A 261,867-nucleotide genomic window follows, 5' to 3' on the forward strand; every position below is an offset into this window, starting at 1 on the left:
CCCCAAATCAATTGGTCCAAATTAGATATGATATTCCATTTCACGTAACTGTCAAAAAAGCCATCTGTGCAAAGCATTACATTTTTAAACTCCGAGTATTTGACAGATCCCATTTAACATATAACTGGCTAGCTGGGACTTCAAGGAGGGAGCAAGTATGCCCTCCTTTTATTGGGTCAAATATTCACGTACCTGCCATGGCTTATTTTAGGACAGTAAAACCTTCATATTCATGTCTTGGAGATAATTGGGCCCAGAGTCTCGGGAGTAAGAGAAAGTTTATGTTATTGCAGCATTAAGGTCAAAACTGCTGGAGAGCCCCTTTCACCTATGAGTCATCTGGTTTTAAGGGCGCCAAATTTTGCATTCATCTCACCTCCTCTTTAAGAAGAAATTCTACCTTTATTGTCATGATGGTATCCATAGTTCCACTGTAGGCCTCCAGGCTCCAACAAATGAACCTGGATTTGGTCACGTCTGGCCTCATAGATGCTACTCATAAGAAGACCAGAAGTGGGTTTTTTGTTGTTGTTGTTCTTTTTTGATGATGGTTTGGATTCTTTTCTTATCTGTATTAACAGAAAATCATTGGCTTTTAAGTAGATTACTAGAAAAGAGACTATTTTTCCTCCTTCCACTCTGGATTAATTTTTATACTTTTGCTGTGCAATTTCCTTACCGAGTTAAGCATTTTCCTCCACCTAAATCTGAGTGCTCAGTGCTGAACGAAACAAAAAATGTCCAGCTTTCTGTGCACCATTTTTGGAGTGACTATCTTGTGTTTCACTCTGTCTGAAAAGTGAATTAAAATTCGTATGCTTAGTTAAAAAAAAAAAAATTGTGCTATCAGTTTAACTACTGGGCTGATTGCAGGAGACAGCTGGATTTGAGGGTGGAAGTGTAGCCAGAGAAGCGGGAGTTCTGGGGACTGAGATTGTCCATGACTTTCTGTGATACTGACCTCTGATACCAGGAGGTAAGTCTCCTACTTTTCCTTTTTAATATCTGATCTGGCAGGGACATGGGGATTTTGATAGTTAACTAGAATGGATTAACCGGATCCCAGAGGCCTAGGTGGGGCTACGTCATGCCATGTTTGCTCCAAGTCAGAAAATATTGCTATATACTCACAACGTGCAAGGCATTTACTAGATTCTATAGACAAGGGAATTGGAAGATGATATAGACACATTTCAGGCCGTCAAGTATAGAAGGCAGATACCTAAATGACTAGCCTCACTGCTCACTTACCCGTTGACCTTGGGCAACAGACCTAATTCTCTGAGGCTCAGTTTCCTCTCTATACAACGGAGGCAACAACTTTGTAACTATTCAGGACACAAGCTGATCTACTGTGGAGACATTCCTAACTGAATATGGCACCAAGAAGGAGGCCTTTCCTTCCCACTAAAGAAGGCCACGTTAAAGTGCTGTAGTTCCAAGAGCATAGAGACCACGTGTGGCTGGGACCATCAGTAGACGTGTGCATATTGGCAGGAACCTCTTTTCTGAACTTGCATGCAAGAACCCGATAGATGGGTGTTTAGATGTCTAAAGGTCATAATCATCTGACAACAACAGGATGAAGCCTCCCAACACATTTATGAAGATCAGCTGGTTCATCGTGAAACCAAAGGCTGCTAAAGCTCCACATGTTGCTTGGAGGTCACTTGTTTCCAAACTGTGATGTTTCTACTACTACCCCCATTTCATAAATATTATTAATTAGAATGAATAAATGTTTTTAAAAGTGACTTGACTGTTGGGGCGCCTGGGTGGCTCAGTCGGTTAAGCGTCCAACTTCGGCTCAGGTCACAATCTCGCGGTCCGTGAGTTCGAGCCCCGCGTCGGGCTCTGGGCTGACGGCTCGGAGCCTGGAGCCTGTTTCGGATTCTGTGTCTCCCTCTCTCTCTGACCCTCCCCCATTCATGCTCTGTCTCTCTCTGTCTCAAAAATAAATAAATGTTGAAAAAAATTTTAAAAGTGACTTGACTGTAAAGATAAATATTAAGTAAATAGAAGAATGATCAGTGGTCTACAGCATGGCAAAATTTTTAATGTCAAATTTGGTAACCCCTGGGACCATCCACGAAGGGACTTCTCAGAGGAGGGAATGTAACTGGAAACCTCACACTTCCAATCCCACTTTCAGCTCTCATTTCTCCTCTCTTGGAATCTTCCTCTCTGTTTCCAAAGTCCTTGTGTTTGTGTCCAAAATGATCCTTATTCTATTCTATCTTGGTAGTCTGCCTTCCAGTTTGCTTTCCTTCCCACTGGCCAGCTCTCATGGGAAATCACCGTTGCTTTCCCCACAGCGCTTGGCACATGGCGGTAAACTCCGAAGAAGGAAAGAATAAACGGGAGAATGAAAGCATTATCTCCAGCTGTTTCCTGATGATTAGGAAGCTGTGATGCCAGGAAAGGCTTGAAAACTCCAGATCCAGTACTATTCAGAAAGGCAGTTGGATTACTCTGGCAAAAGCAATCTATATTTTAGGACCAAGATAAGTTTGTGGCTTTCCTGAATAGTTGATTTCTATTTACAAGAACTCTGACCCAGCAAGCAACGTTAGCCATGTCATACAGGTGCCAAATGAAGAGTGAGACACTGTGGCTTCTTTGCATTTCTGGGTCAGCTGATCCCAAGTGGATTTGGAAGTCAGTATTTGACATATGCCCATCCCTCTCAAACTCACCCACTTTTCCATTTGGATTTCCATTCTTGCGCTCAGCTAGCAAGATTCTCTACTGATCTATTGATATTTAATAGACGACTCTTTCTCGAATCAAACCCAGTTCTCTAGAAGACTGCAGCTGTTAATGCAGTTAATTGAAAGGAATAAGGCTATAATGGTGGAATTATAGGAAGCTATAACGGTGGAGTGGAAAACCCCCTTAAGTCTTAATCACTTAGCCAACTGCCTGCTTTGCTTTCTTACAATACAATTTAAGTTCACTCTGGCAGCCAAATAGGTCAATTGCAGCCAAGTTTTGCTGGCTAGCCTGAGGTAGCCAGAAATTAAGTGCATAGACTCTGAGTCAGACTGCTAGGTTCAAATCCCACATCTTCTGCTTCTTAGTTGTGTGACCTTAGGCAATTTATAAAACTTCTCCTAACCTGGTGACTTTATAAAAGTGGGCTATGTTCTCTACTTCATCCGGATGTTGTGTTCAATGCAATAATCCATGTAAAGCGCTTAGCACAGGACCTGGCCCACAGTTGGATCCAGTAAATTTAGCCACTATCATTCCATTCTCCCTTTGGAATGTCCTAATTTCCTCACAGAGGCACAGATACTTGAAGTGTAACCATTTATTTTGTAGGCAGGATGTCTTACCATGCAGCAGAGAGAGTAGCTAGGCTTTCACTTGCTGAATGACCGTGCAGAACCCACTTATTCTCTCTGGGTCTGTTTCACATCTGTCAAATCAGTCGGGACAGGCAGGATTTTCCAGAGTTACAAACTCAAATGTCTACAAAGGCCAACTAGGTAAAATTAGGCAATCACTGGGGACCTGGGCTGGGTATAAGATAATAAGAGTGTTGGCTAACAACATAATATGATAACCATAGATAGGATAACCAGATAATATGGCTAACCATAAAACTTTGCTGCTCAAAGTGTGGTCCACTGACCAGCAGGATTGACAGAACCTTGGTGTTTGTTAGAAATAGCAGAATCTCAGGACAGACCTAGTGAAACAGATCTGCATTTTAACAAGGTCCCTAGGTGATCTCTACGCACATAAAAGTTTGAGAAGGCTGCTTCGGAGCACAAACCATCTAAAGGCAATCAACTTCGCTTAGTTTTATTTTGTTTTGCTTTAATGTTCAGTCACACAAACTTTGGGTTCCAACAGGCCTCGGGCTGTAGTTGGTGAGCTCTAAGATGCGGCCAGTTCTAGGATTCAGAGAAATACCCTATCATTATAAATCACGCCTCTGGGCATGTGGATATATAGCCAAGACCAAGCCTGGCTGGGTTGCTTAGAACAGTAATTCCTGCAGTGGAAGATGCCTAAAAAGTCATCTGCTCAGCTCCCAGTCTTCTGACAGGCATACTGTTATTGCCCCCACTCTGCAGACGAGATCAAGTGAGGCCCAGGGAGACCCCCAGACCCAAACCCAGACACCAGGAAGCGGTGGTGGTGGGTATATGGCATCAGGAACAAGACAATGCTGTGCTGTTAAAATCTGCGACCATTCCGGTTTCCAGGGCTTCGAAAGTCTATTAATTCCTGTACATTCTCCAATGTGTAGTAATTGTTCTCTGTTTCTCCCGGCACCTCCCTGCCACTTCCTGGCAGCCCTAGGGACAGAAGGTTTCCTCCTTTTTGGCAGAGAAGGCCCAGAGCCGGGTTTCTGAACGGATATCCGGCCCACAGGATGCAGAGGAGGCAAAGCCCTCATTGTTCCTTGGGGCCAGCCGCCCCTCCCCCAGCCCGGAGGACACTCGTCGCCGACCACGGGTGACTGAGGGCCCATTTCCCAGGAGTGGGACGTTCAAAGGAAGCAAGGGAGAGAGGCTGAGAGTAGATCTGAAGGCTTGATGTTCTGAGCAGACAGCTGAAAGGCGCTCAGAGCCCCAAGATAAATACGCTTGGAATCTGAAAACGTTATCTCCAACACAGGCTCCCCGCCGTTACTCATTACTGTTGTCCACGGCCGACTCGGGCGATTCCGTGTGCGTTTTCATAAATCGGAATGTTTGACTGTAACGAGGATCGTGGAATCGCGGGTCCCGCTTGCTGCAAGGCACTTTATTAGCAGAAAGGAGCCGCTTCCCACGCCCGGATCCCCCGAGTGCCCGCCAGCGCGCGGAAGCGGTGCCGAGCCCTGGGGGGCGCGGTCCGCGTGGACCTGCCGCCGCGCCGCCACCCCGTGGCCACCAGGGGGCGCTCAGGCCGCACGGCTACCCACGCCGCCACCAGCGCCGGGTCGCCGCCGGCTCGCAGACCCCTTCGCGCCCTCGGCGGAAACAAAGTACACCTTTGTCGGCGTCCCGGCTCGTGTGCGTGTGAGACCGCGCACACTGGCCGGCCGCAGCGTGCGGAGCCCGCCGGGCTGACCTTCCTCCCACCCGAGCACGCCCGGAGGGGCGGCCAGGACCCGCGCCGGCTCCTGCCGGAACGCGGCGCTACGCCCGCCGCCGCCGCCGCCGCCGCCGCCGTGGCCCGTGGACTTCGCTTTCCCGGCTCTCGGCAAGGCGGGAAGCGGGCCAGAGGGAGCCCGGCCCCGGGACTGGGGGGGGCTCCGACTCGGCCGAACCGCCTTCGATTCGCCCGCTGTCCCCTCGCAACCCCGCGCCCCTAGCCTCCCCGGGCCGCGCCCGCCTTGACTCTGGGTGAGAGTCCCGGGGCGGGTCTCGGACTCCGGCAGCCGCGCGCCAGTCTGGCCCCAGCGCCGCGGGTCCTGAGGACTCCAAGTCCCAGCAGGCCCGGCCCTGTGAGCGCCGAGACAGGAGGCGCGGCCCGCCTGGCGCCTGCGCAGTGCGGCCGCCCAAGGCTGCTAGTACCACACCCCCGGGAGGGACGGAGGGGAGGCAGAAGCATCCGAGGCATTAAAGCATCCGAGGGAGCCGGAGGGGTGGAGAATGGAGTGACAGAGAAACGCGGAGGGTGGGGGGTGGGGGGGAAAGTGTTGAGGGAGGGGGGAGGGGGGACACAGAGGAAGAAGCGGCGGCGGCAGCTCCTCTTCGCAGAGGGGGAAAACTCCGAGGGATAAGAGCAGGAATAATGCGGTAGGCAAGGCGGGCTGCTCGCTCCCGGCTCCCGGCTCCGGCTCCGGCAGCAGCAGCGGCAGCCCGAGCAGCGGCAGCAGCAGCGGCAGCACCCCCAGCAGCTGACAGCCCCGCCGGCAGGCTCCCTCGCTGACCGCCGACTGTCAATGGAGCTGGAAAACATCGTGGCCAACACGGTCTTGCTGAAAGCCAGGGAAGGTAAGAGGCAGGACTGGTGCGTGCCTGGCGTATTCGCCACGGGCCAGGGTGCGGGTGTCGGGCAGCGAGTAGGCTGGGGTTGTGCGTGTGCAGGATGCCTGCAGTGAGTTGGTCGCGAGCAGGACACCTCGGAGAGCTGCTCTGCAGGCGCTTCAGGGTTCCTGCCCTTGGGATCACAGAATCTGGACTTGAGTAGAGAACGAGAAACGTAGAGGTTGCAGGGATTAGGATGTTAAAATATCCCTTAGTTTCCGGCTCTAACCTTACAGACCGTGCCTTCTCGGCAGCTGTTGAAAGGTCAGTTGGAAAAGCATTCATTCAGGAAGAGATGGGCAAACATGCAAACAAAATAGCTTTTCCAGTCGGCCCGGGATGGTTCTGTGAGTGTGAATTGGTGTGTGTGTGAATTGGTGTGTGTGTGTGTGTGTGTGTGTGTGTGTGTGTGTTGGGCGGGGAGGGGGGGGAGTGGAATTAGCAGAAGCCAAGTCTTTGCTTGCGCAGGCTGAGTTGATATAGGCTATTGCTGGAAACCATCCGCTGGGAATGTTTCTTAGGGAAATCCCGTCGTGTGGAAGGAAGCTTTTTAAAGGCAAAGTAAGATGTTAAGGAATTAGCCTGTTCATAGAATAACGGGAGAATGGCTGTACAAATCACCTAGAAAATAATTCGGTATTTCAGAGTTGGGTTTTTTCCCCTTTGGTGATGGGAGGGAGAGGTAACTGAACTGCCTGATCTGGGTTCAGTTAAAAAAAAAAAAAAAAAAAAAAAAAGGAAAGGTAAGTGTGCTGGGTGCTTAGATGCATTTTGGGTGCAAATTATTAGATTTCCTGCATTTAGCTGGCAGGAAATATCGTCAAAACGAAGTGGGTAAAAGCCTCGGTCAAAGCTATAAACACACATTTGGCCTCTTCCTTGAGATGAAAAGAAAAGAGAAGAAAAGAAAAAGTGGCCCAGAAACTTAGATGCTTCCTAAAATGATTGCATGTAAACATGCATATTTAGGAACACCTGGAATTTATGTAACATCTCTTTTGCCAAGATTTGAGCTCTGGCGTGCAGTCATTTTACAAAAAGGGGAAGTGGTTTTTCTCTTTCATGGGAGGAGGCTTTATTTGACGCCCCAGGTAGAAGGGAGCCTAAGTAAGGTCTTGACTTCAGAAGGAGACTCAGGGGGCAGCGCACAAAAATGCCTTACCTACTTCATATTTTCATTCACCCACTTTGATGAATGAAGGAAGAATTTCTGGCTCGCAATAAAACGATTCATGTTTACCCAGCCAGTTCCATCACCTTGTGGCTCTGTACACGCTGTGCGGGTGGGTGATGCACAGCCCAGTAACTCAACCCAGGCTTCACGTCGTAATTTCGTCGTCACATGTGCTCTAAACCAGCCGCCTGGAAGGTTTGCTTTGAAAACCCCAGCAGAGTTTAAAATATGCACGTCCGTCCCCGCTCCATTGGTCAGCTTTGGTGAGAACAGATTTGTAGGCGAGGCTGTTACTTGGTGTTTTCAGGTTGTAAGCCCTGAGCTTTTTTCTTTTTACCTAACTTGGCATTTTAGCGAACAGGATCGAGGTGGGATCTAGTGGGCTCTCCCCTGGACTGGGCTGTGCGTCCTGGAGGGAAAGAAGTGGTGAAAACAGCCCCCCTCTCGCTGCCTTTGCAACCGCCACCTAGTGGCGAGACGTGGTGGCATACCTTAGGGTTTGGGGGCTGGGAAAGTTTTCCACCCTCCCTCCATTCTGAAATTATTGGGAAATCACTGGATATGGTGGTGCTGGAGGCTTTGCAAATTTCACTGGTTTCTCCCCTAAGGAGAAATTCTGTTCTTTACATTTGCCACTCTACACATCCGTTTGCCTGGGGCATGCTGTTTTCTCCTTTCAGTATTTGGTGGCTTCTTTTAAAATGTTTTGCTTGGAGTTGGCAAAGTGTTATCAATTTTCTCTCCTAAACTGGTCTCTCTCGTTTTTTTGTTTTTTTTTTTTTTTTTTTTTTTTTTTTTCCCACAGCCTGATATTTTTGTTTGGCAGGTTAACAAATTGGGTTTTTCAGAACAGTAGGGAAGAGAACTGAAGGCCGGAAGCCTATATGGAATGACCGAATTACAGTGATTAAAAGTGCTGGAGAATGTGCCTTTCACTTCCTTTGCGTTTGGAAGTCTTTTCAATTTCTCGGGGAGTTTGGTAGTCATCTCACAGTGAGAAAATAGCTCTGGACGATGTCTTTGAAATGGAGAGGGCCTTGTCTGTAAGGAAACAGAGAGACTGACACATGAATGAGAAAAATTAATCACTGACATGGAAGTTGCATTTTTTAATGTGTCTTTCTTTCCTTCTTTCTTATGTTTAAAGAGAATCCACGATTTTAAGTGCTTCCACTTTCTTCTCACTGGGTCTTTATTAAATATCTGAGCACATGGCTTCTTGTTAGTGTGGAAGGTTTTAGAAATAAAAGCAATTTTGGGGGAAAACTCCTTAGTTTGAAAGAGTGACTTCAAGTATATAACTGAGAAGAGAAAAATAAATTTTCTAAATATTCAGAAATGAAAATTTCAGTTTAATGAAACATCTAACGTAAAATTTCTAGTATCTTTAATAATCCAAGTTGTTTAGAATGTTCTAAAGCACTTCTTACTTGGAGATTCTTGTGAAAGGTTACAGATGAGAAATATAATGGGCGTATGTGAAATTTAATTTAGTTCACTTAACAAAATACATTGTAAACAATTTAAAATGTGGCTTTCAAGTAAAAGTCACATTTGTCCCAAACAATAGAGAAACAGGCCTTGAAGAAAGACAGACACACTTTGGAAATGTTATAAAGGAAATTGTAGTTGTCCATGTTGGTGGGTAATTTTGGGGCCTATCTTTTGTTATTATTATGCATTCTTAAAGGCAGATGGTTTCTTAATTCACTGTATATTCAAATTCTTACCATAATAAAATATGTATGAGGGGAAAACATGAATATAGCAATAAAATAGAAAATCTATAAGTGGATTAGAGTCAAATGATTCATTGTTAGTCATTACAAAACAAAGCAAACTCACGGCACCTTTGTGAAAATTGTTTTGGAATAAGAAAAGATAGATCTCGGAAGATGTAGGTTCAAAATTTTAAACCATCCAAATGTATGTTGTGGGCTGTTTATTTGTCCTGGTCTCATGGGAAAACATTGCCTTGATCACTCTTAGGAACTTCAGATTACTCTCCTAAAAAGTGGCTAAGGAAAAAGAGAAGTTGAGGCTGAATTCATGCCAGTTTATGGAAATGAGCTAAGTGATTAAGCATTTAATGAAAAGAGATCCAGACTAACTCTCTCTCTATCTATCTGTTTACGTTTTAGAATCTCAGAAAATTGGCACGCAAGCTGGCGTTGAAATAATAGTGAGAAAGAGTGTTTGCAGAATTCCTTTTGTGTGTTTCTTTTCAGTTTTATTGTTGCAGTAAAGGTTTTTATGTTTTTCTCATATTCTAGATCTCTCGCCTCACTCATTGAGTGAACAGTGATGAGAAGCCATTCTGCCAGGGCTCACCTTCCTTCACAGGGCCAGCAATGACCATATCTGATTGATAAGGACGACAGAGGGAGTACTGATCATATTTTCCCGCTCATGATCTTAGCAGACACTGAGCACAGGAACCCAGAAGTCAGAAATGTAATGACTTGGCCATTGGTCACAATTGCCAAAAAGCAGAGTGCGTAGGAACTTTTCTCTCCGACAACTCTGTGACTTGTTGGCCTGGCTCTTCCTGATGAGATAGGGGCCTGGGGAAAAGGTGAAGCTGTGTGCTAGCAGAGGCTAGGGGTAGTAGGAGGAGGGAGGGAATCTGTGAGGGGCAGGGGCGAGGGGCAGGCTCTTCCCCCACAGCCTCAGCATTCCACAACAGGACCGAAAGTCCGTGTCTCGCCACCCCCACCCCCGCTCCCCATCCTCTTTCCCTTGCACCCCTAGTTCATGATGATAAAACCGACATGTCCGTATATTTCGTTATTAGAATGCTGGAATGTCTCTGAAGCTTAAGCCTCCTTACTGCCGTCGGCAGGCATACTGATTCCACCCCGCGGCCTCTCGCTTCGATCTTAACCGTACTGGAGAGCAAGAGGAACAGCGTTCACCCTGGCGAAAAGCTGCCTGGCCCATTAAGTACAATGCCGATAAAGAAACTGCCGTTGATTTTCTCTAAGTTTCTTTTCAGTACTGACAACTGTAAGGTACAGACACCAAAAGCGATGTTTTCAGAAGGCCTAGCTCTCTTACAGAAAGACTTCAAGTGACAGTTTTAATTAATCCAGCTGCCTGTTTTAAAAATCATCGGATAAATGCTCACAAGGCTCTTATCTTCCAGTAGCTTAGCTGCTTCTTGTCAGATTCCAAACTCCAAAAAGCTTGATTCGTGCTGTGGCTCTTGCAGTGGCTTGCTAAATGATACACTTTGGGTCCGGGCTGAAGTCTTTAGTAATGTCCATGCGGATTCAGGAAAGAGCTCAATATATGGCCAAATCCACCTTTACCAAGGGCTATTCACCTCACATCTGGGAGCTCCCAGTGTTCTTGGGAAACCATTCAGGACTGCGGGCAATAGTTAAAGTTCAGATTTGTTGCCAATATATCTGTGGCTCAAGGTAAAGCATTATGATAGCTAGACATTTGTTTTGAAGTAAAAAAAAAAAAAAGTCTTATGGTTACCAAAAGATATCACTGCGGTGGACCATGCAACCGAAAGGAAACTTGAGAACATGAGAGAAGGTGACTACAAACAGGTGACATGTAGAGAAGGAATTTCAGGAATTTCTCCAGTCCTATTCCCTCCAGCCCCCACACCTCATATCAAAATAGAATAGTGAAGATAAAGGGTTTTAAGGTGTGATTTTAAATGATTAAAATGGCTCATGCGGGCTTAGATAATGGGAGTGATTTCTACTTTAAAACACTTTCTGTTCTATTTCAGGGAAGATTTTATTTTAAAATATCCTAAAGATTGAAAAGATTTTAATCAATCAAACATCTTAAAATTTATCTTTTTGGGATAAACACCATGTTGTTCCATTTACTACCATTCAAACACTAGAGGACACACACCATTTTGTATAAATCATGCTACCTTTTTTTTTTAAGTTTATTTATTTATTTTGAGAGAGATCGAGAGAGTGGGAGCACGCACACTCAAGCAGGGGAGGGACAGAAAGAGAGGGAGAGAGAGAGAGAATGCCAACGAGGCTCTGCACTGTCAGTGCAGAGCCCTACTTGGGGCTCGAACTCACGAACTTGTAAGATCATGATCTGAGCCTAAATCAAGAGTCAGATGCTTAACCGACTGAGGCACCCAGGCACCCCTCCCCCCCAAATCATGCTACCTTTAATTTTTAAATTATTTTTTAAATAAGAAGGTGCTATTTTATTATTTTTTATTTTTTAAATGTTTATTTTTGAGGAGGGGGGAGGGGCGGAGAGAGAAGGGGGAACAGAGGATCTAAAGCAGGCTCTGCACTGTCAGCAGAGAGCCTGATGCGGGGCTCCACCTCATGAACTGTGAGATCATGACCCGAGCCGAAGTTGGATGCTCAACCAACTGAACCACCCAGGCGCCCCAGTCATGCTACCTTTTAAATTTTTTTTTTTTCAACGTTTATTTATTTTTGGGACAGAGAGAGACAGAGCATGAACGGGGGAGGGGCAGAGAGAGAGGGAGACACAGAATCGGAAACAGGCTCCAGGCTCTGAGCCATCAGCCCAGAGCCTGACGCGGGGCTCGAACTCACGGACCGCAAGATCGTGACCTGGCTGAAGTCGGACGCTCAACCGACTGCGCCACCCAGGCGCCCCGATGCTACCTTTTAAAAAGAAAGCAGTTGTTTCCTCACTAGACCATCACCCATGCCCCTCCAACCATTGGTTAACCAAAGGTTAAGAAAACCATTCTTAATTTGTCTTCGGAGATTCTTAAGAGTAGAATTACTCACTCATTCATTCATTTATTCATTCATTCAGCATCTGTTGTTGAAGGACCCTGTGGGAGGATATCAGCCTTATAGACATGCTGCTAGAGGTCAGGGGCCTGTCATCATTTTCATGTTAGACTTTTAAAAATTTTGTTTATTTATTTATTTCGAGAGTGAGAGAGAGAGAGTGCACTAACAGGAGAGGGGCAGAGAGACAGAGGGAGAGGGAATCCCAAGCAGGCCTCACGCTGTCAGCACAGAGCCTGATGCAGGGGCTCAAACTCACAAACTGTGAGATCATGACCTGAGCAGAAATCAAAGAGCCCAACGCTCAACTAACTGAGCCACCCAGGTGTCCCAAGTCTTAGGCTTGTTTTTTAAGTTTATTTATTTATTTTGAGAAAGAGGGAGCATGCGTGGGGAAGGGGCAGAAAGAGAGGGGGAGAGAGAATCCCAAGCAGGCTTTGCACCGTCAGCACAGAGCCCAATGTGGGGCTTGAACTCATGAGACATGAGATCATGACCTGAGCTGAAGTCGGATGCTCAACTGACTGAGCCACCCAGCCGCCCCTTGTCTTGGGCTTTTAAACTGGTAAATCAGATATGAGTAGAACTAGACTTTTTTTCCTCCCAAAAGCTGAAGTTGATGGTGCTGTGACCTGCATAGCTAGGTTACTGTATTGCCTTCGGCGTTCTTAGAACTTGGAACTTGGTCCTCAGTAGCCTGAGGGACCAAAGTATACTTTAAGGATAATCAAAGGTCATACTTGAGGGACAGGCTGACATGTGCAGGACAACTACTAATTTTCCAAGACATTGTGATTTCCTGAAGGTCAGTTCCTGCGTTCCTGCAATTGGAAAACACTTGAAGCAGTGGCAGGAGGACCATTTGGTTGAGACATGACAAGATCCAAGGGGAAGAGTGGTGTGCCGGGGTGCCTTCCAGGTGGAACCTTGGAGCTAGGGCAGTGGCCTGGGTGGGGCTGATGGGCCGCCCTTCTGGAGTGACGACGGAGGAGGCCGCCTTCCTTTCTGGCTTTTTGTTGGGACTGGTTTGAGCACGTCCTCTGTCACCTGGAATGACCTGGAAGGGTTGAAGGCATCTAGTTCTCTAGCTTGGTGTGCTGTCCAAACATGGTAACTACTAGCTGCTTGTGCTATTTACATTTTAATGATTAAAATTAAAAAATTCAGTTCCTTAAGTATGCTAACCACATTTCAAATGCAGTTACTGGGTTGGACTGCGCAGATATAGAACATTCCCAGCACTGCAAAAAGTTCATTTGGACATAGCGGCTCTAGGGTTCTGCATATTCAGTTGAAGAGGGCAATAGCCCCCTAGCTTCTGACATGAAAACTGGGGGGAAGGTAAAGGAGCGAGAGTGAGGGAAATGGGAGGGTGTGGAGAAGAGAGAGGGAAAAAGGCAGAGGCAGGGAGGGGAGCTGGGGGATTAGGGATTAGGAATGAGTCACTTCGGAGAAAAATTTAGTTCAAGGACACTCATAGATATTAGTGGTGGTGATGAGCCAGTCATATTTTTATTTTTTCATATCTTGTTGAGAAATTTGCCTAGATTGAGCAACTATCTGACTTTCCTGATTCAAATTAAGTGCATATTATAGATGCAGACAGAGCCCTATGTTCCTTCTTGAAACTCCTGATGTGAGGATATTTTATTTTATTTTATTTTTTAAAGTTTTTTAAATTTACTTTGAGAGAGAAAGAGAGAGAGTGGGGGACATGCCCGTGTGTGAGTGCAGGAGGGGTAGAGAGAGGGAGAGAGAGAATCCCCAGTGGGCTCTGTGCTGTCATCAAGGACCCTGACACGGGACTTGATCTCACGAACCGTGAGATCATGACCTGAGCCAAAACCAAGAGTTGGACGGTCAACCGACTGAGCCACCCAGGCGCCCTGAGGATATTTTAAAACAATCATTTTATTAAGAAAAAAAAAAGTTATATATACAGTAAGTCCACAGAAGGAAGGGGGAAAAAAAACCCCAACAACCCAACTCTTTCTGTGGACTTCAAGAAGGTGTTTTAAAATAAGGGTGAAAATAGGTAAAACAATTTTAAGGCTTTCCATTTCTTCTGAACAGGACAGATTGGAATAAGACCGTGGAGAAAGATGTCAAAAACACACCATCTTTGGATCTGCTTTCAAATGATTTCTTCTTAAAAACTGTTGCTTGTGAGAGTTGAAAGATTTTAAAGATAACCCAGTTAGAGCTCCCTTAGAGCAGCATAAGCATTGGAAACAATAAAACAGTTAGTTGCTGTTCTTTGGTGTCTGAAGCAAGGAACTCTATTTGAAGTTGTGCCAGAGTCGACTGGTAACATCCTCTTGACAGAAGTCAGTAATAAATTAGGCTAATTTCCATAGGGCCTGCCTTGTCTCTAGGAATTTGCAATCTGTGGAGTATCAATCTTTCTTTAAAAGGCAACAATGAAATGAACCTGGAAGGACAACTTCCGGGCATTTGGGGAAAGCAAAAGAAACTGAGATAAACAGATAAGATGATTGCCCTGTTGTGCAGTGGCAGAGGCCCACTGTGGCCAGTGCCTTGGCTGCCCCAAGCCTTCTCAGTTGGTCTATTAGTCTGTTCCCTACTTTCCAGACTAGAGATTACCCTGGTTTAATAGATGGGGAAACTGAGTTGAGAGAAAGGAACTCACTTGAACTGTGGGCTTTCCTCGAGCGACCTTCCGCAGTCCTTTAATGTTCCAAAATAAATCTTTCCCCTTCATGTCATGTAAGCCAAAAAGCAAACTCATTTCTCAGGGCAGTATGGTTTCTAAATGTAAATGCCCAGGGCGCCTGGGTGGCTCAGTCGGTTAAACTTCCAACTTCGGCTCAGCTCATGATCTCATAGTTTGTGAGTTCAAGCCCTGCATCGGGCTCTGTGCTGACAGCTCGGAGCCTGGAGCCTGCTTCAGATTCTGTGTCTCCCTCTCTCTCTGCCCCTCCCCTGCTTGTTCTCTCTCTCTCTCTCTCTCTCTCTCTCAAAAATAAATAAACATTAAAAAAATAAATGCCCATGAGGTTGCAATTATGGAAGAGAAAGAGGGTCTCTGTCAGATTTCCTGACAAAGGCAAAATGGGAGTATAATTGCCCTCACACACCCTGATTTCAGGTCAATGCCAATTTGAGAGACATTGGATGAAGTAATTCCTACTAGGTTGTGAATGACTACTGATAGGTGAATCCTCACATTAGGTGTTTCCATTTTATTTATTTGTTTATTATTTATTTATTTATTTATTCAGACAGAGAGAGTGAGCAAGCACGAGTGGGGGAGAGGGGCTGAGGGAGAGAGAGACACCCAGGTGCCCCATAAACAGTTTTACTCTAAAATGGAAACACCTAAACAGTTTTACTTTATTTTTATTTATTTTTAATTTTTTAAATATTTATTTATTTTTGAGAGAGAGAGAAACGGAATGTGAGCAGGGGAGGGAGAGAGAGAGAAGACACAGAATCCGAAGCAGGCTCCAGGCTCTGAGCTGTCAGCACAGAGCCCAACACGGGGCTCAAACTTATGAACTGTGAGATCATGACCTGAGCCGAAGTCGGAAGTTTAACCGACTGAGCCACCCAGGTGCCACCAAACAGTTTTATTTTAAAATGGAAACACCTAGGGTGTCTGGGTGGCTCAGTTGGTTAAGCACCCAACTCTTGATTTCAGCTCATGTCATGATCTCACAGTTGTGGGATCGAGCCCTGTGTCGGGCTCCATGCTGAGAGTGGAGCCTACTTCTCTCTGTCTCTCTGTCTAAGTAAGTAAGTAAGTAAGTAAGTAAATAAATAAATAAATAAATAAGTAAGTAAGTAAGTAGGTAAGTAAGTAGAACTGTTTATCAACTCAAATGAATCTGTGACTGAGGAGGGGGCTATATGTGTGCACCATGGCTCTGGTCCTTTCTGGAGCCTCATTACTGGTGTTCTCCTTCTAGCTGCATCTTCCTCCCTCCCCCATCCCTCACACATACGGACACATCAAAAGAGCAAGGTCAGCCTCTTGGCCTGTCGTCCTGGCAGAGCTTGGTGAGAATCTTGCCACAGAGGCCACAGAATCGCCCCTCAGGGACAGGGTGTTAAACCAGATGGGTGGTGGTGAGGGTATGTCATTGCCAGCGTGCTGCTCCCTTTCCTCAGTAGAGCTGACGCATGGCACTGGGCAGGCCCGTTCCTGCTGGCATTGGCTTACCCCTTGCCGGTCACGTCTGCCCCATGCCCCCCTTCCTGGGGTGCTTGCTACCCCTTGGGAGATCCCTGACCTCAGGCACCTCTGCCTGATGGCACCTTAGGTGTGTGCTTGTGTCTCTGCAGTTTTCTTTACTTGATTAAAAAGTAGGGGGCTGGGGTGGGGGAGGTGGGGGGAGCCCGCCAGAATGAGTCCTCTGCCAGATCTCAGGACATCCCCGTCTCCATCCCGGGGCGAGGCAGCCTTTTCCTCCAGAAAAGCTTTTCAGGGTTAACCTCTTTCCATTTTTCAGTGGTAAACTTTAAATGTTTGCATTTAGAAGACAGTAACGTGTGTGTGTGTGTGTGTGTGTGTGTGTGTGTGTGTGTGTGTGTGTTGCATTAATTTAGCAGCTTTACTTTCCAAGGATCTTTGCAGCTGAGAGGGTCTCTTCCTAGGGGGTCCGCGTCAAACTTGAGATGCTGGAGAGGCAGCATGATGTCACTGCCTGGTAAGGAGGGGACAGGAAGTCAGGCCTTTGCTCTGCCCCTGCAAGGGAAGGTGAACCTTCTAGCTTAACCAGGTCAGGAAGGGAGGGAGGGGTGAAGGATAGAACTACTCAGCCGCAGGACAGAGGGTGCCCAGCCAATGTAATTGGTGGGCATAGCTGATAAAAGGTCTGGAGAAACGTCATTTGAAAACGGAGTTCTACCTTGGCAAGGGTTTTACACCACTTGTGAAATGAAAACAAGCTGGAGGGTCAGCAAATGGCCCAAGAAAAACAGCTTGGTAATGGCTGATGCAGAAATGTGTTCTGCTTCATCTCGATGTTGTCTGTTAGTACACTCGGGAGGAGCTTGTTGGGATGTTCGGATAACATCTGTGAGGAGGAACTCCAAGCCCTAGGAAAAATAGGGGAGGGGTGGGGGACAAGGAATTGGGCCCCAAACTTGAATGGCAAAGGATGTCTTAGGATCCAGCTTTTCTCAAGTCTAGTGCTGTTGTGGGTCCGTGTGTCTAAGCCTACAGTCACTGATTAGGGAGGGTGTCTGTCAAATGAGCACGTGCCTGGTCTGTTCAAGAAACACTTGATGGATGCTCCAAGTTGCGTGGGGGAGAGGGGGAGAGCAGAGAAAGTAAGATCTTCAAGAAATGGCCTTGATGTCACAGTAGATGGTAAATTAGGAAACGATTCGGCGTGGTTAAGAAAGATTAACGGAGGGTATAGGGCAAATTGGAAAATGTTTTCCAAATGTTTGTCTTAACTGTGAAAAATGTCTGGCAAACTCCCCCACCCCCACCCCCAATTTGGAAGGGGTTTGTTTTATTTGTTTTGGAAGAAATAAATATTTGCATTAGATCAAAACATTTGGGGCAAACAGTTCTCCCCAGTTCTGAGGCTCTGTGTGGGTTGGAGGAGATGTTTCATGCTCGTGACGCTCATACCTTTTTTGGCTAAATCGAAGGCACCTTAGGACACAATCTTCACATGTTTTTCACATCACCACTTGAACGAGGCTGAGCAAATGGAAAGAAAATAGGAAGCCAATGATCCTTCCAGACCTAGGAAAGGCTGATGGCCTGCCCTGTGAAGGATGCAATCATTATAGAAACGTTGCCTTTCTGCTTATGGGCAAAGAGGCTGGATCCAATTAAGACTAGGAAAACGTATGTTAACTTGGAGAAAAAAATTTCTAAACAGGCAATTCTGTAATCCTCTCTGGAGAGGAAGAGGCCAGCATGGCGGGGCTTTATGGATGATGCCAAACCCTGTGATATATAATAATTAGCAACCACTGGTTATTTTGCCACACACTCATTCTACAAACCACTAACCATTGCTTGGGATGGAACGCACCGAGCCTAGATATTTGCCCCAGATGTCTTCCCATCAGTACTATCCAATTAGAGGGATTTTGAAAATTAAAGCTTAATTCTCTATAACGTATAACAGAATATAAATTAAAGAAGGACAAACCTGATTTCCTCAGTGGTTCCGTGGGTTACCAAGGTGAAGGTTAGTTTCCGGGGACGCTTCAAGTACACTTCTCAGTTTACATTTTGGTAACTGTTGGGTGGCTGATGGTTTTATATCATGGTGCCTGGTATTCTCGCCAGTCTTTCTGGCACCTTAAACACATCTTAGGACTGAACGTGAGGGGGTCAAGGATTTGAGAGGTCTGTTCAGAGTCGGCTTGTTCCTGGGCAAGTGCTTAGAAGTGAACCTATGTCTGCGTATCATTTCATTCACCCAGGGTGGGCCTTTGCGCTCTGAATGTCTGCTTTAAATATGGGAGCTTGGGGGTTCCACGGAAGCAAAAATCTGATGGGAATGGCCCTGGATTGGCTCCTGTGTCTTGCCCGGTGTCATAAATCCAGTATCTGGTGTCTGTTTCCTGTGTACTTGGCACCGTGGCAGGCTCCAGAAAGCGGACAGGCCGAACAATGGAGTCTCCCATCTTTCTAGAAGAATCACTGAGAAATTATAAAGCCCTTTGTGTCCATTGTTTTTTATTTGATCTTTATAATCCTGTGAGTACGCTTTATTCTTCCCGATTCTTGTAGACGAAGAATTGGAGGCTCAGAGGGGTGAACGATTTAGCACAGAGTACTCTCCTAGCTCCAGAGTCTGGACACAACACCAGGCCCCGTCTCCACGCCTGACCCTCTTTCTGCTCTGTCACAGCTGTCACAGCCCTCATCAACCTTACCAGTTATGGGAACGTCAATACTAGCATATATGAGACATTTGAAAAAGAATCCAGTGTGTGGCTGTGACTCACAATGAACTAGAAGTCATTCTGTCTAATTTTTAAGAGTAAAAAAAAATTATTTTCACAGACAATATGCCCGTTTGCTAAAGAACATTCAAACAGCAATGTGGAACATCAAGACGAAAGTAAAAATCTCTGTCTTGCCATGCGTCCTGGCTACGAGTTCCACCCCTCAGAGATAGTTACCGTCCCCATTTAGGTGGACATTTTTCCCGATCTCTGTGTCCACGCATACGTGAACATACACATACATTGTACACAAATGACGCACTGCGCACACACCATTCTGCAGCTGTGTTCAGTCAGCAATATGTTGTAGAGCCTCTGCGTATCTGTGTTTATAGTTTCCCATGAAACGGAGGGGTGTTGGGAAAAATTGTGAAACGCTTTGGAAACCGAGTGTGAGTGTCATTTCAGTGAAATGCTGAGTGTTTTCTACCAAAGCCTGAGGGGTAATCCGGTTCTAAAGGGGTCTGTGTCTTTTATCGTCTTGGGCGAGTTTAATAGTGTATTGAACCAAGCACCTATCGTGGGCCATTTAGGTTTTATGATTTTTAAGTATATTATAAACAGCATAGGAATATCCTATATGTTGTATAACATCTTGATGCACTTATTTAAAGACTCTTAGTTAGTTAGTTCTAGGAGTCTCACCTTGAGAATCAAAAGCACAAATGAAAACAGTAGAATACAACAAAAACAAGTCACTGGCCCTCCCTTCCCTCTCTGTCTCCTTCCAAGAGAAGCTTGGCACGAGGGCAGAGTCTGAAGCCTAGGGTCTTCAATATTTATTTCAATATTTTCAATATTTATTTCAATATTATTTAATATTTCGGTTTTTAACTATTGGGGGAGAGAGTGGATTTTCTTCCTGGAGGCATTTGTAGATGTGTTGGCTCATGTGTTGGCTCGTACTCCAGTGCTCGCTGCTGCCTGGAAGCAGCTGGGTGGCCAAACTGAGAAGGGTTGCCCATTAACTGGATAATTAGTCTGTATGTGGCCACGGGCTCTCGGTCATCTCTGAGCTCCTTTCTGCCTCAGGAAAGGGGTCTGAGGACCAGAGGGAGCCCACACAGAATGTGGTGCCAGAGCAGAAGCAGCCTCTAACATAGGACTGGTCCCCAGGCCAGGATTGTCCTCTGAGGCCATTCAGCAGCTCTGGGCCTGAATCCCAGGCTGCCATTTGTTTCCCAGGGCTACACAGTACCACCACATGGGCAGCTTAGAGCCACAGAAACTCGCTGTCTCACTGTTCTAGAGGCCAGAACTCCCTCTGGAGGTGCTAGGGAAGGGTCTGTTCCAGGCCTCTCTCCTTGCTTCCGGTGGCTTCAGGTATTCCTTGCCTTGTAGATGTCCATTTCTTAGCTGTCTTCACACGGTCTTCCTTTTGTGTCCGGAGTTTCCCTTTTTATAAGGACACCAAACTGGATTAGGGCCCAGCCTAATGACCTCGTTTTAACTTAATCACCTCTGTAAAGACCCTGTTTCCAAATAAGGTCACATTCCGAGGTTAGGGTTTCAACATATCTTTTTTTTTTTTTTTTCTTTTTGTGGGGTGGGGGAGACACAATTCAACCCATAACAAAAAGCCCTACCCGTGATCTGAGTCAGAAGCTCCTGGGTGGTACCTAGGAATTTGTATTTTAAAAACTCTCCAGGATCAGCCAGGCATGGAAACCACTGCTCTAAAGATTTTCTGACTTTCTCCTGAGATGATGTTGAGCCTCTGCTCCAACCCAGCTCTCCAAATAGGGCTCCCTGCAGCTTCCCTGGCAGTGGGTTTCTGTCCTCTGCTCAAATCTTTCTAGTGTTGGGGAACTCAACTCCCTCCCTCAAGCAGCCCATCCTATTTCGAACTGTTGAAGTAAGAAGAATATTTATTAGATAGGCTTCTTGCTTTACCCATTAAATTGCAAACTCCCTGAGGGCTGGGACCAGGGTCTTTTTCTTTCCTAGTATCTCCCGGGCCTCACCAAATGCTACTGGTAAACCAAAGTCTGCAGTCAAGCCCAGGTATGCCTGGTACATTAAGTCCTCGTTCCGCTCTTTGGAGGCATCCAGAAGAAATGCACCACCCTCTGCTGAGAGGGGCCCTTCTAATATTAGAAGACAACTGTGCTCCCTACTGTAAAATTGAAACCAGAACCTCCCGCCTCTAGGTTCCCAGGTCGGTGCTTTCCTTGCACATCACATTCAAGTAACAGACACATTCAGCCGAGGATCAGACTCTGTTAGCGGATGGGGGATATTGTGTTGCTAACATCTGGCAGAGCTCAAGGACACAGCCATTTAATAACTTCCCAGAGGTGGGGTCAAGACACCCACTTTCTTTCTTTTCAAGGTAATATCGGTATTTTCTGTTGCTGTTAAGTATCCTAAGCGAAGATGTTTCCATTCCCGAAAGGTCTATTGAGCCTCTTGCGAAAAGGTTGAAGGGGAAGGCAGAGGTGCCATCGACATGCTGTGTGGGCTTTGGCACATCACTTGACCTCCCTGAGCTGTATAAATGTACGCCTTGCCCGTGTGGTTTCCAGAGTTCTATTTACCCTTCAGATCTGAGAATTTGCTGGGTGTATTTTCCACTGATAGTAATTCAACTGCAGGTACTTCACAATAAGATTCAAGGTTTATTTGAAGAGCAGCCAGAACACGTTAAAATGGAAATTACTCCAAGGAAAGAATTAGTGCTGGGAAGGGTTACATTGTAATAGAAACAAACAGGAAAAAAACCCACCGCTGCTAATTTAACTGATGCCTGCAATCTAAGAAAGGCAAATGCATGATTCTAGTGCATTTTCTTTAGTGGATTATAGAAAGGAAAATTAAATCAAAGTCAAAAATAAACATTTTGATTGCTCTTCACTGTATTATCTTAATAAACAGTCTTCCTGGAAAGTTTAAAAATACAGAGTGTTCTGTCTGGCCAAAGAAAACAATAAGTAAATATTGTTGAGAAAATGCGAGAATTTTCCATCTAGACGTGAGTGATGGCAACATGGTCATGTAGACCTGGAGATATCCTACAAGGAGTTCGAGGTTGATAAGCATTGCCTGCTTTTCAAGGCTTGTGGTTGGGGACCTGTTGTCACCCACGGGTTCGAATGGGAATGGGCACCACCAAGCGTTCTCATAGGCTCCTGGCAACTCCTGACCCACTTGTGCATTCGCCTGCAACGTTTGGTCTAGGCATCTGCCTTATCTTGACTGGCACACAGATTTCACAGTCTAGGTGGATACTGACAGGATTGGCGGTTCTCTTTTGCTTCAGTTTTCTGTGGCTGTAGGTGGCAAAGGTGGGTTGGCAATTTGGTAAATTGTCTGAGGTCACAGAGCTAGTAACGTAGCCCCTCAGTATCTTTCTCATCACGTAGGAATAATGCCCTCATGATTATAGAGACCACGTGCCAAATAAAAATAAGAGAGAAGGTCCAGATACAGATCCAAGTGTTGCCAAAACTTGGTATATAATAATGGAAGCATTTCAAATAAAAGGGGAAAGAATGGTTTACTCAGGAAACGGTGTTGAGATAATTGGCTCATGAATCACTGGGGAAGACATAACATTGGATTCCTACCTTACGCTAAGTAAACAAATTATAGATGGATTGAAGATTTAGATTTGTAAAGAATGAAACCATAAGCAGTCTAGAGGAAAGTGTAGGTGAATATTTCTTACAGTTCTGAGGCACAATCATAAGAAAAAAGGCTGGCATAGTTGACAAGGCAAAAAACAAAACAAAACAAAACAAACCTCTGAAAAAAGAGGTCATAACACAAGTTGAAAGTTGAGTGACAAACTGGGAACATAGCCTTAACATATAAGATACTTTCAGAGAAATCAGAAAGAGGAAGTGCCCAGTAGAGAAATGACCACATAAAATGAAGAGGTATTTCACAAAAGAAAGAACACGTAGGAAAGAAGCTATATTAATTGTATAGGAGTCTTGGATGCAAGTGACAACAATCCAGTTTGAGCTAGTATAGGCAAGTGGGAACTCCTCTGGTGGGAAATTGGGGTATCTTGTATATCAAGGAAGGGACCCAAACGGCCTCAGAACCCCTGTGACCTGGAACTTGAACACTACTAGTGCTCTCCGTCTCTCTCATCTGCTTCTCGATCTACCAGCCTCCTATTTTCCTGACCACTTTCTCCATATGTTGGGAAACATGTTTCACATCTTATAACTTCCACCAGTAGAGAGAAACTGGTGTTTTCCTCCCTGATCCTGATTTGAAAAACTAAGGAATGACTCTGATTGGCCTGTCTTGTGTTGGCTGAGCACTCTGGAACAATTAATGTAGATGGCAGGCATTAATTCTTGGAATCTTAGGTTAAAGCCCATAGGGGTGAAATTGTAGGAACAGGGTGGCTCTGGCTGCAGCTAGAGAGGATGGGGGTATTAAGTGGGAAGGTGGTTTCTAGGGGGAGAAGAAAGGGTGTTGGTCAGACAAGCACTATATAGGGATTCACTACACCTGAAAATATGCTCAACTCACCAGTAAACAGAATCTCGTGTATATGCAGAATTTTAGAATGGCAAAAATGTAACATGTTGATAAGGAAGTGTGGGTAGATGGTTTTTTTTTTCCCAAACACTACACTCCCTTTGCTGATATGAATGCAAATTGGTGTCTTTCTCAAGGAGTCTGATAATATATACATCAAAAGACTTAAAATTATGTAACCTTTGACCTTGAAATTCCAATTCTAGGATTTTATCTTAAGAAGAAAACTGTGTACAAGGATATACAGAGGGTTATAAATGGTAGAGAGTATTTATAACAGAAATTGGAAACAATTTCAGTGACCATTGGTAGGGATTAATAAAATGGATTTTGGAATCTTCAAATAACAGACTCATATGTAGCAATTAAGAATTATGGGGATCTGGGGCACCTGGGTGGCTCAGTTGGTTAAGCGTCCAACTCTTGATTTTGGTCATGATCTCACAGTTTGTGAGATCGAGCCCCACGTCAGGCTCTGCACTGGCAGTGTAGAGCCTGCTTGGGATTCTCTCTCTGCCCCTCCACTGCTCACACACACGCATGCACACACTCTCTCAAAATAAGTAAATAAACTTAAAAAAAAAAGTATTATGGTGATCTATTCTTATTGATGTGGAGAAATGATCATGACCTAGGGGAGATTAGGAGAACCTAGATTTTGTATAGTGAGCGTACAATATATTTATAATTGGAAAAACAAGATATTTTCATTTGGAGAAGGGAGGATGGCAATTAGTGCCTTGTAAATGTAAGTCTGCTTGGTGGGATCATAAAGAAATAAAATACTTTTAAAAAACAATGCACGTTAGGACCTCCAGATCTCACCAAAGGTTTTCCTCTTTAGCATTTCATCATGGGAAGTCATAAGATTACTCTAGCCATCTTGCTTAAATGAGTCTTGAAATTTCTCCTGGACCCATTTGTTTACCGACTGGCTTGACTGAACCTGTGTAATAAATGCCTTAGTGCATCTGGCACATTTTTTTTTTTTTTTTGACTCGGCTAAAATGGTGAATTTGCTTTCAAGGATGAATTTGATTTTTGGGAAAAGCCTATGTTCCTTTATTGTCAGGTTTGGTGCATAAAGAAGGTAGCCCCCCCTGGGTGACAGTTTTGGAGGTGGGGAGACTGGGCAAGAAGGAAGAATGGGAACCTTCCTAGTGCCCTGGCCAGCGTTGTGGTTTATCGAAACCCCCTAGGGCATTCGCTTTGTCAGGTTGGATTTTTCTAGTTGCACAGGCACGGTATGTTTGCTTGAATGGTAACCACTGTCATTTGCTTATTTTATCCTCATGTAATAGTTTGTGGGAGGTGAGCATTTTGATTCTTATGTGACAGGCTGGGCAGTTGGTGAAGAGAGAGACACCGTGACTGTCAGGAGTCCTGTAACCAGGGATGTGTCCAGTTGGTACTGGATTTCTGTCACCCCTATCTGGTGAACTAGTGACTAATAAGCAGGAATACTTTGGGATGCACATAGTCGGAGTTAATTTCACTAATGTGATTCAGGCACCTCCTGGGTATATAACACTAGTAGAGATCTTCAAGAATGCAAAGATGAAAGAGACTGCCCCTCCCTTCCCAGAAGTTCTGATCTCCTTGGGGAGGACAGGTACATGGCCAACTACATTACAAGGTGGAATCTAAGTACAAAGGCGGTCATGATGGGGGGTGGGGAGATTCGTAAAAGCATCACAGAGAGACTTTGGGTGGCGCCATGAAGTCTCGTGGCTGATCGTGCGGAGCTGCCATTAAAGAGCCCTTCTTGGGTGCCAGGTCTGTGAAAGGGACTTTGGAGAGACGGATTTTGCATTACAATCTGATAAGTTAGGGATCACTGTCATTTGCACATGACAAACCCACAGAGGCTAAAATACTTGTCCAAGGTCAAAGGGCAGGTAAATGTTAGAGCCGGGATCTGACTGACCCTTAAGCCAATGCTGTGGGAATCCTACTGCATGCGGTTACCGTGTGGAGTATGGTGAAGACAGGCTCCTGGCAGTGGGGACGGCAGAGCCAAATGGTGGTGATGGGGGAATAGCCTGAAGTAGTCGTTCACCTGGAGCATGACGAAGTTGTAGGGGGGGCACAGAACAGGAAGGCTGGACCATCATATGGGGAGGTCTCTGAGCACCAGGGTGAGAAGCTGGAGTTAAGTTTTTAGGCAAAACAGAGCCACTGAGAGTTTTTGAGCAGAGGAGGCTAATACTGGCTGAGCTGGAAGGCAGTGAATCTGGCAGCAGAGGCTGTGAGGACAAACAGGCAGTAGTTCTGAGAAGTATGTGGTCCTGCGAAAAAGAGGGGTGGGGTGGGTGGGAGCAGCTTTGGGGAGGCTGATTCTACAGAACGTGGGACATGAAGATGTATGGAAGGACAAGAGTATTAAGTTTGAACCCAGGTGACCCTGCAGGGCAGCCGGGAGATACTGCGGGCTCTGGGGAAAGATACAGGCGTGGCCTGGGCCTCACTGAGTGGAGGGATGGCCAGCTCGGAGCCTTGGAGGTCCTCAGGAGGTGAAGGCAAGGCAGCAGCTTTGAAGAACTTGGGAGCAGATGGCATTGTTGTCTTTCCCTGCCCGGCACCAGCTCTTTCTTTTTCTAACAGCACTTCCCTTTTGCTTTGGGACACCACCCCTCTTCTACATTCAGTCCTCAAGGTTACGTGGGGGTGACTTCTCATTGGCTTGGCCAATCAGAGCCCCTCTGTCTTTGACCCTCCCCCTCCCTCCACGGATTTAGGGATGAGGATGTGATTCACAGTCTGAAAAGTGCTGCTCTTCTGCTTCTGGGGTTGCCAAGCTGATGGAAGTGAAGCCTGGAGCTGCTGGTGGCCGTTGCCTGAGAATAAAGACAGTATGAATGAGAGAGAGAGAGAGAGAGAGAGAGAGAGAGAGAGAGAGAGAGATATTCCTCAACACGTTATCTGATGTTTGGTCTCTAGCTGTCTCAGGAGCGAGATGTACTAACCTGGGCTTCCTGTGTGGGCAAACCAATAATTTGATGCTTACCAGTTAAGGGGTCCTGGCTCACTCAGGGTCAGAAGCCATGTCTTTAGGGGATACCTGCCTTAAATGGCCCAAGAAGGCAGGCCTGGAGAGGTGGGACGTGAATCAAGAGAATGTGCCCTGAGTCAAGGAAGGCTGGAGAGCATTTATCCCAGGCTTCGCCTGAGCATAGGGGCAGGTGCATTTGATGTTTGCCACAGACAGTACAATCCGCAGCCTGGTTGCCCTTGTGGGACTCTAGTTGTAGAAAAAAAAAAAATCAGGAAACAAGTAAACAAACATGCTGGTCACCATGGAAATGTAAACTCAAGGTATTAGGAACAATAGCCGTGTGTGGAGTCCGGAAGTGGAGGCAGACACTGGTTTCATCCCAGATCTGTTTCCTTGTGGGAGCCTGGACATATCCATAAACTCATTATATAGACAGCTTCCCCCAGAGAGGGTAACACCTCTTGTAAGCCTTGGTTTCATCGTCATTAAAATAGTTATAAACTTTATATGGTGCTTATGCAAACCAGGGCTCTCCTCCCAACTGCTTTCTGATACTAGTTTTATCCCCAGTTCACAGACGAGGAAAATGGAGAGAGTTTCCTTAACTTGCCCAAAGCCACAGATATTAATGAAAAAGGTGAGATTTGCACCCAGGCCTCAGAGTCTGTGCCTTTTCAACAGCCATGTTACTATCTCACGTTGGTGTTAAAAAATTTTAGTCAGAGGGGGCGCCTGGGTGGCTCAGTCGGTTAAGCGTCCCACTTCGTCTCAGGTCATGATCTCACTGTTTGTGAGTTCGAGCTCCTCGTCGGGTTCTGTGCTGACAGCTCGGAGCCTGGAGCCTGCTTCGGATTCTCTGTCTCCTTCTATCTCTGCCCCTCCCCCACTTGTGCTCTGTCTCTCTCTGTCTCAAAAAAATAAATAGATGTAAATTAAAAAAATTAAAAAAAATTTTAGTAAGAGTAGCTAATACTTTTGCTAAATAATACATAGCATTTGTCTTATTTTCCTGAGTCCTTACCACAAACCAATGAAGCAGGCACAGCTGGCTAATCCCACTTTATAATGAGAAAGGGAGGCACAGAGGATTTAAGAATCCTGCCCAACTTCCACAGCCAGTAGGAGGCAGAAATATATTTTGAGGTTATTTTTTTCAGATGGAGTTGAGATGCTGATGTCCCTTATTCTGGAAGCCCAGGATGGGTGTTAACTCTAATTTCTAAATCTGGCTCTCATCAGTTGTGATGTTCTTCATGTGTAGGTTTATGATAAAGAAACAAATCAGGGGAGTGGACAGAGAATAACAGTAGCTTGATCTGTCTATGAGCATGGGAAAACCCTATCCCGGAATTCACTGACATATAAGTAATTGGACAGCATTAAAGCAAGGGAATAAGCTTCGAAAACGAAATCATACCTTTCAAGTCTATGCAGATCAGTTCCTTGGTAAAGGAGAAACCAAATGTACTACTGTTCGTGGGCTGGCTGGACGTGTTACCACTGCTGTGGAGTGGGAGTGTATGACAATTTTTTCTTCCATTGAAAGCCCATTATAAGACATACTCGGGCCGCTTCAACTCCCCCAAACTCGTGAATTGGTTCAATAACAAAAAAGCATGAATCATTTTAATATGAAGATGCAAGAACATCTGCCTGAGTAATTTCTGATGCTTTTTCTTTCTTTTTGAAAATGTGTTATATTTGGGATTTATTGTTGGCAATAACAGTGGATTTGGGGACTGGTAGCCTATAAGCTTTGTGAGGACAGGGCCTGTCTTATTATTGCTCTTTGCCATATGTCTGTATACAGTAGGTCTCAATGAATACTTAAAAAAATTTTTTTTAATGTTTAATTACTTTTGAGAGAGAGAGAAAGAGAGAGAGAAAGAGAGAGAAGAGAGAAATAGCATGAGCTGGAAAGGAGCAGAGAGAGAGGGAGGGAGACACAGAATCCGAAGCAGGCTCCAGGCTCCGAGCTGTCAGTGCAGATCCCGATGCGGGGCACAAACCCACGAACTGCGAGATCATGACTGAGCTGAAGTGACACTCAACCGACTGAGCCACCCAGGTGCCCCTCAATGAATACTTTTTTTTTTTTTTTTTTTTAATTTTTTTTTTCAACATTTTTTTATTTATTTTTGGGATAGAGAGAGACAGAGCATGAACGGGGGAGGGGCAGAGAGAGAGGGAGACACAGAATCGGAAACAGGCTCCAGGCTCCGAGCCATCAGCCCAGAGCCTGACGCGGGGCTCGAACTCACGGACCGCGAGATCGTGACCTGGCTGAAGCCGGACGCTTAACCGACTGCGCCACCCAGGCGCCCCCCTCAATGAATACTTTTTGAATGAATGATGAATTTAGGAACACCTGGCCAAGTCCAGGCCCCTCCAGGAGGTTCCTTAGACTGGCAGATGGCCAAGAGCTAATAGAAGCTTATGGTAAGTTGGTTTGGGGCCCCAAGGTGGGGCTCTGGACAACTAGTCGAAGTGGCCCAGTTTGGGAGCCCAAGAGCCACTTTCCTCCTCGGTCTCAGCCCCAGTCTCAGTCAGCTCTCGCCATCCTGCCAGAAAGCGTGAAAGTCCCTCTCTGTCAGCACAGGAGGGGATAAAGCCGGGGGAAAGCCGAGGCAAAAGACTCCAGAGGCCTCCAGGCCTGGCTTGGAGCAGACCTGAGCCTCAGCCAGATAGGGGCTCTGGGTCTGGCTGTTCCCAGAGGTGTGGGGTTGGGCATTGTGGTGACCTGCCCCGGAGACCCTGTTTCTACCCTCTGGGACCTCCAGGTCACCTCCAGCCTCAGCCCTGGGGAGCTGCCTTCATTAAGAGCTAACTGTGTTACACATGTTACATGTGTGCCATGTGCTGTGCTGGGCACTGACCTCATTCTTACTGCTTTTCCTGTCGGTTTGCCAAAATACATTGTTTTTCTAGAATAGTACTTGTATTTCACTTTCCCTTTCTGTTACAAAACGTGTTACTATCTCCACGCACAGTCCGCAGCTTAGAACGCTTTATCTCCTCGTACTTACTGAGGTCCTATTGGGATTGTGCTGTCATTGTCCCATTTCACAGAGGGGAAGATTGAGGACTCAAGAGGATAAGTAATTTGCCCAGCATCATGTGTCTTCTGAGTTGCTTAAACCAAGCAAGGGAATACGACACTTAAACCTGCTTTTCTTCTCTGCTGGGGCAGGGGCCTGTTCCCCGGCTTTGTGTTCAGGAAGGAAGGTACAGGTGTTTGTTTTATAGAGTTATTTATGCAAGTTACTGGTTTTTGCTCAATCACAGGGGCTGGTGAACTGGTTTAGAGCTTTAGGCTCAGTGTACCGTGTGTATTTTTATTGAGAATAGGCCACCGCCCATCATATCTCTGCTAGATCTGTTTCAGCAAAGCTGGCTGTAAAGTGTATTTCTGTAAAGTGAGCTCATGTAAAGTGAATTACAGTAAAGTGAATCCTATTTCCTGATTGGTTTCCTTCCTAAAAAATAAGATCACTCCCAGAAAATGTCCCAGGAGGAGTGGGGGTCTGGGATCCATCCGCCTTTGGCCACATGTTTGTCCTCATGCCTGCTCTCCTTCACCCACTAGGCCATGGGTACTGCCCCTGGCACTGTGTTCCTTTGTGCAGATGGTACCAGTGCCCAATGGCACCCGGGCCCTGGTTGTGGTAGTGGTTATTTACCATCTGGTCAAGGAATTGCCGGTTATTCAGACCACACAATATTTTAAAAATTAGAAAAATTTCACATAATGTTCCTGATTTAAGATTTATTTTTAGAAAATTGGAAGTTCTAGGGGCACCTGGGTGGCTCAGCTGGCTGAGCATCTGACCAGCTTAGGTCATGATCTCGTAGTTGGTGGGTTCGACCCCCGTGTCGGGCTCTGTGGTGACAGCTCAGAGCCTGGAGCCTGCTTTGGATTCTATGTCTCCCTCCCTCTCTGCCCCTCCTCCTCTCACACTCTGTCTCTCCCTCAAAAATAAATAAACACTAAAAAAATTTTTTTTAATAAAAAAGAAAATTGGAAGTTCTAGCAATATTGGGTGAGAATTTTTGCGTAACAACATTTGTCTACAATTGAGTATCGGTTGTCTATTTTGGGGCAAAGTTCCAGGCTCTCCATTTCACCACAGACCACACTTTTCCCTCTTGCCTCACATTCAGTCCTTTCTACTCAGTTATGTCACCTGGCCCACCCCTGGGCTGGGGCCCTGGTCCTTTTCCATAGCATATTTGCCTTGTAAACTTTAAGTTGTATAATAAGAAAAAGTTTCCCTTTAAAAAAAAAAAAAGAGCAGTTTTGCAGGCACAGAGTTTACTTAAAACGCAATTTCAGCAGGCACTGATTTTGCTCATTTAATGCTGAGACCTGGCAAGAACCTTGTATGAATACCTAGCAGTAGGAGTAAGTTGGAATGAAGGACAGGGCGGGCACTATCTGAATCTCCAGCACACTAAATGGGACGGCTTCCTGTAAAGAAATGAAAAGTAACATACAATGCTCAGTGATAGAAGCTGTATTCAAAGGGCAGACCCTTAAACTTCAGGGGGACAGGAGAGGGAGTTGGGGAGGGTGGGTGGGGTGAGGTTTGTGTCCCACGGGGACACTCCACAACAAAGGAAATGCAAGCAAGGGAGCTGGGAAATACCCCAAGTATAAGCCTGAATGATGCTGTTTACAAGTCCTTACAGGAAAGACTATTACGGGCAAGCTCTTAATGGGTTGTCTGTCTGTCAAGGGGAGAGAGGCTGGGGCGGGGGAGGGGCTGGACTTTTGATGGAGTGACTCTAAGCTTTGCTTCTTGTATTTCCTGTCTTTCCATTTACAATCTGCTTGGGGATTAAAAGGCTCCAGGAGGGAGGGTGCTGAGCGAGGGAGGAAGGAGGTGTGTGTGTGTGTGTGTGTGTGTGTGTGTGTGTGTGTGTGAACGCACACGTGTGTTTCTGTTTCACGTTCTGAATATTTTCTAAGCCCAGAGAGGGTTTTCTGGTCTGCCAAGAAGAAGATACCCCTTGTAGGCTATGGAGGCTGAGGAGATGATGGGTGGGAGAGTTAGATGTTATCAGTTTCCTGGGTGGAGTGTGGGCTAGAAGGAGGGGTGCCTGGCCCTGAAGATCTCAATTAAACTTTGGACTGGCTCACCCAGGGAGGTGGCATGATTTCCTCTGGAGGTTTAAAATAAAGAGCAGAGATTCAATTCCATCTGGAATGATGGGTGTGGCCCTGCCTGGCGGCTGGGATGGACCCAATGATCTCCCCAGCCTTCTTTGTTCTGAGACTAGACACCCCACCCCTCACCCGCCTGAGACATTTCTGGGACTAGAAAGGTTCAGTCTCAGCACATTAGAATTACTGCTAGAAAATAAAGATCCTTAAAGCTGGGTCCTCTGGCTTCTTGGGCAACAAGCAAGAAAACACCCACCTTCTGTTAGACCTGTGGAGTCTGCAGGGACTTGAGCTCCAGTGTTAGCAAGTAGAGCAAAGAGAATCTTACCCTTACTTGAAAGAGGCCTGCGTGGTTGTTGATTCTCTCAAGGCCTGACATTAATATACCCTAATTCAATTTGCTGCCTGGAAGTGGTTTGCCACATTCTTCTGGGCTTGGATGAGAAACGGTGACCCCCCGCCCCTGACACACACACACAAAGAAGGGTGATCCTATGGTTGGTGTCAGGATTAATAGCGTCTCCTTTCATCCTTCAAAGGGTCCCTGTTTGGACAATAAATTACATAGCCAGCCTACCCGGAAAGACCAGAAGAATCTCAGTAGAAAACTGTTTTGGGAGGGGGCATTGAAACCAAGGCTTTTGAAAGGCGTGATTTCCCATTTAAATATATATGTGTTATTCTTTTTTGTAATCTAAGTGACATTACAGCATTCAGGGCCTGACTTCTTGCAGGAGAGAGAGGAAGGAAGTTTTATAATTGAGAAAGCTCATTAAAAGAACCAGGAGCTTCCCAGTCGGGGGCTGTAATCAGGCTGCCGCTGTGGGGGCCCAAAGGAGGCTTGGAGCTGCCTTCTGTGAGCACGGGGCAGGCCCCCACAGAGCATGGGTTTGAAAGGAAAGAGGATGCCAAGACGTCCAGGACTTGATGTGGCACAGCTAGAACATCCGGGAATGCAGACGTCCGAGCCCAGGGGCCCTGAGGTCGGCGGGATGGTGCCAGGCCTCTCGGCCCTTTGCTGGGGCCCCTGAGCCCATCCTTGGCCATGGTTGAGTGCAAGAGTGGGGATTAGGACTTGCAAAAACAAACAAACAAAGAAACCCCACAACTCTAAGACCTACTCACTTCTGTTAAAAGAGAAACTGAGGCATATGACAAAATTTAAGTTTATTCAAAAATGGATTCAAGTCAGGCAGTGCCAGGTGGGAAGTGGGTAGGAGGACTCCTCTGAAAGAACCAGGGGCAGGACTCACACAGAGAACGTACGCAAGCACAGGAAGACAGTTATTTGACCGGCTATGGCTTAAAGCCTCGTTGGCGGTTTATGATTGGTTGACCTTAGCGTTTTGTTTTGATAACCTTGAGGCATTTACAGACTTAGACTGTAATGCCTCCTAGACTGCCACTCAATCTGATGGCCTCCTCGGTTAATTAACTTAGTACTTCCTAGGGGGAGTGACCTATGGCAAATAGCCTCGGTTTCCTCATCTGTAAAGTGGGCATGGTACCACCGCCTGTCTCCAGGGCTTCTGTGAAAACCAGATGGACGAGAGCAAAAGGCATCAGTAAGCCGGGCTAAGCCACGCCAACATGAGAGGAGAGCTCTGTGGCCCTTGGGTGGCCACAAGGACTGGTGTTTCCTATGGGCAAGAGGGAGCAGTAACACTGAGCGCCTTCGTGTCAGGGACATGTGACAGATGGCCTTTAGTGCACTCTCTTCCCAGCCCTGTCAGCGACTGACAGATTCAATGAGGCTCTGCCAGGATGTTCAAGTAGCTTTTCCTAACATGTATCTTTCTTCAAAGTCTGTCCCCCACTGCCGACCACAAACTTCACCGGGAACATCTTTTGCCAAGACGAGGCTGGCATAGCTGTAGAAGGAGGCAGTGTTAGGTATGATTGTGAAAAATGACACAGCGGCTGGCACATAGGATATGTTCATCCGTTCACCCGCCCTCCCAGCAAACGGCTACCGAACCCAGCTCTGGTCCCAGGCACGGGGGTGACTGGGGTGGCTTCAGCAGACACATTATCTACCTTCATCTGGAACTGGCTTCCTTGAGGGAACAACCTGCAAATAACACAAGTGACTTACAATCTGTCAAAGAAACAACAAAGACTAAGAGACCAGCGACTGAGCACTAAGTGGAAAAGTTTTATTGCCAAATCGGGAGCCTGACAGCACAGTCTCGGCTGTGAGGGATGAGGTCTAGGTGAGGAGGGACGGGGCTTTGGTCTTTCATAGCTAAACGTCCTGGAGCTGTTTCTCATCGGGAAGTTACTCTGGGTGAGCATTTTGGGCTTGGCCGGTGATGCCTGGGCTTGTCGGTTAGGTGGGTACGTGGTTAACTGGGGGTGGTCTCCTGTGTAACAAGGGCTGCCCGTGGCATCGTGGCGCTCCTTTGTGTCTGCCACATGAAGGGTGTACTGAGTTAGTATCGAGGCACCCAGTGAGCTCTTTGCTGGTGCCAGTAGGCTGGGTGGCCAGGTAAGAGTTTGGCCCATCTCATGGGTTATGTACTCATTAAAGATGAAAATGATTAAGATCGTGTAGAAACATGAAAAATAATACATAAACTCTTCAATGCAAGGAGTACCACAGGAAAAGATCACAATTGTAGTAGTCAGAAATCCTGCGGCAGTGAGTGACAGAAATGCAAATGTGTCTGGGAATCCAGGGGTGTTCCTGGATTTCTGGATCCAGAGGTTCAAACGCCGTCCCTGGGGGCTTTGTGTCCCTGTCCCTCAGCTCTGTTGGTCTCTCGTCTGGTGATCTTCACTTAACAACTTCGGTGCAAAGAGAGCCCCTTTTTGGAAGAGAGACAGGAGTGCCTGGAAAAGACTCTTTTTGGTAACATCGTGTCACTTGCCTGTGTGGTGGCTGGAGTTGGAAGGAGGGAAGGATGATGGGGATCACGTGGAATAGTTGATAAAGGAGTGCTAAGTAAGTGAAAGCCACAGTTGTCCACCTGAACCTTGTAAGCATAAGGCACCTGCCGGGAGGACCAAAGACTCCACAGTAACTCATATGCCTGGTGCTAGGAGCTCGGATTTTAAAATTGTTTTCAGTGACAAAAATCACAGTGTTTAAATGAGAATGATCTGACTCAGAATTGTCCTTCCTGTCACATTATGATTGGGGCCAAAATAGACATATGCTTTTAAGCCTTGATCCAGTAATCCAGGGTTTAGCAAACTTTTTCTATAAAGAGTGGGGAGTAAACATTTTAGTTTTATGGGCCATGTGGTCTCTGTTGCAATTACTAACCTCTATTGTTTCAGGTTTAAAGGAGCCATAGCCTATACCTAAACAAAGGGTGAGGCCGTATGTCAGTAAAACTTTATTTTTAACGGACATTAGGCCAGATTTGGCCCACAGGCATTATCTTGTTGACCCCTGATATAAATGTCCAAAAAATGTGTATTCCAGTAGGCCATAAGACACTGCAGTAAAGTAATTCTGTTTATTTGCAAACCACGTATCTGATAAGGGATTAATATCCAAAATATAGAAAGAACTCCTAAAACACAACAGCAAAAAACCAAGTAACCTGATTAAAACACAAAGGACTCGAATAGACATTTCTCCAAAGAAAGACATACAAATGACAACAGGTACACGGAAAGATGTTCAACATCACTCATCATCAGGGAAATGCAAATCAAAACCACAGTGATGTATCACCTCACACCTGTTGAGATGGCCATTATCAGAAACCAAAAATAACCAGTGTTGGCAAGAACGTGGAGAAAGCTGGAACCCTCATGTGTTGTCGGTAGGAATGTAAAATGGTGCAGCCATTATGGAAAACCGTGTGACTGTTCTTCAAAAATTAAAAACAGAATCATCGTGTGATCCAGCAATCCCACTTCTAGGTATTTCTCTGAAAAAACTGAAATCAGGGCATTGAAGAGATATTTGTACTCCCGGGTTCTTTGCAATGTTATTCACAATAGCCAACAGATGGAGCAGACTAAATGTTCTTCAAAGGATGAACAGATTAAGAAAATGTCGTATGTACACACAGTGGAATATTATTCATCCTTAAAAAAGAAAAAAATCCCGCCGCATGCAACAGTGTGGATAGATTTTGAGGGCATTATGCTAAGTGAAATAAGTCGGTCACAGAAGGATAAACACTGTATGATTCCACTTATATGAGGAATCTAAAGTAGTCACATTCATAGAAACAGAAAGGAGACTGGTAAGGGCTGGGAGGAAAGGAGAAATGAAAAGTTGCTGTTCAACTGGTATAAAGTTTCAGTTATACAAGATGAAAAAGTTCTAGAAAGAGCTTTACAACACTGTGCCTATTTAACAGTCTGTGTTGTATATTTAAAAAAAATTATTGGAGTGCCTAGGTGGTTTAGTCAATTAAGCATCCGACTTCAGCTCTAGTCATGATCTTGAGGTTTGTGAGTTCGAGCCCCGCGTCAGGCTCTGTGCTCAGGCCTCGAGCCTGCTTTGGGTTGTGTATCTCCCCCTCTCTCTGCCCCTCCACCGCTCATGCTCTGTTTCTCTCTTTCTCTTTCTCTCTCTCTCTCTCTCTCAAAAATAAGCATTTAAAAAAATCGTTAAGAGGGTAGATCTCATTATTTTTTTTCAATCACAAAAAATATATATAAACTGAATTGTGTTAATAGTTTATTTTTTGGTTCCTCATATGGCTGGGCACATTTGGAAAACATAACAGTGATCCTATCACAAAAGCTAAGCAAAGAATTAGAATTGCCCTGACTAAGGGGGTAAGTAATGTTCCATCACAACTGAGGATGTCAGTCGTGGTCACATCGAAGATATGGCATCTAGAGGCCCCAACAAGATGGCTCGGTTTGAACACTGGCTAGGTTAGCTTTGTCCTGCCAGTTTGGGCAGTGCATACAGTTATGTCATAAATTTGGGGTTAGCGAGGCATGCATAGTTGAAGTTTAAAGCTCCTTCCTGTACCCTCCAGACAAGGTGTTGCTTAGGATTGAAAACATTCATTGTTTGGTCAACAGAAAGCCCTCACTGTACTGATGGGAATGTCACCTAAGAAGGCCCTTCTCCTCAGATTTGTCTTTTAGCATCTTCAGACTCTGCTCCAGCCAGCTGCTATTTTAATGGGCACAGAAGGACCCACTGGGGTCTGTCTGCTCTAGATCTGAGAACGAGTCTGGGGTCCTGGGTCAGAGATGGGATTCCGGACTCTCTTATTTTCTGCAGATGTGATTATCTGGTGCATGGAGGCAGCCTGGAATGCGGGGTCTCTGTAACCATCCTGAGGCATCATCCACTCCAGGACTCTCTTACCCAGGCCAATGAAAGGCGGAAACTCTGAGAACATTCCATTTGAATAAGATGCGTTTTTAATAAAAAGCAATGGAAAATGGTAAACCTGGCTTGAGGAAAGGGAATGTACTCTTTCATGTAAAACAAACAAACAAAAAATGTGACTGTGGGAAGCATCCAAAAAAATAAGAGGACCTGGAGGCTGGATTTAAAAATTGGCACTGAGGGAAATCTCATTTCCCCAGTCCATGACTCCCCCTTCAGCTGTGCTCATGCCAGTGGAGCAAACCAAAATAACTTCATAAAGTAAAGTTTATGCAGGCAAGAAAGCTCTGCCTGGAATATCACACACCAGATGAAAACCTTGAAGCCTTTGTTTACAACTGACATCCTTGGTTTGAAGGTTAATGGTATCTAGAGAAGATTAGGTTCGACACACATGCAATTAAAAAGAAGATCACCATTGACAGTCAAAGAGAGACATAACTGTGTTTATTTACTGTACTTTAGGCCACCTTTGTTTGCTTATTTGTTTTTCCCTCTAGAGATCATGTCTTTGTCCTGCTGTAATTAATTTAACCAGCTTTGGATTAGACCTGGTACACGGAAACTGCTCAGAGAGCTCAAAGTATGTTGGCAAGTGAGGCCTTGTAACTAGCACCTCAGTTTTTTTCTTTTATTGTATTAGTAAGAGAAGGATGCATTGGGGATGTAAAAGTTTCAGATTGCGTATAGAGCAGCTTATAGAAAGCTTGGGATTCCATCTCGCCATCTCCACCCCACGGTCCTCTCCTGCTGCTTGTACTTCCTGTCCTTTTTTTTTTTTTTTAATTTTTTAAATTTATTTTTGAGAGAGAGAGAGAGAGCAGGAGAGGGGCAGAGAGAGAGGGAGACACAGAATCTGAAGCAGGCTCCAGGCTCTGTGCTGACAGCGGGGCTCGAACTCATGAACCGTGAGATCGTGACCTGAGCCGAAGCTGGACACTTAACCGACTGAGCCACCCAGGCGCCCCTAGATCTTTTTCTTATGTTCACTGTTTATGTGTCTATGAACACGTGTGTATATATGTATACATACACATGTACATACTTAGTTTTATTTTGAATACATACACTGGGTCATGATACATGTATTAATGCACAACTTGCTTTTTTCACTTAGCATGCCCAGAGCTCCTTCAGGTCAGTATGTGTGTGTATATATATATATATATATATATATATATATATATATATATATATATATATATGACTTTTAATGTTGCAGAGTATCCCATAATATGAATGCATGATTTATCAAACCATTTGCCTACTCTTTCTTCTTGCTCTTAAATGAAGTAATGATAGCGTGAGATCGTGCACATGCCTTCTGGAGCCTGACTTTGACCGGAACTTCACAGACTGGGGGAATGACCCAGGGCAGAGGATGGCAAATGACTGCCCTCAAGCCAAATGCATCCTCCTCAGTTTTTGTATGGCCTGCAGGCCAAGAATGATTTTATGTTTATGTGGTTAAAAAAAAAAATCAATAAATAGTGTTTCCTGATACATGAAAATCACAAGAGATTCAAAAGCCAGTGTCCATAAATAAAGTTTTGTTGGAACACAGCCATGTTCATTTGTTTACCTATTGTCTGGGGCTGTTTTCGTGCTACCACAGCAGAGCTGAGTAGTTGTGACAGAGACCATCTGGCTCACCTAAAATATTTACCATCTGGCCCTTTACAGAAAACATTTGCCGACCCTTGACCTAGGGCAAGTTACTAATCTCTTCATGTCTCAACTTCCTTTTCTGTAAGATGGAGATAATAGTAATAATACCTACCTTGGAGAGCTAAGTAAGTTACTTAATGCATGTATCAAAGAAATATCACATGTGGCATATGCCAGATGTATCATGTAGGAAATGTACATACATAAATTACATGTAAAATGCATAGAATTTTTTAAATGCTCAGTAGAGGTTGGTTACTATGTTTGCATCATTGTTATTAGTGTGAGTCTTTGTGCACATACGGAGCAATATCACAGATGCCCAGAAGTGGGCTGGATGGTGAAGGGTATGTTGATAAGTGCTACCTAATTGCCTTCCAGAATGCTTCACCAGAGTTTGCTCCCATGGATGGAGTCTCTGCTGTCCCACATTCCTGACAATACCAGATATAGGGGCTCAGGCAGTCCATGAGAAAGCTGAGTCTGGGAGGAGCTTGGTGGGCTGTCTTCGGAGGCTAATCTGCCCCTCAGAGCCCTGTGCCCAGACCTGTGGGCTGTGGCTGTTGCTGGAAAGCTGTCTCCTCGAATCAGCACATACTCACCGTTTATTGTGCTCGGCCCTGCACCTGCAAATTCTCATTTTTAGTTTTCACAGCCACCTCTGTCACAGATGATGAAACTGGGGGTGGGGTGGGGGGGTGGGGAGGGCTCAGGGAAATGAAATAACTTGTTCTGAGTCCCAAAGCTGCCAATGCTAAGTGGGGTTGGAACCCAGCTGTTGGAGACTCCTCGAAACTTTCTGCTGGAGTCCCTTACTTCCAGAAAGGGGTGAGGAGATGCCAGATGCACTGTATCTTCTCTCCTTGCTTTTCCACATTGGCATCCCAGAAACTGGGTACAAGCTACGGGAAAAATTTGCAGTGAGCCTTGAAGGGAGTGCCTTACTGCAGCTGACTTCATCTCCTTTCCTTCTAAGTGAAGAGAGTTGGTAATAGCGCGTCTATGTTTTTCATGCTCCGACGTCAGAGTGTGTGCTGCTCAGTCATGCTAAGAAAGATGTAGTTCTAACAGATAACCCTCCTTTGGGCGAAATGTCTATTTTTAGGCATCTCCCTGCGCTCCTGTCAAGGGCCTTTGCCCCAGCATTCCTCATGACCCATTAGCACGTCTGCACAACACGAGGCAGATTTACCCACGTGTTCTCGACCTTGTGCACTAGGGAGATGTTTCTGGTTTTGTGTGTGTTTTCAATGACGAACATTTGCATTCTTTCCTCCCCACGCATTTTTTTTTCTCACGTTGCCATTAAGAAACAACAACAAGACGTGGCTTACCCCGAAATTTAGAACTTGGGATCTTAACTCACATAGACAGTAGTTCTCTCTGAGGAATGTGAACCATTTGACAGAATTTCCTGAAGGAACAAAGAGCCACGATTCCCTGATTAAAACCACATTAAAACAAAAAGCAGCCTATATCCAAAAGACCCTGTAAGAGTACTTTCTTATTTAATCAAAAAGGCAGCCCACGCTGGTTGTTTATGGCCTCACGGAGGCCTTTCTTTGATGCTTAAACTTTTTAAGAACACTCAGAACTTCCTCTTTAGCCTGTCTTTGCTCTGAGTTATTTTCCCAAAAGGCAGCCTTCTTTTCTGCAGCCTGGTTACTAATGGTCATTGTAACAGATGAAAAGCCAAAGCTTCCATTCTGATAGGCTGTGAACATTTATCTGAAGTTGTAATTGTCAGACTCCCCTGTTATTTTCTTGCTATCTTATAGAGCAATGATGAAAGGGTCTGGGGGAAAGGAAGTAAAAGGAAAAACCTTCTTCCGGAAGGCATGTGCCTGAACCAGGATCTGTCAGCCTCGACACCGCTGACATATGTGGCTGGAGCGTCCTCGGTCATGGTGGCTGTCCAGCACCTTGTAGGTGTTTAACAACACCCCTTGATGCCAGTAGCCTGCCATTGTGATACCCAAAAACGTCTCCAGACACTGCCAAATGTGCCAGCACTGACAGCTACTGGCCTAGATCTTGGTGGTCTGGAACTTGCACCCTACTTCTTTGTCCTGGGCACCTCCCATCCTCAGCTCTCCCGCCAGGAAGCTTTGTTTTCTTTTTCTCATCCACCCTCACTGTCTGGGGGTATTGCTACATCTGGTGTGCCAAGCTCATCCCAGGCCCAGGTAACGGAAACAAGGCATGTGACTTGGAGCGCGGCAAGCACGGTCCCTCGTGGGTTCCTGTTGCCGCTGGTCTGCATGGTGTGCTGGTGCTGCCGGGAGCAGGTGTGTGAGGACGCTCTGGAGACAGGTGCAGAAGGGACACATCAGGTTGCCATGGAGTGGAGCCGGGCGGCTCCAACCTCTGGCCCTGGTGACGTGGGCCGCTGATGGAGCCCCGTGCTCTGACCCCCAGCGGCCCAGGCCTGCCACAGGCAGAGCGCTGCCCGGCTTTTCCCCCTTTGGGAGCCTGAAGAGTGCATACGGTGAAGTTCCCGGAGGGGTTTGGCTGGGCCTCACTCAGCAAGAGTGCAGCCCCTTCCCAGGTCCAGGAAGTGGGGAGGCTCTGGGAATGTTTCTTTCTGGGACGTGTGGCCCCTCCAGCCTCCAGGGCACTGAGAGCTGGTGCACTGGACTGTACTGGCGAGGCAGGGGAAGGTTGCTGGAGCAGGAACTCGAGGCCAGTATGGTTTCGATTCTACCCAAAGTAGCAGCATGACCTTGGGCAAAGAGTGCCTTCCTTCTGGTCTTCATCTTTCCCGTAAAGCCCCCTTCCCCTGTTCCTGTAGAACATTCTTAAAAAAAATTTGTTTTAGTTTATTATTTTGAGAGAGACAGAGCGCGAGTGGGGGAGGGGCAGAGAGCGAGGGAGACACAGAATCTGAAGCAGGCTCCAGGCTCTGAGCTGTCAGCACAGAGCCTGATGTGGGGCTCGAAGTCACAGACCGCGAGATCATGATCTGAGCTGAAGTCGGACGCTTTAACCGACTGAGCCACCCAGGAGCCCCTAGAACATTCTATATTTCTGTTTCTCTCCTATCTTACAGGTAAAGGTGATACTATTAAGAGATGGAATTGTGACCTTCCTGACTTGCTTTTATTTGTGAATTCCTAAGTGTGTGTGTGTGTGTGTGTGTGTGTGTGTGTGTGTGTGTGTGTGTCAGGGGGCGGGGAGGGAGAATGTCGGTGAGGGGCTTAAGGGTCATTTGGTGGTTTTGGCTGTATGTTTATGGGTCTTGGAGGAGACCCCAATAAATAGCATTTCTCTTCCCTGAGCAAATTGAGAGATGAGGTCATGATTGAAAGTTTGAACTTTGGAGCTTGCCCAATTTATTTATCAGGCAAGTCCTCCTCCTCCCCTGGGACCAGTGACTCAGGCGTCCCCAAGGTGTTCTTAGGGAAAGGGACTGACGGTGGAGGGCGAGGGTCAAGGTCAGTGTAGACTGCAAAAGCCCTGTCCCATACTGGTTAGGAGATGTTAGCCTGTCTTTCCTTGACATGCTCCCTCCTTGCTGCAGACTGGCTCTAAACCCTGGCTGTCTTAGCCTGTCAGTGACAGAGTACTGCTAGCAAGTCCCTCTGGCTCAGCGGTGGCAGCCCAGGGATGACACAGCGGTGTCCATAGCACCCTGTGCCCTCCGAGCTCAGTAGTAGAGCTCAGCTCTAGAGAGGTTACACAGGTCCTTGATGGAATCCTTAGATTCCGAGGAAGAGCATGGGGGACTGGAGCAGCCAGGAACTAGCTCAAGTTTAGCATTGCATCAGAAAATAAGTCACCTCAGGTCACCAATGTCTACTTCTCCAGGCTCAGTGGTCTCCTCAGCCTCCTGGACCCTGCGGCTGTGAGAGACCTTGGAGAAGAGGGCCAAGCCTGCTGTCCCTTTTTCATCAGAAGCTTGGAGTCCTCAATGCGGCTGCTCAATCGCATGCACCCAGTGGACTGAGTCCAAGCCCTGCACGGGCCTGTTCCCTGATGTGCACGGAGGGCAGAGGCGTGGCCTCTCCAAGGCTGGACCAGCAGCCTCGGCACCCATCCCCTGCACACACCCAGCTCATTTGGAGGTCATAGCTCACCATAAAAATGGTGTGAGCGGCCAGCTCTTTCTTCACTGTGGCTCTGGGCAGCCCAGCCCAGCTCCAGGCTGAATTCGAGACCTGAGAGTGAACTTCTCTGTGAATAATGACACAATTCTGGAAAAATGCAGCATCTCCCGGATGCAGCTTCTGGAGCTTTGCCTTGGGGAAGAGGGCCTGGAGGGTGTTTTTCGTTCAAGCTCTTGGTGGTTCTTTGCCCCAGGGGTGTGTGCTGTGTGGGGTGTGTGCTTTTGCACAGGGCACACGTTTTCAGGTGTTCCTGGGGGCCATTTCTGGGAGTCCCCTAGGGAAAAGAAGAAAGTACGGAATGCTGTGACACTTAATGGACATTATCATGCCTTTGTCGCAGGGACTGGTGTGCCTCCTTTCACTGTTTCTTGCCTTTAGACCAAACCCAACCCCAGCTGGGGAGGATGAGCCACATGTGAGCCTGCTGGGGCTGGTGGCCGTCCCCTTGCAATGGCACTCTCTTAGTTCTAAGTGCCTCGTCAGTGCTTGCGTTTGCGGTCGGAGGAAGGGGCCCTGGAAGGTCATCTTGGCCAAATGGCCTGTTTTGTAGGAAGACGAAACTGAACTGTCAGTAACTCCAGTCACAGCCCCCTGCTGTCTCCTTGGGTTCTCCGGTGAGTGTTTGGAAGTCGTTTCTAATTTTTCTAATGGAAACTTTGGTCAACATTCTCCACCTGGCAGACTGGCTATATTGGGCACATTTCCCAGGTGGGCCTAGGGAGAAACAAAAGCAGTGATTCTAAAATGGGAAGGAGAATGTCCTCTCTCCCAGCTCCCCAGGTCTGACACGATGCCTCTGGAGGCACTGGCAAACTTGGGAGTATGTCGTATCTCAGGAGCTTTGGGGCAAAGTCACTGAACCCACTGGGAAGGATGCTGTGGATGCGCTGGGCTGACTGACCAAGTTGCAGTCTCGCAGTCTTTGTTTACATGGCACGTGGGCCGCCTGGAAGAGGGGTTGTGGTGCAGCCAGTCCCAGAGTACGTTTGGGGCTCTTGCTGAGAGTATTGCCATCATTGTCTATTTCCCCACTTATCCATTAGTAAAATTCACCCTTTTAACGCGCACGGTTCTGCACATTTTAACAAATATAAGCAGCCATGTAACTGCTACCGCAATCAAAAGCATTTTTATTATGCACTGAAACTCCCCCAGACTCCTTTCTAGTCACCTCCTTCCCCACCCCCCAGCCCCTGGCAACCACTGATTTGTTTTCTGCCCCTTCGTCTTGTCTTTATAAGACTGTCACGTACATGGAATTACACAGAATGGAGCCTTCTGAGTCTGTCTTCTATCTCTTGGCATAATGCATTTGGAGTCACCCATGTTGCTACGTGTATCAGTTTCCTTTTATTTCTGAGTATTATTCCATTGTTTGTTTATCTGTTCCCCAGTTGAAGGACATTTGGGCTGTTTCCAATTTTTGGCAATTATGAATAAAGCCACTATAAACATCCATGAACAGCTTTTTGTGTGAACATAAGTTTTTATTTCCCTTGGGTAAGTATCTAGGAGTGGGATTGCTGGGTCATATGGTAAGTTTATGTTTAACTTTATAAGAAACTTCCAAGCTGTTTCCCAAGGAGTGGTAGCATTTTGCATTCCCACCAGTGATATATGAACATTCATTACCTTTTATTATGTTCTAGGCTCCCAAACTGATCAGAGCCAATATGCACAAGGAACATATTGTACGTGTTGCAAGGAACAAAGACTCACTCTGTTTACCTTACTCCTTTTAGTTTGGGTTCCCCCAGAGGTAGACTCTGAGGCAGTGATTTGAATGTAAGTGGTTTATTTGGGGGGTGGTCCCAGTGGAGAAGTGAGGAAAAGGAAGGAAGCAAGCCAATAAAGGGCATGCTTTCAAGCAACGTACCATTTTGGGCAGCTCACTCCATTCCACTGGGAACTCTTGAGAAACAGAATAGAACATGCCTGAGTTCTCTCCCAGCTGAGGGGCCAGGCATGCTCCCCATGCTCTCTCTTTCAACATGACTCTGTCCACTCGTGACTTCCTTCTCTGCTTCATAATTTCTGCTCTTGTGTGTCCCCGGTTCCCACTAACAACTAACTCTGTTGAGCTCACACTCCCCAAAGAGAGAGACTGGTTGGTGAGTTAGTCACTGCCTTTCCGGTGGGCAAAGCCTTCAATTTAGGTAATGCTGTGGAGACTCTGGCTGTCCATTGGCTGCCCTTGGGTCACGTGGTCTGGTCTGGCCAATCAGCTCTGACCAGGAAAGTGAGTCAGAGCATTTGGAGTACCCCTGTCCAATAGAACCTTTCCCAATGATGGTAATGTCCTCTATTATCTGTCCAATACTATATATGCTGCTGGCCATATGTGCCTGTTGAACACTTGAAATGTAGCTGGTCCTATGGAGGAACTGAATTTTTCATTTAGTTAAATTTTAATTAAGATTTGAATTCATATAGTGGCTAGTGGCTATGATACTGGGCAGCATAGTTCTAGAACATGGACCCAGAAGGGTCATTGGCTTCTTCTCTTGGACATACAATGTGATAGTAACATTCTCTTGAGATCAGGTTTGTTTGTTTGTTTTTACATTTATTTATTTTTGAGAGACAGAGAGACAGAGCACAAGTGGGGAGGGGCAGAGAGAGAAAGAGACAGAATTCAAAGCAGGCTGCAGGCTTTGAGCTGTCAGCACAGAGCCCGACAAGGGCTGGAACTCACAAACTGTGAGATTATGACCTGAGCCGAAGTGGATGCTTAACTGACTGAGCCACCCAGGTGCCCCGAGCTCAGTTTTTTAAAAGCTAATTAGTACCTGATTCAGAATCCTTATCGTTCTGATTATGAATCTTTTAAAATCTTTTTTTTTTTTTTGCCATCTGCTTCAAAAATTAGAAATACCATCATTTTAGGCAATGACGTTAAAACTGACCCAATAATATGCTGGTATGAATTCTGTTATGAATCTGCCTTTGACATATCTCCTTTTTATTCTCAGAAGTTCACTTTAATTCTGTAACCCACTGTGACATTTGTTCCAAACCAAGTTTGTGTTGTCAAACATGCGTGTGACTGATACTACCCCTCACACATGGAGACACTTGGCAGCTGGTCAGGCCCACCAGGAAGTAGGGCTGAAGTTGTCTGTTGGAATTCGGAAGCATGAGTGGTATTCCTGATGGCAACTGAAGTGTGAGTTACTGAAGTCAGAGCCAAATTAGTTTCTGTGCCGTCCGAAGATTATATACAAGTGTCTTAACCTTGCCTTTTAATATTACTTTGCCTTGCCTTCAGGAAATGACCAAAAGACGCCTGACTTAAATTCCTTTGGAGTCATTATAACAAGATGGAGCTTCAAGGAACATTGGACAGGGAGTCAAGGAACCAGAGTTCTTATTCAAGCTATACAACTGATTTGCTTGCTTCATAGGACATTTAGCATGTAACTGCATTTTTCTGAGCATTGCTTTCTTCACCTGTAAATACAGAATTTTGATTAGATCTGCATTTTATCAATGTTCCATGGAACACCACCTGCATATCTGAGAATAAGGATTCTATGGTGAAGTATTTGGGGTAGTATATTGCTTACTATATGTTTTTGGATATTCCAAATGCACGTTCTTATATCAAAGGCACTGAGAAGTCCTGCAGACAAATAACGTGTTCTTGTTCACTGTACAAATAAGGTATTCTAAAATTATTTCAGCATGGAAGCCCACCTTTTTACTGTTCTTTTATTTTTGTGGACCATCTGTTGGTATTTTCTAGAGCACTGTTCTATAGATATATCAGTTTGGGTAACAGGAGTGGGTGATCCTTTTGGTTTAAAAAAAATTTTTTTTAAATGTTTATTTATTGAGAGAGAGAGCATGAGCATGAACATGAGTGGGGGAGGGGCAGAGAGAGGTGGAGTCACAGAATCCGAAGCAGGCTCCAGGCTCTGAACTGTCCGGCACAGAGCCTGATTTAGGGCTCAAACTTGCTAACCGTGAGATCATGACGTGACCTGAAGTTGGACGCTTAACTGACCGAGTCACCCAGGTGCCCCAGGAATGGGTGATTCTTAAAGTTTTCTGGCCTGGAAGTCTGAGCCCTTGGCTAAAGAGGAAGTTGTCTTCTCCATCATGCTCTTAGCTTTTCTTTTCTAATCTTCACTTCTCATTCCTTTCTCTACTCCTTCTTCCCCCAATTTTGAAAGCCTCGCAGATGACTAATTATGGGTCTTTTCTTTTTTCATAATACACATTCTGAGAGATATGGTGGGCAGCTCGTTGGAGAGAGACTCAGAGCATCACTTTTCTCAAGTGTGATATGCTCCAGGAAGCTCTATGCTTTCTTTTTTTAAAAAATCAAACCAAGCTGCTTGCGTGCCACCTCGAGTGCTCTACGTTGGTGCTTTCAACTTGTTTCTGTGTCATCGTGCTTCTTGGATCTTCTGAGTTTCAGCAAGATAACTGAGGTTAGGTACGTCTCTCCATTATGAGTGACAGAAGCTCAACTCCAACTAGCTTAAGTGAAACCAACCGACCAACAAGCAACCCACCCACCCCGGGGAACTTGTTGGCACATGTGTCTGGGAAGTTTAGTCCTGAATGGGGCTCAAGTTCTATCATCGGGTGATTGTTCCTCTCTGTTTCCTGTCTCTCCATTTCCAAAGCTCTGTATCGGCTCTGCTTCTCCCTGAGAGTTGGCCTCTCTCTTTGCTGTGATAGCTCATCTCTTTCCCGATCATGGGAAAGATAGCCAGCTGCTGTCTGTTCCTTAAGATCTGCAACTACACCCCTACCCAAAGAAAGACCCCCCTGTCCCAACACCCATATCTCAAACTTCATTAAAGCATGCTGATCAGCTTTGCTTGGGTTTTGTGTCTGTACCCACAACTGATCACTGTGAATGTGGTGTGGGGTTCTAGGAGTCATGTGCATGTAGCAAGGTGGTGCTCAGCAACGTAGCATAGTAAGTGGGGGCAGGACAACTTTTCAGCCGAGAGAGGGGCCCGGGGTGGACTAAAACAACAGTCACATACTAATGGTGCCCACTGTCTTCTCCTCGCAGCCAGGGATACCCTGAGAAGCCATGTGGGGCATGTCTCTTTAATCTTTGGTTTTCCCGGTTGGGCTTTGGAATTCAAAACCTGATCAGACAGACGGGGCGACTTTAGGTTTGAGTCTGGCCGCTTGAGTGAGAGGCCAGAGCTTGACCACATGTGTAGTAGCTGTGAGGCCACCGGCGTGTCAAACATTTAACAGTAGCTTTCTGGAAATAAAAATGTCCCGATTGGTAACATTCACCCAGGTCCATATTCCCTCCGTGGTCTAGTTCAAGCTACCAACCTGACTTCCCTCAGCAGGCAGATGGGAGAAGATACTCCCAATTGGCCAGGTCTAGCACAGCGCAGCGTGAGGCCCTCCAGGAAGATTGTCTGCAAGTTGAGGAGAGGTTATCATATTCCTAGCTTGGGAATCAGCATTCCTTGGGAATTCATCATTCAACATTCCTATGCATTCAGCAGACGGTTGAGGGGGGAGGCCAAGAGTGGGAAGCAGAAGTCCTCTTGGAAGTCAGATGACCTGGCTTCAGATTCCCACCCACCATGCAATAGGTGTCTGGATCTTCTTCCCCTTGTGAACCAGGCATGCATGTTTGGTCTCAGAGTGCTCCCCTCCAGCCCGTAATGTTTGGAGCCCTCCTCATGTGTCAGGCTCTGTCCTCCCTGATTTCTGTTCCTTAGTTTTCCTCATCCTGTGAATTCTCTGTGTGCCAAACATCACCAGCCTTGTTTACAGATGAGGAGATTGAGGCTTGGGATAGAGCAAGCCTTTGCTGAGGCTCCCAGGCAGGTGAGCGGCGGAGCAGGGATTTTGATCCAAAGTCGGTGTTACGGACTGAATGTTTGCATCCTCCAAGATCCATAGGTTGAAGCCCTCACCTCCAGTGGGATGGTATTAGGAAATGAGCCTTTAAGAGGTGATTAGGTTTAAATGAGGTTGTGAAAGTAGGACCCCATGATGACATTAATGTCCTTACAAGAAGAAGAAGTGAGACCAGAATTTTCTCTTTCCCCCATGTGAGGACATAGTGAGGAGGCAGTCATTTGCAAGCTGGGGAGAGACCCTCACCAGGGAACCACATTGGCTGGTCCCTGGATGTGGGACTTGCCAGCCTCCGGAACTATGAGAAATAAATTCCTGCTGTTTAAGCCCCCCCAGTCTACGGGACTTTTTATGGCAACTTGAGCTGACTAAGGCAGTTGGGTTCAACCCCCATTGGAGGGCCTGGGTTCCACTGTGACAGAAGTAAGAATCACTCCTCTAGAAAGGCGTGTATGTATTTCCAGGCATTCTGGATCCTCTGGAAATCCCTGGGCTTTGCTGGTCCTAATCTAGAATTGCTGGCTCATCCCTCTTAGCTGCACTTAATTCAAAGAGGCCTCTGAGACTGCTCCGGCCAGGTCCCAGCCCCTCGGACTGAGATACCTCGGGTCCCTCTCTAGGCCTCACCCCTCCAGCTGATCCTGGGACCACCTGGAGACAGAGGATACCCCTGGCTTCTTCTAGGAGGATGTCCTGAGGTGAAACAGTTGTGTCCATTGTCTTGGGGAAGTTCATTTGAGGCTGCTGTGGGCCTGAGCATTCTGAGTGCTTAACCTGCTCTTAGAAACAATGCTGGTTGGGGGCGCCTGGGTGGCTCAGTCGGTTGAGCGGCCGACTTCGACTCAGGTCATGATCTCGCGGTCTGTGAGTTCGAGCCCCGCGTTGGGCTCTGTGCTGACAGCTCAGAGCCTGGAGCCTGTTTCAGATTCTGTGTTTCCCTCTCTCTGACCCTCCCCTGTTCTTGCTCTGTCTCTCCCTGTCTCAAAAATAAATAAAAAACATTAAAAAAAAAAAAAAAAAGAAACAATGCTGGTTGTTTTTACCAGGAAGAGCCCTTCCCGAATGGTCAGCCGCCATCCAATGAGATTTCCCTCCCTTCTGTAACTTGTATGTTTTAATTATTTATTTTTATTTTTCATGTTTATTTATTTTTGAGAGAGAGAGAGAGAGAGAGAGAGAGAGAGAGAGTACACAAGTGGGGGAGGGGCAGAGAGAGAGGAAGACACAGAATCCAAGGAGGCTCCAGGCTCTGAGCTGTCAGCACAAAGCCTGACGCAGGGCTCGAACCCATGAACCATGAGATCATGACCTGAGCCGAAGTCGGACGCTTAACCGACTGAGCCACCTGGGCAGTTTTGGTATGTTTTTAAAGGTAAGGAAGCTTAAATAGTAAAGCTGCAGGGTCAGCCGAGGGAACACACTGTCTAATCCTGTGGCTGGGGTAGGAAGCAAGGAGGGTGGGTCTACTGGAGCCAAGGAGGCCTAGCTGCTGTTTCTTGCTGGGCAGCTGGTTGAGAAACCAGCGGGCCTTTTCTGCCGCTTTCCCATGAAGCCTGGATTTGGCCAGTTTGGGAGGGTTGGGATAGGGGTGGGAAGATGTTTTATTATCTAGTTCTGGTTTAGATGGTCCCTCCTGCCAGTTTACAAGTCTGGGAGTGGGGTTCATAATTGCTGGATAAGCTGGCCACAGACCTTCTTATCTTGGCCAGATAAGGGGTTCTAAGTTGGGGCTGGACAACCCTCCCCACAGGCTGGCCAGGGGCTGGAGGCTGAGCCATACTCTCTCTGATTTAGGGACTGAGAATGGTGGCAAGTTGAGAGACAAAGTCTTAGACCAGGTCCCCTAAGGGTGGCATTTGTGCCCTTTCTTTGTAGCTGTGGTGTGAAAGAGCAAAGCTGCTCAGGGAAATGGAGGCTGCTGGGGGAGTGGTGTCAGGTGGGAAAGAAGGAGCTGAGCTGGTTGGAGACTCCAGCCAGAGTCTGGATACCTCAGTGAAGAAGTAGGGCTTTAGCACTAGGGAGCTGTAAAGGTTTTAATGTTGGAGCAGCTAGTGGTTTAGAAAGCTGACCCTGTGGCCCTAGGTAGCCTCATAGGCTCAAAGGTTGGACCCACACCCTGGAAACCATGAGAAGGCCTTTTTCTTTCTTTCTGCAGCATGCTGCTCTCACTTTAGCATTTCTCAAACTCCCATCCCCCCCTCTCTAGTCCAGGTCTAGGTCCAGTGGAGTGCTCCAGACCCTCCTGTTGGTGATTCCTCCAGAAGGGCTGTGCTTTGGGTACGACTCTGACCTACAAGGATCACGTGGGCTCTTTTCAACTGCCTTTGAAGGCTCTGCTTGCCATGTTGAACCTACCCAGGGGCTTTTATGCACCAAGATGGAATGGTCTGATCTCAGGGAGGAAAACCCCATCAGAGCCCAAACCAGTAAAGCAGGATTTATTGTACCTGTACAACAGGTATCTCAAGACAAGCTCCATGAGGATTCGAAATGGGCCAGAAAATAAGGAGTAAAGGCCGTTTTTTTTTTTTTTTTTTCCTGTATTTCAGGGGCTGCCTCCTGACTTAGCACGTGACCCAACATGGCAGCCTTGTTCCTCAGGTGTGTGGTCCTGTGCCCCTTATGTCTTCATAACTGAGCACCATGAGCTCTTGGAGTCTCTGGGACTGACAGATCATCTGTCCTGTCCATGCTACAGAAACCTCTTGGGTCAGGTGTCTATCCTTGTCTAAGTGGGCACATGATTGGCACTTTAAAAAAATTTTTTTTTTTTTTAGCATATATTATTTTGAGAGACCGAGCACAAGCAGGTGAGGGGCAGAGAGAGAGACACACACACAGAATCTGAAGCAAGCTCCAGGCTCTGAATTGTCAGCATAGAGCCTGATGCAGGGCTCGAACTCCCGGACTGCAGACTGTGAGGTCATAACCTGAGCCGAAGCCAGTTGCTTAACCGACTGAGCCATCCAGGTGCTTGTGCCTGATTGGCACTTCTTTTTTTTAATTTTTTTTTTTCAACGTTTATTTATTTTTGGGACAGAGAGAGACAGAGCATGAACGGGGGAGGGGCAGAGAGAGAGGGAGACACAGAATCGGAAACAGGCTCCAGGCTCCGAGCCATCAGCCCAGAGCCTGACGCGGGGCTCGAACTCATGGACCGCGAGATCGTGACCTGGCTGAAGTCGGACGCTTAACCGACTGCGCCACCCAGGCGCCCCCTGATTGGCACTTCTAAGTGACAAATCAAGATGGGCAGAAGTGGAGGTGAGGGTAAGGGGGGATGGCTTAGGCCCTCCCCTTCCCGGGAGAACTGCTCATGGTCTTTTAGCTACGGTTTGACAGAACACTTCAAATTCATCCCGCTGCTCTTAGAAGGTGCCTTTATGGTGTAGGGGAAAAAAATGCATTTGACTTGGGTTCTACAGCAAGTAGGTCCAGCAACTACTTGTAGGAGCCTGAGTTTTAGCCTGCATGAAGTGAAGACCTCAGATGACATGGCCTCTGGGAATGTTCTCGTTCCCACTTAGGTTTTGATTGGGGGCTTGGCCCTGGCTCAGCCACACGGACAGCGGCATGGGACTAGGGAGGCTGCTGGAGCATTGGAAAATAGACGCCCCCTGCCAGATCCAAAATGGTGGCTGCGGCCTTGCAGGACACGGGGTCCCCTTGGGAGATGAATGAAAGCTGACCAAATTTTTGCAGATGTGAGGAAGAGGGGGTAGGGTGTCCTTGTTTGTGCTGACCCCCAAATGAGTGTCCTCTCTGGAGCCCGCCAGGTTCCGGGACCTATGGATGTGTCACTAGGGGGCAGAGAACAAGGCAGAGATGTGCCAACTCCTCCCCCGTTCTGCTCACTGGCCTCGCCTACACCTCACCCCCACTCCCCCACCCCCCGCCGTGTGCAGTCCCAGATGGAGAAATTCTCCGTATTTGTTTTTCTCCCACCTACTCATGAAGCAGCAGATGGAAAAATGGCATTAGCAAAGTCAACTTTCAAACAACCTTTGTGTTAATTAGGTGGAAATAATGAGATTATTTAAAAACAAAATCCAACGCAGTGCTTTTCTAGTTTTTGGATGCAGTAGTTTTCTGTGCAAAGAAGTGAATTCACTATTGGGGAAGCCCAACTTGGCTTCCCTCTACCTCTAGGCAGACCCATTGTACTGGGGGTCCCAATGACCAGCCCCGTCAATGAGCTAGGCCCCGGCCCCATTGCTGCTTTCATTGTACGAGACGGGGTGTGATTTCATGGTCAGGCCAGGCGACCTGGGCTTGAATTCTAGATCTTCTGCCAATTAGGATGAGACCTCAGGTGATTTATTTAATTACTCTGAGCCTCTGTCTTTTCATCTGCAAGATGGGCATAATAATAGGGTTGTTGAGATTTAAGTCATTAACACGTGGCACATAATAGATGCTGACTAAGTGGGAGCTACTGTCATGAAAGTCGTGTGGCGGTAGCCGTCATCGTCATCATGTCAGCATCTCAGGACAGGGAGGAGAGGTGAGGAATGGCTGGGTCACACTGTCTCTGTGATCCCTGTGGAATGCTGTCCTGGATCTGTCTCCAGGCCTGGACACCAAGGTGGGGTTCATCAGTTACCTGCACAGGCCTGGGCCCCAGCTGGCCTCACTCCTGGGTGACTTGGAGTGGGTAACAAAGGGGGTGCCCTCCTCTGGCGGTTGAGCCCCTGTGGACCCAGGAGGCCATCCTCCAGAGGAGTAGGCTGTTCTGGCCCCTCCTCAGGTCAGGGTAGAAGTGGGGCCTTGGTCATAACCTCATTCTACACTCTTCCGGGCAAGTTTCTGTTTGTTCTCTAATGGAAACACAGAAACAAGCTGGCATCATTTCTGAACAAAGAGGGACTTTTCGCAGGAAGTTTGTAGACCTGACACCTTCTCCTTGCTTGCTGTGGCGCGTGGCCCCTTCTCTGACAATGCGCTAGACTTGCTTGGGAACAATAGACGATTGTCGAGGCTTGCTTCCTGTGAGCAGGAAGAATGGGCACAGGTGGGTGTCAGGAGGCCCCGGTCCCCAAGGAAAGGATTTCCTGAGAGCATCTCGCAGCCCCTACAGTGTGGCCGGGGATTCCTCACGGTCACGGCAGCTATGTGTTGGCCCCGTAGCGAGAGCCCAAGGGCCCACGGTATCCACGGATACCGTAGAGGCAATCCAGACTGGTGCAAGCTGCCGGATTCTGCTCTCCTAGCCTCTTCCTGGGAACCATCTTGGAAGAGGCTTCCCAGCCCCAGGCCTAGGATGTTGACCTCCGGTGGGGAGGCTTGCCCCAGCTCGCCTGCGCTTCCAGCTCCGTCTCACACCTGTTTCCTTTCCTTTCTGTTCCTTGATGTGCCTTCCTGGGTGCTGGTCCCACTGCCTGGAACCCCTTCCGTCCTCTCCCTGCCCTTCCCGCCTTGGGTTCCTCACTGACCTTCAGAATTTGGCAGAAACCTCACCTTCTCAGGAGGCCTCGTGTGCTGTCCGAGGTAGCTAGGCTCCCTTGGGGACCACTGCCAGCCCCATGATTCTCAACCACAGCCCCTGTTCATTTCTTTCTGTCCCCATTACTCCCCGACATCTGTCATTGTGCGTTAGTTGGTTTACTTTGCGTCTTGTTCTCCTTCCTGATGCAACAGGTAAGCTGCCCACTGCTGCCTCTGTGGTGCCAGCCTGGCTCGCAGAAGCCCTGCAGACATTGGGTGAAGGCCCGAATTGGTCAAAACGGGGGTCTCTAGGAGACTTGGAGACGTTTCTTCTGAGAGGTATGACGTTGAGAGTTAAGTATGGTTTTGTAAGTCAGACCGTCGGCATTTTCCTTCCAGCAGCTCAGACTGTCGTGTGCCTGGCACACTAAGTTCAAAGAGGAAAAAAAAAATCACTGACTTCTTAAGAAGGTTCTGGAAATTTCTTCTGCATTTGGGCGAAGTGGCATGCTAGCCCTCTGGAGCAATACAGATGTGGAGTCTGAACTCTACCCTACCTCAGAGAGCAAGGCTAAAGTGATAGGACAAAATGCATTTAAATGTCATCAGTGTTATTATTAGTTGTAATCTTATCTTTGTTAATAATAATAACAGGACCCGCCTAGAAGTTGCTGAATAGCAGATAGGCCCTTTCCTAAGCTCAGGCTGTCTGATAGGACTGTGGAGCCCAGGGAGGCGCTGACTGACTCAGTTAACACTACTGTGAGGGACGGAGTGTGGGCCGGAAGCCCCACCCTGGCCACATTCTCCGCGCCCTGGCCATTCAGAGAGGCGCCCGCGGAGGCCCATGGCCTCTCAGATGCTGGCCTCGCCTCTTAGAGGCTCTTCAACCCCCTGCCCCCAGCTGCCAGCACCAGCAGACGGTCTGTGGGTTTGGGAACTGCAGGGCAGTTTCCCTTTAGAGATCTCTGCCTGGTCTTTCCCTTCTATTACCTTCTATTGTGTGCCACCCCAGTGACTTGCTGAAACAATGTGTTTCCTACAGATTTTGTTTGCTGGCATTGATTTCTTTGTGTTGCTCTGGTAAACAGACATTTAGCATATACAGATCTGTGTGCTCGACAAAGAGAAATCTGGAGTCCTGGACCAGCGGCTGCGCTGAGTCACTGCTCCTTGAGCCTGAGGACCTCGGATAGTCCAGAACTCATAAATGACTCATACCGTCCACGCTGGCCCGCATGTGTGGAGGTTCGGTGGCCAGCTAAGGCGATGGGGGGCGGGGATGTTGGGTCTCTTACTGGTCAGGGGGAGCCCGTGTTTGAGAACTGGATTCGTCGAGTTGGACGAACGTGTATCAGCTGTGAGACTCAGGAGAGGTTGCTTCCCTGACGCACATGTGTTGCCTCATCTGTCAAAACCGTGCCTACCCCAGGGTAGTCGGAGGGGGGAGGGCTTATGGAAGTGAATGTTCAGAAACCATCTGGTACAGAGCCTGGTGCTACTATGTGCTAGCTACTCTTGTTTGTTGGTCAGTTGGGCCCTGTTCTGTGGTCTCTCCTCAGAGGTCCCACTGGGAAAGTCTTCGCACGGACCAGTTGATCTGGAAGCGGAATCGAGGGGTCCGCCACTGTAGGCTGATGTTTTCCTTCTGGACGTTGTGGTGGTGGTCTGTTCGTCAAAAATTGTTCAGAACGTTCTGCATGTCTGCCTGTACGGCGTGTACAGCTGAATAGGACAGTAGCTAAAGGAATTGGTACTGAATGGGATGGACCTGGGTTTGCACCCCGCTCCTGCTCTGACCAGCTGAGTCATCTTGGACATGCCGCTTCTCTTCTTTGAGCGTTTCTCATCGGTGAAATTGAGCGTGCAAAATCCCTGTTTCATAGGGGAGCCATAAGTGTTAGCTGTGCCCATGTTCGTAAGGTGCTTAGGTGGGCCTGGCACAGAGCCAGCCCACGGTGGGGCAGGGGGGTGCCCTGACCCATGAGCTGTACCTGAAAAGACCAGCATTCCGCATCCTTAGAAAGAGCATTGGAAATACAACACAATCTTGAAGAAACGGTGGGAGCGGTGGGAGCAGGGAGCAGAGGAGATGATCTACCTTTAAACTTCTCAAGGCCTGACCCTATCGGGTGATCTGTGTCATTCGTGGTCCAGCTCATAGCACAGAGTGGCAGGAGGCAAGACCCTTCCGCAGGGACTTGAGCTGCCTTGGTAAGAGTGGATTGTTGTTCTAAGAGAGCTTCAAGCAGGAACTAGATGGCCCCAGAGTGGGGTTAGGGATACGGCAGTCAGTCTTGGTAGCCTTCAAAGTCCTTTCCAGTCTGGTCACTCTGGGCTTCTTGTACAGAACCAGAGAGAATACTCCTCTTCCATACCACACGCATGCCAACCTGTGCACTTTGGAATATGAGTGCAACTAAACTGGGGGTCATTTTCACCAGTTTTAAAGGCCTGAGTTGGAGAGGAAATTACATGGGGTCTTGGGTAGACTTAATGTGGATTTCTGGAAGGAGGCCTTCCTGCTCCACCCTAAGCTCAAAGAAAGTGATTTGGAGATGCACCTACTGGCACCTGTTCTGAGGCCAGTAGTATCAGGTGCCATGGCAAACACTGTGGTATGAAGAAGACTTTGATGTGGTCCCTTCCAGATGGAGCTTCATTGTGGGATTCTATTGCCTGCCTTGGTTTGACAGGTTGTAAATAGCAGGAGTAGGTGACCTCAAGAGCATGCAGACTCCACATGACCATGTAGAAAAGATTTTAAGTAAATTCAGCCACAAGCAATTCATGTGGCCCTCAGCGGATGTGGGAAGCGGAGTACCAGCCTCCACGCTCCACCTTCAGGCTTCCTCAAGCCCACCCAACGTGCCCAAGGTGCTGGCACCTTAGACCACAGGTGCAGGTGGGCCACTGCTCTCTGATCCACAGGTGGGACAGGACTTAGTTCCCTAGGTTTTGTCCCTGTTGGCCACTTACTTTTTGACTCTAGTTTTGGGGTTTATTTGATGGTGGGAAAGTGGCTGGGCCATGTGCTCAGTTTTGTTTTGTTTTGTTTGTTTTTAAGACTTCACTTTTTTTAAGAATAGTTTTAGGTTTGCAATCAAATTGAGAGGAAGCAATGTAGAGTTCCCATCTGTCCCCTGCCCCAAGTGTGTGTGGCCGCCTCCATTAACAACACCCCCCACCAGAGTAGTGCATTTGTTAGCAGTTGATGAACCTACATGGACACGTCATAATTGTACAAAATCCGTAGTTTACATTAGGGTTCAGTCTGGGTGTTGTGTATCGCATGGGTCTGAACAAATGCATAATGACACATCTCTGTCACTATAGCATCATACACGGTATTTTCACTGCCCTAAAGATCCTCTGTGCTCTGCCAATTCATCCCTCCCTCCCCCCAACCCTTGGCAACCACTAATCTTTTCACTGTCTCCATCGTTTTGATTTTTCTGGAATGTCATATAATTGGAATCACAAAATGCATAGCCTTTTTCACACTGGCATCTTTCACTTAGCAAATTTGCTTTTAGGTTTCCTCCGTGTCTTTTCATGGCTTGATAGCTCATTTCTTTTTGGTGCTAACATTTCATTTTCCGGATGTGCCACAGTTTCTTTATCCGTGCATCTACTGAAGGACATCTTGGTTGCCTCCAAGTTTGGCAATTATGAATAAAGTTTCTATAAACACCTGCATGCAGGTTTTTGTACGGACATTAAGTTTTCAACTTCTTTGAGCAAACACCAAAGAGTCTGATTGCTGGAATGTAGGTAAGGAAGAGTAGGCTTCATCTTTTTTAATGTTTATTTATTTATTTTTGAGAGAGATAGAGAACGAGCAGGGAAGGGGCAGAGGGAGAGAAAGAGAGGGAGACAGAGTCCCAAGCAGGCTCCACGCTGTCAACACAGAGCCCTTTGTGGGGCTCGAACTCACAGACCATGAGATCATGACCTGCCTTGAAAGAGTCAGATGCTTAACCGACTGAGCCCCCCAGGTGCCCTTGAGAGTATGTTTAGTTTTATAAGAAATTACTGGTCTTCCCAGGTGGCTGCCATTTTGCATCCCCACCAGCAATGAGTGAGAGCTGCTTTTGCTTTATGGCCTTACCAGCATTTGGTGTTGTCATTGTTCCGGATTTTGGCCATTCCTTTAGGTGTGTAGCCGTACCTCACTGCTGTTTCAATTTACATCTCCCTGAGGATTTATGATATGAGGCATCTTTTCATACGTTTATCACCTGCATATCGTCTTTGATGATGTGTCTGTAAAGTTTTGGCCCATTTTCTAATCAAATTGTTTGTTTTCTTATTGTTGAGTTCTAAGAGTTTTTGTGTATTTTGGATAACAGTCCTTTATTAGTTGTATCTTTTGAAAATATTTTCTCCTAGTCTGTGGCTTGTCTTCTCATTCTCTTGACATTTCTTTTACAGAGCAGAAGTGTTCTTTCTTTCTTTCTTTCCTTCTTTCTTTTTTGAGAGAGAGAGAGGGCACAAGTAAAGGAGGGACAGAGAGAGAGAGCAAGAATCCCATGAGGGGCAGACAGTGAGAGAGGGAGGAAGGGGAGAGAGAGAGAGAGAGAGAGAGAGAGAGAGAGAGGCAGGGCTCACCCAAAGCAGGGCTCCTGGTTTTTTGTTTTGTTTTACCTGAAGTGGGGCTCAGGCTCAGTAGGAGCAGGGCTCGAGCTCACCCAGTGTGGGACTTGAACTCACAAACTGTGAGATCGTGACCTGAGCTGAAGTCAGATGCTTAACAGCTGAGCCACCCAGAAGTTTTTAATATTAACGAAGTCTAGCGTACCAATTCTTTCTTTCGTGGATCAGGCCTTTGGTGCTGTATTTCAAAAGCCATTGCCATATGCAAGGTCATCTAGATTTTCTCCTGTGTTATCTTCTAAAACATTTTTTTAAATGTTTGTTTATTTTTGAGAGAGAGACAGAGAGACAGAGTATGAGTAGGGGGAGGGCAGAGAGAGGGGGAGACGGAATCTGAAGCAGGCTCCAGGCTCTGAGCTGTCAGCACAGAACCTGATGTGGGGCTCAGGCCCACAATCTGGGAGATCCTGACCTGACTGATGTTGGCTGCTTAACCAGCTGAGCCACCCAGGCCACCCCCGTGTTATCTTCTCATACCTATGGGTTTTCAGTGGTGTTGCCATCATCTCTGGTTGAGATTTCTGGGTAGCCTTCCCTCAATCTTTTTCTTTAGCTAGTTTGAGCTGGGTGTATATCGTTTGCGAGAGAGCCCTGAGGTGCTTGGTTTGAGGTGGAGCTCGGTTTGCCATTGACATCTGATCGGGAACTGGTTCCAGCCCAGCCATGCTTCTGAGGAACGGGTCCCAGGCACTGGCTGGCATCCAAATTGTAGCACTGACCCAGGAGGCCAGCGGTTTCCCTTGGGCCACAGGAACACAAACCACATTTATCTTGGAGATATCTGACCCTGACAAGGCTGGGAGATATGAGCCAGCAAGTGATACACATTCCGGGGTGGGCCGCACATCAAGGGAAAAGCACACACATGGAGAGATAGTCCAGGCGGAACGTTGGTTTCCTGGCTTCATTAGGCTCTTACTTCCCTCAGAAGGTGATCAGCGCATTGACTCTGCCTGTCACCCTGGCACTGACAGTGGTGCCTGGGTCATCAGAAACCTGAGAGACTCGGGACAGGTCTCTTTACATGGCTGTTCTCTGGTGGCTCTGTTTCCTTCAGTGATGCCATCTTACCTCTTAAAAGCACAGGCTGGGCGTGTCTTCTCTAAAGTGTTGCCTGTTCAAGGAACTTGCAGTTTTAGGTTTCTCTGTGCCCTTAGCTGGCAGGCTCCTGCGTCCTTTAAAAGAGCTGGCCCCCTCTGGGTGGGCTGTGAGGCCCGGTCTGCAGCGCCCAGAATACTGACAGAGGAGTCAGCATCGAAGGGTTCTCACCTCGGACCCCAGCTCTTGCTAGGTGCCCTTGGGCAAATGTCCTGGCTTCACCACAGGCTTCACCTCAGGCTTCACCTGAGCCACACCACAAAGTTGCTGCAGAAATGCAAAGACCCTTTTCGTGGGAAATTTCTTGGAGAGAGCGATGTTGCAAAGCAGATTTGAATTATAGTTTGACCACACGCCAGCTTCCTAAGGCTGTTAGTTGCCTCCCCTGTAAGATGGGCTAACGCTGGTCCCTACCTCACTGGGTTTGGGGCAGATGAAACGAGATGGACACTGGAGCACAGTTACTGGCACTTTGGTAAGACTCAGCAGACAGTGGCCTGTTGTGGGTGTGACCGTCGCCCTGTGGAGAGCCAGGTTCCTGATTGTCACTGAGGGTACGGCCCAGATAAGCACCCAGAGCCACGTTTTAAGGGCACACAGCTGACCAGCATCTTTGGTCTCTCTTTTCCAAGCAGTGGTCTGGACTGGTTGTGGTCATAGGACCTGCAGCTGACCTGGGACAAACGGATCACGGCAACCTGGGAGAGGTTCCTTTGCACTGGGCTGGATTGTATCTGTGACCACTGATCATGTTACTACTTCCTGGAGACAGCGAGTCCTTTCAATTTCGTGTTTCATTTATTTAAACTTTCCTGTGAAGGAGATTTGATACAGAGGAAGAGCCCATGTGGCAAACCCTTCATTTCCTGTGATAAATGACGACCTTTGGAACTGGGGTCAAGTCTGAATTTTCCAAGGCAGGATTCTTTTTTTCTGCCGTGGTTTTAAAGTCACAACATGGTGTGCTTTTGGCTGCTGTTCCTTCTGGCTGCTGATCCCAGTGAGATGCCAAGAAATTAAATGGGTGCTGTTGGAAGGCATTCAGAAATTACTCATTGGACTAAAAATGCAGCATCTGTTGGGGGACAGGGCTGAGCATGTGTAAAAATGGGTCTGATGCACTTAGCATCAACATCAAAGAGGAAAGAAGGGCCGCTGGCCTATTGCTGGGCAATATTTAAGAAGCAGACGGGGATCAGGTTGTATACACAGCTGTCCCGGCATCGAAGTTGGTGGAGAATGCCCCTGGCTGGGGTTGGAAGGAAGTCTTGCTGTCCTTCCTCATTCTTCTGCTAGATTAACATTTCAAACACATTTAGCTCCAGAGATGGGATATGCTGGGCTTTTGCTGGAAAGGTATACAGTTGAGATCCTGGTGTATACCAGGATGAGTTTTTAGAGTGGAATCAGAGTGTGGTTTTGGTTTTCTGGAAGTTGCTTTGACATTTTAGAAACACAGCTAGTGGAGCATGGTAGGAGACTCCAGTGGGGTATGAGATGAGCTCCAGACTGTGAAAGTGAAAGCAAGGAGGGATGGGGGGGGGGGGAGAGGAGAAGTTCTCCTTTTACATATGAGAAAACCAAGGCCCAGAGAGGGTAAGTGAAAGGTCTAACAGCATCCAGCTAATTAGAGCCAGTTTGAGACCTGAACCCAAGACTTAACATGTAATCTTGGGACTCTCCCATGAAGGCCTATAACTTGTTGCAGTTCACAAGATTTTTTACAATGATCGATTATTATGCTATTTGTCACTTCTGTATCAATTTTTATTGACAAATTAAGTTTATACCATATGATGTGGTCTTTTTTTTTTTTTTTCAACGTTTATTTATTTTTGGGACAGAGAGAGACAGAGCATGAACGGGGGAGGGGCAGAGAGAGAGGGAGACACAGAATCGGAAACAGGCTCCAGGCTCTGAGCCATCAGCCCAGAGCCCGACGCGGGGCTCGAACTCACGGACCGTGAGATCGTGACCTGGCTGAAGTCGGACGCTTAACCGACTGCGCCACCCAGGCGCCCCTAATGTGGCCTTTTTTTAAAGGGACATAATCATATTACAGAAAATTTTTTTTAAAGATTTATTTATTTTGAGAGAGAGAGAGCGCATACACGTGTGAGCAGGGCAGAGGCAGAGAGAGGGAATCTCAACCAGGCTTTGTGCTATCAGCACAGAGCCCAATGTGGGGCTGTGAGATCATGACCCGAGCCGAGATCAAGAATCAGATGCCTTAAGAGACTCTTAAAAACTGAGAACAAACTGAGGGTTGATGGGGGGAGGGAGGGAGAGGAGGGTGGGTGATGGGTATTGAGGAGGGCACCCATTGGGATGAGCACTGGGTGTTGTATGGAAACCAATTTGACAATAAATTTCATATATTGAAAAAAAAAAAAAAGAATCAGATGCTTGACCAACTGAGCCACCCAGGTGCCCCTACCTAAAATTTTCTATAAAGAGCGAAGTCCACCCACCATTAGTGTTTTGGCACATTTCTTTTCTGCCTTCATTTGTGCCTGAGCAAGTGAATGAGAAGAGAAAGGGAAAAAAAGGCCCACAAAGTAAATGCACAAGCAGATGTAACTATAATATTGTTAGACCTATCATTTAGCATGACCTTGAAGTTTATTAGAAATTGAGTTGGAGTCTCCTGATGGCCATATTTCCTGCCTTCTCCTGTGACTTGGGAAAATTTCTGTTCCTTGGCCAAACCTGGATTATATGATCCAGTTTTAGCCTCATCTGGTGAACAAAATTCTAACCTAAATGTCCTCAAGTGAAGAATTAGGTGGTGATGGGTCCAGAAGGTGGCTTGGTTTGAATCCTCTTGCTGGACACTGTCCATGGGTTACTGACATCTGGATCAGCTTAACCAGACCCATGAGTGAGCCTACCAGACCACCGTGCCACAGTGTAGAGAAGTGACAGTGGAAGGTGGCAGCCTGGGTTCCTCACGGCTGGTTCTCATTGCTGTGCTCCAGGGTGTTGGGGAAAGCCTCAGCGCACCCCCTTTGCTCTCCTTTGTAACACCCCCACCATGACTGACTTCCTCTCTCCAGAATGGCATTCAGGAATTTGTATTCTTTTAAAACCACTTTACTGGGGAATAATTGACAGATGTTAAACCATACCTACTCATAATACAAAATTTGAGAAGTGTGGGCTCCCTCTCTGCCCCTCTCCTGCTCTCACTCTGTCTCTCTCTTTCAGTCTCAAAAATAAATGAACATTAAAAAAAAAAAAAAAAAAGGTGGGACCTGGGTGGCCAACTTCAGCTCAGGTCATGATCTCTCAGTTCCTGAGTTTGAGCCCCACATTGGGCTCTGTGCTGACAGCTCAGAGCCAGGAGCCTGCTTCGGATTCTGTGTCTCCCTCTCTCTCTCTGCCCCTCCCCCACTTGCACTGTCTATCTCTCTCTCAAAAATAAATAAACATGAAAAAAATTAAAAAAAAACAATTTGAGAAGTATGGGGCAAATCCTTACACCTGTGAAGACACCACTACAGACAAGCGAGTGAACATATCCATCACCCCTAAAGGTTTCCAGATGCCCCCCATAATCCCTCCCTTGTACCCCTTATTGCCCTGCTTTCTGACACTATGGAAGAGTTGATGTTTTCTAGCTATTTCTATCAATGGAATCATATAGTAAGTGCCTTTGTTTTTGCCTGGCTTCTTTCACTCAGCATTTGAGATTCATCCGACTTGTTGCGTTTATCAATAGTTCACTCCTTTTCATCACTGAGTAGTATTCCACCATTTGGATAGACCAGAGTTGGCTTATCCACTCACCTGTTAGGACATTTGAGTTGTTTCTAGTTTTTTTGTTATTATAAATCAACCTTCTGGGAACATTGTACATGTCTTTCTGTGGACATATATATTTCCTTTTCTCTTGGGTCAATACCCGAGATGGCATGGCTGGATCATATGGTAGGTATAGGTTTAGCTTTTCTAGAAATTGGCAAACAGTTTTCTCAAGCAATTATACCACTGTACAAGGAATCTTCTTTTTGTTTATTTTTTATTTATTTTATTTTACTTGAGAGAGAGTGAGGGAGAGGGTCAGAAGGAGAGAGAGAGAGAGGGAGAGAGAATCCTAAGCAGGCCCCATGCTCAGTGCAGAACCCAACATGGGGCTCCATCCCACGACCCTGGGATCATGATCTATGCCGAAATCAAGAGTTGGGCGATCAACTGACTGAGCCACCCAGTTGCCCTGGAATCTGCTTTTTATTTATTTATTTTTTTTAATTTTTTTTTTCAACGTTTATTTATTTTTGGGACAGAGAGAGACAGAGCATGAACGGGGGAGGGGCAGAGAGAGAGGGAGACACAGAATCAGAAACAGGCTCCAGGCTCTGAGCCATCAGCCCAGAGCCCGACGCGGGGCTCGAACTCACGGAGCGCGAGATCGTGACCTGGCTGAAGTCGGACGCTTAACTGACTGCGCCACCCAGGCGCCCCTGGAATCTGCTTTTTAAATAAGCTTTCCCAGTGATTCCCCTAGAGCCTTTTCCTTTCTGAGATCATCCATCTAATGGCCCTGTGGTTGGCCCTGAGTGACAGGTCTTGTGAGCACGTCTCTTCCACCTGTTCTCTCAGACACAGCTTGGCTTTGGCACCTCCCCGCAGGCTGCCCCCTCTGCATGGGGGAGCTGGAGAAGCAGAAAGGGCCTCTCAGACTCTCTCTGTCCATACATGCCTTCAACACACCCAGACGACAGCAGGTGCATTGACTTTCTGTAGGGTTGACAAGCTGTGTGGCAAGGAACTGCCTTATCCTTGGCCACAGTGTCTCACACAGAGGCCTTAAGCGAGAGGACAACTTCTGTGGTCTCCTTGTGAAGGCTTGGATTCCTCGGGGGTCATTTCTCGGCTGGCTTCTGGATTGACGAGAGCCCCTGAAGGGACAGTCTGTAATCTGATCTGCCCTGAGAGGTGAGTCCTCTTGGAGAGCTCCTCTTTTCTTTCCCCTCCCTGCCTCCTCCCAGTGCTTCTAGCCATCACCCAGCCATACCCTGAGCTAGGTGCTCATCACAGAAGGAGGAACAGGTAGCTTTGTCCCTCGTAGGGCTCAGCATCCTGGGAGGAAGGACAGGACGGCTAGATTTTCTGATGAAAGGAGGCCCAGAAGGGGGCAGGCCTGGTGCTCCCAGTGGGGGTGTCCGTGGAACGGTTAAGCCAGACTTGACTGCAGTGGCGAGGGCCAAGGCTGCTCATCCCCGTCCGCGCACACCCTTCACGGCATGCCACGACTCCCGAGACGTGACCAGTGGCAGCCCCCTGGCATTCTGTGGCGAAGGCCGGCCCGGGCCCCGCAGGGTGAGGATCGTGTGCCAGGCCATGGCCAGCGGTGACACGCATGCCAGTTGCTGCTTGGTGTTTCGCGGCACCATTTTCTGGGGGCCGACGAAATGGAAGGAAGACATGCCATCACTTCATTCCTTTTGTGGCGGAATAATAGTCCGTGCTGTGGATGTAGCACGCTTTGTTTTCCCCTCCCCGCATTGACAGGCCCTTGGCTCGTCGCCGCCTTTTCGCTCTTATGAAGGATGCCCCTGCTATGAACTTGGGTGCACTAGTACCCGAGTCCCTGTCTTTAATTCTTTGGGGGTGTACGCTTACGAGTGGAATTGCTGGGTGATAGGGAGCTTCTGTGTTTCGTTTTTTGAGGATCTGCTAAGCCGTTTTCCTCTCGGAATGCTGCCGGAGGCACCGAGTTCCCATCACCTGCAGGATGAAGCCTCAGTGCCTGCCTCTTGCATTCAGGACTCTTCTGATTCTGGCTCCACACCAGGATCTACTCCCACCGGATGGATTTGCCACCGCGTGGCCTGGGTCCTTCCTCTCACCTGAGACACCACTTCCCCTCCCTCCTGGACCCAGTGTGCATGCTAACTTCACTGCCTCCTTTGGGAAAAATTGTCCCTCCCTGCTGCTCCCAAGGCGGTCTGGGATCCGTGATCCCGACTGACTGGCTAACGTGACTTAGTAATCTCCGCCCTGAGGTTACTCTCTGCCCCTCACCTCTTGCTGTCTCGCTCCCGTTAGGGTTCCAGCGCATGGAAAGCAAGCTCGGACTGTTCCCTGCGGCCATGCCCGTGCCTGGCGTCCCCAGTCAGTGACTGCCGGCCCTTGTGCAAGCCGCTGCTCTGCTGTCAGCCTCCCTCACGTGGCGTCCCTGTCACACGGAGGAATCTGGCTGGCCCCGGCATGAGCGCGCTGAGCTGAGCCTTCATGCTGGCAGGCCGCCCTGGGTTCCCAGGGTGGTGACTGGCTGCCTCCCCCTCCTGGGCCCCTGCCCATCTGGAAGCATGCCCTCGAGCACTGCCATCCCCAAGCCAGGCCATCAGGTCACCCGATCCCCTGCTGCGGTGGCTGGGAAGCCGGCTGAATGCTCCCACTAGGAACAAGTCACAGAGAAGCAGCCTTTCGGGGGGCCGCTTCCCCTTAGGGGCTGACTTGTGGCACTGAGAGCAGCCTGAGTGGCCTCTCGCCCCAGCCAGGAGCCCAGTGTCTTCTTGCAAAAGCCCGTCCAGCTTCTCACACCGCAGACTCTTCCTCGGAAGGACGCGTCCATGCCTCCAGCTTAGACGAGCGCGAGGGCTTCCTGCACGTCCGCTCAGCTCGCACTCCCGGCTGCCTGTCCGCGCCAGTCTTCCCAGGGTTCAGATCCGAGCTGCACCCTCCAAGCCCCAGGCTGCTGATTCGCTCACTGGCAGCCCCTCCCCCACCAGTCGGATCCTGGGGGTCCTGGGCCATCTGAACGCGCCCCCCTCTCCCTCTCGCTGTCCTGTTTCCCGTGCGTGGTGTGCCAGGCCTGGAGCCTGCTCCCAGCTCTTCACCAGGCCTTCCTCCCCGGGAGGCGTATTCTGACCCTGGCTCTGTTGTCCCCGCAGCCTCCCCCACTTCCCTTCACAGCCCTGCTCACCAGACTGTCTTTAATGGTCTGTTCTCCTTCTCTGTCTCCCTCGCCGACCTCACCACAAATTGTCCCGCTATGTCCCCAAGTCCTAGGCCAGGGCCTGGGCATGATGGGGCTGGAGAAACCTGTGCCAAGTGTGGATGAACTAAGAGGTGGATGGACCGACGGGTGAATGAATGGAGGAACAGACAGATTTATGGGTGGATGAGTTGTCGGGCAGTTGAACTCATGGGCGGATGTACTGACAGACAACAGGCAGACAGCGGATGGGCTGAGGCCCTTTGTGGGTGCAGGTTTCCCCCGGGAGTGTGAAGGGTGTGGCCAACCTGTGACAGTTTCCTGCTCTCACATTCAGCAGCTGGGCATTGAGCTGTCAGCATTGACCCAGGGTTGGTGAAGGCCCCGAGGCTTTGAGGAGGCTTTTAGAAGCATTAGAGCTGCTATCTCTTGAGCAAACAAGATGGTCTAATCTTAAAGGCAAGTTCTTGCAGGCAGGTCTTCAGCGGGGCTAGGAGGAGCCAGCATTCATTCCAGTGGAGCTGCTCTGCTGAACCAGGCTGTTCCTCTTCTTGGCCTGGAGGGTCACAGATGTCCACTGGCGATGGTCCCTCTACTGGAGGGGGCACATCTGGGGGCCTCTTGAGGTTGCCGAGAGGCCTGGCCTGCATCTGATTTTTTGTTTTGTTCTGAGGCTCCCACTTTAGTAAAAAAATTAATTCCATAGGAAGGTTATAAACATTATGGGATTTAAAACTATTTACCTTTATTAAGATGGTGCTTTTTAAACAAAGACTGCATAGGAGTTGTAGTCACAGGGTAATGACAAAATTTATAAGAACTACTGATTTATCGCATGCTCCGGGCAGGCCAGAGCTGTGACGACAGAGTCCCCTAGCCCTGTGGCTGAGCATAGTCACATTTGGAGATGATATAAAATACTTGACCTTGAGGCTTCCACGAAAGTGAGGCCAAGGCCCCCCTCCAACCCTCATCTCCTGTTTTCCTCTCCTACCCCCACCCCCTCAAGTCCTCCCAGGCTAAGAAATGAGGATATAGGAGTGGCGCCTGGGAGAAGGGGCAGGTCACACACATTCCCAGGGCTGGGGGTTGCCAGGTTTCAGGAATCCCGTCCCTGGTTTCCCTGGCCAATCAGCATGGGGCTGGGGTTGCAAATGCAATCGCCCAGAACCGCTGTTCTGAGCTCTGATGCCAGCCTTCTGGGAATAGTGCCTGTTCTGTCGGGCCCTGATTGTGCTGATGGTCTCGGAGTCCTCACGCATCAGTCCCAGCCGGACATCCCACCTCTCCCTCTGCAGATGGGACCATGAGCCCCCCTCCCTGCAACGTGGCTCGCTCAAGGTCACACGGTAACAAAGCTCAGGCAGGAACCTGCTTCTTCAAGGCCTGGGTTGGGGGTGCCCCTGGCAGGAGGATGTTTTGGGTTCATCTTTTCCGTCTCCAGGGCTTAGCACAGACTCTGACCTGTCAGTGGAGGATCAGGAAATCTTTGTTGAATGAGTAATAGCAGCCGGCATTTACTGAGTGCCAGAACCGCGGTAGCTGTGAATCTATGTGATTTCATTGAATCCTCCCCCAGCTCGGGGCAGCACCTTCCATCCCCTGGATGATGTGCAGCTGGAGTGCACGCAGGACCAGAAACCTGCCCAACCTCAAACTGTTAGTAAATGGAGCTGAGGTTTGGACCCAGATAGTGGATCGGAGCCACTGCCGAGACCAGCGCTGTCCGATAGAAAAATCGTGTGAGCCTCCTGTGAAATTTGAAAATTTCTAGTTGTCGCTTAAAAAAAAAAAAAACAAACCAAAAAAGTAAAAGAGAAACAGCTGGAACTACTTTAATGATGTATTTTGTTGAATCCAATACATGTAAAATATTATCATTTTAACATGTAGTCAATATAAAACCATGAATAAGATAGTTTAGATTCTTCCCCCCCCCCCCCCCCAAGCAAAGTGTTCCATATCCAGTGTGATTTTAACTTACGGCACATCCCGATTTGGACCGGCCACATTCTGGGTGCTCAGTGCCTACCTGTGTCTGGTGGCTTCTGTGTTGGGCAGTGCAGCTCTGGGCCACTCTGCTACTGGGAGTTGCCATTTGGAGCTGAGGGCAGCGTGAGTGTGTGGTAAAGGCAGGGGTAACAGATCGGATGGCGGACCCGAGCGTGTGTGTGGGGTTCCTGAAAGCACTCGCTGGGTCTCTCTCCCCGAGTGTGAGTGCTGGGTGAAAGCTCCCTCCTTAGCAAAGGAGTGTCTCCTGGGGGGCTGCCCCTGAAAAAAATCAAGCATCCTGCTCACTTTCTGGGAGAGCCTGGGCAGGGCTTTGGAGAACGCAGACATCCCGAGCTTCCGGCCTCTGAGTCTGCTAGTCTGCGTGGGGATCTGGCTCTGAGTGGTTGTTGCTTTTGGCCAAAGGTGGTTGCAAAACTCCTGGAGCACAGAACAGGTACGGTGTGTTCTTCAAAAAAGGTTATGAGGTTTCAGACACAACAGAGGTTCAGAGTGTAAAAATAGAGGATGTCTCAGGGCCGATGTCAGAAGTGAAGTCATCAGACCCATACATACATCATGGGGTCAACTTCGGCTGACGCATTTAGGGCACCTTGGGCTCAGAAGCGGCCTGTGGCAGGGGGGGACTAGAAATTACAGACCCAGGAGGGGAGGTGGAGGGGTGGGCAGTAAGGAACCAGTGTCTTCTCAAATGGGTCTCAAATGAAAGGGGTCAGGGCTGTCACTTAAAACAGTTTCTAGATTGGTCCTAAGGTGCAGTGGGAAGAGGGTGGATGGTGACAGAAATCCTCCCGCCCCAGACTTCCCCTAGGTTGATTCCTGCCTTGGGGGCAGAGATGGGAGGAATCTGTGGCCAGTCTCTGCCCCCACAAGGTTTCTGAAAAGGTGAGTTGGGGTTGGAATAGCTAAGGCCGGCCAGGGGCAGCGCTCATTAGAAGGACTTGATTTATGTTGCTGGAAATGTTTTATACTGAAGACCATCCACTGGCCAAACAAGCGTTTGGTTGAAAGATCCAGCAGGGAAGATGGATGCTGGGCCAAGAAGCCCTGGTGGGCCGCCGAACAGTCGAGCCACCGTGGCTTGTGGGGGCCGTGGCACAGTTCTTAAAGTCCGCCACGTGTAGTGATAGGGTGGTGGCTAGGAAACCGAGTGGGGACCAGCAAAATGTTTTAGCATTAAAAAAGGCCTGACAAGGTCGGTTGATAACAGCCACATTCTTCGAGGCAGGAGTGGAGGAGCAGGGAGCTGCTACGGGGGCTGGGGCTGGGCCACATGAAGTCCACGTATCGTCCCCGTGGCTGGGTTCATGTCCCCACTGCTTGGCTTCCTGGTAGAAAACCCTAGGGCAAATCTGAGTCTCAGCTTCCCCGTTTGCAAAATGGGGCTAATAACCCCTGCCTTCCTTGAAAGTTCAAATTAGAGGGGTGCCTGATTGTCTCAGTTGGTTCAGCATCCGACTCTTGGTTTCAGCTCAGGTCATGATCTCTCGGCTCATGAGTTCGAGCCCTGAGTAATTAGATACCGTACATGTGGAAGGACTCTGTGGAGCAAAACGCCCCACAAATCTGGGGGTTATCATTTTTAGTAACACCAGTGTGGATGTTTTATTTTTATTCACTCCACTACTTTAAGTTATTCTGTTGTTGGTTTATCAGGACTTTTAAAACATTTAATTATGATAAATTTCAGACATACTCAGAAACGGAGAGGACGGAATACCGGACCCACTTCAGCGATTTTTAATATTTCATTAGGGAGCTTTTGAGCTCATTTAATAATAATCCCTTTCGTTAATTGAGTTCCCAAAGTGCTTCAAGTCCTTTGAACTAAAATCTCACTGGACTGAATTGCCAAAAAAGAAAGCTGCCCCCTCTTTTGGGGAAAACAGTGCTTTTGTATATTAGGTTGTGATTGGCTTTTCAGCAACGTCTAATTGTTTGGTGGACAGTGTGGCATCACACGCAGGGCCTGGACAACCCTGTGACCCCCTTGCCTTTCCTTAAACCACAAGGGCAAGGTCAGCTCTCTCAGGAGTCTGGGGGATTCTGTTGACTCTGCTTTTCAACTTGCTATAATTTGAAGGCAAAAGGTTGTTCTGGAGTCTAAATGATTATTTACAAGAGAAACTTGGGAGTGGCTGGCAGGAGTAATGAGGGAGTCTGTCGTCTCCATCAGCCCGCCACGCAGGCGCCCCCCCGGAAGTGGTCACTTTGGGGGATGGTCACTCACTCCCTTGCCCGGGTGCGAAGGTTCTGGTGGGAAAGGTTGGGAGGTGGGGAGGCGGGGGTGAAGGCTGACTGGGCCTGCCTCTGTCTGTTCTGGCTCAGAGCTCCTGTGTGTCATTTAGGCTTCTTAACTTGTGGTTCCTTTTCTCATCTATAAAATGGGGTTGATGATGGTACCTGGCCAATCTTACTGTGGGTGGCTATGAGGGTCAAATGTAAGCTCCAGGAGAGCACCATCTGTTTAGTTCACTGATCTGTCCTCTGTGCCTAGAACAGCACCTGGCACATATTAAGTGCTCAATAAATTTATGTCGAAGAATAGGAGGGTGGGGGGGGGAAGGAGGAAGGAGGGACGGAGGACAGAAGGGAGGGAGAAAAGAAAAGAGGGAGGGAGAGAGAGAGGAAAACTACATTTATCTGTCTATTCATCACACATCTTTCAGGAATAAAGAAATGTCATTAGAAGGCCCCTGAGGGGAAAAAAAAATGCCTGATCCTTCTGGGCTTGGAATGCCTCTCTACTTTTTCTTTCTGTAGAAATTATGTTCTTATTCCAGGTTTAGCTCCAGTGACGTTTCATCTTTTTTAAAGTTTTTTTAAATGTTTATTTACTTTTGAGAGAGAGACGGAGACAGAGCATGAGAGGGAGAGGGGCAGAGAGAGAGAGATACAGAATCCGAAGCAGGCTCCAGGCTCTGAGCTGTCAGCACAGAGCCCGATGCGGGGCTCAAACTCACAAACTGTGAGATCATGACCTAAGCCAAAGTCGGACCCTTAACCAACTGACCCACCCAGGCGCCCCAGACGTTTCATCTTTTAATTAGAATGTTTTGGATTTTCTCTGGCAAAATCCACGGCCCCCTGCCCTGTGGTCCCACCCCGTTGTTCACGCTTCTGGAAAGCCCGGATAAGAGGATGGTCATTGTTCTGCTTTGTCAGACGGCAGCAGCAAGCTGGTCATCAGATGTACATCTATGAGGTTGGCATGGTCATCTCCACATTACCATAGGGGACACTGAGATTCAGAAAGGTGAAGTGACTCTCCCGGGTGGACGCAGCTAGTAACACGGTTGGATTTAGATCCAAATTGAGCCTTGTCTAATTCCAAAGCCACGCTCAGAGCCCTATTCCCGCTGCTTCTGAGTGCATCCTAATCCTTTGCTTCTGGTTCTCCCTCTCTGGGTTTGGCCCTTCTCCTAGGTAGGAATGGAGCCAGTGCCTGTGTCCGCTGCTCCCAGGGTTAGTGCAGAGCTAGGGACACCGGAGGTGTGCAGTAATCAAGCGTGGGTGCATCTCTGTGGATGGTCAGTGTAACTCCACGTTATTATGGACAGCAGGGTGGGATCTTCCCCCCTCCTCACTCCGGCTGCCTGCAGGATCCCCCAGGAGTTCAAGAGCCCCCTGGGGCAGGGGCCTGGCTTACTCCAGCCCCTGTGCAACAGTGCTCAGCACATATCAGTTCCCCGTGGGACTGGCAGGTCCACCAGGGTTGTGGGCAGGGGGTTGGAGGAAAGAGTGGAGGGGCTCTGGACACCCAAATGTAAACTCTGTGCAGACAAGGGCCTTGTCTAGCCGTCTAGTTACAGGTGCAGTGCCTGTGGCAGGATCCAGCATGCAGTAGGGCTTAATAGATACAGACTGCAGGCATTGTACAGCCGGTGGGCCAGGCTGAGCGACTACCCAGTGTGACCCTGTCTCCTGCGTGGACAGCAGTTCTGCTGCCCCTCACGGGTGTCGCTGGTCCGGCTTTGCCTGGAGTGTGGCCTCATAACCTGGTGTGGTTGGATAAACATCCCCTAGGCCAGAGCCGGCCCCAGGGCCCTTGCTGCACCCGCTATTCCTTCCCGGTCATCCTCCATGCTCTTCTCACACACCCGCCTCTGCTTCTCAGTTCCTGAACACTCCTATCCCAAGTGGCCAGCAGGATGGTCCTCTGGAGAGGGGGACACAGTGTCCGAGCCACTAGTCCCCGGCCTTGGGCGTGCCCTGGAGCTTTCCTTTAAATGGTGTTCCGACCCCCAGCTGCATTTCAGGTCATATTCCCAGAGAGCCTGCAGATGAGGGCTCAGTCTGTTTATTTTCCGAGATTTCAGAAAACATGCCTCTTTTTTTTTTTTTTCCCCTCTGACCTTAAACAAAACTTTTCCCCCTCCGACACTTATTTGTATTTTTAACTCCATGAGAAAGTATGGTAAGGGAGCATATTTTCGTTTCAAAACTGTCATTTTAAAAGATTTTTTTTTCCACTAAAAAATAAGCTTTGGGGGATGGAGAGCGTAAGGTGGGGTTTTTTGGTGACGGTGGTCCTGTGGGAGCTACGTGGAGCTCTTTTGTGCCTAGAGCTCCTTGTACGTGGCTTCTGCTTGAGAGAGGGCTGTGCAAGGTGAGCCTGTGGCTGTTTTGGTCACTGTTGTGATCAAGGATTTTGGGGCCTCTCTCTCCTCTCCCCCCAGAAGAGCTGGGGCTGCACCAGCTGAGAGCTGTAAACAAGAATTTCCCTCCCGTGAAAGGAAGTGCTTAATGTCTCTGCTTTTGGGGGCTGGTGTCCTGGGCAGGGTACGGGCTTGTGACTCTCCTCCCACTATGGGGGTCAAGGATGGCAAACAACCCATGGGTGTGTTTGCAGTCCCTGAATTCTCTTCTGGCAGATGTGGGCTCAGAATTCCAGAGAGGGTCGAGGACTTGGCCATCGTCTCACAGCCACTCGGAAGATGATGAGTGGAGTTCTGAACGAGAGCGGCTTCCCTCTTCCTTGGTCTTTGTACCGTGGGCGCCCTACTCTCGAGTCTCCCTGTGACCCAGCAGTGGTTTGTTGATTGGCTTCCTGGAGGCATTTTGCTTCAAGCACAGACTGAGCTCTTTGGTCTGACTGGGATAGCCTAGGTGTGGTCCCCGTGTGTTCAGTTTGTACAATTGTGTTCTTTGTTCAACCACTATCGGGGTCAGGGAGGTCAAGCACATCTTTTCAGAGATGTTTCTAGAGTTTAAAACTTAGTTCAGTAATTACTTATTCATTGGGAGGCCGCTCTGCACTCAAGTAAAATAGAAAAGCGGGTCACTTCTCACAAGGAGTACTTGCTTAGCAGAGGAGGTTAAATTATGAGAGACCCCCAAATGCTGAACAGCTTCTGGAAGAATGCCTCCAGCCCCTTCTCTCCCCTCTGCTGCCACTCTGGTGGGTCAGTCTCATCCCTTCTCTCTCCTGGACCTTTGCAATGGCCCCTGACATGCTTCCTGGCCTTGCCGGCATCATGGTGGCTCTAACCTTGCATCGGACACGCTTCCCTTCCACAGCCTGCCTCCCACTTCTGCCCAGACTCCTCTGCCTTCCCAGGCACCCCGAGATCCAGCCATTCCCAAGGATCCCTCTCTGCTTGGACTGCTCTCCCGCCCTCTGCTTGGCGGACACCTTCTTGTCCTTCTGGGTCCTCCATTGTCCCCTTCTGTTCTTCTACAGCCTTCTGTTCACACAGGTCCTGTAGATCTCCTTGTTGGGCATAATCCTCTGTTCCCATGTCTGTCTTGTCGTCCACACTGGGCTCCTGTAAGGAGGGAGGGGGCTTTTATCCCTGTGTTCCTGGCAGCAAGCCCAGTGCAGTGCAAGTCTAAGATGGGCGTGTGTTTATTTAGTAAATGCACCCGGGATAGATGGGGAGGGTTGTAGCAAAACGAGAGGGACAGGAACGGGGGGGTCCCTGGCTGAAGTAGAGGGAGAAGCTTTGCCGAGGTGAAACTTGAGCTGGCCCTTGAGGGGTGAGTAGACATTCGCTTGGGTGGTTTGGGGTACAGGGTCTCAGGTAGTGGAAACAGTGTGACAGAGGCTGCTGGAGCCAGCTTTGGGCAGATAGAGACCAGGAGGCCCAGCTGCAGCGGTGAGCAACGCCAGAGGGTGATCTGATGGGGAGTTTTTCTCTGTAACCTTTAAGTTTCCTGCGGGTTGATGTCTTGCGCTTTCTGTAAGCTGACATGAGAGGCAAAGGAAGGTTCTTTCGGACTTCCCAGGTGTCACCAAATTCAGCAGGAAACTCAGGGAAGCCTGTGGCACCCTTTCAGCTACATGCCTGGCATCCTCGGAAAGACAGGTGTCTGACCACAGGCGCCTTTTGTGATCCCCCATTCACAAGGAGGTGGTGGCTGGGTGAGTGGGCATGACCTGAATGTGTTGGCCACCGAGGGTGTGACCACAGCTAACCGTGGGCGCTGGGGGATGCAGAGCTGTTGTGTGGAGCCAGGAAGGAACTGTCTTCGAGGACCTCCTCCTTGGCTTTCACAGTCGCCTGGTGCCTTCGCTTAGCCTTATCCGCTCATTGTTTCTGGGTTGTGCCCTGGGCCGGTAGCTATTCTGGGGGTCTTTCAGAGAATTCTAAAAAAATAAATAAACCCCAAACTTAGTTCTTACCCTCAGGGAATAAGTACTTTTGAAGTCAGGCACAAACTTAAGGATGCCATTTGCCAGGATGGGGTGGGACTCCCCAGACACTTTTGACTTCACGGTGCTGAGAGAACACTGCACAGACCCAAGTTCAAATCCCAGCTACCGCTTATAGAGCGCTTACTGTGTACCCGTGACCTCTTATTTGATCTTCGCAAGCGCAGTCCCCTGAGGTCTGTGTTCTTTGCTCAGTTGTTCGCTCGCTTGCTCGCCAAGATTATTGAGCTCCTATTGTGTACCAGGCATGACTGCAGGTGCTGAGTAAGGCAGACCGACTTTTCCCCCAGGAGTTTCCACCCCAGTGGGAGTTACCGAGGGTGGCAGAAAGCAGCATAGGGCTACAGTGTCATCCCCAGGAGCGGAGCAGATCCGACAGAGGCTGAGATGCTCATTATCTTTGGTGCCACATTAGACGGAATCCTGGTTTTAGCTTCATCTAATTCCATAGTTTCCAAACTTGTTTTTAAATGTCTTAGGAACCTGTTGTTCAAGTGAAATCCCCCACTTTAATGGTTTCTAAGGGGTGCCAGGGGCACCTTGTGGGGCCCTTGTGAAACAATTTGAAAGACCACAGTCTAGCCAAGCTCTCATTCTATCAGTGAGGGCTGCAGGAGAGACAGTGCCTCCAATTTCCTGATGCCATTGTGACAGTGCGCCTTCCAGGGTGCCCCCGTATCCCCTATTCAAGCAGCCCTTTCTCCTCCCAGTGCGCTTGTCTCCAGGGACCGTGCCCATTGCACATGCTCACTGGCCAGCACTTGGGATTTTTCTTCAAACTTTAAGTGTCATTCTCCCTAAAGAAAATGCTGAAATGCTGCTGAGGAGTAGATAAATATGCATGCCCTCTGAGCCTGGGCGCCTGAGCCACAAATGCCAATGAACAGCTGTGTTTTTAAAATCGAGAGGTGCGGGGCACCTGGGTGGCTCGGTCGGTTAAGTGTCTGACTTCGGCTCAGGTCATGATCTCGTGGTTTGTGAGTTCGAGCCCTGCGTCAGGTTCTGTGCTGACAGCTCGGAGCCTGGAGCCTGCTTCGGATTCTGTGTCTCCCTCTCTCTCTCTGCCCCTCCTCTCTCTGTCTCTCTCTCTCTCTCTCAAAAATAAATAAACATAAAGAAAAAATTTTTCTTTAATTGAGAGGTACACAGGATGTGGGCCTGGGAGGGAGGAGAAAACAAATATTCCTTTTTGTAGCCACACAACTGACATTTAAATATATATATATATATTTTTTTAATGTTTTATTTACTTATTTTTGAGAGGCAGGGAAGGGGCAGAGAGAGAGGGGACAGAGGATCTGAAGCAGGCTCTGTGCTGACAGCAGAGAGCCTGATGTGGGGCTCAAACTCACGAGCTGTGAGATGGTGACCCGAGCTAAAGTCAGACGCTTAACCGACTCAGTGACCCCGGTGCCCCGAACCACTGACATTTAATTGAAGACTAGTGTGTCACCTTCCAGAGGACTAGCCACAGGGTTCGACCCCCAATCTGGGGTCAGCACTGCCAGCAACGCTCCAACAAGAGGCAGGAGCCCGGGCCCAAGAAGAGTGAGCGGTATGTGTTTTGTGGGGATGGGGAGGGGAAGGGGCAGCCCAGTCTGGACAAAGATGTCAGTGTGCAGTTAGCGAAAGACGGAGGTTGCCCCCGCTGTCATCTATACGGTGGCTCAGCTTAGAAACTCATAGTCCCAGAAAGAGGACATGTTTCCCTTGCCTTCCTCCCAATCACAGGATGGAATAGGAAGGACATCAGGACATTGTCTCACCTGCTGTCTGCTTCTAGGAGATCAGTAGCACCTGTGTTCTAGAGCATTCTCCTTTATATCAATATATTGACCTAGGGGTTTACAAAAGATCATTTTTCTGGGTAAGCTTTTCATTGAGGTGTACTGTCCATGTAGAAAAGTACAGAAGCCAGGGCGCCTGGGTGGCTCAGTCGGTTAAACGTCTGACTTCGGCTCAGGTCATGAGCTCACAGTCTATGAGTCTGAGCCCCGCACCAGGCTCTGTGCTGACAGCTCAGAGCCTGGAGCCTCCTTTGGATTCTGTTTCCCCCATCTCTACCACTCCCCTGCTCCCACTCTGTCTCTCTCTCTCTTTCTCTCTCTCTCAAAAATAAACAAGCGTTAAAAAAAATTATTAAAAAAAAAAAAAAAAGAAAGAAAGCACAGAAGCCATGATGAACTGCTGGGTGGGTTTTCACAGGGCACACACGTCCTGGAACCAGAGCCCCCACCCTGGAGCCTTCTCCAGGCACCAGGTGGTTCTAACACCATGGGTTGGTTTTGCTCACCTTTGAACACTGGATGAGTAGAATCTTATCATGTTTGCCTTTTACATCTGGCTTCCTTTACTCACCCCCGTGTTTGGGATCCAGCCACATGGTTACATGTAGCTGCAGCGGGTTCGTTCTCCTGCGTAGAATCCCACTGTCTTCCACACACCGTTGATGTTCACAGCCGCCCGTAAGCAGCACAGGGTGGGGATTGTTGTTCCTGTCTTACGGAGAAGGAAGCCCACAGCTGGGAGAGGGAGGCAGCCTGCTGAGGTCACGCAGGTCATCAGAGGTGAGCTGGGGCTCCCCCAGAAATGTGTCCCCTTAGTCTCCATTCCCCAGACGCTGAGACAGTGCAGTGAGAACCTTTTCCTCCCATACCATGTAATATGTTCTGGAACTTTCCCCTCCAGTCCCCTCCGTGCTGCAATAGGAGTTAACTTTTATATATTCTTTTGTTTTGGAGAAATGGAGACTCTGTCCTTCACTCCTCTGGGAAATAATTCACATTCCCTGGAAGTCACCCTCGGCTGGCTGGCTGAGGGATGCCAGCCTCCTTGAACTCACCCTCCTTCCAACCCTATAATTATCCATGTTGCTCACCCCCAAGCCCTTCCTTAGTTAGCTGTGATTCCCAACCTGTGAACCCAGCTAGAAAACCTCCAGAGGGTTGGCTTTTCCTGGGAAGGCTGCCTCAGGTGGTCATGTTGGGATCCTTTTCCTCAGGCCTAGTGTTGAGGTGGGCACATAGGCAGAGGTGCCTACTTTGTCCTAAAAAATCACTAGGAGGCCCTGTCATTTTCTCCTGCTGTAAACCCCACTCCTGCACAGCCCTGGCACAGGCACAGAAGCCTGCTACTGGAACATTCTGTGCCCCAGCTGCTCCTTATTCTTTGTCTTGAAATGGGACGCCTCTTGTCCCACCCCACCACCGCCTCCCCAGTGCAGCAGCAAAGTGTGTTCATAACTCTAGATATTTATTTCTGGGCCCTAAAGGTCAAACGCCCTTTCATCTCCTGGAGAAGTCTGGAATTGTGTCACCCTGAGGAGCTGGGAGCGGATTGTTGGTTGAGCGATAGTCCAGATGGTAGTGGCTCGGGATGTGTCCTATCTGACAGCCTGCCAAGGAAGTGACTTGATCTTTCTGGGAGTGATTTGTCACCTTTGCCCTAGAAATCGCCAGTGGCGCTTTGGTCCTCCAAAAGCCCCTGGCTCTCCGTTTTGACCATGTTTCCTTACAATTGAATCCTGGGTTTTCTGAATTCCCATGCTGGTTTTGCTTTGCAGCTAAGCCTAAACAGCAAACATGTATGTAGCATGCACAGCATTTTTCTCCCTGCCTGTGCCAGTGGCAGACGTTGCTAATCGATTGTGGCACTCCTGTCCACTGAGCCTGACCCCTGTCTTAGGTCCTGGCACTCCAGGCAGCCACAGCCATCTGTTTGGAGCTCGTGGGCTTAGCGAAACCTTTTTGCCATTGTAGCTGCAAGTGGTACAAACAGAAATCCTGCTTTCTGCCCAGGAAACTTGACTTCCAATGAAAGTGACCAGAAATGAATGAAAGATACCTTTTTGAAGCAGTTGTTAGTTGCCTGGACTTTCTCTGGGTGGGAAGGCAGGGAGTGGGTGATGAGGCAGGTCTTGGCTACTGGGTAGTTTGAATTCAGGAGTACACCTTCCTTTAGGATGTCATTTACTGCCTCCAGAATCACACTTTGAAGGAGACTGGAAGATAGTAAAATAAATACCTGGGCTTAGTCCCAGCCTCCTGGGGTCTCATAACTGTGGATGGTTAGTGGAGTCCTCTGGTTACAAATGTGACTTGATACAAGCCCCCACTCTGGAACAGACTCACTTTCTGCTTCCTGAGTGAGACCCCACCTGGCGGAAGGGAGGCTCTTACTGGGGGTGGGGGCAGCCCAAGGGTAGCGGTCACTTTCCCGAGGCCAGGTTTGGTCTGGGCACTCCTTGCTCTGCATGTTTATTTCCAAGGCAGCACTCCAGGGCTCACTGGAGTGCTGACCACCTCCGTTCACAAGAGCTGGTTGTTCGTTTTCTCCAGAGGCGGCTTAGGCTGAGGGTGGGGTCGGGGGCCACGTGGAACCCCGGCGATTCCTCCTGTGGTCCCACCTTTGTTACTCCCTACCTCCCCCCCACCCAGTGCACTGTGTTATTACAGCTGGACTGGCTTGGTGTATCGGCTTCTGGCCAGCCTACCTATTGGTTTAAAACCAGACTTAATCAAAACGTAAATACTTCTTGGGGCCAGAAAGCAGGTCTTTCCAGGCGTTTGAGCAGAGGCAGCAGAGCTCAGGAGCCTGAGGAGAGGGTGGGGCCTGTCAGGCTCCTTGTACGCAGAGATCTGGGGTTCCCTGGGGCCTCTATCCAGGGCCTCTAGAGGAGCGCCTGTTGCCAGGGTGACCGACGCCCCACCTGCCCCACTGCTGCTTGTGGACGCTATCACTGGGGCAAAGGTTGTTCTGGTGCTGACAGTATCTGCTCCCTTCCTCCTTCCCTGACCCCCCTCGCCTTCCCCACCCCCTCAGGGTCAGTGACAGGAGGTAGCATTTCACAAGGGGGAGCTCAAGGCTCAGAGGGGCTCAGATGTGACCCTCTCAAGATTGCTCAGTGAGTAGAGGATGGTCACGTGCATTTATGGAGGGCTAACTTTTCACATGGTCTGGACTCTGAGGCTCAGCAGTGACCAAGGCAGATGCTCTCCCTGCCCTAGGGTGGGGGTGGTAGACTGGCAGTGAACCAGGAAGCAAACAAGATCGTGTCACGTGGAAAGAAACAATTTATAAGTACATAAACAGGAATAATTCCTGATAGTGATAGATACTGTAGAGTCGATGAGATAAAGCAGAATTCGATGAGGGGAGGAGACAGTCTCTGCAAGGGGAAGTGTCACTGTAGAGGGGCCCAGGGAGCCACCACGGGGGCATAGGATCACAGGGGTCAGAAAGGAGCCATCAGCGGATGGTGGGGCAGGAGGCACACTGGTGCAAAGGCCCGGAGGTGGGCATGAGAAAGAGGTCAGGTGCCCAGTGGAGTGTGCGTCTGGGGCGTGGCAGGGGCCGAGCCGAGAGGCAGGCGGGCGCGGGTCGTGCGCAGGGCGGTTGCACGTTGGAGATCATTGGAGGACTTTAAGTGAGAGAATTCCATGGTGTGCTTTGAGCTCGGCCAACCCTGGCGGCTGGGCGGGGATGGTTTGAAGGGGGCGAGAACAGACAGGTGGGAGAGCAGGAAGGAGGCTGGGCCAGTTGAGTGGCAAGAGAGGATGCTGGCCTGGTCCAGGTGGCAGCAGTGGGGACGGAGGGAGGGAACAGGCAGGTGTTTTCGGGTAGCCCCACAGACTCGGAGATGGACTCAGTGTGGAATGTAAGGCGGGGAGGGCAGGTGAAGATCCGGGGTGTCTCCAGGGTTTGGGGCTGGAGAGGGCTTCTCTGATCCGCTCACCACCCAGGGTTGCACTGTGCCCCGCGTCCCCTCCCCAGGCAGACCCAGGATCCTGGCTTACCCTGAAGTGCCAGTGTGATGCCCGGCTCCTGCGAGTGTCCATCATCCCGCCTGGAGGCAGGCTGGCCAGTGTGATGTTACCCGGAGCTCGGGGATGGGTCTGGACTGCGTTTAGTGCCTGAGAACAGCTTGAGAGGCCGCCTTGGGCACCCCTGGCCGATGGGCGCAGGGAGCGAGATGCGGCCGGCGGAGGAGTGAACCGGGGAGGGGAAAGGCATGGGGAGAAGTGGTTGGTCCTTGGTGACAAGGATGGGACAATAGCGAGAGCGGCGGGGGACGGAGCTCTCACCGTGCACTGAGTTGGGAGCCGTACGTGTTTTCTCAGTTATTCCTCCCAACCCTGAGTGGCAAAGCAAATCTCATTCTCATTCACAGAGGCAGCGAGCAGGGCCCAAAGAGTGTTTGGCCCAGGGTCACCCAGCTAGTGAGTGGCCGGGCTCCCTGACCTGCCCCGACTCCTTAGCCCGTGCCCAGCACCGTCCTCGGTGTCCCATGTTGTCCCGTTGCCAGTCGTCTGCTGAGGGCCTGTGTAGGGGTGGGAGCCCGACAACCCACTTCCCCAGGGAGGTGCTCACTCTGTGCACGCGGCTGAGACTGCAGGGACAGTGCCGACGGGGCATGTATCTTAATGGGAGTCATCTGAGGGCTCCCTTCCCCTTCTCCTCCCTCCCTTTCTTTCCTTCCTTTCCTGGAGGACTTGCTTCTGGGGTCAGGCCTGGTGGCAGCTATAGGGAGAGGGGACCTGTGGGCCTGGGCAGGAGCTCTGCTGGGCCTGCCCTTGAGGGCGTCTGAGCCCCCACAGCTGCCTGGGGCCTGCCACCCGCAGCTTCCTGCCAATGGGTGGGAGGTGGAGTCCCTTCATCAGGTGTGGAGGAACTCAAAGGATTCCCTTAGGGTCTGAGGGTGAAAATAATGCCAGGAGGTTGTTACATCAGGTTTTCTTCAGCAGGGAGGAGGGGTGGTCATTATTCTGACGTCCAGGAGAGGGGGGTGTGATACGCCTACCTTTTCCAAACCGCAATTCAGGGGCTCTGGCCTGAAAGATGACCATCTCTGTCTTTATGGGGACAGGGTGTGAAACTCTGGGGCTGAACGGTGAGGTGTGGTGCCCTTCATTGCTGCCTTCTCTGTGTCTACCCGCCTCCCTACGGAAACCCCTGGGTGCAGGGTTGCTTCTGCTGCTGACCCACGGCAGACACACAGGAAGTCCTGGTTGGTGGGGCGGGTGAGACCGAACGAATTCCCCGTGGTCTTACATGCTTCTGTCTTGCTGTAGACAGGCACTAGCCAGGCCGGTAGCCGCTTGCCACACGTGGCCGTGGAGCCCTTGAAATGTGGCCAGTCTGAACTGGGATGTGCTGTAAGGGTACAATATACACCGGGTGTCAAAGACTTTGTGTGACAAGAAGTAAAAATGCCTCATTAATAATTTTTTATGCTGATTACATGTTGCAGTGGTAATATTTTGGATTTACGGAGTTAAATAAAATATGTTCTTAAAATTAATTTTACTTTTCTTTCCTTTCTATACCTTTTAAAAAATGTTTATTTATTTTCAGAGAGAGAGAATGCGAGTAGGGAGGGGGCAGAGAGAGAGGGAGAGAGGGGTAGAGAGAGAATCCCAAGCAGGCTCCACGCTGCCAGCACAGAGCCTGATGCGGGGCTTGAACTCACAAACCATGAGATCATGCCCTGCACCGAGATCAAGAGTTGATGCTTAACCGACAGAGCCACCCAGGAGCTCCTCTCTTTCCTTTCTAATTGGCTAGCAGCCAATTTAAAATTGCCTATGTGACTTGCATTATATATCTTTTGGAGCTTCTGACCGTCCAGCTTCCAGGTCTCCCTACTTCAAAGGCATTGATTGAGTGTTCATGTTTGAAAGATCTGGGTTAGAATACTAATTCTACCGTTCCTGGCTATTACCAAAGACAGGACCCTAAGCCTCAGTTTCCTCACCTCTGAAATGAGGATGGTCAGTCAAACCTTACAAGCCAGTGTCAGAATTAAATGGAGGAGGCAGGAAGTGCCTCGTGTGTAGGCCAAGATGTTTCTCAAGGAGGCAGGCTGTGATTCTGGGGGTGTTGGTCAGGTCATGATGGAGTCCTGCTCCTGGGACTTAGGTACAGGCGAGTGAAATAAAAAGGAAAATGAAATCACCACTTTTCACCGTTCCTCAGTTTCCTCATCTGTCAGAGCCAGAACTGACTTGTCGAGTTGTGGGATTGGGGTGGGTCAGCCTGTAAAGAGCGTCCTTTGGCAACAGCACCTAATGGCTGTTATTATTTTTGTTTCCTTGGCCGCCCCCCACCCAGTTTTCTGTATCCAGCACTTTCTCTTGAAGCTTTAGAAACAGAGACTTTAAGTGATTGGTAGCAAGCGAAGGCACACAGCTCAGACCTACTCCTTGGCCTGACCTCAAGGTCAGGTGTGGCCAGCAGGTGGGGGCTGGTCCATTCCAGCTGTGCGGGGATGCAAGGGAGGAGGTACAAACTCTGGCTCTCGGGGTTCCCAGAGCATCAGCATGGCCGTGGCAAGTGCCGCCCAGACCTGCCGTGGTGGCACAGGAGCTGGTGCCTGGCCGTGAGGAGCCGTGGGAGGGCCCGGGTGAAGGTCTCCTTAACCTCACCTTGTGAGTGAGGGTACACTGAGGGTCTGGCCCAGAGCCTCTGGCCTTCCAGTTCCCAGAGCTCCCTTCATCAGGGCACAGGGCTCTCAGATGCGGCAGGAACCCGGGGGCAGAGCAGGGGGCAGGTGGAAAGATGTGTCGGGTTCATCTCTGAGTCCTGAGTGGAAAGGAACACAGCATAGCCTGCTTCTGGGGTGATGCCTTTGCTCGGTCATTCATTCAAATACTTTCTTCTTTACAGACACTTCACTGGGCGCCAGGCAGTGTCCTGGGCACCGATCACTGGTGGCAAAAGGGATGTGGTCCCTGTTCTCTTGCAGGGAAACCTAATAAAGACACAGATTATGACATGTGCTTTAAAGGAAAGACTGGGAAGCAGTGGGAGAGAGGCAAGTGGAGACAACTCTTGGGTTGACAGAAAGGGGGTTTAGGGAATGATGTGACGCTAAGTGAGACCTGAACACGTGGCCAGTGAAGCGGGGGCGATGTGTCTCAGAGTGCTCAGAGAAGCCTTATTTGTGATGGTAAACATTTGGAAATAATAGCCTACGTGTCTCTCAATACAGAGTGAATGAATTATTTTGACGAAACCTATGTGAATGCGTATTGAAAAAATTTTATTCTCTTTAACCTTGAAATATGTCGTTAAAAACAATGAAACGGGAAGTATATATCTGGCAGAGGGAATGACGTGTGCAAAGGCCCTGAGGCAAGAAGATATAACTTTCTCAGTGAGGAAATAAGTGAAGGCCTGGCTTTTGCCCTGGAGGCCACCCCACTTTGGGCCTCTTTCTGTTCAAAAGCTGCCCCTGAGACCAGGAAAGACCCTGTACAGAACCTTATGAAGACCTTTCTAGGAGGAGCCCTTGGAGTCAGTTTGAGGACAGTGTGATGGTGGGGGAAATTGAACCATTGGGGCAGTGCCTGTCTGGGCCAGATTTATGGGAGGGGAAAGTCTTTGGGGTGAGTCAGCCCTCTGGCTGGAAGAAACAGAGCCTAACTGAGCTTCCGCCAAGGACCCACGGTGATCCCTGTCTCCTTCTAGGGAGGCATTTTGCCTGCGAAACAGGCGATCTGAGTGAAGTGAGTCACTGTGTTCCCCCCTCTGTTAATCACAGACACCTCTGAGCAGGTCTGTTCAGCCTGAACTGCACTCACTGATGAACTGTGATGCCTAGACAGGCAAGCTGGACACGTGCCTCAGCTTTGTGTCCATGCACGGCTGGCTCTTCTAGGACTCTCTGAAAGTTAGTCAGGGCCTCCCAGACCCCGGAAACCTGGATTGCACAGAGAAGACCACAGATCTGTCCAGTACCTTGCTTTTCTGATGTGGAAACGGAGGCCCAAAGGTGTCCAATCTGAGGTCACATAGAGAGACAGGGGGCCTGGCTGCCATTTGTGCTCCAGAGCACTTTCTCTTGGCCCTGAACGTGGGTCTCTATGTCCCTAGCCAAGGTTAGTCCTGTTGACCTCTTTTGGGGAAAGATGCATTGTGTCTGACTCTGACCCCTGAGCCTGGTGGGTGGGGTGGGAACCATACATGTGAGGGTCTGGCCGGGGCCTCTGCACCTGCAGATGTTTCCTGCAGCTGTTCTGCTGGGGAGCACTTCCCTCCCCCACTGTGTGACTCTGGCTGCTGTGTCCTTTAGTAGGTACTGGGCGTAGGGCAGGGTGCCAGGGGGCCATGATCACCCTGCCAGACCCTCCTTCAGGCTAGTCCGTATTGGGTGGTGGTTAAAGGGTAACGGGGAGTTGCCCGAGAAAATACTGTATGACCTGGTGATTCACTTCTCCTCTCTGGGCCTCTTTGTCCCCAGCTGTTCAGTGAGGGGCAGGGCTGGGTGATCACCAAGGTCCCTCCCAGCTCTGACATCCATTAGTTCTGACTCTGGTGGAGTGGAGGGGATAATTACAGCCTTCTCTCACTGAGCTATCTTCACTGTGCCAAATGCTTTACACACATCATGTCCTGACTCCTATGTCTGTGAGGCACACAGGAGTCAGTTGAAGCAAAGAGAGGTTGAGTGATATGCCGAGAGTGGCACAGCTAGTAGAGGACACAGCTGGGATTTAAACCCAGGCAGCCTGGCTCTGGAACATATGGTCTTAATCATCACTGTGCCAGGCTGAATAAGGGCCCTTCAAAGATGTCGACATCCACACGCAACCGGAGTGTGTTACTGACATGGTGAAAGGGACTTTTCAGATGTGATAAAGTGAGGGATCTTGAGACGGGAGGTCATCCTGATTATCCAGGTGGGCCCAATGTAATCACAAGCGTCCTTACAATAGAGAGACTGAGGAAGATTGGACTACAGAGCAAGAGGCCAGAGTGGTGATGCTTGCAGGTGACTGCTGGTTTTGAAGATGAAGGAAAGGACCATGAGCCACATAACGCAGGATGGATGGCCTCTGGGAGGTGGAGAAGGTGAGAGCACAGAGTCTCCTCCAGAGCCTCTTGCACCTACTTGCACCTTGATTTTAGCCCAGTTTGACTTCCAAAACTTCAGCATAATAAATTCATGTTATTTTAAGCCACTGAGTTTGCAGTGATTTGTTACAGCATCGATAGGAAGCTAAGTCACCCACGTTCCACTTGCTGTCGCCCTGTGGCAATCTCTGCTTTTTGTATTTGGATTTGATTCTGAATTTCTAAGGGTAGAAATCTCATCTGCCAAATAGAGCTCTCCTTGGCCATTTTACAGTGAAGGAAGCATATTTTAGGCGAAGACTTTGTAAGGCCAACTGCCTTGTCCCTGTTTACTCTGCTGTGTAATGGAATTAGGAGGAGAAGGTACAGAGGGAACATGGTCATGGGGGGCCTGGGACCCCAGTATAGAGCCTGCCTCTGCAAGTCCCCAGGTAGACGCTCCACTTCCCCAACCACTGTCTTTAGTCTCCTCTGAGCGGTCCTGAACACTGTATGCCTGCCACATCTTTGTGGGCCAAGCAAGCAGAGCCAGAGCCAAAGTCTATGACAGCAGTAGGTGGTGGGCTAGTCCTCAGGTCCTTGCAGGGAACACAGGTGGTTCCTGGGCTCATGGTTCAGGCTCATGGTTCATTCTCAGGTACAGTGTGCCCCTGGTGGAAGTAGCCCATGAACTTTACTGGGTCAAGAATTTACATATCCTCTAAAGGAAACAGTTCTTTCCACAGAGATGCTGCCTTGAGCTGATCTTTAAGGACAAAGTGCCGGCTCCGTAGACCCCAAGGTGAGGCCCTCTGGTTGCTTCTGGGAGCACACAGACATCCCCAGAATGTGGCTTTACTGCTTTCAGATCCATCACAAGGACCCATAGGACCTGAGAACTCCTCCACCCAGCTCCTTGTCTGGAGAAACTGAGGCCCAGAGAGGGGAAGGCACACCTAGGCTCTCATGGCTAGTTAGTTAATGGTTTCCTTGATGGAGATTCCAAGGTCTCAAACGACAGGGGATTTTTCTGGGATCACGTTAAGACAGGAAATGCATTTATTCATTCATTTAACAACATTTTATTGGATACTTGCTTGGTGCCAGGCACTGGGTACAGTCATGGTGCCAGCTTCCAAAAAAGTAGCCTAAGGGATAGAGAGGAGTGGATGGTAATAAGCAGGATTAATAGATAAATGAATAAACTAATTTCAGGCCATTATAGTTTGTAAAGGGAATTCACAAGACGTAGCGATGGGGAGCACTGATGGGGAATCATGCTCAGTAGACAGGGTGATCAGTGAAGAGCCCTCTGAGGAGGTGATTTCTCAGCTGGAAAGTGAAGGTAGGGCGATGGGAAGAGTGTTTCAGGCTGAATAAACAGCCAGGACATAGGTTCCGAGTGGGGAGAGCTGATGTATATGAGAAACAAAAGACAGCCCGGTGCAGCTGGAGCAGAGTGGACCAGGAGATGAGGCCAGGGAAGGGAGGCAAGTGGGCTTTGGCCTGAAGGGCCTTATGGCTCATGGCAAAGAGTTCAGGTTTCATCCCGTGGGCCACGGGGAGCCACCGGAGGGACTGGAAGTAGTTTGCATTTGTAGAATGCTACAGGCTGCAATGGGTCAGGCAGAAACCAGATGGAGGCAGAGAGGCCAGTCTGCAGTCATCCTATGAGATGTGATGGTGGCTTGGCCCGTGGCAGTGGCCGTGGAGGAGAAGGGAGATGGCAGAGTCAATACGTCATTTAGAAGTAGAATCCATAGGACTTGATGGATGGTTGCAGGCAGAAGGCGGTGTTAGTTAACTGTACTTGTGTAACAAATTGCTCTAAACTTAGCAGTTTAGAACAACAAACATTTGTTGTCTCGTGGTTTTTGTGGGTCAGAAATTTGGGAGCGACTTAGCTGGGTGGTTCTCACTCAGGGTCTTTTATGCGATTGCAGACAAGATGTCGGCTGGGGCTGCCATCATCCGAAGGCTTGAATGGGGCTGGAGGCTCCACTTCCAAGGGGGCTCATTCACATGGTTGGCAAATTAATGCTGGCTGTCTGCAGGAGGTCTCAGCTCCTCCCCACATGAGCCTCTTCATAGGTCTGCACAAGTGCCCTTCACGAGAGTGATCCAAGAGAGTAGGGAGGAAGGCACACTGACTCTCATGACCTAGCCTCGGAGTCATACTCCATCACTTCTGCCACATCCTGTTGATTACACAGGTTCAGTATGGGAGGGGACCATGCAGGCTATGAATACCAGGAGGCAAGAATCACTGGGCCATCTCGGAGGCTGCTTACCATAGAGTCCAGGAGGAGGATGGAATGAGGAACAACACATAGGTTTTTGGCCTCAGTGCCTGTATGAATGGTGGTGCCATCTGCCAAGAGGGAGAAGCTGGGGGAGGAAGCACGGATGAAGGTAGATGGGAATCAAGAACTCTCTCCTGGACCCCAGTTTGGGAGACTTCATCTCTGCATTGGAAACTCTTTTCTCTGTAGCTGTCTCTGTGCTGCACCAATTTTGGGCTTCTGTGGCCTCAGGCTTTGGGGGAATGTTCTGACGGGTCAGTTCTCATGTGTCTCTTGAGATAACTCCACATCAGCCTCGTGGGCTGGGAGTTAAGAACCAGGCATTCTCGGGTTCAAATCCCAGCTTAGCCACTTAGCGGCTGTGTGAACCTGGGCCAGATACTTGGCTTCTCTGGGCTTGTTTCCTCATGTGCACAGTAAATCAACTTTGCTGTGGTGTCCTAAGGCTCAGAGAAAATGGAGCACTCAGACCAGGGCCTGGCCCTCCCTTTCCTCTTTGTACCTCAGACCTCCCAGCCCTATATGGGCAGTTGTATCTACACCACAGCATACCCAGGTCGCTGGATGGATAATGATTGGGAGGGCTTTCTAAAGAATCTGTTCAGCTTCTTTTAGGTAGGTGATGCAAAAATTCTGGGGGCAGCAGAAGTAATTATTACTCACAGGGAAATGCAAATATTTTTATGAATATCGTATGAAAAACTGGGGCATTTTTTTCATGAGCAAATAGTCCTGTTTATTTCTCCAACAAAATAGCCACAGCTGGGCCGCTGGAGCCAACTTACAGCTGCCAGTGGCTTTTCTCCGGGGTCAGCTCACACCCCCCTCTCCCCCCCACCCAGCCTTTCTCTTCCTTAACCGAAAGAAAACATAGTGAAGACAAAAGTAACCAAATTTGGGCTTTGCTGAGAGAAGAGGATTACTTTTGCAGTGAAAAGTTAGTTTTTGTGGCCAAACTTTCTCAACTGTGAAAACCGGTGTGGACAAAGTGTAGTAAGCCCCAAAATACATTTGAAATATGGTTTTCCTTGGAAAGGACATTTTTAAGAAGGTCATCAGTGTTTGCAAGAGGATGAGGTGTCTGCTTTCACTTGAAGGAAATTTCTCTCAAGCCCTGAAGAGACACAGAGGAATGGAGCAAACAGTGGAAAGCCCCAGGGAGGGGAGGGGAGGTCTGGGGGGGCCAGGATGGGGAGCGGCAGGGTTTAAATCATGTTAGTGCCTACCTGGTACCTGGTGCGGCGCTAGGGTTTTAAGCCTGTGCTCTGTCTGACCCTTACAAAGGGCTTCTGGATGTTTTCCAAATCAGAAAACTGGCCCAGAGAGGTTGGCGAGGTGGTCTGGGGCCACTCAGGCCACGGACAGAGGCATCAGAAGTCCCACGCTGCCCATTTGATGAGAGCCCCCACCCTGCCTTTCTGCGCTGCCCATGGAGAAGGGGCTCTAAGTTCAGGGTTGGGAGAGCTGACATAACTGAGGGGAAGGGCAGGAGAGGCTGTCTGCACCCTGCCCCCTCCCAGGGAAGGCAGCTGGATTCCCATTTTGAGGGAGGAAAACACAAGCTCAGAAAAGGCTATGGTGTGTGATATGGTTTTTTGTTTGTTTGTTTGTTTGTTTTGAAGTCCATTTGGAAACCATCTCTTCTCTTCTGGCCCTGCCTCTCTGTCTATCCATCTACTTGTAAGTGATTTATTGAGCCTTTACCCTGTGTCGAGCACTGTTCGAGGTGCTTGGGAAATAGCAGGGAATAAAACAAGATTCCTGCCCTCATGAAGCCTACATTCCAGTGGAAGGAGGGGCAGAGATAGGTGACAAACAATGGACAGAATAAAGGAGCCACACAGAATGCTACAAGGTTATGGGTGTAACACAAATGAAAAAGTAAAAGGGTTCCGGGCAAAGGGAACAGCAAGAACAGAGAAATTCAGGCAAACTAAGACCCTGGGGCCAAATCCAGTCCGCTGTCTGCTTTTGTAATAAAGTTGTATTGGAACACAGCCCGTTTGTTCACAGATTGTCTGTGACCTAGAGACTCCATGTGGCCCTTACAGAAGATGTTTGCTGACTCCTGAGCTAGAGCAGAGGTCCTCAGGTGGGAAGGTACCCAGGGCATCTGAGGATTTTGAGGAGAGTGTGGTGTGAGGGAGGGAGTCGGGGCAGGTGAGGTCAGAGAGGAAATGGGTCCATATCATGGAGGCATGATTTCCCTGTGGTACCCTCTGACAGACATGGGATAGATGCTGACATCCTGCTGATGGGAAAGTTGTGTGTGTATGTGTGTGTGTGTGTGTGTGTGTGTGTGTGTGTGTGTGTGTGTGTTGGGGGGAGGAGTGGTATGATGGACAGATGGCTGCACTTGGAGTCAGAAGAAAGACCTGGGCTTGAGACCTGCTGTCTGTCCCTGGCTCACTCAGAGTTCTCAGTTCTCTTATCGACACAAGTCATGTAGATAGCGTGTTGATGGTGGCAGTGGTGGGCAACTGGGTGGTGGTGACGATGCCGGTGGTGGCAGTGGGGGGAGGAGGGCGTTCTTGTTAGTGATGGTGATGGTGGTGATGGCTTCGTGGGGATGGTGGTGGTAGGGGTGGTGACAGTGATAATGGTGGCGGTGATGATGGTGATGTTGATGTTGGAGGTGAGGATGGTGGCGGGTGATGGTCGTGGGGATAGTGGTGATGAGGATGGTGGGGGGCGTGGCGACGGTGGTGGTGGTGACCATGGCTGCATTTAGTGAGCCCCTACTCTATGCTGAGAACTTTGCACGCTTAGCTCTAATTCTTAACCCAGCCGAACAATTGCATAGCAGCCTCATCCTCTGCCGGAGAAAACACGGAGTGACTTAGCGAGACCACGCAGCCGCTGTGTGGCATGGCTCAGGTGACAGTGCAGGTGACAGATAAGTACCCACGTATCACATCGCAGTGAGGAAGCCTCGAGGCAGTGCACATGCGAGTCCCTGGTCCACAGCCCAGCTGTCACTCAGGGGCGGCAGCCTTTGGTCGAGGTGGCCCAGTCTCCGCCCCGCCCTCAGCAGCAAGCTTTCCTAGGAGGGCCTGTGCCCTTGCCTCCCCGCCCTGCCAAAGCCACACCAGCGGCCTCCTTTCTCGCAGGCTCAGTGAGCTGGAGAGGGGCCATGTCTCCCTGTCCCCATGGCTACCGTTTACCAGGCCTGGTGTTGGTTTGGGTTTTCCTAATTTGAGGTTGTGGGATCCTTCTGGTGGTGGCTGAGGTTTTTCTTCTCTGGAAACCCCACTGTGGTGAGGCCGTGAGGGGGGCCCGGAGGTGCTGGGACCTGCCCACAGGCCACAGGCCCCACGTGGCTTGTGCCACCCTCCGTGTTTCATGCCACTTCCACACTGCACTTCCGTTCAAGGGCATGCTGGACGTTTCAGGTTCTCGCGGCTGCAGCTGCAGCTCGGGGAGACGTTCTGGGGTCGGATAACTGTGGGTGTTTGCCTCCCCACGTCCTCCGGGCCTGGGATGTGCGAATGCCCACCGTGATTTTTACCCGCCTTCCTGGTGGGGACGGGGAGTCCCCTGAACAAAGGGAGCCCCCAGCTAAGCAGCTGAGCTCAGCTCCCAGGCGGGTTAACAGGGCCTGGAAAGGCCTTCAGTCTCTCTGCCTTCTCTCTTCGCTGACTCTGGGCAGGTGGCTCCTTGGGCTGGCTGCACCTGCACCAGACTGGCAACCTTTTGAATGGAGCCTGGGCTCAAGCCTGCCTTCTTGGCCTATCCCTTAGGTCTCTGGAGTGAGAAGAAGGGTCAGTGTCTGCTGGGTGGTGACGCTGCGGGTTGTGTTGGGCTGTGGAAAGCAAGCGGCCTTGGGCGGAGAGGGGCTCAGTGCCCCCCCACTGCTTCCCCCTCTGGCCCACCCCTGGGGGTCCTATGCCAGCTAGGAAGGTGCAGAACACACTCGAAGACCCTAGGCTCCATGATGCTTCCTGAGGGGCCGTGGACTGGGTCCAGCATGAACAGCACAGTCTCATCTCAGGAGATTCTGGGCCAGAGATGCCTTTGGCGGCCCCAGGTTACATTTTCCTCCAAACATTCCAATCAGCGGGTAGTTATCGGGGCATCTCCACCCACCCTGTCCCCGGCACCACCAGATCCTGACCTCCCAGCTCCAGCACTTTGGGACAGTGTGGTAGTGGAGGAACTGAGGGCAGGAGGCATCTAGAAACTTCACAGAGGAGGGCGCCCTGAGGCAGAGACCACGCAAGTGCTGCGGGGCCCAGCTGGGTCCTATAATTGGAAGTTGCCTTGTTCGGGGCTGGATGAAAAGAGACTTTGAACCAGTGAGATGCTGCACACCCGCCTCATCAGCTTCAGCCGGGGGGCCGCTCTGGTGGTGGCAAAGGCGGCTGAGCCCGGCTGGATGGGACAGAAATATCAGTGCTGGGAGGGCAAGGGTAGGAGGCAGCAGACGCAGGGGTAACCTACCTTATCAGAAAAACCGGCCTCCTCCGCTTTGCCCGTGGCCTCTGAGAACACTCCCAGCCTCCCCGTGGCGGCATTTTCTGGAAAGCCAGTCCTGCTGGCAGTGCTTTGGAAACCGAGTCTTGAAAGCTCACCTGGGTAGAAAGGACTTGAACAGATTCTTTAGCCCCACAGACGTCACAGGTGAAATTGTAACACTACCTTCCACTTGACTGGCCAAGAGTGGGTGAGTCATCGGCCTCTTGTGCTGGGAACACAGAGAGAGATCCTTCCCATGTACAGTCACCAGGATACTCGAGAACTTCCCAGACCTTGATCAAAGTGTGTCGAGAGAGGCTCCTCCACTTTTCACGCTCCCCGCATCCCCTAAGTGTTGTAAAGACCTGCTTTACCACATAATTTGGATTTCTAACAGGTTTAGTCCCTTGCGTTAGCATAATGCTGACTTTTTCCGAGCCTTGTGGCCCCCAGCAGCCCACAGGCCATCTGCTGGAGGGAAGACCTTGTGGCAGCAGGAGGAAGAAGGGGCCCCAGTGGGAATCTGGGGGCTCCTGAAGCCTGCGCTCCTTCCCACCACGGCCCGTGCCTTCAACCGGCAGCACCCAAATGTTCTAGAAGTGAGGGTGGTTGCTTCTGTGGTCTTGCCCAGCCCGCCTATGGTGATGTCCGGCACTGCTGCCGTGGGGGCTTCTGTTCCGAACGTTCGAGCCCGAGCCCCAGGGAGGTCTGCTGCTTGGCCAGCCTGCCTTCTTGCCCCGGGGCCTCCTTTCCGCAAGGGCCAGAACTGAGTGGATTGTGCAGAGTCTAGGCTGGCCCATGACCTGTGACCGGGACTTTAGAATCAGGGTTCTGGGGGCACCTGAGTGGCTCGGTCGGTTAAGCGTCTGACTTCGGTTCAGGTCATGATCTCACGGCCTGATCTCACGGCTGGCGAGTTCGAGCCCCGCATCAGTCTCTGTGCTTATGGCTCAAAGCCTGGAGCCTGCTTCAGATTCTGCGTCTTCCTCTCTCTCTGCCCCTATCCCGCTCATGCTCTGTTTCTCTCTCTCTCAAAAATAAATAAACATTAAAAGAATCAGGGTTCTGGGAGGCAGGTGGTGAGCCAGGCCAGGGGGACCTAAGGACTCGGGGTCCTTGACAGCTACAATACATTTCTTTCTTTCTTTTTTTTTTTTTGAATTTTAATTTTATTTTTTAAAATTTACATCCAAATTAGTTAGCATCTAGTACAACAATGATTTCAGGAGTAGATTCCTTAGTGCCCCTTCCCCATTTAGCGCATCCCCCCTCCCACAACCCCTCCAGTAACCCTCAGTTTGTTCTCCATATTTATGAGTCTCTTCTGTTTTGTCCCCCTCCCTGATTTTATATTATTTTTGTTTTCCTTCCCTTATGTTCATCTGTTTTGTCTCTTAAAGTCCTCATAGGTGGGGCGCCTGGGTGGCGCAGTCGGTTAAGCGTCTGACTTCAGCCAGGTCACGATCTCGTGGTCCGTGAGTTCGAGCCCCGCGTCAGGCTCTGGGCTGATGGCTCAGAGCCTGGAGCCTGTTTCCGATTCTGTGTCTCCCTCTCTCTCTGCCCCTCCCCCGTTCATGCTGTCTCTCTCTGTCCCAAAAATAAATAAAAAAACGTTGAAAAAAAATTTTTAAAAATAAAGTCCTCATAGGAGTGAAGTCACATGATTTTGTCTTTCTCTGACTAATTTCACTTAGCAGAATACCCTCCAGTTCCAACCACGTAGTTGCAAATGGCAAGATTTCATTCTTTTTGATTGCCGAGTAATACTCCATTGTATATATATACCACATGTTCTTTATCCATTCATCCATCGATGGACATTTGGGCTCTTTCCATACTTTGGCTATTGTTGATAGTGCTGCTATAAACATGGGGGTGCATGTGTCCCTTCAAAACAGCACACCCATATCCCATGGATAAATGCCTAGTAGTGCAATTGCTGGGTCGTAGGGTAGTTCTATTTTTAGTTTTTTGAGGAACCTCCATGCCGTTTTCCAGAGTGGCTGCACCAGCTTGCATTCCCAGACAGCTACAATACATTTCTGATACTAACTACCCCAGAGTTTTAGCACAGACTGCACAGATGAAGGGCACAGTCTCAGAGACTGACCTCCCTTCAGACCCCAGCAGCAAGTTTGGGGGTCCTGGGCTGCACGCACTTCTGACCGGCAGGCTACAAATTCAGGGATTCTCTCACCCCCTCAGGCTGATAATTCACTAGAATGACTCACAGACCTCAGATCACTTTACTTACAATGTTGTTAGAGCAAAAGGACACATCCAAACCAGCAAACGTGAGAGATGCATAGGGCAAGGTCTGCAGGAGACGCATCACTTTCCCGGCAGCAGCCGGCGGATTCACCTGAGCCTGGTGCCTAGAGCTTTTACCGGGGGTTTCATTACTTAGGCGGGAGTGATGGAATCCTTGGCCATGGGGTTGAGCCCAATCTCCAGTTGCTCATCTCTCCCTGGATAGTATCACCAGGCTCAGAACCTACCCGATCATATGGTTGGTCATTCTGGCGTGGTCAGCCCCACCTTAAGCCATCTTGTTAGCATAGACTCTGGTATGGTTTTGGGGACCCCGCATGAATAAAAATGCCATTCTGTCACTTGGAAAATTCCAAGGACTTAGAGGTCACCATCCAGGAACCAGAGACAAAGGCCAAATTCTTCATTGTACACCAGTGGCCAGCTGGGCCTGTGCAAGGCGGTGAGTGAGCCTGGTATGGTCGGCAGAGGGGCAGCTGGTGGAGTGAGGGGCAGACACCCCAGCCCCAGCTTCTCCATGTCTCCATGGCCTTCTTATTCCCAAAACCCAGCTGCTCTTGGCTGCCTTTCCTTGGATTCTTAGAGGCCCCCATGATCCTGGTAACAATCCCCTTTGCAGGTCAACTCAAATGAGTCTCTCTTCCTGCTAACCTTGGCTGGAACTGTATTCACCAATACTGTTTTTCGATTTGAATTGACAAGTCTTTCCTAGAGGAACATACTCTGTGGGAAAATATTCTCCCTCCTCAGAGCCCTCGAAACACATCAGGTCCTCTGTGGACCCCAGCAAGCCCGTCTCCAGAGGTGGTTCACTCCTCTCTGGGATCCGTAGAACAGTCAAGGTCCAGAGGCTGTCAGAATGCAGAGGCACATGGTAGGGGAAATGTGTACTTACTGTTGGTACAGGAGGGATTTGTGGGGGTTCCTGTCCAGCTTGTTAGGAGCCAGGCCATGGCCTGGGGGCATGGAATAGGGTTCCCTGAGACTGGCTCCCCCACCTGGACCCTTATGGGCCAGCACTCAGCACGTTGGAAACAGGAGGGCCCTTGTACAGTTTGCCTCTCGCCCTGGCTGGTGGCCTGGTAAGTGGCTCAAGCTGATTCAAGTCAGGCAGGTTGCAGGGACCTCGGTGCTTGTCAGGCAGATCTCAGGATCACTGAATATGGGGGCTGGGAGGAACACTTTTGGTGGTTTGTCCCAACTTTGCTGTGTCTCTTCAAATCCTTTTTTAGAGAGAGAAATTCCCAGAGAGAGTTATTCCATCTCCCATGTCCCATGTGATGTTCAGGGACTTTCTCTGAATTTAGGGCAGTGGTTCTCAAGCTTGACTGAGCATCAGAATCACCTGGAGGGCTCATTAACACACAGGCTGCTGGGTGCACTCCCAGAGTTTCTGAGTCAATAGGTCTAGGGCGGGGCCCAAGAATCTGCATTTCTAACAAATTCTCCAGTGATGCTGATGCTGCCAGTCCAAGAGCCACACTCAACCTCAGATTCAAGGGCATGAAGGAAGGTTTTTCCACCAAATGCATGGAAGCTTCCCCTGATGAACTGCTCGTTGGTCAGCAGGGAAGAAAGAACTTTAGACTGAGAGTCTGGCACCTGGCTCCTGGCTCAGGTTGTGACACGGCCGCTTGAGTGATTTAAGGCAAGGTTTTTGCCTCTCTGAGACTATTTTCTCACCTGCAAAAGGGGTTCCGTAGCAGGACCTGCCTCATGGACTCGATGTGAGAATTAAGTGCGATGATGTCATAGCTGATTGTCCCCTGACCCCAAGAGCACAGGAAGTGTCAATGTTGCTTCACTTTCCGGATCAAATATATCATACCATAAGGTTAATGAGAATTCCAGGGCCAGTTGTTTTGCAGAGGTCTGTCCCACTTCCTTCCAAGGATGGGAAGAGATGCTCCAGGGCCCGAAGGAGTCCAGCCAACGAGATCACAGACCATCGGGGTCACTGCCGCCGCTGGTTTTGTCCGTGTCCTTCGGAGGAGGAGCCTCTGCTGGCAGTTCCACTCGGCTGTGCCTGTCTGGCCACGGGGCTGGAGGCTCCTCATTGCTCAGAAGCTGTCATCGCTGGGATCCAGCTGCCACAGAGCCAGAGCCCTCCTCCATACCCTTCCCCCCACCCCCCGGAGTAGACATGGGTCCACCTTGCTCTGCCCCCTCTCGTTCTCAGTGCTGTCTTCTCTCAGTCCTCTGCTCTCACGGCACAAATACCTCCCTCTGGCACAGTACAAGCAACAAGAATAACAGTAAGCCAGCTTCTTCCCCCATAGTGACAGCTCTCTTGTGGCAGTTTATTTGGGGTGATCCTTTTATTGTTCCCTGGGGGTATCCATGGGAGCACAAGAAATGAGTGCGTGGCCCATGCTTAAGACATGGGAGCCACTATTACTTTGCCTTTTGTCCCCAAGTCCCACACTCCACTCCCTGCTAAGACTTGCCCTCCTGCCAGAGGAGCCCCCCAGCCCTCTCTGTTGGCTGCCTCTCTCCTGCCCTGCCACCCCCTTATCACACTTCCCTTAGCTGCACCCTCCCCCGCCCCCCCTGCCCCGGGTACACCTGTGTGAGGCCATAGCTGGCAGTGGAGGGGGACGCTAGGGACTAGAGAAAGCAGCAATGATTTGCTAAGCAATTTCCTTCCTGCAAGCTGCCCCCTCCCTCCTATGGGGCCAGTTGGGGGTGAGGTCCAGAGTCAGAGAAGACTCCCATCTTCCCATTGCCCACCTTTCTCCAGGCTTTGCCTTGAGAAAAGGCAAAACTCTTTCCCGTTCCAGAATCAAGACCTGCCATCTTGATCCTTTGGTGCTTTTCCTCAGAACCGTGGGCTGGCAGACTTCAGCCCATGTCCCCCAGCATCTTGGCCTCTTCCTCTTCCTGTCTGGCCCCCTGGTCCCTGTTGCTGCCATCCCCTTCCCAGCTGGAGCTGCTCCCCACCGCCCCCCCCCCCCCCCCCACCGCCTGCCAGGCCACCCCCATGGTCTCTGCTCTTTGAAGCCTGGAATGAACTGGATGTCCCTGAGGGCAGGGACCATGTCCAGTTCACTGATTGTTTCTGGCACATGAAAGATAAACTATGAGCAGCAGTGGGTCAGATGGTAAAGCAAATAAAACCCAAAGCTGCTCAAGACAGGAAATGGCTGGGAGTTCATTCATTGATCCCATTAATTCCTCTCCCTGAGCCTCTGGCTTCTCATCTGTGAAATGGGGCTAATGCCACCTTAGTGAACACCAAACACACAGAACCCAGTTCAGTGCTAACCTCAGACTGCTGGGGGTAGGGTGGGGTGGACATTGTCATTTATTCCGGCAAACATTCATTTACCCAGTCAGTCATCCTAACTTAATGAAAGCTTGTGATTAACCAGGCATTGTGTTAGGTGCCCCACCCCCCGGAGGGACACTGAATAGGTCTGGGCCGAACTGGTAGTAGGCTGTAGGCCTGGCAAGTTGCGGGGCGGGGAGTCTTCCTCTCAAGGGCAGCCCTAGAAGGGACAGCTGGCTGGGGCTTGAAGAAAGAGTGGGCTTCAGCAGGTGGAGGGGTCAGGAACTTCTCCTGTGGGGTCATGGGGGAGAGGATGATGCATGCAGAGGTCACAGGGACAATGCTTGCATCTGCTTGGCAAATACTGTTTGCACATCCACAGTGGGCCAAGGAGAGAGCAACAGAGAGCAGAGAAACCAAGGTCTCTGTCACCATGGTCTTCCTTCAAACAGGGAGACTAAGGATTGGCAAGTAAATCACTAAATAGGAAGATGTCAGGTACTGGTAAGAGCTGGGGCTGGTCCCAGAAATCTGGTAGTAACTTCACACATACAGGTTGGACCCGTCAGTGAAAATGTGCTTAATGTGTTGGGAGAACAAGTGAATCTGTTGGGACAGATAAGTGAATCTGTCAGCTGATGGGTGTGTGCAAGAGAGACAGGCTGCCCAACTGACCAGGGCCTCCCAAACACAGTTTAATGGCAGTGGTGAAGGCAGAGAATGGGCCCCACTTCAGCTACTGAGGTCAGAGAAGGCCCTCCTGGATGGCCATACGGTGCACAGGAAGCCTTGAAGCCGAATGCCTGCGTTAAGACTTGAAGCATGGATGAAAGTCATTTACACAGTAGGTAGGCAGGAGATGTTACTGCCAGAAGGAACAGTGAGTGCAAAGGTCCCGAGAGCAATGGCAGGGAGAGAAATAAAGCTTGGAAAGACTGTGACCACATGGTGAAGGGCTTTGAAACTGGTCAAGGAGAACAGATGAGCAATGGTTGATGGGCAGGCCTGGGAACTGGCCATCCCAGCTGCTGGGGCCTGGCTGGGCCCTGAGTAGTGGAGAGGTGGTGGCCTTAGCTCCCTGTAGGCCTGACATCCTCCCAAGCAGGGAGGTGGGCCTGGGGCAGCTGGGGTCACAGGGCCAGGACACGCAAGGAACTTCTGCAGCAGGGTGTTGGGCCTCACCACCTCAGGGTCCTGAGAGACAGTCAGGTCTGACTGAAACAATAGAGTATTGACACTTCAGTCATCAAATATGTCATCTAATAACCCAGCAGCACACGTAAGAGCTAACTATTTGTCTGGAAGTGGCGACCTCTTTGAGTTATGGAGGGGCAGGGTTTGTGTCCAAGGAACTGGAGGCCAGGTGAGTTCAGGATCCCAGTGGCCATTTAGGGGGACACCCCTAATGGCCAGAGCGTCCCTGGATTAGTTTCCTTTTGCCGCTGTAACAAATACCACAAACCCAATGGATTAAAAGAACACAAATTAATGAGTTACATTTCAGGAGGTCAGAAGTCTGACATGGGTCTTACTGGGTTAAAACTAGGGTGTGGGCAGGGCTCCGTTCTTTCTGGAGGCTCCCAGGGAGAATCTGTTTTCTTGCCTTTTGTGGTTTCTAGAGGCCACCCGCCTTCTCGTGGCCCCTTCCGTCTTCAAAGCTGGCAGTGGCTTTCTGGTCTTTCTCACACAGCATGGCTCTAAACTGACTCTTCTTCCCCCTCTTCCACATGTAAGGACTCTAACCATTACACTGGGTCCACCGAGACCACCTGAGATAATGTTCCCACTGTTATCCTTAATTCCATCTGTAATATTCGTTCCCCTTTGTGATATAGGCTAACATGTTCAGGTGACACTTTGGGGAGCATTATTCTGCCTACCACAGTCCCTGCCCTGTTCTGGGGGCTCCTACTCCTTAGGAGGAAAGGAGCCCCACATGGGCCGGAAGGTCTGCCCCCTTGGCCCGGGACAGCTCCCTGGGTGGTACCCCCTCCCTTCCTAACTCCAGCTTCAGCGACATGTTGCCCCAAACATGTCTCCCCCAAACCCTGCCCTTCTGAGTGCTGGTCCAAATGCTTGTTAAATAAAGCAGTGTGTCTCTACCTCAGCACTATTGACATTTTGGGGCAGATCGCTCCGTTGTGGGGGGGCTGCCTCACGCATTGTACAGTGCTCAACCACGTTCTTGGCCTCTGCCTACCTGATGCCAGTAGCACCCCCACCCCGGCTGTGACGACCAAAAATATCTCTAGACATTGCCGGTTGTCCCCCAGAGGACAAAGTTGTCCCCCCGCTTCGAGCCACTGAAATAAAGCCTTTGATGTCTGTCTTCCTTGCTAGGTTGGAAGCCCCAAGATGGTGACACCCTGTGTCTCTTGTCCCAGCTCCTTCTAGTAGATGTTCAACATATATTGGTTGAGTGAATGAATGAGTCTGGGTTAATGTTCCTAATGGTTCAATTAATCCGTAAGAACTATGCACACACACACACACACACACACACACACACACACACACACACGTATATGCATGTAAAATAGGCTCCTGGTTTCCATACACTGGCCACTTGAGAATCACCTGGTGGGGGGTAGGGGGATGGGCCTTTCCAGAAGTCACATCCCTGGGTTCTGATCACAGAGAGTTGGGAGACAGCCTGATGCAGTATAGCCTGGTGATCTGTACTGTCCAGAAGACTTCATCAGTTCTACAGAAAAGTGCAACTACAATATGACCCAGTGATTCCATTCCTGGACATATACCCAAAAGAGTTAAAAGCAGGGACTCAGATATCCATAGCAGCACCGATCACAAAAGCCAAGTGGTGGGAACAACCCAAGTGTCCATCAGTAGATGAATGGTTGATGGCGCCTGGGTGGCTCAGTCGGTTAAGCATCTGACTTCAGCTCAGGTTGTGATCTCACAGTTCGTGGGTTTGAGCCCCATGTCAGGCTCTGTGCTGACAGCTCGGAGCCTGGAGTGTGCTTCGGATTCCGTGTCTCCTCTCTCTGCTCCTCCCCCACTCACGCTCTGTCTCTCTCTGTCTCTCAAAAATGTATGAATGTTAAAAAAAATTTAAAAAAATGGATGGAATGGATAAACCAAATGTGGTACCTACACACAATGGAATGTTATTTGGTCTTAAAAACTGAATGAAATCTGACACACGCCGCAACATGAACGAACCTCGTGTACATTACACTAAGTACAATGAGCCAGTCACAAGTGGATATACCGTGTGATTTCACTGGAGGAGTGAAATTCACAGAGACAGAAAGTAGAATGGTGTCTGCCAGGGGCTGGGGGGAGGAGGGAGCTAGTGTTTAATAGGTCCCGAGTTCCAGTCTGGGGTGATGAAAGAGTTCTGGAGGTGGATGGTGGTGATGGCTGCATAACAATGTGAATGTGTCCGTGCCATTGGACCGTATACCTAATCATGGGTAAGATGGCACATTTCATGTTGTGTATATTTTATCGTACACACACAAATGTGCTTTCTTCCAGCCAGATCTGGGAGCGAGTGGTGTAGGAATAGGAAAGGACAAGGACTTAGTTCTTGTTCTAATGGCCCCTTTTGACCTCCCAGCCTGGTGGGGGCTGAGATGGGAGCATCTGACTTTGCTGATGTCTCCAGAGGGCGGCCCTTTTCTAGGGGATGCACATTTTAATCCCTACAGAGGCCAAGCAGCCACACGGCCTGTCCACGGGAGCAGCTGTTCCCTAGCTCTAACCCATTCTTGCCATGTGGGATGCTTCGTTATGGAGAGAAATCTGAAATCTGGATTTGCATGTGAAGTCTCCTCGTGGTTTGAAATCTTGACAACTGGTTCAGTGAACAGCAAACAAGCCATGTGTGGGTCAAGCAGAACAAGTTTGCAGGTGTCTGGGGTGACGTCTTTTCTCAGAGCTTGCAAGCTTGGGCCCCGGCTAGAGAGATCCCCTTTCCTGCTCCTCTTACTCAATGCTGCATCACTTCTGTGGTCTGACCCCAGCAATTTTTTTTTATCCCTGAGAATTTCCCTGGCTTTCAATGTACCCCAAAGGGAGGTTTACAGACAGAAGGGTGAGGGTGAGTGCCTGGGGTCCAGAGTCTACTCAAGTTGGGGCCTTGGCTCTGCTATTAATAAGCCAGTAAAGAAAGCCACTTGCTTCTTTCTTCCCCATGCCTCAGTTTCCTTATTTGTCAGGGGGGAACAGTAATAGTCCTGCCTTGTAGATTTAGAGTAAGGACTGCAGAGAGTCCAGGGAAGGGCCCCGGGGAAGGACTCTGCAGTGTGCGCACATGTGTGTTGACCCTGGTTAGAGGAAAGAGCAAGTGTGGAGTCAGATGGGTCGTCAGCCGGCGAGTTGCTCAACCTTGGATATTTGTTTCTTCATCTGTGACGTGGCTCACAGTGATCTCTTCCTCAACGAGACATTCTGAGGATTACACAAGATAATGTTCAAATGGTGCCTGGCCACAGCAAATGCCCAATGTACACTTGTTCTGTCCTGTAGAGTCTGAGGCCTTTGCCCTCTGCAGAGGCTTGAGAGGAAAAGAAGACAGGACAAGCAGAGAGCAGAGAAAGGACACCCCCACCATCAGCTCCCTCTCCTATTTCCCAGCCCCCAGGGTGGGGGTCCTGGTCCCAGCCTCAGAAGCCAACCCACTTGCTAATGGGGAACCCGGCCTTAGCTTTCCAGGGCAGCAGGGTTGACAGTTGGGGATCCCCACTCCTTAAGACCAGCTCCCTGCCAGCCCTGGGGCACACACTGGGCCTGGGTGGGCACAAGCTAAGCCCTTCTGTATCCCTTGGTTTGCTGGTTGGAGAGGGGGGCCCAGGCACGCTCTGGAAGGGTTAAAGGTTGGAGGTGCTGCATACCCAACCCCGAGCAAGGAGCAGGCCCAGGGTGCCGAGGCCCTACCCCAGATCCTGTGTCTCTAACTGGGCTCTAAAGTCCACAGGTGTTGGGGTATTGACTACATGGAGGAGGGTGAGAGGCCCTCAATATCCTAAAATACTGAGGGACCTAAAGAGCTATGTGATCTTTAGTGATGTGGTATCTAAGGCCACTCTGGAGGTGGATGGTGGGTAATGGCATCTCAGTCCCTGGAAGGTCCTGGCCACTAGACACAGAGGGGCCTCCAGGTCTGAGGCTCAAATGCCGGTAGGCTCAGGAACACAGGCCAGAGTTGGTGCCTCCCCTTGCTGTTTGTATACCTGAGCGTTCGGACATCTGTCCACTGTCCCTTGGATAAGACTAGTGTGGTTGGTGGGAATGCCCTGAGTGTGTACCTTACTCAGCTCCACGTGTTTATTGCATCTTCATTACGTGTGCATGTTCCTCGTGTGTGCAGATTCATTGCACGTGTGCTGATCATGCGTGCACGTCCATCACACGTGCGTATCCCTAGCATGTGCGTGTTCATCGCACATGCACACAGAGGAGGATGCGAGGCAGGATGGGGCCCTTCAGGAGTCCTTCCAGCCTTGAGTATACATCCTCTGAGACCCTGGGGTTTGTGGGGGAGGGAGAAGAAGGGGGTACACAAGACAAGTGGAAATTGAAGTCCTTGTTCCCAACATCTGGCCTCCAGTTGGGGAACGGGACTCTCCACAGGAAACAAGAGGACAAAAGGAGGCAGTGAGGCGGCTGCAGTCCACTCACTTGTGGATCCATTCCGCAAGGACTTCCCAAGCCCGAAGGCAATATTAAGTCCAGCCGGCCTGGCCCCTGCTGTGGGAAGGTTGGGGTCTAGTCTGACGCCAGAGACTGGGCACCCAGGGGGCCTGAAGAGCAGGGGGAGATGTGGAGAAAGAACAGGGCAACTGGTGTGGGTTCAGGCACGGATGACTGGAGGGGCTCGACTGCTCCTGCTGCTTGAGGAGAGCTGTGTGGGGAGAACACACAGGCTTGATGCTGGCCAGGAGGGAGTGTGTGTGCCTGGGGGGTTTGGGGTGTGCCACTGACTTGACCTTGAGCCCCCTGGCTGTCTCCCAGCCCCTGGAGCTGGTGGACAGGCTCGCCGGGATGGGAAACAGGCTCTGGAGCCTTCCACAAGACCAACCTGAGCCCGACATCTTTTCCCCCCATTTCTGCAGGGGGTGGAGGAAAGCGCAAGGGGAAAAGCAAGAAGTGGAAGGAAATCCTGAAGTTTCCTCACATCAGCCAGTGTGAAGACCTCCGAAGGACCATAGGTAAGCTGCCCTGCCTGGAGGGGGCATGGGAAGGGGCTGGGAGGGGAGCAAGGAGCCCACTTACAACCAAACCATTTGGACAGTGAGTCAAATATGAAACAATTAGTGCAGCAAAGTGATTCCAGATAGGAGCTCCAGGCTGACATCCTTGCTAATTGACGTAAAGATGGAACTAACACTCATTGACTCTTTGGTGTGTGCTGGGCAGGATTATCTCCCAATTACCCTTGGAGGCAAGTACTGTTTTGTTTTGTTTTTTACGTTTATGTATTTATTTTGAGAGGGGGGATAGTGAGGAGAGAGAGAGAGAGAAAGGGAGAGAGAATTCCAAGCAGGCTCCGTGCTGTCAGCTTGGAGCCCAACGCTGGGCTCAATCCCATGAACCATGAGATCGTGACATGAGCAAAATCAAGTCGGACACCCAACCAACTAAGGTACCCAGGCGCCCTGCAAGTACTGCTTTTTGTTTTTTTTTTTTTTTTTTACTCCATCTCTTGGGTGGGAAAACTGATGTTCTGCAACCAGCCCAAAGTTGCACAGCTTGTAGGAGGGTGGTGGAGGTGGGCCAGGCCTGGCACTGAGCGCCCACATATAGCTTTCCACCCTTCTTTCCTGGAGACTGTGGGCTCTGCCCTCAGCAAGCAAAGCTTTGGGAATTGAGGGTGAGGCGAATGTCTAGGCTCCCTGTCCTCTTGCTGAGGATGTTGATGTGCTCACTGAGGGGCCACCCTGTTCAGTGGTAACAGCCCAGAACTCTTTATCCAGCACCCACACAGCAAAGCACCTCGAACAGCAGAGGGACCTTGTTTCTTAAGGGGCTGGCACAGCCAAACTCACCAAATGAGGACACAGGGCTCCCACGGAGCGGGTGGGCATGGTGGGGCTCCTCCTTACTGGTGGGGGCCCTGGCCCTTCTCCCCTGTGTGCCCCATGTACACCAGCCCCTACTGCGTGAAGGCTTCTTATCTGCTCCTGTCTGTCGGAGCGCTTGTGGACGTGCTAACCACTGTTTATTAGACCGAGATCCATTGAATGCTGGATAGAGGATGGCCCAGTCACCCAGAACTCTGTGGGCCTTGCTGCTCTTGGGACTTCTGTCCAGGGCTGTGGGTGAACTGCCCAGTGCCTGCTATGAAATGTGAGGCCACTCAAAACCACTTAGCTTTTCCGAATGGCTTTTCCATGTGGCCTGGCCTCCACCAGTTCCCCAGGCTAGGCGGGACTTACATGGCCCCCCAGGGCTGCTTAGTCCTGGCCGCTTAGCCCACCCTCCAGATTCTTCTGCCTTGCTGTCACAGCAGATGACAACTGCTTGTTCTGTGTGCCCTGCATGCCCACCGTGGAGGGAGGAGCTCGCTTAATTAGTGTTTATGAAATGAAAGGAAGCCACCTGTACCCGATGAAGACAGATGTGAGCAGGTGAAGAAGGTGGGGTGCTAATGCATGGGAAGTGTCCTCAAGATCTACCTCAGATCAGACCCCCATGGTGTTCTTAGGGTGAGTGGAGCTGGCCTAAGGGATCAGGGTCTCTGGGTCCAGACAGACTTGGGTTCAAATCTCACCCTCTCTACTGGCCCCCTGACGAGTCACTTAATCTGACTGAGCCTCTGTTTCCTCGGGTGAAAGAAATGATCATGAACCCACTCAAGTGAGACCATGTGTAAAGGGCTTCACTGGAGCTATCCTCAGGAGCCCAGGACACCTCCCTTAGCACTTCAGCTTTCTTTCTGGGAGGCCCAGTAGCCATCACTCTGCTAGGTCCTTCCTGTGCTGGGGGTGCCACATTCACCCTTGATGTTCACCCTTTGGGGCACATGGGGCAGGGTGGGAGAGAAGATGGGCACATCTCCTGGGGCTGGGAGAGTTTTGCCAGTTAAACTCCAAGTGGCTTTCAGAGAGAAGACAGGAAGAGCTTATCTGGAGTTGGCCCATTATTTCCTGGGGCCATTTTGTTCTTCATGCTAATTTATGCTTGGAGAGAATAGGGCTAGGGGTGGAGACCTCAGTTGCCATGGTTGTCATACCCCCTTGGGGAGACAAGCCCTCTCCTGTCCAGGGTGAGCAAGTTCACCGGAGACCAGAATGTCTTTCCTGGGTGCTGAGCCCAGTTTTCCTCAGTGGGCCCAAGGAGGGGCTCCCACTCATGCTTACAGCCAAAGGACTGATGCAAGAGACCTTTCTGGGGTGTTGATTTAGAGGAGAGAGCTTGAATAGGAGGTAAGAACCCCTGCCCTCAAAGTGGAGAGCTGTGCAGAGAGGCGGGGTCATTGTGTGAGAGCCAGGCTTATTTGGGAGGGGCCTTACCTGCAAAGCTTGTTCTTGGGAAGCCATTTGCTTCTCTGCTTTTGGGTAGACTGCCCACAGGTGGTGGTACCAGGAATGCCCTGTGGGGCACAGTCAGGCCCCAAGACCACTTCCTCAGAGAATTTATTTATTTATTTATTTATTTATTAAAAAATAATTTATTGTCAAGTTAGCTAACATACAGTGTATACAGGGTAGTCTTGGCTTCAGGAGTAGATTCCCATGATTCATCACTTACATACACCACCCAGTGCTCATCCTAACAAGTGCCCTCCTCAATGCCCATCTCCCATTTTCCCCGCCCCCCCCCAACCCCCTGCCCCCATCAACCCTCAGTTTGTTCTCTGTATTTAAGAGTCTCTCATGGTTTGCCTCCCTCTCTGTTTGCCATTTATTTTTCCTTCCCTTCCCCTATGGTCTTCTGTTAAGTTTCTCAAATTCCACCTATGAGTGAAAACATATGATATCTGTCTTTTTCTGACTTATTTCACTCAGCATAATACCCTCCAGTTCCATCTATGTTGTTGCAAATGGCAAGAGTTCATTCTTTTTCATCACTGAGTAGTATTCCATTGTATATATATACCGTATCTTCTTTATCCATTCATCAGTTGATAGACATTTGGGCTCTTTCCATACTTTGGCTATCGTTGAAAGTGCTGGTATAAACACTTGGAAGCATGTGCCCCTTCGAATCAGCACTCCTGTATCCCTTGGATAAATTCCTAGTAGTGCTATTGCTGGGTCATAGGGTAGTTTTATTTTTAATTTTTTGAGGAACCTCCACACTGTTTTCCAGAGCAGCTGTACCAGTTTGCATTCCCACCAACAGTACAAGAGGGTTCTCGTTTCTCCACATCCTCGCCAATATCTGTTGTTTCCTGAGTCGTTCATTTTAGCCACTCTAAAGTGTGAGGTGGTATCTCATTGTGGTTTTGATTTGTATTTCCCTGATGAGGAGTGATGTTGAACGTCTTTTCATGTGTCGGTTGGCCATCTGGATGTCTTCTTTGGAAAAGTGTCTGTTCATGTCTTCCTCAGAGAATTTAAATTACCCCCCTGGCCAGGGTCTTTCAGAGCACACTGTTCTCTTCTGTGGGGGTACCCTGCCTCAGCTGTGGTTTGCTGTGTGCTCACCCCAAGTGGGAAAGGCTCTTTGGGAAGGATCTTTTAAATTCTCTACTGTGTACCTGGTGCCTGGAGGCTCACAGCAGACAGCTGGGTGGCTGAATGAGCAAAGGAAAGGATGAAGGGGCATAACAATCAACTTATACAGTGTTTCCAATAAATGGAAGAGCATTGAAAGCCGTGTAAAGGGCATTCCTGCCATGCAGGTTAAAGAAACCTGAGTAATCTCTATATTTGAGTCATGTGTTGCTTAAAAATATAAAACATATAAGTATGAAATACAGGACTTCTGGTTCCAGACACGATAGAAGAGATGTATTGTCCCTGGCCCTCCCACCAAGGACAGGCCAAAGCTCTGGACATTACGTACGAAACAAATATAGGAAAATTCTGAAAACTGGAGACAAGAAGGCAGACTGGCTGGGGGCCCGGGAATGTGAAGAATGACCTGACAGTGAGCTCCTGGGTTCTCTTTTCTGCCTTCCTTATTCCCAGGCACCGGGTGCTGGAGACACTCACAGCCCAGAAATGCCAATGGGTGTAGACAAAAAAAATCAACCTCCTCCCCCTCCAAAGAAACCCCAGTGTGTTCTTTTCTAGTCAGAAGCCTGGGAAAGGGGCTCTGAGCTGAACGGGCAGCGGTTGGTGTAGCTGTCTGCTAGAGCTGTCTCTCTTCTGCTGGTCCTCATCAGCAACATGGGTGCCTCAGTTTCCTTTTCTGCTCACTAAATCTGGTTCCAAAGACCCGGTGCACGCCTCCTCTCCACTCCTCTCGGATGCCGTTCTGATCCTTCGAGGTGAGCCAGTCCTGCCCTTCCCAGCCCCCTCCCCCATACCCCACACTGCATCCCTGCTCCCCATGAGCTTTCTAGCACCGCCCCAGAAACACCACAAATGTCCCTCACCTTCCAGTTGGCCAGACCTCAGTCTCACCTCTGGTCTGGGGGATCTGGGAGCATGGGATTCAGCTCTCAGATTTTCTGAGGACCCCACCCGCGGGCCCCCCTCCCCATCTGTCCCTGTATGTCCATAAACAGGCCTCCTGGCAGGGTCCACCCCCTGGGGAGGGTGAGAGAAACGTGTGTGCTCGTGTGTGCAAATGGATTCTTCTGTTCTCCTGGAGGGCATTGAAAAGACTCAGTGTGTGAGAGAGCAGTGTGAAGAGAGGCCCGGGGAAAACAGGAAGGCCGCCATAAAGCTGCCGCTCGGGGCAGTGGGTCCCGGTGCTTGGGCCTTCCCGAGTGTTCACCGTCCATCAGCCTGGTGTTTGCCCAGCCTCTGCTGGGGTCCTGCTGGAAGGCTTTCTAAAGTACAAATCTCGTTTCTGTTCTGGACCAATATTCAAACCAAACAGTGGCAGAGGCCGCATTTATTTTTCTTGTGGACACGCGTGCTCACTTTCTGAAGCTCTTTGGGAGGATGCCCTGGGGCGGGCTTTGGGCCAAGTGACAGGGCTCCTCTGTGTCAAGAGGGCAGCATGAGGTGGTGTGGTGGGTGGGTGGGAGAGGCTTGGGATGAGCCCTCGAGGCCCCAGGGGCGCTGCCCCCTCCACATTGCCCAGGACAGAGGTCGGAGTAGGCCATGCCCTCACTTGCCTTTGGTACCACCTTGTACGAGCACAGTCTTCTCCCACAGCCAGGGTGACTTTGCAGCCTGGAGGCTGCAGCCCACGAAACCTGTGGAAAGCACGTCAGCAGTTCTCCGTCCCTCCTGGAGTAGAAACCGAACTCCTTGTGAGCACTTTGGCCGTCGGGTGAAGCCTAGGGACCCCTTCTCAGAATAATGCTTTTCCTTGTATAAAACAAAATATGTAGGGTTACAAAGGAAACCAGTTCTTTTCAGATTCAGTTATGAGATACTTTAAGAATTTATGATGTTGAAATATACGTGCTCCTTTGTTAACACTTTAGATAGTAGCGTCCAACTGGCTGGTCTAACAGCTGTAACTGTAACTCTGGGTTTGTGATGAGCAGAAGTGATGTCTCCAGATGCTGCCACAGTGGTGTTATGAATGCATCTGCAGTATCTTGTTGTTGACGAATGCTTGGCACCACTAACGTCACTGTCGGTTGTTGTTGGCATTCGTGACTGAAGGAAGTGCTCATTTTCAGGTAAAGACTGGTGAAAAGAGAGATGACATTTTTCTCCCTCCAAGTCCACGAACCCTCTCAATCTTACCCACGGACCTCTTGGCAATGCCCTTCCCAGACTGCCCTGCATGGGCAGACCCTCACCTTCGTCTCGGGTCACCCCCTCCTGCCCCATTCACGAGCCGCACGGGTTACCTTTCTGTTCTCCAGTTACGCACGTATGTTTCCAGCCTGGAGCCTTTGCACCTGCTGTTCCCTCCACCTGGAATGTTCTTCCTACGTTTTGCCAGGTAGTTGTTGGGTCTCAGCTCAGATAGAAGCCTTCCCAACCAGCTTCTCCCGCTACTTGCTGCCTCTCACATGGTGCAAAAAAATTTTTTATGTTTACGTTTGTTTGTTTGTTTATTTATTGAGAGAGAGAGAGAGAGAGAGAGTAGGGGAGGGGCAGAGAGAGTGAGGACAAAGAATCCAAAGTGGGCTCTGTGCTGACAGCAGACAGCCCAATGAGGGGCTAGAACTCACAAACCATGAGATCATGACCTGAGCCAAAGTCGGATGCCTAACCCACTGAGCCACCCAGGCACCCCTCACAATTTCTTAATGTTCTTTGCCCATACTGCATCTGAAATCATCTTTTGTTCAGCTGTTGATTTGTGTGTTCTCCGTCTCCCCAACTGGACTGGATGTTCCACAACAGTAGTGACTGTGTCTTGTCTGGTTCACCACTAGAACAGTGCCCGGCACATAGTAGGGCCCCACCAAATATTGGGTGAATCAAGGAGTGAGTGAGGTGTGCAGTGTTGGAAGTTGGGGCTCTTTTAAAAATCATGTGACCTGTTCTTGCTGTACCCAAATTTCATCTTAGCCAGTCTCCTCCACTTAGGGAACTAGAAGCTTGGACTTGGGAAGCATCTAGTCTATGGCACCCTTTCCCCAACCCTTGCTGTGTGCATGAAGAAGCTTCATACACTTACAAGATGGGGCCATGGCCTCACATCTGCTAGATGGGGGAGTCCAGCCAGGCCCCTATTCCTTGAGGCTGCAGTTTGACCAATTCTCCCAGGGATGTGAGGTTTTCATAGAGTGCCCAACTCAAGGAACTGAAAGTATCTTCTCCGACCACACATTTCGGACCTAAGTATACAGGCTCCAAGAGTAGAAGTGACCTGCCAGGAGGGTCCGGGCCCCGGGCCCTGAGCTACAGCTTTCCACTCCCCAACATCAGATTGACTCATAAACATCTTGGGCATCAGGCCACAGCCAGTACTCAAAGCAGAGTTGGTCTTTTTCTGTCTTTATTTTTTTCATAAGAATGGATTGTGTGTTCATTTGCTTATTCAAAAAGTACTTATTGAGCAACTTACTATTTTTTAAGTGTTTATTTATTTTGAGAGGGGGGAGGGGCAGAGAGAGAGGGAGAGAGGGAGAATCCCAAGCAGACTCCACGCCGTCTGCATGGAGCCAGATGCGGGGCTTGATCCCACAAACCATGAGATCATGACTTGAGCTGAAAACCAAGAGGCGGATGCTTACCCAACTGAGGCACCCAGGCACCCTATTGAGCACTTATTATGCACCACCCACTGGGGAGGTAGACCTGGTTCTTGCCATCTCGGAACTCATTCACAGCTTTGCCCAGGAGACTGGGAAATAAGGAGGTGATAACAAATCAAGAGAGTTGCATGATGGAGATACCAGATGCTGAGCTAGAGAACAATACTGAGGTCTCCACCCATGAGGAACATTCCTGGAGGACGTGGCCTCACTCTGAGCCTCCCAGGGCATCTCTTTGTGTGAGATCTCTGAAGGTATGGACCATGTCATTTCTATCATGGAGGTCTCCATGGCTGGCACAGTGAATGGATGGATGGGTGGGTGGGCGGATGGATAAAGTGGCTGAATGGACATTGCCTCCCTACCCAGCCTGAAACCAGACCTGTGATTGCCAGCAATGAGTAGAGATTCCTTGCCACATGTATCTGTTTCCAGTGTGAGCCCAGACGTGAGTAACTGATTTCAGACAGCCCTGGTGGAGGGTGGGCAGACCGCAAGAGAGGGAAGCGGTTCTCTAATGTCTGTTCAAAGCACCATCGAATAATGACATTATTAGTTAATAAACTAATTGTTCCCATAAGACAATTAGAGAACCCAAATCAAAGACGTTCTCAGAATGCCCAAAACTGAGAAGGTTGGACGTCATCATGAAGATAAAAGATTGTTGAGGTCTGTAAATATTCCTCAGTGACGCAGAAAGTTCTGTTGGGCAAAAGTGTGGCATTTTTATTTATTTAGTTCAGGCTCATTGCGTACTTTATTCTTTCATTAAAAAAAAAAAAGTATGAGGGGCTTGAGTGAAAGAGTTGATTATTCCTCTATTTGGCAGTATTTCTGGAGGAACTGTCCAAAAGCCATATAATAAATCAAGTCCCCCTCCCCACCCCCTGGCGGGACTGACGTTCACGAGGAGGCCATTCACAGAAAGTAACTGCCGTGATGCCCTGTGCACTCACAGATGGATGGGGGACATTTCGTTTGCCTCGTGGGAGAGCTTCTTGCCAAAGCCTTAACTCTCCAGGAGCAGAAGCTCTAGATTATCGGGGATGCCTAGAAGAAAATATAGATTCTTAACTTAAAAAACAAAACAAAACAACCCCCAAACACTGTAATAGCGTGAAAATTGCCTTGGACTGCCTAGTGCTTGATTATTCACCCAACATTGCTCATGCTCTTTACACAAGAAGTCAGCCTACAACTATTTGTGGAGCCCCTGATGTGTGCCAGGCATTGTTGAGGCCCAAGAGCTGTAGCACTGGCCACAGAAGCAGTGCAGTCCTGTGGAGGGACCTCCAGCATTGGCATTATGGTCAATGGTGCCCCCAGCCATGTGACATTAAGCAACTTGCTTAATTTCTCTGGGCTGCAGTTTCACTGCCTGTAAAACGGAAACACTGATGCCACAGCAGGAGAACTGTTATTAGGGCCAGCAGAGTGTCCAGCACATGCCTTCATTGTCATTGTCCTTGTCATCCTCATCCTCATCATCATGGTGCTGGTGGTGGGAGGGCAAAGGCGAGGACCCTTTGGGAGGGCTTTAGAGAGGCTGAATTGGCTACAAATGATGAATGGGGCTCTTTTTGTGCTGACATCACATGGGTCCAGTCCCCAGGGACACCTGCCTTGGGGTCATCAATGAATCCTACCTTTCCTTGAGCCCCCACCTCCAGACCCCTTCTCCTGGAGGTTCACCCTGATTCCTGCAGTCCTCAGCCTTCTTTCCTTCCCTTTGCCCCACCGCACACCTTGGGAAGCCCATAGTGTCACACACTCTGCCCTGACCCCTAGCCTGGTGGATCTCTTTGAAAGGACGTGTGGATGTTCTGAAAGGTGGCACCCCATAGTCCTAACAGTGGTTGCCCCAGGGGAGGCATGGAAGTCAGAGGGGACATCAGCTTTATCTATAAGGTGACTTTTTTAAAAAAGGAGAATGCATTGGCATGTTATTTGGGTACTTAAAAGTTGAATGAGGGGCTCCTGGGTGGCTCAGTCGGTGAAGCATCCAATTCTTGATTGCGGCTCAAGTCATGATCTCATGGTTTGTGGGATCGAGCCCCACATTGGACTCTGCACTGACAGTGCAGAGCCTGCTTGGGATTTTCTCTCTCCCTCTCTTTCTGCCCCTCTCCCGCGCATTCTCTCTCTCTCTTTCTCTGTCTCAAAAAACAAACAACCAAAGTTGAGTGAGTAAAGACTGAATCCCCCACCTGATTCCACGGCGGGGCAGAATCTTCTTTCCTTGTTGACTTCATGTCCCCTAATGAGTCTGTGGGCTCCGAGAGGATGGTCAGAGCCTCATCCCCTTTGATCTGCAGGACCGTGGCTGAGGGGCACTTGCTCCATTCTGCTTGGATGCTGGCAGGCAGGAACCATCCTGTAGCCTTCAGCAGGTGGGGTTGTAGGGCCTCTGTCTGGTGAGGGAAGCCCAGGCCCCCATCAGCCCAGTCTGACCTTGGACACTATCCCTAGAGACTGGGCTGCTCAGCTCTGCTTTCTGACCATCAGTGGCCCCTTAATCCAGCCCCCAGTGGTCTGCCCGCACACTGTTGGTGCTCACTGAGAGTTCTCTTTCTTCCTCTTCCTGTGTGGAATGGGACGCCTTGGGTCCTCCCCCAGGGATGCAACAGGGACTGGTCCTTACTGCGAACAGCCTCCCCTTCTGTGCACCCTTCCTCAGGGCCCATTGGCTCCCCCTCCCCGCCCCAGCATCGCGAGGCACACTTAAGGGTCTGGAAAGGAATCCGGGCTCCTGGGACAGGTCCCACCCCACCTGAGGGCCTGCGTGACCCAGTCCCCGTCCGTCCTCCTGGCACGTGAGCTCTTGATTTCATCGTCAGGGAGACCAAGTCTTTCTGCGGACGTCATTCCCGTCCTTGGGGCGATAAGGGCGCGTCACGTCTGTCATTCTGCCACTTACCGTGCTCTGATAAGGCACAGCATCTGCTCGTCCTTGAAGGGCAAGATAAATTTAGATGTGGTGGATTTAGAACATCAGGTGACCTGTTTGCAGCTGTAGCTCTCAGGAGGGACAGGGCAGCCTGGCTTATCTGCCCGGTTTTCCGGGTATTAGCTTCACCTCTCCAACAAGACCAACGGCCTCTTGAAGGCAAAGGGGTTGGGTTCCCGGTGTCCAGAGCAAGCTTGGGTGCATGTGAGATGCTCAGTGATCCTAGTTGTGGGTTTCGAGTTTGGAGGTTCTTAGAATAGGGGTATTGACCAAGATTTTACAGATGATCTGGAATTGTTTTCAAAGGCTGCTCTGCAGGGAGGGGGTATGGTCCAGAGCAGGCTTCTAACTGATCAGGGTTTCTTTTTACCTTTTATGTTTGTACCTCTTTGTAAGATTTTATTCCCAAGGTTAAAACCATGTTTAAAACCCACTGCTGTAGGCCAGGTCTCCCATTTTCCATGTAGATAAACCGAGTCCCAGGGAAAGAAGTGACTTGCCATGTTCTCCCCGTGACTTGACTCCATGGTAGGCTTTCCTTTGCTGTCTTGGTTTACTTTCGCCACCATAACAAAGTGTCACAGACTGGGTGGTTTAAACAACAGATTTACTGTCTCACAGTTCTGGAGGCTGGAAGTTTGGGATCAAGCCTTTCCCCTAGCTTCTGGTGGTTCCTCGCAATCTTTGGCTTTGCTCTGTTTGTAGAAGCATCACTTTGATCTCTGCCTTCACCCTCACCTGTCCTTTTCTGTATGTGTGTTTGTGTGTTCACGTTTCCCCTTTTTATAAGGACTCTGGTCATATTGGGTTAGGGTCTACCCTAATGATCTCATTTTAACTCTATTACCTCTGTAAAGACCCTATTTCCAAATAAGGTCACATTCTGGAGTACTAGAAGTTAGGACTCTAATCTGTCTTTTCTAGGGTATTCTAACACCCACATTCTTACCTGGTCTTTGGAAGTCAAGTTCAAGGGGCCAGAAGCTCCCAGTTCCCACCAGGTCTGAGCATAGACCCCCCACTCCCTGCTGACCCTGGCTCAGGGTTAACTCTGGCAGGCCCAGGCTGACTGCTTCCCCACAGGCCACAGGACCATCTAGAGAGGATTAACAGCTTTCTGAACCATGCTGCACGCTACATTTTTATTCCGTCTTTTTTTTTTTTTAATTTTTTTTTAATGTTTATTTATTTTTTGAGACAGAGAGAGACAGAGCATGAACAGGGGAGGGTCAGAGAGAGGGAGACACAGAATCGGAAACAGGCTCCAGGCTCTGAGCTGTCAGCACAGAGCCCGACGCGGGGCTTGAACTCATGGACTGCGAGATCACGACCTGAGTCGAAGTCGGCCGCTTAACCGACTGAGCCACCCAGGCGCCCCTTTATTCCGTCTTTATCATTGTTGTCTTTGTTCAAGTCATTGTAATTGGTAAATTACTTTGCTTAAACACATACAGAAAATTGTAAGGAAAGGTCACCCATAACTTTAGCACTCAGCTAGTCATAGTCAACACTTTTCATGTAATTCCTTCTAGCATTTTCCCCCATGCACATACTTACCTTTTCTTTCTTACTTTTTTCTTAATATAATTTCAAAAATATTTCTCATGTCATGAACATTCTCCATACATGTGATTTATGTTTTTCCATTTGATGCATATTTATTGAGTGTCAGGCACTGGGGATATATCAGTGAAGAAAACACAGAAATTTCTATTCTCATGGGCTGCCCTTCTCCAGGGGAGTGGGCATACAAATGGGCAATGGGGAACTGGCCTAATGCCTTCTACCTAGCATTGGTCCAGGTCTGCAGTCTATCCTTACCTGTGGCTTATTTATTTTTTGTGGGCATATTCTTCCTTTAAACTATCTTGAAAATAAGCCCTTGCCCATAAGTATAGCATAAACTTGATTTTTGAAGGCTTCATATTGATTATACATACACATATATATACATATATATATCTATATATACATACATATATATACATACATATGTGTATATATATATACATACATATGTATGTATATATATACATACATATATATGTATATATACGTATATATACATACATATATGTATATATACGTATATATACATACATATATGTATATATATACATACATATATATGTATATATATACACACATACATATACATACACATGTATATATACATATACACATATATATATACACATATATATGTGTATGTGTACACACACACACACACACACACAGTGAGAACTATTTGTTTCTCTTTTCCAGTGGTTTTTACCATTACAGTTAGTATTCAGATTAACACCTTTGTACCTCATTGTGGCATTTTGATCTCTGGCTCAGAGGCCAGAAAGCCCATACTGTCTTTTTGAAGGCCAGACACATTAGCTAAACTCAAGCAGTGAGTGTAGTGGCCTCTCCTCCTCCTTTGCTTCCTCTGGAATGTTCCATTTCCAGCCTGTGCTTGCATCTGCAGACGCCATTAACCTGAACCGTGTCTCTCTGACAGACAAAGCAAACCAGGTTTGGTGAGCGCCCTGGGCCCTGCTTGCCAGCCCCAAGTCACGGCAGTCGCAGGCATGAGAAGGGCTTTTCTGTCTGTTTTAAGGCTCGTCGCCGAAAGTGGGAAAAACAAGCTAGTTTATGCAGCAACGGGGACCTCAACCCAGCACAAGAGGCCAGCTGACCCGCAGCAGCCTGAGCATGACAGCATTCTGCCCCATAAAGAGACACTAGGACAACACTTTTAATGGTCTCTGCCCAGACTCTATTTACGAATTTATTTCCCGGGCTCCGTCTGCTCAGCAGCCCCTTGGCAACATCTCTCGCGGCATCTGCCTCAGCGCATTAAACACCCCTTGTTCCGAGTACCTCGGAGCTAGCACCCAAGAGAGTGAGAAGAAAAAATGTGGGTGGAAGGAGATTTGGGGCCAATATAAACGTTTAAATTAAAAAAAAAAAAATCACCAAAGAACAACAACAAAAAGTTTATCCCCTAAAGAGCGCCTGTGGGCACGGGTTCCTGACTCCCTTCGCAGCTAGTGTCAGAAAGGAAAATGCAAACTCAAGAAACATTCTGAGTGCTGGTGTTTGTTTTTTTCTGTTTCATGGTTGTGATGTCCTTGTATCATCTTTAAAAATTATTTTTAGAATTATCTTTTAGTTCGTTGTCTCTTTACAAAAATAAAATCCATCCATTGGTGACATTTCCAAAATATAATCTAAAGAGAGGAAAATTTAAATGGCCAGTGAGATACCCAACTACGAACATTTTGGTCTGTGGCCCCGTCATAGTTCTGCTTTATGGCAAGAGAATTGTATCCTCTGTCATTTGTTTCCCTGCCCAGAAATCAGATACTGTTTTATTTTGTTTTGTTTTATTTTATTTTATTTTTTAAATGTTCCTTTTTGAGAGAGACAGAGAAAGAGAGCGCAAGTGGGGCAGAGCAGAGAGAGAGAGGACAGAGGATCTGAAGCAGGCTCCGTGCTGACAGCAGTAAGCCCGATGTGGGGCTTGAACTCATGAACTGCAAGGTCATGACCTGCGCCAAAGTCAGATGCTCAACCAACTGGGCCACCCAGGTGTCCCCAGATATCGTTTTAAATGGAAACATATGGCTGTAGAGTCCCTGCTAGACTGGGAGCGAGAAGACTGAGACTCTCATGCCTCCCCCTTGATTCCATGGCGTTGGGAAAGTCCCTTAACCTCGATTTGCTCATCTTTGAAATGGGGACCCAGCAGTCCTTACCTTAGTGGATGATCAGGTGGCCACAGGAGTTCCTGGTAGGAAACGCTTTGTAAAGTGCTTCGCAGTTTGTTGCTGGCCGTTTTCAGTGTGGTCGTGTGATCCGTGGTTAGGACAAGCGGCTGACGTAATTTTCCTGTAGCCCTGATGAACTGCGCGCGACCCTTTCTTCTAAAGCTGCCTCTGTGTTTGATCTTGGTGCAAATCACCACCCTAACCCATGCTGCCCAGAGACCCGGGGGCCTCCCTCTCCCTCTGCCCTGCCTACCCTCCCCTGCCCAGCACACATGGCCAATCCAAGTCCGGGCCCCTCTGCATCCCAGTATCTCTGGAGTCGGGCCTCTCTCCCCACCCCCACTGTTTCCCTCACCCTGGCCACCTCCCTCTCCTGCCTCAACTCCTTTGTCTCCCCCTACCCTGACTCCATCCAGGCTTACCTGTGTCCAGCCACGCTCCACACAGCAGCCAGGAAGCTCTTTCTAAAATGTCCATCTCATCATGCCACCACCTGCTACAACAGGCCAAGGGTCCTATCAGAGCTGACCAGGCCCTGCCTCACCTGTCCTCGCTTACCACTCCAACTCTGCACCCCCCACCCTGCCCCCGACTCAGCCGCTCCTTCACGTTTCCTCTCTTCTCCATGCCTTCACCAGACACACTTCCCTAATTCTGCCTGGGAATCGACTCAACCCTGGGCCTCTCTACCTTGCAGGTCACTTCCCCCTGGAAGCCTTCACTGGTGACCCCACCAGGCCTGGGTTTTGTCCTTATCCTTGCCACAGTCTGATGACTGACCTCCGTCCTCCACTTGACCACAGGGCTCCGTGAGGGTGGAGCCTGGATCTGCCTGGTGCTGTTTCCCAGCCCTCAACACAGGTGTTTCCTCTTCACCAGGCTCTTTTGGAATCTTGATTTTCTTTCTTTCTTGTGTTATTTTTTAAAAAATGTTTATGTACTTTTGAGAGAGACAGAGACAGAGCATGAGTGGGGGCGGGGGGGGGCACAGAGAGAGAGGGAGGCACAGAATCCGAAGCAGGGTCCAGGCTCTGAGCGGTCAGCACAGAGCCCCACATGGGGCCCGAACTCATGAGCCATGAGATCACTACCTGAGTCAAAGTCGGATGCTCAACTGACTGAGCCACCCAGGCGCCCTTTGATTTTCTTTTTTCGCTCAGATATTTTTGTTCTCCCCTGGGGATGGAAAACAAAAAAATCTTAGTCTTCCCAAATCCTGGAATGATTGCTGATGGGTCTTTTTTTTCTCTTTGAGTCCTTTTAAAAGACCCTGCTTTTCTCTCCCCTTCTGGGCCCCGGCTGGCCTGAGGGGGGAGGCATAGGAGAGTTGAGAGAGGGGTGCATGCTTCCAGCTGTCATGCTGGCCCCTTCTGGCTGTCAGAGCCTGATTGGCCAGGCAGAGGTGGACACAAAAATGGATGCTGCTCCGGGACTTTGGCTGAGCCCAGCTTGGAGCAGAGTAGAGCACAGAGAATGGCTTTGCCCAGAGACTCCAACATCAGGCTTCGGTGTCGGCCTGGGAGTGCCCAGCCGCTGTTGGCACCGGGCTTATGTCTCAGGGACAAAGCTCCTGAAGGGCTAACCCAGCTCAGTCAAGTCTGGGGGGAGACAACAGTGAGGGGCATGAGCTCTGGTGTCAGAGGGACCTGGGTTTGGCGAGGCTCGATTCTTTACTGACTGTGACTTTGGACAAGTGATTTGCCTTCTCTAATCCTCAGTCTCCCTACCTGCAAAATGGGAATAGGAGGGTCGCAAGGAGCAAATGAAGAAATGCACCGGGAGGGCTCTGCAGAGGGTCTGGCACGCAGCAGGCACGCAGACACCGAAGCTTCCCTGTCACTGCTATCCGCTGCCATCATGTCGGCAATAGTCCTGCTCGGTTTGAAGCTTTGTTTCCTGGTTCCCCTGTGGGTGGTGGTTGCCAGGTCCTGCTGGGCTTAAGTTTATCTGTTCATTCATTCGTTCATTCATTCTGTTATGCCCTTGCTCTGTGCCAGGGATCTGGGGAGCTGCCAGGTGGTGGAGAGCTGCTTTCGGGAGTGGCTCCTGGCATCACGGGCTGGGCCACCTTTATTGCCTTTATGTAACCTGAATATCACCCCTTTCCCCTTAGCCTACTTCCATCCCTCAAAGCTCTGTTTACTAACTCTCTGCAGACCTCAGAGGTTCAGGATGGTACCCCGCCCCCTGAACGAAGGCCACCTTACGCATCCCTCTGCATCCGGGCAGGAGGGGCCTCAATCAACTCAGACACATGGGGTGATAGCCAGTTCCAGCCATGAACCCCTGTTCAGCTTTTACTCTGGGCAGGGCCCTGCCGAGGGTCCCGAGGGGGGAGGTAAGGAGGTGTCCCTAGTTGGGAAGACAGGGCAGAAAGCACACACGTGATGCTGGTTAACAGCCGTGTGAAAGTGGGCAGCTGTCAGATGTTGGTCTTCAGTACCAAGTGCATGGAGGTGGGCCGGGACGGGAAACAGACATCTCTGCAGGATGGGAAGGTGGTAGAAAAGGAAGACTTTTGGAGTCAGCAGGCGCAGCATCGTACAGCCGGCAAGCATTTCCTTTCCTAGGCACTTACTGCGGCCAAGAATTGGGCTATTTGCTTTACAGACACACACTCATTGAATCGTTATGAAACCCCATGGGCCAGGCGCCATTTCCCACACCCTCTATTTTATGAATAAAGATGCAGAGACTCAGAGAGATTTGTAAACTGCTCAGAGTTACAGAGATTTGGAAGAAGCAGAGCCCAGATTCAAACCTGGGCCTGAGTCAAGCCTATGCTGGCCGTGGATCCCCACCATGTTGGCCACGCTTTCCCCATGACAGTAGGGCACCATGGGGCACCTTTGGGGAGTGATGTATGCACTGCTTCGAAGGGCTTAGTGCAGACAAGTCATGAGGGAAAAGGTCCAAGGGAGGCTGTGTCAGGCCCAAGACACCATCTGTGCCTCTGGCCTGAAAGGTTAGGTCTTTGTCCTACAGGTAGTAGGGAGCCACTAAGTGTTCCTGTGAGAGCCCCTGCAGCAGTCCGCAGGGTGAGAACAGAGAACGAAGGGGAGCCATGGACAGAGCAAGCAGGGCTTTCAGAGTGATATGAGATCCATTCACTTCTCCAGATATTTATCATTTACTTACTGTGCGCCAGGGAGAAATGAGACAGCGCTTCTCAAGTGGCCAGCCAGGACCTGAAATGTACCATAAATGGCCTCCATTCCTGGGGATGCTCTTCCATAGCTCAGGTAACACCATGGGAGGCAGGAGCCGCTGGGGCTTTGGTCCCCTGTGGTGTCAGGCTGGGAGCAGGTTTCTCTGTGACGCTGGGTCACAGGATACCTTTCACACCACCCATGAGGTCTCTGCTTTGGCAGCTGCTTCTGCTGTCCACCTGTCTCTTCCTCCCTCTTCTCAGAGGTGGTTCCTCGCTCCCCTGCTGTCGGTTCCCCCCGCCACCCCCCCCCTCCACAGGGCCTTTCGGGAGGCAGCAGATGGGCATGAATGTGACACTGGCTGTCTCTGAGAGACCACCTTGGGGGCCACCAGGTGGGGCTTGTAGGGCACGTGCTAACCGGGGGTCAGGATGTGGGTGTGGGTGCAGAGGGGGCTGTCCACCCCGACAGCCTCCTGGCTGCCTCCTTGGGCCAGCTGGCCATGAGACGTATTCTGTTAGGGCTTTTGCTCCCCTCCATTCCCATCTGACTTTAACACGGAAGGAATAGTTCTCAGCCACACTTAGCTGCTGCTGGGTTAACTTCTCACCCATTCCCACCCTGCACCCTTCCTAGATTTCCATGTCCCACAGTGGCTTTACCAGCCTCACCAGGTAGAAACCTCAGAGTTCCTGTCCCCACTCAGTTAGGTCAGCCCCCTCTTCTCCATCCTACTGCCCTGACACTCCTCACCCTGCTGGGACTGATTCAGTAGCCTCTCCATTGGTCCACTATTAATGGCTCATTTCTTTTTCCTTCTTGCCCATCCAATCTGACCTTGTTTGCTGACTTTAGCACTTAGAAGCTTCTTTTCTGAAGACATCAGAGCTGAGACTTCTAGCAGATATAAATGGCTCACCCACTGTCCATAGGATAGAGTCCAAGCCCACAGCCCTAAGGCAGGGCATCTTACCAAGCCTGGCCTCTGCCCCCTTAAAATGGCTCACTGACTTGCTATATGAAGCTACCCAGAGTGGTCCTCTCCCCAGCCCCAGAAGCCTTCGGGCTTCTCATGCCTTTGAGTAAACCTCTACCAGCATGGTGGTTATCAGCACGTCACAGCACAAAAATCCCTGCTTTTTATTTACGAGCTGTGTAGCTTCGGGCAATTTGCTTAACACCCCCCCCTTGCAAAAATAATAATGATAATGATAGCCATCACTGACCATGTGATAATAATGATAGCCATCACTGACCATCATTTATCATGTGCCAGATACCGTGCCCAGCACTTTGCATTGCCTCTTCGTACCTACCCCAAAACCCTAAGAGAGAGGTGTTTTTAGGCTTCTTTGGCAAATAAGGAAATCGGGGTTTGTGGCAGTGAAACCCCTTGCCTAAGGTCACACACTACTCAGAAGCAGAGGCAGACTCAGGTCCTGTCCTCGCCTGGTCCTCACCTGTAGATACGGGGACCACTCTGGAGATGGTCTCAGGGTTGCTGGAGACTTTAAATGCAGGGACACGTTTGGGAACATCTGTCCAGTGCTGAGCACCCAGGCCCTTGGTAAATAGGTTTTCTTCCTGCTTCTGGCTTTGCTCAGGCCACATCCTCTGTCCTCCTCCCTACCTGGCCAGGTCCTACCTCCAAAGTCAATGGAATAACCACCCACCCCCTCCACCTGGGCCCTAGAGTGTTCCACACATGCCGCCACCAAACTCTGGCCACGGGGAACAGAACTGGGCTTCAGGTGTCTATTTTCCTAGAAGGTGCGTGACACCTTTGTAAGCCCTGGCCCTCCCCTAGTGCCTGGGCCTCCGTGGGGAGATGGGAAGGTGTCCACAGAGCCAGCGAGTCAGCAGAGGAATCTATGAGGATGGGAAGGGAGGAGCGGAAGATGAGAAGCCACTGTCATGCAGGGACCCGAGGAGTGGTCCTCTGGCGCCCATGCAGCTGGATACCTCCCTCCACCCCTGCCTGGCAGTCCTGTCCTCCCACCTTCACGATCTGCCGTTTGGGGCATTTGCTTGTTATTCCCTGACTGTGACCTCCTGGGTCAGAGTTTTCATTTCCGGGGACAGGAAGGAAAAAGCCCCATGGGGCTGGGTTTATGGAGGGTGAACACTCTTCTGTTGCAGCTTCCTGCCTGTGGGGCCCTGTAGTCGAGCCTTGGCCTCATGGCGCTGGCTGCCCCACTCTGGGAGTGGCCTCAGGTCTCTGTGGGACGTGTGGGCTGGAGCTGTGAGGCTGAGCACCTCGGCCAGCTCGCACGCCACCTGCCTGACCGTCAGACACCATCAGAGGGGGCTAGCTGGCCGACCTGTGGGCCCTGCTCGGAAGGACTGGGGGGTCCTCGCTGTTCACCCGATCCTTGGGCCCTGGCTGGGGCCCTGGTGAAACCAGCTCACCAGGGAGCTCAGTAGAATGAGCCGGTCCTTCTTGTTGTCTTTTGCACCCCTCTGAGGACACAGCCGGCTGGGCTCTCTCTCAGGCTAGAATCTTTCACCCAGGAATGGAAGGCAATTGGGCTGATTGGCTGTCCATGAGACTCCCTCTCCCCACCTCAGCATCAAGGTGTAGTCCTGATTTCCAGGAGCCATTTCATTTTGGTTGACTGCCTCATCCTGAGGCCTCAGGTACAACCGTGACCCAACTTATGTGAGAGGAACCTCGCCTTTTGTTATCTGTTGCTGTCCAGCCTTCTGGAAGAATCTGCAGGGATTCTTTCTTGTTGATAGGACACAGCGTGGCATTTGTGATCCATCCCTGTATTATGTGAGTGAGTGTGTGTGTGTGTGTGTGTGTGTGTGTGTGTGTGAATGTCTCCAGATTAAGTACCCTGAAGGCAGGCTGCTGGCTGTCTTGTAGGCCTCCCACCTCAACAGATGTCAGGGAAAATGACTCTGACCCGGAGACAAAACTGGCAAGAGACGGCCGTGGTTATGGTAGAGAGTCTCCTAGGCCAGAAGCTAGACCTTTCAAATTCTGTATGGCCCCTGATTATGAGTCACACTGCCTCCCTAAGGCTCAAAGAGAAGGGACTTGTCAGGGCCACTGGCTGGTGAGTAGGAGAGCCTAACCCAAGGGTCCAAAGAGGCAGTGTGTGTGCCGGGGAAGGGGGAGCTGCCTCTGCTTCTGCCTCCTGCTGAGAGGGTCCCAAGGGTCGTAAGGCTCGGAGAATCTCCCCAGGAGCAGCTTTGATCTCTTCCATGTTGGTTTGCAGCAGGAAGTAAGCTCAGCCCCTCCCTTTGGCCACTGAGCTCACACGTCCTTCCGTCCTGGTGGCTCCTTCCAGGTGGTGGTGCCAGTGCCTGGAGCTGAGGATCCACGTTCTGGTCCAGTTTCCCCACTAACAAGTTAGGATTTTTCTATAATGTGAGAGCTGGAAAACCTCCGTCCTGTGTGAGCCTTACTGCCTCGCTGCCAGGTGGGGAAACTGAGGCCCTGCAAAAGGGATGGACAGGGCAGGCTGGAGGCTGAGGATGTCAGGAAACAAGGAGGAAGCAGGTCTGTTGGCTTTGTGGACCCAGGAGGTGCCTGGCAGTTCCCAGAAGTGGCATCTCGCGTGTGGGGCGTAGGGCTAGAGCTGGGAGAAGCATTTCTGGGCCTGTGGCAGGAAGGGACTCTGTGCTGGTCCCTGACCTCCTCACATCCTGCCTTAGAGGTAACTGCAGGGCATATAGGCAAGGCTGTGCACTCCGATTTAGGGAAGGCCTTTCTCCTAGGCTCCGAACCTTCCCTAGGGGACGAGGACAGCTTGGCAAGTGGAGAGGGCAGCCTCACTTGTTCCTGTGGGTGTGGCCAGGGGATGCCAGGTGACACTGTCCTTTGTCCCATTCTGTTCCAGCGTCTCTACCATCCCTGCTACTTGAGGGAGGGCAGAGTGATGCCCCCCGCCTTCCGGGAGCTCTTCGCTTGCCCACCAAACTTTGCCTGCCTGCCCTCGTGGACAGGGGCTGAATCTCAGTCCCCGGTGCCCCCGACATGTAGCCAGTGCCTGCACACAGTAGGTGCTCGTGGTCTGTTTACTTAATGAGGAGCCCTGAAGCCTGGTTTTAGTTTCTCCTCCCCGCCCAGCACCACCACGAACCACCCACCCGTGTCTCTCTTTGTTCAAACTGCGAGGAAGCCCACAGCCAAGTTTCATGCTGAAAGCATAGCGCTCCTGCGTCAGAGGTCCTGGGGGGAGCTCATTTTGTTCTCCTCTCCCTCTTCGCTGCTTATTTCCTGCTCTTTGTCTTCCATTGAACAACTGAAACATGCTTTTATTGGGACACACTGTGGGTCCTTTTTGGAAAGTAAGCGAGCAATAAATAACTCCGTACATTAGACATGAAGAGGTGAAAAATCTTCCTGCTGCCCCTGGGAAGCGCGTGTGTCTGAGTCCTGCTCCTCCTCTCTGCAGAGTGGGCAAAGTGGCAGCCGTCCTTGCTGGCTTCGAGGAACACAGGAGAGGACTGTATTATGACAGGCCAGCGTGCCGGGCTGTGCCAGGCCAGGGCCTGCCCCGGGGCTCTGCGAGGTGGGGTTGCTCAGGCAGAAAGATGCAGTGGGCCTCCACGGAACTGGCCATGGGACAGCCGGCCTGGAGGGGCTCCGAGCTTGCCCAGCTGGGCACAGCTGGCCAGCTCCCCGTTTTGGAGAAACTGGCTGAGAGCTTGGCTAGACAGGCCATCGGAAGGTGCCCCGGAGGGCAATCAGACATCACCAGTTGCAGCACTGGTGGCAGGCCAACTCTGTTTGATTCGTCGCTGTGCTTCCCCCTTCCTGGTAAAGAGACACAAGGACCGAGCTTCCACAGTGAGCCCAAAGGGCAACATTGTCCAAAAAAGGAGATAGCTGGATTGAGAGGTGTAAATAGGAGTGTGTGTGTGCTGGGGGTGGGCCGGGGGGTGCGGGGAGCAGATGACAGGACTGCTCTGCTCACTCCCTCGGCCACTGCAGGAGGGCTGCTCTTGAAGTCCTGGCCACCACAGGAGATAGATTTTTTCTGAGATGTCAGCAAGGGAGGAGAGGCGAGCTATCCCCCACCGTCCTCCACTCCCCTCCCCCCCTCCCCTTTGCTCTCCCCATGCCCTGCCATCACAAGAGAGAGAGTTTGAGAGAATGAGCTCTAGGTGGAGAGGTTAAACATAGTCTGTTTGCTGAGTTCAGAGGCGAGCTCGTGTGGGAAGGACACAGGGAGGGAGCTGACGGGCTGTTAGCCCTGGGCCGAGGCTTCAGTTACAAAGGCAAACAAAAGGAAGACGGCAGCTACAGGCAGGGGCTTTGGGAGGTGGGCTGAGGGGATGTTGTGTTAGATCATATTTCTGATGGTTCTGGAAGGAGAGCGATGTCTTTAAAACCAGACTAGGCTCCTTCTTTGTGTTTCCACTTACTCGCTGAACAGCCTTGGGCAAGTCTGTCACCTTTAGGAAGCAGTTCCTCACCTGTACTCTGGAGTAAATAAGTAACACCTCCTGGCATCTCCATGAACTTCAACTAAGACCCCTGTGCACAGGGCGGGCCCCTGCAGGGTGGAAGGCATCTCTCCGGAGCCTGAGATGGTCATCAGCAGTGGGTGTGGGGTCTGTTTCTCTGCAGTTCTGCTGATAGCCTCTCCAGGGTCTCTGGCCGGCAGCCAATTATTTTCCCAGTTGGGTCTGGATGGGGAAAGTCAGCTCTCCCTTCGGGGATGGATTCAGCTACTGGTACCTCCTATGCCTCTGAATTTCAGGGTTTCCTATGATCCTCAAAATCACCACCGGCCTGTGGGGCTCACTCAGGCCACATGCCGCTGGCTGTTGCTCTGAGTGTGGCTGTGTCCCTCCCTGTAGAGGCAGCGGGCTGCTGTGCAGCTTGCCAAGCTCTTCTCACACCCCCTGAGTGCACGCCGTCCCCCAGCAATCCTGCGGGAAGTGGCATTTTCCTTCTCAGATCAGGCTTCCAGAAGTTGCCTAAGTTGCCGGTTTACAGGCAAGGCCTGGATGTGACTTCGTACTGCTGCCTCTCGGGGCTTGATGGTTGTGACGACCACCCAGCATCCTACCCAGGATGGGGTGAGGACACAGTGCAGATGGGGCCGGAGGGTCGAGCTCATTCCTGCTGGATGAACTTCCCGCCAGACGGGCATCCTCCAGCTCCGGCATGTAGTCTCTGGTCCTTTGGTTCCAAGCAGCCTCCTGCCTACACCTGCCTCATTTTTTTCAGTCTGCCGTTTGGCCACGGAAGGTGGAGGTGGTAGGAGAAGTGAGTTACCGTCCAGTCTGAATTGGCGTGGATTTGCCAAATGAAACATTTTCCTTATGCCCCAAAACAGTTTGCTTGGTTACTCCTTAACAGGCCAAGTGCACTATTTTCCGTGAAAACATTTCCACCGTTAAAGAAGTATCTCTGACCCAGAAGCTGGGTCCTGCTGCATCCTTGTTACAGCTCACATTTTATTTGGGATCCAGTGTTTTCATAATGTCACCACCTCTTGCTTTGCATAAGGACTACACTCCCTGATGGAAATATTTTGCAAGAATGTATTCAGCTGTTGAGGAGGTGCAAAACTCCTTCAGAAGGTCCTCTTTGTCCAGCTCAGAGAAGGACCCCTTTTCTGTGAAGTCCCTGCCACGTTTCACTGGCCAGTACGGGTCTCTCCAGGGCGTCATGAAATGGATCAAATCCCATCACAGCAAAAGCCATTTAAGGTTCATGGAAGTGTTTGTGGAAACAATTGCAAACTCCTTTGCTGACAGCCCACTTCTTACGTGTGATTTTTTTTTTTTTTTTTTTTTTATGGAACATGCACCCAGCACAGCAGAAGAATTTGGATGGCCCTCAGAATGTGCTGGAATGGAATTTGGCTGGGTTCTCCGATAATGGCTGCGAGAGAATGTTTTCCTGCTCATTAGGCAGATATTCAATGGACTTCCTTTGTGTCCCGGATGCTGGGTTAGTCAGAGACAAGTGCCACCCAGGCCCCATCTTCAAGGAACCTGGTTGATAGGAAACAGAAGATATATGTACACTTCATTCCTCAGTACATCAGAATGACATTAGGAAGGGTGGCAGTCACCTCTTGGTGTGTGTGATGATTGTAGGTAGCACACTGAATTGTGGTTATGCATTTAAAAAAAAATTTTAATCTTTATTTTTTGAGAGAGAGAGAGAGCACAAGCAGGGGAGGAGCAGAAAGAGAGGGAGACACAGATTCTGAAGCAGACTCCAGGTTCTGAGCTGTCAGCATAGAGCCCAATGAGGGGCTTGAACTCACGAAAGCGAGTTCATGACCTGAGCCGAAGTCAGACGTTTAACCGACTGAGCCACCCAGGTGCCCCGTGGTTATGCATTTTTTTAAATGTATGTCATAAAAAATACACAGTAACAGCAGTAATTTCCCATATATAATTGCTTAACAGGTAGGAGGGAGAGTCCATTAACACCCAAGTTAAAGAGAAATATCGAGTCAATGCTATAGTAATGGGAACTGTTGCAGTTGATAGATTATGGCAAAGATTGTGGTAAAAAAAAAAAAATCACAACAGTGGCTTACAAATGGCTGATGGCTGGGGCGCCTGGGTGGCGCAGTCGGTTAAGCGTCCGACTTCAGCCAGGTCACGATCTCGCAGTCCGTGAGTTCGAGCCCCGCGTCGGGCTCTGGGCTGATGGCTCAGAGCCTGGAGCCTGTTTCCGATTCTGTGTGTGTCTCTCTCTCTCTCTGCCCCTCCCCCGTTCATGCTCTGTCTCTCTCTGTCCCAAATAAATAAATAAACGTTGAAAAAAAAATTAAAAAAAAAAACAAATGGCTGATGGCTACAAAAGTTAGGGTCATGTTTATTGTGTGCTGATGGAATGCCAGGGGCTTTACCTATATTATGGTCCAAGTCTCAGGAAGCTCCCGGTAGTGTTTCCATCCCAACTGACAGCAGATGAAACTGGGTCTGAAAGAGGTGAAATGATTTGCCCGAAGTCACATGACTAGTGAGTGGAAGAACTTGGATTTGCACTCTGGTCTGTCTGGCTCCTGATAATAAATTCTTAATTGCTATACTAGAGGACAAAGTACTGCAGTTGGTCAAATAAAGAAGTGATTTTTCCCTCCCTCGGGTATAATCCAAGAAAACTTCCTAGAGGAGGCAGCCTTGACTGAGTGGTAGGATTTAGCAAGGGAAGTTTTGGTGGTAAGGCAAGTACCCCATGGATTAGATACCCATGATTACTGGCTGGATGGTTTGAACAGCACATTTTTTCTTCACGTAAATGAAGTCTGGAAGTAGGCCGTGGATTGGCAGTTCTGTGTCATCAAGGACCCGGGTTCCTTCTATCTTTCTGCTCTACCAGATACCTCATGGCCTACTACGGCTGATGCAGCTCCAGCCATCACATTCTTGTTCCAGGCAGTAGAAAAAAAGAATAGAAGGAAAAAGAAAAATGCACATTTCTCTCAATGAGTCAATGACCTTGAAGGAGCTTTTCTGGAAGCTGAACCTAACAGCTTGTCCTCGTCTCACTGGCCAGCTCTGCTTCTGAGGGAGGGTGCCTACTGTGTGTTAGGCATATGCAAGTGGAGGACAAACGTCCTGTCCTCGAGGCTCTTCCAGTAGAGTGAGCTGCTTCCAGTTTGAGGTGTTAGAGGGATCAGCAGTTGAGTGGAGAGGAAAAAGCTTCCTTTGGACTGGAACTTGCTTTTGGAGTGGTCCCCGGAAGCTTGGTCTGTTTTGGATTATTCAGCACGTTCATTTGGTGTCTAATTGGAGTGTAGAGTTGCAGCAATTAGGCTGCCTGAGGCGGCCCCTGCCTGCCATCCCATCAGCGCCTTTGAAAAGACAAGAACCACTCTTGAGTACAAACGAATCCAGCTCCCCAACCTTCCACCCTCCAGAGCAATTAGAGCAGGAGCCACAGAGCCCGCTTTTCACTGAATCCTGGGCTGTGATTTAGAGCCCAGCGTGGTGCTCACAAGCCCCAAGGTGGGCATGGGGTGTTCTGTGCAGCTCGCGGGCAGGTGTGAGACCTGGAAACCGCAGCCTGCCTGGTACCACCCTCCCGGCTCAACACCCCCACCCCTACCCCGGCCCTGGGGGCTTGAGTTTGCTTTTCACTTCTCAGCTCTCAGGGGTGCGTGCTGGCTGGTTGCTGGGAATATCAGGTTTGGAGCGTTCTTTAAAAATCAGTGATGCTCTCGTGAGTTGCCAAAGTTGTCCTGGGACTCGTTCATAGACCGTCGATCCTTATTCGTGTGAGGCCCTCTCTGCTGGGACTTGGGTTCTTTTGGGTCTGAAATGCTCTGTTTTCACTTTTGGGGAATCAGGTCGTCAGACCATGGAAAGGTTAGGGCTAAAATGGGTGCGAGTGGGGGGGATCAGCCCCCACGCCTCCATGTTCTTGACCAGAAACTTGGCTGCAGGCTGGTTGGAGGCAGAACTGGGAGAGCAGGCTTCCGCCCTCTGGGGCTCTGTCTCTGTTCTGTAATTACCTCCAAGCAGATAGTATTGTAGAGGCTGGAGAGATGCTTTCCTACGGCCTTAGAAATCAAACCGCTATTAATATGCTAATTACAACCATTTGTATTTACCATCAAAGCAGGTCCTGGAGAGCTTCTCCTCAGCAGCATTATTAGACATTCTGTTCTTGAAATAGAAAGTCCATATTATTTTTTAATGAAAGCTCTAAATCCAGAGCTTCCCTATGTTCTGCCAGCCCCTTTCCTTGAATTTAGCGGGCCCAGCCCTGGGCTCCTGGAATGAAGGCCAGGTGGGCGGAGGGTGAAGACAGATTGATCACCTCACAAAGCAGACCAGAGCTCAAGATGTCGGTTAGATGCTGGGGCCCTGCAGGTCCCAGGTCAGTTACCTGCTGATGTCATCGTACGTGTAAGCATTATTTTTAGCAGTGGCTTCTCTCCTAAAACCAGTCCTACTGGATTTATTTTTAGACCGGATGATGCAGGTGCTGTTTGGAAAATGTCTGCTTCTCCCCATATCACTTTTGTCCTGGAACTACCCAGTATGAGGAAAACAAAATGGCACCCGCAGCCAGGGACAATACAGCTTCTTGTTTCGGAAACAGAGGGATGAGGGCCTTATTTGCTTTGAGGGTAGATTCCAGGGAATCCATAGCTCTTGACTTTCCAAGGAGCTGTGTGGGACAGGAGCCCCCTCTGATCTGGGGGCTTTCATTCACCGGCAAACGAGAGAGTGACTTCTTGTTCCACTCATGGATTGAAGATATCCCATGAAGGTTGTGGGACTTTTCTAAAGAGTAGGCGGTAGATTCCAGAAGAATAATACATTAGCTATGGTATTTTATAAATCTAACAAATATTTAGACCTAACGTGCCAGACCTAAATGTGCCAGACCTAAATTAGAAATTTAGGAATGTTCCATCTACTACCAATGAGTGATGTAGTGAAATAAAACAAACATCATGCTCATGGATTCTGTAGATCCAGAATTCAAAGAGAGTAAAGCAGGGATGGCTTATTTCTGCTTCATGTTGTTCAAGGCCTGAGTGCAAGACTTGAAGGTTGGAAGACTAACCCACTTACACGTCTGGCAGTTGATGCTGGCTGTTAATGGGTCCCCAGCTCCTCCCCATGTGGCTTTACCATGTGGCCTGGACTTCCTCACAGCATGGTGGCTTATCCCACGGATAAGCATCCCAGAAATGGAGAGTGAAGCAGGAGCTACATCCCTTTTGTGACCCAGCCTCAGAAATCACAAAGCATCACCTTCGCCACATTCTACTCATTGGAGTAGTGACAAACCCCTACCCAGATTCAAAGAGAGGGAACAGAGACACCAGCCCTTGGCAGGGGGCGGGGCCTCAGTCACATTGCACGAAGAGCATATGGGATATAGGTATATTTTAAGAAGTATAAGAGAGACTTGGAAATATGAACAAGGAAGAAGAGGCTATAAAAATGGCAAAGCATATAAAAGGTGAGGAAGAAAACTTTAAAAAACGAAGGTGGAATAATCAGAATTAAAGCATTTGAAACTCTGTCTTTCAGAAGCAAATATTGATTAACCTCAGATTTGTTAAGAACAGACAGCAAAACTTCAAAACTGATAGAGTAGCAGTTTCTAAATGTGAATTGGGACTCTCCGGGGTCCCTGAGACTCTTTAAGCAAGATGGAAACTGTGTTCATAATGATACATAATAACCCATAACGGTACTATTCTCTTTTTTCACTCTTATTCTCTCACAAGTGCAGAAATTTCTAGAGCCCATTTGACACAAGATGATATCATCACTTGAACAGTTAACAGAATATATATGCTTGTGTATTCCTGTGTTTGCATTTTTTCTCAATTTTATTTTCTAATATGGAAAGTATTAATAGATATAACCCACATAAACAAAAGCAGTTGGGGGGGGATGTTGATAATTTCTAGAGGTGTGACAATTTCCTGAGGCCATGAAGTTTGAGAACCTCCATTGTAGGAGAGGGCACAAAAGTGGGAGAGAAACGGAGACAATCCTTGTGAAATATCATTTCCTGGGCTCTGAGAAACAAATGGCGGTGATTGTTCATTATAAGTTATTCTTCTATAACTTCATTCATACTTATTCTTCATTCTAAGATAATTCAAGATAGAAACTTTTAAATCTGGAGGACTGACGGAGAACGGTACTAACCTGTGTGCAGGCTGGAGAACAGGGACCTGGAAGAATTTCAGGACTGGGTCGTGTTCATCCTGTGTTACAGCGACACCTACTGAACACCGGGGATATTGCAACACAGCTGTATGGAACAAATGACCAGCAAGAGTAAATACTGTATTCATACCAAAAAGGACATAGAAAAGAGCAAATTCTGTCAGGCAGAATATGACATTATAACAGGCATAGACAGGCATTCTTAGACAAAACAGAGGGCAACTCAAAAAAGACATAGTGAAATTTCCATTGCCTATGCACCCTCTTCCTCGGTTAGATGGAAAATTAGTGGTTTCAACTGGGAGCCCAGGGCAGAGCCTAATATCAGAGCCACCTTGGAGCATTTAAGAAATAAATAGTTCTAAGGCTTTATGGAATCAAGAGTCTCTGGGCCCAGAATTTTATAATTTTAAAAAGTTCGCCAGAGAATGTAGTCCTAGCTACAATATCTGGCCCAGAATGGGTCTGCTGACGATGGTTTCTGTCCCATAGGAGCCATGTCAGGGCTGGACAGGCTGAGCTATTCTGGTGTCAACCCCAAGCTCTTCCACTGGTCCCACTGCCATATTCCTTCCACTGCTGTCAATGCCCAGGTTTGGACTTTAGACCGTGTTCATGCCTCTTGATTTCTGGGGTCCTGTCTGATTTCCAAGTTTGATCTTGCTCAAGTCCTGTTTGCCCGATGCCCTATCAGAGTACCCCCTTTACTATGCCTGGGTGTCTACTCCCAGCATGGCCTAAATCCAAATTTTGAGACACTTTGGGCCCTTCCAGCTCCTTCTCTCTCCTTTGATCCTAGGCTTATTTCCATTTATGCCCCAGAACCATCAACACGGAAGGGTCTAGAATCGAGAGAACTATCAAAAATAATAAAAACAAACAACAAAACTGAACCCCAGCCCTCTGTGTGCCAAGGCCTAGCCTAAGCCACCACTGACCCCTCTTGTCACAAGCTTTCAACACAGCCTATGGGGGGATTTGTCTTCTCGTATGAGAACCTTTCTCAAAACTGACAAAAGGAAAAAGGCTTTGCTTTACTGAAATTTGCACGGCCAGCCCTCCCTTTCGCAACCTACCAGTTCCAGGCTGTCTCATGATACCTCCACGGCTTTGTCAGCAGAGACCCAGCCCCAGGACAAGGAGCTTCCACGCCCACAGAAGAACAGCATGTGGGTGAAACCTGGCTAGGGAAGTGAAAAATTCTTAATAACCAGTGGGGTGTGAAAGGGGGTGGTGGCCAACCAGAGCCCAGAGCCCAGGCGGAGTGAAGTTGATGCCAAATGCTTCGCCCTATCCAAGGTAATGAAAGTGATCTGAGTGGTGTTTTTTTTCCTTTTAAATGACAGAGCAGAGCTGGCTGGGGAATAGGGTTTGACCAACGTAACCATAAATGTAGGCGAAGCTTATTTATACTGTGAAGATAAAGCAGCGAACGGGAGACAGGGTGGGCTGTGGCCTTCCACTGCCTTTGGAAGCTGTTCCCTTTCTCTGGGCAAATTCCCTGAAGTCCGAGACCATCCCAGCACAAGGAGGAAGCGCCTTCGGAAGGACCTGTGTCATGTGTGCAGATCTGCCCCCGGGAGATGGTGGCTGAGGCACACGTAGGAGTGGCTCACTGAGGTGCCTGCACTCTGGGAGATGTTGCAGGGGCTGTGGCCCATAACAGGGAGGGCGTCCCTCCAGCCCTGGTGGGGAATGTTCCATTCTGGTGCACACCTGGCTGTTCTCCAGAGATCTGTGTCCTGAAATTCGTTCAGTGTTAGCGATGGCAGCTCAAACTCGGCACCCCTGTGCCGGCGCCCACCATTGACTGCTCTGCAGGTGTTTCTTTCCATGCGAGCAAGGGGCCCTTGGTTCCCTGCCGGCCACTCACCTCCCTGCCTGCCGACATGGCCATGCGGTGAGTCAGGGCTTCCCATCTTCAGCAGCCACAACATCCGCATGTGGGTGGCGGGTGGGTGGGGGGATGCTTCTTCACGCATATGCCCTGGCCCCTTGGGGACTGGATTTTAGATGGGTGTTGAGGCAGCCTTCTGAGCCAGGCTGGGCAGTGTCTGCTGAGGAGTTCCCATCCCCTTGGGGTGGCTGCGTCAATGACACCCCAAGGGGAGAGGCCTCAGCGTGGAAAGTATATGAGCTTTGGACATTGCTGCAGATGGCCTGGAATGCTTTGGCCCCTTCTTCCAAGGCCCCGGCTGATTTCCCCATTGTGCAGTGGGAAGGAGCAAAGGGCCAGCTCTCCCCAGTTCCTGGAGCACCAGCCAGTGTTCTGGGGCCAACAGTGGTGAGGGCTGGGAGGCAGCATTCCGGGGTGGCTGCCCAGAGGGCATGGCTGGTCCTGACTTGGGTGCTGTGCCCACTGTAGCAGGTGGCTGTCACTCCCACGAACAGCAGGGTTCTCATTGCCATGGCTCAGCTGATTGTGCCTGGTACATAGCAAATGCTCTGCTTATGCCAGCTGCCCTGATCATGTGATCTGTCTGGGGTCACCCAGAAGATGAGTGGTGGGGCCAGGATTGGCCTCATGTCCATCTCACACCCCGGCCCAGGCCCGCCTACCCTACAGTGGGGCCACCTTCTCCCTGGACCTCCATAGGCATCTCAGGGAGGCAGGGTAGAGGGTCAGTAGCTCCACTTCACAGACCAGGAAACTGAGGCCAAGGGATTTGTCACAGATCACTGAGCTTATAAATGACAGAACTAAGCCTCAAACTTTGCTCTTTTGATCACCCGCCCGATATTAGCCACGACTCAGGTTGCCATGAGAAAATGACACAGGCTCAGGGGCTTTAACAACAGAATTTATTTTCTCACAGTTCTGGAGGCTGGAAGTCTCAGGATGAGTTTCTGGTGAGACCTCTTTTCCTGGCTTGTAGATGGCTGCCTTCCTGCTGTGTCCTCACAGGGCCTTTCCTCTGTGCTCATAGAGAGAGAGACAGCAATCTCTGGTGTCTCTTTACTTCTTATGAGGACACCAGCCCACCAACTAGGGCTCCATCCTTAGGACCAAGTTTAACCTTTATTATTTCCATAAAGGCCATATCTCCAAATACAGTTGCTTTGAGGGTTAGGGCTTCAACATGGTAATTGTGGAAGGGGCACAATTCAGCCCATAATACACCCTGAGCCCCTTTCACGGCTTTGAGCCCCCATATCACAGCAGGAAATAGGTGCTACTACATATCAAGGTACTCGTTTTGGAGTGGTTGTGCTGGAGCCTAGAAATGCGTTTGGGCCAATCTGAGAAGGCTTCCTGGAGGAGGAAGGGTGTGTGTGTGTGTGTGTGTGTGTGTGTGTGTGTGTGTGCGCACGCGCACATATGCTAGACTTGGGTAGCATGTGTACTTAGGGGGAGTCTAGCCCACTTCAGGGAACCCCATATACAGTCCACCCCAGTAACTCAGATGAGCTGTGGCTATTTCCCAGGAGCCACTTTCTCTCTGTGGCCATGGTAAGAGGGGACCGTCTGGTTCCTGCTTGGCCCAGCAAGGGAGCTGTAGCTCCATTCAGCCAATCAGGTGGCGTTTCAGGTCTTCAATGTGGAAGGGAGTGGGATTCCAGGTGGGCGGGGAGGGGCAAAGGCAGGCAGAAGTAGAGCCAAGAACCCGTGGAACCCCCTCCAGCAGAGAGAGACATCTGCAGGGCAGGGTGGCAGCATGTGGTGGCCAGGCCCCTGCCACTGTGGTCTGGCTCCTGGGAAGGCCGATCCTTCCGTCAAGATGGACTGTGTTAGGACAGCATTGTGTGCACAGGCCCTTGCCATAATCTCTCTTCTTCACCTCGTGTCTGTCCTCTGCCCTGAGACTCACACGCCAGATTCAGCTGGTAAAGGGAGTCCTCACTGCCAGGTTTAGAAAACTGAAATGTCTGCAGTGTCTTTGTTTCTGGAGTGAGGACAGTGTTCTTGGGGCAGGAGTGTGGGTTCATGCACCGAGTCCTATGTGGGGTCCAGAGAAGATCCAGGTCCCAGGCAGGGTTGCAGAAGGTATCAGCAAGGAGGCTGGGGAAGCTGAGGAGGCTGGGAGGCTAGGCAGGCTGGGCTGGGAGGCTGGGGAGGCTGGGAGGCTAGGGAGGCTGGACTGGGAGGCTGGGGAGGCTGGGAGGCTAGGGAGGCTGGGAGGCTGGAGAAGCTGGGAGGCTGAGGAGGCTGGGAGGCTGGGAGGCTGGGAGGCTGGGGAGGCTGGGAGGCTGGGAGGCTGAGGAGGCTGGGGAGGCTGGGGAGGCTGCTCTTTTGGTGGAACTTCCTATTTCTCACATTTCCTCCATGAAGGCCACAGGACCCATCCCTCCCCCAAAGTAGAGTCTGTGAGCCCATCCATACTGGGGGTGCAGAGCCTGGTTTTGGCCTCTCTTGTATCTGTCCCTCACCTTAGCTCACTTGGGCCCCTGGTGGGCTCCAAAGGTGTTCAGTAAGTTGCTTTTTTTCAGAGTTTTGACCCGAGCCTGTCTATGAGGGAAAACTCCATCCTGAAGTACCAGACGTGGTTGCATCCCCCTCGTCATGAGAATATTTATTCTCCCTGCATCTCCCATCCCTTATATTCCTCCTCTGCACCTGGCCCAGGGCCCTTTGCTGGGGGTCATGCTCTGTTCCCAGGCCCTGTGTCTCCCTGGGTCTCTCTTCCTCCCTGATGGAGGCCCTGAGTGTTTCTGAGCCTGTGAGTCCTTGCTTCTCTGGTGGGAAATGGTCGCTTCCTCCTAAGGGAAGAGCAAGTTGCTGGCTTCTCTCTGTTTCCCAAGGGTGAGCCTCTCCACTGCCACTTTATGACCTTGGGCAAGTCCCTGAGGCTGGCTGTGCCAGGGGCAGTACTCTCCACCCACAGGGTAGCAGTAAGTGAGAGAGTAGAGTCTTAAAGCATTGGGCTCCTAGTAGGTGCCAAGTACCCGTGCGCCCACTACGGTTTGAGTGTTCCGGTGTCCGGCTGGTGACCGTGACCAGATGGCCACACACACGTGTCAGTGTATGACCTCTGCTGCTGTCTGACTATCTAGGTGGAGAGGCCTCATCTTCATCATGCTCGAAATCATTCCCTTCTTCAGTAAGCGCCAGCCACCGTCCATTCATCCGTGCTCCCATTTCTGCGAGCCGGCCTTGCACCGGGCTTTGCTCTGGGGAGCACAGTTAGGAATCCGACCGAGTGGGGCTTATGCTCCATTTCCAGGCAGCAGGCGGGGAGGGAAGTAAATCAAGCAATCTTACCCAGGCCGATTTCGAAGATCACCAGGAGCCCGGGTGTTGAGTGCCAGGAGCCCGGACTCGGGGCCCATGTTGGTGCCCAGCACCAGGTGAGGCTCAGAGGGGATTCAGAGTTGAAAGGAAGCTTAGCTCTTGAAAGCATGGGCTCCAGCTGCAGGCTGCCCCCACTTCGTGCTCTGTGACCGTCAGAGGCAGTGATCCTGCAAGAAGGAAGTCAATATTTAAAAAAAGGAACGTCAGTTCTTAGGAAGCCCTTAGTTGCCCTGTATACAATCTTGCATTTAGCCACTTACACAAAGCCTGGGGTCAGAGACTGCCTGGATGTCTTCCCCTTGAGTACACACACCTCACCCACCTTCCCAGGCAATATCAGCCCAGGTGCTGGTGTGGCCAGCTTGGGATTGCCCCTTGCCTGTGTCCTTCGGAAACCCTAGAGACACATGAGTCTGATGTGGCCGGGAACAGGGGCAGTTTGCACAACACATGCATCTTGGGAAAACAAATGTGGTTCTCCATGTGCTCCCTGGAGTTCCTGGAACCGAGTGTTTATTTTATGTAATATACAGCAAAACCAGTTCTGTTGACTTCAGAACCTTCCAGCATCCGAACGATAATTTTTCCTCAAATACTCTTTCAGTGTGGATTACTCAGAATATCGTAGGGAAGGAAGACTGAATTGTGTTCGCTGGGGAGGAAAAATGTTCTGCATCTCAGGCTACCCTCTTTCGAAATGAACACAAGCTTTTTGAGACTCGGGTGCCTTAAATCCATCAGGGAAACAGTCCTGCACGTGCTCACGTGGAGGGCCTGCCAGAGGAGCAGAGGGCCCCTGGAGCCTTATAATGGCAACCTGGGTCATGCCGAGGGAGGTCGGGTGGGTATATTGTGTGGGAAGCAATGCCACGGTCTTCCACTCTGCGGCAAAGGAGCATCTGAAACAATGCTTGATTTAGATGAGGCTGAAGTGGGTGAATATTGGTTCTAGTTAAGCCCTCTATGGCCATGCGTGTTCACACTCTTTCCTGGCTGAGCAGTGAAGGGTGTGGGTGCAGAGGATTTGGACAGGAGTACCGGCGGCGGCTGCTTATGACAATGGTGGATAGATCGTATTTACTGAGGGTCTAGCGTGTGCCAGGCACTGTGCTAAGCGCCTTGATTGAGCCGTACCTATGAGGTAGGTCATCATCTCATTATCTCCGTTTTAGGACCAAGAAAATGAGTGTCAGGAAAGGTCATACAGCTAGTAGGTGGCTGGATCAAGCAGCCTTGATACAGGTTCTGCTGCTACAGCCAAGACCCAGGCTAACACTGGTTTAAACAAGGTGGAAGCTTATTTCTCTGTCCTGGAACAGTGCTTGGGTAGGAGCCTAGGGCTGCTATGGAAGTTCTGTATGGCTATTCAGTTCCAGTCTCTTCTGATTATAAGGTGTTTCCTTCTTCTTCGTGGTCCCAGGTGGGACCCCACAGCATCTGCCTTCTAGGCGTGTGTGTCTGTGGGAAGGGGGACAGTGAAGGAAAAGGCACACGCCCTTTCCCTTGAAGGGCATAACCCGGAACTAACTTGGAGCCTTTGCTTCTGCACACATTCTTTTGACAACTTGGTCATATGGCCACACCTAGCTGCATAGGTGGCTGGGAAGTGAGTTCCTGCTTCTGCCTCTCACCTCTCCACTGCTTCTCATCCTGGAGGAGTTCTAGGTTAGCTCCAAGGAAAAGAGCCCAGAGCTGGACCGGCTTCTTGGATGCTTGGGGTAGTAGGTGTTTCTGGTGATCACTTGATCCTCTGGCCTAGCACAGCTCAGGGCATCAAGTAGGTACTCAGTAAATTAATCTTAAAAGAAGAGTGGGGAAGGGCATCCTGGCCTGTCAAATCCAATCCCAGCTAATGAGTTGAACAAAGCTGGATGCAAATATGAGGGAGCTGGAAACTTTGGGGACAAACTACCAGAAGGCAGCCAGGTCCGGGGGGATTCCCTTCCACAGTGGAGCTCTGGAGCTGTTTTGGTCTGGATCAGAGGTTCAGGGTATCCTGTTAGCTCCCTGGCTTTACCCCAACCGTGAACAACGTCTGTGAGCTGTGCTTCAAGTTGGAAATTTGATTCCGAGCCCCCTTTGGGAGGAACTGGATTCCTTCGTAGTGGTGGACACTTGGGCTGTGCCACGTACATTCCTGATTCGGTTCCAAGTGTGCATAGGTCCGGTTTGTCAGCTGCTGGCCCCCAGGCGGACCCTGTCTGTAAGGAAGGGTCTCAGCCTCCCTCCTGCGGGCCTCTGGTCGCCTACTTTAGCTGGCCCTGACTCAGCTAGAGCAAAATGCAGTTACAGGCTCGCCTGTCAGAACCCAGGTCCCCACTACGAAGTCCTCGGAGGCTTTCTGGTACAGCATGCTAAGAGCTCTTGAGAGTTCCCCTATCCCTTTTACCACTTACATTTTCTGAGCAAAGCTTCTTTCCGTGCAGGTGCTCAGAAGGAAAAATAAGTAAGCATTGGAGGTTCCAGAGTGGAATTTTTCAATCATCTGAACATTGTTCTTGGCAAGGAATAATTTAAAACAAACAGCCATTATGGGTTACATTTTCAGACCAGTTAGAAATAGGAATATTCTCTGAGCATCCCAGTCACTTCTTTTTTTCTGTTCCCAGTTATCTGTCTTGTGCTGAGTCGCTGAGGAGGATCCCTATTAGGCTTAACAGCGGTTAAATATTTGTCAAACTGTCTGTCACGAGCCTGGCAGCCAGAGGGGAGGGAAAAAGCATTAATGGAGAGCCGAGCTCCAGGCTGAGCCGGTGCTTACGTGGTCTAGACAGTTAAGAGATACGTGGGGCCCTGAAAAAAGAAAGAGAGAAGGGACGAAAGAAAAACATGTGCTTTTGGGTCCTGCATGCTTTGATTCTGTACTTGGATGTACAGAAAAAGAAAGCTTCCGTTGAAAATAAGTGGTTTTTGGCGAGAAGCAGTGCTGCACGTTGCAAATTGATTGTGCTCTTCTACTCAGCTAAAAATGAAAACGCATGAGGTATTTTGCTTTTTTTCTTCTTGACGATTAAAAGCCTCCACTCGGCTCCATGCAGAGACGGCCCTTGAAGATGTATATGAGGCACCTGTGTGGCATCGATTACAGGTCTTCAGGCTGCCAGAAGCAGCTACACTTGCCCGCGCACAAAATGCCAGATCCCAAGAGGGACTTTTAAAAGACTCGACTGGGCGTCTCTGTGCCAGGCCTGGGGGGGACTCTTGGGTGAGGGTCTTTGAGTTTTACTAGACGACTTCCACTCCCTGATCACTGTTGGAACGTCCGAGGCGGCTGAGCGAGCCCTGAGGTGATGGATAAGATGAGACCCTTTCCCTACCCGGGCCTCAGTTTCCCCACCTGGGAGGTGAGGGTGTCAGACTGGCTTTCCTCCAGGTTTTCTGCAGAGTAGATGGCCACGCTCTGCAACATGCCCTTTCTCCAGCTCTGACATTATTGCATTGTGAAGGGGGGCCATGTCAGTGCTGGAAAGGGGCTCCATTTCCAGTATGGCAGCTCCATTCGTTAACTTGACCCAGCCCAGGGAGGAATTTGGAAACAGGTATGTTAGGACATAGCCAATGGCTAGCAAATTGATGAGTTAGGTCGTTAATGTATTCTATTCATTCACTCGTCGAATGTTCCTGCGCCACGGCTCCAGCCAGGCTCGGTGCCAGGTGCTGGGCTTTGCAGGGAACAAGGCAGCCTGGCCCTGCCTGCTCCAAGTTGGGTCTGGCCCTGCTTGGACTTCTGTCCTGTTGGCTTAAGGACTTGCCTCCGTGTAGGTCCAAGCCCAGGAATGTGCTATGAAATGCAGTTCCAACACCCTATTAAAAGCCAAGCATTTACTTCTAGACACCAAGGACTTTAAGACTTCTATCTTCAAGGAGCAAGGGATTTGTTTTGACAAAAGAAGTATAAACAGGATCCCAGTGAATAACTTTTCTCATGGCTGCTTCTGCTTCAATCAATCCTATATTTATTGGTGACCTCATAGTGTCCAGACTGTCCCAGACTCTACAGAGGATCCAAAGGGGGTGGCAGCAGAGAGAGAATTTACAGTTTGCGGCTCAGCCGAAGAGGCAAGGCCAACTCTGGGGATAAGAGCCCGAGGAATAGAGACAGCACATAAGTTACGTGATCACAGGTGTGCTGCAGGCCTCGGAGCTGAAGGAGCTCAGAGCCAGGGAGGGGACAGCATACTTGGATCAGGTGTTCTGGAGGAGGAGAGGAGAGAAGGCATTCCAAATCATTCTCCTGTGCTGGCCCAGCCCGCGGCGTGTAACTGTCCAGCTGATAGCCGGCCGCTGAGCTGTCATGGCTTTTCCAGTACTTCGTGTGTGGAGGCTGGAGCTCCCAGGCTCAGCGTGCAGAGCAGCCTTGGGCCCGTGATCGTGGGACGACCCCTGGCCATAGGGAGGTCCGGGTTACAGGGGTGCCCCATTCCCCATGGACCCCCCAGAAGTTGCCAGATGGTGCCACCGGTGAGATCTCGCCCCACTTCTCGGGGTCTCGGGTCCTTGCCTGCTGCTGCTGTGGATCCCTAGAAGCTAAAAGTTCCAGAACAGTTGTCCCACTACCAGGAAGAGCTGAGTTCAAATCCTGCCTCTGTCATTTGCTGCTCTGTGGCCTTGTGCTAATCCTTCTCTGTGCCTCTGTTGGCATCTAAAAATAGGTTGATCATAGCATCCTTTTCATAGGCCTATTAGGAAGACTGCAGGAAACAAGCATGTAACATGCCTAGCAAGGTGCCTGGGATACAGCAAGCAGCCCATTCATGTCAGCTATTATTGTTCCTACTATCGTCGTTATACATCGAGTGGCAAAGTGGGAAAGCCGCTGCCTGGCCCAGAGGTCATCTCTTTCTGGAAACTGGCTCTGCCAAAAACACTCTAAAAGTCCATGTCTAGAATCCTCACCCCCTTGAGCTATAGCTCAGCCAAGCATTCTGAATCGAGACTGCAGCTTTCTCTGTGTTAGTTTCTGCAGAAACAACATGCCTCTCCCGTTTCTTGTCTGGAACATGGACATCGGGTGAACTCTGTGCCGTGAACATCTTCCCCGCTCTAGCCCCTCGTGCGTCTGGGGATGACTTAGGCAAGGACGGCTTGATGGGAGCTGATGACGCGGTTTCACGTTTAATTGCCAAAAACCTGGATTGGGTTCCAGCGGGCTAAGCCCTCCGGGGAAACAGTTTAGGTGCATCATGTGGCTGGTATTCTGGGAAGTCATAAGGTAGCGGCTAGAGGAAACCAGTTTACCTGCAAGAGGGCCCCGGGACCAGAGAATAACTGTCACCTGACATTCATTTTCTGCATCCCAAGAATGAGGACCTAGGAGCAGGTATTACAGAAAGGCAGGTTTGACCTCACAGTAAGAATGGACTCTTAACATGATGTTGACAAAGGGCAGTGGACACTCTGCAGGTAAAGCACTTCCAGTTCCTGGAAGTGTACAAACTCAGGTCGGCTGAGTCTCTGATGGGGCTCATGGCAAGAGGATTATTGTAGCTGGGGGGTCTTCAGACCCTGAGACGTCACGACTTTCAGGAGGTCATCAGTTGCTTCCACCTTCCCGGGCATTCATTTCTCAAGTGACCTTGGCCAGCACAGCTGTGAGCCTCACTGGGCCCTGGCCCCCGGCCCAGGAAGAAGCAGCTGCCTCTCTGTATAAAGGCTGCTATTTGCCTTGGCCCCTGCTTGCCCAGCCATTTCCTGGCCCCGCCCTGCCGTGGCTTTTGCTTCATGAGCTCATAGCTCCAGGTGAAGCCAGTCCCTGGGGCCCTGGATGGCGCAGCCCTGCAGGCTTCAGGGCCCCCACACCTCCCAGGCCAGCGCAGCTCACAGTAAGGGTGGGCCAGGCATCGCCATCCAAGAGTAAACCAGAAAAGCCCTCGAGAGAGACTGAGGCACAGAGAGCGGGGAGTAACAACCCCAGGGCCTCGTGGCAAAGTGTAGTGGGCTTTGATAGAAACCAGGGCTCCCGGCCCCCAGACAGCACCCTTCCTGGGCCTTCTGGACATTTTGCCTCTAAGCGTGTGCTTGCTCTGTTCCTGCGCTGGTCACAGTGCAGATGTGGGCGGGAAGGCAGCTTTGTGGGCTGCAGGCCCCCGAAGGTTGTGTGCTCTACTTGGAGTTCCGATGTTGGAGAAAGGCCCCGTGCCCCGTGGTGTCTCCATCCCCACGAGGCTCCTCACAGGAACTGCCAAATTGGGAGTTCATTTAAGCTCCGCTCATTCATCAGGCTCACTTTGTAGAAGGGGAAACCAAGGTCCAGGGATAACAATAATGGGTCTGAGGTCATAGAGGGGTCAGAGAAGGTGCTGGAGGCAAAGTCCAGTCCCCTGGCCCCATTCCTATGGCTCTGGCTGAGCTTTCCGGAAAGCAGGGTCGAGCAGGACCCCACGTTCAGGCCCACCTCACTTCTGGGGGCTCTGGACCCACCCCGGTGTCCCCTCCGAGCATAGCATGCAGCCTTGCCTCAGCTCGGGCACCCTGAGCCCTTTTGTTTCTCTTGGACTGAAGCCCTGCTAGGAACGACTCTGTCCTCTAGTTCTACAGGGGGACCTTCATTTCTGGCAGATCAACCACTGGGGGGGGTGTCGGGGGGCGGGGTGTGGGCCCGAGACGTCTACTCCCCTGTTTGGCAGCCAGTGGCCTCCACGTCACATTGACTTGTTCATTCCCTGGTTCCATCTTTTGTCTGTTGACACATACACCTGCATTTCTGCTCCAGCCAGGCACTGCTCCAGGGGCTGGGGCTAAAATGTGAGCTCAGACCTTACAGTTAACACAGAGCCGGAATCACCCCGGGAGCTTTAAAAACCGCTGACGCCTCTCCAGAGATTTGATGCAGTTGGCCCGGGTGTGGCCTGGGTGTTTCGGTTCCTAAAACTGCCTGTATCTGCATGGCAATTTTTTTTTTCAAGGAGAAAAGAGCTGGTAGAAAGAATGCGACTGTAGAGAATGGCATCCTCGGGCTGGTTGTGGGCAGAGTGGGGCAAGGGAGGGCCTTGGGTCACAAGGGAGGGACAGCGTCCACCATTGGTGTGGCTGTCCCGGTGGCCAGCGCCACAGCAGGCCTGGCACCAGTCTCCAGAAGGTTGCATCGCAGGCCACTCGGGGTGAACACGGAGTGCCCATAAGCACCTGCGTGTGACCCGGGTCCTGCAACTAAAAGGGGGACATGTCTGGTGGTTACAGCTCCTTTGCTTCCAAGGGCCTTCTTGGTCTCAGTGATTTTGTAGCTGTGTTTTTAGAACAGGTGCTTTCCCCTCGTTTGCAAAAATACTGAAAATCTAGACACATAGAAAGAACCAGAGGCCACACATCGGCATGTCTTCCGTTCTGCCGGGAGCTTTTCAGGAGCTACCACGGCTGATATACCGGGGGCCTTCCTGCTAATGCCCTTGGTTTGCCACGCTCAGCTAGTGTTAGCGTGGAAGGAAGGCTTCCAGTCACAGAGCAGTGGGCTCACAGCATAGAAGAGGGCTCGGAGCACAGTGGTTCGGGACTCTCATCTGGTGGTGGCAGGTAGAGGAGCCGGGCCTGGAACCCGGGTCCCAGCTCGGCCCCCGACTCTTTCCAACGTGCCACCCTCATCCCAGCCACTGCCTGCACAGTGTCTCTGTCCACCTGGCTGCTCCCTGGGTCCACCTGCACCACCCACTCCTCCGCTCCCCCACCCAATTCTTGGTTTCATCACCACTGCAAGGGAATATCTAAATTGTTTGCTTTTCTTGGCCTTGAGGATAAGGGAAAGGTCATTGCCTGACTCTGGGGCCCCATTATTGCCCAGAGGGCCCTGCGGCGACGGCATATGCTCTGTGTCCTGTCCAGCTCAGCCCCGGCTCTTTCCCAGACTCGCAGTAAAACTCGAGACCAGAATGAGGGGGACAAGAGGCCCAGGAAGATGGGGCTTGGCTTGGGTGTGTTTGTGTAATGTGCCATATGTCATTTTCTTTTCACATAAAAACATCTCTGTTGAAGCAATAGGAACCCGCTCAGCTGACCAAATACCAAATGTTTCCCTTCCCCTCTCTTGCTCCTTCCAAGAGGTGGGCTGTGAGGAATTGCCGTTATCCATGATGCTATCTTGCCTTTCAAACGTCAGAGAGCTTTTTCCTTAGAGCAAGCACTTGATTGTTTTTTCCAGCTTTGGCAGGAATTTTTAAGAGAAAGCTCTCTTCAAATCACTTTTCTGTTTATTGTTGTAGACCTGGGGTATGGCAAAGTGAAGGGCTCGTGGCCCCTGCCTAATCCACTCTCCTCACATCTGTTTTCCTAAATTACCTTAGGACACATCAGCGCCTCCCCACCCCCCGAAAAAAACCAAAAACCTAAAAACAAAACCAACCCCCAAAACCTGGTATTTTGGAAAAAACAATGTTAAATAAAACAAAATGAAACAAAATGAAGTAATATAAACCTCCAGTTGGTAGAAATGGCTCCAGAAATCGCCTTTGGGGCTCCCCCCACCCTCCAACCCCTCATGTACAATAAACATGTGGTTTCATTTCCAAGGGCTCCGGTGTTAGCGTTTCCATTTCCTCAGGAAGCCGCCTTTCTTGCTCTTACTTCTGAAATGGAACGTGCATTTTCATTGGCCCAAGTTCAAGGAGCGCCTGGGGCAACAGTGAAAACAGTCCCAAGCAGGTTTCAGTCAGCGACAACCCCCCCCCCCCCCCCCACCAAGCTGTGACTTCTCCTTGCTCCCCATCCGTGAGGGACAGAGGCCAACTCTCCCAGCCGGGGGCAGAGGGTGGCGGCCTCGCTCACTTGGGTCTGTGGCCTTCTGAGGGGAGCCACGCTGTCCTCGCTGCCTGTGTTCTGGCCTTCAGTTGGGAAAATCTGGTTGCCCTCCAAGCATCCGCATACCACAGCTCTTAATTAAGAAAGTATGTTCCCATTTCGTGTCACTCGAAAAGAATGAAAACAGTGACAGCATTTATTTATCTGCACTATCAATATCATTCCTGGTTCTGAGTCCACTGGGGGTTATGAGTCTTGAAGGAATTGACTGGGTTGTGAGAGCCTAACCTCGGCCATGTGCTGTGGGGACGTGTGGCTTCTCTCTGAGAGGGAGGCTCCAAGTGAGGCAGAGGAGGGCCGGCAGCGCCCTGGCCCCTGCCCTCTCCCAGCCGGGAGTCCACTGCTCAGCGACAGGAGGGGCGGCCTTTGCCTTCTTTGGTGTGATGTGGAGTCCAGTCCCCTTTCACTGACTACCTCCCATTTTCTTTCTGAACCTTCCGAGAAGTAAAAGCCACCATTTCTTGAGTCTTCTAGAAGAGCTGCGATCTGTCTGAGGGGCGACTTTTCATGTGGGGCCTGCTAGGTGCTGACACCGGGCAGGGGCTCTCCCGTCTTGCTAATCCCCCCGGGCGGCCTCAGCCTAACCCAGCATGTCCGGGTGAGACGTGAGGCGGCTGGGCCCCTGTTAAGAGACTTGCCCGAGATGATAGAGCAAATAAGTCCATTCCGGCTGCTGGAACAGAACACCACAGACTGGGTATTTGAAACAACAGACATGTCTTTCTCACAGCTCTGGAGGCTGAGAGTCCGAAATCAAGGTGCCGGCAGGTTCGGTGTCTGCTGAGAGCTTGCTTTCTGGTTCACAAACGCACATCTGCTTGCTGTGTCCTCACATGGCAGAAGAGGTGAGGGAGCTCTCAGGAGTCTCTTTTGTAAGGGCACTAATACCGCTCTTGAGCAGGCTCCCTGCTCGCCACCCCATTGCCCAGCATCCTGTGCACTGTACTTGAATAATATGTGCTCTAATATGATCTGTGGTGGGACACTGAATCCATTCCAGTCTCCTTGGCCTTGGAGCCCAGCCCTTTCCTGGGCCCAGCCTGCCTTTGCAACATATTATCTCCCACCACACTCCTGTGTGCACCTAGGGGCTGGTGAACCCAGCCTCTCCCTGGGGCACTCAGCCCTTTGATCAAGGACACAGCTCGCTGTCCTAGAGCTTATAAGGGGCCTAGAGCCTTCCCCATTTCTAGTCACCTTCCTCTAGATATGCTCCAGCCTGCCATATCCACTAGACCTCTGTTAACCACAGCGAAGGTCAGATGTCATGTCACACAGGCCACACCCCCATTCTTGGTCTCAACTGACCACCAGCTGTTAACGCTAAGCCCATTACTGGATCATTAACCGGCCAGTAAGTTTAAGATATGTTTCCTCCCACTCTTCCACACACCCCCCCAGTTGTTGAATTCAAGAAGAGAGGCTTAAAGTTGAAGGAACCTTCTTGTATCAAAAATCAGGAGAGCTTGGATGACAGTTTGTTAAATGAAGGACCCACAAGAGTAAAGCTAGAATAATTAGATGATCGGTGGGTACTTTGGGATAGAGGAGCCCGATGCTCCCTCATAACTTGAATAATGATAGCTTCTTTCTGGCTTGGAGGGAAGGGCCAATGAGACACATAGCCCAAAGCAGGATTTTCACTTTCTAGAAGAGTGGGCATGTGTGTGTGTGTGTGTGTGTGTGTGTGTGTGTGCAGCACGTGCATGCCTATGTGCGTAACATCCCAGGGTTCTCTCAGCCTGAGAGATAGAGAGATTCAGAGACAGAGAGAAAAAGCTCTGCCCTTCTTTCCTGGAAGATCCTCCCCACCAAGCCCAACAGATCACACTTCGGAGGAGGGGTGTGGGCAGGGCCCTTGCAAGCTGGGTTTCAATGACAGGGAGGCTTCTGTGGAAACCGAGAAGAAAGGTCCCCTCTGCAGACGTATTACAGACCTCCCTGTGCTTCCAACTTGTATGGTCTGACTTTGCAGAAGCGACCAGCACCTTGGGTTTGCACTTGCCAATTTGCATCTCCTCCTGTCATTCTGATCACTTTCCAAATTCATAGCCTCCCTTCTATGGCCTCCGTCTTTATTTCTAAAGGAACCACAAATGTTGCATTTTGATTTTGGTGGTGGTGGTGGCAATGCTTCCTCAGAAGATAAGCCCATTTATCTTTATAGAAGCCTGAGAAAAGAATCCAAATAGATGATTACCGATTCTTTTCTTTCTTTCCGGGCTTCCAGTGAGTGGCTTTCTTGCCTGGGATCCTCTGTACAGCTGGGAGAGGCATGGAACTGAGGTGCTGACAGCTTGTGTTGGAATCACATGGTGTTTACTGTGCTGCGAGTTTATAACAGTCTTGTTTCCATACTGACAGCAAACGCCATATGGAGAGAAAAAATCCTGTCAGATGAACCCTTAAGGAATCACAATATGGTACATGAAATCTCTTAATTGCTTTTGGAAATGGGGAGGGGCCCATCGTTCAAATCACATCAGCCATGCGGTTCTCTCTGCCATAACTGAATAAAACTGGAGTTTGACACAAGGTACTTTACTTCCATTCTGTCTGTGCTGGGGAGGTTCGGCTGATCGGGAAAGGATGAGGTAGCTTGCTTTCCTCACCTCGGTGGGGGGATCAGGTTCAGTGGGAGGCAGTGAGAACACAGGCTGTATCTACAGGGCATCATGCTAACAGGTGCAGGCCACAGACCTGTCACCCTCTTAGCTCCCTCCCTCCCAGATTCCCTGCTGTGGCTGATGATAACACTCATCTAACTTGACATTTTATTACTGTCACTTGGGATCTTGTCTGCTCAGGCACACATTCCACCCTGTTCAACAGAATCCAAGCCCCCTGAGGGCTGGGATTGCATCCCGTTCCCTCCCCCCCCCCCCCCCACCAATTCTGGCACACATCGAGGTGGGTTAAATGTTTGTTGGAGTGGCCATTTGTGAACCATCTGTGCATGGAAAGGTAAGGGAGTTAAGGCAGCAGTCCAAGGCGAGTTTCATCCCCGAAACCACTTGACGAGGGATCAAGAGTGGGAACTTGGAAGGTGGCTATCTGTGTTGATCAAAGCATCCACTCAGGAGAGAATGAGAAAGTTTTGAGTGCCTTACACAGTGTACTTAGAACTGGTGACTGCCCACAAAAACAGTTCCTGCCTTCAGCCAGTTTACCCATGAGAGGAGAAGTGGGCTGTAAAACTCTCCAGCCTGTATGCCTAGGCACTTGCTCTTTTGGTTGCCAGAGACACAAACCCAACACCAAATTACTTCAACATTCTGTCGGGTAAATAAATGTGCAGGCACCAGGCTGGCCTCGGTGAGGCTGGCTTCACGGGCTCCTGAGATGTTCACACCACGGGGTTTCTTCCTTGGGCACTCAGTCCTGCTTTCTCCCCTGCTTCATCCTCTGTGGGTTCTCACTGCTCAGTGGGAGAGACAACTGTGGCAGCTCTTGGTGGACTGGTCCTGAGACCTCGGCATCCAAAGGAGAAGCAAGTGCCCTTCCTGTAACTTCTACAGGACTCCCACCAACTCAACTCGTATGCCTTGAACCACCATTGCGGCCTGGAGATAGAGGGCTCTGATTGGCTAGCACTGAGTCACATGTCTGTTTCTGAACCTATCACTGTGGCAGAAACAGGGACCTCTTATTGTTTAGGGCTGAGTCAGGTGCCCGTCCTTCATCCGGTCTTGTGGCTGGGAGATGAGGGCTCTGATTGGTTAGCCCAGGGTCATGTGCCCGTCGGGCGGCTCCCTTGGAACCCAGGGCTGGATTTTTGCAGACTCAGCGGAGATTCCTTGAAGGAATGGAGATGGAACAGACTAAAAACCCGACAAACACAATGATGACATGGTGTTTAGTAAGCACTTTCTATGTGTTATGCTCTGTTCTGAGTCTTTCCTATGCATTGTCTTAGTCCTCATGACAGTCCTAGAAGATAGGTATGACTACTGTCCCCAGTTTACAGATGGAGAAACTGGGGTATAAAAGTATTAAGTCAGTTGCCTCAGGGCACAGGCAGTGACTGGTGAGGCTGGGGTTTGAACCCAGGCAGTTTAGCTCCCGAGCCGGTGCTCACAGCCACCACTCTCCTTTCAAGTCAGAGCTTTACTTTCTGTAAAGCTCTTTGGGTGTGAAAGTGAGTTGATGTGATGGTTGCATGCATATCCTTATTGTGTTCCTGATGTCCAGAGGAACTCCCCCCCCACCCCACCCTTGCTTCTCCTCTGCATTTGAGGAGGATACAGTCGTTCCTTCTGGTTTGCTCCTGAGGTCACCTGACTGTTTCTAGTGCAGCTGCACAATCAAAGATCCGGTGTTCAGTGCTTGAGAGGGCAGGAGGCACCGTGTCTCAGTCAGTCCTTTGAGCATCTTTCTGGTCAAAGAAATCACCTGTGGAGGCTTTGACATCATTAAGGAAGAACCAGAAGATCCCCTCTCCCCCATCTTACTTCCAACGTGTGCCTTTATTTTTCAGAGGAAGACTGAGGCCTAGAGAGCAAGTGAGTTGCTTAAAGTCACATAGCAGGTCATTGGCTCACACCCGGTCTCCAGGCGTCCAGGCTGGGAGTGTTACACTACATTTCCTCTTTAGAACTCTCTTGGCTGCTGAGTGGCTGAGGGCTGATCACTTCTCGTTTCCATGCCTCTAGCTCCTCAGCTGGAAGATGCAGGGTTTTCATAATTTGAAATGCTTTGGATTATAAGTAATTTTGAAATCAGCTCATAAATCAACTTTTCGGATGTGGTTTGAGCTGCAGGCATGGTTTGATCCAGAGATTCATGACACCGTGAGGACACGGTGGTGGGTGTCATTTTCCCAGCTCTGACCTCTTCTGTGCGTGAGCCTCATTATCACAACAACTTTCCTTGCAGGGTCAAGAACATGGCAAGTAGACCCTGGCCTCACCCCCATGCACCCCAACACCCAGAGGGAGAGAGAGCACTTCTGCTTGGTGTGCCCAGGCACAGTCTGTGGTCCACTCTGATCGGAACTGGCTTGGGTTACATGCCTGCCACCCTTATCCAGTCACTAACTGGGGAGTGTGACAGGGTGATCAGCCACCCAAGGCGTGGAGGCATCATCCCCAGAACTGCCGGCATCTGGCATCAGGAAGGAGGAGTGAGCTAGGAACTAGAGTTTGGGTCATAACCGGTCCTTCCTCTACACCGCCCTTGTCCCCTCTGAGTCTGCACAGCCTGGAGATAAATAAGGGGTCCTGAGAATTTGCCAGTCATCTTGCTCCATCCATCTGGGGCTCCGGATCCAGGTGTGGGTTGATTGGACGGCCCAGCCTGGCTCTCTCCTGCATCTCACCACATTCTTTTTTTTTCCCCCTCTGTTTCCAGACAGAGATTACTGCAGTTTATGTGACAAGCAGCCAATTGGGAGGCTGCTTTTCCGGCAGTTCTGCGAAACCAGGCCCGGGCTGGAGTGTTACATTCAGTTCCTGGACTCAGTGGTAAGTCCCTGCTCCCGGGGAGGCCCTGTGGTCCTCTGTGACCAGTGATTGTGTTTGCCCAAAGGAGAAGATAGGCCACATCGTTTATAAGGGTGAGAATGAAATTGTTGCTCAAGAGATGTCCAGCGCAGACTTTGAGCGTACTGACTTGTCTGCAAGTCTGCACCTGCTGGGTGACCATGGGTGACCCACCTTCCTCTCTGGGCCTCGGTGACTGCTGCTTTAAAGTGAAGCCCTGTCAGTTCTCTGATTCTGGGATCCTGGGTTAGTATACCAGGTAGTGCCTGAGGAACTTGGATGACACCCCAAGATGACGCTTGGATTCCGTGACCCCTTCTCTTGGCTGAAAACCCATTTTCTAAAAGTCCAAAGCTTGTGTTTGTGTACCTGTTTACTGTCTACTTCTCTGCTAGACTGCAAGCTCCCTGAGGCCAGGACCCTGAGATTCCTAGCACAGGGCCTGGCACCTACAGGCATTAAGTGAACTTTTGTGGGATGAACATGTGTTGGTCATTTCAAGCCAATCCGACAGTTGCTGGCTCCAGCGGCTGCTGGCATGTGTAGCTATGTTTGATACCATATGGAGACTTTCTTCAGATTTCCTAGTCATTGGTTTAACAAACGGTGCTTGATCTGCATGGGCTTTTAGGACAGGGTGTAGGAATGAGCAGGAATTTCTCAGCACTTGTGCAGGAAGGCCTCTCACCTCAGCCTGGAAGACCGCCCTTTGGGTGTCTATCCAAGGAAGGTGGACAGTGGGTGGGAGGGCAAGGAATGGAGACCAGTCATGAAAGGAGTGGGGTATTTCCAGGCTCCCGGGAGACCGCTGTTTTCTAGCGGCCCTAATGCCACCCTTGGCTGCGGCCATCCTGACCTTTGTCTCGGTTTGGGGGACAGCGCTGTGGGGCCCAAGTTTCTGTGTCTGCTTCAGGGTCTCAATGTGGATCTGTAGATTTGCAAGCCAAATTGCCCACTGAGCGTCTCTGCCAAAAGTCGCCTTCCCCCAGATCCCCAAAGCTACCAGGCCTGACATGTTCCCTACTCCAGTGACCAGCACCCATAGTCACCCAAGCCTGAAATCTTTGCAATGTCCTTGACCTCTCCATCTTCCTCATCTCCTCCTCCATCTAATCAAAGACCATGTGCTTGGTTCCTTGGCCTCCCATGGACCAGTTCCCTCCATCACCTCTGTCTTGGTCTCAGTGGAGGCTCCCAGCATGTCTCACATAAGCGACTACGATGGTTTTCAACCTTGGTTGAGCAGTAGAAACACCTGGGGAGCCTTCAAAAAATACCAGTGCCTGAGCTGAAGCCCAGACTCATTAATTTGAATCTCTGTGGGGTGGAGGGTGAGAGCTAATATTTTCATAACTTCTCATAGTTTCAAACTGTAAAAAGTAAAGTCAAAGAATAGTCTATGCGCCCTTCACCCTTCTTCAACAATTACAAACTCTTGGCCGGTCTTGTTTGACCATGTCCTCCCCGTCTGTAGCACTTTGTAGTAAATATCATATATATTTTGCCCGTGAACATTTCAGTAGGTATCCCTACATGATAAGGGCTCTCTCTCTCTCTCTCTCTCTCTCTCTCTCTCTCTCTCTCACACACACACACACACACACACACATACATCACCACAATACCCTTAGTGCAGCTCTAAAAAAGTAATTATTATCATCAAATATTTGTGTTTAAATTTCCAACTTTCTCATACTTTTCATAAATGCATGTTTTGACAGGTTATAACCATCTCTCCTTGTTCATCCAGAAGAGTGACCCATAGTCTGAATTCTGCTCTGTCACCCCATGTGTCATGTAATAGGTTTCTCTGTGTTGCTTGTAAATTGCTCATTGAATCTAGAAACCTGATCATATTCAGGTTCCTTTTTTTTTTTTCCCCCAGCAGGGGCTGGGGGACTGACTTCATAAGTGGTTTTGTGTTCTTCCACCAGGGGACATTACTATCTGCTTGTCTTTCTTTTAGAGATGGCAGCAGGTTTAGGTATTCAGTGCCTAAATCTGTTGATAAATTAGGGGTTGCAGCATGCCGACATTCTAATTTTGTCATTCCTTCTTCATTTGCTAACTGGGTGACAGTTCCTTTCAATTACTGTTTGGTTACCCACTGATAAAGTTCGTTCATTCTATCCCTGTATTTATGCTTTTAAAGTACCAAATCAGTTCACCAGCACCCTTCTGTAGTAGTAACCAATTTGTTTTGAAGGTGTGGATTTAAACACGGGATGCATTTCGATGCATGGTAGTTGATTCTCCATGGTCTCATTGTTGGCCCCCAGGTTGGCTTCTGAGCCCTTGAGAAGACCCAGGAGTCATGGACAGTCTCTTTGCTAAGTGGTAGGATGTGATGTGACAGCTCATCTTGTATGTTTCCTGCCCTAGACGTAGAGTCCATTGTATCTCCAAGGAGCCCTGGTTCCTTCTACTGGGAAATGGTACTTGGAGACCACAGTTTGACACTAGGGGTGCTCATTACCAATGGATGGGCCCTTATTTCTAATAGACATTGGTATTTTCCAAGTCTGGGGGACATGGACAACCAGGATACGTGGAATCCTGATACCAGGATTCGGTCCACGTTCTGAGGCCGAATACCAGACCTCCCTCTGACAGGCCCCCGAACCTGCACTTTCATCCTCGACCTTCGCCTGGGTCTTTCTTGAGCTGTGCGTTCCGGCCCTGCCACCTGACTTGCCGCCACAGAGGCTGAAGTCTCTCGGCCCCGGCTCCCTCACTCTCGATGCCTGAAATGCCCCCCACCTCCCCTCTGCCTGTTGAATGCCTGCTTGTTGTCTCGTACCCTACTCTCAGAAGCATTCCCCAACACCCCCCCCCGCTGCTGCACCCTCTGCTCTGGGTCCTCCCTCCAGCACGCACCCGAGCCTCAGTACTGGGCTGTGCTGGCAGAATGGTATGTTAGTAGGGAGTGCGGGCTCCAGGGAAAGACTGAAGGAACTGGCTGGTGGGGAGACCTTGGGCCGGGAGACCTTGTGGAACCCTCTGTAAGAGTTAGCCAGGTGAGTGTGTGGTGGAACAGCATGGCAGGCAGGGGAACAGCTAGTGTGGCGGCCTGCAGGCATGGAATCTGTGGCTGGAGTGGAGGGAGCAAGGGCAGAGGGGGGTCTAGGAGAGGTGTGGTGATGAAAGAACTTTGTGCCATTAAAGAACTTTGAGTGAAATGGGGAGCCACTGGAGGATTTTGAACAGAGCAGTGGCATGATCCGACAGGTTTCTAAAAGATCCCTGAGGCTCCTGTGTTGGAACAGGTAGGAGCTCTGATAGGAGCTACTAAAGATGAGAGTTGATGGTTGCTCGAGCCAGCGTGGGAGCATTCGGCAGTGGTGACAGTGACTGCATTTGGGGCGTGTTTTTGAGGCAGAGTTGACAGTACTTTCAGATGCAGTGTGGGCGAGACAGAAGAGTTATGGATGGCTTCAAAGTGTTGACCTGATCGGATGGAAGGGTGGTGGGAGAGAAAGACTGTGGGAGGTGCGTTTGGGGGAAGACCAGGAACTCCATTTTAGGCACAGGCGGCTGGATGGTCTCTCGGACACCCAAGTGGAGATGATTGAGGGGAGATTAATGTTCAATTCTGGGGTCTGCGAGAAAGTTCTGGGCTGGAGATGGAAGACTGGGACTTGTCAACACACAGCTGGTATTTAGGGCCATGGGCTGGGCAAACTGACCAAGGAGACAAATGTGGAAGGAAAGATGAGGACCAGAGCCTGAGCCCTGGACCAAGACTGCTCCCCATTTGGAAACGATGAGGCATCACCAGCTTTGAGACTCATCTAGAGAGTTGATGAGGCAGAGCAGGGCAAGGCTGAACCCAGGAGCCAGTGGAATTTTCCAGCCACGTGTCTTGTTAGACACTTATAGTCAGTTTGAGAAGAAGAAAAAAAAAAAATCCAATGGATGCCCATTTTCATTCTGGTCGTGCAGACGCTCCCTTTTGCTGGGCCTGTACCAAGAGCTTTTTTTTCTGGAAAGGAAATGTGAGTCTGGCTCCTCTGTTGATGCGACAAATGCTCTTTACATACGTCTTAACGCGGCCGCCACTCCTAGAGCCGACCCGCCCCTTGCGTTTTGTCTGCATCTCTGGGAATGAGCGGGGCCTTTTCATCACCCATCTTGACGTCAGATGACCAGCCTTTGGAACACCTCTTTTACGCAGGAAGACTTTATTGAGTTTTCCAGGGCTGGCGCAATTCTTGTCTGAAATATGTTTTTTCCTTCCATCCTGCCTGGAACTCCAAGGAGGCAGCATACAGCCCCGGTGCTCCCTGGCTCAGCCAGCACCGTCCACACCATTCCCACCTCTGTGTTGAATTCCTACCAAGCGGAGTTTATTAAAAATAACCCGTCCTCGTCAGGCTCTGACGTAGTCCCCGGGAAAGGCTGCTCTCCTGCACAGTCCTAATGTCTGAGTTTTTCAAGTCAAGCAGGGGACTCATGTCTGTCTTAAAATGGGGCCTGGGTGATTCGGGGGTGGGGCGCAGGATGGTGTGTGTATCGTTCATCAGAGGTAATTCTGCAGGGGTCATTTCAGCCTTCATCTCGGTTTTCAAGGGCTTTCTGGGAGCCTCAGAAGGACTCTCTCATTGCCTCCCACGGAGAAACAGAGTGGCCAGAGTCAAAGCCATGACTAGATTTGGTTTCAAAGAGGATTTGGCCATCTGGTCAGGGTTCCAGTGTAACCTCCTCAGGACAACAGAGTCTTTGCACGGACTCCTTGAAGATTGATGTACTGCCTCTCTCACCTGTTTTCTGGGAGCCTTGATGGCATCCCGGCTCACCTGAAACCCTCCTATCCCCCCACTTGGGTGTGACTGAAACTTTGCAGGTTTCTTCTCTTTGGGGTTAGGGGAGGTTTGGCAGATACTCAACCAGTTTTTCAGCACTTCTTTACTGAATATATCCAGTATATCATACTCCGTTCTAGCAGTTGGCGGCTACACGCTGAGCAGAAATAAGTGCCTGCCCTCATGGCACTGGCTTTTTGATTAAATGAAATATTGAAAAATAAATACATAAAGGAAAATTTCAATGAAGTGAGTGATACTAGCCACGAGTTTAGAAAACTAAGTATTCATTATCTATTGCTGTGTAAGAAATTACCTCAACACTTAGCGGCTTGAAACAACAAGAAACACTTACTATCTCACGGCTTTTGTGGGTCAAAAATTTTGGAATGCTTTCCCGAGATGCTGCTGGCTCACAGTTTCTTAAAAGGTTCTATTAAGATGTTGGCTGGGGCTGCAGTCATTCAAGGCTTGATCTGTTTCCAAGTTTATGCACATGGCTGGTGGCTGTTTCCAAGTTTATGCACTTGGTGGTGGCTGTTGGTTGGAGGCCTCTGTGTTTTCCATGTGAACCTCCCCATGGGACTGCTTGAGTGTCCTTCTGACATGGCTGGCTTTCCCCAGAGTCAGTGGTCCAAGACAGCCTGCTAGAAGCTGCAATGTCTTTTATGACCTAGCCTCAGAGATTCCATACTATCATGGCCCCATTATCATGTTTACACAGGTTAGCCCTTTTCAGTATGGAAAGAGACTTCTCAAGAGCATGAGTAGCAGAAGGCAAGGATTATTAAAGTCTCCATCTTGAAGACTGGCAGCTACAACTATGAGGTTACAACGAATGAAATCTTGTATCAGGAAATGCTGAAAGGCACTTCAAGCCATTCATTAGACTATAGGGAATCACTTGAAATCAGTGTGCAATCACCTGGCTTTAAATATGCCTGGTTATTCTGAAATTATTTGTAAAACAATTTGCTGTGTCTCATCAGAGTAGTTAAGCATCCTGCTTCTCTTATAATTCAGACCCAGTATTTGTCTTGTCTTTCTATCACTTTTGTGCTCTCCCCCAAAGAGGAAGCTGGGAGGGGAGTAACCATTCTTCAGATGGACGTAGAGACCCTCAGAACAGTTGGTGAAGCCAGACCCAGGGATCAGGGTCATTTGAAGAAGTCTAACACTTATAAAATGGGCTCATATAGCAGAAGCCTATGGAATTTTCCAGTGTCCTGGATACCCCACCCATTCTCCTGTCCTAGAAGCTGCCATGTTGTTAATGGTGTGACCCACAGTCCACAGTTTTCTGGAGCAGGGATGAGCATGTGAGCCGATGTAGGCCAATGAGCTCTTTCTCTAGAATTTGTAAGCTGGAGAAGAAGTCCTTCTCTGGTAAAGAAGGCTTAAAATAAAAATATTGAGAGCTGTTGACTGCCATGTGCCACTGGAGCAAGCCAGTCAGCACTGAGAGAGAACGAGGCACGTGTGGGCACGTGTGCGCACACACACACACACACGCGCGCGCGTGCACACGCACACAGATGAGAGTGGGTTCCAGAAGCCCTCACGTTGCTGGTTCCTGGTGGTCCAGGCCTGGCTGCATTTTCATTCTCCTCATAATTTGGTTATTCAATCCATCCTTGATTTCTAGGAGCTAAGAGATAACGGTTCTGCCCGAACTAGGTTAGGTTGATGTTCTTCTTCCTTAGAACTGAAAGAGTAATAGGGAGAGTGAAAGGCCTTTGCACAGTGAGCCTTGTTGGAGAATGAGGATGGAGAAATAATTCTGGGGCTAGGGGAGAGAGGAGCAGCAGCTAGGCAGCCCAGGGGTGGTGGACGGGGTGGGGAGAGAGCCACTCTGGGCTGAGGCTGTCAGGAGGACGATGGGATAAGCAGAAGGTGAGGGTGTGGCCCCTTTGCCATGGGAGCCTGACAGCTGCTGGTGAATATGTCACCTCACCCCAGAGGTCCTTCCTTCTTTTTAACCTTTGCCCCAGCCAGGGTATGTTGCACAAGCACACAAGGACTGTGGTGCTGTCGAGGATAGTCTGGGGTCCCCTTGGGGTCACTGCTACCACTCTCGGGTTGTGTTCCTACATGGCCAGGAGGCAGCTCCTCCCTCCCTTCTTTGTCTGGTCACATCCCATCTGTTGCCTTTGGGGGGGGGGGGGCGGGGCCAGTGACTCCTTTCCTGACCTAGGCCCAAGAGGGCTCTTCAGATGGCAGCTGGAGACCAGAGAACATTCTGCCCAGGTAGATACAGGCTTTGGGGCTGACCAGGCCCACCCCACCGTCAGACCCCTGGGGGATGCCCCTTTGTAAGTACTTCTTCATTCCAGCTGGGGAGCAGAGAAGCAGCAAGGTCAGGGCCCAGCTATCTGAAGGACTGTTCAGTCAGTATCCCGGCAGGAGATGGAAGGCCCACCCACGAGTGAGTGCGGGGCTGCTGATGAAGTGCCAGGCAGGGTGGGGACATCAGTGGCGCTGATGCGGTAAGTCAGGGCCTTTGCCACCTCTAGGTCTGCAGGGACCAGGGAAGGGACGATGCAGGCCAGCATACACCAGCTGGGTCTTTAGAAGTGGGGTCCGGGAACCATGGTGCCCAGGTGGGCAGGTGACTGCCCACCCTGTCGCCTGCCCCACACCAGGGTGGAGAGTGATTCCACAGAGGCACATGGAGACCTCCAGACCACACGGGCAGCACAGGCAAGGCGCCGAGGCCGGTGTGGGTGGAGCTGGGTGTTTCTCCAGAAAGGGCCGTGGTGAGCAGCACTGCCAGCCAAGCACGTCACTTGTCCCTGCCGCGAGGACTGTGGAAAAGTTGACCACATTGGTAATTACAGCAGCCGGAGGTGGCAAGACCTCATAGCATCTCTGACTTCATCTTCTTGTCGGGGCAGGAGAAGGTCTCCCAGGAGGAGGAGGTGACATCTGAAGTTGGTCAGAGGCCGAGAGGGATCCGGCTCAGCCTCCGCTCTTTAAACCAGTGCCGGCTTCTTTGAAAACGTGGCAGGTTCCCTTTTACTGGCTTGCGGGCCTCGCATTTTTAGAAATCATCAGAGGAAAGTGTGTTTTAATAGGCCATATTTTCACCGGCATTTTCTGAGATTGATGATGTAATTAGAGCAGACCAAGAGGATGAAACATTAGGTTTATAAACTAGGATGTGCACAGATGTTTATACTCTTCGGCAGGCACAGATCTGTAAATGATTTTTTTTGCCTTAAACCTAACGTAGTGTTTTGCTCTTTGTGTTATAGCAGCATCTCCTCCACAAAGGCCATTTCTGCATTTGGCATAAATCACAGTGCGAACAGAGGCTCATGAAATGGTGCCTCCCTCCGTTGGATGTACGTCGGGAAGAGAAATGCCCTCCAAGTGGATCGGCATAGGTGCCCTTTGGCACTCTGGCTGTTAGGGTTGAGCTCACAGGTTTCAAATGGGCCTTACAGCAGGGACGACGGCTCGTGTCCCCTCTGGTGAGGGAAGGAGAGAAGACCTATCACCCTCTCTGGGTGGAGGGAACCCCCTTACAGATGGAGGTCACAGGGGCATTCCTCGCATGTAGTTTTCTCTCTTCTCATTGAAGTCTTTGTGTGCCCTTGCCCGAGCCAACGCTAATTGTAAATTTCTAGGCTGTTGGCCCAACCTCTTATTTGCTGCTCATGTTTTCTGGTTTTAGCTGATTTCAGCAGCTTCTGCCCACTACCTGGGCAAGAGTGTTCCCATAGCAGTGGATTCCCGGGTGGTCCCCTGCCTCTGGTGCTGTGATCTGCCTGAGCTCTGCCGGCCAAGCTGAGCCGCCATGGTGCCTTCTCTCTGTCGGAGGCCTCTTGGGGGTCACTGTAGAGACACGGCCTGTCACTCCAGGTGACTTAATCAGTGTGGAAAGCCCAGCTGGAAGCCTTCTGTTGGTTTTCTGCCTCCCAACACAAATGCTCTTCAGGTGGTGGTGACCTGACATGGACTCTCAAAGAAAGGCCTTTTGATCCTGGGCTGGGGATGCCTGTCCCCGCGTGCTCCCGGCTGCCTCCCTGTGGAACTGTGGCGCCCAGCCGCCCAGCCGGGCCTCTGCTGGGAGGCAGCTGACCTGAAAGTGATGTTATTTTTTTAACGTGGGTTTTAGTACCCAGAGCAATAATATTTTCAGCTGGTTATTGAGGCTGATTAATGAGCTTCAAGCCTCCATTTGGTTAAATAGAGCTGCCTTCACAGATGTATTTTGGGACAGTGCAAATCCAGGGTTCTGCATGGGATTGAGTTACCCCGAAAGGTGGTCGGCCATTTGCCCGGGGCCTGGGCCCTGCAAAGCAGTCTGGGTAATTCCCATGGTGCCAGACCACTAGGCGGGTTTTCAGAGCAACAGGACACTGGGTGCTTCTCTCTTCATCCTCGAAAAATGGTGGTCAGTCGTGCTCTAGAATGATGAGCCCCTTTGGAGACATAGTTCCCAGCCCTCTCACATGCTTACTCTATTGTATTTGAACTGGTTATTGGTGTTCTCAGAGCCTCAGTTTCTTCATCTGTAAATTGGGTGAGCCTATAACCTACTCCACACTATGTGTGTCCGGGGGGCGGGGGGAGGGCAGATGTGCACACATGTGTTAGTTTGGGGGGATTGTTGGGGAGCATAGGGGGGACAAAAGCAGGAAAAACTCCAGGGGAAAGAGCCACCGTCTCTCCTTAAATAGTCTCACGAAATCATCAATCAAGTCAATTCAAGAAATGACCAATCCCACGAGACTAGTCTTAATAAAGGTGTGGAGGCACTGGCCTTGGCAGGGACATGCACTGAGACGGGTGGCCCAATGGAAGTCAGGAGGCTTGTGCTCCTGTCCTGGCTCTGCTGTGACCAGCTGTATGATTTTAGGTCAGTCCTTTCCTTCCCTGAGCCTTGGTGTCCAGCTCTGAAAAGTGAGGGAGTCGGATTCCTTCCAGAACCACGATCCCATCGCTCTGTGATCCAAATGATTGAAGTGTTCATATTTCTTCCTTGGTGAAAATCACTGAGTCTTGATTCTCTGTGAGAAGAGAAACGGTAGCACAAGGAAACTCAGCCACGTTGTGGGCAAGTGTGCCAGGCTGCATCCGTGGGCTTTCCAAATGTGCCTGTGCTTTCCCTTGTCCAGGAGGCTCTTCTGGACTGGCCTGGGGGGAAACTGGACCCTAGGCCCTGGGCTGAGGGGTTGCCCTGAACCGCGCCAGGAGGGCTGGGGCGCCTGGCTCCACGGTGTTTCAGTCTGTCTGTGTTGACGTCATTTCCTCTGTCTCTTTTGAAATAGCTGTGCTTTTGGACCGAGGTTGACAAATCCTTGGGTGGTGGATTTTGAAATGGTTGTAAACAATGTGCAATTAGTTCTCTTGTCTAAATGAGAAAGGCAGGCTTACCCAGGCTTCTTGTTAACCGGAGGTCTTTCCTCCTCTTGGCAAAGGCATCAGATGTGAGTGAAGGAGCCCCTTTTGAGGTCAAGGAAAATAAGGTTTGTCTTTTGGAGGTCCACTGACTTGGCCAGCGATCTGGAGTCCTAAATTCCTTGGTGTTGTTGACAAAGAGCTCTGGTGTGGAGGTCGGCTGCTACCTCCCTGAATGACCCTGGGCATGTCTGCTGAACCTCTCCTGCCCTTCACATGCGATTGAAGGGGTATGGCAGTGGCCCCCCCGGCCTCCCATGTCATTATCTGGGCTTTTTTAAGGTTCAGATGAGAACATATGAAAAATCTCTGTGTGTTCATTTTATAAGCTGAAAGCTGCAAAATGTAAGGCATCAATATTAATGTTTTCTCTTGGAAGGCATAATAATGATGGGGTGATAATTATGCAACTGTTCATTGAGCAGTATTTATTTTTTTTTATTTTTTTTTTTGATGTTTATTTATTTTTTAAGAGAGAGAGTGTGAACAAGGGAGGGGCAGAGAGAGAGGGAGACACAGAATCCGAAGCAGGCTCCAGGCTCTCTCTGAGCTGTCAGCACAGAGCCTGACGTGGAGCTCAAACCCACAAGCTGTGAGATCATGACCTGAGCCGAAGTCAGACGCTTAACTGACTGAGCCACCCAGGCGCCCCCATTTGAGCAGTATTATTATGTGCCTGGCTCTGGGCTAAGAACTTTATCACTTTCTGTCTGCACAAGTGCCTTGTAGTAGGTGCTTTTTCTATCTGCATTTTAGAGTTTAAGGAATTTGTCTAAGGTCACGCAGCTGTAAGGTCTGAGTGACCTGAGGGCAGGACAACCTCTCCGGACCTTCCCGTTTGGTGGCTGGTTATTTTCCAGGAGCTTCCTGTGATTTATCGAAGTTGGTGGCTCTCAACCCCTAGCTGCTAGGGGCCCTGCCCTCACAGCTAGAGGGTCTGTCGGTTGGTGTGGGGTGGTCTGTTTGCTCCTGATGATTCTAACGTGCAGCCCGAGAGGAGAGGGCCTGCCCTGAGCACGTGTTCACGGATGGTGCCAAGTAGGCTGGGCTGGACGTCAAGGCTCCTTGGCCAGGTCGGCTCCCCAGTCCAGGCCTCAGCTTCCTGCCCTGTGGAGGAGGGATTAGTCCCTTGACCTCCATGGTGTCTTCTCTGGGGCCGCTGAGGTTGTGTAACCATGAGAAGCTCATGAGCAGTTCTGATACTGTTCTTGTGCTTTTTCTCTTTCAGGCAGAATATGAAGTTACTCCAGATGAAAAACTGGGGGAGAAAGGGAAGGAAATTATGACCAAGTACCTCACCCCAAAGGTAAGAGGCTGCCCCAACCCCACAGCAAGAGGAAAAGGGAGGTCTTTTAGAGGAATTTGGGCCCTGGATCCGTGCCAGGCCATGTGGGGGGCTGTAAAGCACATGTAAAGCACGCACAGCCACGGGGCTGCAGAGACCCCGTATCTCATCCTCCCCCAGCAAGTGCCCAAGACTGGTGAGGCCCAAGGCGGGTGGGCCCGGGTGGGGAGGCCTGCTCGCTGGGGCCCAGTCCCCTCCAGGGACCCCATGCTGGCCATACCCAAGGATTTGTAGCTGGACAGGTGGAGGCCTGGCCCAGCTGGGGTCAGGAGTGCCCAGAAGAAAGGGCACAGCGGGCGTGGTTTGGAGAGGTTGGTGTGGAGGGAAAGGGCCCAGGGGTGGGCAGGAAGGAAATGGGGTGGCAGAGGCGACATTGGGTGAATACATACAGAATGTGGAGGATCCTAAAGTATGTTCTGGGTATACTGATGGGAGAGTATACCCCATCAGTACCTGGCCCTACCTCAGGAGCACCCACACCCCAATGCTGAAGGAATAGTACCAGCCCCTGCGGTCCTGGTGGTCTTGGTTCCCTAGAACCTGTTCCTTCTCACCCCCAGCTTGACAGATAAAGGTGGTCTCCATCTGGTTCAGAACTTGGCCTGGGAGCCTGGGGTTCTGGTGCCATTTTTTCTCCCCACGCAATCCAGTCATGTTCCCTCACTGGGCCTCAGTTTCCGTTTCTTAAACGTGGCCCTCCCTGCCAGACCCACCTTCTAGAGGTCTTAAGAGTCTGAGTTGAGACCTGTACCCACACAGTTTTGGGTGTGTCCTGTACCCTTGTGGGCCAGCAGTGGCTTCCTCCTCCTCTGGGACTGGGCACGCCCTCTGTCCCAGGCTGCTGGTGGACTGGGGCTACCACAGCCTGTGTGACGGGGTCCTGGCTGTTCACCCGTCCACACAGAGTGTGCCAGGGAGTAGCAACACAGGCATGCAGATCAGGAAACGGCTTCACCCCTAGTTTACCATGTGACCTTGGTCCTCCTCTCCCGGGGTCTCAGTGTTCTTTGCTGTAAAATGGGTGAGACCTGACCAGATAATGGCAGAGGGTCCCTGCAAATGGGCTCATCGTGGACTCCGTTCTCTCGGCCTACACTGAATGACACGTGATTCGCAAGATAAGAACCAAACAAGGAGAAAAATGGGAGGTGCTTCAGTCAGAGAGAGAGGGGTGTTGGCAACGAGGCATAGAGACTCCCCGGATGTGACATCTAGCCCCTGATAAAAGACCAGCCCTGCCCCTACCTGCCTGCCGCCTTGGGGGCGCTGCCCCGTGGCTGGTGTCCCTTCGCAGCCGCACCAAAGCAGGATGCAGTTACACTGGTTTTCGGCCGCTGCTCAGGGTGACTCCACTCAGACAGGGAGGGTTGTGGGCAGAACAATCCGGGTCCCGTACGGCTCCTTCAGCACCAGGTGGCCTTCTGACAGCCAGCGACACCCTTGCAAAGGCATCCAGGGTGACCTCAGGGCTTTCTACCCACAGCAGCTCCTTCAGACTTTGAAATCAGGCCTCCTCTCCCCTGCTCATACACTGTCTCTGCGTATTTGTGTAGGTTTTAACTCCGTGACATGAAAGTCCCTTGAAGTGGTACACCCCATCTTGATGTTCTCAGCAAGGGTCCCAGGGGGTCCTTGGCAGCTCTGGTCCCACCTCACACCCTTGCTGCCCTCTCGGGAGTTACGGAGGTCCGGGGGGCCCTGAGCGTGTGCGGTTCCCCCACCGCCAGGGTCTCTCGTACCACACCGAGTCCCGCTCCGGGTGCTCATCTCCAGCATCCGCAGGTGGCTAGGGGGCATCCCTGTGCAGTCTCACACCCAGAGATGTCTCCTGCGTCACTTCCTGCCACTCGTGCCGAGCCCTCACCCCTACTTGTCATTCTCTCGCTGCCTCCCCTTGGGGTCTCTGTGTTTCTGCCTCCTTCTGTCCGCGTGATGGGCAAGTGCTCGCGGTACGTCGGCACATTTCAGAAATGAGAGGATGCAGTTCGTAAAATGCCCCCAGACGCTGAGCGGGGCCGGCTCCCTCTGCACACGGCATGGCCCTGGGCACATGTGGCTGCCCGCTCCGTCCGCGGGGCCCCTGTGCAGCTCTGCCCTGCTTTGTTTCAGACACAGGCCTCTTTGGCGTCTATGGAAGTGCTCAGGTTGAAAGTGGTCAAGAAGGAGACGTGTCTGAGCGGGGTCCCTGTCCACCCACACTTACAGCTGCTGACGTGCGGCTTTTGACCTGGTCACCTCTTGAAACAGCAGGAACGCCTTGGGCATAAGCAGGGCCCAGAGGCCCGGGGAGGTGGGCGAGAGCAACAGCTCACCAGCTGAGCGCCCCCCAGGCGTTGTGTGTGCTGGCTTCCATCTCTGGGACACAAGAGGTGGCCAGGTGGCGGCCAGGGCCCAGGGAGGCGAGTGACATGCTGCGGCCACTCAAACGCTAGAGTCTTCAGCTGCCCTCAGCAAAGGCGGTTTCCGCAGTGCCTGAGCTTTGCCAGTCCGGCTCTGCATCTGCGCCCAGTTTGGGGCTGCCCACCCGCTTGTATTCCCCCAGACATGTGTTGAGGACCCACTGTGTGCAGACACGCTCACCTGATCCCTGCAGCTACCACGTGATGTGATTCTGTTGGCTCCGTCTTATGGTTGAGCCCGGGGAGGTTCAGGAGGGGCTGTCACCGTCCCAGGTCATGCAGCTGGGACTTGAGCCCTTGGTCTTCACCCCGTGGTGCACTGTTTCCCACTCCTGGCCCCTCACTGACCTCCTGCCACCGTGCCCGGGAGCATCTGCGGGCCTGGCTGTGGTCCACAGGGAGGATGAAGTATTCCTCTGCTCGGCCCTGCCAGCTCCTCAGGCCCATCCAAGGGCTGCTGCAGGGGACCGTTTCACTCTCTGCCGACCAGAAGCCTCTGCTGGTGGACCCCATCCCGCCCTCCAGACCTCCCTGCCCCTGCTCAGCGCTGCCTCCATTTCCTGGAGGGATGGGGCCCAGACTCCTCATCAGCTCAGATGGTTTTACAAGTGCCTCAGAGCCTGCCAACATTTTTTCCTTAAGTACTCCTCAATTTAAAGAATTTAAACCACACCATGTGTTATGGCCCAGGGGCCTGGGGGAGGTGGTCGAAGCAGTCCCATGGGGCGACTGTTTTCCTACAATAAATTTCACACTGCCTCCCAGTCCTTCCTGTAGACAATCTCTCAGGAGCCGTTTTCACTTCTCAGTTCTGCAGATGGCCCAGGTGCTGGAGAGCCAGGGGTGAGGCTCCGGCATTGGCCCTCAGGTCTCTGAACAACCCCCAGAGTCATTGTCCCCAAACCCAGACTGTCCTTACCTTGAGCGTGTCTCAGCTCTAAGCAGCAATTCCAAAGGGTAGGCTGAAGGACACTGATCATCTGAGAAGCTCTGTGGGCAACTACATGTGGGCAACACTATCTGCTGCATGTGCCCCTTGTGAAAATTCACCTGGCACGTGAGCATCTCAAAGGCCCTAAGAAGTCCTGCAATAAAGAAACCTGTTTAACCGCAGACAAAGCATTTCCCAAACTTATTTGACCATAAAACCTTCCACCCCCCCGCCGCCCAAATTTTACACCCTGCTGAATACATCTGTGGCTACAGAACACATCCAAGGGGCTTCATGACCTGGTTTCCTTCTGCTTCAAAATGCTTTCTCCTGATACCCCTCCCACAGGCCCCACACTGGGCTTTGGCCCAGTCTCTTCTTGACGACCACATCTCGTTGTCCCTATTCAGGCCATTCCCCACAAGGCCCTTCACCTAGACCCTTACTCTGTTTTTCTCCCTTCCCTGTTCCTCAGCCTGATACCTTGGCTGCACACAGTCCCTTGCCACTGATCAGATGCCATCACACCTACTTGGGCGGTCACCAAGCACACCGCGCTGTGTACTCATGCAAGTACATGAGGTCGGTGCTTCCGTGCCCCGGTGCAGGGGTCCTGAGGAGCCCGCCCTGCAGAGGGTGACACACATCAACAGGTCCGTCAGCGGCAATGTGACGGGAACAGTGGCGGAACTGTGCAAAGGGAAAAGGGAAGACGGGAGGAGGATCTTGAGAAGCTGCCCCTAGACCACCCTGGACAAGCCAGGGAGGCTTCTGGGAGGTGAAGCAGCTGAATCAAATTTTAAGGTGATGAGGAGGAAGGGACCAGGTATGAATGAAAGGAAAGAAGGGTGTTTCATGGGCAAAGGTATAGAGCATCACCTGGGAATGTTTTGCCCCCCAGGGGACAGTTGACAGAGACTGGAGATATTTTTGATTGGCACAACTAGGGGGAGGTGCTACCGGCATCTAACAGGTAGGGGCCAGGGGTCCTGTTGAGCGTCCTACGATGCACGGGACAGCCCCATAACAAAGTATTTTCTGACCCCAAATGTCAGTGGCATTGAGGTTGAGAAACCCTGGTATAGACGTGGGCAAGGGTGTAGTGGGAGTAGAAGGTAGGGGGATGGGGATGCCCTGGGCAGCAGGGCCTGGCAAACCATGCTGAGGAGATTGACACCATCCTGGAGGCAGTGGGAGCCATTTGCGGTTGAGGCTGGTTCCTCTGACCACATGGAGAGCAGGGGATTGGTGGGGGGACTGGAGGCAGAAGACTAGGGAGCTGATGCAGGTGCCACGGGAGTGACTGTGACCCATGCTGGGACATGACAGCACGAGGGTCTTGGGAAATGTTAGCAGGAGGCTAACATCTTGGGGGCGGCCAGGTGTGGGGTGTGAAGGGGAAGGGCAGGAGACCCAGGTGACTCCTGGTTTTCATCTTGAGTCACTGAGTGGGTGCAGCACCCCCAGGAAAGACAGAGGACATGGGACATGGGCAGAGATGGTGGCATCTGTTCTTTGTGGGTGTCCCCTGCACCTGCCAGTGCCGGACTCACGGCTTGCAATCATTGTGAGCTGCTTTGAATGAGACAGCGAGAGGGCCCCGGGAAGCTTCCTTCCGCGAGCCCCTCACCTCGTGTCCCTTGTGTCTTTTCTTGGGGAGCTGCCACTTGGCTGGTTTTTGTTCCCCGGCGTCTGACATGGTGTGTTTGCTAGGAGTCTGGCTGGAAAATCCCTCTCGTTCTAAGTCAGAATTTATGCCTGGAGCTGAATTCTCACTCCCTGTGTGATGACGCCCTTCAAACCCTGGCTTGAAGGCTTCCTTCCTGAGAGGCAAGCCCACTCCTTGGGTACTGCCCAGATCTTGCATCAGTTGGCCAGACATGGCCAGCTTTGCCCTGGGGGCTGTTGGAGACACCAGCCCTGGGTGGGCTTTGGAGTGCACCGAAAGCGGGGCTCTAACACAAAGGCGGCAGAGAGCTGCAAGAAGACCTTCTGGAACCGGGTCGACCTGGGTCGGAGGGCAGACTTGGCCTCTTTCAGCTGCATGGCCTTGGGACAGTTACTAGCCTTCCAGCTGTCAAGTGGGTGGGGTGGTGGCGAGGGTCCCAAATGCCAGCAACTACACAGCCCAGGGGCTGGTCCGTGTTAGACACTTGCTCAGTGGGGGCTAGCGTCTGACTTTCCCCCTCCTCTCTGTGCTTTCAGTACGAGGCTGTTGAATGAGGAAATCACTCAGACGTGAACTCCAGCTGTGGGGTTGGGTGAGGCCAAGGAGGGGTCTGGAGGGCCCCCGGCCACAGAGGCTGGCCAGAGAGGCCAGGCTCGTTAGAAGGCGATACGTTCGTCAGGATGATTAATACTAGCTGCTACAAGAAACAACCCCCAAATCTCAGGGCCTTCCCACAACAGAGATCCTTTCTTTCTTAGGCACAATCTGATTGGGTCTTCAGCTCTCCTGGGTGAAGACCAGGGGTCCTGGCTGCTTTTGTGGCCCCACCATCTTGAAGGTGTTGTCTCATGGTCACTGCCAAAGGGGAGGAGATGAGTGAAGGAAGCGCTCAAGCATGAACTGCCTTGTTAAAGCTCCCCTGGCCAGCAAGGGAGGTTGAAAGATTTGGGGGAGCATACGGAATACGTCTTTCTGCCTACCTTCTCACCCCCCAAACCCCTAAACTGAAAACATTATCTCTGTGGCAGGCTAGTCTCTGATGCTGGTGAGACAGCCATGAACATGGCATGTCCTAGAAATAGTCAAAGGTATGTCAGCTTGGAGAAGCTGGCCCCCGGGGCAGATCAGATGTGTGTGCTGAGCTCTGTAGAGATCCAGGCAGCTCCTCTTCCAGGTACCTGCAGACCAGAGGTGATATAGGTGTTCGGAGTGGTGGGGGGAGGGGCAGGCTTGCTCTGAGCTGGGGTGGACCAGGAAGTAGTTTTAATTATAGTAATAAATAAAAATATGTGATCACGAAAGCATCCATCACTACAGACTTTAAAATATTGGCTTTATGGAGATGTAATTCACATACCATAAAAGTTATCCTTTTAAAGTGTGCAGTTCAGTGGTTTAAAATATTCACAGAGTTGTACCACTATCACCACTATTTGCATCCAGGACATTTTATCACCCCCAATAGAAACTCTACTCATTAGCAGTCATCCCCTGTCTCCCTTTCCTCCCAGCCCCTGGCAAAAACTAATCTACTTCCTGTCTCTGTGGACTTGCCTATTCTGGACATTTCATATAAATGGAGTCATAGAGCGCGTGCCTTTTGTATCTTCTTCTACTTAGTATAATGTTTCAGGGTGTACCCATGTTGTAACGTATTTAAGTACTTCATCCTTTTTCATGGCTGGATAGTATCCCACTGTATGGATAGATCCCATTGTTTTTATCTTGTCACCAATGGATGGACACTTGGTTTGTTTACACTTTGGGGCTGTAACAAAAAACATTGCTGTGAACATTTGTTTACAGGTTTCTTCCTGGACATGTGTTTTCATCCCCCTTGGAGAGATACTTAGGAGTGGAGTAGCGGGTCACAGGGTAACTCGGTGCTTAGTCATGTGAGGAACTGTCGAGAATACTCTGGAAGGGGCTGCGCCATTTTGCATTTCCCCCCCGGCTGTGCATGAGGGTTCCCGTTTCTCTGCATCCTCACCAGCACTTGCCATTTTCCCTCTTTTTAATTTTATTCATCTTAGAGGGTGTGAAATGGTATCTCGTGGTGGTTTTGATTTGCATTTTCCTGATGACTGACGATGCTGAACGCTGTTTCATGTGCTTATCGGCCATTTGTGGATCTGCTTGGGAGAACTGTCTATTCAGACCCTTTGTTCATCTTTAAATTAGGTTGATGATCTTCTTAAAGTTGAGTCCTAAGGCTTCTTTGTATGCTCTGCATACGAGTCATTTATCAGATACGTGATTTGCAAATATTTTCTCCCATCCTGTGAGTGGTGCTTTTACTTTTGTGATAGTGTCCTCTGAAGCACAACGGGTTTTAATTTTGATGAAACTCAGATTCAGTTTTGTTACTTGTTTTTAAATGACTTGCTTTCACTTTGTCTTATCTATCCTTGTCAGAAGGCCTCGGGGTTTGGGGGAGCAGGGTGCATATGGGGACAAATAAATCATAGTGCACGTTAGGCCCATGAATCTGGCTTCCCCTGGAGAAACAAAGCCCCATTGCCAGTTGGGAAAAGCAGGGCCAGGCACGGTCCTTCACGAATACTCAAGAAGTCCCTCTATAGTTCTTAGGCTGTCTGTCTCCAACACTGCAATGCCATCTTACACACCTGCTCTTGGCTCCTTCTATAGCAACTCTCCAAGCTGGGCATTAGTGTACCCATTTTACAGGTCAGGCAGCCAAGGTCGGGGAAAGGAAGAGGCTGGTCTAGAATTGTGGGGGCAGGGCTTCAGGCGAGTCCCCGAGTATCCTGCGTCAGCCATGTTGTTTGTAGGACGTCTCGCCATGATTCATTTTAACTGGGCTCATAAGCAGTTGTGCTGGGCCTCCGTCTCTGAGCTGTGCCAGCCCAGTCACTGAGGCCTGGCAGATGGCACCCAGTTTTGATGTGGGTTTGCTAGGTAGTAAAAGGGGTAGCTCAGACCTGGTAGTGGGTTCTGCTGAAAGGGCCTGGACACCAAGGTGCACTGGTAGGTTGGGTCAGCCTTCTCCTTCTGACATGAGCCGGCCTGGCAGCCTCTGTGGGATGCTGGGAACGCCCAGGGCGGGCAGCTTCTAGAGGGCACTTCTTGCTGGAGGTCTGCCGGCAGGATATTGTTCTCTGGGCCCCACATAGACACATGCCTCTTTGCTTCTATAAACAATGATAGGGTAAAGCAGGGAAGTTTGTTCTCGTTAAGGGGAAGTTACCCATCAGCCTGAGTTTTTGCACAAAAGAAATCTATTCCTAGTGCTGGTGTGGCTCTCCGGAAAACATCCACCTTTTAAAAAGTAAAGAGCTTGAATGAAAGGAAATAATAATTATTCCGAGTTCCTCTTTCTCTGGCCCCTTGTCCCCTGCTCACTTCACTGGCGCCTCCCCCTTCCCGACCCGGGAAGCAGATTAGAAGTCAGCTAGCCCAGGCTGGCTAGCTTCTTGGTGGGGACAGTTCCTCGGCCTTGAGGAGGGCAGTCGGTGGCTTCAGTCCTTGCCCTGAAGAGCACACAGAGCCCCAGTTCTGCCCCTTCCAGCTCTACATCCTTGGAGCCTCAGTCTCCCCATCTGAGTATCATGGCCATCCTTCATTCCTTTCTAAAAAAAATTTTGTTAATGTTTATTATTTATTTATTTATTTATTTATTTATTTATTTATTTTAAAATTTTTTAATGTTTATTTTTGAGAGAGAGAGAGACAGAGACAGAACATGAGCGGGGGAGGGGCAGAGAGAGAAGGAGACACAGAATCTGAAGCAGGCTCCAAGGCTCTGAGCTGTCGCACAGAGCCTGATGTGGGACTCAAACCCACAAACTGTGAGGTCATGACCTGAGCCGAAGTCCGGCGCTTGACTCACTGAACCACCCAGGCACCCTTATTATTTATTCTTTGAGAGAGAGAGAGCGAGCAAGGGAGGGTCAGAGAGAGAGAGAGGGAGACATAGAATCTGAAACAGACTCCAGGCTCTGAGCTGTCAGCACAGAGCCTGATGTGGAGCTTGAACTCATGAACCGTGAGATCATGACCTGAGCTAAAGTTGGACACTTAACTGACTGAGCCACCCAGGCGCCCCCCATCCTTCATTGTTGCTGTACCTTCACAGATTTTGCTGAATCTGCATACCAACCTTACAATTGTTTATAGTTTTTTTTTTTTTCTTTTAAGTTAACTCATGTCTTTCTGTTTAATTTAAAATAAATGAGTTTCGGGGCACCTGACTGGGTCAATCGGTGGAGCATGCAACTCTTGATCTTGAGGTTGTAAGTTCGGGCCCCACGTTGGGTGTAGGGATTACTTAAAAATAAAATCTTTTAAAAAATAAAGTTTCAGAAGAAACTTGTGTTCAGGAACATGCCTGGAAAACCAGTATTTGTTTGTCATACAGAAGGCCAACTGGGAAAGTGGCATTAAATCCTAGCTGCATCCTCTTGTGCCAGCCTAAGGCTCTGAGCCTAAGGCCACCTTTCTCTTTGTTTGGAAGGGAGATTAGTGAGTATGGGAGAGGTGTTAGCAAGATGGTGGCATCACACCGAGACTTTCTTCTTAATGACAGGAGGCTCAAAGGAGAATTGAAAAGGGAATACCTTGTTCACCGAGAGCGATTCGGAGTATTGTGTCCCTGCACCTCCTAAGACCATCTCATCATCTTCGGAAAATGCTGGGCTGGCTAACTGTCAGTTTCCCAGCTGTGATGCATTTTATAAATGCTGGCCTGTTGTTAGGGACAGCATGATCTAGAGCAAGGAGCACTGGACTAGGAGACAGGCTCATTCCCCATCTCCCTTCCTGCAGTCTGTGGTCTGGCGGGGAGCTGGCTTGGAGTCTGCCTAACCATCTAACCAAGCCTTGGTCACCAGGGTAACCCAGGGCATGGGATATGGGGAGCTTGGGCAAATCCCTCCCTTCCGTGTGCCTGCCCCATCCTTCATGGGGTTTGGGCTTCCAGACACTAGCCCCGGACCCAGCATTTCATCTCTGCTAGATTGTTTGGCCCTCATCTGTCTCCCAGCACCTGGAACAGCATCTCTATCCTGTTGTCAATGAATCCAGGGAGCTCGGAGTCCGCCTTCGCTTAAGCCCCTCCTGAGCAGGATGCGGCTGGGCAGCTGGCTGGGCTGGAGGGGCAGCTGGGCCATGCACCCTGGCTTTTCCCGCTTTTTGCCACAGCACTGCAAAAAGACTCCCAGAAGAGGACTGAAAAGGAAACTCAAGAGAGCAACTTCTGGAGTTTTCTCAAGCAGCAGTGGGGAAGTGGAGGCTGGGTCTCTTCCTCTTCCAGTTTTGGGAACAGCAGAGAGTGGAATTCAAAACGAATAAAGGCACATTTGTGCTGCTTACTAGCTATCAGGGGCAAGACAGAAGGGAGCTAGCATGTATTGAGCAACTACTGCATGCCTGGAACTCCATGTCCCTGTTGTACTCAGTCCTCATAACAGCCAGCTGAAAGGAGGAGAAATGAGAGCTCAGAGGGGTTGAGTAATTGCCCAAGAACACCAAGCTTGAGCAGGGTAGGGAATTGAACCCGGGCCTGTGCTCCAAATTCTGTCCTCTTCTCACTCCCCTCACAGCCAGATGCCTCCTCTCCCTGGGCCTCAGTTTCCATCAGTAGCGTGAGGAGGTTGGCCATCCTACTCCACATCCCTGTAGATCTAGGGACGGCTCTCACTCTGTGCCAGACAGGAGTCCAAGGGCTTTAAAGAACTCACTTAATCCTCACATCTACCCCCATGGATTACTGTCTCCATTTCAAAGGTGAAGAGATGAAGACACAGAGAGGTTGAGTAACTCTCTGAAGGTCTCGGGGATGGGGGAAGCTGAGACTTCAGAGTCTGTGCTCTTGACCCTACCCATCCTGCTCTCTTACGATGACCTAATCTGGCTCTTGGGCTCTGCTTAAGTCTCTTCTTGATTGAAGGTTTGTTAACGACCCAGAAGCAGTCACCAGGGAGCTAGGGTGCTGTTTGGAGAACAGCAGGGCCTATGAGGGGTCATTTGAAGTTCACCCCAGTGCCCAGCACAGCACCACTCCCGATGAAGGGCCCCTGCTGCTTAAGCCGCCTTCTTGAATGGAGGCCTGAGCCTCAGAAATGCTGGTACTTTGGGAGAGGAGCTGAGAGCCCATCCTGCAGGATCATTCCTTTAGTTTACACTGAGGGGACAGAGGATACCTCCCGGGGTGGGCCATGGCACCCAGGGGAATCTCAGAGGCCACCTAATCCATGGCCTTGCAAATAGCTTTAGCTAAAGATTCCTAGTATGTAAAGACACAGACCAGCTGCAGTTGAGCGGCCTGGGGGCTGGACTCCCTTTTGCCTCCATCCCCATCCCCTATCTTTTAAAGAACGCTTCGGGGTCGGGGGGCACCTGGGTGGCTCAGTGGTTGAGTGTCCGACTCTTGACTTCAGCTCAGGTCACGGTCTCTTGGTTCATGGGATCGAGCCCTGCGTTGGGCTCTGCATTAACAGCATGGAACCTGCTTGGGATTCTCTCTCTCCCTCTGTCTCTGCTCCTCCCCCACTCATGCTTGCTCGCGCTCTCTCTCTCTCTCTCTCTCAAAATGAGTAAACTTAAAAGAAAATAAAGAACACTACTGGCTTAGTGGAACCCAGCTTTAAGACCAGAACTAAGCCCAACTTCTCATTCCCTACGTGAGGGGACTGAGGCCCAAAGAGGGGCTGCACCCTTCCCCTATAAGTGTCACATGGCTTGGAAGAGGAGACTGGAATGTTCCTTGCCAGGCTTTCCCCAACCCTACGCTGGAAGCTTGGTGAGAAGACACCAGAAGGAACTGACTTCATTTTCCAGTTCCTACTGTCGTTGGCCTGCAGCTGGGCCTGAATTCCCCCGAGGCTCTTATTCTTCTGTGTCTAAATACTGAGACCTTTGCTGCATCCAAGCCAAGCAGAGAAGCTGCTGGTGCCGGAAGTTCCACCATGTAATCATCCGTGTTTTTAAATGGAGACACTTGAAGGGGGAATCGTTAACTCTTTTCTCAGAGTGGATTCTAAGACAGGGGTGGGGGGGCTATGTGAACAAGTAAGGTTAATTTAGTACCGACTGTATGCTATATGCTCTGTACCTCTCTCTTGTCCCACCTTCATGGCAGTCCCGCAGCCTGGATGCACTTGACCCTTCTGTGTTGGGCAGAGGTCTCTCGCTATTGAGAGGGCAGGCTGGGAGAGTTGAACACAGGGACTCCAACAGGTACCTGTATGCAGATATATATATATATATATATATATATATATATATATATATATATATATAAGCGCTATTCAGTCTCCAGAAGGTGGAAAGGACCCACTGCCCGTCAACAGATGAATGGATAAGCAGAACGTGGTCTGTCCACCCAGTGGAGTATTATTCAGCCATAAATAGGAACAAAGTCCTGACATAGGCTACCACATGGGTGAACCTTGAAGACATAATGCAAAGTGAAGGAAGCCAGACATAAAAGGCCACACAGTGTATAATCGCACTTATGTGAAATATCAATATAGGCAGATCTGTCGAGACAGAAATAGATTAGAATTTACCGGGGGCCCATGCGAGGGAGAGATAGGGTATTACTGCATAACGGGGTGATGAGGAAATTTTGGAAAAAGATGGCGGGTGATAGTTGTCATTATAAATACAATTATCACCACTGAGCTGTACTCTTTAAAAATGGTGGAAATGGCCATTTTTATGTTACATATATTTTATAATAAAAGAAAAAGATCAACAACAAAAAAAGTGAAGCTGAGATATAAGCCCAGTCTATCTGATTCAGAGCCTGTGATCTTTCTCCTCCACGGTGCTGTCTTCTCAAAAGTTAACCAGAGATAGGGGCGCCTGGGTGGCTTGGTCGGTTAAGCATCCGACTTCGGCTCAGGTCACAATCTCGCGGTCCGTGAGTTCGAGCCCCGCGTCGGGCTCTGTGCTGACAGCTCAGAGCCTGGAGCCTGTTTCAGATTCTGTGTCTCCCTCTCTCTCTGCCCCTCCCCTGTTCATGCTCTGTCTCTCTCTGTCTCAAAAATAAACGTTTAAAAAAAAAAAAGTTAACCAGAGACAGACTTCGCCCCAAATCAGTGTCCCAGGTGCTACAGGAATGAGCAGGTCTGGGAATACCAGGGTGCTGCCATCTGTAGGCTGTACGTGCTGGCTGCTCTTTCCTGGCCCTTATCCAGCCGCTGGCCCTGAACCCGAGGCTTGGCTTTCACTCTGCCCCGGGTCATTAGCACTGTCTCTTGTCCCAGTCTCCCCGCACAGCACTTTTAACGGCTGTGCATTTGTCCTTCAAAGAGACATACTTATCTTTCTCCCCTAACCTTTCCTGGAAAACAAATTCTCTTTGCCCGCAGCCTGACTTCTTTTCAGCTCCTTCTGACATCCTGGAGGCAAACGTGCCAGCCCGGGCTCCTCACAGCATGCCCGTCTGGGTCCCTTTCCTTTCTCGTGACCCTCCAGGTCAGAAAATTGGATGCTCCTTTGATGCCGATGGAGCCAGCTCCGCTTCCGATCCCCATTCCTGCATGTGTGTATAGTATTTCCTGCCCGGCATTCCTGTCTTTAGAGTGGCTGGAGACAGAGCAGTCAGCCTTAGGGTTCCTGAGGACACCCCCCCCCCCCCACCTCCCCAGATCTGCTCTGGGTGGGCAGCGATGCTGGGCTCTGTGCTGTCTGTTCTCCGCTGACTGTGTAGCCTGACGGTCCCCTCCCCGTCCCTGGGCCTTGGGCAGAGAAATGACATCATGGGGGATAGGGGGTGGGGGGTTTCGGTTAAATTCCCTGGATCTTTGGAAATTCCTGCCCCTCCTTCACTCCCAAGCCCCACGGAATGAAATCTTCACTGGAGAAATACCTTCCAAGGCCAAGATCTTTCCAACACAATTTCAGACTGAAGCCGGTTTGGAAGCCGGGGAACGGGAGGGTGTTTTGGAAGATGGAAAGTTGGCTTGCTGTGCCCGTGCCTCTCACGCACAAGGAATGAGGGACACTCCCTGCCCTGAGCGTCCTGCACTCCAGCCCCTTCGGACCAGAGCACCACTCATGAGTTACCTGCATGCGGCTGCACTGACCCAGAGGACAGGGGGCTGGATTCAAACAACTCGCCAGGAAAAGTCACGCTTCTCTGGGTCCCGACAGCCAGTGTGTGCGGCCTGCGGGTAAACAGCACATCCTCCCCCATCCAATGCTTTGCGCCCACAGGTCATGGCCGGGGATTATCAAATTGACAGAGCCCGGCTGGCCCCTCACTCCACGTCCAGACACGTTTCATTCTGTTAATTATCGCCTCTTGCTTTTGACGTAAAGAGTCAAGGCCTGGGTCAGGGTCACTCATGTATTTTCCTCTTTCTCATTAAAATTGCCCAGCTCTCGGGGCCCCTGGCTAAATTCTGCCGATGTTTAAAAATGTCCTGTCTCTCTCTCTCTCCGTGACCCCTAAAAATCCTTCCTCCCGATTTCTGCAAAGCCACTTGAACAGCAAAGGAAATACAGGTCAAGCCCCTTTAAGCCCCAATCTGCTTTTCCATTTTTGAAGGGTTGTGGCCGTTTCTCAAGGGCTATGTTTCTCCACTTTGCTGACCCAGGAGACGTGACACCTTGTGACTTGGGGCGTCCAGGTCAGCAGGGCCACTGTCCGAAAGGGTGGGAAGCCCGTTCAGAGGCAGCAGGCTTGCTCAGAGCACTTCCGGGCCTCACAGCCCTTCACTCAGTTGGTGACCTCTGTGAGTCTGCTGTTTGGGGTCCTCAAAGACAATGCTGCCATCTTAAATTTGTTCAGAAATTTTTGCCACGGGACAAGAATTGATTTTGTTTTTAAGCTTTTTTTATTTTTGAGAGAGAGAGAGAGAGAGAGAGAGAGCACATGCGAGCCCGAGATGGGGAGGGGCAGAGAGAGAGAGAGGGAAAGAGAATTCTAAGCAGGCTTCATGCTCTCAGTGCAGAGCCTGATGCAGAGCTCGATCGCACAAACCATGAGATCATGACCTGAGCCGAAATCAAGAGTCAGATGCTTAACTGACTGAGCCACCCAGGCGCCCAAGAATGGATTCTTCTAGAGCGCTGGGCTTCTCACAATACTTCAGTGTGCAAATGCCAGGACCTAAAAGCAGGAAAGGTCCTCCTCCTCATTGCTTAACCAAGCCCCCTGCATCCTCGGGGCCTTAGACCTCACTGGTGATCAGCCTTGAAGCCACTTGTATCCTGATGATACTGCCTCTCTGAGCTCTTCTCCTGGGGGCTGAGAGGCTGCACCACACTCTTAGTCTCTTAGCCATCCTTAGTCCCCAGCAGTCTTGAACTGCTTCCTGCCATTGGCCGAGTAAGTTGGTCTATGAGGTCCTTGGGGTGCAACTCATGACCTGAGCTCCGAACGGACACTCAGGGAACCTATGTGGCTGATGGACTAATTCAGCTCAGACTCCAGCAGGAGAGGTGGGGAGCTCCTTGCTTCTGACTGTTCACAAGCACCTCCTCAGCTCTGCTTCCAAAGACAGCTCTCATCCCTTGCAGTGTCCTCCTGGCCTGGTGGGGTAACCAGCTCTCTCCAGACTCACCCCCAAAGTGGTACAAGAGACTGTTCCTCGGGGGCGCCTGGGTGGCTCAGTCGGTTGAGTGTCTGACTTCAGCTCAGGTCACACACTCCGTGAGTTTGAGCCCTGCGTCGGGCTCTGTGCCGACAGCTTGGAGCCTGGAGCCTGCTTCGTATTCTGTGTCTCCCCCTCTCTCTGCCCCTCCCCTGCTCATGCTCTGCCTCTCTCTGTCTCAGAAATAAATAAAAACATTAAAAAAATTTTTTTAAATAAATAAATAAAGAGACTGTCACTCAAAGAATGAAGGAGATGGCCAGGGTGGTCCCGTGTATCTGCATCATAATGGGATCGTGGGCCTTACAGAGGATGCCAGGCTACTTCTCAACAATGTCAGGGTATTGCCTTCTGAACCTTCTCCCCTTTCCACGAGAAGCTCCAGGGAGCCCCGTGAGCTCCTCAGACTCTGGGTCTTTGGCTGTTCACCGTGGAAAGACAAAGGTGAAGATCGGTCTCCTGAAGACTTGGTAGCAGACAAAAGGTGGACTCCTGGGTGTGTCTCCAGGGAAGGCCCCTGGGAGACAAAGTGCTGTCCATTGGAGACGAGGGAAGATCCAGGTGTTTGTGGGGACTGAAGCTGAAATAACTTGGAGATGGTCCTCATTCCAAAAAGGAAGAGAAGATGAGGTGCAAAAGCATTTCCTGAGAATGAGAAAAGAAATCACAACAAATGACTGGAGCCTCGGAGACTCGGGCCCTTTTTATCCAAGATCTCAGTTTACCCGAGGTGAGTGAAGTGAGTATCTCAGTGCCTGTGCAGAAACGCTTCCCTCCCACCTAGAGCTCTCGGTGGCTCCCAGGACAGCAAGCAAAGGGCTCCACAGCTTAAGCTTTCTCTGCTTCAGGGAATCGCTTCTGACTGGAGACTGTGCGCATCCTGAGGGGAAGCGGTGAGCTCCCTTAGAACTCAAAAGGGGCACAATGGGACTTGTCGTTTTTTGGCTTCTACCCCCGGGACCTCTGGCCACCGGCTGCCTGTCCAGCCTGTGTCTCTGCCCAGTGGGGCTACATCTGGCACGGTGCTCGGGCCTTAAAGCCCACCAATCAGGCTGACCACGTGGACCCTCGGGGAGGCGTTGGGGACGGTTCAGCTGAGAGCTGGAGGGTCCAGACATCAAGCCTTGAGTGGAGGGAGCCACAGCCCCACGGCGCTTTGCTCACGAGCATTTGTCTGGGCTGATTTATTTCTTCCCCCCGGTGGCCAAGAAAACAAAACCCTGACTTTGTCCTTCGGTTCTATTCTCATTTGGGGCTCGCGGATTGTGTCTGCTTCCCGGCCGTGGTCAGAGGGAGGAACTGCTCGACAGTGGCTTTTGCACAAGGCACTGAAGGTTTTGATTAAAAAGGTGGAATAGTGGTGCTTTTTCTTCCTGCCAGCCAGACCTCACATCCACCCTCGAGTGAGGAAACTCTCTGTCCAAGGCTGCCGTTCAGGAAACTCCCTCCTTTGTCTTCTTGGTCGAGATTGTACAAGCAGGTTTCGTTTCAAGCCAGGATTTGGGGTTAAAAGGAGCCCTGCCCCACCCGCCTCCTGCCAGTCCTGGTCCCCATCCCTACAGTCAGGGGGGCTGGTCTGAGTTCGCAGAGCTTAGAAGCAGCCGACTTGAGAGGTGGCGGGGAAGGAAACGCAAGGAGAGAGGAAAGGTCTGGTGGCTCGGGTCTTGTTTGGGGGGTCCTCCCTGCCCTACCGCCTCATTTTACGCGTCGTGAACTCGTCCGGGTTATTGGCAGCAAGCGGCAGATGCCTAACTCCCAGTTGCTCAAACAAAGGAGGAATTTATGGGGAGGGTGGGGATATGATGAAATGAAACCGGAGGGAGACACAGCTGTGCTTGGGCCGAGGGACCCGGGCACCGGGATCTGCCCCCGAGGGCAGCTCCAGGTTCTCCCCCAAGCCTCCAGCCCACAGTTTCTGCCTGAGGCGGGCGCTCCCAACCAGTTGTAACTAAGAACATCTCGAAGAACTACGGCCTGGTTGTCACAAAGGCAGGGTAGACCAGATGACCTCATAAGGGTATTACTACTTCTTCTTTTCTTTTTTTTTAATTAAAAAAGAATTTTTTTTAATGTTTATTTACCTTTGAGAGAAAGAGACAGAGCACGAGCAGGGGAGAAGTAGAGAGAGAGGGAGGCACAGAATCCGAAGCAGGCTCCAGGCTCTGAGCTATCAGCACAGGGGCTTGAAGTCACGAGCCGTGAGATCATGACCTGAGTCCGAAGTCTGATGCTTAACCGACTGAGCCACCCAGGCGCCCCTTATGAGGGTACTTCTGATGGACAAGACAGCGTTGCTCTCTGCTTCCCTCTTCCCTGCTATAAATGTGAATGTACACACACACGTTTATTCAACAGATACATTGAGTACTATTGTGTGCCATCATCAGTTCATTTCAGCAGAGCAAAGCAGAGAGATAAACAGGTTTTGGAGGCAGCCAGGCCTGGATTTGAGTCTCAGGCCCACCTTTTGCCAACTGTTCCGTCTAGGAGCATGTAGGGGGTACTAGATGCCCATCTAGTATTCTGATTCTGGTAAGACAGGAATGACCAACTTCCCTGCCCTTCAAAGAGCTGTCTGTGGCTCGGTTTCCATGTCTACAACCCCGGAACAACAAGCCCCACCAAATGGCATTGTTCTGGGGAGCAACAGAAGTATAAATCTGTGGGAAAACTCACACCGAGGGGCCGTACCTACCAGGCCGGCTTCCCTTGCAGGCGCCCACACCGCCTCTGGCCCTGGCCCTGCTGGAGGCCTGGCTCCTACCCCTGCCCCCGCCCACAGCCAGGCCCTGGCAGCTCTGTGCGCAGGGCTTCCCGAGGCTGACGCAGATCCCCTCGGGAAGGTCAAGGGGTGGCCAGGGTACGGCTGTGGGCGCACCCTTCCCCTGTTCCCTTCCTGGAGGAGAAATGGGAAATGGGGGTCGCCCCCCAAGAAACAGCTGTCTGCACCCTGGAATGGGCCAGACAGGCAAACCTCTAAGCAGCCCTTTCTGGAAGGCAGGGGGCCCTCCAGATGCCCTTTCCCACTCAGCTTTTCCTGAAAGCGGAGCCTGTCCACACTGGGAAATTGCAAATAGTTTACATGGGGAATGTCAGCTGCCCACATATGAAAATATACACATCATTAAGCCCTAAGTGCTTGCGTCTGGAGATAGAGCGGACAGTCTCCTGGGCTGACCTTTTGTTCACTGATGCAACCACTGCTAATGAGCACGGAGCTCCTCGGTGGGATGTTTTCATATGTTGAAGCAAAGCATATGTTGGCTATTAGCCTGTGTGTGTGTGTGTGTGTGTGCATGCACGCGTGTGCGCACACACACACACACACACACACACATGAGCACGTGTTTGTGTGGTACGTACAACACTGTACAAATAGTGTTTACCCAAACATTCAGAGTCCACTTTATCTCATTATCTAGCCCCCATGGACCTCTAAGACCAAAGTCACATCCTTCTCATAATGGCATTCTTGGAGGACATGGTGGTGTTTAGGAATAAGGCTCTTTGACCAGATTACCTGGCTTTGAATCCTGTCTTTGCTCCCATGCTAGCTGTGTGACTTTGGATGAGTTATTTAACTTCTCTGAGCCTATTTATGCATCTGTAAAATGGAGATTGTAATAATTAAAACCTACCTTGAGGGAATTTAGAACGATAACCCCATGTAAAGCTTCTAGGACTTAACATATAGTAGGTGCTCGGGAAATAGCAGTGGTGATGATGGTGACACTTCTTACTGGGAGCTGGGATTGGGTGGAAGATCTCTCCTGCTCAGAAAATCAACTTGGATGAGGTTGTATTGGAAGTGGGTCCTGAAGACTGGGTGGAATTTGGACATGTCCTGATGGGACAGGAAAGGCTTCTTCCAAGGGAATGAGCAAAGGTCCAGCAGTTAGAAAGCTAGAGCTTGCCCAGGAAGCGATGCATATGGGGTGAGCATCCATGAGCCAAAGGCAGGAAGGGGAAGCAGGTCAAGAAGAGCGTTTGGGTTCAGGACCAAGAAGGCAGTGGGCTCTGTCCTGTGGAGTGGAGACCATCTCTCCTGTGTGGTATGGAAAAACTCCCTTGGGGGCCATTGTGTCAATGCTGGAGCAAGCGGTAGCAGGTTCGAGAAGAGAATTCTTGAATGCAGGGCAGTGAGGTGGGGGATGGGGAGGAGGGGTGGGTGAGAGAGATTCCAGGGCTGGCATTGCTGTATGTGCATGTCCCCTCTGTGAGGTGCGGGACAAGCTGGATCTCAGTGGGTCCAACGAGACCAAAGCTATGCCCTTCCCCTAGAGCTGGCTCAGGACACCTGGTTTAGAGCCAGTGCAGCTCAGATCCACTCAGGCCGCTCAGATCTGCCATAGAGGACCTCCAGGTGTTACTGCTGGCTGTACCATGGGCCACAGTATGACCTTGGAGGGGTCTCCTTCCTTCTTGGTCCCTTGTCTTGTTAACACATCTATGCTATGAGAGGCTTGAACCAGCTAGACTCTGACAGGTCTTTCCAGGAAAGCCCTCTGTGATCACTTCCTCCTGTTCCACCTTGGGTCCTGAATCTGTGAACAGTGCAGGGCATGTGTTTCCAGAAGGCTCTGAGGGTGACCCCAGGGGCACTTCAGGATTATTGACAACTACTAAGGAGGTAGGGGAGGTAGTTCTGAAGGGCTTTTCACAGCCCAACCATGCCTCCATCCCTGGCTGCCTTCAGGGACACCAGCCACATACAACTGATCCCCTTTCTCATGTCTTTACACAAAAGACTTTGAAGCTGGGGGATGCTTCAGGAACAAGGTTTTCAGACACGCGGAGTTCCTCACTCATGCGAGAAATGACATCCCTTCGTGTTGCCAGTTGTCACGATGCAGAGGGAGACAGCAGTGCCCAGGGGGAGCAGGTGCAGCCGCTGGGGCAGCCGACGGCAGGGCCCTCAGGGTGCCACCCTCGGGCTAACGATTCAGCAGTCCGCGAGAAACAGCCTCGCGGAGACGGCAGTGTGCCATCAGCGTCAGCTCTCCCTGCTTTTTTAACATCTTCTAGATGAGTTCTCCTCACCCGGCGCGCCCCCTCCCTGCTTTCTGCGGCCTCCTGGCCCTTGTCCATGCCGTGCCAGCCTCCTCCACCTGCGTAAATCCGGCCTCTCCCTCAAGGTCCAGCTCTCGCCTTCCCTCCCTGGGGCTCCCTCCCGGGCCGATTTCTCATTTTCCCCCTCAACCGTTCCGGCAAGGGCTGCACGCCTCAGGTCTGAGATGAATCACTGGGTAATTATTTCAGGTGTGCCATCTGGCCTCCCTCTTCGGAGGCCAGGGAGGCTGGGCCCCCCGCGGGGTGAGTGCGCAGGGAAGCGCGCAGCGAGGGGCTCCGTGGCGCCACCGTGTGGGCGGACTCCTGGGCGGGCCGAGGCTGAAGGACCTGGGCTGTGGAAGCAGAGCTGGGGTTGGGCTGCCCTGAGACTTCAGCAGCTCTCTGTGAAGTCACTGAGATGGGTGTTGGCGCCCCCCAAGAGGCAGAGCCTTGGGTGCGGTGGGTGATCAGCGGCTGCTTCCTGCACCTTGTACTGAGTAAAGGACCCTGGGGTGGCTTCCTGCCGAGGCCAGGCCCCTGCGTTCCCCGCCACCATCTGTCCCTCTCTAGCCCTGCCTCAGTCCCTGAAACGCCCGGATGGTCCTGCCTCGGGTGTCGCACAGAAGGCCCTTAGGAAGCTGCAGTTATGACCTGGGAGGGTGGACCCCTGAGTAATCGCAGCGCCCAGTGGCCCTGGGGTAGTTCTAGACTTCCCGCGGGTATTTTGTTAGCCGGAAGTCACCCAAACCAAGTGTGGAGCGAAGGTGGGGAGTGGGGTCTACAAATGCAGCTTCAGGCCAAGTCCTCAGCTCTCCCACCCCCACCCCCACCACCTCCATCCTTCCCCTTACGACCTTCTCTTTAGAAATCCTGAGGCCTCCGGGGCATTGATTCGTTACGGGTCGTCAATACTGTGCCTCAGTGTTGCAGAGGCTACTCTGGATGGAGCAGAGGGTAAGAGGAGTCTAGCTTGGGCCACCTGTCAGAATTTAGGGTCACGGGCAGCAGTAGAGGCAGCATGACGGCACAGAGCACTCAGCCAGGGTGGGAACAAAGGGGAGGAGAGGGACCCACGGGACAGTGATGGTGCGAAGCCCACTGGCCCCATTCACCCCCTTCAAGGGTCTTCCCTCCCCGTGTTCAAAGCAGCAGGAGGGGCTCTGCTCACTCTGCTGCGGTGCCCAGAGAAACACCCATGCGGCCTCCACCTCTTGCTGCTTGAGAAGGTGGGTTCTGATTAGCGCGGACAGCAGGAGCTGCCCGTATCCCCAGAACCCATGGTATAAGCATCAGGAACGGCAGAGAGTGAGTCTGGGCCACCAGGGCAGGAGGTAAGAGGGAGCAGATATTCTGAGGGATTCGGAGAGGCAGTTACCGCCCAGCACACACGTGCCGAGTCTGTCCCGCCAGCTGCAGTGCTGGCAGCCGGTCCCCAGCCAAGAGGGGCCCAAGTTCCTCTGGTACCGGAGATAGATTCAAGGTCAATTTCTCACTCCAAAGGAGGTGGAGCAGGTTCTTTCCCCTGGGGGCGAGGGGGGCTCTTATCCAGAGGCACAGAGTCACGGAGGGTGGATAAAGCACGCCCAAGGTTTAATGCCCCCTCTCTTCGCCAGCAGCTTTGGGGGAAAACAGTGGGGAGGAGCCTTAGCCAAAGAGGGGAGCACAGTACAGATTCTCTTGCTCCAGTTGTGATTTCAGGGGCAGGACAGGTGCCCCGTGCAGCTTACGGTTCGTCAAGGAAGCTGAGTTCTTTCTTGTCAGTTGTGGGGCGGGGGGCGGGGGTGGGGGTGGGGATGGAGAGCAGCCCCTGGCAAGCATAGTCATGTCCCCAAGGCATGTCTTGCTGTTTTAAGCTGTCCTAGGAGTTGGCCATGGAGCACTCCTTAAGAGCAGCTGGGGGTCATCCTAACTGTCATCAGAGTGGGCTTTCTGGCAGGGCTGGGCATACGATCACATGGCGGTTGGCCAGCTGGTTAGCTTCAGTGCCCAAGACCATCAGGAGGCCAGGCATTCATGACAGGGCCTCCAGCAGAGAAACCCTGTCCCTAATTCCTTCTTCCTGTCCTCGGAAGGTGTACCACCAAGAGCTAATTCCACACCTTTCGCAGGAAACTTGATGCCTAGATTCACACTGCTGTGTTAAAAATCAAGGCTTGCTGGCTGGAGCTACTTGAGGAGACCATCTGGTGACCAAAGAAATAAAGCGTCACTTCAAAGTACTACTGGCCCCAGGGGACCTTTTAGCAGAGACCTCCATTAGACCTGCTCTCCTGGCCGCTTTCAGCCCTGCAAATATCTAAGGACCATAGGGCCTTTTCTGTTTGATTAGAAATTAGGGGGACACCTTTGATATGGAGGAGGATGGCTCCCACCCTTCTCCCCGCCCTGACCTCTGCTTCATCCCAGAGGGTCAGTTGCTGCTAGAAAGGGCCACACTGCTAGCCGTAGTTCCCCTGCATCCCTGAGCCTTCTCGCGGTGAGGGTGACATTCCTGTCCAGACCCCACCTGGCCTGAAGGATTCACCCCTCCCTTCCCTGGCCCCCCTCAAAGCCTCCTGGGACCAGAAGGGATTAGCTTCCTGGAATGAGATCTGAAACTGTGGAATTCTGTCTTCAAGCCACAGGGGGCGGATTGGGCTGTGGTTGCTCTGGGTGCCTGGGGGTGCTTTGTCTTATGGGGTGTGTTAGACCTTGCCTGTGGACTGGGGAGAGCCTTCCTAATGTGTCTCCCTTGGAAACTGACTTCTCTGACCTGGAGGGGAAGGACCGATACCCTCCGATTCTACTGATGCAGGTTACAAATGTCCCACTGACATGTCCCCTAGGTGTCACTCTCCTGGTGGGTTTGGGTTTCGGCTCCCAGCTTAAACTGGCCAACAGCTTCTGATTCCCTCACTGGCAGAGGCCTTAGTCCCTGGAGTCACTTGAAAGAAGGGTTGGTGGGAATCACTTAATCTCTTCATGTTGAGCCAGAGACTGAGTTTAAACCCATGGTCGTTAAACCTACTCATTAACTCCTATTGGGGCTTTGGCCGTGGGCAGCGTCCCCAGAGAGAGAGAGAGTAGTGTGACTTCACACACACAGCTGGGTCACCCCTAGACCCTGCACGGCCCCTCCCATCTGCTTAGGAAGGAAGCAGAGTGCGGTCATCCAGGCATGTGGAAAGATCCATGAGGAGTGGGAGGTCTGAGCCCAAACTCTGCTTGGTCTCTGACCCTGTCTTCCATGAAGCCTTTCCTAGATGACCTCGCCCCTTAATGATCTCCTTCTTTGAGCCCAGGAGCTCGTTGCCCTGAGCCGTATCATCCTCCATTTCAGTTCTTCCTGCCTCTGCTGGAGGGCTGCACAGTGCCCTGCTCATCCTGAGGGCTAAGGGACTCCTGGGAGACGGGGAAGTGAGTGGGAGGACATCCCCCCCACCTTCAACCACACTCGCTCTAGACCCACCCACCCACCCAACCTGTGTTCAGATCGCCTGTCTGCCACTTATTGGCTGGGTGACCTTGGGCAAGTGACTTAACCTTTCTGAACCTCAGCTTGCTCATCTGTGAGATGAGCATTATAATAGTATTTACCTCACAGAGTCTTAACAGAGATTAGATGAAATAATGCATATAAGGTATTTCTCACAGTGCCCGACCAGAGTTGGCTTTCAGTGGAGGCAAACCAGGGCTACCCATTAAGTTATTTCCACTGATTTTAAATACTGGATCTGTAGATAAATTTCATGTGGAAGAGGAAAAAAAGACGTTTGCTAGTAAAAAAGAAAAAAAAAAAGTTTGAGAGCCATTGAGTTCAATCAGCCCCTTTTATACATCACCACAGATGCCCAGAGAGAACTTCCCCGTTAGGGTATTGCCTGATTTCTGTGTTTTCTGTCTTTATTGGAGAAAAAGTGATTTATAGTTGAGGGCTACCCTGGCTTCACCTTTTAACACTCTCATAATGTGCCCGACACCAGCTTCAGCCACTGCTGGTGAGGGTGGATCCTCCCTGGGCGGAGTCAGGTGACAAGACAGGAGCAGAGCGGACTGCATGCAGGTGGGCAACTCAGGTGCCTCTTCTGAGGTCCAGGAAATGGTGGTTTCCCCCCATGACCATCCCGCCCAGCATCTCTGAGTCCTCCCAGATTCGAGTTGCATCCTGGCACAACACCTTGTTTCACGTGATGTAGTGGGGACACCAGCCCTGCGCCGGGCCCTTCAAACCAAGGCTGCCCAGCCATCAGCTCTCTTGAAGCAAATTTGCCTGTGGCCTCTGGGTTTTGTTTTAGGATCCGATTGCTCTGAAGTAGCCCAGAGTTACTGATCCCCAAGAGATTCAGCTGCCAGAATTCCCAAGAAAGTTCCCCGAGTCTTAGATGCAGCCCTCCCCGCCCCCCCCAACAACTATCAATTCCTGAATCTTGAAAGACCCACAGAGCATCTCTGCAGCAGCCCTTTCCTGTAACAGAGGAGGAGACAGAGGCACAAAATGGCCAATGGCAGAGGGTGGACCGGTGTGTGGGGCTCCCATTTCTCTGTCTTGGGCTCCTTCTGCAACATCGAGCATCATTTCTGCAAAACAAGCATCAGAAGCCAATACGCTACAGGCTGCTTTTCTGCAGTTCCACTTATCAATATTTTTAGCTAGGGAGGGAGGTACGGCCAGGGACAGAAGGGGAGGCAAGGTGGGAGAGAACCACAACCACCCAGGACTGGTGATGGCAAACAAGCCTGCTGTGTGGTGTAATTGGGTGCGCCCACGGCATTTGCCGTCACTGCGGCCACCCCCCCCAACATCTAAGGCTCCCCCACATAGGGGCCCTCCTCCAGAGGGGGCAGGACCTAGGAGAGAAGAAAGAAGGAAGGAACTCAGGAATGTGGGCTTTCAGAGCTTGATGAATAGAAAATGAGCCACTGATTTCATTCATCAGGACCCCTTACTGCCTGCGCCCCTCACATGGACCGCCCCCCACACACACACACACACACAGACACTGCCCAGTGGGCTTAGCAGGGAAATCAGCTCCATAGTCGCATTTCAGTAGCTGAAAGGAGAAAGCAGGCCTTTCCAATTTCAGCATCTTTGGGGGAGAAAGATGTATTTACCTCCCCTCTGTCTGAGCCCACTCCTGGCAATTTTCTCAAATGTCCCTGCCATTTGTTAAAAACCCAGCTTGTGGCCCAGCTGGTGCACGAACAGCTGATGGAGGGTGAATGGTCGCGGGAAGAGGGAAGGTGAGGCCGCCTTCTGGTGGTCCCAGCACCTTCCCAGAGCTGACCGCTGCTCTTGGGTGCAGAAACTCTCAGAACTGTCCTTTCAAGCTGAAACGCTGAGGCCACACACAGCTTCACCTGGAAGGAGAAGAAAATGACGGCAGTGATGTTTATTGCACATTCTCCACCAGGTGTCACATCTGGGCCACATGCCGGACCCAGAGGTTTCACTGATTCTCTTGGGGAGACACTCTTATTCCTGATAATCTTCCCGATAACGGGGCTGAGTCCAGACCAAGGTCCCACAGCTACAAGTGGCAGATCTGGGATCCGAACCCCCGTCTGTTAGTTGAAGCTGTGCCCGCCGAGCACCCTTCCCCTGGCGCTGTCCTTTTGCTGGTCCTTCTGCCGTTCCAGACCCTGTCACACAGGCCCTGAGGGCTGGGCAGGTGTTCCCCTTGCCTGCTGAGCAGACAGGCCCAGCACGGGCAGGGGTCATCAGCAAGGTCACAGGGGGCTCCCCGACCAGCCAGGCCTCGTTGCACAGCCCCGTAACCACGAGCTCTCACACATCTCGTTTGAGTCTGACCACAAGCCCGGGACACAGGGACATCATTATCCGTGTTCTGCAGAGGAGCCAAGTGACCACGCTGCGTGTGGCCCAGGGCCAGGTGGCGCTCCGCTCCTGCCCCTCACTGACGCCCCCCCTCTTCTCTTCCTCCAGTCCCCAGTCTTCATAGCCCAAGTTGGCCAGGACCTGGTCTCCCAGACGGAGGAGAGGCTCCTACAGAGGCCCTGCAAGGAAGTCTTTTCTGCCTGTGCACAGTAAGTGCTCGCTCCCTCCCCAGACCGAGCATCGGGGCCCTTCAGCCTCCTCTGGGCAGCCACACAGCCTCCCCACCGCCACTGACAGAGGCTGCCTCTCCCCCACACCTGGCATGCTGGGCACCAGGGCAGGGCTTCAGTGCCCGGGGGCCCCAGCCAAGCCACCCAGCTGTTTGTATACTTCTTATGAAGGGAAAAGATACCAAAGTTCCAAGTCCAAAGAAAACATCTGCCTCAAAGGGTGTTGAAAGCAAGTGGTCTCCAGGCTGTTGAGACAGAGGAATGTGTAAAAACTTGACCCCGTCTGGGTGGTTTGGAAGTCCTTCCCGGCCCCCAACCCCCACTGCTGCCACCAACCAGAGCTGGGTGGTGCTGCTGCAGGAAGGGGGGCTACAGGCCGCCTTCTCAGTCACCCCATCACCTTGTCTGCAGGCCATACAGCGATCCTGATGCAATAGCAGACAAATCGGTGCATGTGCTGTTGGCCAGGCACCAATGAAGTCCCCACTGGTCCCTCACACACGTACTATGAAGGCCTGAGCCACTAGGCACACACACGTTCATGTGTCCACATGTGTACCCTTCTGCATAAGCCAGTATGTGCACCAAAATCTTCTGGATCCTCATCACCTCTGAATAAGTCTGGGGACTTGCTGTGCGCCCTTGGTCAGCCTTTGTACCACAGACAACCAGGCACCTGCTGTGTGTCTGACACCTAGCACAGGGGATACCATGGTGAGCAAGAACCCAGTCCCAGCTTTCAGGAAGCTTACAGCCAGGCAGGAAAACCAGTGCCCCTGTGCACTGTGGGAAGAGCCGGGAGCACCATGATGAGAATGGACATTTGGGGAGGGCCAGCTGGGGACCCAGCCCTGGTAGGTGCCAGGGAGAGACCCCCATAAGCAGAAACAAACGTGGTTGCTGCCCTCTTGGAGCTGGCTGAGGGTTAGATCTGACAGTGGGTGAGGTCCCTGGGCTGTCACTGTGACCCCGAGGGAGTGGACAACCTGGTGCCCTACACTGGCCCCTGCTGTCATGTCTGGCGGGACACAGTGTCCCACATGCCTCTACTGTATATGCCCCGCACTGCACCCCCACCCCACCCCCCCCCAACTGCCGCAGCCATCTGCAGGTCCCAAGTGCTTGGGCTACACTTGGTCAGCATTGCCACTTTTTTTTTTTTTTTTTTTTTTAATTTGAGGGAGAGAGGGAGAGAGAAAGAGAGAGCCCAGGCTGCACACACCAGTAGAGGAAAGGGGGAAAGAGAATCTCTGAGCGCAATGCAAGTCTCCATCCCATGACCCTGGGATCATGACCTGAGCTGAAATCCAGAGTCAGACGCTCAACTGGCTGAGCCACCCAGGCATCCCAGCGTTGCCACTTTTTAAAGGGAAGAAGCACATCCATCCCTGCCTGCAGCCAGTTTCAGAACCCTCCCTCCAGGCCTGGCCCAGAGCAGGCGACCAGGAAATTCAGCTGTGGAGATGGAAACTTCCCAGGGGCTTCACTGGTCCTGGACCAGATCCAGAGCCTGGGATCTCAGGGGCTGCATCCCTGCTCTGCCCCTACCCCCCACACACCCCTGCACCCCGTTAAGTACTCCTCTGTCCTCATTGCAGCTCAAGAGTCCCTTCTTGGGGTGCCTGGGTGGCTCAGTCAGTCGGTTGAGCATCCGACTCTTGATTTCAGCTCAGGTCATGATTACATGGCCGGGGGTGGAGGGTGGACCTCACTTAACCCTCTCTCATGAGCACATGCCTCTGCAGCGGTTTATTAGATGTTTGTTACTTGCTGGTTGTGTCCCACATCGCGATGCCAACTTCGTGCTCACGGCTGTACCCCAGGCCTAGAGCAGTGCTGTGGCAGGTACCCAGTAAGTGTTTGTAGGATCAGCCCATCACTTTGGCAGGATGCTGGGCCTCTGAGGCTGGTGGTTAACCTGCTGGATATATGGCTCCGCCTGTCTGCTTAAGGTCAGGATTATAAAATGTTTGTTGGTTCCCTCCGAGCTAGGTCTGTCCACGACTACCTGAAGGGCGAACCATTCCATGAGTATCTGGACAGCATGTATTTTGATCGCTTTCTCCAGTGGAAGTGGTTGGAAAGGTGAGTGCTCCCCTTGTACACCCACCTACAAGTGTGTGCCAGGGTGTGGGGGGCAGGGGGCGAGAGTACACGCCTGTCACCTGAAAACCCACATACAAATCCGTTACCTCCATGGGTCCATGGTTCAAATAAAATTAGCCATCCTCCTCCCGTTGCTGAAGTTCTTGGCTATTCTTCTAGAAACGCTCTGTTCTTACTAAAGTGTACACGCGATTCACACCCTCATACATGCATACATACTTATCCTTATTTTTTTGGTTCACTGTCTTTGGGAATTCTTCCCCTGCCAGTGAATAAAGAGCTGCCATATTTTTGGGCGAATTACACATCCCTTATTTAGCCCAATCCCCTGTTGATGGACATGGAGGTTGCTCTCAATTTTGTGTACCATCTTCCCTAAATAATGAATAGCTTTATACATACGTCTTCCTGCCCTTTCGCAAGTACGTCCATAGAAATCTCTAGCAGAGGAATGTCTGGGTCACAAAGCACTGCTTTTAAACCACGAGGGACTGCTAGATTGCCCTCCCAACAGCTGCCCTCGTCTCCAGTCCTGCCAGTGCCCCAGTGCCCTCTTCCCTCTCAGCTTCATTAACACCAGTCTCGTGCCTTCCCATGTGAGCATCGGGCTTTCCTTGTTTATGTTTTCATCTCTGATAATGGGTGAGACCAAGCATCTTTTCCTGTTTTACTTGCTACCTTTCTGCTGCAAAGTGCTCTCGCAGACATGGCGGTGGCTTGGCCTGACAGCTGCGGCCTCCATGTGACCGATGAGGAGGGAGACCCACAGAGAGGGCGTGGTTGGCCTCGTCACACAGCAGGCGAGCAGTGCAGCCGAGGGGGACCCCCAGCACCAGGCTCTGCCTACCATACTGTTGCAGGATTTGCAGAACGGGGCGATGCCTACGTTGTATCCGTGCTGGGCTCAGCTGCGGGATGAGGGTGGGAGCATCCCCTCCCACAGCCCAGGGTTCCCTGTGCCAGAGTTCCGACGCTCATGGGTATCTGGGCATGTTTTGGTTAGAAGGCAAGGAGCCATCTTGCTTCTGTGTGTCACCACCTTTGCTGGCCAAGTGCCCTGCAGACTCTGAGGAAGCCGCAGGACAGGAACGCCCTAGAAACCCCATTCATGACCCTTCCCTTCCCACTTCAGGAAGCCCAGAGGAAAACACCCTGTTCTGTACCACTGGGGGGGGCATTTCTTTCCACCCCCACTGGTGGGAATTGACAGTGGAACAGGAGACAGTCTTCTCTGTTGGCCACTCACTGCCACTGGCCCCCTCGCACATGCACATCATGGCTCCAGGAGAGCCAGAGAAGTGAGGGGTCAGTGCAGACATCCTGCGGAGGGCCCCAGAGCCACAGTCTGGGTCTGAGTCCCGGCTCGACCGTCTCCAGAGGGACCTCAGGAAGGGTTGCTCACCTCTCCCCTCCTCAGTCTCCTTATCCGAAAAATGGGGATAATAATAGTGCCTGCCTTTGTAGGCTTGGGTGGGGATGAGATGAACTAAGCATAGTCCACGCCTAGAATAAGGCAAGTGCTCCAGAAAGGTCAGCCGTCTGGCCCCAGGAAGTCAAACTGCTGGATACGGTTGTTGTGGTTGCCGTTGAGGTCATCAGTGTTGCTGTGGCTGTCATCCTCAAGCTTCTGATATGGGAAGGAACAGCTGGCCCTTGTGTTTCTGATGATCACAAGAAAGTCTGGTGGGGACGTAGTCATCGTGCCCCCTCGCCCCGCCCCAGAGCCCTAGGCTGTGTGCCACACGACCCGATCTGTACCCACCTTCCCAGGGTGGCAGTGTGGGTGTGAGACGCGGGATGTGGGCTCTGCAACATCCTTCTTGGGATCCCGGCTTCGACACCACCACCACCCCCCTCATGACCTGGGGCAACTCACTTCCCTTCTCAGAGCCTCGGCATTCTCGCCTGCAGAAGGGGGACAGTCCCACCTCCTGAGGCAGGCGTGAGGATCACATTAGTGTGCATGCAAGGTGCTTCAAGCAGTGGGGACTGTTGCCATAAAGACCCCCAGAGGAGACATGTCCTTTATTCCTGGAGTTTTAGTAGGGATGTCTGACTACATCAGCCTACAAAGCTGCCTTGTCAGCATCTCCATTTAACTGAAGACACAAGCCTCAGAGAGGTTGATCGATTGACCCTGGCTCACACTCAAGGGCCTGGCACGGCTGGAACCTGAACCCAAGGTTCTTGATCCAGTCCTTCACCCAGTCCTCATTCCACCCAGCACTCTGTTCCAATAGAATCCTTTAGCTGTGGCCACTGGCTTGCATTTTACTTGTCTGTACTGAACACTCGAAATGGGGAAACAGACTTTTTGAATCCGTGCGCTGGCTGCAAAGAAGTCAGGCCCTTTTGTGGGCGTTAAGTTGTTGAAGCCGGTAGGGCAGGACTGGCCTAGAAATGCCCCAAGTGACTGACAGCAGCCTGCTTCCTCCCTTTCCTTTTTTTTTTTTTTTTTTTTGCTAACAAGATCATGGCCTGTTGGTGCTGCCCTGTTGAAATATTAAAGGGATTTTTTTTTTTCCCTCCCAAGGTTAACCAAGAAATTCCTCGGAAATTGTATTACACTCATTTCCCCTAGCAGAGGAGCTCTGTGGTAATGTCGACCGACTGTTTGTTCTCCATGTATCGTAAACTGTTAGGCCCGGGCGCCTTCATGTGGTTTCGAGGGCGGCTGTGGAAAGGCTTCCCAGGGCCACATGGCGGGTGCAGCCGTATGGCAGGCCTCGCTGCAGCCCGTTTGCTCGCGTGCAGAAGGATACGGGGCCGGGGAGAGCCCTGCGGAGGGGCGGCCCTGTGTTAGCAGCACGGTCGGGCCCCGCTTCCTAAAGAAACAGAAGAGAGAGTGGGTCAGGGCGTGTGAACTCCAGGCAGAGTCCTGGCGTCTCAGGACTGTCCTGAGAGAAGTGTGGTGCCCAGGACCTGAAATCCAAATCCTCCTCAGGACCCAGCAGCCGGAAAGGTTTCTACAGAAGCTTCATTCAGGAGCTGCTGGGTGAGCAGAGGCTCACTGGTCTTTCCCAAGCTGACCCAATTATTTGGGCCAATTCAGTCACACCCCGGCCTCTGCCCTGGTCCGGCCTCTGGGGTGGGGTCGGATGCTCAGAAATAGTCCTGGAGCTCCAAGAGCTAAGTTCAGCATCCTAAAAGTGGGGTGTTCTTTAGCCGCTCATGGTCCAAGGACACTCAGGTTTTTCCATATCTTTGCCGTTGTGAATAATGCTGCCAGGAGCACGAGAGGGAAAGTGTGGCAAATACATACAACGGAATATTATTCGGCCTTCAAAGAGAAGGAAATCCCGCCATTTTTGGTAAGGGGGGGGGGGGGATGCCCGGAGGACATTACACCAAGTGAAATAAGGCAGACACAGACAAATACTGTCTGATCTCACTTATATGTGGAATCTAAAATAACGTCAGAGTCCTAGAGGCAGAGTAGACTGGTGGTTGCCAGGGGCTGGGGGTGGGGGAAATGGGGAGACATGTAGGTCAAGGGGTGTAAAGTTTCAGTTCATCGTGCGAGATGAATACGCTCCGGAGATCTGATGTACAGTGAGTAACACTAGCTAACGGTACTGTATTGTGTGCTTGAAATTTGCTGAGACGGTAAATCTTAAGTGTTCTCACCAGGGAGAGAGAGCGAGAGAGGAAGAGAAAAAACGGTAACTACGTGAGGTGACAGAATGTTGGTTAGCTTGATCGTGGTGATCGTTTCACATGTACGTGCATCGTTTGTGTACGTGCATCAAAACACCAAGTTGGATGCCGTTTGTCAGTTATACCTCAGAAAAGCTGGGGTGGCGGGGCGAAAGGAAGCTGGTTATTTTTTTTTTCTTTCTTTTTTTTTAATTTTTTTTTTCAACGTTTATTTATTTTTGGGACAGAGAGAGACAGAGCATAATGGGGGAGGGGCAGAGAGGGAGGGAGACACAGAATCGGAAACAGGCTCCAGGCTCTGAGCCATCAGCCCAGAGCCCGACACGGGGCTCGAACTCATGAACCGCGAGATCGTGACCTGGCTGAAGTCGGACGCTTAACCGACTGCGCCACCCAGGCGCCCCAGGAAGCTGGTTATTTTTAACCAAACAGGCCAGTGATGAAAAAGCCCAAGCTGTCTGCACCATGGGGTTCTTCGAGGCAATTTTAGATGACTGATTATTTACTCTGTGAAGTCCCACCCTGGCCTCATAGAGGGCCTGCCTGATTAGACATCATAAATGGCCTCAGCTAATTAAAATGGGGGGTCAGGAGACACAAAGCGATGATTACTTCATAAATCCCGCTTTGGGCAGACAGGACCGTCTAGTGTTCTGGAGCTCAGGGGGAAATGTGATAAAGGGACCCTCGGGGGTGGAAAGGCTGGGGACCGGTGGTCAAGGATGACCAGCAGCCTTTCTCCCTGGGGACCGGAGGTGGGCAGGTGGGCGAGATGTGCAGGTGTGGGGAGGACTGCTGTGCCCTCCCTGGGACACTGAACCTCTGTGGCTCCTGGGCCCCTCCCTTCTCCCTGCAGAGAACACAGCTTCTTTCTGAGCTTAGCCACCTGATTTTCACTGGGGAGAGAGAGGGGAACCACACGGAAAGTGTGGTGAAGCAGCTTTAGCGCACATCTCCGGGCCTCCACTCTTCCCTCCAAGCCGGCGAGGACTGGCAGGTGTCCCAAGCCGCAGGGGGCCGAGGGCGGGTGGCCGGGGATGTGAACAGCCAGCCGCGGAGCCGGTCCTTGGGGGTCCCACCCACAGGGAGGAATCCTGGCTCGTTCGGGAAGGTGTGCGATTGCTGCTGCTGTTGATTTTTTGGGGATTCTCCATCTCCGCACCGTGAGACCCATGTTGGATTCTTGCTTTTTTCCAGGCAACCGGTGACCAAGAACACTTTCCGGCAGTACAGAGTGCTGGGAAAAGGGGGCTTTGGGGAGGTGAGTGAATGTCCACGTCTTTGGAAGTTCCCAGACTCTGTCACTGTTTTTGTCCCTTCCGGAGGCACCTACGGTGCCCTGCGCCCCCTGGTGGAGAGGGGGGTGGGGCATAGGGCCTGGAGGTGCCACCAAGGTGAGACACGAGGCTGTCCCGCAGGGCCCGTGGGACAGAGGTCCTCTTGGAACCAGCCTCAGTCAGGGTTTGAGTCTGAAGAGGAGAAACGGGTGTTCTTAGCTGTCTTTGGAGGGAGGAGTGGCCAGATGCTGCTGTTAATAGGTGCTGTTGTATTTCGCCTGATGTTCCCAGACTGGGAGGCAAGCCTTGTTATTCCCATTTTAGGGATGAGGAAAGCTGAGGGTCAGAATGGTTGATGACCCGGGCCAAGGTCACACAACCAAAGAGGCGTGGAGTCAAGAAGACAAGACCCCAAATGCCCCGGCTCCCGTTCTGCTGAGTTACAAAGTCGGGGTTGTTAGGGGTCCGACACCAAAACAAGCTTCCCTTACCAGCAGCTGGTGCCTGGAAGTCCCCAGTTAGCAACGGCTGCATCCTGTTGGAAGCGTGGGACGGAGAAAATCTAGTTGCCTCTGAGAGAGGGACAGTACTTTAGGCCTTGGCCAGTCCTCTAAACATCTGCATAAATGGCTGATGGTGTACCTTCAAGGGCCAGGACTCATGTGAAGGACGAAGGAGGGAGGGTAAGGGGGCACTAAAGCCAGATCTTGGGGGCAGGGCCTGGGGCAGGGGTGGGTCCAAGGCTAGGCATCCTTGGGCCCCGAGACTGGGAACACCCTTAGGCATATCAGTTGCCAGCCCTGCAGACCCAGCCACGGAAGAGCCTGGGGCAGACCTCCACCTGTTCCATACCCTTGTCGTCTTTCTTGCACCTCAGGTCTGTGCCTGCCAGGTCCGGGCCACGGGTAAAATGTATGCCTGCAAGCGCTTGGAGAAGAAGAGGATCAAAAAGAGGAAAGGGGAGTCCATGGCACTCAACGAGAAGCAGATCCTGGAGAAGGTCAACAGCCAGTTTGTGGTGAGTGTCCAGGCCCCAGCGACAGGCCACCCTTCTGGTGACCAGGGCTTCCGTGCCTAGGGAAGGGAGTGGCCGTCCAGTGTGGCAGCAATGAGCTGTGGAAAGGCAGCCAGGCATTCCCTCCATCACGAGGCTACTCGTGGTCAATTGTGGCTGCCTTGGTCCTGTCACTAGAACTGGCCTGGCTCCCCTCTGTGTGGGCCCATGGCCTCTGTTCTCCGGGACCACCTGGGAAGCTCCTCAGGGGACAAAAGCAGCCCACCTTGGGCCCGGCCAAGGAGCTTTGTTTCCACAGATCCCTGTAGGCTGGTTTCATCACAGGGGAGACCTAAGCGTCAGTATCCTGGAGAGCCGCCATCTTGTTTATGTGCCTTGTGTCACCATGACCAGGCCAGGCTCTGCTGCAGGAACTAACCCCCAGCTCGAAGTAGCTGGAAACAACACGGGCCAGCGTCACACACGTAGGGTCCAGCCAGATCCGGCCACCCTCCCGCACCTTACAGCTGCCCCACCTGGAGTCTTGAAAGCGTGTGCCGGGGGGGGGGCTTGCCCAGGGACCCTTACTGCCTCAGCTGCAGGAACATCCCTCACTCCGCCCACAGGCTGTTGGGCAGAACCAGTCCCTGCAAGGGACAAACCAGCTGCAGGGAGGTGTGGAAGAGTACGTGGGTGTTTGGTCAGCTCGAAATGCCTCTGCCACACGTCACTGTAAAAAACAATATATATGTACAGGGTCGACACTCAAACAGCACAAACAGGTTCAAACTGAAAACAAAAGCTTCTGTCTTTGGGTAGCCATTCCAACATGTCTGATTCATGTATGGGCTTTATTATTTTTAGCCAGGGGAGTCCTACCAGACATCTTTCGCTGCAGTGATTTCCCCTTAAATTGTAGGTCTTTTCCTGTGGCCAGATCTACGGCGGCACCTCTTTTTTTCACGCCGCACACCATCCCCTGCGACACAGCAAAGAGATAAACCATAAGCTGTGCAGCCCGTCCCCACAGATACAGATGGGTTCTGGTCTCCAAGCCACTGCGAACAAGGCTGCCGTGTCACCCCTTGAACATGCCTTTGGCACATCTCCGTGTGTCCGTAGGATGTACTCCCTGTGGAGGAAGGCAGTGTCAGAGGGTGTGCGCGTTTTCCATTTGGAAGCAGTTCCCAGATGGCTCTCCCTGAAGGTTGTGCCAGCTAAACGCCCACCAGCTGTGTGGGAGCGAGAGAGGCCATCAACCCAGTGCTTCAGTCATTCCCCGGAGGGCGTGGTTCTGTAAGGCGACGCTCAGAGGGGACGGGAGCGTGCATTCTCCCCGTCATCTCAGGCTGCCCTCGGCTGCCGGCCCCATCCTGGGCAGTGTGATGGTGCTGTGCTCCCACTAGCTGGCATTTTGGCCCTAGGCCCCTTTGAGGCCAGAACCTTCCTCTCTGCTGCCGGCTCCCTTCAATTGGGACCATAGGTCACTGCCTCAGTGCTGCCTGTGGAACCCCCATCATTAAAGGAAGGGGCAGCACTGGCTCTCATAGGGGTTGGTGATGGTGGGTCCTCCTCCAGGGAGAAGGGCCGTGTGCCTGATAAATGGGGTGGCACATCATCAAGGACCCAGACCGCCTTCCACCGTGCCCTGCCCCCTGCCCCTGGCAGGGAGTCCCCGTAGTGCCCTCCAGGAGCCCCTCCTTGGTGATCGTAGGCAGGTGTGGGAAGGAGGGCCAGCTCAGAGGCTGGCACCCAGCACAGTCCCCAGAGCCCTCCCGCTCGGCTCCCGTTCTGTTTCCTTCCCTCAGAAATAATTCCCATCGTTCCTGACTTTTGCATCCGAGTTTTATGGCCCAGCCTGTCCCCAGCCTGGTCCGTGGTGGCCAGATTTCATTTGTATTGGCTCCCTAAGTGGAGAGGGACGAGAACCACCCAGCGTACTTTGCCTCAGAACCAGCCCTGCCGCCTCTCCCGCAGTCTCATGGCCTGCATCCATTCTTGGGCAGCTGGTCTGCACCGGCAAGGAACTAGGTCCTGCCTGTGATTGGTCCCTTTGACCGGATGTGTCCTGCATGCAAGAGGAGGCAGTCTTTGCCAAACTGCGCTCCACTTCACAGAGTCCCACTGGCCACTTCCACAGCCTGCTCCCAGCGTCCCCGTGACAATGAGACCCCAGCCCAAAAGGCATCTGGGCCCCGCTTTTCTTAACTGGCCAGCTAAGGCAACCCACAGTTTTAACTAAATGAAGCAGGCACGTGCTTTTGTCTGTGTAAACGTACAGGCACCATCTGTCAGGCTTCCCAAAAGGGCCGAGTACCAGCCTGCCCTCCCCCACTTTGCCTCCTCGCCTGGAACCGCCATATTGGAAGGTCCGAGTCCTTCGTCAGCCAAGAGGGGCAATGGGCAGCGGTGCCATGAGGCTGCCCGGGTGCAGGGCGGTGGCACGAAGGTGCTGAGAGCCCCCCCCCACTCCGGCCCTCCCCCTCCAGCCTCGAGGACCCTGAGGAGGAAGAGTGGAAGCGGATAGCGGTGGCTGGAACCTCACCGCAGGGCTGTCTTGTGCTCCCAGGTCAACCTGGCCTATGCCTACGAGACCAAGGACGCGCTGTGCTTGGTTCTGACCATCATGAACGGGGGTGACCTGAAGTTCCACATCTACAACATGGGCAACCCTGGCTTCGAGGAGGAGCGAGCCTTGTTTTATGCGGCAGAAATCCTCTGTGGCTTGGAAGACCTCCACCGGGAGGACACCGTGTACAGGTGAGCGGGCTCACCACCTGGTCCCGCCACCAGCGGCTGAGTGGGGGCTGACCTTCCACACCCGGGGTCAGGCAGGGACCCCCGCCCTGGGACTCGGGGCCCAGCCGTCACCAGAGAAACTCACGCCCTGGACCACGTAAGTGAGGCGGGCTGCTTGGGGGGCCAAGTGTATGAGGTGCTAGTCCTTCAGAGTTGATGAGGATGGGCCAAGGCCACCGGTGCCTTCCAGCCCGGCCCGCCAGAAGCTCGGTGAGCCGGTCCCAGAAAGACAGTAGGATCATCACCACAGCAGCACAGACCTCGGTCCATCCCATATTGTTTGACTTTATGGGTTCCACAAGCAGTGGTTTTCAAACTTTTCTCACTGCCCCTCTCAAGGAAATTTGAAAATCTGTGTGCCCTCATACATCAAGGAGACATCCTAAATAGTATATCATTTGTTAAAACAGTGGCTGATATTTTGAAGCTCAGCAATTAACATCGCATTTTTGAAGGTATCCAGTGGAATCTAATTGCTACAGCAAATGGATTTCCACCAAAAATGCATGACGGGGTGCCTGGGTGGCTCAGTCTGTTCAGCGTCCCACCCGAGCTGCTTTCGGCTCAGGTCACAATCTCACAATTTGTGAGTTCAAGCCCTGCATTGGGCTCCGCACTGACGGCAAGGAGCCCGCTTGGGATTCTCTCTCACCCTCTCTCTCCTCCCCTGCATATGCGCTCTCTCTCAGAATAAATAAATAGACTTAAGAAAATAGTTTTTTTTAAGTCAAAACGCCTGACAGGGGTGCCTGGGTGGCTCAGCCAGTTAAGCATCTGACTTTGGCTCAGGTCATGATCTCACAGTTCGTGAGTTCAAGCCCCATGTCAAGCTCTGTGCTGACAGCTCAGAGCCTGGAGCCTGCTTCCGATTTGGTGTCTCCCTCTCTCTGTCCATTCCCCCCCCAAAATTAAATAAACATTAATAATTAATTAATTGTAAAAAATCCATGAAAACTCTTTAAAGGTGAGGGATCTATCACTCTCTTCCCCACTCCCTTCCTCCCCCACAGAATGTTATTATAACATCATCTCTTTTTTGGCCTAAAAGTCTATCATTGAGCAGCATGTGGACCTGAAATGGATGGATATATATAAGATTTTTATTTTAATTTCCTTTCACCATAGGCTCTCAGTGTTAAAATAACTTGTGTTAAGTTGCCATTGTAACGATTTTAGTAGAACCCATTTCTTTTTTTTAAAATTTTTTTAAATGTGTATTTATTTTTGAGTGGGGGGAGGGGCAGAGAGAGAGAGGGAGACAGACAGAGCGCCAGCAGGGCAAGGGCAGAGAGAGACAGAGACACAGAATCTGAAGCGGGCTCCAGGCTCTGAGCTGGCAGCACAGAGCCTGACTTGGGGCTCGAACTCACGGACCACGAGATCATGACCTGAGCCGAAGTCGGACACATAACTGCCTAAGCCACCCGGGTGCCCCTAGTAGAACCCATTTCTGATTGGGGTCCTGGAGCAGGACACCATAGCAATCAGATCGAGAAGGAGGCTGCTTTTCTTCTGTCAGTTGGAATCTGCCCGTTGAGAAAGGGCACGTGGTGGGGAGATCCCAGAGAATGCCAGCACAGGGCCTTCTCAGGTTAGAGATCTAGAAATACACGTTCTTGAAAACCTCAGCCCACAGAGAAGCCCCTGGACTGTTCCCGCAGACCCAGTGGACACACACACCCCAGTTGGAGACCTTTGCCACAGAGCTCTTGGCAGGGATGATCTTGGGAGTCCAAGAACGTTTTGAAACAAGAGGGAATGGTCTTGACCCCCCCAACATTCTCACGCCCCCACATTCTCACACCCCCAACATTCTCACCCCCCCCCGACAATCTCAGCCCCCAACATTCTCACACCCCGACATTCTGACATCCCAACATTCTCACCCCCCCAACATTCCCACCCGCCAACATTCTCACCCCCCCAACATTCTCACTCCCCAACATTCCCACCCCCCAACATTCTGACACCGCCGACATTCTCACCCCCCCAACATTCTCACCCCCCCAACATTCTCACAACCCAACATTCCCACCCCCCAACATTCTCAAACCCCCAATATTCTCACAGCCCGACATTCCCACGCCCCAACATTCTCACCCCCTGAACAGTCTCACCCCCCCAATTTTCTCACACCCCCAACATTCCCACCCCCTAACATTCTCACCCCCCCCAACATTCTCACCCCCCACAACATTCTCACCCCCTCAACATTCTCACCCCCCCAACATTCTCACCCCAACATTCTCACCCCCCCAACATTCTCACCCCCTCAACATTCTCACACCCCCAACATTCTCACACCCCCAACATTCTCACCCCCTCAACATTTTCACCCCCTAAACATTCACAAACCACAACATTCTCACCCCCCCAACATTCTCACCCCCTCAACATTCTCACCCCCCACATTCTCACCCCCCAACATTCTCACACCCCAACATTCTCATACCACAACATTCCCACCTCCCAACATTCTCACCCCCCCAACATTCTCACCCCCCCAACAGTCTCACCCCCCCAACATTCTCACCCCCTCAACATTCTCACACCCCCAACATTCTCACCCCCTCGACATTCTCACCCCCTAAACATTCTCAACCCCCAACATTCTCACACCCCCAACATTCTCACCCCCTCAACATTCTCACCCCCCACCACATTCTCACCCGCCAACATTCTCACACCCCAACATTCTCATACCCCAACATTCCCACCCCCCCAACAGTCTCACCCCCCCAACATTTTCACCCCCCCAACATTTTCACACCCCCAACATTCTCACGCCCTCAACATTCTCACACCCCCAACATTCTCACCCCCTAAACATTCTCAACCCCCAACATTCTCACCCCCTAAACATTCTCACCCCCCACAACATTCCCACCCCCCAACATTCTCACCCCCTCAACATTCTCACCCCCCACAACATTCTCACACCCCCAACACTCACACCCCAATATTCTCACCCCCTCAACGTTCTCACCCCCCCAACATTCTCACCCCCCAACATTCTCACCCCCAACATTCTCACACCCCCAACATTCTCACCCCCAACATTCTCACCCCCTCAACATTCTCACCCCCTCAACATTCTCTCCCCCACAACATTCTCACCTCCCCAACATTCTCACACCCCCAGCATTCTCACCCCCCAACATTCTCACCCCCCGTAACATTCTCACACTCCAACATTCTCACACACCCCAACATTCCCAACCCCCAACATTCTCACCCCCTGAACATTCTCACCCCCCCAACATTCACACCCCAACATTCTCACCCTCCACAACATTCCCACCCCCCAACATTCTCACCCCCCCTAACATTCTCACACCCCAAAATTCCCACCCCCAACATTCTCACCCCCTCAACATTCTCACACACCCCAACATTCCCACCCCCAATATTCTCACCCCCCAACATTCCTACCCCCCAACATTCTCACCCCCCAACATTCTCACCCCCCCAACATTCTCACCCCCCACAACATTCTCACCCCCCCCAACATTCTCCCCATTTAGGCTTTTGTTTTGTTTTCATTCAAGTGAAAAGAGAAAAAAATTCCCTTTGGGTTGAAAAAAGAAATCCCACTTGATGGCTTTTCTCTTAAAACAAAAGGAAAGGCGGTCCTCCAAGCTCTGGCCCTTATTCTCGGAGGAAGAGAACCACAGCGCTTCCCTGGCTTCCACCACTTGGACCACTTGCCGTGGCCTCTCCATGGGTTTGGGCTCTGGCCCTAGTCCACCAGCTATCTTTCCAACCCTGTGGCTGCTGGCTTACTGAGAGGGTGGCTCTTGCCCTTATTTGGAACGGTTAATACATCAAAGAACGCGAATTAAATAAGAGCAACAAAGTATTTGTGTTTATTTGTGATAAATAACCCCATACAAACCCATTATCACCTTGTGAGGCTTCCCCACTGGATTTGAACACATTAACCATTCCCCATGAGGACAGCTGCCAGCAGTTAAATAAACAAAGCCAGTTGGTGGAGAGTCGCATCCTCAATCCAGATGCTAATGGCTTAACTGAGTCGCACATGCTATCCTACTGGCTGTTCTTTTACCCGTGGAAAGGACCTTCTAGTAAAACCAGACACTGCTGCTGCCTCCCTACCCCAGTTGGGTGGGGAGGGGCTTGTTATTATGAAGAGTGATTGTGTCATCAGAGAAGAGAGGAGGGACAGATGGAGACGGGCACACCTACAGCTGTGCTTTCTTGGGCTTATGACTCTGCTGGAGTTGGGGGACAAGGGGTTTCCTTCCCCAAGGGGGCCTGCCCTCTACAATTCTCTGCCCCAGTTCTACAGCTGGTGCTGTGTTCTCAGTAACTTCTCCTCCCTAATTCCCAGGCCCCGCTCTGCCTTCAGGGCATCCCAGAGCATCCTGAAACCTCCGGGTGTTCCCAGCCCTAGAGGGGTCTGTCACCACACCAGCCAGAAGTATTCTCCGCCCCTGGTGTGGTCAGTGTGTGGATAGGAGCCAGGGCTGGCCCTTGCCTGACCCCTTCCCAGTCATCTCCAGGTCGGGAAGATGCCTATGGCAACAGCGGCATTTGTTTTACATACTGGGAGGAAGGAAATTAGTGCAAGACTGTCTGGATCCAGAAAGAGACCAGACAGCCTGAGCCAAGAGATGGGAAGGAAACACGGCAAGAAGTCAACCCGGACGCCATGCCCTGGTGCTGAGAGTGCCCACACTCACATGCTTGTCCTCTTCCTCTTTCAGAGATTTGAAACCCGAAAATATCCTGCTAGATGATTATGGTAAGTTGGGGAGCCACTTGGGAAACCCCTTTCCTGCTCTGTAGCCAAGGAGAGCATCATAATCCAAAAGGAGCAGGGGGCCTTCCTGCAGAGACTCTCAGAGGCATGACCCTGGGACTGTGGGAGAGCAGTGGGCAAAGAGGGAGAGCACCCACTCCCTCTCCCCAATCCTGGGTACCCAGGGCAGGCAGTGGGCATGGTGAAGCAGCAGTGTGGCATGGCCAAAAGAGAGACAGAGAGACGGAGAGCACTGACTGAGGAGTCCAGAATTTCAGAGATCCTGGGCAAGTACTTCACTCTCACACAACTTCCTGGTACCCCATCTCCCTTGCTGGTGAAATGGAAACATGGGCCCTGCTCTGCCTACTTCAGAGGGTGGGGTGGAGGTGAGGCTCCAATAAAATAGCTTAAAGGGCAATTGTTTCACCAGCTATAGCCAGCTCTAAATGTGTTAGGCATTATCTGTGCATTACCGTTGTTGTTTTCCTGTGTGTGTGTGTGTGTGTGTGTGTGTGTGTGTGTGTGTGTGTGTGCGCGCATGCACACATGCATATGCGCACATGTACACACACAGAGGTAACATGTTTAGCCTCTCACACCTGGGGAATGGTGTTCACATCTGTTATCAGGCTAGATGTTCCCATTTCTGCAGAGGGGGCAGGGCCAGCATCCCTGTGCCCATATTATAGATGACAAAATTGAGGCTTAGAGGAACCAACAAGCCCAGGTCACCCAGCAATCAGTGGCGAGCTGAGACCAGCATGCCTCAGATGCCAGGCAGCCCCTCGCAGGGGGAGGGAGAAAGGGAGGCAGGTCATTGGTGACTTGGAGAGCGATTTGAGTGGGGAAGTGGGCAGAGGGCCCAGGGCCTGCGCCCTTCTTGGATGAGCCCAGGGCACACCGGGGTTCTTCTGCTGCTCTCAGAACCATGCCCACCACTCATCTGCAGCCTGAAAGCTGGAACCTGTGTGCTCTCTTCTCCCCTCCCCACCTTCATCAGGGCTGCTGAGCCAGGGAGTTTGCACCCCTCTGGCCTGGTGGGGAGTCCCTGACATTGGACCTCACTGAGGTCCGGGCTGTGGGTCCCTGGTGTGGCCGTGACCCTGCCTCAGTGGGCCGCCAAGCAAGACAGAGCTGTAAGCGCTGTGTCATCTTGGCCTTTGGAGGGGAGTCCTGGATTCCATTTCATCTCAGTCTCCCCATGGCCTGGATGACTTCACTCTTGTCTCTCCAAAGGCAGAGTGCAAAGAACCTCCAAAGAGCAACAGGGAAGGACAGGGAGTTGCCTCCCGAATTGCTTTATAATTTTTCCCCTTAAGCAAACTGTAAAAGTTCAGGAAAATCTCACATTTTTCCCATGAAGCAATCATAGAATCAGGCCAGGGTCTTTTAAACTTGGTGATCTCAGCCTTCCAAGAAGCCCATTAGGGCATTTTATGGGTAGGCTGGCCATCGTCCAGCCAAATCCAGACATCCTTTCCCGTCTTTATGTTTTCCTCCTGTAAAGTAATGATTTACCCACATCCTCTGACACCTGGATGCCCCCAAGGGTCTGCAGTCACCCTGAGGTGGCTGATTGGGATGCCCCTCTTGGGGCCGAGAGTCTGTGTACCTTGACCAGGGGCAAGCAAGTCTCTGGACCGCCCAGGGTGGGCCATGTGTCCACTGACTGTCCCAGTGACCCGCTAACTGTGCTCTCCCCGCCTCAGGCCACATTCGGATTTCAGACCTGGGTCTGGCTGTGAAGATTCCCGATGGAGACCTGATCCGCGGCCGGGTGGGCACCGTGGGCTACATGGGTGAGTGTGGGCCTGGACCCTCCCTGAGCCCACCTCTTGGGCCTCCCTCCTCTATGCAGCTCTGATCAGAAGTGGAGCCACAGCAGGCAGTGGGAGGTCTTAGCTGGGGCAGGTGGAGCGTTGAGGCCCAGAGTTCATCTTGCCTAAACTGAGCATTCTGAGCCCCCCACCACAGCCCCACCTGCACCTCAAAGCCAAGCCACTCTCAGGATCAACAGTCAGTGCAGGCACATGGTGCTGTTTGGGAGAAGCTAAACCCAAGTAGGGGTCTGGTGATTGGCAGGCAGCCTTTCAGGGGGCCCCTGAGAGGAGTGAGGTCACTAGGAAAGGCCCAGAAAGGAGAGGACTGCACCACCTGCTGTGTCACTAGGCATGATGCTAAGTGGAGACCAGTCTTAGCCTCCTTGCCCTGCCCCCCAGCCCCCACCACAAGCCTACTCTAGGACCACCATCCTGGGGGCTGCAGGGAAAAGACTGGAGCTACATCTGGTCCTCCTGAATCCCTCTCTGGTGATGGGCATCCCCTGGGCTTCCTCCTGCATGTACCTCACACACATGTCCACTTGTCCCAGGGGGTAGGGGGCTCCAGAAAGCTCTGGGTACTGAGGATGCTGCTGTCCTCCATTAGGCTCATGCCAGCAGCACTTGTACAGGATTCTGTGTGTTGTCTCTACTGCTAGAAGGCCCTTTTCAGGTTGCATGTTATTGGGGAACCTGTGTGTATCTATGTATATGTGGCTGTGTGTGTACCCATGCAAATGCGGATGGATGGATGGATGGATGGATGGATGGATGGATGGATAGAAGGATAGAAGGAAGGAAGGAAGGAAGGAAGGAAGGAAGGAAGGAAGGAAGGATAAATGGATAGAAGGAAGGAAGGAAGGATGGTTGGATGGATGGATGGATGGATGGAAGAATGGAAGGATGAATGGATGGATGGAAGAATGGAAGGATAGATAGATGGATGGATGAGTGGATGGATGGAGGGATGGATGGATGGAAGGATAGATGGATGGATAGAAGGCTGGAAGGATGGATGGAAGGAAGGAAGGATGGATGGATGGATGGATGGATGGATGGATGGGTAGGTGGATGGATGGAACGATGGATGGAAGGATGGATGGATGGAAGGAAGGAAAGATGGATGGAAGGAAGGAAGGAAGGATGGATGGATGGATGGATGGATGGATGGATAGAAGGAAGTATGGGTGAATGGAAGGGTGGATGGATGGATGGATGGATGGATGGATGGATGGATGGAAGAATGGAAGGATGGATGGATGGATGGGTGGATGGATGGAAGGAAGGATGGATGAAAGGATAGATGGATGGATGGATGGATGGATGGATGGATGGATGGATGGAAGGAAGGAAAGATGGATGGAAGGAAGGATGGATGGATGGATGGATGGATAGGTGGATGGATGGATGGATGGATGGATGTGTGGATGGATGGAAGGAAGGAAGGAAGGATGGATGAAAGGAAGGAAGGATAGAAGGATGGATGGATATAAGGAAGGAAGGAAGGATGGATGATGGATATATGGAAGGAAGGAAGGAAGGAAGGAAGGAAGGAAGGAAGGAAGGAAGGGTGGGTGGATGGAAGGAAGGAAGGAAGGATGGATGGATCTGCACACCTTTGTGTACCTGTATGTCTGTCTCGCACAGAGTGCTGCCTGCCTCCATCTGCAGAGCCTCTGTTATACGTGTTATCCAGCACATGTGTTGATGCATTTGCCTCTGGATGCTTGTCACCTGCCTGAAGACATGAAATTTAACCTTTTTTGCACTTCTATGGTTAATCTAAAATTCATTTTATCAAAGTAGTGGGGAAGCCATAGTGAGAGGCTGTTTGAATTCCAGGTAAACTTAAAATCCTCTTTTCTTTGGGTGGACACACTTTCCTTCCTGACAATAAATATGTGTGCAGCACCTACCCTGTGCCGGATGTCATACCTGTTACTGGGACACAGCAGTGAATAAGGCAGCTCAGGTTCTAGTCGGGGAGACATCAAGGGAACAGGCCGTTTCCATCCACTGTGATCAAGCTTCTGAAGCCAGAAGCACAGAGGAGAGCAGTCAGGGTGGGCTCCCTGGAAGAGACAGTATTTATGGCATTTGGTGAGTAGGAGTCAGCAGGGGAAGCATGTCCTTGCCATGAAGCTTCAGGCGTTCTGTGAGCAACACCATCACTCGTGGATGCAGTTGGTGTGAGTCACAACCCTGGCCCCGTGTGCCCTGACTCTGCCCTGCCACCAGCTCTCTCTTACCTCCCCTCGCTCCCCCCCTCAACCCCCAGCCCCAGAGGTCCTGAACAACCAGAGATACGGCCTGAGCCCTGACTACTGGGGTCTGGGCTGCCTCATCTATGAGATGATCGAGGGCCAGTCGCCATTCCGGGGCCGCAAAGAGAAGGTGAAGCGGGAGGAAGTGGACCGCCGCGTCCTGGAGACGGAGGAGGTGTACTCTTCAAAGTTCTCTGAGGAGGCCAAGTCCATCTGCAAAATGGTGAGCTCCTGGTGGGGCAGACGCTGCCCGCGGGCTGGCTGTCCAGTGGTGTCTCCCCTCCTGCGCAAACAGGCTGACAGGAACAGGGTCAGGCACACTGGGGTAGGAGTGGTGGCAGCAGCGAGCCAGAGGAACAAGCAGTCCTGGTCGTGGAGCAGGGTGGTCGGCCACGGCTGCCAGAAGGCCTGGGGTGCAGGCAGGGAGGCCCCATGACAGGGAAGGGGCTGGGGCGAACCGTGGGAGACCCTCAGATCCGGCCTTGTTAGGGCAAATCAACGTCTTGGAGAAAGGAGAGGATCCCAACTGGTTCCTCAAGGCACAAAGGGATCTTGGGGCATCCCCTACCCTTGGCCTTGGCGCCCTGCAGCCTCAAACTCTGGATCCCCAGGCACTGACTGAGGCCAGCAGGGGCAATGCAGGTGCTGGGGTGGTGATATTTTCAGTCTTTGAACATCTTACAATAGAGTTTTCCTTCCACTCCATGGAATGCTGGCCACACTAGCTTAGGTCCTGCATGACAGCAATCTAAGGACCGTGGGACTTCATCGTCCATGGGGACGGTGCAGGTGGGGAGCACCGTTTAGACAAGCTGGGTGGGCAGGACCAGACTGGGGCTAGGAAGCCTGATAGAGGAAGTAGTGACCGGAGCCATCAAAAATGGAGCTGGGCAGGGGGTGGGGCACCTGGGTGGCTCAGTCGGTTAAGTGACCAAGTTCGGGTCAGGTTGTGATCTCACAGTTCGTGGGTTCAAGCCCCGTGTCAGGCTCTGTGCTGATGGCTCAGAGCCTAGAGCCTGCTTCAGATTCTGTCGTCCTCTCTCTGCCCCTCCCCCACCCTCTCTCTCAAAGACAAACATTAAAAAAAATTTTTTTTTGAAGTGGGGCTGGGAGGGAGTCCACCCCTGGCTGCTGCCCCTCCCCCCCAGCCCAAGTGGCTCACCAGAGGCTTTGTGGAGGGAATGGCCCCACCTGGCTCTCATGCTCCCGGGTTCTGCCTGTGTCCCCTTGGGGCCTCTCCCTCTGATGCAGGCCCAACTGTGCTGCACCCCCACCCCAGGCAGCTGCCCTCCAGTGCCAGCCACGCATGGACAGGAGAGCCTGGATGCCCCACTCCGGGTACCCATGAACCCTCAGACTTCCTCTCCCTGGAGCGCTGCTGCACCTGAAACAGCAGACAGCAGGGTGAGGCTGCCCTCCCTGCCACCTCTCTGACTCGAGTGTATAAACCACAAGGCTGGAGTGTATAGAACAGCAGGCCCGACATGCTGATTAAAGTAGTGAAGCTTCTGCTTCCAGAAAAGCCAAGGCCGCACTGTTAGTGGCCCAGGGACCGTGTGGCATAGCTCCCCACCCTGAGGAGGACCCTCTCTGGAGCTATCCACTCACTGCTTGACCACTTCCTCTTACCGGCTTCAGTCTGACGTCACAGAGCCATGGGAAGAAGGATTTGGGGCAAGATCTGCCATTTGAGCACTTCCAAAAAAGAGGACCCATAGATCTGCCATCCACATGTGTGGGAGTCACTGAAGGAGGCTTGCAGACACACACCCAAACCACATGGCCTGTGGGCTGGCCCGTACCCGGGCACTTGCCTGCACCCCTGGGCCTCCCAGAAACCCAAGGAGTCACGGCAGCCAGAGTTGGGGTGGGGGACAGAAGTCAGGTAGGTGGAAATGTGGGACCCTAAGGACATTTGAAAACTGGGGTAGGAGACCTGCCAATATTTGGCTTAGACGTCCGGTGGGGCCAAACTGGGCGAAGGATAGAAGAGGGAAGTCATCAGCCATGGTCAGAGCATCACCAAATATCCCAGGTCAGGGTCGGGGACTCAGAGAACCAGAACAACCCCAGCAGGACACAGGACATGCTGGGAGGAAGAGGCAGAGAGGCTCCGGCCCGCTGTCTGGGTGCCTGTCCGGGCACCAGGACTAGGGGCACTGCTGGCCCTCTGCTGCCCCCTGGTGGCTACTGCGGGAAAGGCGGTGGCTGAGCCTGGGACTCTGAGTGGACCTTGGCCAATGGCTTTCAAAGGTCGAGCCAGTGTCCCCTCATCTTTCTCTGCTGGAAGAACTGACAAAGCCCTCTGGCCTTGCTTCATCTTCTTAAAAATGACCATAGGGTCATGGGATTCTGGCCTTGGGCTTCCTGGCCACCCCTCCCCACAGCCTGTCTGGTCTGGCAGCCAGGCTGGCCCTGTCGCCTCTAAGAGGTGCCAGCTCAGGACACAGCAGGGCTTGTCTGTGAGGAAACCATGAAGGCTTGGGGCACATTGGACTGTTTCTAGACCCTGGCAGCTCCAGCTCTGCCTGCCCAAGAAGGCCACTCCACAGACTGCAGGGAGGCTGGTCCCTGGCCACCTGTTCCTTCCCTGATTCCACCCTGGTGCCACAAGACCCTCTCCACTGCCCCCTGGGGTCCAGAAAATTCATACGTGTCAGTGCCCTGTCCCCTGGTCCAGTCCCTAGGCCCAGACCTCAGCCCCACCTCTGTAGGTCCCTGCTGAGTTCCAGAACTGGCCCTGACCTCCTCACAGGACCCTCCCTCTGGCCCTTCAGCCACCTCAGCCTTAATCAGCCTTCCAGCCCATCTCTTCTCCTCCTTCAGGAAGCCCACTCTGCCTGCCCCACTTGCCCAGCTCACACCACCTCTCCCTCTCACTTCTGGTGTATACTTGATACCAGGGCTGCAATCAGGTAGCACATAGATGGGTGTTCAGCCTGCACGGTGTTTTAGAAAGAGGTGGATGGCAGGTTAATTGCCAAGATTTCAAGCAGGAGAGATTTCACATGAGAACCTGGACTTTCGGCCCTGGGCACAAGACAACACTCCAGGCAGAACTGATGGGCGGCCTGGCACAGCCCTCCCAGCCCACCTCGCCTTTATTGTCCTTGTTCGTGTTTCTGGCTGGCTGGCCCTGCAGGCTCTGGGGTCTACAGCTGGGAGGACCAGCCTCTATTCAGGGAGCCTTGCCTCTTTGGGACTTCTCAGAACAGGGAGGAGCCCTGGCCCAGCAGAGCCTGATTCCTGGAGCCTTTGTGGAACTGCAAAGCCTCTGGAGAAGACAAGCTAAAGTCCCGAGGCACCGGCTCACTGGGCAAAACATGCCTGGGTGATCGGTGGACCAGAGGTTGACATAGTGATTCTCACAGCTTAAGTCTTTTCTAGGCTGTGACCTGGTGTTTGCCCAGGTGCCGCCTTTGAGTCCTCTGTTTGAAGGGAAATGGGAAGGGAATGGCTCCTGCAAGCCTCCGCCTCTAGACCATGAACCTCAGGAGGCCCGCCTGCCCGCTGGCCCACCACCGCAACCCCAGCCCCCACGGCCAGCTGCAAATGTGCATGGTAGGAGAGCACACACAGGGTGCCAGCATATTGGAGAGAGAATGGCCTGAGGTCAGGCCATCCACTCTGATTCTGGTCTCAGAGCAAACAGATGCCCTGGGGTCAGCTGGTGGTCCTCCAGCATCACAGCCTGCCCTTCCCAGCCCCCTCCCAGCGCCACCCCCCACTCTCCTGCCGCCCCGCCCCCCCCCCCCCACCTCGTTCATACTTTTACCGTCTGGCCTGGCTGACTGCTTCTGCAGCCTCTTCCTGCCCTATGAACCTCCCCACCTGTGGCTTCTGAGAAGGACACTCCTCTACCCTGACCAGCATTCTCTCCAGCCAGTTCACCCTGGCCCATCCCCCGCCCCTTCATCCTTCGCCCAGACTCAAAGACAGGTGTTCCCCAAGGCTGCCCTCAGGTCTCCACCACCTGCTTTTGCCAGCCGATGCCTTCCCCACCTCCCCACTCGTGGAAAGCCTGTAGCAAATGCCCTTTCCCTGCAAAGCTTCCCCGTCCCCCCAGCTGGCAGCCAGGTCGTGTTCCTCTGCCATCATGGTGTCGTACCTGTATTGCCCTGATGGGTCCTCTGAACGTGGCCTTGCTGAGGCCAGGTACTCCGTGCCCGTCGCTGGTCTCTGCACAGAGGTTTGTGCCAACTAGATACCTATCTACAGGGTACTCGGGCGTTGAGTAGATGAATGAGTGAGACCTGCAGAGACCATCCGTGCCCTTTGTTGCTTGCTTGTAGCAGAAGAAGTAACACAGTGCCACAGACATAGGTGGTGCCCAGTGTGCCGCAGGGTCGGTGTACTGCTGTGGGGAGGGCAGGCAGGACCCCCCGCCCTCCTGCAGCCTCCAGGCATCTAAGCACGCTGCAAGGCCCGAGCAGGCCAAGGCAGTGTCCACTGGGTATCTGGGGGCGGCTCGGGCCCCGCAGAGGCTGGAGGAGGACGTGTGGGAGGCTCTGGGGTGCACCTGTGAAAGGAGATGATCACAGGGGCCTGAAGCCCCAAACCCCCTGTGGCCTTCAGCGGGAGGAAAGGCCCACCCAGCCGTGACCTCTCACGGCTCTCTTGTCACAGCTGCTCACCAAAGATGCAAAACAGAGACTGGGCTGCCAGGAGGAGGGGGCTGCTGAGGTCAAGAGACACCCCTTCTTCAGGAACATGAACTTCAAGCGCTTAGAAGCCGGGATGTTGGACCCTCCCTTCATTCCAGATGTGAGTTGCCTCCCCAACCCAGGCTGCACCTGTGCACAGACTCACGACTTCAACTTAGTGAATGTCCACACTGGGCCCTGGGAGGCCACCCCGACTGACCTTGAACTCCTAGAGGGCAGGGCCAGTGGGCAAGTGAGAACAGTGGATGTTAGTGCTCTAACAGCCACAGCTCATGGTTCCGGTGCCCAGCTCCATGGTGGGCACTTACATCAGCCCCACAGCATAGGTGTTTCTAATGTCCCCACTTTGCAGGTGCGAAGACTGAGGCCAACAGGGGATATGTGACTTTCCCAGAGTTCCTAAGCATCACAGCTGGGAGCCCAGCCCAGGCCTGTCTGGCTGCAGAGCCTGGGTGCCCGGTAGTGAGAAGTACCTGGAGGTTGTCTCTGGGCCACATGTCTCTCTGGCCCTGGGTCCCCAGCATCAGTTCTCTCTGTGGGGGACAGGCTGGAGGCCCCAGCTGGGGCAGCCCTTGTTTGGACGGAGATGCCCGGAAACACTTCCATCATCCTGATCCTGTGGGCTTTGGGGAAAAAGAAAATCTGCTGGGGGCGTGGGGATCCCCAGGGGTGCCAAGGAACGTGAGGTCAGAGAGGGCATGTTCAGTCTCCCCACCGTGGCCCCAGCCTGGAGAGTGGGGAGGCCTGCAGCCGGCCTAAGGCCGATGGCGGGAAGGAGCCCCTTGGCAGATCTGAGAGAGAGCAGCACCGGTCCCCTGCAAGGTGCCCCCTGCCCCCCATCAGAACCCGAGGCTGGGGGCACCGGGCCTGGGGCGGGACCCTGTGTGACCGAGCCCTCTGCCCGCAGCCCCGTGCCGTGTATTGCAAGGACGTGCTGGACATCGAGCAGTTCTCCACCGTGAAGGGCGTCAACCTGGACCACACAGACGACGATTTCTACTCCAAGTTCTCCACGGGTTCCGTGCCCATCCCGTGGCAGAGTGAGGTGAGCAGGGCGGTGGCCACATGCACCCTGAAGGGGTCCGCTGGGTCGAGGGCACCAGGCCTGGCCCAGGGCACCGTTGGCGTGGGGTCAGAAGAGGAATAGGAGGTGAGATGGACACGGCCGTCTTTGCCGGCTGTCTCGGGAAGTCTGGCTGGGAGAGAGGAGGAAAAACAGGACTGTGGCTGGACGCACAGGTGGGAATGAGCTGGGGGAGTCGGTGCTGCTTCCAATGGGTTGGAAATGATGGGGCAGGGGAGGGGGCGCTGGCAGGGGGAAGGGCCCGGAGCATGTGGGTGGCCTGGGCTTGGGGAGGTGTAGGGGGGGATGGGGTGTGGGCTTGGTAGCTGGATGATGAGCACACCCTTGCGGCCAGCCGGCAGGGGAGAGGCAGTGGCAGGCAAGGAGCGGCCTGGGCCCAGGGCCCCTGAAGGACGCAGGGCAGGGGGAGGACCTATTGGAAGCCGGCTCCAGGCAGGGTGGTGGCCCGGCCTCCGGGGCTCCTGTCCACCTAAGATGATGAACACAGCTGCTCACGCCACCTGTGGTTTGCACCCCTTCCCCAGATGATAGAAACCGAGTGCTTTAAGGAGCTGAACGTGTTTGGACCTAACGGTACCCTCTCGCCGGACCTGAATAGGAGTCACCCTCCAGAACCGCCAAAGAAAGGGCTGCTCCAGAGGATCTTCAAGCGTCAGGTGAGGGATGCCCCCACCATGGCCGGCTGTCCTGGCATTGGCCCCGGGGACGCCCTGGGGCCCAGGTACTTCCCTGAGACCAGAGCTGTGGCCTTCTCCCAGTAGCCCGTCCCAGCCCCTGAAGCCCACCGGCTGGGTAGAAGGGGCAGGGCCGGCCCAGAGCTCACCCTTCACGAGGGTTTGTCAGCCTTGGCACCGTTGGCATTCTGGGTGAATTCTCTGTCGTGGGGGCCGTCGTGTGCAGTGAGGGATACCCAGCAGCCTCCCGGCGTCTCCCCGCCAGGAGCGCCCCACTCCCGCTGTGCAAGTCAAAAACGTCTCCATACCTTACCCAGTGTCTCTGGGGCACAACCTCCCTGACGGAGAGCTAACTGCCCCATGTGGCCATTGTAAGGACTCCAGTTCTGTACGTAACTGCTGAACGTGACAAAGAACGGGGAGAACAGGTGTGGGAGAGGTGGTCCCCACAGAGCCTTGTGGCTCCTGGGCTGGGGCCCCATACATGGCGGCTGTGCCCCCCAGCTGGCAGCCAGAGGACACTCTGCCCCTTGAGAAGACGCATTTTTCCTCAGAGTCTGCCCCTGGATTAAGGGCTGGTGTGGGCCAGACAGAAGACGTGTCCCCACAGGCCTGTGAGTGAGAGGCCACTGAGGCCCCCACCTCGTCCCCTCGTCCACCCTCCTGGCCTGGCCCCTGAAGGAGGCATGGCCCCCCATTGCGCCCATGCCACAGCCTGGGAGGCTCCTGTGACTTATACTCCCTCCCCGCCCCCCACCCCAAGGGAGCTGTGCCTCTCCCAGGAGGACGAAGAAGGAGAGGCTGGGCAGCTCTGGTCCCCAGGCCCCAGGAATCCCAGCTCCCCCCCCCCACCCCGCTAACAGGATGGGGGGGCTGTTTATGGCATTGTGGTGTGGACCAGCTCTGCACTGGCTGCTTTTTGAGAGCTTCTCCTAATTAAGCTCCACAAAAGCCCGGGCCTCCGTCCAACCATTCATTCATTCAGCCAATATGTATTGAGTGCCTACTGTGTGCTAGGCTGTTTTCTCAGGGCTGGGGATGCATCAGCAAGCCAAACTGGGATCCTTCCTTTGGGACATGCTGGTGCCATGTGAGCCCAGCGTGTGTACGATTAACCCACTTCACAGGTAGGGAAACTGAGGCTGAGGGGGTCAAGGAACTTGCCCACAGGTCACAAGGCCAGTGAGCCCCTGCGAAGGATCTGGGGTTAATGGCGGGGAGCACGGATCAGACATGTGGAGAGAAAATGCAGACTGATGCCAAGTTTGGGGTTTTATCTAAAAGCTTCATGTGAGTTTCACATCCTTTTCCAAAATATACTCATGTTCATATACTATAAAAATATAATTTTTAAATGCTTCCACCAAGGAAAATGGAAGCTCCCGAAAGAAAGGAACCTGTCTCCTCCCACATGGCTGAGTCCCCAGGTCCTGGGACAGGCATTTGCTGTGGAGGCTCCCCGACTCGGGGTTCAAACCTGGCCCTGACTCTTCCTGCTACTTGGGTGGCACTGTACCGCCCCTGTCCCAGCCTTTGTGTGCCCGTCTCAAAGGTCAGTGCCCAGAGCAGGGAAGAGGGAAGTGGAGGTCAGCGGCCCTCTGCACAGTGCCCAGCACTACCACCGGGGAAGCAGATGGCCCGGGTCTCTCTCCTCCTCCCTGCAGGTGTGGGGGACCCGCACCCACGGCTATGCCAAGAGGATGCCAGGGGCACCCAAACAAGCAGCCTGTGGTTCTCGGGCCAGGCACTCGCTCGGGCCCTCTCTGCACACAGCCTGGCCCTGTGGAGAAGCAACTCTTCCCCTACACTACAGGCAGGGCGGCCAAGACATTTAATAACTCACCCAAGGTCACTCAGCTAAGTGGCAGGTGTCAGGCTCAAACCCATGGCGGTTTAACCTTGGGCCTGCGGTACTTAGCCGCGTAGATGTTCTGGGAGGGGCCACCTTCTCCCTCCCTGCCTGGGATTTTCTTAATTCCATACCTCCCCCTGCCTTGAGGGGTGGCCTCTGACCCTGGGTCTGCGGCAGGTGGGGGCGGGGGGGGGGGGTGATGTACAAGGCAGCGGAAAAAAAGAGATGGTCAGCAAGCCCTGATCGTGGCCCTGTTTTCAGATTCAGAGGCCTCTCCTGTCCACTAGGACTAACTCTCTCTCTCTCTCTCTCTCTCTCTATCTCTCCTCCAGCATCAAAACAATTCCAAGAGTTCACCCAACCCCAAGACCAGTTTTAACCACCACATGAATTCAAACCATGTCAGTTCAAACTCCACGGGAAGCAGCTAGTTAGCGCTCTGGCCTTGAAGTCCACGGTGGGACCAGCCCTAGACCCTTGTCCTTAGAAACAGAACTTACGGACAGGGGAGCCCTCCAGGAGCCGGGGACGGAGGCCGCTCACCCCCTCGACGCAGAGCCTCCAGGTTTCTCAAAGAGATTTCCACTCAGGTCTGTCTCCAGAGGTGGCCCTCAAGCCGAGGTGGAACATTGCAATAGAAATCCAATTGGATACGACGACTTGCACGTATTTTAATAGCGTCATACCTAGAACTGAATTTTGTCTTTATTATTTTTAAAGAAAAGTTTTGTAAATTTCTCTATTGTCTCAGTTTACATTTTGTATATTTGTATTTAAATGAAAGTCAGACTTTGAGGGTGTATATTTTCTGTGCAGCCACTGTTAAGCCATGTGTTTTAAGACATTTTAGAGTGGGGGGGTGGGGGTGGGGATTTACAAAACAAAAAATGTGACTCAAGACTTCCAGAGCCTCAAATGAGAAAATGTTTTTATTAAATGTAGAAAAGGACTCACATTTCACCTTTAAAGGATTGGTTGTATCCATCTCTGTGACCTTTCCCTCACATTGATGTCACCGTGCTTTTGGCTTGTAACGATCCGAATTAAGTGCTCAAGACACAATTGGGACTTCGCCCCCCCCAGTCAGAATGTCCTCTGTGGGGTCTCCGGGGTCACCTGGGGCCGATGTGCACTTTTCCTTTAGAGGCACACGATGCCAGTGTTGCTTCAGCCTTGGCCTTCTCTTCCTTCTGGAACGTGGCCGGTACGCAGAACTGGGTCTCTTTCTTTCTAAGCAGGTTCTGACTGCTGAAACCGGTATGCTTTAAGAGGCTTGCCTTTGGGGACTTTTGTTTTATTCTATTTTTAAGAGAAGCATAGCGGTGATAAGGTGTAGTCATGGAACCCCAACTATCCCAAATCCTCACGGCCCAAGGAAGCATCAGGGAGTGAGGGTCAATGGAATCATCCTGAATGAGTCCCTGGAGGGGGAGGGAGGCTTGCCCAGGGACTCCTGGCGCATTCCTTAAGCGTTTACGGGACCACAGGGTCTGGAGAGCTTCCCAAGGCCCCACAGATTCACCGGCCCAGGCGGCATGGATGGAGTTCGCTCTCTAAGCAAATGGGATGCTCTAGGGGAGGGCCGGGACCCAAAGAGGCTCAAGGCCACTGTCCCTTCCTGGGAGGAGTGGGACAAAGGCAGGATGTAACGGGGCATCTCAAAACTTCAGGCACAAATAGCCCTCAGGAGGACTTGGTGGCTTTGCCAGACCAGGGTCTTCTGAAGGCAGTGTCCAGGCCCTCTGAGCACGGCTGTCCAGCAGCAAGGAGCCACCGGCCCCCTCCTGTTGCCTCCACAAGGTGACAAGAAGCAAATCCACCCTCGCCTCCCCCCCACTCCAGAATAGGGTGAGTGGTTGACAGCCCTGCTCCCCTGCCTGGCTGCGTCCCCGGCGGCTGAGCCAGCCTCCTCCTTCTGACGGCAGCCGCCTGGCAGTCGCCAGGATTTCGCCCAGTGTGGAGCCTGCACTTCTGTCATCGGCATCTCCCGTCAACATGCAGATTCCTGGGCTCCACCCCAAGCCTGTGGGATGGGATGCTTTAGAAGCAGGGCCCCAGAATCTGCATCTAAAGAAGTTCTCCAGAACATTCTGACGCACCCTCAAGGAAGGGCACGTGAGCCTTGGCTGCAGTGGGGCTTTGGATGGGACCCAAAACGATTTCTTTAGGTGACGCGGGCAGTGCGAAGCATGAGCTTTTAGGGAGGAGACAGTGGCGGGGCACGGCAGCCTCATGCCCCACGCCCGTGCTCTTGCCCCCAAACTGGAGCACGCCGCTGGAGAGGGGCTGCCTTCGGGACGGGTCATTTTAGGGCGTGTGACCGATAAGTGGGAGAGAAGCAACCGGTGGGCTTCCCTCGGGTCCTCTAACGCACAGTATTACTTTCTTCAAGACCGGCTCTCGCCTCACGAGGCTGCTTCTGTTACTTTCCTGGGCTGCATACAAGATAAGTACAAACAGCCATACTCCGTTTCTGCCAAGGAAGTGGAAAGCCCCCTGGCCAGTATTTTAAGAGCCTCAAGATCTTGCTGACCCTCCTTTCTTAATGGAAAGGACAGTCATCTTCCTGGGACCATCACCAGCCCGAGCCCCCACTCTCCTTCCTTCCTTGTGCCCCGTTCGCAGCGACTCAGTGCTTCCCGGTGACCCGTGTAGAGAAGCCATCTCTTAATTCCTCAGAGCCCCACACTGGCCACTTGTAGGACCAGAATCGTCAAGAGACAAGAGGGAAAAACATCCATCGCTGTGTGTTTCTGCATCGTGGGAGCTCAGACGATACGCACAGGCCTTTGTGGGACTCTTAAAACGACTGGAGTCTTCCTTCTCGTTCGCTGCCTGTCCCACCCAGTGCCCATAGGACGTGGGGCCAGAGTCACCCGCCTTCCTGATCATCCTGTTCCTACTGCCCATTGTTTCCTATGAGAGAAGGGAAGTCCGTTTCAAACAATGCCTGAAAATCAGCCCTCCTTTCCACCAAGTCCAACAAGTAGGTCCTGCCCCCCACCCTCTCCCTAGCTTCTACTCCGACTTTTCTGTAGCTGCATTTTTAAAAGGCATTTTTAAATTAAGGAGGGGGAACCCACTTTCGCACCCATACACTTATCTGGGATGAGGCGTATTTGGGCAGTGAATGAATTTTTTTTTTTTTTAAACTGCATTTGAGCTCTTCATAGAAGGGCCTCTCTTTCTCCAAGCATGACATTTTTCTCACTGGACGCTCGCCGACCTCGTGCCTTTGAGGTGAGACGCAAGGCCTCGCAGAAGCATCTCTGCTTCTACTTTTCCGGAGACAAGCTGCTGCCCCCAGTGGGATGGGGTGGTCTCCGCCATGAGCACCACCACCGACAAGTGTCTATCGAGCCCCCAGGGGGGCTCCCATAATATCGCCCATAACCACACACACGCCTGACCCCTGCCTTCACAGAGGACGGCACCCTCCCCCGCCCCCCAAATGCACCACTCACTTTCTACTCTTTCTAGGCCGGGAACATCACTTTTTAAGCCATGAGGTCTCGAGGTCACTTGCACCGTTGCTAAGTGTTGCCATGTCTGGAGCAGCCCCAGGCTTATTTCCTGAAATGCACTGTTCTTAGCAGAGACTGGGGCTCCGAGGGGCAGGTAGCAGGGAGGCCGGCTGGGTGGAAGAGAGCAGGGTACCTCGGCTTGATGCACCCTTGACATGCACCACCGCAAAGAATGGTGGTGAGTTCTGGGGACTCGTGCGGACGCCACCTTGGCCTCGAAGGCACAGCAGCATGCGGCCGCTTGCCCTTGAGCCTGGCAAGTCCCGACAATGCTGAGGGCATGCCCTCTGAGAAGCCAGGCTCTCCACGCCTGCTGTCGAAGCTCCTCGTTCTTCCACACCCCTGTCCTTTCCCGAAAGGTTCAGGGCGTCGGTTTCCCACGGACTCGACTGAGCTACTGACCCAGACCTCAATTCGGAGGGAACACGGCCGCCTCCTTGCACCTGGCGTCCAGGCCTTGCCAGAGGAAACAGGAGCCTCGCAGACGAGCAGAAGCCCACCGAGACGAAGTGCCACCCGGGTGACATCAGCTCTCCTCTTGGGCTTCTGTGGACTCCCCCGTCCACGTGAGCACCTGCGTCCTTCCAAGGGCAACCTCGCCCGGTGTCCCCTGGCCTCATAACCCCACCCTCTGACACAGGACCTCCTAAACTTTACAGCCTTTGTTCCGAAGAAGGAGTGTGAAACCTCCGTGCATTTTGAAGGCACAGGGCTGAGACGTGACCAGCAGGGAACTCACTTCTTTCTGTCACAACGGACCAGTGAAGCCTCGTCCCCGAGGCCCCTTCCCCTTCCCCCAGACCCCACCCCACGGGCTTTCACAACCAACCCGTCCAGCTGTCAAAGCCCAGAGGGGGCGGGTCAGAGCCTGCTCGGGTGCAGGGCAGGGTTCTCGGCTGGTCTTATGCTGGGGACGGTGGTTAAAACATTTGGAAACTTAGCTCTCCCCAGGACGGAAAGACGCTTCCTCAAAGAATCTAGATTATCGTTCCCCAGTCCATCAAGACGTCATTTTTGTAATAGATCAAAAGCAAATGTTCTCGATTAGAAGAGCTTAGTGGCTGTTGGTAGCGTTAAAATAAATAATCCTTCTAGTATCCAAAGGTTTCTATTTTTTTTTTTCAGGGAAATTTAAACTTTGATGGTGAATGAAAATAGTTCCCTTTTGGAGGTCATTCCTAAAGATAACGGCTTTTGTTCTGTTCTGAATCTTTGTCCGTTCCGTCTCCTATGTCACTGTGCTGCTGTATCTAGATCGAACCACTGTTGTTTTTTTAAGAGAAATAAATTCCTTAATGAAAAGAGTATTTCTTTCTTTCTGTACACGGCTGTCACCGCTGAGATGCCAGCATCTGCTGCCACCGCGTCTTGATTAACCCTCTCCTTAGGTGGACAGCTCAGGCCCCGCTGAAGCTCTGGCCCACATACACCACCCCCCACCCCCCCACCCCGACCGCGGGAGAGAGTCCACTGGGGGAAAGGGCATGCTCTGAGCCTCTGAACTGGGGGCCCCGTCACAGGGGGGCTGTTCCCTCCGGGTCCCCAGGGCTTTCTCTGGGACCTTCTCCAGAAGCCTCCACTGACTGAGCCAGCCTCCCAGGCAGACAGAAGCCACCATCCTCCTGGGACACATGGTCTGAGGGAGAAACTCCCGGCCCACAGCACCCGCCCACCCCACCACTTACACCCCTCTGCCTGGCAACTTTGGTCCCTTCCCAAGCAGACGGGCAGGCTGGGGGCAGGTGGCTCCTTCCCTCACCTCCTGCATCCACTCAGGTCCCTTCCCTTCCTCCAGCTCCAGACAGCCATAGATTCAGTAATCAGGGGCACCAGAATGGTCTCCACCTCCTTTGTTTCCAGGATAGGTTCAAAGTGGGCATCCCCAGGGCACCAAGGAACTTAAGGCCACTATCTCTCTGGGAGGGGCATCCACAGGGTTTCAGGATCTAACTGCCCCCCTACCCCAGAGACTGAAGAGGAGGAAAGTCGGGGCCTCAGGAACAGGTTCTCAAGGTGCAGAGGGCCAGGACTCCTGGCACCACTTTGCTGCAGGCATAGGTCAGTTGCTGGGGGCCTCGCTCCGCTGTTTTGGCGGGGGGGGGGGGGGGGGAGCAGCAGGAAAGAGGCCCGTGCATTTGGCTAGAGGGTGAATTCTCCTTCCTACTCAGCCATTCAGCAGGTGAATTCCTACTATATCCTCAACACTATCTCGGAACCAAATCAGATAAGGCCCCTGCCCTCCTGTACCTTGCATCCCAGGAGGACATTGCCACCGCTGGTGGATAAACCAGAGGGCATGGGAGACAGGGCAGTGCCTCTCACACTTTGAGGAGCATAGACTCACCTGGGCGTTTTGAGAAAATACAGACTCTGATTCAGTAGGTCTGAGTCTGGGTCTGCATTTCTAACAAGCTCCCAGGAGAACCTGATGGTCCAGGGACTGCCTTTGCGAAGAGGGGCCAAAACCCCAACATCAGGCCAAGGTCTGTAGTCAAATCAGGACCTACATTGCCATTGCTGTCCCTTTCTGGAACTGCATCCAGAAGCCATGTCAGGGAGGCACCTGGGTGGCTCAGTCGGTTAAGCGACGGCCTCTTGACTTCTGCTCAGCTCGTGATCTCACAGTCATGAGATCGAGTCCTGCATCCTGCTCCATACTGGGCATGGAACCTGCTTAAGATTCTCTCTCTCCCTCCTTTTCTGCCCTCCCCCACTCACACATGATCTCTCCCTCTTTCTCAAAAAAAAAAAAGAAGTATAGATTTCTTATCAATACTCACATATGCACTACCCTTGGGAGTTCATACTGTCTTCTCAAAGTCTGGCCCCTGGCCCAGTAGTGGCCACCGCCCTGGGAACTTGGGAAAGAGGGCATTCTCCACCTCCACCCCGGATCTAACCAGAAGCTCGGAGGGCAGGAGCTGATAGCAGGCCTGCCAGGTCATTCGGATGCACACTCAAGTTTGAGGATGGCTGATTTACAGAGCGCTTTCCCCTCCTTGAAATCTCATTGAAATGCCTGACAGATTCCTGTGAGGAAACGGCAGAGGCTCCGGTGATTGAGACGCTCACCTGTAAACGGGAAATGGTGTGGAGACGTGTTTGCCTTTGTTCTTTAAAACTAGGAGCGAGGAGGGACGTCTGGGTTCCTCGGTCGGTGAGGTGTCCGACTTGAGCTCAGATCATGATCCCGTGGGTCGTGACCTCAAGCTCTGTGTCAGGCTCTCTGCTGTCGGCACAGAGCCTGCTTCATTACAGTTTTTTGTTTGTTTGTTTTTTTAATTTTTTTTTCAACGTTTTATTTATTTTTGGGACAGAGAGAGAGCATGAACGGGGGAGGGGCAGAGAGAGAGGGAGACACAGAATCGGAAACAGGCTCCAGGTTCTGAGCCATCAGCCCAGAGCCTGACGCGGGGCTCGAACTCACGGACCGCGAGATCGTGACCTGGCTGAAGTCGGACGCTTAACCGACTGCGCCACCCAGGCGCCCCTACAGTTTTATTTATTTATTTATTTATTTATTTATTTATTTTTGAGGGAGAGAGAATTCAAAGCAGGCTCCGGCCTGACAGCACAGAGCCCAATGTGAGGCTTGAGCTTGAACTCACGAACCAGGAGATGACGACTTGAGCCAAAGTCAGACGCTCAACTGACTGAGCCACCTGCGTGCCCCACAGAGCCTGCTTCAGATCCTCTATCCCCCTCTCGTGAGCTCTCTCTCAAAAATCAACACTTTTTAAAAATGGGAGCAAGGGGGGGCACCAGCGTGGCTAAGTCAGTGAAGTGGCCGACTTTGGTTCAGGTCACGATCTCCCAGCTCGTGAGTTTGAGTCCCACGTCAGGCTCACTGCTGTCAGCCTGTCAGTACAGAGCCTGGAGCCTGCTTTGGGTTCTGTGTCTCCCTCTCTGCTCCTCCTCTGCTGGCACTCTGTCTCTGTCTCCCTCTTTCTGTCAAATAAATAAATAAATAAATAAACATTAAAAAAAATTTTAAAAACGGGGTGCCTGGGTGGCTCAGTCGGTTGAGCGTCTGACTTTGGCTCAGGTCATGATCTCCTGGTTCATAAGTTTGAGCCCCGTGTCAGACTCTGTGCTGACAGCTCAGAGCCTGGAGACTGCTTCGGGTTCTGTGTCTCCCTCCCTCTCTGCCCCTCCCCCACTCACACATGTGCTCTCTCTCTCTCACCACTAGACATTAAAAAATTTTTCAATAAATAAAAATAAAAATGGGATCAAGGATACAACAACATACATTGTTGTCATATTGCCGTATGTTTTTAAAAATGAAAGGATAAGGCAAAATTGAAAAAAAATTATACAGAGAGGTGGCCAACAGGGGGACAGGCGGAGGGGGTAGATGTAAAAACCAGACTTCGCTGAATGTGTCTTGTCTTGTAGATTTGACTTTGGAAGCAAGTATCAAATGGAAAACAAATCTGGATTTAGTCAGGAGAGACTTTTATTCGAAAGGAACTATTGCAACAGTGGGTAGAGATAGCATAGAGGAGAAGATACTTTGACCCTACGATCTGCAAGGTCTCAAGTCTCAGGTGAATAGGGGTTTGCTCTACGGAGAGGAGCAAACAAGGTTCCTCATATCCCACTTGCCCACACCCAGATCTTTCTAGAAGAGAATGCCGGAGGCCAACCTATTGTCAGAAGGGGCTGTATGCTGACAGCCATATTGGGTGAATATGGGCCAAAGTTCAGGGTCCCGGAGCAAGGGGAGAGACTGAACCAAAGTTTGGTTACCAAGCACTTTGTTCTGATGAATCAATCAGGACTGATCAGACGGTCCAGCTAATCATTTATGAGGCAAAGGATGGGGATTTGGAGGGCCCAAGTCATAGTCAAACAAGTGGGGGGTGGGGGTGGGAAATCCCTGGGTCTTATCTAAGTCATAAGGAGAAGGGTGGTTTGGGGCTGTTTTCCCAGAGAACAAAATGGTGAGAGGGACTCGCAGAGAGGTGAGCACAGGGCTCAGGTAAAATTCAACAATGTCACGTGTAAATGGTTTAGATAATTATAAAAATTTTTTTATTACACTTATTTATTTTTGAGAGACAGAGTAAGAGCACAAGCAGAGGAGGGGTAGAGAGAGAAGGAGACACAGAATCCGAAGTAGGCTCCAGGCTCCAAGCTGTCCGCACAGACGTGGACCTCAAACCCACAAATCGTGAGATCATGATCTGAGCCAAAGTTGGTCACTCAACCGACTGAGCCTCCCAGGCGCCCCTGGTTTAGGTAATTATAAAACAAAACTAAATGTTTTTTAATTAAGTAGGTGTCACACCCAATGCAGAGCCCAAAGTGGGGCTTCAACTCAAACCCTGAGATCAAGACCTGAGCTGAGATCAAGAGTCGGATGCTTAATTTGACTGAGCCACCCAGATGACCCCAAAACTAAACGTTTTTAAAACAATCCCTAAAAATCAAAAGATGAGTAGAACAAATCTGTCTGAGTATGCAGTTGGTGTCATAACCACACAGAGAACATTTCCAAGTGGCTTTAAAACACAGAAATGAGACGTGCATTCTTCTACTGGGCCATATCCTAAGGACAAAAAGAACTGCCAAAAAATATTAAACTATCTTCCCTAAGCATATTGTTAGTAATAATATGGGTATTATTATTCTGCAATTCTTATATGTTATAGGGAAAAACAAGTAATTCTGTCAATGACATTAAAAACAAAAATTTTCAATGTAAGGAAAAATAATAACATAAAGTCAAAGAAGTCACGTAAAAGCAATCTGATACCAAAAAATTAACTTTCTCTTTAAAAAAAAAAAAACTGTGTACCCTTTAGAAGAAATGACCGATCTGGTGGCAGGGAGGACCGTGGGTCCCAGATGGTGACCTCAAGTACCATTTCCAACTTAAAAGCCACCAGGGCTCCCAGAGAAATGGCTGATTCCAAGTCTGGAGAAGGAAATGCCCAAGAGGAGCCTGGAGCATTTTGCTCATCCCAGCAAACAAGGACGTTATCAAAGATTGTTAGGATTGTGTCCAAAATACTCAGGAGCAACTTGAAGGAGTTCCCACTGGCCCAACAGGGGACAATTGGAGCATTAGTTAGAATAATAAGTGACAGAAATTAAAACACATTAAGCCTGTTTAAATCCAAGAACTCAAAATAAAATTTTCTTAAAAACAACAACAACAAGAAAAACAAAAAAAAACACCAGAGATGCCTGGGTGACCCGGTGTTGACTCTTGATTTTGGCTCAGGTCATGATCCCAGAGTCATGAGATCAACTGGGCATGGAGCCTGTTTGAGAGTCTCTCTCTTTCTCTCTCTCTCTCTCTCTCTCTCTCTCTGCTCCTCTCCCCCACTCACACTCTCTCTTTCTCTCTCTAAAAAGAGTAAATATATAAAATAAATAAATAAAAGCCCCATTAGTCCCCTTTAGAAAAGTCTAGGTGGGGAGCCTGGGTGGTTCAGTTGGTTAAGCATCTGCTTCTTGGTTCAGATCAGGTCATGATCTTACAGTTGGTGAGTTCAAGCCCTGAGTGGCCTCCTCACTGACAGTGCAGACCCTGCTTAGGATTCTCTTTCTCTCTCTCTGTCCCTTCTCTGCCCACACATGCACGTGCGTGTGCTCCCTCTCGCTCGCTCTCTCTCAAAATAAATAAACTTAAAAAAAAAGTCTAGAGAACTTTATCTTATTATCTTGAAAACTAGTAAATAATGAGAAAGAATCAAGTCCCATTTGTCACCCAAATAGTAGATGGAGTTGATGCTGGCCAGGAATACAAGTTTAGTTTAACATTCAAAAGTCTATCAGTGTAATTCAACACGTTAACAGAACAAAGAACAATCATATGATCATCTCAAAACATACAGAAAAAGCATTTGAGGAAAAAAAACAACTGAGCACTCATATATGATAAAAAAAAAATCTCAGAAAACTTAAGATAGAAAGGAATTTCCTGAACCCAGCAAAGCATCTAACATCATATTTGGTAGTGAAATTTTGAACACATTCTCTCTAAAAGCAGGAAAAAAGGAAAGACTTCTAATTAACACCAAATTAGAGGTTCTAACCAATGTATTACCGGAAAAAGAGTTTGAAAGACATAAGATTGGGAGAAACTAAGTAGAGCTGTCTATTTATAAATAACATAATTGTATACAAAAGAAATCCAAAAACAAAAAACCAAACGCAACACATGCACACATGAAATCTGATAAACTCAGCAAGGTCTCAGGACACAAAGTCAATATATAGAAATCAATGGTGCACCTTTATATTTATATTAGCAACAAACAGAAAACGAAATTTAAAAATTTATAACATCTGAAAACATAAAACACCTAGGGATAAACTTAACAAAAAATGTAAAATATTTCTATGCCAAACAAAAAAATGTTGCTGAAAGAAATTAAAGAAGATGCAAATACTCCCTGCTCATGAATTGGGAGACTCCATACTATAAAGATATCCATTTTTCCCAGTTTTAACTATAGATTCCAGGTGATTCTCATCAAAACCCCAGCAGGATTTTTTTTGTACAAATTGTTGGGTTTGTAGGATTCTTATTCCTTGTTCCTAAAAAGCTAGGGTTGCTAGTCTTTCTAAGCAACCACATCTCTGAGCCTCCCTCATTTCCTCAATACAAATGGATCTCTAGCCTCCTTGTGCTAATTCTGTCCTCTTGTGCAGATTGGGCAGCCGTATTTGGAGCATTGTGTCTACACTGGGAGTGTGGACTCCCGATGAAGGTCTGATTAAGCTAAGTATGCACTTCGAGGGCGTGGACTGAAGTTAGTTTCCACACATGTATTATTCCACTGTACCAAAGTATTTCAAAGTAAACTACACACAAGATAACCCTGGGGGGAGGCAACACCTCAGACCCCCAATATTGTGGAGCTCATCTAAGCGTGGAAGAAACTGAACTTGACTTTTGCCCAAATATGGAAATAGAGGTTTTCAAAGCAAATAAATGTTCAGCTACTGGTAGAAAATACACTCAGCAAGGCTAGGGAAAACATTTTACACTTAAAGTTGGTTTCTTGTGGGCCACCTAGAGTTGGGTCTTGCTTTTTTTTATCCAATCAGACAACCTCTCTCTTTTAACTGATATGTTCGGACTAATCACATTTAAAATAATTATACAGCAATTGCACCACTAGGTAGTTACCCAACGAATACAAAATACTAATTCAAAGGAATACATACATCCTGATGTTTGTAGCAGCATTATCTACAATAGGCAAATTATGGAAGCAGCCCAAGTGTCCATTGAATGATGAATGGATAAAGAGGATGTGATACACACACACAAACACACACACACACACACACACACACACACACACACACTAGAATATTACTCAGCCATCAAAAAAGAACAAAACCTTGCCATTTACAATGGCATGGATGGAGCTGGAGTACATTACGTTAAGCAAAATAAGTCAGAGAAAGACAATTACAATGTGATTTTACTCATATGTGGAATTTAAGAAACAAAACAAATGAGCAAAGGGGAAAAAAGAGAGAGAGCGAGAGAGGCAAACCAAGAAACAGACTCTCACCTGTAGAGAACAGATGTTTACGGTGGGGGTGGGGGGTGGGGGGATGGGTTAAATAGGTGATGGGGGCTAAGGAACACACTTGTTGTGATGAGCATTGGGTGATGTACAGAAGTTGCATCACTATATTGTACCTGAAACTAATATTACACTGTATGGTAAGTAACTGGAATTTAAGAACATAAAAAATAATTATAAATATGGGTGGATTAAAATCTACCATCTTGTTTGCTATTTTTTTAAAGTTTATTTATTTATTTTTGAGAGAGAGAGAATGAGTGGAGGAGGGAAGAGAGAGAGGGGGACAGAGGATCTGAAGGAGGTTCCATGCTGGCGTCAGAGAGCCTGACGTGGGGCTCGAATTCATGACCTGAGCCGAAGTTGGATGCTTAACCAACTGAGCCACCCAGGTGCCCCACTATTTGTTCTATTTGTTCTTTGTTTCTCTTTTCCTCCTTTTCTGCCTTCTGTGGGTGTAAGTGAGCATTTTTTGTGATTTCATTTAACTCCTCTATTGGATTATTATGCCTCTTGTTAAAGATGGGTAGAGACAGGGTGTGTCTGACCAAGGGGGAGAAGAGCCCCCTCCACTAATGACGGGCCAGGAAGATGGGGAGAGATCTTCCTCTCCTCATACCTGCCTCCTTCTAATTCATTCTCAAAAAGGCATCCAAGATAGGGGCACCTGAGTGGCTCGGTCGGCTAAGGTCATGGTCAGCTCAAGACATGATCTCATGGTTCGTGGGTTTGAGCCCCTCATCGGGCTCCTCACTGTGTGGAGCCTGCTTGGGATTCTTTCTCTCTCCCTCTCCCTCTCTCTCTCAAAAGAAGTAAATAAACTTAACAACAAAAGACAACCAAGATAGAAAACTTGCTCCTCTGATGGGTTTTCCCCCTTGTAATGTGACATGAAGAATAAGCCTTCCCCACACCACCAACTCAAGGGTTTGTCCCCAAGTGGAGGGTGGCCTCCAACAGAGAGAGAGAAGGTGGCAGGGAGCGGGGACACTGCAGACAAATTAGCTAGCAATTTAATTAACAAATTAATGAAGTAGAGAAAAGCTTCCAAGTTTCTGCCCATCTGCGTAAGGAGCGGGGCCGCTGTGGGGCCCGCTTTGTCAATGCGCCTGTTTCCCCCCATGGCTCTGCACACAGCATGGGAGCCAGGGGAAGGAGCAGCCCAGCATCAACATGTGAACACCCAGTCAAGAGCAAGGAGTCTGGGCAGATGATTCTGATTTTGCATTTGCAAAAGGTCCCCTTCCCAGATAGAGACCCGGGTCCCCCGGGCTCTGAGTGAGGATCGCTCCCTGGGACTTGCAGGTGGGCACCAATCCGTTACTAGTTACGCACCTGAAGCCCGGGAGATCTGGAGGCTTTCATGGAGGGGGTTTGGTGAAAAACCACTGGAGTGTTTGTACTGAAGCCCCCCAGGGGGAGAATGTTCTGAGAAACTCAGGGCCTTGTCTAGATACTAGGTTCTTGAACTGCCCGAGCAGGCAAAAGTGGCCAGATTGGAAAACAAGGCCAATGTTCTGTTGTGACTGTTTGAAAAGTGAGTGGGAAGGGTAGGTCGGCTCTGGGCCCGCTCCCAGCAAAGGGTCCACCTTGACACAGGGCTTGGACCTGGGGTGTGTCCTTGAAGAAGCCCCTGGGAAGGACTGACTCTGCATCTTTGGGTCATGGGAGCATATTCTGGGTCCAGTTTCAAGCTGTGCCTTCCCACCCTGTGGTGTAATTTCTTCTGGGTCCCACCTTCAGAGAGTCTGTTATAGACGCAGGGCCTCCTGGGGGAGGAGGGGAGACTGAGGGACTTGGGACCTTCCACACAAGTCCCCTCTGCAGCATTCAGGTGGTTTTAGAGAACAGGCAGGAGCCCACGGCCCAGAGAGAACCGTGGAGCCCACGGTTTTAGAGAACAGGCAGGGGCACGGGCCCAGACAAGGACAAGTGAGCACAGAAGGGGTCTGAAGTGTGAAACAGATGCTTTGTGGATGACACCCCCCAAGCATTTTTCTTAGTATACTGAAAGAAGGTGAGCTTCAAAGAGGGGCAGAGGGCTATAAACAGAATGCTCATTCCAGAGCACAGGCTAATCATGTCTTCTGCTGCGTAAAACACTCTATAGCTCCCCATTACCACCTCTCACCTCTCACTTCCAGGCCTTGCACATGCTGTGCCCCTGCCTGTACCACCATCAGCTCCTCTTCTCAGCTGACTCCTTTTTTTTTTTTAATGTTTATTTATTTTTGAGAGAGAGAGAGAGACAGAGAGCTGGGGAAGGGGCAGAGAGAGGGAGACACAGAGTCCGAAGCAGGCTCCAGGCTCCGAAGTGTCAGCACAGAGCCCGATGCGGGGCTCGAACTCACGACCATGAGATCATGACCCGAGCAGAAGTCAGACCCTCAACCGACTGAGCCACCAGGCGCCCCTTGGCTGACTCCTGTTTGTCACTCGGGTCCTCAGTTGGCCACCCCCCTCTGGGCAGTGATACCTTGCCTGTCTGGGCTGGCTGCCCTCCCTACGTGCTCTTACCTATGCAATGTTGGACTTGGTTGGTAAGCTTCTCTCCTCTATTAGAACATGAGCTCCTTGAGGGACTGTGGTAGGCAGAACAGTGGTCCCTGGAACCTCTGTATGTTATGCTGTATGGACAGGTGGAATTCAAGCTGGGATAGAATTAAGGTTCCCAATCAGCTAACCTTAAAGTAGGGAGGTTGTTCTGCATTACTGGGCGGGGTGGGGGGGGGTCAATGTCATCACAAGGGCCCTTAAGAGTGGAGGAGGAGGCAGAACAGTCAGTGTCAGGGTGATGTGAGGAGGGCTTGACTGACCATTGCTGGCCTCCAAGATGGAGGAAGGGGCCCCAGGCCATGAAACACAGATGGCCTTTAGAAGCCAGAACAGGCCAGAAAACACATTCTCCTCCAGGGCCCCCAGAAAGAACATAACTGCTGACACCTTGATTTTAGCCCCGTGAGACCCATGCCAGCTTGATCTCCAGAACCAAATGTATATTGTTTCAAGCCACTGAGTTTGTGTAAGAAGCCGTAGGAAACCAACACAGCGACTTGTTCATAGTGTCCCCAGAGTGTAGAGCTGGGACCTAAGAATGAATGCAGGAGGACGGCAGAGCCGCTGTCCCATACGCCATCTTTAACCTCTGTGGCACCAGCAACATTGAACTGTGGGAAGTTACACCCAACTTCCCCTGGGGGAGCTGTCCTAGGGGACAGTTGCATGGGGCATATGGGACATCAGCATGTCCGGATCACCAGACTCTGTGGTCAAGTCAGGCACGCTCCAGGCTCCAGCCCACATGGTCCCCTGACCAGCTGTCATGGCCCCACTGCAACAATCTCAAGATTGTCCTGGGGGTGCCTGGCCAAAGTGACTCCTCGGGTCCATTAGGGATCCCTGGGTTGGGCCTTCTGGTCTCAAGCTCCTGAGGGCTGCCGGTGGCATGCCAAAATAGCCCTGCAGATTCTATCTGAAAATCTCTATCTTTGCACAACTCCCTATGGCTTGGGCCAGAGGAGTTTCTGGTGTCTTGGGCTAACATTGGATCAGTTCCTTTTTCTGAACGCCTGGGGATTTGGGCTCATTCCCAGAGCCCTGGAAGTCCATCATGTGGTGAAGTAGGAGGGAAGAGGAGGAGAAGAGAAGGAGAACTGATCACAGGGCCGATGGGAGACATCTATGGTGCTGCTGAGCCCTACCCAAAACTTTGACAAAGACCAAGAGAGCATAGCAGGCGCTTCAAGGTCAGGCTGTTTAACCAGCCCTCCTGAGAATTATTTTCGTTGGCTTGATTATCATGTGATTACACGCAATGAAATTCAACAATTTTAAGTGTACAATTCAATGAGTCTTAACAAGTGTATATAGTCAGAAATCCCTCAGTTAAGATATAGGACATTTCCATCACCCTGAAAAGTTCCCCCGTGTCCCTTTGCAGTCAAGTGCCTCCCATCCCCCCTCCAAATTCCTACCTGCTATCTGGGAGCCAGGAGGATAGATGTGTAGTAGCCCAGATAAAGGACCACAGTCCAGTGGGGTCTCCTAATATGAAGCTTATTTTCGTTTATGGTTTTCATTATTATTATTATTAATTTAAAAAATATTTGGGGTCACCTGAATGGCTCAGTCGCTCAACCAGCGTCTGACTGCTGGTTTTGGCTCAGGTCACAATCTCACGGGTGTGTGGGATCGAGCCCCACGTCAGGCTCTGCGCTGACAGCACTGAGCCTGCTTGGGATTCTCTCTTGCGCCCTCTGTGCCCCTTCCCCATGCTCACTCTCTCTCTGAAAAGAAATAAATATATATATATATTTTTAGCCATGTACTCTAGGTCAGTAGAGGTCACAGAGCACCGCAAGTGTAGGCAGATTTCCAAGGGACGTTTCCCCACCTGCCAGTCCCACCCAACAGCCTTGCCACCTGTTTTGGACTTCTGGCCTCCAGAATGAGAGATAATAAACGTGTGATGTTTTAAGCTACTAAGTTTATGGTAATTTGTTACCGCAGAAGTAGGAAACAAATGCAGTAATTGATATGAATATATTCATTATATTAATCGTGTCTCACACGAATATTGTGCTCCACTAATTATCAAGCATTTTACATCCTTGTCTCCCCATTTAGAGGATAAATGCCTTAAGGGTGTGAGTCACCTTCTACCCTTGTCTTGCACCCCAATAGCGCCTAACACTGCTCTAGGAACTTAGGAAGTGAGGAGGAAAGGAAGCAAAAGTGCAGTGTTTATCCAGTATACGTTATGTCCCAGACACTATCCTAAGCATTTCATATGCTTTATCTCATTAAATCTTCATGCTCCTTAAAAAAAAAAAAAAAAAAAAGAAAAAAAGAAAAAAGAATATTTCACAAATTCAACATTTTATAAGTCCTCATGTTTCCCTTGTTTATTTCCCTTTGGCTTTGCGGGTTGTCAGTAAAGTTCCATTTTGAAAACCCCTGCCGGTGTCCTTTAAGCCAAGGAAAACACAGAAACGGGAACCACTTTGCCCATGCTTGGCCAGAGAGAAGAAGGAGCCGGGGGCCGGCGTGGGGCTGAGCCTGGGGCTTTGAGCAAAGAGAGCTGGTGCAAGACCAAGCTCTGCAACCTACTGGCTCCAGGACGTTGGGCAGGTCACCTACAGTCCCTACATCTAAATCTCTTCCTCTGTCAAACCCATGCAACAGTCCCTCTGTGGTGTTTATTGAACTATTGCATGCCAGGCACTATCTCTGGTCCTAGAGACACAGCAATGAACCAAAGAAGCCGAAGTCACAGCATTAAGGGGGCTAGTCCTCCAGAGGGGGTATGGGAAATAAATAAGACACATGAATAAACACAAAGTCTGTTTGTCAAAAACGCTAAGGAGAGAACAATAAAGCAGGGAAACAAATGCCTTTTGATAAGTGAACGGATAAATACACTGTGGTACATCCGATATCGTGGAATACTACTCAGCAAGAAAAAGTATCTATACTCACAACCTGGATGGATCTCAAGGGGATTATGCGTCATTCGCAAATTCTAGAGATGGGAGACAGGTTAGAGGTTTCCAGAGCTTGAGGGGGCGTGGTTGTAAAGGGCGGCATGAGAGAGATGCCTGTGATGATGGAATAGTTCTGTACCTTGGTTGTAGTGGTGAATACACAGATCTACACATGGATAACAACGGCGCAAAACTACACACACACATCAGACCAACGTCAATTTCCTGGCTCTAATAGGTATTGCATTATCATGACGTGAGATGCAGCCATTGGGGGAAACTGGGCAGAGGGTACCAGAGACCCCTCTGTACTGTCTTGCCACTCGCTGTGAATCTATAATCATTTCAAAATTAAAAGCTTTTATTTAATATGTAAGAAAAAGTAAACTAAAGTAGGGAGGAAGTATAGGCACTGTCTCTGTGGGCAGCCAGTGTTGAAATTTCAGCTAGGGCATAACATTATGTGACCACTACAGAGGGCAGGTCGGTGGTTTAAATGAGATATGATGTGAATCCAGAATGCTGCAGATACTGAATGCTCGTGTATTATTATTCTTGTTAGAGAATGTAGTGTTGTGTTTGAAAACCTCCATTCATATTGCTGTGGTCACGTTTCTTTTAAAAGTCCCTAACTTTTGGAGATGCATACAGAAACGCTTACGAATGACATGACACACGGTCTGGGATTTCAAAATGAAAAAGAAGACAGAGAACTGGATGGAGAATGAGTGCACACAGGGTTGGCGATGGCTTGGGGCTGGGCCGGGCTGGGTTGTCACAGTGGTGACCTTCCTCGAATTCTGTCGCAAGGACACAGCAGCCTCCCTTCCCAATCCCAATCCGAGCCCAGCAGAGGTCGTGTCTTCCGCACGCCCGTGAGGTCATATCGTTGGCTCCCGGTGTTACTCACATGGACTCCCAGCGGACCCACATCTTTGTGGGGGGTCTGTACGGGTAGATCTAAAAGGGCCCCTCTTTCTCCTTTTCCAGCTCAGGCCGTTTCTTTGGTTTGTTGTTTGGAACTGTTGTCAGTTCATCGCTGTTTTCTTTCTCAGTGATCTGTTCACTAGAAAGCCAGAGTTTGAGAGGAGGCAGGGCAGCGGAACGGTGTTCCAGCAAACTTGTTCTAGCAAACAGAACCTTCCCCACCCCGCAACAAATCCTCATGAGTCATCGAAATGCCAGAAGCAGACAGCCTTTCAATATTTTTGTTGTGTGATCTTGGGGAGAGTGCTTCTTCTGGGTTTTGGTGTCTTTTGCAAAGCACTTTATAGTTTGGCCCCAACTGCAAAGAACTGCTCAGCTCCAGATGGCAGGCAGTCTGGGAGGGCACGCCTGTCTTGGAGCTGGGAAACTGGGCACAGAGGGTGCTGTTGTTTGCTCTGAACTGCATGGTGGGTGATGGTGAAACCACATATGTCTTCCACCATGCCCCACGGAGGGCAGACGGGCAGCCTCGCCCCTGCAGCCCCAGGCGCCAAGTCCAGTGATGCGGGCAGGCATCTGCCAGTGTGCCCTCAAGGCAGTCAGAGCCCGACAGCCCCCACATGGAGAGAACCACCTAGTGTCAGACTCGTCTGCCCCCTGACCACCCAGGGGATAGTCACAGCACCCCAGCCAGGTATCTTAAGGAAAAGGGGGTTTCCACTTCCTGCAGCCCTCTAAGGAACAGTGGCCTAGGTGAGAAGTCTTTATTTTCTATAATTTTTTTTATGTTTATTTATTTCTGAGACAGAGGCAGAGCATGAGCGGGGGAGGGGCAGAGAGAGAGGGAGACACAGAATCGGAAGCAGGCTCCAGGCTCCGAGCTGTTGGCACAGAGCCTGACGCGGGGCTCGAACTCACGGACCGCGAGATCATGACCTGAGCCGAAGTCGGACGCTTAACCGACTGAGCCCCCCAGGCGCCCTGAGGGGGCTTTATTAATAACGACAATGTTAACGATACTTTGTGGGTCATGTGCTTAGTGCATTTCTTTCCCAATTCTCCCAACTACCCAGACTGTTTGGACGTCATTATGATTATTACCTTTATTTCACAGATCAGGACACTGAGGTCTGTAGATGTAAAAGAATCTACCCAAAATCATCTCGCCAGCAAGGAATACAACCAGGACACAAAGCCCAGGTCTGTCTGATTCCCTAGGCCTCACTTTTTTTTTTCTTTTCTTCTCTTTTCTTTTTTCTTTTCTCCCCCCCCCCCCTTTTTTTAATTATTCCTTTATCAGTGGAGGACAGTTGTTATTTCTCCTGAAGCTCTCCGGAGATACTCTCTGCATACGGATTCCTATCTTACTCACAACGGGGGCTCTGTAGACACTCTCCACCCGGCTTTTCCCCTTAACAACACACAGTGAAGACAGATCCGTACCAGCACATACAGATTTGCCTCTTCAGTTCTCATCTGCATGGTATTCTGTACGTATGGGCATACAGATTCTTTCCATCGGCCTCCTATAAATGACCACTTAGGTGGGCTCCAGAGATTTCTGACCCCAACACCACTAATGCCGACGCTCACACCCTGCCCACCTTGCGAATGCCTCTCATCGGACAATGTGGCCGCATCTTCTCCCTGGGCTGGGTGTCTACAAGTCCTTCCAGTCCCCACTACAGCCTGTGATCCTTCCGTTGGAGAAGGGCTGAGTGCCTGTTCTCAGTCCCTCCTGCTGTGGGAGGAAGGCCCTCCAGGAGGGCGGGAGGGCAGTGAAGCGTCCGCTGGTCCCTTTGCCCTTCTTCTCCAGACAGGGCCCTGTGAAGACCAACCCTTCCCCCCCAGAAGACCCGCCTGCTCCCTTGGAAGAAGAAACCCACTTGGCACTTTGTGCCCTCATCATCCTTTCTTACCCTTCCTACCTGGGCCTGAGCCTCTCACTCCCACTTTTTCCTGTTTTGTAACCTCAGGACAACTTTTCCTCCCTTATGCTCCCTCTGCAGAGAGCTGACGCTGTCACAGGATGGGGTGGACGGAGACCGGTCAGGGTCAGCACCGCCTCTCCGGGGAGGTGGCCCTCGGATGGCGTGGGGACTCCGTGTTGGCAGGCAGCAGGCCCGGGGCCTGTGACAGGAGCCGCCTGGACATAAAGCCACGGCAGGACAGCAAGGCCACAGTCAGGCTGGTGAGTCACCCCAAACCCAGAAGTGCCCCCTTGTCCTGACCAAATCAAATTCATCGCTGATTGAACTGCACCAAAGCTTCCCGTAGTTTCCCTCTACTCTTACAAGACTTAAGACAAAAGCAGGAAGGGGAAGAGAAAAGAAGAGTCTTTCTCAGGGTGGCACTAAAGAACGTGGGCCTTGGGGGCAGTGAGAACTGGCTTTGAGTCTGGAGCACAGCAGCGACATGACCTGGGAATTAGTTACCCACTCTAGGCTTCAGTTTTATCAGCTGTGAAATGGGGGCAAGAGTATCCACCTCATGGGGCACCTGGGGGGCTCAGTCCATTAAGCATCTGACTCTTGATCTCAGCTCAGGTCATGATCTCACGGTTTGTGAGTTCAAGCCCTGCATCAGACTCTGAGCTCATGGCTCAGAGCCTGCTTAGAATTCTCTCTCCCTCTCTCTGCCCCTACCTTGCTCATGCTCTGTCTCTCTCTCTCTCTCTCAAAAAATAAATACACTTAAAAAAAAAGTGCCAAATCACACATGAGTGAGCCCACGGTTCTGTCACTGACAGTCATTCGATAAGGTCTGCCAGGAAGGGCTGTGTTTTCCAGTAATACAAAACCAGTCTCGAATCTAAACCTACACAATTAAGTCCTTGGATTTTGTTCATTTCCTCTTAATGTATGTTCAATTCTTTGGGCCCCTTCCATTGTTCTCCAGGCGGTGTACAACATGTTTATTACAAGATCCAGCTTTGGATAAAGAGAGAGAGCGGATCATGGCATTGCCACGTACTAGCTGTGTGACCTTGGGCAGGTTACTTAATCTCTCTGAGTCTGTTCCTTGTCTGTTAAACTGATCGAACGGCAGCTGTCCCAAATGGCCAACATGACATTTGCTGAGGTAGGAAGCATCAAGCCCCGAGTATCATGCTTGGCAGGGAGGTTTGTCCCAAGAGGAAGAAGTGTTTCTGCAAAAGGGGGACCTCCCAGCCCACTAAGGACACTTTGGGAGTAAGAGAGGCTGGTGTGATGGCCCCCAGGGGCTGGGAAGGGTGGGGCCACCCAGGCTAACTTCTCTTCCAGCTTGCTGGCTGTCAGGTATCTACTACTGCCTCTGAGATCTGAGAGCCCCGCCCCTAGCAGGCCATGATTTTAATCACTCAGCAGTCAGGTAAGTCTCTGTTTCCTCAGTGCTCACAGGGCTCCTGAACCCTGAGGGAGGCTCTTGGTACAATCCCAGACCTGGTGGGGGCTTGGCGAGCCAGGCAGAGGCTGGAGGGTCACTCACCCCCTGCTGTCCCAGTGAGAGGGACTAGGGAGGCAGCCAGACTTGCTTCTCTCCGGGAGGTGCCCAGGACTGGGGGAGAGGTAGTGATGGGGGGGGGGTGTTAACGATACTTTGGGGGTCATGTGGGCTGGAGGCACCCCTGAGCCTCTAAGTGCCCTACACCCTTCCCAGTGGCCTCTTGGGATGAGGAGGGGTGGCTGCGTTCATTCTCCAAACTGCCTCCACCCCCCAGGAGACATTCCAGGGTCAACGACTCCAGAGACCCCACCTGCCTCCCCGTCAGCTGCTGGGAGGACCACTGTCATGAGGGGCAGGACCAGTCCGAGAAAAGCCTCAGTGCCTCCTTCCTTCTCCATCCCACAGTCTGTCCTGCTCTCTTTGTCTCTGTCTGGTCTTTCTCTCCCATGCTCTCCTCCGGCCCCACCTCCTCTCAGCCCTCCCCTCACTCCTGGGGTTTTCTCTCTCTGAAACGAAGCCCGTTCCCTGTGCGCCAAAACCCCAACCCTCTGAGGTTTCGGGACTCAGGCCAGGCCCCCAGAAGCCGAGCAGGGAATCAGCAGCTCCCCAAGAGCTGTGGCTTTGGCCACCCTTTCATCTGGTCTCTTTAACTCATTTCTTTCTAACACATCCCACATGGAGTGACAAACAGCCAGTGCATCCTCTCCCCCAGGGCCCCTTCCTTCCAAGGCACTTCGTCATCCAAAATTTCTTGTCTCCAGAGCAGGGAGAGATGAAGGAGCCTGACCCCCGCCAGCAGGGTCTGAGGGCAGCGAGCTGGGCTTTCTGGGTGTTTCCCACAGCCCATCCAGTCCACCTCGGTTTGGAATCAGCTGAATTTGCCGCACACTGGGCTAGAATGGCGTAATATGTGCGGAAGATGCCCGGGGGCCAGGAGGATGGGTTATTGGGAGACCCTCTTCATCTGCAGGAACACATCTGACACCCTGGCTGTCACTGGGACTGGGGACAGAGGGTGGTCCCCAGCAGAACGTGTTGCTGGGCCCTCGGGCCCTGGCTGATGGCACAACAGGGCTCCAATTCAGTCGGTGGGATTGAGTCATGTCCTTTATTACCTCTGCACCACCCTGTGGCATCTGGTGCCACCTGGCACAGCAGACCAGTGCCTCGGGCACCTCTCAGCAGCTGGCCAAGCTCTTCCGAGTTCACCCCTTTGCAATCGCCAGGCCTCCAGCTGTCCAGCCCTATTTTAACTGGAAGCAGGTTGGCACAGAGCAAACCCAGTGCCCTCTGCCAACTTCCTCACCACCTAGCTTTTGACTGCACAGCCATCTTTACGCCCGTCCCACAAAAGGGAGCCCAAACCAGCAACAACAAAGAGGAAAAAACAGCAATAAAATGGGATGGACTCGGTGGGTTTTTACACCAGGTGTTTTGGGGTGGGGGTGGGGTGGGGTTCAGAGAGGTCCTTCTGTGCAGCCCGGCCTGGGCCTGAGACAAGGACTGAGCATCTGGGCCGAGTGACTGGCCTCGCTACAAAGGCCACCCTTCAGTGGCCCGGGCCTCACCGAGGATGCCAAAAACAACACGAGGGTTTGAGGTTGGAAAGTGTAGTTCAGGGATTTTGCTCATGTTTTTGTAAATGATACACAAGTATTCACCCTAGTGAATGGGAAAACCTTAGGTGATTTAAACATAATGTAGCAAGGAAGGCAGGGCAGTGGTGACGCCCTTGGGCTCTGTTCCCCTGGAGGAGGGGGGACAGGCAGGCTGTGGGCGGTGTTTTCAGAAAAGGCTTTGTCCTCTCAGCAGCTGGTCTCGAAGCTGGGTGTTGGGGCCATTTCTAGAGGGCCAGGAGGGGTCAATGACACCACACCTCTTTGCAACCTAACTGTGGAAATTCTGAAAAGCTGAAGAAGGAAATGAGTTTTAAGAATAATCTTTTTAGGGGTGCCTGGGTGGCTCAGTGGGTTAAGTGTCCGACTTCGGCTCGGGTCATGATCTTGCGGTCTCTGAGTTCAAGCCCCGCATCGGGCTCTGTGCTGACAGCTCAGAGCCTGGAGCCTTCTTCAGATTCTGTGTCTCCCTCTCTCTTTGCCCCTCCTCCACTCGTGCTTTTTGTCTCTCTCTCTCTCTCTCTCTCTCAAAAATAAACATTAAGAAAAATTTTTTAAAACGATATTTTTATCTTCTAAAGAATTGATCTGAACTTCATCTCTGTCCTAAATCTGCTTAATAGGTGTTTCTCTGTTCATTTCCTCCTGTTCTTCACTGACCACTGCCCTGGTCTGAGTTCACCGCTTCCCCGTTTTGTCCTATTTGCCCGTTGCCCAACGGAGGATGTGTTTCTGTCCTACGAATGAACCCCACCCCCACCCCCGGGCCTATGAATTAGATGGGTAGGTAGATAGATGCTAGATAGGCAGCACTATCTATGAGAGAGAGCACCTGTGCCTGGGAGTGCTCAGTGATGTGCTGATACGTGTTTAGCAACAGGTTCTTCGGGGAGGGCGGTGAAAAGCCCTAACACCAGCCATCCCTGGGGTTAAGTATTCCCACCACAGCTGACTGTACCACCGACGTGATGTCCCGGAAGGCGGCCCTCAGAAGACATGCACGTGATTGGCTCTCACGGGCTGTATTAGCTGCATCCAGACACCACATGGGACATCATTATGGGATGGATACACATGGCCTCTGGGGCCAGAAGTCCCCCTGGTTCCTTCTTCTGTCCACCATAGCCCCCCGGGGGGGGGGTGGAAGCACTTTCCTCTCGGCTAGTTTTACCCTTTCCCCTCAATTCCTGCTCCACTCCATCCCCCAGCAAGTGCAGACCAGAAGGTCAACAATCCTTATCAGCCTGTGGACCAAAGCCAGCCAGAATAACACGGCCTTTATTTGTTTAAAAACAGAACTATAAACCAAACCAAATAAATTTATTTTTTTCCAGATATGTAAAAAGGAAATATATGCTTGTTATTGAAAGTGAAGAGTGAGGAAAAGGAAATGGGTGGTGGCCACTGAAGGAACAGACTCCCGCCAAAGTGGCCAGGCTGGCGTTGGCATGAGGGGCCCCAGCCCCAGAAGGTCATGGCCTCTCACTATGCAGTTTGTGGTTCATGGGGCCTCAGGAAAGGAGGAGGGAGGCATATCTGGGCTGAAAGAGGTCAACTCGGAGCCTTAGGAAGTGGTAGAAGGAAAGGGAATGTATGTACGTAGGGTCAGGGCTGAGGGACAGGACCCCAGGCATCATCTGAGAGCCACCGAGTACAAGATGGTCGCATCATTTTTTTATTATTATTTTTGAGAGAGAGAGAGAGAGAGAGAGCGCATGCACGCATGAGCAGGGGAGGGGCAGAGAGAGAGATGGAGAGAGAGAATCTCAAGCAGACTCCATCCTCAGCGCGAGCCCGATGAGGGGCTCAAATTCACGACCCTGGGATCACGACCTGAGCTGAAATCAAGAGTCGGACACTCAACTGACTGAGCCACACAGGCGCCCCAAGGTCACATAATTTATATGACCATTTATATAGTTGAGGCAATCCCACACCCCATCTCATGCAGGGAGGCTGTCTCCCCTGAGTAAGAGCAAGGGGGACACGGGAGTCTGATCAGCTGGCCCCACTGTCCCACTTGGCGAGGTCATCTTGCCACTGGGTGTGATTCTGCTGTTTAAAGATGTGTATTTTTCACCAGGCCCGGGCCCTCCATCGAGGCCGACCACTCCGCTGGGCACTGGTCCTCAGACCCGGGAATCTGTCCCACCCTGGAGGGAAGCAAGACATGTTGGTCTTCAACCCAGCGCCCTCCCAGGGGGTTTCCACAGGAAATTCTGACCAAGCACGATTTTTTACCTGAGGCAAAGGAGCAGGGAGAGGGGGATGATGAGGCTCCTGGAACCAAAGGAGGGCAGACTTAGGGGTCTATTGGATCTCGGGAACTTGAGAGAATAAAGCTGCTTCCCTCGGACCCAAAGTCTCCTCAGGCTGACCTCGCCTTGTCCGTAGGAGGCTGGACAACTACTGCTACCAACAGGTCCCCTTGGTGATTCTGGGGTGAATCCCGGGCATTTCCAGGAGTGGCCACCCCCACCCCACCTCACCCTCGCTGAGGTCTTAGCCCCTCCTCACTTTATGGCCTTAAGCCTCTGGTGAAATGGGGCATAAACTTCTCCCCTGGAAAATTTGGGGACCCCCAAACTAGATGTTCAGCCACTTCCCCAACATAGGAGATGCTTGTGGGTCGCGTTCAGACCCAGACTTAAATAACATAAATTGACATCCTGGAAAAATCATTTCCTTTCCACGGATTTTTAGGCTTTCCTGTTACCTTACCGGGAAAGCCTGTATGGGTCTGCTAGAACTGCCACCGAGTGCCACAGAGTGGGGGCTTAAACAGCAGAGATTTATTCCCTCACGGTTCTCCAGAGCTGTGGAGGCCAGAAGTCCAACAGGAAGTGCCAGCAAGCTCGTTTTCTCCTGAGGCCTCTCTTCCCGACTTGCAGACGGCCGTCTTCCCCCTCAGTCCTCACGTGGTCTTCCCTTTCTGTGCCTCTGTGTCCCCATCTCCTCTTTCCGCAGGGACACCAGTCAGACCGGATTAGGTCACTCTCAGGACCTCATTTTCACTTACTCACCTCTTTAAAGGCCCTGTCTCCAAATACGGTCCCACTCTGAGGCCCTGGGGGCTGGGACTTCTACCTATGAACTTGGGGCGGGGGAGCCATAAACATTCAGACCATAGCATTTTGAGAGCATGGTCTTACGAGTCTTGACCACCCCCCCCACCCCGCTTCCAGGCTGCGACACGCCAGGCAGGTCTCTTAAATTCTGTGGGCTTCTGTCAGTATCTCACAGCAGGTGGTGAGGATTAAGTGAGCTAATATCCATGGAGTGCTTAGCCTGGTTCCAGGCCTGCAGTGAGTCCTTGATTAATATTAGGTATTGGTCATGACCAGAAACAGAACCACGAAACAGCTGAATCCAAGTGTGTGTGTGTTTCTTTTTTAAAGGAAAAAAATCTAGAAACCAACAACCCACACAATTCCAGCACAGGTAAGCAGTCACTCTGTGGAAGGAAGGGAACGTGTGCACCGCTCTCCATGGGCTCTTCCCGGGGCCATGTTGAAATACAGGTTCCTGGGCCCATCCCAGAACAGGGACTCTGCAGGCAGGGAGGGACTTGGGAATCTACTTTAACAAGGACTCTGGGAAATTCTGATGTGCTCTACGTGTTAGAGCCACTGACCCACAGCCAAGCTTGTCTTCCTGTAGGGCCTGCAGGCCGGTCAGCCTTTAGACAGGCCCATCGTCCCCCCTGCTAGCTCCTGAATGAAACAACCTTTCTCAAGAACGTACATTGTCAGAAGTATTTCCCCATCTGGACTGTAATATGGAGACACAGGGAGTTTTGTTGCTGTTATGTTCTGTTTGTTTGTTTTTAATATTTTTAATGTTTTTATTTATTTTTGAGAGACAGAGAGCGAGCAGGGGAGGGGCAGAGAGAGAGGGAGGAAGACACAGAATCCAAAGCAGGCTCCAGGCTCGAAGCTGTCAGCACAGAGCCCGAGGTGGGGCTCCAACTCACAAGCCGTGAGATCATGACCTGAGCGAAAGCCAGACACCCAACCGACTGAGCCACCCAGGCACCCCCGTTCTGTTTGTTTTTTAAGTCAACTTTTTTTCTTTGGAGATCACTGCAGATTCATAGGCAGTGTTAAGAAAGAATAGAGAGAGATTCCATGTACCCCTCACCCTGTTCCCCCCCAACGGTGGCATCTTACAAAACTCTAATACAACACCACAACCAGGATATTGACGCAGATCCAGCATACAGAGGACATCCATCACCACAGGGGTCCCTAATGATGTCATTTTATAACCACCCCCTTACTCATGCCCCACCCCACCCCCCACTGCCTCCTTAATGCCTGGCAGAGGCAAAGTAAGTGGCAGAAAGGGAGGCCACTACAGAGTGCACGTGCTTGAAACAGAGCTACTGGTCCAGAGGTAGGAGAATGCTGAGGGCTTGGCAGCATGAGTCAAAGGGGCTCATTGTTCTAGAAAAATACTCCAGAGACAAGTCTGTTAAACAAATCAGCACTGATTGAGGGATTGAGGGAAGCTGTAGGGGGGGTGAACTTGACCTCTACAAAGACTCAAAGGGGCAGCGGAAGGGATACAGGATGGGGCATCAGGGCTGCATGCTCTCTGCCAGCTTCTGTTGGGGAGTTGGGGGCACAGCCCATGGTGGGGGGGGGGGGGGGGAGGGTCACGGGATTTCTGCCTCTCGGCGTCTGGACTGACACCAGTCAGCCCCTTCCCACTCTAGACCTCTCTGATACTTCAAGTAAGTTTCGTAGGGTAAATAGCATCTTGGAACCTGTTTTTTCTACAATACAATAAAAAATAGGCCAGTGAACTGGTTCCACCTCTGAAGAAACTGTGTGGTTTCTACAGCCCGAGCTTGAGCAACCCTGGAATATCAGGAAATTCTTTCCTTGTGGAAAGAATGTGGAAAGATGTGGCTCCTTCTCTCTCTTATTCCCTCTTCCATTTCATGCAGAAAGCAGGGCAAATGAGTTGTCTCAAAAAATACATTTTATGGTCCCTTTTTCTCGTTCCTATGCACCCTTCCAGCACCCTCGCCTCCGCTGGGACCCACAGAAGGAGGGTCTCGTGGGAGGAACGGCACACGTCCCCTCTGAAATAAGCTGCCAAGTGGTTCTTCTTTTCTTTTCCATCTAAACTCCAAGTACCTCAGACCCAGCACCTGCCGTCTTCCCTGACGGATCCTTTGAACTTGTTGCACGTTAAACCATGGAAGGTTCCATTTCTCAGTGGCCTTCCCCCACCCCACTGGTGTCGGAGAAACACCCTGTTCCTCTTTTTCTATCTCCACCCCCCCCCCCCCCCAGCAACAACAAAATGGAAACACAAGCCTCCACAACGTGCTGGGCTCTCTGTAAACACCCGGGAGAAACCACAGCCCTGTCTCCCTTGGTCCTCTGCCTTTCACGTCTCAGCTGAGAACACCATAAACAGTAACCGTGCTGAGGGCACACGGGCGCATCCAGACGGGACAGATGTAATTAGCAGCATCGTTCCTTTGTGTGTGCAGAATAGATAGCAGAATGCCACCACCCACATGATGCTTTGGCAAAAGTACTGTCTCTCATTTTCACAAACAATTCGACGGGCTTTTAAAAAACGCCTACCACAAGCAAAGAAAGGCCTGGAAGAAAAAAAAAAACAACAAACAAAGAAGAACAATTCAGTCTTGCGTTCCAAAGTTATTTGGGAGTTGTCCTGGGGAGAGAGAAGCCAAACCAACTTGGTGACTCTTCAGGCCAAAGTTTGGATGGAGAAAGAGCCTGGTGCTCACAGGGCAGGCAGGGGCACAAGAGCCAGATTCGCAGTTTGAAGTGAGTTAAAACCCGGGTGTTCCTTGCAGCCATGATATATGCCTCTGAGCCTTACTTTTGCCATCTGCTTAATGGGCACAGTGATACCTGTATGCTATCTCCGGACTTGCAGTGGGGCTCAAAGGAAATCATTTGGAAGAGTGAGTGCTTTATGGGGTGGGCATTGTTGGTCAGGGAGCTCCTAAGACCATCCCGTTGCTAAGGTAAAGCAAGGGAGCAGAGCCTCCCTCACCACACCCTACAACACCAGGCACTAACTCCTCCACGGTGGCAGTGCCACCAGCCTCTCCTCGTGAACTCCAGAGTTAATGAAGTAACCTTTAGAAAACCCAGAACCGACACGGCCCAGACTCAGAGCAGAGAAGAAACACAGTCCAATGCGTTTTCCTTCTGTTCCCCCAAAACGCTGAAGGAGCTCAAAATACCAAGTTCCAGGAACTTAACAAAATCCCTTTTTCTCTCCCACCTTCTTCCCTCACCCCTCCTCTCCCCAGTCCCCCACCCCCAGCCCTCCCCAACGATGTTTGGCATCTCCCCCTGCCCCTCCCTCCCTCCCTCTCCACCTTTCTGGGTCGTGTGGCTCAATCTAACCTCTCTGGGCCAGAAAGAACCCCTTCTTCTTTGTGTGTGGGATGGACCCAGCTGGCAAGGATGGCGTTCTTGTGGGCAGCTGGTAACAGAGGAAGGCTCCCGGGTTAATATTTATTATTCTATTGAAATTGTTTCATTTGATGGTACCCTCAAAGCTCTCCAGGGCCCAGACTTAAGAGCCTGTACAAATGTTGAAACAACTCTTGCCACTTGGGATATTTTTTCTGTCCTAAATCTTTTAAGCTCACTTCCTGCTTTCCCTCGGGGTGAAAATGAAGATGTGATTCCTGTCTTTCTTAAGAAGCATCTTCCAGGGGTGCCTGGGTGGCTCAGTGGGTTAAGCAACCGACTTCGGCTCTGGTCATGATCTCACAATTTGTGAGTTCAAGCTCCACGTTGGGCTCTGGGCTGACAGCTCGGAGCCTGGAGGCTGTTTCGGATTCTGTGTTTCCCTCTTCGTGCTCTGTCTCTCAGAAATAAATAAACGTTAAAAAAAAAAAAAAAAAAAAAGGTCTTCCAGAGCATAAATCCATGGCCTCTCAGAGGTGAAAGAGGCTTCAGGGCTCAGCTAGTCCAATCTCAACTGACGTCTGCACATTGCCAGGCCACGGCCCACAGGTGAGTGCCAGGCCCCTGCGCGAATATCTCCAGAGTCAGGGGACTCTCCTCCTGCCTCCTGAGGCAGAGCAGGTGATGCCTGGCTTCTTCCCAAGGAAACCCCCCTGAAGGGCACTCTGGCCTTCGATGCCCGACTCTGCACCTCCCCTCCCCCCATCCTGGCTCCCTACGGGGGCTGGAGGAAGTCAAAAAAGATGACCCGGAAGCGTCTACGCGGTGCCTGGTGGATAAGAGGTGCCCCCAAATGTTTGAGCAGATGACAATTTTGAAGGCACACAATTTCACCTCAACCAATCAGAATTCCGATGGCTTCTTCTCAGATTTGCCAAGAAGGGGACAGGAAAGTTGCTGCAGTCAAGGAGCCGCAGCAGGTCGTGGGAGCAGCCCGGCCAGCCACCAGCCACCTTTCTACCGGGGCCACATTGCTTTCCATCTATAAGATGGGGCTACCGTTCCCTACTCCTCCGGCCTCACAGCCTGCTTTTACCTTCAGTGGAGATAATGTAGGTGTATATGGGATATAAATTTATGAAGGAATGAAGAAAGAAAACCTACAAAGACCCCCGATATTTCCATTTAGAATTTTAAATAATTCACTCTGGAAATGTTAATAATTGCATAGAAAAAGAGCTCCCAGGGGCACCTGGGCGGCTCAGTCAGTTAAGCGTCCGGCTTTGACCCAGGTCATGATCTCACGGTTGGTGAGTTCAAGCCCCGCGTCAGGCTCTGTGCTGACAGCTCAGAGCCTGGAGCCTGCTTTGGATTCTGTCTCCCTCTCTCTCTGCCCCTCCCTCATTCGTGCTCTCTGTCTCTCTCAAAAATAAATAAACATTGAAAAAAAAAAAAGAAAAAAGAAAGAAAAGAGCTCCCAATCCCTCCCCCAAGTACTGAGATTTGGGGGGAATGGCCTTATTTGGTATGGAATGGGAAGGAGAAAACACAGGGTGACATCAGTCAATAGCCCTGAAAACTGTAACACCACTGTCTAAAGCTGTCCGGACACTAAGCTGTGCCTCGAAGACACATTATCTCCATCCCTCTCGTCTTACCCGGCTGGGGGACCTCAAGAGCTGGGCGGGCTTGTCCACCTCTGGGTCCCCTGCTGCCCAGAGCTCAGGAGCTGCCACCTGAGATGCGCTTAATCAGCGTGCAGTTCAAGAGAACAAGCGAGGGAGAGGCATTCACAAGGCCATGGAAGTCAGTCTGTTGGCCGGAGCAAGACCCAGGCTTTGTTGGCTGACTTTCCTTTTCTGTCTTTTCCCATTTTCTTCTCTGAGAGTGAACTCTGTGTCAGAGATGAACGGGAAGTTTTGTCCTAACACCAGGGTCCCTAGATTATTTAGACCACTGGGGAGTTGCTCCCTTTTTAAACAGATACCTGAAACCTGAATCGGCTCCTCCGGGGTGGGGCTCAGGAGTCTTAGGTGGGGTCAGGAGTTTCCCAGATGTTTCTGAAGCAAAGCCGACTTAAGACAACAGCTCTAGGTTACAAGGCGGTGTTCTCTGTTCACTTAGTTGAGACAAACCTGTGCCGTTCACTGGGCCTTCGAACAGCTTAAAATCCTTGCAGAGGAAGTTACCAGGGGCTGTAGTCACACCATAGTCCCCAGCTGCCCACTGAGGCACCCAGATGCCACAGCAAACCAACAGGAATGCCCTAGGATATTTTAAATTTTCAAGGGAAATACAGTGACAGTTGATACTGTGAATTAGCTCAAGTCAGTTCACAATTTCAACATTACTTCATGCTACGTTCCTTTTGATGGAGTCCTGTCTTTGCAGAGCTGGGTTTTTGTGGTTGCTGTGACAAAAAAATAAGTACCACACAAAAATCACTGTGGGACAGGGGCCCCTGGGTGGCTCAGTCGGTTACGCATCTGACTTTCGGCTTCGGCTCAGGTCATGACTTTGTGGTTCCGTGAGTTCGAGCCCTGTGTGGGGCTGTGCACTGGCTGTGTGGAGTTGGCTTGGGATTCTCTCTCTCTCTCTCTCTCTCTGCCCCTCCCTGGCTCACACAGTCTCTGTCTCTCTCAAAATAAATAAACTTAAGAATTTTTGTTAAAAACCATTGTGGGACGAGACATAAGCCTGGTGGCATCGATCTGATTCCATGGTCTGAGAAGCTGTGTGGTGCCCACAGGGGCACACATTCCGTTAAGTATTCTTCGTTATTTTTTAAAAGATTTTTTTAATGTTGGTTTATTTATTTATTTGTTTGTTTATTTATTTTTGAGAGAGACAGAGTGTGAGCGGGCGATGGGCAGAGAGAGAGGGAGACACAGAATCCAAAGCAGGCTCCAGGCTCCGAGCTGTCAGCACAGAGGTCTGACGCAGGCTCGAACCCACAAACGTGAGATCACAACCTGAGCCAAAGTCAGATGCTCAACTGACTGAGCCACCCAGGCATCCCTAGTATTCTTGGTCATTTTTGAATGAAAAAAAAAAAATTCTTATAAATTTTTCAATTTATGTTAGGTTTCCTTTTCTGTTTTTTTTTTTGTTTGTTTTTGTTTTTTCTCAACCAGCTACTAAGCTGTTAGAAATACTTGTGAAGTTCTGTGGACCTGTTTAATAAATGTAACAATTACATTTTTGTTTGTTTAACCTAGGGATGTTGTGAAAAATTTCCTGAGACCCCAGTGGCATCATGAACTGAGAAAATTCAGAAGCATCTGGACTAACGGGACAGGTCAGCAGAGGTAATGTTATTTCCTTTTCAGAAACAAAGGAGCGGCACCTGGGAAGCTCAGTTAAGCATCTGACTCTTGATTTTACCTCAGGTCATGATCTCACAGTTTGTGAGTTCGAGCCCCACATCAGGCTCTGTGTTGACAGTGTGGAGCCTGCTTGGGATTCTCTCTCTCCCTCTCTCTCCGCCCCACTCTATCCCCTCTCAAAATAAATATATGAACTTAAAAAAAAAAAAAAAAAGGAAATATAAATTAAAGGACACAATGAAGAAACAAGAACCCAAACAAAAATGTAGGGCATTTTACACTATATTTAACCTGGCTTGTTCATTATATAAAAATTAAAAAGATTGGGAGAGTGGTCTAAATTGAGAGACATTATAATGCCTGCTCCTTGATTGTCCTGGTTTGAAAAAAGGACAATTTCCAAGTGTGCTCTAACTTGGAAAGTTTGAATATGGAGTAGGTATTAGATGATATTGGGAATAATTAGTCATTTTATTAGATATGATAAATGTTCCTCTTTTAGGTGAACCATCATGTCTAACTTTTTTAAATGTTTGTATTTTTTTATTTTTGAGAGACAGTGAGAGAGACAGGGAGTAAGCAGGGGAGGGACAGAGAGAGGGAGACCCAGAATCTGAAGCAGGCTCCAGGCTCCGAGCTGTCAGCACAGAGTCCGACGCAGGGCACGAACTCACAAACCTCGAGATCATGACCTGAGCCGAAGAAGTCGGACGCTCAACCGACTGAGCCACCCAGGCGCCCATCATGTCTAATTTTTCAAAAAACAGTTTGGCAAAAAAAATATGAACAGATCTAGGGAATATGGCAGAGTGCCAATAATTATTAAATACAGACAATAGTTTTATTATAATCATAATTTAACTTTTAAATATTTTGAAATCATTCCTATAAAAAGTCTTTTTTTTTTTTTTTTTAAGTAATGGTTTAGTGGTAAGCTGAGCAAGACAACCTGTCAGCACTGAAGAAGCAGGGATCTAAAGACATGGACAAGTTCCCTGAAAATCCCTCCCAAATCCCACAAGATTGTACGAGGGCAAAATGGCACCTTGACTGCTAAAGACTTTGCCAAGCGGCTAATTTCCCTCATGGAAAAAAATCAGATGAAAGTCTCAAAGAGCTCCGTGCGTGAGGGAGAGGCCACTTCGTTCTCGCTCCGCACAGCTGGACAAGGAGTCGGGGACGGGGGACGGACGGTCCCCCTCTGCTGAGATGCTGGGAGCGGAGACATAAAATGGGAAGGTAGAAGAATGACAAGCAGAGTGGGAACCCTGGGAACCCTGGCTTCCTCAACCCCCCCCCGCCCCGGTCCCAGGGTTCAGGTTATTGTTCCTTAAGAAGACGCCCCTCAAAAACTATACTCCGGATGCCGGTGGTATTCTGTGGCTGGGCCCAGTGGTGACTCCAAGTGTGTAAGCAAACATTCACATCCACTGAGCTGCCCACCTGAGATTTGTCTCCTTTACCGAACATTAGTTTTATCTCACTTAACGCCCCCTCCCCAAATAGCGCATCCCAGAGAACAGGGTTGGAAAGAGTAAAATCTTAGCCTTTTATCTTAGAAGCTTCAGAAACAATAACTACATTTCAGAACAAACACCAGAGATGAAAGATGGGGGTTTAGAGAAAAATGTTAAAATCCAGCGATGGGAGAGGCAGAGACTTAATATCTCTACCGTTTTAAACCTTTAAGCCTCTGTGCACACAGCCAGTCATTTCTTGATCTCGTTACTATAACTTTTAGTACCAGGCAGCTTATTGCACAAAGTCCTGCAGGTCTTGAAGTAATAAACTCACATCAAAACATTGTTACCAAGTGTTTTTAAAAAATTAGCAGTGGGGCACCTGGGTGTCGCAGTCTGTTAAGCGTCGGAGTCTTGACCTTGGCTAAGGTCGTGATCTCGCAGTTCGTGAGTTCAAGCCCTGCATCTGGCTCTGCGCTCACAGTGCAGAGCCTGCTTGGGATTCTGTCTATCCTCTCTGCCTCTCCCCAACTTGTTCTCTCTCTCTTTCTCTCTCTCTCTCTCTGTCTCTCTCTCAAAATAAATAAATAAACTTTTAAACAATTTAAAAATAATTAGCAGTGACTTTAGAAATGAATGAAATGAAGACAACAGTCTCTCACTGATGGCCTGGTGGGATATCTGGGGTCTCTGGAGCCAGCAGAGGTCAAGGGCAGAGGTCAAGGTGGCAGGTGAGGGGGACAGGTGGGGGATCAAGAACCAGTGAAAGGAGAAAGAAGACCTCAGAGCAAGCCCAGAACTGCCTCGTCCTCCTGCCTGAACAGCCATGGAACCATGGGGGCTGGGAAGGATACAGCAGCTGCCCCACCATCCTGCCCAGTCCCAGCCTCGGTATCACTCACACCTGGAAGCCTTGGTCAGGTGGCACAGAGCTCGTAGTGCCAGGACTGCCCCATCCCTGGGCCCATGCTCTCTGAAGCTGATTGGCACAAATACACCTTTACAACTGGACCTGGGCAGGAGCCACCCCAGTGCACTTAGGCATCGTGATGCCCAGGGCTTCAGAGGGTCCTGTGCTCCAGGGACCCAGCCACTCACTCCCTCTACAGCTCACCAGCTCCCCCGTGAGCCCGAGCCAGGAACTTCAGGAAGGCTGTCCCGCCAGGTTCCTCCTCTTGGAGGAATCTGGGGTGCCCAGGCTATCCTGCAAAGCACGAGGGCAGGTCCTCCCTGGCATGCCTGCCAAGGGAAAGTCACTGAAGATACGACGGGCTCCCCAAAGGATGTCTGGTCCCAAAGGACCCTTCCCTATCCTTCCGATGCAAAATAATGCCTCCAGAGGAGACTACTGGCTCTCTATTTTCACTGCTTTTTCCTTGTGGGGTGGGCATCCCACTGCTGTCAGTGACCCCTCTCAAACTTCCTTCCCTTTAGCTTGGCCACTTGGCTGGCCTAGGAACCTGGCTCTAGGTTAGCAGTGGAGCTATCCCCCGGCCTCGTTACCAAATCCCAGGCCGGCTCAGGTCTCTCCTCACCTTCCTGGCTGCCGTCTGCTGGGGCCTCCTCCTGGGTCCTCACCCTCTCCTGCTTGGAGACCCACCTACTTCAACTTCAGTCATTTTAAGGACGTTTGGATCCTGCTCCCTGACCCTGGGCCTCCTCTTGCTGCCAAACAGCAGGGGAAACAGCCCCAGCCAAGGAGTTAGAAATCAGCCCAGCCCAGGAATCTGGTATGCCTTGCCCTGTGTGACCTTGGACAGACCACACAACCTCTCTGGATCACCAATATTTATTGACCTGCTAGGGACCAGGCACAGTGTTACGCACATTATGTGTCTTATCTCCTTGCATCTTATGTCGGGGACCAATGTTATCCCCATCAAACAGGTGCAGACACAGAGCTTGGAAAGATATGTGACTTTCCCAAGATCCCACAGCTAAAAAGCGACAGACCTGGGTTAGAATTTTGGTAGTCAATTTCCATGACACGACCTTTTTAAAATTTTTTTTTTTAGTAGGCTCCATGCCCAATGTGGGGCATGAACTCATGACCCTGAGATTGAGAATCCCATTCTCTACAGACTGCACCAGCCAGGTGCCCCTTCATGACATGATCCAAACCAAAATTCTCATGCTAACCAATAGTAAAATAATAATAATAATAATAATTAGACATAATTGAGAGAGTTTCTTCCACTGCTAAGATTCTGGGGAGAGCTACACATTTAGTAAAAATGGGCCTACATTTCACATCTCTGGATCATGGACAGTGACCTCACCCACCTAGAAAGATTCAGAGAAATACTCCCTCCAGGAGCAGCAGGGTCAAACTTCCTGGGGGACCAGGGTCTCCCCTCTACCATCACCAGGATCTGTGAACACAGATATTCACCAAGCAGCCTGCAACACTATATCTCTTCCCCCTTCTTCTTAGGAGGGTTTGGGGGGGGGGGGCGGCTTGTGGACCAAAAGCCACATATTTGCAAAGGCATCCTTCCTCTGGAGACCGAGAAGCAGCAGATTCTTTTCCTGGGAACATCTCTATCAAGCAGACATCTGTTACTCTTAGGCGATCTGTATGCCATAACAGTTTAAAAAGCAGAGTTTAAATGCTTAAATAAGAAGAAAACAGTTTGCCCGTGTTGCAAAACAGCATATAAACTGTACTGGAATTAGCACAAGGGAAACATTTATCTTCCCTAGATAATCTTGAAACTGGACTTTTTTGGAGGATGGTGTATAATTATGTTTACTGGCACAGAAAGATGGTCATGATACATTGCTAAAGGAAAAAAAAAAAAAAAGCTGGTTGTAAACACAAAACCAGTCTATTTAAAGGAGCATTTTGACTCTACCTCCCCAGCTGGGGTGAAGCCCCCTCTGCATGTCCTAGAGAAGAAAAGAAAGAACGGGTCAGGAGTGGCTGGACGGCGGCCTTTTCCCTGGGAGAACCGAGAAGAAACTCTATTTTCTAGTTGGAATGGCCAAAGATTTCCCTGAGCTGAAATCTGGCCCCACTCGGTAGAGCGAAAGGTGGTGACCTGTGGGGTCTGAAAGACCTGTGTTCTAATCCTGCCAAGGCCAGCAGTGAACTGTGGCCACCTGGTACAGGATGGGTTCCTCTGCAGATCATTTCCGGAGGGATCCCAGGGAAGTGAGCCACTGTCTGCAGTGGGCCTCACACAAGCCCAACATGTGGGAGACACTCAGGAAATGGTAGGTCTCTCCTGTCCCTCCCGATTCTGCGTTTTTATGACAATCACAAGCGTTGGCCATTGGCAAGGGGCAACAGCAAGGTGCCAGACTATGCATGAAATCAACCAAAATTCAAGACATTGACCCATTTGGCATTCATGCGCTCACACTGGAAACATTTACAGAGGGCCTGCTGTGAGGCTGCTCTGGGCCAGGCACTCCGGGAACACAGTGAAACACGCCGGGTCCTCATCCTTGGGGAGAGGGGGACACACATGGGCAACAGACGAACAGTCGTGTGCCAGGGCTCCCCAGGGACCAGGAATGGACCTAAGGTGGGGGGGGGGGTGCTGCTTAGCGAGGTCCTCGGGAAAGACCTCTCCCGGGAGCTAACATGTGGCCCAAGACCAGGGAAGGAGCCATCCACACCAAGGTCAACGCATGAGAGGCTGTGGAAAGCAGCGTGTGTGCTCTGCTCGCGAATCCGAACCGAGTCCCGGAACGGAGATCCTCGGAGGGACAGAAGGTGAGGTGGGGCTGGGCTCGAATGTTTATTCTGAGGGCAAGGAGAGGCACGGTAGGGAATTATGCAGGTGAGCGGCACTGACACGGGGAGGTCTGTGCTTCTACGGGATGAATGGTGACACGGTGACACGGTGACACGGTGATGGGCAGGGGAGCGCAGTGAGGAGCTCAGACCACCGGGGAGGCTGGTGTGGGGACTGGAGATGAAGAAGGCAGTGTGGCTGGGCCCCGGGCTGTAGAGATGAGGGGGCGTGGGCACCTTCGTGCTAGCTTTTGGAGAAAATCTAGAGAACCAACTGATGAATCAGACAGAGAAGTGCAGGAAGGGGGAGGCGCTTAGGCCACTGCCAGGTGCCCCTACTCAGTGGCTTTGTGGGAATTGGCAAAGCTCCCCCCCCCATCCCCAGACGGATGCAGCACCGTGAATACCCTCCACCCATGCACCCAGGGAGGGCACAACCCGCAAGCCCCTCACTCACAGGCCCCAGGAGGGTGCCTCCCCCCCAGGTTTGTGCTCGAGCAACTTTGGACTTGCAAAACTTGCACAGCCTATGGGAATCCGAGCAGAGCCCAGCTCCTCTGCCCAGGGTTTGGGAACCATTTTGGCTGCTCTGCCCGGGGACCAGCCCCTCTGACTGTGCCCGCTGCCTTGTGTGCAACTAACCTTGAGAAGAAACACAAATTTTAAAAAACCTGGACGCTAATGGTATCACAAGCCCATTTAGCACTTAAATAAATGCAAGTTCTAGAACACGTGCAAATGAAGGTAAATAATGAGAGAATGCGGGTCGTGACCGCCTGCATAGCAGTTTACAAAGCTTGTAAACAAAGCGCGCTCCCAAATTCAGAGCTGGGACCTGGCAGTTGGTGCCAATTCATCAGGCCCCGACTCTGTCACACAGGAAGGGACATGTGTCCCCGTGAGCAAAACCACAAGGGGAAACTGCACCAACTAATTCTTCATTTCCCAGAATTCACCTGACACTGAGGGAAAGCTTATGCTCACAAGGACAGAGCAACCGTTCTCATGTTTCTGAAAGAGATCATTTCACCCGCGTGAACATAACACTGGATGTCCTGATATTTCGGGGGAAGACAAAACAACTGCGTTTGCAACCTTAAAAGATGAACACAAGCAGCCAATCACGTGCCAGTGGCCCTTCTCCAGTCACTTCCTTGTAGCGGGGTTTTTGGGAAAAGACTCCACCTCATCTCGTGACCAGCTGTTCCCTGAAGGCAGGGTTTGCGCCTCATTCTTTCCTCTCCTACGTTCCTGTGTCTCGTATTTGGTCTGGGGCATAGTGGGTGGTCATTAAGTCTCTGTCCAGGCACAGGGTGGGCCTGAAAGGGAGCTGGGGGCAGGGAGCATGTGCCTGTTTGAGTCACGTCATTGGTTTTGGTTTTCCCATCTCTAAACTGGGAGACATAACTGTTCCCCCACTTTTTAAGCTTTGGTGGATGAAGCAGTGGGAAAAGAAGCAAAGCCCCTACCCCCTGTCCCCACCCCTGCCTGAGAGGGAGAGCTGCCATTCAGAAGGCAGGGTAGGCAGGACGGGGTGTGGGGGACACACAGACCACGGTCTACTCTTAGAAAGCCACATAGGTCAGGGGCAAGTGGGTGGCTCAGTCAGTTAAGCGTCTAACTCGTGATTTTGGCTCATGTTCTCATGGTTTGTGAGATCGAACCCCGCATTGGGCTCTGCACTGACAGTGTGGAGCATACTTGGGATTCCTTCTCTCTCTCTCTTCCCCTCCCTCTCCTTCTCTCTTTTCTGTCTCTCAAAATAAACTTTAACAAGAAAAAAAGAAAGAAAAGAAAGAAGGAAGGAAAAGGAAGGGAAGGGAAGGAAAGGAGAAAGAAAAGAAAAGAAAAAAAAGAAAAGAAAAGAAAAGGGAGGAAAGAAAGAGAGAAAAGAAAGAAAAGAATGGAAAGAAGGGAGGGAGGAAGGAAGGGAGAAAGGAAGGAAAGAAAGAAAGAAAGAAAGAAAGAAAGAAAGAAAGAAAGAAAGAAAGAAAGAAAGAAAGAGAAAAAGAAAGAAGGAAAGAAAAAAAAAGAAAGACAGCCAAGCAGGTTGGAGAGTGGATCTGAAGTATCTCGTTAAGGCCTAAGAAGTCACCGAGACAATGCTCTCTGCACAAGGGAAGTGGAGTTCGGGGCCCAAACCATGGAGTGACCAGAGAATATAAATATGTGAGTGGCCTGTCATAGGCAACAGGGAGCGACGGGTCCTACAGCCAACTGGAGGGGACTCTCATGCTCTGCCTCAGGCATTTGCATTGGAAGATTTAAAACCTGTGCCCCATCAGACACATCTATGGCCTGCAGGTTGAGAGTTTGAGACCTGCTGTGTTAAGCATAGTTTGGTTCTGTTCTGATGTCTTGACATCCAGGGCCCTGCTGGCCCCGGAGGGCTGTCCTTCCCAGGGCTCACCAATTCCTAGACCTAGCAAACAACCGGGGCTAACTCACCAACCCAGGGCTCATACTCCAACCACCTCCTTTATCAGGTTGTCACAGGGCTCTCACACTCTGGGCCACCTGCCCTCATCACCTAGGCCCAGGTATCAGGCAGCTAGGGACAGCCCCTGGGCCCCAGAGCCTGCGGGGGTTATTCAAACTGGCCAATCCCATGCCTGCTTACCTTGCTTTGCTTTTCCCAAGGAAACCGTAGTAAGTGCCCCGGTCCACAGTTTCCACTTTCTCCCTCTGTCTCCTGACTGGCCCCCGATGGTTCTCCACGTCACCCTGGCCTGCCCCAGCTCTTAGGACCTGAAACAAACTCTGCAGTGTTCATCATCTCCTGATCTCCTCCCCATACCTGGATAACAACAAAACCTACATTTTATAACGCTTGTGAATGCCTCGAGAGCACGAATCCTCGTGGCTGCTCTATTCCCCCCACCCCAGCCCCATTGAATCTTGGCATCTAACACAGTCCCTAGCACGTTGCAGACACGGTTGAAATACTCATCAACAAATGGAGGGGTGGTCAGATAGACGGGGTGAGAGTGAAAGCTGGGCAGAAGCATCTTTCTGGCTACCTGGTTTCCCCAGAAGTTCCAGCTCGCTTGTGCAGGGGCTTCAGGAAGCTGAATGCTGTATGCGCCTCAGTTTTGCAGCTGGCAGAGACGCGGGCAGCCGGGCAGGACCAAAGCCAGAGGAAGTGGCGTGAGTTCATGCTGGTAGGAGTGATCTGTGGTTAAACGTACGTGGCTCACATCCCACTGGCGCTCAGTTTTCCGGGCAACTCCTACGTGATAGGCTTTTCTTTTGGTAGATAATCTTCTGGCTAACTCGAGCTGTTTCCTTTAGTCAAGCACTTACAAAGAGACCACCACTCTTAAGGGGTTCTGAGCCCAGTGGTAAAAGGGTAAAAAGCCAGAAAGAGGGTTCCCAGCCCACCTGCAGTGCCTAGGACCAGCTCTGAAGGGAGCACCGAGCTGGTTGCTCAGCTCTCCGATGCTCCCCAATTACCTTACATCAGCAACGGTGGGGTGGGGTGGGCTCGCGTCCCTGCAGCTTTCTGGTTAAGAAACTGCTCGTTGAGGATGGCGTGTCCCTTGGGTGTCTATCTCAGTGTCACTACCTCGTCCCAGGCAGAGAGAAGGCCTGTCTGCGATGTCCCGGGGAAGGCAGAGAACCCCATGTAAGGGGATCAAGCATTTGCTGTTTCTGATGAACGCTGAATGCTCGGACTTCGTTCTCAGCAGTGAATGACTCCCTGAAGGCATCCCTTCCCCAGGCCTGAGATGGAAGGACAGGAAACTTTCCGACCACAGTGAATGGACAATGATATGAGGGAATCTGGGGAAGAGCAGAGAGGTCACACTAGGGGAGGGTCACCATTGCAAACTGGTTCAATCAGAAGAGAACCAGTCTATGTCTATTATCCCAGGCAATTGCTAAACTGACTTCCCTTCTCTCTCAAAAGTTTCCTGGTTTGCTTAATAAACTACACAGCCACCCTCGACATCAGGGAATTTTGCAAATGGAAAAGTCTGAGTCGGAAAGCTCACAAGTAACAGTGTCTGGTCGCTCTGTTTGTACAAACATGAGTTTAAGGTTTGGCAAACATGCTGGAGAAGCCTGACAGCAGCAGATGGCGGGAGCAAGTAGCAGAAAGGAACTGCGTCTGACCTTGGGCTTTGTGGGCTCTGCTTGCAAAAGCGGGGGTTGGAGGGGGGGGTAGGAGGGGAACCTGGCTCACTGGGACAGCCCCAGCCAAGCAAGATTTCACTCAAGCTTCTCTACCCAAGAAGAAACTTTCAAAGAGGACTTCTTTCCTCTCGTTGAAGTGTCAAGCCCAGAGTCAACAAGTCCAGCAAAAGGGTAGGCACAGAGAAGCAAGGGTTCCAATGTGTCCTCAGATGGGCTATGGGAGAACAGAATATCCGTATCCCACCAACTCCATCATTGGCACGGGCCATGGGCCACGAGCCCATTCAACACCACCTTGTGGTGTCACGGGGACCCTGAACAATTTCCCATTTGTCTTTCTTCCTGGTCGAGATCTTGTTTCTGTCAAGATGAACTATTTATCTGTGTGGCATGAAATGTCACGGAGTATAGGCAAAACCGGGACAAATCCCCACACAAGGAGCAAGAACCCTCTGAGGATGCTCACATACAGCTCCCCAAATCTGTA

The 261,867-nt window shown here is 50.9% G+C and overlaps 1 protein-coding gene and 3 long non-coding RNA genes across 5 annotated transcripts; 2 read left to right on the forward strand and 2 right to left on the reverse strand.

The window, feature by feature from the left end:
* The first annotated feature begins 5,656 nt into the window (after positions 1 to 5,656).
* GRK5 (G protein-coupled receptor kinase 5) lies at positions 5,657 to 223,597 on the forward strand. Of its 2 annotated transcripts, XM_086680996.1 has the most exons (16): positions 5,657 to 5,939; positions 104,448 to 104,543; positions 152,471 to 152,583; positions 164,038 to 164,115; positions 190,691 to 190,791; positions 192,805 to 192,897; positions 197,773 to 197,836; positions 198,730 to 198,870; positions 201,416 to 201,606; positions 206,376 to 206,413; positions 208,123 to 208,212; positions 210,512 to 210,720; positions 215,124 to 215,261; positions 216,069 to 216,206; positions 216,770 to 216,901; positions 219,104 to 223,597. In XM_086680996.1, exons 1-16 carry the CDS (start codon positions 5,888 to 5,890, stop codon positions 219,200 to 219,202), a joined length of 1,773 nt encoding a protein of 590 aa, XP_086537122.1. In that variant the 5' UTR covers positions 5,657 to 5,887; the 3' UTR covers positions 219,203 to 223,597. The 2 variants fall into 2 exon arrangements, with proteins under 2 accessions (XP_086537122.1, XP_086537123.1); XM_086680997.1 differs by lacking the exon at positions 104,448 to 104,543 and having other exon boundaries at positions 5,658 to 5,939.
* Positions 61,945 to 68,393, forward strand: LOC147576199 (uncharacterized). The gene is made up of 2 exons (XR_015241882.1): positions 61,945 to 63,839; positions 64,087 to 68,393. It is a non-coding gene; the product is annotated as an uncharacterized LOC147576199 (long non-coding RNA).
* LOC147576200 (uncharacterized) lies at positions 87,129 to 92,965 on the reverse strand. Its single transcript, XR_015241883.1, has 2 exons — positions 92,814 to 92,965; positions 87,129 to 88,458 (listed from the first exon to the last, which is right to left on the reverse strand). It is a non-coding gene; the product is annotated as an uncharacterized LOC147576200 (long non-coding RNA).
* LOC147576201 (uncharacterized) lies at positions 110,479 to 119,241 on the reverse strand. The gene is made up of 2 exons (XR_015241884.1): positions 118,313 to 119,241; positions 110,479 to 112,669 (listed from the first exon to the last, which is right to left on the reverse strand). It is a non-coding gene; the product is annotated as an uncharacterized LOC147576201 (long non-coding RNA).
* Positions 223,598 to 261,867: the final 38,270 nt, after the last annotated feature.

The sequence above is a fragment of the Puma concolor genome, chromosome D2 (assembly GCF_028749965.1).
Source record: "Puma concolor isolate L17-30 chromosome D2, mPumCon1.1.hap2, whole genome shotgun sequence".
Lineage (NCBI taxonomy): Eukaryota > Metazoa > Chordata > Mammalia > Carnivora > Felidae > Puma > Puma concolor.

Excerpts from the sequence above, each read along its gene's own strand:
- GRK5 (XM_086680996.1), top strand. The coding sequence starts at position 5,888 with ATGGAGCTGGAAAACATCGTGGCCAACACGGTCTTGCTGAAAGCCAGG. Across the intron at positions 5,940-104,447 it reads CTTGCTGAAAGCCAGGGAAG|GGGGTGGAGGAAAGCGCAAG; the intron begins GTAAGAGGCAGG and ends CCATTTCTGCAG. Across the intron at positions 208,213-210,511 it reads GGGCACCGTGGGCTACATGG|CCCCAGAGGTCCTGAACAAC; the intron begins GTGAGTGTGGGC and ends CTCAACCCCCAG.